Source organism: Sturnus vulgaris, chromosome 3 (genome assembly GCF_052056855.1).
Source record: "Sturnus vulgaris isolate bStuVul1 chromosome 3, bStuVul1.hap1, whole genome shotgun sequence".
NCBI lineage: Eukaryota > Metazoa > Chordata > Aves > Passeriformes > Sturnidae > Sturnus > Sturnus vulgaris.
The window spans coordinates 66,804,595-67,092,952 of NC_142245.1; the positions used below are offsets into that span (position 1 = coordinate 66,804,595).

General features: G+C 40.6%; 6 protein-coding genes and 2 long non-coding RNA genes across 11 annotated transcripts; 3 read left to right on the top strand and 5 right to left on the bottom strand.

Annotated features, from left to right (window-relative positions):
* Window positions 1-889: 889 nt before the first annotated feature.
* LOC148224389 (uncharacterized) lies at window positions 890-19,596 on the bottom strand. The gene is made up of 3 exons (XR_015802509.1): window positions 19,457-19,596; window positions 4,485-4,644; window positions 890-1,022 (listed from the first exon to the last, which is right to left on the bottom strand). It is a non-coding gene; the product is annotated as an uncharacterized LOC148224389 (long non-coding RNA).
* Window positions 19,597-19,895: 299 nt separating this feature from the next.
* Window positions 19,896-38,964, bottom strand: NUS1 (NUS1 dehydrodolichyl diphosphate synthase subunit). Its single transcript, XM_014876713.2, has 5 exons — window positions 38,434-38,964; window positions 29,798-29,920; window positions 27,268-27,420; window positions 23,100-23,199; window positions 19,896-22,384 (listed from the first exon to the last, which is right to left on the bottom strand). Exons 1-5 carry the CDS (start codon window positions 38,813-38,815, stop codon window positions 22,294-22,296), a joined length of 849 nt encoding a protein of 282 aa, XP_014732199.1. The 5' UTR covers window positions 38,816-38,964; the 3' UTR covers window positions 19,896-22,293.
* A 321-nt stretch (window positions 38,965-39,285) lies between these two features.
* Window positions 39,286-44,956, top strand: LOC148224390 (uncharacterized). Its single transcript, XR_015802877.1, has 4 exons — window positions 39,286-39,745; window positions 42,345-42,533; window positions 42,658-42,736; window positions 44,154-44,956. It is a non-coding gene; the product is annotated as an uncharacterized LOC148224390 (long non-coding RNA).
* Window positions 42,086-51,786, bottom strand: LOC106853448 (nephrocan-like). Its single transcript, XM_014876682.2, has 3 exons — window positions 51,601-51,786; window positions 45,782-46,683; window positions 42,086-42,685 (listed from the first exon to the last, which is right to left on the bottom strand). The coding sequence occupies exons 1-3, from the start codon at window positions 51,784-51,786 to the stop codon at window positions 42,238-42,240; spliced, it is 1,536 nt and encodes a 511-aa protein (XP_014732168.2). The 3' UTR covers window positions 42,086-42,237.
* Window positions 51,787-62,031: 10,245 nt separating this feature from the next.
* On the top strand, window positions 62,032-89,346 carry GOPC (golgi associated PDZ and coiled-coil motif containing). Of its 2 annotated transcripts, XM_088161887.1 has the most exons (9): window positions 62,032-62,328; window positions 75,607-75,771; window positions 78,046-78,069; window positions 81,331-81,506; window positions 81,773-81,938; window positions 83,537-83,632; window positions 84,409-84,573; window positions 85,260-85,440; window positions 85,963-89,346. In XM_088161887.1, the coding sequence occupies exons 1-9, from the start codon at window positions 62,047-62,049 to the stop codon at window positions 86,079-86,081; spliced, it is 1,374 nt and encodes a 457-aa protein (XP_088018013.1). In that variant the 5' UTR covers window positions 62,032-62,046; the 3' UTR covers window positions 86,082-89,346. The 2 variants fall into 2 exon arrangements, with proteins under 2 accessions (XP_088018013.1, XP_014732196.1); XM_014876710.2 differs by lacking the exon at window positions 78,046-78,069.
* Window positions 89,347-98,307: 8,961 nt separating this feature from the next.
* DCBLD1 (discoidin, CUB and LCCL domain containing 1) lies at window positions 98,308-145,219 on the bottom strand. The gene is given in 17 exon segments (XM_014876715.2): window positions 98,308-100,716; window positions 103,227-103,346; window positions 104,876-104,925; window positions 105,933-106,023; window positions 107,505-107,621; window positions 107,695-107,842; window positions 109,412-109,536; window positions 110,597-110,812; window positions 112,064-112,104; window positions 116,057-116,190; window positions 117,816-117,888; window positions 118,631-118,682; window positions 119,246-119,383; window positions 129,564-129,776; window positions 144,799-145,053; window positions 145,056-145,110; window positions 145,112-145,219. Coding segments are annotated over 17 exon segments (2,454 nt in total). The 3' UTR covers window positions 98,308-100,198.
* Window positions 145,220-162,425: 17,206 nt separating this feature from the next.
* Window positions 162,426-236,153, top strand: ROS1 (ROS proto-oncogene 1, receptor tyrosine kinase). Its single transcript, XM_088162838.1, has 44 exons — window positions 162,426-162,548; window positions 164,259-164,312; window positions 165,918-165,977; window positions 166,645-166,671; window positions 168,995-169,055; window positions 169,646-169,794; window positions 171,058-171,196; window positions 171,669-171,870; window positions 172,540-172,616; window positions 174,972-175,094; window positions 176,049-176,233; window positions 177,327-177,424; window positions 177,961-178,472; window positions 179,096-179,308; window positions 180,165-180,275; window positions 180,773-180,954; window positions 181,914-182,105; window positions 187,192-187,292; window positions 188,867-189,081; window positions 189,444-189,601; window positions 190,180-190,342; window positions 191,116-191,378; window positions 192,193-192,256; window positions 192,904-193,106; window positions 193,588-193,799; window positions 194,197-194,483; window positions 195,348-195,524; window positions 197,346-197,563; window positions 197,983-198,124; window positions 202,082-202,314; window positions 203,135-203,311; window positions 204,323-204,497; window positions 204,970-205,087; window positions 207,100-207,287; window positions 207,955-208,044; window positions 208,722-208,857; window positions 209,276-209,438; window positions 209,703-209,767; window positions 212,441-212,570; window positions 213,460-213,557; window positions 214,174-214,377; window positions 215,497-215,631; window positions 220,674-220,837; window positions 235,689-236,153. Exons 1-44 carry the CDS (start codon window positions 162,426-162,428, stop codon window positions 235,832-235,834), a joined length of 6,933 nt encoding a protein of 2,310 aa, XP_088018964.1. The 3' UTR covers window positions 235,835-236,153.
* Window positions 236,154-248,073: 11,920 nt separating this feature from the next.
* Window positions 248,074-255,048, bottom strand: VGLL2 (vestigial like family member 2). Of its 3 annotated transcripts, XM_014892652.2 has the most exons (4): window positions 254,926-255,048; window positions 252,439-252,730; window positions 250,224-250,736; window positions 248,074-249,137 (listed from the first exon to the last, which is right to left on the bottom strand). In XM_014892652.2, the coding sequence occupies exons 1-4, from the start codon at window positions 255,004-255,006 to the stop codon at window positions 249,097-249,099; spliced, it is 927 nt and encodes a 308-aa protein (XP_014748138.1). In that variant the 5' UTR covers window positions 255,007-255,048; the 3' UTR covers window positions 248,074-249,096. The 3 variants fall into 3 exon arrangements, 2 of the variants coding, with proteins under 2 accessions (XP_014748138.1, XP_014748139.1); XM_014892653.2 differs by lacking the exon at window positions 250,224-250,736; XR_015802878.1 differs by lacking the exons at window positions 252,439-252,730; window positions 254,926-255,048 and having other exon boundaries at window positions 248,074-249,299; window positions 250,224-250,312.
* Between the last annotated feature and the right edge of the window lie 33,310 nt (window positions 255,049-288,358).

Here is a 288,358-nt window from a genome sequence, read left to right on the forward strand (position 1 = left end):
TCCCCCATAGGTCTAATCTGCCACTTTTTTGGGCATGTAATTTACACTTCTGTGGCTGGACTTTTAAAAAACCTGTGGATTACAGGGAAAAGTATGTTCAGTCCATACCTCTCTACTAGCATTAGGTGAAGTTGGTCAAGTCTCTGGCAGAATCTGGTTTTTCCTTTGTTTTCAAATCTCAGGAATACATTTTTCTCTGCAGGTTTAGGGAGTGGAGAGAGGTTCAGTTCCACACAACTAGAGCAGGATGCTGAGTCTGTGCTTTAACAAATATTTGACACAAATCTTTTTCGAGACAGACAAAAGCGAAGTTTTCTTCACCTAATTTGCTTTCCAAGTTGTCAGTGTCTGATTCAGTATAGTCTGATGCTTAATTTTTTCTTTGATAATTGATGTATATGTCTTGTCCATTCTATCATTAAGTTACAAAAGAGGAATTAACTGAATATCATTTTATTATACTTTTGTTTTACTTTTTTCCTCTTCCATACCCCTTTTTAGCAGGCAAAATCATCCTCAGACTTTGCTTTCAGTTTTGTTTATCTTCTTTACTCAGTGTTCCTGAAAGAGCACTACTTATTCAGTATCTCAGGAGTAGTCTGTTTATGCACTGATTTTTGCATAAACTCACAGTAATTGGCCTCCAACTGCAAATTTAAGAAGTTTGTTGAAAATCTTGAATTTCAACACTAATTTTGAAATAAAAAGGTTAGTAGCAAAGGCAAGTAATAACCATTTGTTACAAAAGTAAGCAAACTGATTTGTCTTTAGCTGACTTTGCATCAAATAGATGCCTATAAAAGGTCCAATAATAAATGTGCATCAAAAAAATTGTTCTTGAAACATGGAAAAAGACACTTCTGACCAAAAAAGAAGGGCCTCTGCTCACCAGCACTGAGTATAGAAAGGTTGGTTGTCTCAGCCAGGAGTTTCCTTGTGTGCAGCCTTGAGCAAAGAGTGCGTCCATTCACTGCTCTGGTCCCAGATATTCCTTTTCTGCAGCAGCAGTGTCTGCACTCCTCCTTCAAAATAAACAGCTGATGTCTGTTTCATTCATTCCATTAGCTCCTTCTGTGCAAAGATATGTATTAAGAGTCCAAAGATATCCTCACAAAGCTCACCTGGGAGGAATTCCAATCAAATTTATAGAGGTGATACTGCTGAAAAGAGAGGCCCATCATAGAGTGGGATTGAGCTATGCCCGAGTTGTGATCTTGGTTTACCCTGGGGGTACTGGTGGGGGAAAGGCTGGACGTGACCTGGCAATGTGCACTCACATTTCCTCCAAGAGGGAAAACAGGCAGGTGCACTGGGTCTTTTATAATGGGAAAACCCAAAGGAGGAAGGAGTTGGAGGAAAGAAATCTCTGAGAGCTGACCTATTAGAGACTTCTACGTTCTCTCAGTCTAGCAGTGGGAAGGAAACAGAACTTAATAAGTCTGGGAATTTCCTAACCCCAGGCAGTAAAAGCAGCCTATTTGGCATTATAGATTTATAGATATATATCGATAGTATTTTTCCCAGTTGCAAAATGGACAATGTGAGATTTCAAACTTCTTAGTATCCAGCCTTCAGATATTCTATAGGAGCAGAATTCACTCCAATTTTTATTATTTCAGCTTTACTCAGATGAATGTAAAAGGTAAGCTATAGGAATTTTTTCTTTATATGCTATAGAATAGAACATGGATAGCATAACAGTAGCATAAAAATAAATATTTACTACTTTATATCAACATCATCTCAGTTAGATTGGGAGTGTGTATACTTAAGTGTGGAACTGGGCGGCTGAGACTGGATATAAAAATCCATCTGGTTTTGGAGGAAGTTGTTATCAATGCCCAAAGAGCTTAACAGAGAATTACCTCATATTTTTCTTTCAAAAGCTATACTAGACTGTGTTATGATGGACCTGAAGAGACCAAGCTGCTAATAATTTTCATTTGGACTGTTTTCTCATGGCTATCTAGTGGTTTGACTAATAGGACCCCCAGGGATTTTGGTGTTACTGCATGGATTTCTCACACAATATATGGTATGGGTTTGATTTTTTCCAGAGTGCAGATGGTTTTAGCTGTTAATCTCTGCAAATTCCTGCTGACCTCTTGTACGTGCATGGTTCTCTCCTAAGGAGGTGGTTCAGTCTGCCTTGTCTGTCATTCCACTTGCAGCACTTGGAAAATGTTTTAAGCCATTCTGGAAATCGACTTTTTGATTTCTTGAGACTGGTGGACTCAGACTCAAGAAAATAAGAATCTCCTCCTTGTTTTCTTGTGGTGGTTTTTTTGGGTTTTTTTTTGTGTTTTTGTTGTTGTTGTTGTTGTTGGTTGGTTGGTTGTTTTTCTTGTTGGGGTTTTTTTTTTTGGATTTTGGGGGTTTTTTCTGGGTTTGTTTTTGTGTGTGTGTGTGTGTGTGTTTTGTTTGGTTTTTTGTTGTTGGGTTTTTTTGGTTTGTTTTTTTGGTTTTTCTCCAGGGAATTCAGTTTCTGGCCAGCAAGAATATTAAAGGTTGTGGGGGGGACTTGGTGTAGGGCACAAAATTACTTCAGAAAATGCCTAGTTCCTACTTTGTTTTTCTCACAAATAAACTATACTTTTTCATTTATCTTTTACCATAGACTAAAATTCGCTGGTTTTTTATAATTTCTAGACACACTTTCGGGGAGCAGGGGGAGGGAATGTACTTCCTTTTCTCATAAGAATATATTTTAAGCCTTTTGCTACAAAAGGTATTATTCAGGTAGCTCCCCAGGAACAGTATCTATCTTCCCGTATTCCCCAGACACAGACAACCCTTTACCATTTCACATGGGAGACTCTTGAGCTCCATCTTCTGGAAAATGTGGGACAAACTTGTTTTTCCGAGCTGGCTCCCGTGAAAGCTGGGCGGGTTTGGGGCAGTGGCCAGCACAGCACTGCAGGGCAGATGTGCCCAGGCTCCCACCCAAGGCAAACACTTCCCTTGCACCTCCTTTTCCCACGTTCTCAAAGGAGAACCAAAGCTTTTGCAAGACATTTGGAAAATACAGGTACAGATCCAAGTCAGGTAGCACCCAACAGATCTCAAGGGGCAAAAAGCCTTTGTGATTATTTCGGTATTAACAATTGTGTCATGGCTGGGTGGAAGTGGCCTTGCACACGCATTTGTGAACATTGGCATGGGCAGGTTTCACCAAGCCAAATGCAGGCATACATAAATACTTTTAATGGCGTTTTCCAGGCTGTTGGATGCTTTCTGTGTTTCAGCTTCATTGAGGTGATTTAAGCATTCCTGGCTGGCACTGACAGGCTGTTTCTCTTTGTTACAGGAGAGGCTGAATCAACACTTCACATTATGCTCTCGCCTTGATCTCCCTTACTTAGCAATCTGACTTCTTGTGCTGATTTCAAAGCCACACCATCAATTGTAAGAATTTCCCTTCGTTTCTTCTGGACCATTTCTCCCAGGCCAAAGTGGATGCAGCCTCCCTCCAACCCTGCCCTGAAATACCACACAGAGGAGCATTCCAGGCTGAAATGTTGGCAGGAGCTTTGCCACAGCCTGCTCCCTCAGGGACTGCTGCACCATCATCCCTGAGCCAGAGGGAAGGAGGGGGATCCTGAACGTGCTTTGATGCCAGTTGGTTGTTAAAATTTGTTTTTGCTGGTTCTGTCCCAGAGAGGGATGTCGAAGCAGGGCTGTCCTCCTCATGCATGTGAGGGTCAGCACATGCCAAGGTGTGGAGTCAGCCCCCAGGGGTTCTCAGGCATCTGAGCATTTTTGCTCCGTGGCACTGGGCATTTAGGGCATTTAGGGGTCCTTTGCCCCATGTGCACTCTGTAGGGCCATGGGAACACAGTGGCAGTGCAGGGAGCACAGGGCCTGATGGGGAACAAGAAGAACCAGGAGATTTGGTGAAAACTTCGTGTGCTCTTCAGCAACAAACTCAGTCCTCCCCTTGGGGCATGCCTGGAGAAATGCATTTTCATTGCTGCAGTAGTGCCCAGAGGCACCAAAACTTGAAAAAGGCACATCAAAAAGAGATTGCCCAGAAGAACAAGATAAAAACTGGGTATGATATGGGCATCCTTAAGTGGAGAGAGGTTATGTCCTTAAAAGGATAAACAGGGCTGGTTAAGGCTATTTAGGAAAGGGAAAATTTTTATTTTAAATACTTGATTTTCATACGAGATGGGTAGGATTAGGCGGGAAACGATGCCATTGAAAGAAATATGTATCCAAAATTGCACTGAATCAAAAAAAAATTTAGGTTATTGTGGGTGTCATGTAATCCAATTTGCTATTCAAACCAGAGTCAGCTTCAAAGTTACATAGGGATCCCACGGTAGCCTGGGACATTATTTAGTGAAGTGTAACAAATCTTCAGGGCTGCAGAGACTGCACCCTGGGCCCTGTTTCCAGCATGTGACCCACTCATTGAGACTTCTGTTTCCCCACTTCCCCATATGTGAATGGAAAGTCCCTCGCTGTATCTTGTGACTTACCTCTGGTCCTATCACTCTCTGTCTATGTTCCTTCCATGGCCCACTATTAATTTGTGACTCAGAGAGCACTCTTCATTCAGAGGGAAGGAGAGGAGAAGTCTCAGTAGCTGAATAACAACTGCAGTGTCATCTTCAAATGTTTTGTTTTCTTCATCTAATTCTGGGGGGGGAAAAAAAAGAAAACAAACAAAAAAAAAGAGAACCAAAACAAAACAAAGCAGTGCTTTCACTGTCTGAATGTCAACAACAATAAAATTTCAGCTTACCATCAGCCTCAGATTAATTCAGTAATTTTTTCTCTCAACAACACCATTACCATATTATGTTGAAGATAACTCCACTCACCAACCTGAGGCAACTAAAGTTCTTCTGATAGAGTGCTGATACTAGAAAATGCTCTAGTATTGCCATAACCGAGAAATATCTGGAGTTATGTCTGAAGGCTAAAATGAGGGGAGGCTTTCATGAAGAGTTCATTGACTACATGGATACAAAAATTCTGTACTGAACAAGTGCTGGATTCCTGCAAAAAAATTAACCCTTTCTGACAAATAATCTCTGCACTGCAAACACAACAAGATTTTCCTCTCAAAGAAGGGAAGGAAAAGAGAAAAATGAAATAGGTCTTTACAAATGCTGTCATAATTTGAGGGTACTGCCAGGAATTTATTGAAAGTTCTAGGCCCTTACAAGACAGGGAAAATCAAGTTTGTCTGAGAATTGAGATGCAAGACACGTTTTCTCCTTTCAATCAACAAAATGTAAGAAGTAAATTTTCCTTCCTCCCAGTTTTTTGCAACATTCCCCCAAATTAGAAGCACTTATAAGGTGATCAATATCTGCACAAATTCTTGTTGGTGCCCCAAGCTTTCCTCTAGGATTTCCCTTCCCACAGGGCAAGCTGCGAGCTCCTGGGCAGGTGAATGTGAAAGGCACCCTTCCTAGAGATGCTAGAACAAGGGTCTTGTGTCCTGCTTCATTGTGTCTTGTCTTTTTGTGTCTTTTGGGCTCCTGGTGTTGGCTGAGATATGTGCAGCCCTGGCATGTGGTATGGCTTGTGAGCACAACACACCGAAAATATGATTACAAAATGTTCTTCTATTCCCAGCACCCTCAGGACAATGGGATAAGTGAAGTCCTGGGCAAAACACTGCTTGAAGGAAGAGATGAGAGCACTCTTCTTTCAGAAGGTGCCCAGCAGAGGGTGAGCAGTCCTCACCCTACATGCACCTGCACAACAAGGTTCATTGGATGAGGAGGACCATGAAGTTATTCCGAGGGCTGAAACACCTCTTCTGTGAAGACAGGCTGGGAGAGCTGGGGTTGTTCAGCCTGGAGAAGGCAATGAGGTGACCTTAGAACACATTCCAGTACCTAAAGGGAACCTCCAAGAGAGCTGGAGAGGGAATTTTTACAAGGGCATGTAATGATAGGACAAGAGGAAATGGCTTTAAACTGAAAGAGGGTAGGTTTAAATTAGATATTAGGAAGAAATGTGAAGATGGTGAGGCACTGGAACAAGTTGTCCAGACAAGTTGTGGGTCCCACATCTCCAGGAATGTTCAAGGATGAAGCTTTGAGCAACCTGGTCTAGTTGAAGTTGTCTCTGCCATCACAGGGGGTTTGGACTGGGATGACCTTTAAAAGTCCCTTTCAATCCAAACCATTCTGTGATTTTTATTATTAGATTAGTTTACTAAAATAATAAAAATAGAATTAAAAAAATTTTTTAAATAAAATAGGAGTTTTCTTTTTCCTTCTAAAAGGCACAATATTGCTCAAGAGCTCAGGGAATACTAACAGATTAAGTGTCTGGAAGTAGAGCTGAGAAGAGCAGCGAGTGGAGGGTGAGAGGAAGAAAAGCATTGTGGCCTTGGGTTGAGGTGGGATGGCCCCAGAAGAAAATTCTCCCCCAGGGAGAACCTGCTCCTCCAAGGAACTGCCTCTCCTACAGGAGCTCTGCGTTCCCGATGGAAACCAGAGGAACTTTCACCTCTCTGTGCTGTCTTTCCCATGCCATCCTCAGTCTACAAAGTCATTCAGGCCCTGCCCTCTGTCCTGACACAGAAAACAGGACAAAAGCCACAGCTAATGGTGCTGCTGGCATTTTCCTTCCCACAACAGTTTTCTCTCTTCTGCTAAAAAGTGGTGCCTGCTGGTGGTCCAGGCATCCCTATCCAAGGCTTCCCTCCTCACCACACTTCACACAGCGTTTAAGATGTGTCAGGCACGAAATGTGCTGTTTGCTGCAGTAATGCAGCCAGGATATATAGATTTTCTAGCCCTTTGAGGTGGGTTTAATTCATTTCCGTTACTTTCCCACAGCAGAGGCAGGATTGCTTCCCTGGCAGATGCAGAGGTTTTCTGCCTGTATGGCCTTGATCACTTCTAAACTCAAGCACTTTGCTAAGGAAAAGGTGAAGAACACATTTTCTTTTCACCACAGCATGAATCTACTAGTGTTTGCTTGTCCAGAAGTCAGTATATCCAAAATAAAAGAGGTTTTTAAAATTTAAAAAGTTGGAAATGAAGGTTCCCTGCCTTTTCATTTCTCGTGCACAGAAATATTGCCCATCAGTGATGAAAAAAGTCCACGTGAAGTTTCAGCCAGCAGCTTAGGTAAAATTTCTTCACCCAAATCTTAACTGTTGTAAACACACTTGCTTAAACCTCAGTCAGATGTCTGGAGGGTCAGGAACAATAAGAAATAAAACATCTAGACAGGAATTAATTATTTTTGTAAGACCACAAATATATCTCTCCCCACTTTTTTTTTTTTTTTTTAAATAAGTTTAAGAAAAAAGTAGAAAAACTGCAATGTAAAAGAAAATTCCTTTTTGCACTGTTTGTGGCTTTGCTGGCCTGAAGTGCCCTGGGCACATCACTGCAACAGTGATGCCATCCCCTAACACGTGTTTCTTTCAGCTGTGTACAAGTTCTCTTCCTGACTTCAGAGCACTGTTTCTCAAAGGCAGTTTCTCTTTTGCCTACTCATCTCTTTCAATCTCTTTGTTTACCTATAGGCTTCACCTATATTTTTCTCCTTTCTGCTTTGCTAGTCTTTGTAGTAAATTAGTGTCCATGCTTTCCAGCATATATATAATTTCAAACAGAGAAATTTTCAATCTATTTTGTATATCCTAAATCTACTTGAAAACATCATGCCTCACTTGAAATCCCATTTTTTGTGACATTCAGAAGCAACATCAGCAGTTTCAGCTACAATCCTTTTAATTACTTTTTCTTTGATTAAGACAAATTTATTTCCCAGAGTTATGTGTTTGCACAAAAATACAAGGTGCAGAAAAATCCTAAATCAACAAAATGACACCGGTTTTGAAAATTACCCTGCCTGCAAATATTTATCACTTGAACATCTGTCAGAGCTGTATGTCCTAGAAACATTTATACTAAGTTCTTTCTTAATGCAGATGGAAGGAAAGGTGAGAGAGGGAGTTTAGAGGCAAAATTGCACAGCATAAGAAACACAATGTAATCAAGTATCTAAAGTACATAGATATTAATTTTGTCTCCTGCTCTTTCATGAATAATGTTCAAGGTTTCCTCTCTTGTTCATATAGGTTTTTTAAACTTTCCTTCCTCTGTTCCTCAGTTCAAGAGGTTCAAGTGAAAAGAGATGCTGATAAATTTCTGAACATAATTTCAAATGAAAATAAAATGGATTTTTTTCCAGTGGAGCCCAGATACCAACCAAAATCAACATTACTTTTTATATGAAAAATTCCACAAAAATTCAATAACATGTCTGCACACCTGGGAAGCAGCTGTTGAAGGAGCCAGTCTGTATCAGTTCACCCCAAACGATCCAGCTGTTATCCAGCTGACACCCATCTCTTGTGGTGCAAACTTTAACTTCAGTCCCTATGGTTAAAATAACAAATGACTGAAGAGCTTTCAGCTCATGCTGTAAAAGCAGTGTGCTCTCAATAGACATCTTGAAAGGAAGGCATTGCCCAAATGTTTAGTCACTGAAAATAGGACTGCCTTAATTGAACAAAATACTCAAAATCCTTCTTCTTCAAGCTACAACTTGAGATGCTTTTCTGGCCCTTGAGGGGCAGAGCACATCAGCCAAATGTTTAATATGCTTAAGGAAATTTCTAGGCTTGCTGCAGTAAGAACCTAAGAATGGCACTGCTGGGTCAAACCCAAAGTCACTCAATATGTTACAGGCTATGGCCTGCAGCTGATAGCTAGGGAAGACCTGTGTGACAATAAATGGTATCCTTCCAGCCTCTGCTTGCATTCAACACCTGAGTTAGAGGTGTTTTCTTTGCATTTCTTTGAATTTTTGTTCAGAAGTTGAAGGCACGTTTTAAATTTCACAATGACCTTAGGCAGGTAAGGAAGACCAAGTCCCTGAATGGCCAAGCTGAGGCACAGCAAAGTCAACAGAATTGCCTCTCAAAATTCAGTGTGACTCAGAAGCAAAATGGGACCAGGAAACTGCTGTGCTCTGACCACAGTCTGCATGCCCAGCTAGAGGACAAGACATGGTTATAAAAATAAAAGGACATCTTCTATTGGCATCTGAGTGCCAGTAGGTTTATTATCCAAAAGCATATTTTTGAAAGCTGAAAGCTTTGGACTAGGGTTCTTTTGCAGTATGAAGTGGGTTTGCATGGTCCGTTTTCATAGCTTCCTTTTTTTTTGTAGGACAGGTAGCCGAGACTTTCTAACACTGTGTACAATAGGAATACACCAAACAACAGTCTCCATCCTCCTTTATACTCACAGCAGCCTTTTGATTTTATCAGTGTTGACTTATAATGTTAGAAATTCTAGTGCAGAACCCAGGAATGTCAGACATTTCCCGACTCCTTATAGATCCACACATTCCCCATAGCTTTGAAATCTGCTACACTGGGCAATATATATTTTTTTTCCTATTTTTCCCTACTATTGCAACCCTTCGTTGACCAAAGCTGCATAATTGGTGATCTTGGCTGAGTACTAAACCATAGGACCTGTAGCAGCAGGACCCAAAGTTGGCAGCCCCTTGGAGAAAGAAAATTGCCCAAAACACTCTGATGCTTATGGTTTCAGGTTTGCTGTTGCTCCGGGCAATATAAAGGAAGGCACTGTGTTAAGGACAGCCAAGGCTCCAGACAAATTTTTCAGAAATGATCAGTAATGTTTACTGTTCCAAAAGACCTGAGTTTCTGGAAGAAGATGCTCAGTGGTTCTTAAAAAGTCATATTTATTTCAGTCTGGGACCCTGAGAGTATGAATGTGTCTTGGAAGTTCTTTTTTTGCAAGCAAGGGTTTTTTTTGCTGCCAACTCAGCATTGTGTAAAACATAAAAAATAGTATTATGCTCTAGTCATGGAAAAAAACTTACCTTTTAGGGGTTTTTTTCCATTTTATTTATTTATGGGAATGGAATGTATTAGAGCTGCAGCCAGCTTCTCTCAGCCAGAAAATTTTTATTTTTTTGTAATTTAAATTTCTGTCTTATCTCTAAACTTAACACCTTGCTATACCCTTTTCCACTCACAATTGTTTGTTGATTAAAAAAAAATGTGTTACTGAGCAATTTGCTTTGAACCTACTCCTTCTTTTTTCCCTTTTAAGTATCACTTTCATTTTTTGCATGTTTGCAGATTCTGCAGCATAGGATGCCCTCTTGTTGCCCTTCTTTCTGATGTTAAGAAATTTGCTCCATCCCTTTTGCAAGTGACTTTCTTCTATCAGCCTGCAAACAACAAAAGAAGCTTTAAGGATGAAAGGAAGAGGAAGCCAGATTCACTTTTTAATAGTCTGGGGACTGGACAGTGTCCCCTAGAACAGTGGAGCTTGACTGCAAAAGTCTAGAGATGACTGAATTAAGCTCACACATGTAATGTTATGTTCCCACAGGACAGCCCCCAGTGGACTTTCATCACTGGTCTTTTGCTAAAAAGATACATAAAGAGATCCCCAAACATGATCTGGAATCAATATGATATTATTCTTTCCTTTTCCTGCTTTCCACTTTGCTGTTTTCAGTCTGACAATACCATAACCTTCACAGTCACCTCTGCAGAGATCCTGCTCCCTCTGGAATAGCAGTGGATGCTCTGCAGCCATTTGCTTCCTCCCCAAAGTCAGATAACAAAAGTTTCACATCTGGACATTTGTAGCTTCTGGTTTATGCTTGTTCTGGCTGGTTTATGCTTGCTTTCTTTTCTTTCTTTCTTTCTTTCTTTCTTTCTTTCTTTCTTTCTTTCTTTCTTTCTTTCTTTCTTTCTTTCTTTCTTTCTTTCTTTCTTTCTTTCTTTCTTTCTTTTTATTTTTTCTTTTTTTCCTTTATTCTTTTTTCTTTTTTTTCTTTTTTTCCGAAATCTGCAGAATTTTGTGCCTTAAAAATGGTGGATACTTAAATCAAATAATTAAATTTTCTCAGTATATTGTGGTTCAATTTGTTTTCAACAGCCTTCCTAGAATTTCCTCTTTATAGAGCAGTGCTGGGGCCCTCTATGTTCACATTAACTCTTCAACATTAGCACTTCTTTCTACACAAACATCTTTTTCTTAAAAAACTGGAATTCTGCTTAACATGTGGTGTGCTCTAACATACCAAAACAATTCAAAGTGATTTTCTAATAAAACCCAATTGCACAACAATTTACTCTTTGACTCTTCAGACATAATCTTCTTAGATAGATAATAAACTCTGTTAATAAGAATATGTTATCACAATGTTTAGGAATATTGTAGTTTTAGGAATATTGTAGCTCTGCTTCAGTAAAAGGACAACCTTTTTTTCACCTGGAGAACTAGGCTAGGCCACTGAAAATAAACATATATTTTTGGGAAGTATTCTTCTAAACATGCCAAAACAGCAGTATTTATTCGGTATTTGCATACAGTGAAAATTGAAGGTGCAGGATGATCATGCTGCAGTATTCAACTCCTGCATAAAAATAAACTGTGCACTACAGATTGGAGAGATCAGATGACATTTAATTGATTCCCAATTCAAGAGGTGTAATGATCAAGGTAAGCTGACACAATGCCCTGAAGGACAAGACTGTGAACAATTTAAGGTCAAAATAATGTTATGATGGTTGTTTGTGGGCCTACTGTTAGATAATATGTTCTGACCATGGAGATTTGAGTTACCTGAGCCATCTCTTTTACAACCATAATAAAAATGAATAAGAGTAGGTTATGTCTCCCATTCAGTGATTTAATGTCAAAGCTGATGCTATCTGGCGGTGGATGTCTTACTGTAAAAGTCCAGGTGACCTATATTTTCTAGTTGTTTGTTGCTTACAAAACAGTAATTGAAGGTGAAATTGATTCTTCCACATTGGACAGTATAATGCTGCGGACTTGAAGAGGAGATTTCTCCCTGAGTCAAAGCAAGAGCTGATCCTTTGGGATACAGTAAGTCTGGGTCTACCCATGCAGGTTTCCCAAATATGTCCTTATTTTTTCTTCTGGTTACTTTGTCCCAGCAGAATCTGGGCACTTCTACCATCTGCCTAGTCCTTCTGGACCAATGACCTTCACCCTAGAGTTACTGCATAGTAATTCAAGCCAGGTGCTGTCCCTAGGTGATAGAAACAGGTATGATGCTTCCATGAAACATGGAATCACAAAGATTTGCTGTGCCTTTGTCTGCAATCTGCATTAAGCCTTGGGTTCACATCCAGGGTTGCACTTCTGGTCAGTGCAGAAACAAAGTGACAGCACTGATACTTCCTGGGAATTCAGGGCTGGTTACTTCCCCAGGCACATGGTGTGCTTTGAGAGATGCCATGGAGAAAGGTGGCAGCTGGAGGCCATCAAGCAGTTTATGTTGCCTTGGTAGTACTGTGGATATAGTGTGAAGAAATGGGATTCCAGCTCATAAACATGACAACTCTTTTTCACATTTCTCCAATAAAAATAGCTATAATACCCTTACAGACACCAATACCAATCTTCAGATGGCGAAAAATGCAAACAACTATCAAGGTTTGTTACAAGCAGACCCATTTTTATTCATTGTACCAAGATTTGGGATCAGATATGCTACAAGTTTAGGTGCCTAAAGATGCAGGAGGCTGTTATTGAAAGCAACCCGAACCAACAACACAGTGATTTGGAATTGTGATTAGAATGGGCCTAGCTACATTGGCAAGCTCCTTAAAAACTGGAAAAGGTGGATAAACTGGGCCCACACACCAGAAACAATACCACAGTGAGCCATAAGGGTTGTGATCGCTCAGACAGATTTTGGCAGAGTGTTTGAAGTGGGAGAGCTTTGCCTAAACAGCATTTACACCTTCCCAAAACATGTTTTAACTGCATACTGCAGGGGGAAGAAAAAAAATCTCCTGAAATCTCCAAAACATAAAGCCATTTCCAGGGCTTTGTAAGATGCTATAACAAAATCAACTCATGATATTATGCAAAGAAAGGCCTGAGATAAATCAATACCTTAAAACAGCCTGTTTGGGAGCTCTGCATGTTTTGAACATAGCACATGTTGAACACTATGAGAATGAGTTAATTAATAAAATGCAAGTAACCCTGAGATTTGTATGCTCTCTTTTTTCCTATAGTTATAGTTTCCCAGAGTTAAACTCAGCTATCACAGTAAAGTATTGCTGAGGGCCTGCTGAGGGCTACAGACATCATGTACAAGGAGCTTTCTAAAAGCTTGCAGTTATTTTTCAGAGCTGATAGTTTCTTTCTTGTGTTGTTATCCCCATGTACAACTCTGACCTCGCAGGTTTACAGCACAGCAGGGCAAATAGCAAGTGCAGGGAAGTGGAGTGGAGTGCCTCAAGAGCTGAAAGCATTGCTTCTGCTTTATGACTGGGATTGCAGCTTTGCTGTCCACTGACACAGATGTCTACTTTCAGCAAGGCTCTAGGAGGTGTTTCACTGATTATCTATCCCCTCACTTCAAGAAGAAAAGAATCACTTTTGGGGCTGGAGTGTCCAAAGTGGGACTGTGAAGCTGCTGAAGGGTCTAGAGTATAAATCATATGAGGAGCATTTGAGGAAGCTGGGGCTGTTTAGCCTGGAGAAAAGGAGGCTCAGAAGAGGCCTTACAGCTCTCTTAAACTACCCAAAAGAAGCTTGTAGCAAGGTGTGGTTCAGCCTCTTCTATCAGACAATTAATGACAGGACAAGAAGAAATGGCCTCAAGCTGTAGCAGGGAGGTTCAGGTTCAACATCAGGAAGCATTTTTTCACAGAAAGTCTTGTCAAGAATTGGAACAGGTTGCCCAGCTAAGTAGTGGAGTCACAATCCCTGGAAACAGTCAAGAAATGACTGGACACAGCACTTAGTGCTATGGTTTAGTTGGCATGTGGTGTTTGGTCAAAGGCTGCACTTGATAATCTTGCAACCTAACACCTCTGAGGAGCTTGGTGTTCAAAGCAACTCCCACCTTCCTGGTTCCCCAGAAAATCACCATTTTAAAACCTGAAAAAGAACAGAAATTAGGAGCAAGCTTATTTCAGGTTTGTGGTCAGTAGCACACTGCTAGCAGAGGTGTGGCAGAGGTTTCCACATACAAAACTCTCATTCAGAAAGCTGCTGTCTCTTATGCCTGAAGGTCTCCACAACCTTCCTTACATGCTGCCTTAGCCCAGTACAACTCAAACAGCTGCAACCATTGTTCCCATGTCTGTACATGCCTTGTGAAGGCAAAACACCCTGTAAGCAGTCCCAGCCATAGTAACAAGCACAGGTCTTGCTTCTACTGAAAGAAAAATGGATTAATTTGACCTGGTCACAATAAAAACACAGGATAAACTGGGTAAACACAATCTCAGTGCATCAGGATTTAAATGCCACTAGCAGCAAAATGAGGGAGAGCAGGAAGCAATAAAACTCAGCAGTATTAAACTCATTATATTGCACAACTGTTGTGGTATTAACGAGCTCATTTTGCACATGGACAATGTAAGCAATGCAGCTGAGCTGGTGTCAGTATAATAAGTTTTATCTTTTTACTCCCATTCCTATGCACTTTTAAATTCATACTGGAGATGGTGCATAAATTGAAATTTAATTTTCTTTTCTCTTTCAATTGAAAAGGAAGACATCCCCCAAAAACTCATCTTCCAGCCTTGCTGTCACCTCCCACACATTTCACATATTTTAAAGATTCACTATGAATAAAACCACACACATTCAAAGTAAGTCAATTTTAAATTTATTTTTTTAAAAATTAAAAAGCGTCTTAATGAGGGTAGACCTCTTAATTGGGAGAACTTGAAAGCCTTACTAGAAAGAGCTGCAGCTGCAGTATGAGAGGATGCTACTGGGAAGGAATCTGTTGCATGGGGAGGAGCTTCCTGCATGAGGGGATCCTGCAGGATGAGGGGGCCTCCAAGGAAAGAGGCTGGTCTTCAACAAGTTGACTTGTCAAACAGGTTTGAGTCATGTGAGAGCAGAAGGGACACGTAGGACCAGTGGAGGCTTTCTGCCCACACAGGAAAAGTGGGGTTTTGCAGAGGTGGGGAAAAGGTGACAGGTGGTTTTGGGGAAGGCAGCTGTGGCTGGGACACAAGGCACTGCCACGAAGGGCTCCTTGCCAATGCACTGGCAGGCACTGCCCTCACCTCTGCCTTCCCTGAGATAGAACAGGCAGGCTCTGCCCAGCTCCCTCCTGGGCACAAGCAAGTCAGAGCACTAAGTCAACACAGCATTCAGAGGAATTGCTCTGAGCTGGAGGAGGCTGCAGCCTTGCAGAGCAGAGAGTGTTGTAGGCAGCCAGCTAAATAAAATGTGGTCAGAAGCAGCTACACAGAGATAATTGCAAGGTAGTGATCATCATGAGACATACTGTTTTATGCCTCCTGAATATGCTTGCACAGAGAGGCCCATCAGACTGAGCAGGGCTTCAGTAACAAAGCTAAGGGTTTGGAAATGGTCTTGCCATTATTGGACATTGTCAGTCCTGCAAGTCCAGTGCAACAATCCCTGGAGTTGAAGCAATAGGATGGGCAGTGGGCTAAGCCTACCCCAGAGCTCACACAGGGTTTGCCAGGGAGCTCCTGAGACAGACTGCATGGGCTCTCAGCTGCTGCATGAAAGAGATTACAGATGTTTTGATCAGTTTAAACTACTTTAAAATATATAAGCCGCTCGTACAATTTGCAAGTTGAGTCTGTGAAAATCCAAGGTTCTGCTCCAAAAGATAGAGAGGACCAGGAGCTGCTTCTGTTGGAATGAGACTGCCAGGGCCTTCACCAGGGCAGCTTCCCAGACCCTGATGTTTCCTCTCCAGCCCTGACAGTGTCTAAGGCAAAACACTTGGACTCATTCCTGAAACCTTCCCGAGTTTTCTTTCGCACCTTAAAGCTGCCAGTTCAGGGTACTGAATTACAGCAGCCCAGCTCTGCAAGAAACTTAGCAGTGATTAAGTGCAGGAAAAGGACCATGAAAAACTGAAACCCAAGTTGGACTAGGTGATCGCCAGCCAGCTTCCTCCTGAGTGAAATTTTCCTGCTATTCTGTAATTCTCATCACCATCTTACTCTGTTTTCTTTCAATGTCACTGTAGTACCAATGATCAGGACTGGCACAGCACTTAATTCTGTGCAAGACATTATTATTTTCATAATGCCAATATCTTCTGCTAGGGTTCCAATTCCAACAGCATGACTCCTCTGTCACACTAACAAGAGAAGATTTTATTTGGATGTCAGCTTTAAATATTGAAAACTGCAGAATGACTCATTATATCAGTTTAACAAAAACATCCTTGCACTATCAGATTTAGAGAGAGAGCCGTTTAGAAATTTCATTTTCAGACACCTTTGTGCTTGCAAAAACATACTAGGCACCCTACCAACAAAGTGACAACTTTTGCAGAATTATAGAATATAAAGCCTAATGGCAAGCTTGTAACTTTGATAGCTGACTCAGGAAGAAATTTTCTATTAAAATCACAACAAAAACCTGCAGCCAAGCAGTAAGACCAATGGTTTATTTCAGTTTGTAGCTACTGGGTTTCTAATGTTCACAGAATCATTGAGGGCAGAAAAGACCTCTGAGATCAAGTTCAACCTTTGACAGATCACTGCCTTGTCAACTAGACCACAGCATTAAGGGCCACATTCAATCATTTCTTGAACACTTCCAGGGATGGTGACTCCATCACCTCCCTGGGCAGCCCATGCCAATGCTTAACCACCATTTCAGTGAGGAAATTTCTTCTGATGTCCAGTCTGAATCTCCACTGGCACAGCTTGAGGCTATGTCCTCTTGTCCTATCACAAGTATCTGGGAGAAGAAACCAACCCTCACCTAGCTAAAACCTCCTTTCAGGCAGGGAGCAATAAGCTGTCCCTAGAGCCTCCCTTTCTCCAGGCTAAACAACCCCAGCTCCCTCAGCTGCTCCTCACAGCACAGGATTTGTGCTCCAGACCCTGCACCAGCTCAATTTCCCTTCTCTGGACTCACTCCAGCACCTCAATGTCTTCCTTGTAGTGAGGGGCCCAGAACTGGACACAGGATTTGAGGTAGTAAGTACAGGGTGCTGATCACGCCCCTGGTCTTGCTGACCAGACTATTTTTGATACAAGCCAGGAGGCACTGGCCTTCTTGGCCACCTGTGCACACTGCTGGCTCATGTTTAGCCAGCTGTCAACCAGCACCTCCACTATACAATAACACAGTATAGTTCACCACGATGAACTGTATTACAAAACCATTTATGAATAATGTTTTGTTCCATGAAACATTCCCCCAAGAGTATGTTTTCTATATGAACCATCCATTAGAGTCTCCTGCTATGTGTGGGCTTTTTGAGGGGGACAAGGTAGTATTTTTGCAGGCCAGGGAGATGTGTATAAAACTGAGAACTGACTGCACACAGTTGGAGAAAACATGCTGTATTAAAGCAGTAAGGCTTGTCAGGGAGATGAAAGAGCACTGGCTTGTGTGTATTCAGCCAGTTACATAGTACAGCACAAGCCTCGAGGCGAACAGTTTCATTAAACATTAATTTGTGAAGCACTTCAAAGTTTAGGCTGAGGCATGCTTCTGTATAATACATGATATTATTTATCATCTAAAAAAGTTGTTTTGGATGCAATTAGGGAATAATCCTACAGCTCTCAGCAGTGATTCAATGGAATTCAAGGAGGTCTCACATCATTTAACACAGACAAACATACAGCAGAAGAAGGGCTTGCAAGTCTCTCCCTTTTAATTTGGCAGATTGAGAAAAAAAAAGCTGTGGGCCTTAAAGCATGGCCTTTGATTCATTTGCTTGAACATTTCAAGCTTATCAAAGTAGCTTAGCTCATAGAAGAAAGCTAGGAGTTGTCTACACTGGTCTATGGTGTGCTGAAAAATGGACAAGTAGTAACCTTCACAGCAACACTGGCTGGAAGGGACGGGCAACAACTCAGCCTTACTCTTCAGCCCCTTCCCCACAGCTTAGCTGAAGCTGCTGTTGTTGCATCAAGAGCTTGGGAGCAGCAAAGAGAACATCTTTCCAAGAAGCAGATAACTGGGGGGGGGGGCCTGAACCCTCAGAGAAGATGACACATGGAAGCCAGCATGGAGTACCTGTCCATGCCCCCAGAGCTCCTCCTGCACAACACTGGCTGAGCAGCACAGTCCAGCTGGCAATGCAGGACAAAGACTACCTGCAAGGTAGCTGGTACCTCGGGATCAGCAAAGACCAAAACTGTCTGCACCTACCCTCTGATTTTATAGGTACACCTATCTCTCACTACCAGTGCATAAGCATGATTAATAGTGAAAGATTTCAAAAGTAAAGGCAAAAATACATCATTGTCTTAAACATATGGGACTATTCAGGGTAGTTATGATTTCTCATAAAAGCTGAATTCATGAAATACACAGGAAATCAAACCAGCAGGTTATATTTTGTCATTTTTGTGAAGTACTTTACAGATGTGCAAATGTGTAAGAGCATACTCTCTTCTATAAAGACTGATCTTTACATTCTACTTGCTTACCAGTCTTCAGCTCAGTGCAGCATGCTATGCTGCACAGTTGCTTAGTGCATGTTCATACAAGAAGTCCTAAAAAGCACTATAATTTCAAGAACTGCTTTGTAGGCCTATTTGCTGTAGCAGCTGGCTTATTGTCCATGTCCCCAAATTCCCTGCTATTAAGCAACTATTTCAGAATCCCATCTAGCTCCTTTACCAGATCAACTACCAGGCACCACTGGAAGAGGGGAAAAAAAAGGAAATATAGAAATGTGAATAATTTTCTAATGAGTAGCAGATAATGTGAAGGGAAGCTTTCACACTGGTGCAGTTGAAGAATTTTCCACCGTACAGAAAGTTCTATGCTTTGCTATTGAAATGGGAAACTGCAGCAAGCCTCTATTGCTATTAAAAACCAGCTAAGGTGGGAGAGCCCAGCAGCACCACACCTAACACTGCTCTGCAGCCAGCTCCAGCTGAGGTTGGAAGGCATCTCTGGAGGTCATCTAGTCCTACACTCACCCCCATGCACACATACTGGTTTTGAAGGGGGCTCCACAGCCTCTAGGGGCAATCTGCTCCATTGACTACCGTCATAGGAAAAGCTTTTTCTGATGTTTCAACATTCTCCTGTATTTCAATTTATGCCCCATTGCCTCTCAACCACTAAGGACCATCAAGAAGAGCCTGTCTAGGCTTACTCCTCCTTCAATCATGCATTTGTGCGTTGGTAAGGTCCCTCCCCAGCCTTCTCCAGGTTGAGAAGTTCCAACTCTCAACTTCTCCTTGTACAAAGATGCTAAGCTTCCTAATCATCACAGCCTTTTGGTGGACTAGATCCACTAAATCTGTGCCTCTCTTGTACCAAGGAAGCCCAGCTCTGAACGCAGCACTCCAGGTGTCTCACTGGATCTGAGAGGAAAGGATCACTTTCTCCCAACGTGCCAGCAACACTATTCCTAACATAACCTGGGAGACTGCTGGCCTTTGTTGTAGGCTGGCTCAAGGCCAGCTTGACACCATGATTCCCAGCGCATTTTCAAAACTCACCTGAACACAAGCTTCCCCTTTCCCGCTCAGCATCCAGGCATCACTCAGATCACAGAAGCTTCTTCCACACCACACCCTCACTCCACCCTGCTCCACAACAGGACTGGCAGGATGCCCAGCACAGCTCATGGCCCAGGACTGACTCAGCAGCAGGGAGAAAAAGCAAGCTTTTTAGTAGCCAGGAACAAGTTTAGCAAGTTCCCAGGACTACCAAAGAAATATTTTTACAGTAAATGCTTTACTATGAAAGCTCTCATAAAAGCATCTAAGAAGTTGGAAGTGGTAGATGAAAAATTTACCCAGTTCTTACACTCCAGAAAGCAATTAAAGAGCACAAAAGAATATGACACTTCAATTTCCCCAGAGTGATGTAGTAACATGATCAGGCTACAGTGCCCCAGCCGAACTTCCAAAAGTATTCATGTATCACCATAGCCTGTAGAAAGATTATAATCTTTTATTGATTTATTGTTTTACAGATTCAGCTTTCAATAATAAAGTTCAATAAATCGTTTCCCTAATAATAAAAACTCATTTTACACATTATGTACAGGTACCCAAACATGTCACAGCGATAGCACAGACCTTCACACAGAACAAGCTGGGGAGAGGCGCTAAGGGCAAGGACGTACATTCAGAGATCAAGTCGTGGATATGCACAGTGCTTTTGGCACACCTCACTGAAGACTGCCCACACAGGGACAGTAAAATAATCCCAACTAAGTGATAATGTGGATTAGTTCAACTACATTAATTCCAGGAAGAACACTTAATTCACAATTAAACTAGCCATCAAAAGAGATTTAAGTTGAATCAAATGCAGCTGAACTAATCATTTTAGTTTTATTAAGCAATCCTCTGTAGACAAATTCTAGGCTGTGAAATCTGTCTCCAATATTGAACACATCTTTTTAGCTGAGATATGCAGAAGTTTGAGGACTGAGGGAACTCAGGTATGAGAAGTATTCTTTGGCAATTTGATACAAATATAAAAAATATATTTTTTGAGGGCTAAACGAAGCTTTTCCCATTACCACCAGCACCAGAACTGCTTCAGTGACACAGTAACACTTACATATCAGAACGTAAACACAACCTTGCATTTTAATGAAACAATTCAAATTACAGATGAACATCAATACTCCAGATACCCTTCAACAAGCTACCCACTCCCCACAAAAAAAGTTGAACTTAACACTCAGTGAGAAAACTTGCCCATGTCAATGACAGAGCCCAGGAAACACTGCACAACTGTTCACCTTCTCGGCAATACAGGACCTGGCACACACAAGAGACCAGTCCACAAAGTGTACTCAAGTGTACCTATTTTATGTCAAAACCCTTAGTTAATTTACTGAATATCCATTGCTCTGAGATAAAGCAGACCACAGGTCTCTTTTTCTAACTGCAATCTAACCTTAGTATGATGAAAAAATGCAGCTAACAGTTTATGCAATCTGCTTTATAACATTACATCAAGCAAAAATAAGTTAAAATACACCATATTTCACAATAAGGCAGACATTCATTTTAAATCTGGCAATTCCCTTTTAAAAACAGTTTTCCCTTCGAGTGACAGGGTTATCCCAATGGAGAAAAAGTCAGGCTCAGTTTGAAAAGTGGGGGAAGGGGGAAACAGGGAACACTTCCAGAATGAAGCATTCAACAGTTCTGCAGCCTGCAGGGCAGAAGGCTGCAATATTAATGTTGGTCTCCAGCAATACAGACCTAAAGATATTGCTTTGTCCAAACGCAGCCATAAACCTGCAATTTTAAACTGCTTCCAACAATGGGAACATAACTCAAATAGACCAGTCCACAATGAAAACTATTTAGCCAATATCTCTACTTAAGTTATCTCAGTGCTGAAATACTGTAGGGCAGCTTCACTTCATCTTCCTTCTTTGTCCCATTCAAACTTCTAATGCTCAGTTCAGAACAAATAAAAATAATAAAAGGCTTAAGCAGACTCCCTTTCCGGGCACACAAGTACAAGCAGTAAATCACATTTAGCCATGGAAGTTGACTCAGCCCATTTTCAAATCTTTCAGCAAATTATGCCAGAGCCTTATCCTGCTTGTTACTTTGAGTGAGCGTGTTATGGGGAGAACAGGTATACAAACAATACATAGTACTGCTTATGCTTATTCCCAATGGAAAACTGACCTGATGCTGAGAGATGTTCCATTCACTCAGGGCTTGTAGGAATACTTTCATTCCACCACTTAAAAAAAAAAAAAAAGCTGGATAGTGCAACAGAGACTGCCTAATCCACTTACCATAGAAGCTTCCATCCCTTTTTATGGAATCTTCTCAGTATTTCTAGAACTTAACACCTACAGTTGGCTTAGTCATCCCAGCCAAGTTGCAGACTCTATTTTCAGTTAACAAAACCAGCTTCTCTAGAATTCACATAGAAAATATAACTGAAGATAAACCATTAGCTCTGAAATGTCTGACCATGAAGAATTAAGGAACAAAGGTTGAAGTTCTTTCTTAGTTTTAAGCATCTTCAGAGCACGGAACTCCTATTTACATTGTCCTGTTGATCTCACAACACTTAATTCTTGCATGTTCATTTTGACACTTGAATGTCAAAGTGAGGGCAATTCAGCTTTGTTTTTAGTAACTGTCTTTTTCAAAGAGGGAATCTGTGAATTCCCCCCCCATAGATTCTCACGCATTCACACAGACTCTCTAGAAAGGTAAGACACTTTATTGAATTTTTTTGATAAATTAAGAAAGGACTATGAACCAGACATATGGGTCACAGGTGCTTGTAAACAGACATCAGTTCCTTCCCACAGAAAGCTTCACTCCATGCACTCAGCCCAAAGTCATTTTCCCCAGCGTTGCTCACAGGCTGCATAGTGATGGAGGGCAGAGAAAAAGTCTTCATAGCTGATGTTTAGGTGGGAAGGCAAAGAACTGAGAAAGCAAGTTAGAAACATTAAAATAAGCTTTTATATACACCACACTATTCATACAGCCACTCAGGTATATCACTAAAATCAAGCTACTGTCTGAGTAACCTTGTGAAGCTGTTCTCAGCATGGTTATTGTAACTCAACTCTTAACAACTAAACCTCTCACCCTCTAAACCAAAGCCTCCCATTAGAGCACACAGGGCCCTTCAAACCAGTGAAAAGCTGGAGCAGCACAGTTGTGCCCACACATTTCACTGCACTATAAAAGCACTGGGATTTAAGAAGTTCAGCAAATCTAGTCAGTTCAGTTATTATTAAAACTGAAAAGTAATCCATAAGTGTGATCTTCTCGTATTATCCCATTTCCCTTGTATCCTTAGTTTGCCTGTCAGAAACCTGTAAGCCACAGAGAATCAACACTGATGTAAGGAACACTGTCAAATGGGACTGGACCACAGACTAGGTGGTGACAGAAGTTGCTCCTTAAACCTGAGGCGTGAAGCCTGTTGTTGCCTAGTCAGGGCTAAAAAAAAAACCAACAATGAATGTTTGACAGGTTTCATTTAATAAATTTTAAAATACCCTCAAATAAATCCCCAGACACTTGTTTAGCTGGATCTCCTCTTTTGGCCAGTTTCATAAGTTACATGATAAAGACTTGTTTAGCTGGATATTTTTCATTCCAGTGTGTTTCACAACATTTAAAAGCAACTCACATGATTTCTGTTAGTCTGATGTGCCATGGAAGGAATCCTAATGTGCTGTCCACAGGACCAAACTTCAAGACTAAATCAGGATCAGGAAATCCATTTGTACCTGTAATAACAAATTACATTAGGTTTTATCAAATTCATCAGAGGATTTGTTTTAGTTCTAATCCCTAAGGCATCTGCTTTTTCACTAAATGCCCTTTTTTTTTTAAACGAAGATCCCAAGGACAAGTTAACAATTAAAAGCCCAAGAGGACAGACTGGTCTTGCAACACCTGAATGACCAACTGACTAAAAGCTTAGGCAGCCACTGCAGGCCCAGCTGGACTGTTATTTTTATGTCAGGTAGTTTTCAAAGACTTTCTATGGAAGGAACAGTTACATTGTTTTGAGTAACAGCAAACCTTAACAATGCTGGTTCATCTGACTTGTTCTAGTTTTGTCTTGGCAAATTCAGTTTTAGTAGCACAGAACATGCTGTACCCTGACTCTACCTACTACGGTCCTTACTTAACTATGTAAAACTCCAGACAAGCAGAGTGAAAGGACTATTAACACACACACAAAGAAAAAAAAAAACGCTTAAGGAAGTTTCATGAAGAGCACCTTGGTACTACAGACCATCAAAAAAAAAAAAAAACCAAACAACCTTGTTACATGACCTGTCTTTCTCAGTATGAGACTAAGACATAAATTTTAAAACCAACTTACTATAAAATTTCAAAGACACTTGCACCTGCCATCTGTCTGGTTAGAAGAGTGAGGAAGACCAGGGCAGTGTGTCTTTTTCTGTTACTGAGTGGACAACCTGACCCATGCTAGGGCAGAGCTAGATAATACTGATGAATTCCACTAGGTGCCTACACTCTTACTACCCATACCTTAAAGCCCCAGACAGTCATTCCCTCGTGAGAGCATGCTACTCATCTTCTGAGGCTGAAGACAGTTAGTGACCAAACACCACTGTCTCTGTCTCCCTTCCATAGTCTTCTGCAGTGCCTAAGCTGCTCCAGGCTAAAACTGACAGACAGGAAATAGGCTTAGAATGAGCAGTCTGAGTCCAGCTTTCCCTGCTAATTCTAGCAAGTTGATTAGAGCAACATGTGAAAGCCAGTAGAGCACCCCAAGGAGACCCAAGAAACTAAACAGTTCCTCTTGCACCTACCTAGCTCATCTGAAGAGCATTCCAGCATTTATAACCCTATTTTGCTATAATGCTGCAATTAGTCATTATTATTGCAGGTAATTTCTTGTCACTATCCATCAATTCTCAGGTTAAGTGCAAGAGTCCTTATACTGGGTAATGACTACCTTTAGCAGATAAAGTTTAATACAGCCTACTTGCTCCAAACTTCCAATGTTATTTCTCAATTCTTTCTTCGTTTGCTTAAATAAAAAAAAGCCCACTACACAAAAGCAGTCAAGAGCCTTTTACAATTTTCAGATTATTTGTGGAGGAACCTAACTTTGGGAATAATAGAAAAGGAAACTAAGGTCAGATTTTGCTCCACCCCAATTTTCAAACCAAAGCTGGAGATTTTTCAAGAAGTTCACATCTTCCCTCCCCACTGAATCACCACAATAGTGGTGATAGCTTCTTTACCTCTGGTAAAAGGTATTTTCCCAAGCATGTGCATTTCTAAGGAAGGATGAAGTTTTTAGATAGGAGTATCTTGTGCCACAGTCCAAATGTTATCACAAAGTTAAGAAAAAAATTGCAATGCAAAAGTCACTTATGTGTTCAGAAGCTAGCACATTAGTATGAAAGAGCTTTGCAGGGAAGCAGTGAATACTTAGAAGTGGGGACTGGAGGAAGTGGACAGCTTTACTCATCAGCTGATTCAGTAGCTGAGTACTCCTCAGCTGGTACAGCAGCAGGATCTTCAATACTGCAATCACTTTTCAAACAGGAAAAGACCTTCAGAGAGCCCAGTTAATGCTAACATTTCCTTCTGGATCCTATCTGAAGGAAAATGAAAATGCACACTGTAGTACTACTGTCAGAATAGCCTACTAAAAAACACTGTATGTGCTTTCCACTCTGCATCCATTTCTCTACCCAAACGTAGCAGCACTACAGATAATTTACAGGTTGAAGCTCCCTCAGAGCTGCTAGAGTTACATCAGTCAATTTATTATACACAGGATACAAGGATTTGGGAGCAGATTTAAAAAAAACAAGAGGCCAAAAGACTTGCACACTCAAAGGATGGGAATGTGGTAACATTCCCTCTAGGTCAGCAGTTCTGCAAGGGGAACATGAAGGAATTTTACAGCTGATAACTCTACCCTTCTTTTTTCCACATAGATTTTACAGGGCAACTTGAGTAGCCTTAATTGATAGTCATGTTCTTTGCTGGAAGGCAGACAGACAGCAAGCAGAGACAATATTAAAATGCAGGTGGCACCTACTTTTCTGAAAACAAGCTGGTTAGGCTGAGGCATTGCTCAGAAGAAAGTACTCTTACACTGCAGAAAACTCAAGCTGTAAGAATTAAGTGCATGACTGAATTAAGAACAAAAAAAGCCACATGACAAGCTAGAATCATACCATTTTAGGACTAGGCTTCAATAACTGCACCCTAAACATGAACAAAAAGTTTAAAAACTACATTAACAGGTATTTAAATCAAAATTTAAAATCCCAGAGATTTACATAAGACAGCATGAATGCAAACTCTAAGAGCATAACTACTCAAGTATTGCTTTTCAAAACATGCTCTCAAATCAGTAATGCACAGATGCTTACTTTCAATACTGTTCCAGTAAAAATGCACACAAACTAAATTTGCCTACAAGTAAAACAAAGTTTAAAAAGCTGCTGCTAAATAAGTAATGAAAGAATACTTTGCCTCCAACAATGTCCTAAACATTAAGTAAACAAATTAGTAAGTATGACTAGTTACAGATATTATCCTTAATTACTAGCCACATAGATGAAGCAGCCTATTTCAAGGTTCATCATTTTGACAGATTAGATCTCTTTCTGTGCTCAGCTAGCATGCAATACTCCTAAAATAAATCCGCAAATTTTAAGATTGGACCTTAATACTTTTAATATATCCAGACAGAAGATTCCCAGCAAGTTTGAAAAGCTGCAGTTAAGTATCACTGGCCAAAATACACACAATGGGTAGCAATTGTCACCAGTCCTCCATTACATTAGTGACTGTTCTGAAGAGGCAGTCGTTAATTTCCTTTAACTGCCTTTAGGGTATAACGGAATAGATGTTCTAAGCTCTTCTTCAGGTGCCCTATTGAATACATTTAATAGTTCCATTTTAGGAGGATGCTGACAACAGGGAATGGAATTTGGTTTGAAGTTAAATGGCCAAACTGCCATGGAAGTCCATCCACAGTACAATTCAGCTGACCAGACACATGAAAAAGAAGAAATCACTCTCTAAAGTCCAATTAATGGGGACCACACTACAATAATGTGCCTAAAGGGATCCAAGTTCAAGTGTGCAATCTAAAACCTGAACCCTGCCAAGCTAATTACAGCTACAATTAACATGCACAGATCTCCTAGGCAAGCTGAGAAACTCATTATAGCTCCATAGTACCACTAGAAAAGTGGGTGCTAATTCTAAACTACTTCTCCCAGGTGTTATACTAGGGCAGTCCTGCCCTTTTCAGAGCTATTGCATGTAGTCACACAATCTCAGTGCAGAGTCAGTAATCTGCATGAATTAGTAATGAAGACAACTAAGCTAGTGTGGGTTATAGAGCAGCAAGAGAACAGCAAGTGTTCTATCATTTTCACTCAGGGTAGTAGTCAGGCAGCAGGAACAGCTTTAAATTGCTGTAACCAGATCTGGAAAAGACTCTGCCCATCCATGTTTGCAGCTTGCAACTTACAGGAAGTTTACCTAAATTAGAGTAGTCTTAGGTACTCCCAGTAGTACTTTTTTCAAAAAGCTCATTGCAGAACATACCACAGAGGCTATAAACTCTGAAAAGCCAAAACCCTGCAATTTAGCTTAATATTTCTGCTAAAGAATTTTTCTGCTTAAAAGAACAGCTCAAAAGGCAATAATTTTTTTAACAGAAGTCTAAAAGCAATAATCATAACTTACTCTGATAGACTAAGCATCAAGATTCCAAGCAATAAATATACTAGTAACCAAATTGTTACTAATTGAGTACTCTTTCCCCTCCACATTATACTTACTACTTAATAAGTTGTCTAACATATTCACATCCAGGTCTGAATGTGTTCTTTGCTGCTGTGCTACCAACTGACAGAAGTTCTGAGCAGCTTTGACTATGTCTGCTTTTCCATCTTCCGGAGACAGCACCTTCAATGTAGATTGGCAATTTAAAACTGAAAGTACAAAACACAGTTTAAAAGCAACAAATATAACTGGTTTGCATGTGTTTTAGATAGTCACAGATACAGTTGAAAGTAGCTTGTAGTTTAATTCACATATTACAGCTAGTCACAGATATACCTCACCTGTCTCTTAGAGAAGTGGGTAAGTTTTCTGAATTTCCTGTATTACACAAAACACAAGCTTAAGAAAACTACTTTGAGAAATCTTGTGAGAATGGGGTTTAATTCAGTCTTGAAATGTAGTTTTTCAAGAAATTTGCATTGGTTCTTATGTTGTCAGGCAAAGCACTAAGAAGAAAGGTGCTTGGGATAGTAACTTAAGGAGTTCAGGGAAAGGAAAAAAAAAACCCAACAAACTAATTTCTACCCTAGAAGAGGAAGGTGTTTTTAACAGCTACTCTGTACATTCATGTGACAATGATTAAAATGGGGGCCTCCCTCACTCTGATCACAGCATCTTGATGCAAGAGTTACAGTAAGGATCTAAGACTGCTACAGTGAAGCTTGGAACAAGATAATAGCCCAGAATTCATCTATTCATTTGTAATTATGTCTGTTACTTAAGAGGACATTTCACAATCTTAATCCTACACTACTGAGAAGCAAGAGTCTTCTCATACAATATGACTTGCATCATTGTCAGTTCTGGTAAGGTACCTGAGAGATAAACTTGCCAAGGAAGCTGAAGGCCACAGATGGTTCACTCTAGCTGGCTTGAAGTTAAGTGGGTTAAATACCAAAGTGTCAACACTTGAGGCTGATACTAAACTTATGATAATTACAACCAGATACTTAAAAATAACGTTTCTTAAGACTGCAGAACCTGACTGCAAAGGATCACACAGCACAGTCAAGATTTGTAAGAACATGTAAAACCCCTCAATTCATCTATCCAATGCTAGCACAATGAAAAGAATTGCTCCATAATATTGCTTGATTTGCAAATTCGCATCCAATGTCCTAGATTAAAAAATATTTAACAGTATCCCTAAATGTAATACATGCAATTTTGTTTTTCAGAAGTGAAAAATTGCAGATAATAAATTGGATAGATGTCAGTTTGTTCAGCTGAAACATCTGATCTGACTATGAAGCCTTCTAAAAAAGAATGAAGAACTTAAAAAGAGAACAGAAAACACCTCTGCTTTTCACAGTTTCCAGCACAAACGGTTCCTGAGATTTAAACGCACACTTTTCATCAGCAAGTCTAAGAAGTCTTTCAGTAGTTTGTTTGGTGTGAACACAAATAACCCAACTCATGTAAATGTAGCTAAGTATGATGGAGTTAAACACATAATAGCCTGCCGACCCCATTTTCTGCTGGTTATTTCAACCTTGACAGGAAAAAAAAATAGCATGAAACCTGGGTTCTTCCACAAAAGTGCTAGCATTTTAGGCTAAGCTGTTCATAAAACAAGTTCATGTTACAATATTACACTTTATACTGGAAAACTGGCACAAAGGATTTTGGTATCCAGTCAGCTCTCATAGGGGAGGCAACATCTGCAAACAGCGTTTTAAACACAGCTAAATACCACAATTTGTGCAGTCTTTTCGTAAGTATTTGAACTATGATGATCTTAAAACAAAGGTTGTTTAGGTATTTTTTTTACAAGACCTGCTTAAATATTATGAGTTGCAGTTTGGAGAGCTGTATCAGCCCATCCCTTTAAGACAAAGGCCTGATTCAAGTACATGCCTGTAATTTATTATATTTTAAACAGACTTCAAGCATTTGTCTTAGGCAGCAGATAAGTAAATGACTACTTATAGCAGATACTACCAAATAAAGAACATCAACCTTGAAACCTATTCCTGCTTTCCACATCTAAATACATGCAAAAGCTATTATTACCAAATTTATTCTTTTAACTTGTGCCCTTTACCTTCCTGATGGCATTATACCTTGCCATGACAATCAGCAGTCTTCTCTTTCCCTTTCTCCTTCCCACTTTGAGGTGTATGTTTGGAAGATGGAAGAACACACATTGTTAGCTTGTAAGTCCCCTTACACTTCAGCACTTTTTCAATTCTCAGCAAAAGAATTTACTTCACTGAAATAGTGAGGAGTGAAGGCACACTGATGTATTGAAGGGGCCATGGCACAACAGTCAGGCTGAAGGAAAGATCAGACCACCCAGTAATGATTACTACAGCAAGGACAGAGCAGTGCTTTGCTGTTAGTTAAGAACAAATAACCACACTAGAAGTTTAATACTAGCTCAGGAAGGTTGCATGTTTTCTGATAATCAGTTCTTAATGAAGAAAAAGGTCACTGCACACAGGAATGTGTTTAAGTAAAAGCAGATCTATGACTGATATACAGCTATTTAGAGGCATACCAAGACCCTCTTGTAGTTCATCTTACCTTGACCAGTTTTGTCGTGATTTGCAAATTCCCCGGTGTACTTTGAGCAATCTAGTCCCAAGAGTTCTTGCTGCTGTTTTAAAATTTCATCCATCAATCTTGAATTATTCCTCTTGAAAATGCCTTTAAAAAAAAAAAAAGTTGCATGTCAGCCAACTTCTATAAAGGGTGTTACAAAACAAATCTGACACTAGGCAAGAAGAAAAAATTGTCAGTACTGGATCCAGACTAGAGTTCACAAGTGTGGGTAAGAATTCAAAGCAAATTCTACCGCACATGACTAATTTGAGTGACGTGGAAAGACAACTCGTGCTTTCGTTCTTCTTTCACCCAGCCTGATTCAAGCAGCAAACTGCAACTGTGTAAGGGATAGCTTAAGACTTACTTCATTGTCCTTAGTATGCCAGAAATAAAGAAAGCAATAATTAGCAAAGAACAACCAAGTCAGATTAACACCAAATAAGCACCACGCTGTTTATGTCTGCTACCACTTATTGCCACATCCCTAAGGCTGCAGGCTAACAAAGCAAGTCGCCACTGAATCAGCATTTCAGGTCTCAGTAACTGCCCACTCTTAAGCCATCCAATAGCACAGATTTCCTAATAAGACAATTTCACAAACTGTATGTTTCAAAGAATTCATGCAGTCCCCAAAGCCTTTTTCTACTTACACATTTAAGGTAGACACATTGTGAATGCAGGAAATCACAAAAGCCTGTTTCAAACATATTTGGGTTCCTGTACTAAAATAAATTCTAGCTTTTGAGAAACATAATTATTTCTAATTAAATACCACGGTAAAACAAAATGTTACAGCTTAAATATTTACAATCCAAAAGCACGGCTAGGCATATTCACTTAGGAACTGGATAATGCTTTTATCACATGGTATTCAGAGACTTTTACTGAGCTTCAGTCAGAAACCTTATGTCAAACACTTCAGCTGACCAGTCTAAAAATGCCCATACACTAATCTTACAATGTAGACAGTTCAAAGGGCAATGAAAAACATACAATTTTATGATCAGGGTTAGGATTCAGCACCACAATCTGACTCTAGGATCTAGAACTGCTACAACAGTTCCCACATTGGTCAAACAGTGTAGAAGCACTGGATTAACACTGTAATACACTAAGAGTTAGTTTGCAATATGAAGTGATACAATGCACTTATTTAAAATGCTAGCCTTTAGGCCTAGTGAATTAGAACTTTTCTATAGGCTTCATTAGAGGTTTTAATAGGTGGGGCAAAGTATCTATTTTTCCTCTCATCCTGTAAAAATAAAAAAAACAAACAAACCTACTTTGTTATATAAGCGTCAGTGATGCTTACAGTTTATTTCACGTATTACAGAAAAGCAAGTTGTGGTAAGGCACAAACCTCTACAGAAAAAAGTGTGTTAGAATACTTTTGCTAAGTTTAAACTGAAGTTAAATTGTTGCTCTTTGTTCTTCTATTTTCTAGAGCATACTCATACGTAACAGAAATTGGGAATGCTGCTTTAAATAATACTGTTTGATACAACTGTGCCTGGCTCAGTCTGTTTCATGCTGGGGTTAGCACAGATTGTCTTCCTTACTCCCAAGGTCAGCAGCAATGCAGCCACTGCAATTGCTAATCCTGCACATTCTTCAAGGAAGATCTGTACAAGGCTGCATGTGCCTCACTTTTAAGAATCACTTGACTTCCAGACACTTTTAGATATAAGAAATAAAACTGTTCAATATCCAGAAAAATAGGTGACATAATTAGGAAAGGCTCCTAATTTGGAAAATAAGCTGCTCCTCCTCTTCCCCTTTCCCACCCAACACTATTATCAAATCCCTTCTTGTGAAAGGTTTTTGCCTATTCCTGCCAAAGACCGGAAGAACTAATTTAAGACTCCACACTCCAGCTCTAAAGTGAATTAATACATTGAGGACAACAGATAGAACAACTGACCAAGGTGTTTGTTCTCAGTATAAAGATACATCTGATAACGGAATTGGTCCAGCTCCAAAGTGAAGGTCCTTAACACAGACAGATACAGAAGACTTGCTAAATAAATGTGTTCTTAAGATTTATCTGAGTATCACCCTTCTATTCTGCTCATTTATCATCCATCCCCTCAGTTGTTCAAACTTGGGGACTGCATGGCTCTTGGAATAGCAGTTTAACAAATAGGAAGCCACCAGAGTTTTATCATGTAGTTGCAGTACACTTTCCTTGGAAAGGCCTCCACACCTAAATTCCCACTGATCCACCAACCTTGACACATACACAGCTTTCCTGAAGAGAAGATCCTGAATCACAGCAGAAGGTAGTAAAAATTCAGACTAACTCAGATCTTAATTAAAAACCCAACAGCATTTGGAAATACTCCTTCAACATTTGTCTCTCAGTCAGTGCATAAAAGACTTATGAATGCACATCACTGCAAACATAGTCCTGCCAAATGCAATATTCACAGGCCAAATTCACATTCAACTTCAAGAATTTTAAATGATCATGACTCAGCTATATTCTCCTTTCTCTTACAGTATCTCAAACCCCCATTTAACTAGAAGGCTCATTTTTTTTAAACTTTGTCAATGTACCCAAGTTAGTTCTGGGAGATGCTGTTGCTTAATTAAAACATGACAAATATAGCAAATAAGTGCATGAGTAGGCCAACTCGGTAACAGAATTATGTGTTTCTAGGTAGTGAAACTTAACTCCTCATTTACTGCTACCCTCCAATTTTGTTCACAGTCCTTCACACAAGTTAAAATAAGTTCATAATGTGATTTTAATACTATAAAAAAATTATGGTTTGACAAAGGTCTAATAATTTTTAGAAATACAACAGCTGTTTGCTGTTAACTGAAAAAAATGTGGCATTAGTCATATTTATAATATGGAACACAAATATGAAATTGTCACTATAATTTCTCATCAGAAGATTTTCTCGTTTTGAAAAGCAGAAACATTCAGTCAGAACTCGGGAACCTTTGCAAGCTGGTGCAAACGTGTGTATTCCTGCAAATGAAGTGTTCTAAGAATTACATATATTTAAGCACTAAAATTCCCAAAGCCAGAGTATAAGACTCTCCATCCTGGTTTGGTTTTTTTTAACTACTGAGAACTTGTGAACTGTTTTCAGGGATAGTACTTTTTTTTACAACACAAGCTGCAAGCGTGCTGTCAGTCATTTGTTGCTGTTGGAACTCGGGCAAACCAGAAGTGTTTTAGCTTCCTGCAGCAGTCCTCCATTACACAGGTCTTTTCCAGGGCATATACCTTTTGCTCAGATTTACAGCATCTACAAGCCATGCCCCTTTACTTGCAACCATGGTGTTGCAATATTTTAGGGTTAGATATTGATAAATGAAGTTTGTAATTAAGAGGCTGCAAGTTGTAATTAAGTGGCAAGCAGGTGTAGAAGTGACAAGATCTTGAACTGGAAGCAAAAAACTACCACAAAGAAACACCACCAAGTGATGTCAACCATTTGTTTGTCTTACTGGACTACCACAGTCATCACCTGTTAATGCTTTAATGGCATCTCAAAGTTCAACATTCTTAGTTGCCCTGCTTTTTAAAGCAGCAGAATCTGGTAAAGCACAGAATAAGAGTTAGCTCATCCTTGCAAGGGAACACCTTACCAAAGTGGAGTCTAGTAAAGAACATATCTCCACAACATTTCAGTTATTTGCTTTCTCAACTTCTTCCCAGTGCTGACAAGGAAAGAGTAATCAAAAGTTGTAATTGTTATCAGGTATTAACACTTTGAGAACATTAAATAACAAGCCACTTCAAAGCATGCACATGCAAGAAACTGTTTTAATATATGAACAACTTTTGCCTACATCCTGTTGGATCATGTTGGTTGATAACAGAAAAAAGCACAGCCATTACACTGGACCTCGTGGGACATGGAAAGCTAAAAACAAATACCTCCTTTATTCCAAGAGTCTAATAAAAAAAAAAATCCAAGTTTGAATGTAGCTGAAGTCACTCAGATTTCAGTCAGATTAAGGCCATTTAAGACAGCACTAACCAAGCAAAGAATTTGACTTAGAACTCCACAGGTGACCATTCCTCTCACATTTATTCTTGGAGGGACATTCTGCACTAAGAGAACAGAAGCTCATCAACAACTGAAAGAAAAGATACCTCTTTTATATGTCCCATTCTTTTAAGTGATTACTTTCTATAGATTAGAGCTATCCCTTTTAATGAATGTGATCTGAGAATTCCTCTCAAGTCGATACCAAAACACAATTGTTGAACATGAAATTTCACGTGGGTGAAGGCCCACAGCAGATGACATATGAAATTGGTATCTCACAAGCTTCCCAGTGACATAAAACCACAACGTATTTATCTTGCCCAGTGAAATGAACACACTGCACACCCAGAAGATTTTATGGAATGATTGAATCAGCTAAACTACCAAGTAATCTATCTAGAAGAGACCAGAAACCTCCTTTGTGGCTAATGAAGTAATTTCTTTTGCATACTCTATCCTTCCAAACAGTTTAAGAGAAAAGCAGTCAGAAGCAAAGCAGTTCACTAGAAAGCTAATAAAATCAGGATGAATAAGTCCAAATTTTCAATTCAGTCACACTATGGGCTTTAAGAAACGTTCAGCGTGAAGCATCTATCTAGGAGTCTAAAGTACCAAGTGCCAAGAGATTCAGCAAGCTCCCAAAAAGCACTCTAGACTTGTCCTAAACTATATCAGGAAAGTTTCACAGACGTAACACTCAATCAAGCTCTCACAAATTGCAAAACAACTACCAAAAGAAAGTTAAAGCATACAGCACTAGTAAAAGGCTTCTGCTCCCCAGAAGGTATTTTAAGTGCTATTACATTATTGCACTATCAATCCCTTCTGACTGCAACAAGGCTCCAGTATTTCCTCAGAGATAAGGTCTTGAGAAGAATGGCTAGATTTCTACCAATAGGACTGGCAATACAGAAGTCAACAGAAATAAAATCTTGATCAAAAGCCTGAAACTTTAGCTTGCACTATTTAACCCAGGTGCGCACAGTAGCATTAAGTTTATTATGGCTTTGTCATGCTGCACATCAAGGAAAATTGAGAGAAAGTGCTTCCACACACCAGGGACAATAAAGCCAGGCCAGCTTGGGCCTCCAAACATGCTGAGGCAACAGAGAAAGTCTCAGTTCTGAGCCCTACACAACTCCAGCCAAGTTGTCTTTACAGTTACTGGTGCAGCTGCTGTAACAAAACAGTGTCAGCTGGAATGCAGCTACTTCTTTTGACACTGAAGAATACATGAACAACCTTCTACTTAGCAATTTTGTAAAAAATATAGAAATTCCCTATTATAAACAAATTAACAGCTTATCTAGCACTTCTGTAAAGAATTTCATGCTTCCCTTTCCTCCTGTAGAAGGGGCAGTTAAGGATATATGTTGAATTTAATCCTTCCGCAGGAAACCGAAACACTATTTCTTGCAGAGAAGGCAACCACGAAAGACCATGCTTGTAAACAAGGTTTCAAAAGAATCTCAGTACTGTACATATGCAGTGAAGGAAAAGAAACAAATTACGGCATACAGCACCACAGCTAACACTGATCCAGAGCACTTTAATTAGTTTTCCCTCTCCACTACAGCCAGCACCAGTGGGGACTTAGACAAATCAATAGTCGGTACAACTGTATGAACACAAATCCTCACAGAAGTCGCTCAGCAGTGAGTCCCCTCACCATCTGAGTTTATGGAAACAAGTGCACTCTGTAATTGAGTCACCCCCTGCTACTGGTAAGAGCAAGTTGTACCTGACTTTATTCACCTTCACTATTACCAGTGTTAGTGCTGAAGGTTTCAGGCTCCACCACCGAGCACTGGATTTAGCAACAGCTGCAACATCCTACTTAATGACAAGTCTATCTGGAAACGGTGTATGCTCAATCAAGACACCCTAAGGAGCTTAGCACCAAAAGAAAGGCAGCATATGTGCTATTACCAGCAGTAAGCATACACTAGAGCTGCATGAATGACTACTTGCTTGCTCTCTGAAGCTGAAGTCAGTGTAGCACAGTGTAGCTGTAGTCAGCTGTGCACAAAGCAGTTGCAGCTGCTATCCTGGAAAACCCATTGAACATCTGTGGAACATGAAGTGTAATGGCAGGCGATTCTCATCAACCCTGGAAGTTTGGCAAAAGCCACAGACTTAAAACTTTTTAGTTGATCTGCCTTCTTCGATTTTGCTCCAACAGACTGGAAATCAAGCTAGCAATTAAACTAGCATATTCTAGTATCAGAGGACCAACAGAAGAACAAGCTACTGAAAAATGTTTTGATACAGAAATCATGAGATAATAGCTGTATTTTCAGATTTCAGAGATGACAGCAAAACCTCTTAACATATAATTTTAGAATGAAAAATTAAAATCCACATTCATCACACAACCTGCACTTAATAAAAACAACCAAACTAAAAAAAAAAATTCCCAACACCAAAACAAAAAATATCATCACAGAACAAAAGTGAATGATTCACATATATAACTTTAAAATGAATGAAACAATACATGGATACAGCAGCAAATAACCCAAGATTTTTTTTTTTATGAACTGCTAGCAATAACAATTGTTCTGCAAGGTTATTTCAGCTCTTCAGGGGACAAAACCTTTCAATTTCCGGTCATCATATTTAGTGTTCTAACAATCAATCTTAGATCTGACTCAATTTATACACATGCTGGAGAAGCAAGCAGTAGTAGGTTCTCAAAAAATAATGTTTCAGATACTGCTACAACTCTGGCTCCTCACTGCGAGGCAGGAGCTCAGCAACAGTGGCTACCTAAGCACTGGCTGTGCCCTCTCCCTCCTCAGTGTTGCAGAGTGAGCAAGATGAAAACCAAGACGACCAAGAAACATGATTCTCAGCTTGATCCGTTCTTCAGTTCAGTTCTCATATGTATAATTTGTGGAGCACAGTGCTGGAATCTAAAAAGGAACTAAACAACATACATAACATATTAGGCAATACTGCCCATAGTTTATTTGAGGTTTGACACAAGTTAAAGATCCTGTAAAATAAAAATGTCTCTCTTCAAGCTGTGGGGAAACTCTCTCTTCCTTGGTGCTGTTTGCTCTGCAGCATTTCACCTGGTTAAATGCTTTCCAAGTTGGGAGCAAAACCGGTCAACATATAAATGACTTTTCAGAAGGTGTTCTCTGTGTGCTTGAGATGTTATGCTAATATTTTATATCATTATTTGATTTCCAAGCAACGAAACGTTCTCCCTCTGAAATACAACATAACCAAGTTCCACAATAGCCCTGCACAGATGGCCAGTTTAAACTGCTAAGTGACTGGTATTAAGACCAGTTTCTCATAATGATCTTAGAGAATTTAGTGAAAGTCAAGTCTTCCGAGTCTTTTATGGCATAGAAGCAACCATGTAACAGAACTATAAATGGTGATAGTGTAAAACAAGTGAAAAATTTTTAAAAATCACAAATGCCTATGCTCAAGGAAAGGTCTGCATACATCAGATGCTTTTGCACACTTGATGGCAAAAGACTTCACCTACTTATGTGGGATGCGCTGCTGCACTGCATTTCCAGGAAGAGGACTAGAAGACAACTGTACCTGTAACCTGGCATAAATCCACACAGTTCACCTAACCTGCACAACACCTCTAAACATCCATTGGAAGTGGCCCAAAGCAAGTTAAACCCTGGTCTCCTACAGTCTAACCCCTGACAGCAAGAGCACAGGGATCTTCAGAATGAACCATTTTCCTCTGCAGAGGACAGAAACAAGACACAGTCCATGCAATGTTGCTAGCCCTTCTGAGTTGACAGCTTGCCCAGTACAAGTTAGAGATTATCTCTCAACAGCTAGACAGAAAGCTTCACTTAAGAATATCTTGAATATGGCTGGTTTTAGCTCCCCACTAGGAAAGGACAGGTATGAGGAAGACAGATTTGTTCCATCATTTCCTCATAGTATGTGAAACCCAAACTCTGAGCCTATCTTTATGATAGTCAGTGACGTGAAATCAACATACCTACAAAGAGCCAGAGTTCAATGGTCTTACACCTGAGGCACAGTAATAAATCACATAGCAGATATGAAAAAACACCAGAGCTTCCAGGAACACTGGCTCAGCATTAACTCAAAGGCCAAGCAGCACCAAATGCAGATCACATAGTCCAATTTCATAATACAGACAGCACATAGGACATGCCTGTGTTTAACTACTTCATATAGGAGTACCTGAAAACAGAAGGCTACTTTCATTCATTCACTTCTGGAGATTCAGCCCTAGCTCATAAACAGCAGTCATAAGAGCAGGTAGCCGAAGGCTCTTCCCAATTAACAGTCCCTGCCTTAGGCTTTCAGATGTCCGCAGTTACTGTCAGCCCAAGGCTGTGGACACGGCTCTAGAAAGCACGCAAGACCGGGTCATCCGACACAGGAGCTGGGCCAGAAGGGCAACTGGGCCATTCCCCAGGGACAGGAGCTCTGCAGCGGCCAAGCAGCTCCAGCGGATGCGAAAGGAGCTGCCAGGAGAGAGGCCAGCACCGGACCCCAGAGCAGCACGGCCCTCTGGCTCCACGCCAGGAGGCGCTCCCAGGGCGGCCACCGCCCGGGACGGGGACCAGGGGCACCGCGGCCGCCGCTCACCGTTATGGTCGTAGACGCTGACGTAGGAGATGCCCACGGCCATGCACCACACGACCAGGCTGGCCATGTCCGCGTAGCTCGGCTCCTCCTCGGTCACCACCAGCCCCACGTGCACCGGCAGCTTCCGCAGGGCGCGCCCGTCCGCGCGCCACCGCTGCCGTCCGCGCGCCGCCCCGCCGCGCGCGGGTCCTCGCCGCCGCCAGGCCGCGCGCGCCTCGCGGAACCCGAGCGCGCGGGCGGCGGGCGCCAGGAGCGCGCAAGAGGTGGCGGCGGCGGCGGCCGCGCGGCCGCGCAGGCACGCGAGCAGCGCGCGCTGCAGGCAGAGCAAGGCGCGCACCAGCGCGTGCAGCGCGCGCCACGCCAGACCGCCCGCCCCGCTCATGGAACCGACCGACAGGAACGCGCGGGGCCCGCGGGGGAGCGGCGGGAGAGCTTCAGCCGCTGCGCGCCGCTCGCCTCGCCATCCCCTCACGGAGCCCGCGTCCCCCGCCCGGCAACCGCCAGCGCCGCCATCTTCCCGCCGCCCCGCCTGATCTTTCACCTCTCAACCCGCCACACGCGAGCCGCCCGTTGGCCGCCGGGCGGGATGACGTCGCTTCCGCCCGCGGAGCGCGAGTGACGTGGCCGCGAGAGAAGGAGGGGCGGGGCTGTGAGCGGGGCGGGGCCGCGCCCCCTGGCGGCCGCTGCTGGCCATGGCCCGGCGGTGCCGGGAGCGGGAGGGAAGGCGCCGGAGCGGGGCGGGGCGGGGCGGGGCGGAGCGGGGCGGGGCGGGGCGGGGCGGGGCGGGGCGGGGCGGGGCGGGGCGGGGCGGGGCGGGGCGGGGCGGGGCGGGGCGGGGCGGGGCGGGGCCGGGCCCCGAGAGCTGCTCCCAGTCGGGCTCTGCCCGAAGCTCCCGGCTCTTACAGAGAGCCGTCTGCAGACCCTCCCTTTGCCCTTCCCAGCCTTGCTTTTCCTGATGCCCGCCGCACCTCGTTCACGTTGGTGTGTGAAGCAGGGGCGGGTTGAGGAAGCGTCTGGACGCCACAGAAGCAGCCAGTTCTCAGGGGTGTCTTTACCGAAACGCAGGTTTCACCCTCCAAGCGCGCTATGAGTGCCCGCCGGGCGGTTCCGCTGAACGGGCTCGGGAGACGGAGGTAGCGCAGCCCCCGACCCGATCCCAGACAGCGCGGCCTCGGGGGGCACACCCCGAGAGAGGAGAGAGAAAAAAGAGAAGAAGCCTCTCTTTTGTGATCTGGAGCCTTCCACAAACCCGCGGCTCCCAGGCTTTTGCTTGTAGCAGCGCAGGGGCCTGAAGATGGAAACACCGCTGCAGGTGAAAGATGAACTAAGAGCCGATACCGGCCCGATGCTGTCAGACAGATCGGTGGGCAGAGATGACACGGAGATGTTTAAAGCACTCTTTTAAAAGAATCTGGCAATATAAAATTTGAATGAAGAATTTTGTGTCACGAAAATATTTCTCTTGCTCAGAAAATAACTACTTTCCCGGCTTTTAATATAGACCAGCATTAACCAGCAAAAATAACACATTCGAACTGCAAGGAAGGATTGTGCTGTTTCATAAATATCTAAATCTTTAGCTACCAAAAGTTCGGGTGACTGACCTTAGAATCATAGAACCATTAAGGCTGGAAAAGACCTCTAGATCAACTCCCACTGTTAACCCAGCACTCCCAAGTCTTCTGCTTAACCATGCTCTTAAGTGCCAAATCCACATCTTTGAACACGTCCAGGGTAGCGATTCTACCACTTTCCTGGAAAGTCTGTGCCTATGCTTGACAATGCTTTGCATGAAGAAATTTCTCATAATATCCAATTTAATCTCCCCTGATGTAGCTTGAGGCCGTGTCCTCTGGTCCTGTCACTTGTTTCCTGAGACTGACCCCAATCTTGCTATCACACCTCCTTTCTGGGAGTTGTAGGGGATGATCATGTCCCCCTGTAGTCTCCCCCAGGCTAAAGAGCCCCAGCTCCCTCAGCTGCTCCTCATAGGACTGTCTCTCTAGGCCCTTCCCCAGCTCCATTGCCCTTCTCTGGACACGCTCTAGCACCTCAATATCTTTCGTGCAGTGAAGGGCCCAAAACTGAGCACAGCATTCCGGGTGTGGCCTCACCAGTGCCGAGTACAGAGGGACAATCACTGCCCTGGTCCTTCTGGCCATTCTATTGCTGATACAGGCCAGATGACATCGGCCTTCTTGGCCAACTGGGCATGTGCTGGCTCCTACCTAGCCAGCTGTTGACCAGCACCGCCACGTCCTTTTCTGCTGGGCAGCCGTCCAGCCCCTCTGCCCCAGCCTATAATGCTGCAGAGGGTTGTTATGGTCCAAGGGCAAGGCACGCCACTTGGCTTTGTTCAATCTCACACAGTTGGCCTCAGCCCATTGATCCAACCTGTGCAGATCCCTCTGCAGAGGCTGATGATAAGGGAACATAAAGAAAAATGTGATTGGGTCTTTCTATTTCAATTGCATAGCTTAATGTGTTGGGGGACCTAAGAAACGCATGTATCAATCACATTTGCATAGGAGGCATAACCAAATAGCTGCACTCTGACACCTGACAAATCAGCTTCCGTGGAGGTGAGTGATTACTCAGTTACTGAATCCAACGGAAGATAAAAATAATAGAAACTGTTTGCTGTGAAAAGTAATTTGCTGATGTAATTACTCATCAGTTATCACCTGAGATCATGATCTAACTTAAGCGACTGTTTGTAAGTCACTGGCTTTAGTGGTCTCACTAATCCAGTTTTGTTTAGTTTTCAAGCACTTTGGCAGCTGCTTGATAAAGTTTGTACAGATATCAGAGTTAATGCATTAATTATATAGCATTTCTTCATTTTTTGTGTGTATGTGCACAAAAGTCTGGAAAGTTCTGGCCATTGAAGGGAGACATTTGCAGTGTGTACTTGCGCCTTAATTATACTTAACCTAAAAGTATACACACAGTATCTTGAGCTATATTGTAGCAAATTAGCTATTCAGATACCAAAATAAATAACAACAAAAAAGAGCTTCACCTTACTTCATCTTATCCTAATGTTTGCCAGGATCTATTTCCTGAGAATCTCCCTTCTGTTGTTTACAGCAACAGAATCAGGTCAACTTGACCCCAGAGTTTTCATTCCTCACTATTAACTTCAGAACGACTATTAAATCTCATTAACCAGGACGCTGATTCTTCTATTTATTTCACTTGCTGCACTTTCTGTGATGAAGATAAGCCTTCTGTGTTTTGCCTGCAGCTCAGCTGATTTAGTCTAACGTCATTTAAAATAGTCTAAAATAAACAAAAAGGGGAAGTGTTTCAGGAAAACTGAAATCAATTTCTCAAAAGCAAGAATTTCTGAACAATCCAAATAAATTGCTCACATCAATGTAACTCTCCATGTCAACCTACAGTCCCATGAGTTTAAATGTATTGAATTCCAGGCTCCTAGTAATAGTGTCTTGTGGTATTGCAGAATTTTATTTGTGGGGTTTTATGCAACTATAATAAATGTTCTACTATAAAAAGATCCATACAGAGTTATAGACTGCTTTTCTAAGAGATAGTAATTGTATTCTTGCTTTTCTCAAACTACATAGTACTAATGGTATAGAAAAAATATATATTTTTTACAACATTCAGTTCACAATGGCACCCTTACTGTAGCCCTTCTGTCACTGGTTATTACTTCTTGTAGCACAAATAAGGTAGGAAAAGCTAATGACAGATGAGAAGACTGCTTGTCAGTAGAGACACTGATGGCAGTGGGAAGCTCTAGACAACTTTAAGGTTCACTACAGATAAACTGTGACATTAATCTAATTCATAATCGTAGTAATCATCATCTGTGATCACTCCAACGCTGGAAGCCTCATTGGGTTTAATTTTCTTTCTGTCCTCTTTGCCTCTTTCCATGGAAGACAGATTATCTTCACACTGCTGCAGAATCTTTTTGGAAGACATCCAGCTTTCTCCTCGGCTTTGTGCTGGTGCTGCACACTGCCCTCCCCGGACATCCGTCCCTTTGGCCACCAGTGCTCTTCTGGTTCTGAGAAGGTCACAGGTGCAGTTCCAAGGGTTTCCATCTAAATACAGATGACGAAGACGAGGTAAATACTCCAAGACTTTGCGATCCAAGAGAGATATCTTGTTATTCCGTAAATTTAAAACCTGAAGCTGTTTCAAGTCCTTCAGCTCTTGTTCTCCAACATCCTCTATGTCGTTTCCTTTTAGATCCAATCTGGCAAGGGTGTCTGGAAGTCTGAACAAAAATAAAATGATACAAAGGTGTTACGTTCATCATATCGTTTCTGTAAGTGGTATTTGGTGGTGGGTATTGTCCAGGCACATCTGATGTACTAAAATAAAGCTATCACTAAATAATGCAATCTTCTGCAAAAACAGATGTTCATGTTGGGTTTGGGTTGGATTTGTTTGTTTGCTTGCTTTTTTTTCTTTGTTTTTATGTTATAGGTGTAATGTGTGTTCACCCTTGAACTGTTTTCCCAAATTACTGTAGTTCTGACCTGTACTGACTGTTCATGCAGCTGAACTGTGCTATACTATGAAGAAAATTAGCTGTTTAATTGACTGTCAAGTTTAAAATGCTTTCTGTACTCTTCAATACCAATGTTCAAACTATAGCACCATGAAAGATCAAAAGTTTAGACAATCATGGCAACGCTGCTCCTTCAACTACTTCCATATATGATTTGTTTAAAAATGTTTTTTAGTTCAAAAAGAATTAGAATTTTTCCATTTTATTCTCCTGCTCCCATCAGACTTAAACATGAATCATCACAGCAGTAATTGTTCTGATGATAAGCTGTTAAGAAATCAACAACAGGGAAAATATAAATGTTTTTAAAACAGTACTTTCGAGACTTAGAACTGGTTGCATTTAGAAGAGAAAAAGCTGATAATCTCTGGATATGATGCTAGACAGGTCAGTATAACTCTTCATATGCATTACAAATTTATATGAAAATACTTTAATTTCAAAAGTCTTGCTCATTTATGATCTTTTCATTTTCCTCTGATATAGTTACAAGTGCTTAACAGAAAAGCATAGGCTTAGAATATTGTTAATAAAATTAATTTGAAAGTATCTTAAAAATCACCTTACTATGGTAGTATGCAAGGTGGTGAAATTAAGAGTCAAGATTACAGATTTTAAGGAAACTTGACTGAAACTCTCAGGGAAATGATAATCATATTATCAAGATCTATTTAGAATAGAGCAGCAGTATACTACAACTGGTAGGGGACAGTCGGTGACCCTCACTCACTGTTTTTTGTGAAACCAAGTTTGAACCTCTTAAACTGAAAGATAGTTTCCAGATTTGTGAAAACCTGACAAGTTCAATGTTTCTATTTCAAGAGTAGGGCAGTTCTGTACTGTTTTTTCTGGGGAGATGAAAATTTCACGTATTTATATGGTGATTCACTTCACAAAATCTGGCCTTACCAAATGTTTGTGACTGCAATAAACCAGTTTTGAAACTTAACCACAGAGAGCTATAGTTGTGCAATATGACACTGTAATGTCAGAAGGGTACTCTGGGGTAAAACCCTAGTGCCACTGATGTCAGAGGCAGTGGGAAATCACCCAAGAGGTTTTTCCAGACTGATTACAGTCCAAAGCCTGACCAGCAAGTCCTTAACCCTGAGAAGAGTCTTGTTGTACTAATGTTAGACTTTAACTTTATGGCTATATTGTTTGGCTTCAGACTGTGTTGATCTAGAGAAAATAGATGCCACTGAGTACGTGACTGAGTGCCTTGCAGCTGGAAGAAGAGCCGTGCTCACTCCAGAGCTGACCATGGCAGCCACACTGTGCTACTGCCACTCTAAGGAATATCATCAGATTCTTCCCTGCATTTTCATCACACCCTGAACGATTTTATGAAGTACAAGTCTTCTCTAAAAGTCCTGAAAATATTTGGACTTGTGGATTATTTTCAGAAAAGAAGAGCTTGCTTTCTCGTAATTTCTGCCAAAAACCTGCTGAGACCTATTCACTTTAGCATATCAGTCATATCTTTTAATCTTTTACACCTTGACAGAGTTCTCAGACAAAAGTCAAAAGTAATTATTTTTTTCTGTATACCCATATATATATATATCCTGGTCATCCTCAGACAATTAAATTAAGTACATAAATTTTATTTCTTGTCATTTTTTCACCTCTTTTGTGTTTACAGCTCTCCCTGGAAATCTGTATTTACTGTTGGAATGAAAGGTCCTCAGTATCTCCTTAAAAGTCGTACTGTTGAGAGGCTAGTAGAGAACTCCTTCCTGTTAATTCTCTTGACTATGAAGGTTGTAAAATGAGATGGATTAGACAATGCTAAAGTAACTACAAAGCATTAAACATTCCTGTCAAGCTAGACTGAAATCAAATATTTATGCACCCCTAAATCACTCTCTGTTGTTAAAGGTGTTGCCAAATAGATTCAAATGCTAAAGGACATGATGCTAAATGAATTGAAATTTTACTGTGTTATTTATTTAGGCTAGTTAAACCTGTCTACAAGCCATAAAAATAAGGTTTAACAATCCAGTTCTGTTAAGAAGTTGATGTTAATGGAATTACTTTACTATTTTTATGCCATCTTGTTGCACAGCCTTTTGTAACAATAAAATTGCCACTTTATATCAGAACAGCCTCCTTTTGGCTTAATATGCCATCTCTGATAATGGCCTGTTCCAACACTTAGATGAATGTGAGAGATCCTCTAAGCAGAGCATTAATGAACACAGTGTGCCCAAGGGATGTTTCTTCTGTGCTCTGTTGACTGTAGGTTTTTCTTATAGCCTGAAGCTGGAGACTTTATATGCATTTCAAATACTTTGTAATGTGTGACTTTAATGAAGTTGGGAATGCCAATATCACTGAAAAAGAGCATTCTTTTTTATCAGATTCAGCTCCCAAAATCTTAATATTTTAACAATAATAAACTTGGTGTGGCTTGGTAAAAACTATCCTTTTTATCAAATGCTCTATTATTTTTCTTTTGTGGGGAAAGATAAATCTGAGTAGCATTATAACCTTGATAGTAAGTCTGTTGCATTCTCCTAGCAGGTTCTTCTTATTGGTGTGCTAATTAAATAAAGTGGTCTCACTGGCAGGGAGAGATGCAAAATGAGCAGATTCATTGGGGGCCACATGTAATGAAAGCAGCTCTACTCTGAGACTACTAACACAAGTGCTAATTAGTGCTAGTTACAGCAATGAGTTTATGGTATGGACAGACTTCTACCATGACTGGGTCTGAATACCAATTTTTGTCTCTCATTCTCAATGCAAGGAAGGAGAGATGACACCTTGGAACCAGCTGTCCTGAGATTCACTTGCCTCAGCGGAATAGAACTGAGGAGATTCTGTTCCAGCGCCAGATTGGAAAGCTGTGCACACTGTTGGAGAGCTCCTGCCTCGAACGTGCTGACAGCGTTGTTGTCGAGAAACAAGTGCTTCAGGTCTTGGAGTCCTTGAAAGTCCTGTGCTGTCACCCTTTGGATCAGATTATTGCTGCAGTCGAGTTTCTGCAGCCTGCCGGGCAGCCTGAGGGGCAGAGTGTGGAGCTGGTTTTTAGAGAGCTCCAGTGTTGTTAAGTTAGGAAGAAGCTGGGCACCATCTATTGATGTCAGCTGATTTTCTGACAGAAAGAGCTCAGACAGATTTTCTAGGTGTTTCACATCTCGCAGTCTCACAATTTTAAGTTGGTTTTTCTCTAATTTTAGGGACACCAGGGATTTAGGTAGATCAAGAGGCACTTTTGTCAGAAAGTTACCACTTAAACTGAGAAAAAGTAGACTTTGGAAAGATGCAAAAAAGTTGGTTGGGAACGAATTCAGTTTATTATCAGCCATGCTCAGATACATCAGCCTAGGAAGCTTAAGTGGTGCAGACACAGATTCCACGTTGTTGCCATCCAGAATCAGACTTCGTAAATTGTAAAGGGAAGAAAATGCACTCGGAGGCAGAGTTGCAATCAAGTTGTTCCGAAGATCAAGCACCCTTAGTTTCATCAAACCTGCAAAATCAGATGCATGCAGAGCATTGATGGAGTTATCGGCGAGTTTCAAAATTTCGAGGCCAGATGGGAGAAAGATGGGTATTTGCCGTAGCTGATTTTTACAGAGTTCCAGGGACTTCAAGGTGCTCAGAGCTTTGAAAGTGTTGTTTTCTATTGATTCTGTGCCACTGCATGACAGGACCAGTTCTTCAAGAGCTGACATTCTCCTGAAGTCAGTAAACTTAAAGAGAAAAAAAAAAATTAATGTGGTAGTACATTTATACGTATCCTGACTGGTTACTCCTTCTGGATGCTTGGACAATTGTTAGTATATGCTGAAAAACAATATATTTAGAATGAGAAACTAAAATAAGTGGTAACAGTAGAAGTGTTACTATAGGTATCTGTGGTTTGCGAGTATTTACTTACAGTTTAGAATTTTGTGGTTTAAGTCTATGCTGTGTCAGGTTTTGAGCAAACACATACATTTGAAGAAGGAATATTCCTTTTATTTCCTCCTGGTGGATAGCCCATATAAAATGGAAAGTTAACATCACCAGTGGCAGAAATCTTTGCAGAGAGTGGATGGCTGTTAATGCTCACTGGTGCTTGCTAGAGCAGTTTTGAGTTCATAATACAGCTATTTCCATATATCAACAGTACTGTCACTGGAGTATGTATTCCCCAGAGGGAGTACACATGGGTCCCTTTACCTTTTGCTACTGTTTTGGCAGAAAACTAAAATTCAACACTTTCCTCTCCCCCACTACCTTCTTCTTCTTAAATAAAAACCTCATATATTAATATGATCAAACCAAGTGTCAGATCAGCCTGGCCTGAAAATTCACCTCTGTGCAACAGAGTGTTTTTACAGAAACTTAGTTTTTATTAGTTGGTAATAAAAAGATGCTTTGCAGTGGTAAATAGTACCTAGATGTTGACTATGACTATAATATTGAGAGGCACACAGTTGTTTCATAATTTTTCTGCTCTGTTGGAATGTGCTTGTTTACAAAGCTTGTCATCTTGTGTCAAGTTAAGCAGCAAACCTAAGTGAATCTGGCAGCTTTCTCTAAGCTGAGATGGGAGGAAGCATGCAATGGGAGGGTGAGCCAGGGAGTACTCCAAGCACACCAGTTGCTAAAACATTGGTTTTCTGAAACTACCAGATATGCTTCCCATTGACTTTGGTGAATGAGTCTTAAAAAATCGTTTATATGGGAATACCCCAAAAAAGCAACATGAGCAGGTGTTCTGTGCAGGAGTGGTGGGAAGGACTGTCCTCATCTATTTTCCCTTCCCATGTCCAGAAACTTCTCACTACACGTCTCAGGGGTACCACACATATTAGAGACGTTAAAGTAACAATAGTTTCTTCATGCTGTTTCCCCCAGGGTTTGGTAGCTCCCAGCACATTTTACTCTCAGTGGGGGAAGTTATACAGCCTGTTCTACAGCATAACCCCTCATCCCCATCAGGAATCTGCCTGGAGGGCAGTACAGGTGCTTTTACACTACAGGTGATGGGTAGTAATTTTGTTCCATAATTCTAGTTGGATATATTTGACTATCATACTTGTGTAAGTGAAATCAGCTCATAAAGGTGGCTGTTAAAAGATGTCTTACAGCTTCATTTATCCAACTCTTGCATATTTTGGGGCTGTATCTCTTTATTTGAGCTACAAACTCTGCATTTTAAATTCTGTTAAAATTAAAGCCTGCACAGCTGTGAAAAACAAGTCAGATTTCATTTTGCTGTGGTATCCTTACTTTATCTTTCTGATTATCTTTATTCTGTCTTGCAAAGCAATTTCTGAATTGCAAAATTTGATGCAATTACTGAGAAAGTGTAGATATGGAACCTCTATTGAAGCAGATTTCTCTATCAATTATATTTAAATTCAATAAGGGAATCTACCTCCATTAAAAAAACTTATATTCGCAACAGTAAACAACAAAGTTATCCAAATTATATATTTTTATTTGTTTATATTGCAGTGTTTTGTGTATATATAGCTATATATATACACATATATATATATGGCTATATAGCAATAGCAGAACTGCTGATGTCTAGTTATGGTCATGATTAGGAAGGTGATCTTGTACATAGGAATGAGCTGCATTGGTCAAAAGCAGAAAAACATAATCACATGCAATTATAAAACCATCTTATCAAAATTGAAACAATTATGAACCTTCACAATTCAACACATTTTCTCCTATAAATTCAAAAGCAATGTTTTCTGCTTTTCCTCCGTTGATCTCTCTGTGTCTCTAAGAGGCTGAATTTTCATCTTATTAAGTGACAGAGAGCTACATGAAGGTCAATGTACAGACATTTGCTCTGTAATGATGTTAGGCTCCTTAATGTGGATTATTATAATTTCTATTTTCCACCTGTTTGGTATGCATTGCTAAGCCTTGTGACCATGCTGTTTTGAGACTTAAACATTTATCCATGCTTTTATAAACCACACAGTCTTTCTAATACAAATCAAAACCTATTTGAAAGCCCACCAGCTCTTTTTTTTCTAGGAAGCAGTGTTTTATTATCTAACTGGATTGCCTGTAAAATGATACTATTAGAGTTTTATATTTTAAAACATTGATCTCCTGAAAGTTAATCTAATATGCTGTTGTTTAATACAAATGTTTTAAGGAATTTGTCGTTTTAATTACTTTTTTTTTTTGGCTTTTCGAGTTGCTGTGACCTGGGATATTTTATCAGCAGTTTCTTTAAAACAGTCCCCTATCATGGAAACAAGGCAGATGATTTTCTTTTAGCATATAAAGCCCCACTTATCAATAAGTTAGAAATAAACTAAATTTAAATTGAGAGTAAACAGGTTATAGGTGATCTTCAAATCAAGGAGAAAACAGAAAATATTGAAAAAAAGATGCTAAAATTAATCTAGTTTTGTTATTATAAAATCTTTTTATAAAAAAGGTTGTAAAATTACCAAAAACAAAAATCCCAGCCACTGTTTTGAATGCTGATCAACCCTGTCAGAACAAACACAAAATTTACCTGGGTAAAAAAAAAATCTACTATTTTTCTTGGTTCTCTTTTTTTTAACATACTGGATTTAGCATGCAAACATATATTCTTTTTTAAATGAACACTACGATTTTAATAATAATCAATGTAAATTAAGGTGCAGAAGTAACTGAAACAATATTTTATTTGTTCTTCTCAGGCAGCTAATTGCCAAACCATAATATTTGTGAATGCTTACATATAAAAGTCTCTTGGAGGTCAGCTCTGGGAATTCTAGGCTTCCATTCAACTCCTTTAGGAAAGTATGTTATTTTCTCTATGAGTAGTAAATAAAGAAATTTTAAAAACCAAGTAAATAAAAAAACCCAAATCAAACCAGCTGAGTGAACAAAAATCCCACACCATAACCTTAAAATCCTATAGAGTTATTTCAATGCTAGCAGACATGTAGTTTACAAGCAGGAATGTTTCCCTAAACACTATATGTTCCAGTAGAATTGCTCAGCTGTGTAAAATTAAGCATACGTATTTATGATGTCAAGGCCTCAGAAGTATAATTTGTTGCATGGGGAAAAAAAGTTAAAAATATATCTAAAGACCCAGTATAATCTCAAGGAAATAGCCTACATAACCTCAAGGATATAGTGTGAAAGGACTTCTTTCCTTTCAGTGCAAAGTCAGTAGTAGCAGTAAGGCAGATTCATAGCCAATGGAATTAATGTATAAAGTGAAAAACTCTCTCCTTAGATGGTTTCACACACTATTTGTTTTGATCGGTCATAAAACATTTATCCCACCACTCTATTCACTTATGTCCAACATTTAAATGCTTTGTGACACACTCTTTTGCTCTAGTCAGAACTTAAGGCCACTCTACTTGTAACTGAGGAGTTGCTGACAGGTATGGACAACTAGCCTAAAAAATGGAAAATGGCTCATCTTACTTATCTTGGAAATAAAATAATGGGGAGGAGGAGGGAAGAGTTTACACAGAAAATGTATTTCCTAATGCAGAATTCATTTGACAAATCTTTTGTTTACCCTGAATATAGCTAAATCACACCAATGTTTGACTCTTGTGGGTGTGCGAGATAAAACAAGAAAACCAGAGATATTAGTAGCAGCTAAAAGAGTAAATTTTCTCAAAGGAAAACTGTACAGTCACTGACTATTTCTCAGTGGGCAGCAGGTATTCTAGATGCTGCTCTAAGCTGCCTTCCAGCCTATTTCTTTTAGTCCTGAGAGCGAAATGAAAGATGCGTTTCAGAGCAGTTAAATTATTTGTAAGAGAAAATGAATCTCATTTGAATTGCACATTTCTTATTATTTATAGTAAATTGATGCACAGCAAGCATGTGCTATACAGGTGGTTATATTTCTCTTGTGTCTATCTATACAAGGTGAATTTATTAAATAATATTTCAGGGTAGGAAACAAAGAAGCACCATTCCAGAGTGCAGTGCAAGATGAGCATAAGCTGATGCCTTTAATAATGCAAACCAGTGGTACTTCAAGAAACCCAGAATAAACTTTTTCAATAGCACAAATAGCTGGCAGCTTTGGTTAGAAACTGTTCTCATTTATGTAGGTTATTAGATAGGCCTGGCCTTGCTTTTGGAAACATCTCATGCTGTGCCTTCGACTCAAACTTACTTCCTCTGCCATTTCTAATAGCAGTTGTACCTGACACTTGCAGCTTCAGAGGGGTAAAAGAGCTTCAATTTCATTCATTAGGGAAATTATTCTAATGACATAAACCCTTCAATTTTACTGTGAAAAAGTATTATATTGCATTAAAAATAGAAAAGGCTTAAAATAGTTTAAAAATTTCTCTGAAAGACAATGGTTATTTGACCATATATATAACAAATCAACCTTTGGCTGCTAGTTGTAAAATACTAATTTTTTGAGTTTCATACAAAATATAATTGTGGCAGTGTGAGCTAGTGCTTGGAGATTGCAGGAACATGAAAACACTACAGGAATATATTTACATATCCTTAAAGAGTAAGTAAAAATAAAACCAGATCTGGCAGCACTTTGTCAGTTTTTAGAACATAGAATAAGATTCTCTCCTTACTTGATGCCACCACCATCTGGGAAGTCCAACTTTCATTTACGGTACACTACAAAAAGTACTTTTTCTGGGTTTTCTTACCTGAAGTTGTTTAATTTTGCTGTGGCTGATGTAGAGTCTCTTGGTGGTGAAAGGAATCTCTCTGGGGATCTCTGTAGCCCTGTAGCATTGCACTGACTGGGCAGGGTCACAGCTGCATCTTCTTGGGCAAGTGGTACTTAGAGCACTGTGAAAAGACAAGACAACTAAAAGATAAGACAAATACATCTTCCAGAACAGGAACTCTGGAATTGCCTCAGCAACATATAGCTTGAATTAAGCACCAAAGCCCTTTTATACCATGAAATCTGATAAAAAGATATTATGACTGTGTATTTTATCCCAGTGAAAAAACAGCAAAAACAATACTGTAATTTGCCTGGGTTAAAATGTTGGCAGGCATTACAAAGAGTGAGAAACTTAAACAGTGATAAGGTGCCTTTACATTTGTAGGTATGTGAAATTAGCGTTATTTATTACCTGTCAGCTAATCTGCAAACATCCATATTATCTTCAGTTTCCTAGTTTTGTTAAATGTGACACCATGGAATTAGCGGAGAAAAGATAAAGAGCTGTTTTATAGTGGGGCTGTAAAACCTTTGTATCTTCTGTGACCCAGTATTAGAAACAGTAAAAACACAACTACAGCCAACACTGAAGCTTTTTTGCTCTTCCTCTTGCATTATTCAGGCCACCACCCAAAACCTTAAAACTCGGGCTGCTACTATTTTAAAGCTAAAACATTCTATTAGTTTTCTTAATATCTGTGGTACAGCTGAGTGCTGCTGATTGGACAAAAAAATCACCTCTTCTTGTGTAATGCCCATAAATCAAAATTTAATTATTCTTGTATTTGAAAATTATAAATGGTAAATGCTTGAAAGCATTTAGTATAAATCAAGTGGTAGATAATCAATAAACCTATTTACTCCATGACAGATGGAGAACAGAAAGATTTCCCCTAGCGTTTTCTCTCTGCTTATTAGTGCTTCTCTGAGAAATCTGCTAGCTGTGCCAGCTGGAGAAGTAAAGTTTTGAAAGGCATACGGTTTTGGTTGTGATCATTTTCCTTTGCACTCAAGCAGTTTACAACATACAAACCAGTGTGCTTTTGAAACCTTTGTATCTTATCACACTGATCTACTTTGCACTGTTACTTGCATGCTTCCATCCTCTCCATCATATCTTCAGAAGCAGGTGATCCTATTCCTTAAATGCAGACTAGGCTAGTTATTTTTCCAAGCAGAAGATAATGTCAAGTTGATTTGACAAATGGATAACAGAACTGGGGGCAGTCCTTGATGGGAATGCCTATTGGATGCAGCTGGGCTTACACTGGACAATTGCCATATTCCCTCCTGAAGATCCTTCTGTCTCCTTAATCCTTTATACTGTGAGTGCAGAACTACAAGCCAGCATCTGCTAAACCAAGCAGCAAGGGCAAAAACCTTTCCAAAAGCAGCCTGTGAAATTGGCATGTTCAACAAGCTATGCAGAAAAATCCTGCCTGACTTATGCCATAGTGATCACTTGAGCAAAAATGAGTGAGTGGGCAGCTTTAGCAACTGTGCGTTACAGAAGTGTTTTAATGTATCTCAGTCTAGGGTTTGATACTTGGCTTGCGGCTTTGACTTTTTTCCCCCCTTCAAGAGTCAAAGTATTCAGACAAGTGTGTAAATCCTTTCTGCATACTAACAGCTACTTGTGGTATATTTCTTTGATTACATCTTTTCCACTTCATGTTTACATTCTGATGTAACTAAGACAGTAATGCTCAGCATCCTATGTAGGAATTTTTCTTGCTTTAAAATGTCATAAAAAACCACTGCTTTCTGATCCTGGAGGGTCAAAAGAAATGAAGATCGAACCTTATGGTTTGATGTTGAGAGCTCTAGAGTACTGCAGTCAGTCTGCAAATCCCTGTAAGAACCCTAGATTGCATCCTTCCCTATTCTGTAAATTTTAGGTCAGTCAGCTGATGTCAGAATTCCCAGCTGTGGTTACAAGGTAATTGCACCATAGTAAGGAGCAATATTCTTGACATTTTTGTGTAATGCCTTATCTTTGGTCTTTTCAAACTAATGAAATGAAATGCTATTGGTTTAATAGTTCATTTCTGTTATATTTACAGCAATGATTTAACCAAGAATGATGTTATGCATCCATTAATTTCTCATATATGCCTGCTTTTGGCAGCTAGGTAATTTAAAGCCATAGCTATAAAAGATGATGTCCTATTAAACCTATTCTGTACAAATTCTCACACCAGAGCTGATGACTTTGCTTTTGCATAAAATTATGACCTGCGGGCATATTATTGACTCTAAGAGACCTGATGGCAACAGAACAGACAAAGAGTCCCAGGACTGTATGAGCATAAGCTTAGCAGGAAGTTGTGAGCTATGAAACAATTAAAAAACCCAAACAAACCAACCAAAAACAAAAAAGGAAAACGAATACCACTCCCCTCAAAAAAAAAAAAAAAAAACCTAAAAAACAAACAAACAAAAAAAAACATTCCAGAATCTCTGTACTGGACATAGCACTGCTGGCCCATGAGTTGCACAACCTCACAGCGCCTCATATTAAGAAGATGAATCACTATGGCCATTTCCTGATGGCTGTTTTTATGCAAACTCTCTCCAATTTTTGATGGGGATTCCTGTGCAGGACTAAAGGTGTGATATAGCACTCCATCACTTCTTTGTCAGAAAGAATGAGCAATAGCACCCGAACCTACCCGTGTGAGAAGTCCCAGGAACATCCTACACAGTGTGTGCTTTAACCAAAGGTAAGCACTTCCAATTAAAACCTGCAAAATCCCAAGTCTATGTCAGACATTGTCTTGTTGGCATCTAATAAGGAAATTGATTAAATATGTTGGACAAATTTAGATAAAGCATAAGCTTGATTTGCTGGAATTTAGATATTTCAGTATTGCTGCTTTTATTTCAAATCTGAAATAAGACTCATAAAGGGCTGTAAAGTTTGGTGGGTTTTTTCAAATATATAAGTTAGCCAAATAAAAATATGCTATTTTTGTACAAGCCTTGCCTTACTCTCAATATTTCAGCAATACTAGTAGTACTAGTACTAGGCCATTTCTTTCCTCACCAAAGTCACAGGTTTGACAAAAGCACACACACCTAAACAAGGTCAAGACATAACTTTTTAGCCTAAGATTTAGAAAATAGACATAAAAGTAAGATGACATTAAAATGGGAAGAATGAATCTGCAAAACTTGTTATGGAGTGTTTAGAAAAGTCTGAAGAAAGCCCATAAAACCTGCAGGTCGATCCCTTGCGATGGCACAGACCATGCAAGGGAAGATGCTGTCTTATCACAAAAGACATGGAGAAGCTGAGCTGTTGCAGTTGGGGTGTCCCTTGACTATGGAAAGGAAAAGTTGCAGCAAAAGACTAGCTCAGGGCTTGCACAGGGCATGGATAGGAGCTTGATCCCTGAGGGATGTCACAAGCAGAAGCAGTTTGGCAAGTAGCAACTGCTAAGTGATGGCGTATGCTCTAAAGAATCCTTGGCATATTAAGGTGCCATATGCTATCAAGTGCCTGCCACTGAGTACATGTGAATTTATAATTATTTTTTCCTGGAGGTTTTTAATTTGGATTTGGACCAGTTTTTGATAGGGACAGCAAATGGCATTTGTCTGCTGCAAAGGTTACCTCCGATCAAACACTTCCCTTCAGAGTGGATCAGGCTGCTAAGGGACACCAATCATAAGGTTGTTCAAAATGTTATGCTTCCCTTAATCATCTGTTGAATTATCCTGAAATGCTTTACAGAAGTGTTTCTTAAACAAAGAGCCTCAGAGGGTTACACGGAATCAAGAATGTCAGCAAATGGATTCTAGGCAAATTAATAAGACCTAATTAATATACAGGTTATAAATTTATTAAAAACTATTTTGTGTTTAAATCCTACAAAGCAGAGTTACACAAAAACAATCAGAGACCTATCTGGGAAAAAAATATCCATTTTCTTAAGCCAAGAATTTTGCAGAACTATTTTTATCCATTTTCATAGTATGTGGAGAAGGTGTGTTCTAACTCCAGGCAAGGTCATTTTCATACACTAGAAGCAGCTGCTGAACGAGTTAAAGCAGATTTTTCTTCCACACAAAATGGTAGGTTTCCTTTTCTTCCTCCATGCTGGCAACATAGACGAGATGCAAATGATAACCCCTTAGGAATTTCTCGATTTCACTTGTCCAGGGCACATTTGCATTCCAGAGGAATTAGCACGGTGAAATAGATTGAAAGGAATGAAATTTTCTTAAATGGAAATTCACATATTGAGGAGTTTTACTCATTGCCAGTTTTATGAGTGCTAAGGGATTCTAGCCCAGATCAGATGCATCTGGGGCAGGCACCCCACAAAAAACAGCCCACCTGGAGAAGGTCAATTTCAATAATTTCATACACATACACTGATGCTGTAACTGGCCTTCAAAGTATTGTAGGCAATGGCATCCACTTGATGGAGGAATATTTTTCATTAATTGAGCCACAGAGAGCTCTGCCGATGAAACAAGAGATTAGGGTATGGTATAATGACATTTTCCTATTAACGACATTAAAAGTAATTCCCAAAAAGGAATGAAGAGGGAGGAAATAAAGAGGGTAGGTCTGATGGCTGAGTCTGTTCTCAGCCTAGAATTAAACACAGAGGTATTTTACATGTGAAGAGTTATATAAGATCTGTGATTAATGTATGTGAGATCATATCTTGTACAGTACCACCTAAAAGTAAAGTGGCAGGGAAGGATTATCCAGTCAATAATGGAACCAAAAAATTGATGGAACTTTGCTAGTCTTGTAGGAAGCAAGTTAGTTCTGGCCCTTCCATTTCCTGTGAATATTTTTAGCTTTTAAAGCAGCCTGCTCATAACTGAGCATCCAACAGAATCAGAATGGAGATTAAACTGTAAAAATTGTCTGCTGTTCAAACTGAAAGGCACAGGACTCTGAAACAGCAGTTTTCTAAATTATACACACCGTGTATATAGAAATAAGGTTTCATTCTTGCATGCTGTAAAGCTGAACATTTTTGGCATGTCTTTCATTCATTTGTTAAAACAAAACAAAAATTCAGAATGAAAATAGCTAAGCATAAGTGTATACATAGAAATAAGCATGAGACTAAGATCACAATAGCACTCTAACTGGTCTGAAAAGTGACTTGGGAGACCAATACAGAGTGGATATTCAGAATAGTTGTCAGTAAGCTGTTGCACCCATGGACTGTAAAATGCAGCCAACTATGAGCTAGCTAGACCTGCAAGGCAGGAATTACCTAAAATATAAAAACTAAAATCTCTGGGGTTTGTTAGCAGAAATCTCTTGTAATGACAACTGAAAATATATGGTCCTTCAAGTATCAGTGCAAATGGAAAACTCCCTCCTCTCTTTCAGAAAGGAGTGTGCTGCAGACAGGTGCATTCTAATCGTCTTCTCTAACTCCTTTTAGAATGTGGAAATCTTGCTTTAGCATCTCTTATTTTCTCCTATACTTTAATACTGTTAGATGTTACCTGTTTTGTCTCCATTTCCCCTTTGGTGCCCCCACTTATGACTGCACAACCACCTACGCAATCAAACCATGCAAGATGCTCCAGCATGAGCCACACAGGAGGTGGCCTTGACATGGGCAGGCACTGCAGCCTGGCACGCACAGCTGGGCGGCTGCAATTAAGAGGGCGAGCTGACCCTCATGTGCAAACACACGTGTTTATATTGTAAATTCTTTGTGCAGAGGCTGGGGCTATCCAAAGGTTTGCATTGTAGCTCACACAGCGCTTTCCCAGTCTAGGCATGGACACTAGATACCAAATCTCCAGCACTGGAGATGTCGATCCAAGTAATTTATTTTTAAATTTTGATTCAGGTACTCCTTTGTTTTTTTTATTTTGTCTGAAAATAAGTCCTCTTCATGCTTAAGGTCATTTACTGTTTAAGCTCGAAGCAAGTATTCAGATGATTAATTAGGTACTCCAGTAATCAGTTAAAGTATGCAGGTTTAAATTTATGAAGGACTGTTTGTACTCACATGTACTTAATAGCAGTATAATGAGGAGATCTCATGTTCTCTATACTTTGTCTAAAATAACTGAAATTATGTACATAAATTATATGTGGAGGAATTATCTGGTGATTAGATTCACCAGCTCAATCACTTCATAGGTAAGGTCAAAGGAGCAGATCACAAAGCTTTCAGTGAAATCTCTGACATTAAAGGCAACCAATCCAAATTCTTCTTGACATATAACTCGCTTCAACTATTTGATTGTTAGAAATGTTCCTTGTAGAAAGGATTCTTACTGCTAGACCAGCTGACTTAGACTACTGCTGATAAATGTTCTTCAATTACTTTGTTGATGTTATCAGGGGGTAGTATGCTACAGTTTACTCTAAATTGATTTTATCTAATTGAAGGCCAAAACTTCTAACCTTTCTTAGGTTCAATTCCGTAATTACTGCACAGCTTCCTTACAGAACACAGCTACAGTTGCTCCAGGGGCTTTTGGGAGGCATTTCAAGGGTAACTGGAATTGATCAGAATTTTCTAGGGGACTTGCAAGCATACTTTTGAGATAACTAAATTATTCATGTGTTTACCCTTAAAAGCAAGTGATACTTGCTTTTACTTTCAACCTCTCTTTTACATGGTATTTCTGGTGAGGAATATAAATAGTAGCTAATGATAGCTACATTTACTGATTTTATTTTTTAAAATAAAGCATTTCTTCTCGTTTATCCAAAAACCAGCATGTATTAGACAGATACTATGCTGCAGGCAAGCTTCTAAAAGGATTGTATTTGAGAAGCTAATCTTTGAGTGGAAGAAGCAGAGACAAAACCTTGTTTGAGTGGTGAAATGTAAGGACATGCAAAGCAAAGGTAGCACTGATAAGGGATGAAAGAATTAAAAGTAATGACCACAGAACTCTGATACCACTAGATAAAGACAATTAAAGATAGAGTGGGACTAATCCCTAAGCTAAAGAAAAAGGACACTAAAAACCTGAGAATAAGTGATTCTTTAAAAAGAAGCAGTCATACATAAATTACATGTCTAAGTTTTTGAAGGCAGTATTTGCTATAGATATGTTACATAGTAACTGTGGGAAACTTCTCTGTCAAGATAAGGAAATACTGTTCAAATGAATGATAGAGATATATGAGCAGAAACTGCCAATTTTTGGCTAAGTGATACATTACTGTTCCATAAAAAAAAAGGTGAAAAATGTAATAGAATTCTATAGGTACTTTTCCAGTGCAGTATCAGACTCAAAGTCAAGCTAACACAAAAACTGATAGTCCTGAAGTAATTAATTCTCTTGCGTGTCTGAGCTAATTTAAACAATAAAATTAGTTTGGCTTTTGATCCAGCAAATACTTTGATTTTCTGTTGGATGCTGTTGTGCAAAAAACAGTTGATACAGCTGTGAAGAATGAAAATCAGGATGAAGGTCAGGCAAATGCTCTGTGCAGCTGGGCTCCCTCCAAAGCACTTACAGCCTTTTCTCAGCTCCTATTCTCTATACACAGATTTACAAAGCCAGAATGTTTTCTGTAGGTGTATGTAACGGTGTCTGTATCTTTTGTTTCCACCAAGGATGAGCTTACCAGTAAGAGAATCCCCCATTAGTTGCCCATTTTGTTAAGATCTACCTTTAATTGCAGTGAAGACAATTTGAGTGGTGTGCTGGTTTTGTCTGGGGTAATTTTTTTCACAGTGGTTACAGTGAGGCTGTGTTTTGGATTTGTGCTGAACACAGCTGATGATGTAGAAATGGTTTTGTTATTGCTGAGCGGGGCTTACACATAGCCAAGGCCTTCTCTAGTTTTTGTACTGCTATGCTGGCAAGGAAAGTTGGGAGTACATAGAAGCTGGGAGGAGACGCAACCAGGACAGCTGACCCCAACTGATCAAAGGGATATTCAAGATCATATGACATCATGCTCAATATATAAAGTGGGGGAGAAGAAGGAGAAAGTGGGGGATGTTTGGCGTGATGGTGTTTGTCTTCCCAAGTAACCATTATATGTGATGGGGCCCTGCTCCTCTGGAGATGGCTGAACACCTGCCTGCCCATGGGAAACAGTGAATTAATTTTTTGTTTGCTTGCTCAGCTTTTGCTTTCCCTGTTAAACTGTCTTTGTCTCAACACACGAGCTCTCTACCTTTTACCCTCCTGATTCTGTCCCCAGCCCTGCTGGTGGGGCAGTGACCAAGTGGCTTGTGTGGGGCTGTGGTAAAACCACAAAAAAAGGTAAAGGGCAAGCGAGCGGGTTTGCAACAACACTCTGTCAGCTCCTTGTCAAGCCTACAATAGCAGGTCCCAGAGGAAATGTGATACCTACAGCTAGTGGTGAAGTTTGCTTTTATCAAGCTCTTCTGAAAGCACAGATTGATGGAAGTACAATTCCTTCCTGCTCTGACATATCTCTTCGCATTCCAGGTGACTGGTCTAAGCGCTGAGCTGTAAAGTGGTATCTTTCTGTCAATCTGTGTTCCAATCAATTATTTATGTGAAGTGGAGCAAGGAGAGAAGCTCACCCCGGGATGCCCTTCAGCCCCAGGGCTGTGTGTGAGGGATGCTGGTGGCCTCACCAGTGTCTTGGCATCCCCTCCACTGACTGGAGGGTCCCTGTGCTCCCCTCTCTGGTGCTGGCAGAGTAGTTTGTGTAGGCAGGATTAGAGTCCTGGTCTGGTATGAAGTGATCTGCTTTCTCTTTTGAGGTGGAATTACAACCCCAGTGCAATAAAAACAGCCTGCATGTGTTCTCCACAGGAGAGATAAATGTAATAAAGCTCCCACTGAAATCAGCATCAGAGTTGCAGCATTTCAAAGGAGATGAGCTGTAACCAAGGAGAGTGCCTTGGAGAGAGCACCTATGTGCTTGTTCCATGAAATTTGAATTTGTTTTCATTTTCAGAACCAGGATGAGTTAAAAAAAAAAGCAAATACATTTTATATGGTTTCAACTGCATTCATTGGTGCTTCTAGAGATGCAACGGTGCTGGCAGCAGTCCATTTGGGACTAGGTTAGATATTAAGAAGGAATTCTTTACTCTGGCTGGTGAGACACGGGGGCAGGCTGCCCAGAGAAGTTGTGGATGCCCCATCCCTGGCAGTGTACAAGGCCAGGCTGGATAAGACCTCGAGCAACATGTTTTAGTGGGAGCTGTCCCTCCACATGGCAGGGGGGGTTAGGGCTAGATGATATTTTAGGTGCCTTCCTACCCTTAATGTTCTATGGTTGTATGATTTCATACAATACTTGCAAAACTGCTCCTTTTCTGAGCACAAGCAATGGATGTGTCACTGCAAATCCTGCTGTGTGGTTTGCACATGCTCAGCACATTGGTCAATACAGTAGTGCAGACTCCTCTTTCCTCTCCCCCTCCCTTATACATAAAAATTACCACATATACTCAAAAATTAATCAGCTTTCCAACTCAGCATATCTCCACTGTAAGCCCTCATGTCTGGGCAATGTGTAAGTCATAGATATATTTATACCTATTAGCTCAAATGAAACTCTTGTCCATATTGCAGGAATTACTGCAATGATAGCTCAGAAAATGAAAAAGCTTTTCCCCGTTGTCGTTCCTTTATCTAATGATGCCATCTCTCAGTTTGCCCCTCACCCTCCTGCAGCTGCTTTCCCTATCAGTGGTGGAGGTTGTTTCCTGTCACCATGGTACGCAAGTCACCATCATCCCACTTTCTGAAGTTTTCTCGGTTTCTGTGTGTTCCTCCTTATGCTTTAGATCTCCAGAGGTTGCAGTATTGCCATCTTCTAGTGCCTCATTCAAGCGGTGATGCTTCTGAGCAGTCATACATAACTTGTGGCTTTTAGCATCTGTCTGCTTCCTGTTGTGCACTTCTATACAAAAATACCTCCGTAGTTGTATTTCTCTGTTACATTTATTCATCCTTTCCTTGATGCGTTTACGCTGTAAGTTGTTCAGGGCAAGGTCCTCATTCTTTTTCTTTACTATGCACATATTCTTATTTTTCACTATGTACCAACTCAGCATAGGTCTGTATGGAGTGCATGTCAACATAAAAATGGCCATAATTACAACGATATTCCCGAGGACGCTCCCAGTGACCCAGTGACACGGGGACATTCCCGATCCCCCCCAGCCGGGACGAGCCCGCCCCAATCCCCTCACACCCAGCTCGCGCGGGCCCGCAGCGCCCCCTGCCGGCGCGGGCGGGGCGCTCGGTGGCTCGGCGCTCGGCCGGCGCTGCCTGCCACACCGCCAGGCGGCCCCGCGCCCGCCGCGCACGCGCGTCCCGCGCTCCCTGCGTGGCTGCCCCGGGAGCGGGGCCGGGAGCGGGAGTGGAGCCGCGTCCTGCGGGCCGGGAGCGGGGCCGGGAAGGGGAGCGGCGCGGGCAGTACCGTGTGAGGGCAGCGGGCGGCAGCGGCAGCAGCGGCAGAAGTAGCAGCAGCATGTCGGCGGCGGGCGGTGGTCCCTGCGGTCCGGGCGCGGCCGGCCCAGCCGGCCCGGCCTCGGCGGCGGCGGGCGGCGTGTCCATGTTCCGCTGGCTGGAGGTGCTGGAGAAGGAGTTCGACAAGGCGTTCGTGGACGTGGACCTGCTGCTGGGCGAGATCGATCCCGACCAGGCCGACATCACGTACGAGGGGCGGCAGAAGATGACGAGCCTGAGCTCGTGCTTCGCCCAGCTGTGCCACAAGGCTCAGACCGTGTCCCAGATCAACCACAAGCTGGAGGTGAGTGAGGGGTTTGCCCTGGCACCGGGCCGGGCCGGGGGCGTATCCCCGGACGTGCCGGGGTGGCCGTGCCCTGTCCCGGGGGCAGCGGGAGCTCCCCCGGGTTTCTTCCTGCTCGTTCCCTGCTCTGAAGCAGCTGAGGAAGGTTCACCAGGCCCCACGTTTTAGGATTCGGGCCTGGCTGCGGCCATCCTCCCTCTGGGTTTGATAATTCCAGCTTTGGCGTGGAGCTGTGCGTGCCAGAGGAGTTCTCTGTGATGTTGAAAGCAGGAATCTTGGGCAGCAGATGCTGCTGGCTGGTCTGCTCTTTGCAGTGAATCAGGACGAAAGGACAGTCTTAAGCTGCTCGAGGGGATGTTTAGCTTGGGCATTAGGAAAAAGCCCTTCTCAGAAAAGCTGGTTAGACATTGAAATGTGCTGTTGAGGGTGTTGATGGAGTCACCGTCCCTGGAGGGGTTTAAGGAAAGACTTAGTCTGGTTGCCATGGTGGTGTTTGGTCACAGGTTGGGCTTGATGATCCCGAAGTTCTTTTCCAGCCCAATTGATTCTTAGATTCTGTGAATTCGGAAAAACTTGTAAAAGAAGGGATCGAGGTGCTTAAACCTTAGAGTCATTAGTCAAAATGAGGACATTGTTCCTTCTTACAAGTAAAGGAAACAGAAGAGTGGATTGGGGATGGACTTTGACAGGTCCTCTTGTTCATTCACACTTCAAAGCAGATCAGAGAGAGAGCTCTCTGCCAAGCTTAGCGACTGAAAATAATAGCAGGGGTCACACATTCTGTGAGGAGAATAATAATTTGCCTTCCTGTTGGAAGGTTTTCTTCGTGCCTGATACGGAGTTCAGTCAGGGTGGGAGAATCCAGAGCCAAATTATCTGGTCCTGATGCTGCTGAGTGGCTGGGCTGCAGGTCTTTTGTGAAAGAGCTGGAGTGCACTGGAAGGAGATTCTGGAGAACTTCATAGTCATTTTATATCTATCCAACCCGAGTGTCTTTGGTTTAGTAGGTGTTATTTGTGGTGTCCTCAGCAGTGTGAATGTGAGCTGCCGTCTTGTCTTTTAATTACAATTAGAAGGTTTTTGACGTTTCTTCCTCAGTTACCTTTTCCCTGGACTAAAGCCTTCCATTTTCCTCGTTGTCTCTTGTAGGCCATACTTTTTAGACTTTTATTGCTTGTTCTTTTAACTTGTAAGGGTAGGAGTAAGAAGGGAAATTCTGAGACACCATGAAAATATGGGCTTGGTAAGAGCTTCAATAGACAGAATTCCCTTCTTCCAGTCCTTTGTGTTAACTTATTATAGTAAAAGAATTTTAGAGTCTTCAACAGTAACCTGCTCTTCTGAAGGTGTGCCTTTCAGGAGGAAGTAAGTAGATTGTCTTTGTTTTAATCGAGTTTCTTCCTGGTACGAAGGCATTGTTATGCTAAAGAACCTGTGGAATTTTACAGAGGAGCAGGATTTTTCAGAGTAGAGCAAAGATCTCGTTAAAGTAGAAGTTTTTTTAATCTCATTCTTTATTTCACCAGAATGCTTACTGTAGTGATGTTTATGTTCCTCTATGTGTTTATGTTGATATGCTGTCTTATATGTTTCAGTATTGGGGCAATATATACACATGTACAGTGCCAACCTAGTTTATGGTAGATAATCAGAATTTATTGCATATTGCACCGCCATGGTGGATTGCTGTGTACAGGCCTGTAAACCAAATGAGTTTTCAGATTATTTTAAGCGCATAGGTTTCTTTGAAAGGTTGTTTCAAGCTTAAATATTTTGAAAGGAAATTATAAAACTCAGATGCTGAAAGATTTTTTGTATCTAATTAAGATCATCAGGAACACCTAAAGAACTGAAGATCTGTGCCTAAATCTCTTACGAGTTGAAGAGCAAAGGAGCCCAGTTAGCAGTTGCTAATAATTACCATAATTATTGTGTATATCTGCATGCTTGAGGTAATTGTTTGATAAAAATGATACTAATAATCTAGTGAATTGGAAGTAAATGAAAAGCTTTACTTTATAAAGTATTTTTATTACTGTGAATAGTATTAGGCCTTATACATGTAAAGCAGTTTTTATCTTTCAAATGGGCCTTTAGAAGATTTTACTACTGCATTGAAGGTTGTTATTTTTAGGACCTCATGTTTATTGGAGTCATAAACTTGAAATGAAAGCTGCCATTTAAAATCTCCAAAAAATGGAGCTGGAGCTACTCTGTTGAATATGAGTGTGCACGGATTTCTAGTCAAAAGCCCCAGTGACCAATTTATAGAGTACAATTACATATTTTGAAAGAAATTACTAGCATTAACACTGGCATTTGGGATGTGATTGATGGTTTTACAGCTTTTTTATAATGTGAGTTACTGTATTTCATATAACTTTTAAGATTACAATAATTTCTTAATAACTCACCATTGTAACTTTATACTGCTTGTACATTTTAATACAAAGCTTTTGTCGCAGTCACAAAAACATTCTCTGTAATGGTTAACTTTGGCACACTTATTCAAACCAATAAATTAGATCCATCTTGAGAAATACTAAAATAATACAAATAAATCATTTATTTGGATTAAAATAATACTTGGACTGAATCTAAGTTTGTCTAAGCTTACTCCTGCAGCTGCATTTGATTGGACTTGTCTTACTGATATAATTTCATAAAGGAAAATAATAAAAAGTTATGAATATCATTCTGTTGTTTGTGGATACCATTTCCTCGACCAAAATTGTTGAGTCTTACTATAACATTGCAGGCAAGAATAAAGAAATGCAGTTCAGACTTTGATTTATCCACTTTATCAGTTTAATACGCATTCTCTGACTGATACAACTGCTTTTAAGAGGCACAGCTTGAGGTTTGGTGGATGGAAGCTCCTGCTGTAGGACTTCCCAAAAAAATTGTTGCCATCTTGCTGTATATCTACTGTTAGAGAGAGGAGTCTAAGTAAAATATTGTGTGGAGGATGTTCATAGATAGTGAAAGAAGTGTTCCAGGAAGACAGTAGTTTCCAAAGAGGCAACTATATGTTGGCAGTTCTGGGCCAGGTTATTTTTAGAAGGAGCCAGAAGGTATTTCAGATGCACAGGGCATGTATGCAAATAAGTTTACTTGTGCTTGGGGTGGTGAAAGTTTATAAATCTACTACTGTGCTAATTATATTTGCAGTGTTAAATTAAACTAATATGTTGGGGGGAGGATTTGTTTTCATAATTTTCCTGCTGGTCACAGTAGGACAGAGTTGAATTAAGTAGCTTATCAAAGAGGAGAAAAAAATGACGTTTGGCAATACAAGCCACTGTCTTTTCTGAGATAAGCCTCATTTCATTGTGAGCAAATGGAGAAGTGTATCTTGTTAGTAGGACAGCAGGGATCTCAGTATTTTAGAACTAGTGACAGACATTTTAAAGGAGATTTTTGTGATTCTCTGTTAGAAAACCATATAAATCAGCTGATGCAGGCTGGTGGTCAGTGTGTGAGATTTTAGAAAATGTTTAACTGAGAAGCAGTTTATAGGTTTTGTTTTTCCCGTTTGACTGTCACTTGACTATGACATTGTTTAAGTGTCCATTTCAAAAAATAAAAGTTCTATGTATTTGCAGTTTTGTAGAAATAAAAGAAGTAGATCAATGTGCCAGTGGAAACTGAGCTTGCCTTTAAGTCTGGCACTTTGACTGCCAATCTGATTCTGCAATTTTAAATGAACAAGCTAGAAAGGAATGTTTGGTGGAGCACACCCTGTATCTTGGCAGATGTGTTAAGCCTGTGTATATGCTAAAGCTAGGGAAAACATGTATGCCTAAGAAGTTACATGTAGTTATATGTCTGTGGTTAAGTTGGAATCATCACGTTTAGAAGAACGTGTTTCTATAAGCTGAATTCTTCTGTAAGTAACTTGTAACTTATAAAGCACATATAGAATGATGTAGGTAATAGGAAGATGTATATATTAAAAAAAAAAAAAAACAACCCAACTGCAAACTGGAAAAGTAGGTGACTTTGTATGTATGGTGACTTTCAGTAAGCATGCAAGTCCGTCTTGTGGGATACGCTGCAGAGGTACAGTCCTGTTCTGTTGTTTGGCAATACTTTAATCAAGGTAGGGCCATACATCTTCTTAGGAAAGTCTGTCTTGATTTTTATTTATTTATTGCCTCTATTTTGTAGTCAGAAATGCACTTGTTGAAGACCAAGATATTTTTTTCTCCATGTGAGATATGTACATACATACATATAGAATAGTTGCAATAGCTTATTTACTTTTTTGAAATGTCATTAATATTTCCAGTAGTTACTGAGGTATTATTTTATTAATTGGACTTGTAATACTTTTTTTGAATAGAAATCTGTTGGTACTATATAGAGTATGTTTTTTTTAAATATCAGTGGAGTGAGATTTGGTCCAGCTAATTTGATATCCTAAAATGTAAGTATTTTTCACATATTCAAGAAATACAGATTTACATGCATATTTCCAGTCAGCATACTAAGTTGTCATTGGTGTGATACATATAACTTCTATCAGAATCATTATGCACTTTCTAATTACAGTTCTGTCTAGTTAATTACTTTTTTAAGTTTTCCTGTATCAGAAGCCTATATACTTTTATACAAATTTAACTAGCCTACTTAATTTTCATTCTGTATGTGGTAAAGTGTTTTCCATTTCTGTCTCATTTGTTTAGAGCTACCAAAGAGAAAGTGAGAGGAAACCAGTATATTGGTTTATATTTCTTAGGTTTTTTTACTGAGTTATGTTGCGTTGGTAGTATGGATTTTAAAATTATGACAATAATAAAACTATTGATCTGACTTCTAAGAACAGATTTATGTCTTCCTGATAAGCAACTAGAAGCAAGAACAACCTGACAAAAATAGTCATTGTGAGACTATGTGAGTCAGAAATTTGTTAGCAAAGTGATTTTTTAAAAAAGTGATTTGTTCTTCTGTAAGTAGGTGTAAACAGAATAAAATAGTGAAGCACAAAGTAAAACAGTAGCAAGAAACAGTAGCCGGTATTTTAATGATAGAGGTGAAAAAGATCAGCCACGGGCGTGAAAATGTTGGTGGATATATCCAGTTATGTAACAAAACCATATTTTTAAGATGCTTTATTTAGAATTTGGTATTATTATTTATCCTTTAATTGTTGAGAGGAAAAGTGTGCGGATAATTACATGTCCAGACTGGTCTTTAGCAGAGAAGATAAAAAAGTAGGAGTGTTGCTTTGCATCCTTTTAGTTTGCTGACCCTGAATGTTTTGTCAGGACTAAAATAGAACCTGAGAAATGGAGTAACTGATTTGTCTTATATCCTTTGTCTTCTGTATGGGACACAATGAAAATGGATTAAATTAATTTATGATTCATTTGTGTCTGTAGTATCATACACTGCATTTTTTACCAAGACTACTTACATTGCTACACTACCATACTGTTTATTTAGGGAATCATTAGTCATAAATTTTGTTGTTCTTGTTCTTATTACTCACATGATAAAGACTACTTTGTTAAATTTAGCGTTAGCTAAAAGTTGAAGTCACAAAGGTCCTTTTTGGGGTCACAATAGTAACGAAATAAAGGTTTTTAATATAATCTAATAATCTGTCAGTACAGTCTTTTCCAATAATATCTTGAAACATTTTTATCTTTGACAAGTGGTAAGCACTGTGGTGAAATTGAGGGGATTATCGTAAAAAATGCTGTTTTCAAGTGTATCATCTATTCAGAAACTCATTTTGTGCAGTGCTGCACATTGTTTAGTTTTGCAGGTAGCACCATGTGATTAAACAGGACTCTGCTCTATTCCGTGGTTTCTCATTCAAAGCAGTCCATTAAATTTACTAGGGTTATGTGACAAATTGCAGCTAATGCTGCTTAGTAGACAGGAAGAATCAAAAAGTCAAGACTGAGGAAGAGAAGAGTGTTCTTGTCTTTTGGAGAGCTGTAGGCAAAGTGGTGAAGTGATACTGGTGAGATAATGGAGGCAATCCTTTCTCCAAGGAGTTAGAAAAATGCAGTGATTAAGAGCTCTGGCTACTTCACATCAAGGGGCTGATGCAAAGTTAGGGGACGCCATGAAAACTTGGCAGTGTGTGGGCTGTGCAGGCCAGCCTCTCTGGTCATTGTTGCCTATCTGGTGTCTGAGTATGTATCTGCAAGCTGTAGGAGCTGTAGCTCTCATGTTCTGAAAAATTGTTTTCTATCCTGCACTTGTGTAATGTCATGGGAACACTAAGGAATAACGATTTAATTTTGTTTGTAAAGCACAATTAAAGATTTTTAATTTTTTACTTGCGTTTGCCTTTAAATGACATTTCTGTCTTTAAAAATATGCTGCCAGAAAGAAATGATAAGCAAATATGCTAGTGTCGTATCTTGATGCTTATACTGCTTTTTAATGCATATGCTGGGACAGGAGCCACGGAGTAATTGAAGCATTGTAGTGTGCTCTTTTGTGTTTAATGATCCTGGGTCCTGCAGCCTTTAAATCAGAAGGTTAATAGTCCTGATCAGGAGTGAATGTTGAAATATATAAATGTATATGTTGGTAAATTTTGTGGAGTCTAGTATAAATTACATAAGGACATGCTGCTGAGGAAATAAAAGCAACTCATAAACTTGATTTGTCTGTAAATTTTGGTTTGATCCCATAGCAAGATACATAAGGCCCTGTCCTTTAAAATTAACTATTAAATAGATATACACCAGAGGTGTTTTATTAGTAACAGAATCAATGGACCTTGAAAATCTTGTGATTTGTGGGGAATGGAAGCGTTGAGCACTTTCTCAAGTCACTAAGACCTTCTGATTCAGGCAGCTCCTGTTGTCTTACATGATGTGGGAGTTTCCACATCACAGCATCCTTTCCTTTGCCTTTTTGTCCCTACATTTTTTGGTTAGTTGGCTGGACATGAGACAGCAGCTCAGTCATTTGCTCAGAACTACATGTGTGCTGCCTGTACACCAGGCTGTCAGCTTCTGTCTCTGTGTGGATTAAACAAGTTAGCTAAAGATCTGACTCTTCCCACTTCTCCCTCTGAAAGGGCACTAATCTGTCACTTTCTTCTACTTTTACACTACTTTAGTGTAAAAGTTGTATGTTACACACTTTTATTCCTCTAATAGATTCATTTGTGTCTTGAAAGTTAATTCAGTTCAAATCGACAGGGAAGGAAGGTGAAATAGGGAGAAATGTAGACATACAGATAAAAAGATGGCACTAGATGGCCTTGTTTAGGTAACAGAAAAAGTTCTGAAATGAACTCCCAGCTTCTGGCAGTCGACGATTATATGGTGGAAAAAAATAATCTTTAGAAAGACAGTTTTCAGACCTTTATGAGTTTAGAAGGCTTGGCATAAGAAGCAAAGTGAAGCAAACTTGACTTTTATCTTTTCACAGTGATAGACTTGAATGGTTTTAATTGGGGGTACCCTAAATTAAACAAAAACAAAAGGAATTTCATGAGTGCTTGGCTTATGACTTTCAGTCACTTGAGGCTGATAGTGGATACTTTTCTATGTGTCTAGCTTCCTTTTGCTGAAAAATCTGTGAGTTTTCTACTATGATTGAATTATGCTTAGACTTTTTTTGAGCTAGAAATTAATATACCAAGAATTGTACTCATTACACTTTGAGGTAATTCAGGTCTTCCTCTCATTTTTATTTGGTGTGGTGAATAATGCCGCTGTCTTACCCTAGTAGTATGCAGGCCTGTGACCCAGCTTCCCAACTGAGCATGGCTCCACTTTCAGCACTCATGTCTGGGCAATGTGTAAGTCATAGATATCTTTTGTATCTATTAGCTCAAATGAAACTCTTGTCCATATTGCAGGAATTACTGCAATGATAGCTCAGAAAATGAAAAAGCTTTTCCCCGTTGTCGTTCCTTTATCTAATGATGCCATCTCTCAGTTTGCCCCTCACCCTCCTGCAGCTGCTTTCCCTATCAGTGGTGGAGGTTGTTTCCTGTCACCACGGTACGTAAGTCACCATCATCCCACTTTCTGAAGTCTTCTCGGTTTCTGTGTGTTCCTCCTTATGCTTTAGATCTCCAGAGGTTGCAGTATTGCCATCTTCTAGTGCCTCATTCAAGCAGTGATGCTTCTGAGCAGTCATACATAACTTGTGGTTTTTAGCATCTGTCTGCTTCCTGTTGTGCACTTCTATACAAAAATACCTCCGCGATTGTATTTCTCTGTTACATTTATTCATCCTTTCCTTGATGTATTTACATTTTAAGCTGTTCAGGGGAAGGTCTACATTCTTGTTCTTTACAACTTTGTGTAAGATCTTTGAGTATGTCTCTGAGATCTAATAGAAATAAATTACTTTTGGTTAGTTATTCTGATCATTCTGTTGGAATGACTAATGGTCACTTTTCTGTGAAAAATTTACAGATGAGACTTCAGACCATCATATGAAAAATATATAAATTAATTGGAAGAGACTTAAATGCTAATATTTTGTTGTAAGACTCCTGATGAAAAACATTAGTTAAGACTTTAAGAACTCCGTGACTAAAAATGCAATTAACTCCCGCATTTAAGATGCCATTTATTTTATTGCCAGCTTAAAATACATATTCTGTATAAGATAATTGTAGCAAACTCAATTCTTTGATAATTTGTAACTGCTTGAACAGGAAATAACTGTTCATTAAAAATAGGACATTGTCTATGCTCTTTTGCTTAGAGATTTTTTTTTATTTTTAAGAAATTTTTTACGTGTTCTGTGGAAGAAATATTAATTGCATAATGCCATGATTTCTTTTCTTTTGTCTTCTATGGGAATAAAAAGAGTAGTTTATAAATTCTTGAGTTATTTCAGTTAAAACTGGCATTTAATTTTCATAGCTGTAAGACCTTTGAGAAATGCAAAACATCTGGTAAATGGCAAAATATTGCCAAAATTGACTAAATGTTACCCGTTCTAAACTATTTTTCTAGTATCATCTGGATATTAGATTATGTGGAAGATAAATGCTGAGTTTTGCTGTTTTGTGAATTTGACCAAGATCTCCAGTTTACTTGAACTGTAGACTTTTATTTGGAATTTAGAAATAGCCTGTGGTGATAATCTGAAGCAGTAGCTTCCTGTCCTGCCTGCTTGATTCATGTAGGTCTAGGTGTAGGTTTTCATGATGAAATACTGCTTCCATGACCACAGTCTGGTTGTGCTGTTTGCTGTGCATTGGCTGGGGCAGAGACACAAACAAGGGAGCAGAGAGAAACTAAGGTGTAACCTTGCAGTGTGGTGCTTGCTAATGAATGGTAATTGCTGATCTGCACAGTTCTATTCTGCCCTTTTATTCTATTCCTTTTTTGGCTGAATCAGCAAGTTACAGTTAAGAGGAAGTTATGAAAGTGAAACACGCTACCTTCTCTTCAACCTCTGCCCCTCATTGTTCCCCGTTCAAAGTTCTGTTCTGTTTTTTATTGTTTGGTGGCTCTTCCTGAACTCGCCTAACCATGAAGCTCATTGGTCTACTGTGGGTTTGTGTTTCTGCCTCCAGCTGAGTTCTCTGCAAATTCTAGGGTAGTTGCAGGTGACCACCAAAATACATGATATCTCTCTTTGACTGTCTTGTTGGAGAGTACATTCAAATTAAAAGTTTAGTATGGTTGTTTGTGCAGCATTAGTTTATCCTATTATGTATATAGAAATTGAAATATAATGTTATCTGACACCATCTTTTTCTGCAGAACCCTTTCCTTGTGCAGTGAATGGTGCTCTGGGAAGGAATGGCCTTACTTACAGTCTTTGTTTAAGCTTGTGATTTCATCTGCTGTCTCTGCCCCATCCCTGTTTTTTACTGAGTAACTTCCAAAATTGAACATAGGTTGAATTTCCAACAGACTTTTCATATGTTTTCTTTATAACAGATGGAGGGAATTTTGATTTTAAAAAAAGTGCTAGTAAGAGCAATATAAAGGAAAATTAAGTGAGCTGAGAATGGCAGGACTTCTGTGAAGTAATGTAAAGATTTGTCAGCCTTCATAGAAGTAGATCATAGGATATGAAAACAGCTTGTTGTGTTTGCATTTTTGTGTGACTCTTGTGCTTGCATCTGTTCCTGGGGGATAGATTTATGACTTTTCATAATGTGTATACAGATTAATTTCATTATATATGCTGTTACCACTTATCATTTTGCTTTTTTTTTTGTTTTGTGCTCTTTATTTATCCAGGCCTTACGGTAGCTGGAGGGAGGCAACAAGAAAGATGGGAGAGGGACTTTTTACAAGACCATATAGTGACAGAGTGAGGGGGAATGGTTTCAAACTGAGAGTGTGTTTAGATTAGATAATAGGAAAAAATTCTTTATTGTGAGGGTGGCGATGCACTGTAACAGGTTGTCTGGAGTGCCCCGTTGCTGGAAGTGTTCAAGGCCAGGTTGGATGGAGCTCTGAGCAACCTGGTCTAGTGCAAGGTGTCCCTGTCCATGGCAGGGGGGTTAGAACCAGGTCTTTAAGGTCCCTCGCAACCCAGGCCATTCTGTGATTCAGTCATTCTATGACTGAAGTAGGATATGAATTTAAATGTTAGATCATATGCAGAGCACTATTTTTAATTTTTATTATGCGTTTGACAGTCTTTTTGTGATGCTTTTGGGTCATCATTCACCCTGCAAAGCTGCTTGCCATCATTCTTGCTGCTTTCTTATTTGCATAGGGAAATGAATTTGTTTTTTCTCAACAAGGACTGCGATTGCCCGTCTCTATTAGGTGAGGCTGGACAATACTGAATTGGTCTAATTTAGCTGTTCTGCCACTTGGCCATTCTGCAGGTCTTTTAAATTAGAGTAGATGAGAGAGCATGTATGTGTGTATAAAAAAGCAATAAAAGTCAGCATGTTAGCTGTTAGAAAGGAGCAAGACAGTGGTGATCTTATTTTTCTTAAAGTAGGCTTAGTATGTATAGTATGTAATAATAACAAAATATTGTTATAATGTGAAATTGTGACTGGGTCAAACTGTGCCTTCATTATTAAGGTCTTTGTTGTCTGCTCTGTACTGTATCATCAGCTTTTATGCTGGTGATATTTTCATTTGCTGTGTTCATTCAGGTGTGTGTCTGCTTTTGTTAGAAGGTAGGTAAACCACAGCAGGGAGGCTGTAGCTGGTTACTGGGGACAGCAATGCAGCTTTGTAAGTAACTCATTTCTCTGAAATTATTTGGCTTTTTAGTATTTTAAATATCATCTTACTGTAAAAGGCAATTTCTGCTTTAGAGTTCTGCAAGAGTTTGCAAATTTTTCAAGCTTTCTTTGCTGTTCCGGCAGTTGGACGGTGAAAAAGCATGCAGCTCCATTTCTTTGGCTAAAAGTAAGTGGTGGCCTGATCTGCTGAGGCCCTGCCTCAAGGGACAGGGGGAGGTAGTTCTGCTCTGTTCTGTCCAGAGGTGTGGGGACTGAAGGGGCATAGCCAAAGGCAGGAAGGGAGATTGTTCTTCTTGGCAGCCGCATGCTGGAGGTTGGCTTGATTCATCTCATCAGTTGCACTCTGGGTGCTCCAAATCACCTCTGGAAGTGCCTGCTTATCTCTGAATTACTCTGGAAGCTTGAGGAGGCTGTCCATCTAAATTATGTACCTGAAGTTAGACCCAGTAAGTCCTCCCTACTGACAGTCATATCCTTCCTGCTTTTTTTTCATTAACAGATACAGACATACCAAGTTGCCTTGCAACTTGAGTTGCACTGTTAATTGGAATGTTAGTATAATGTTATTAAAATACCTAAAATACCCTGCTGTAATACAAGAGGGCATTTTTAAAGAGTTAGTCACCATTTCATTTTGGTCTTTAGTTCTGAATCTTTTGCATGCAAAAACATTCTTAGGAATTTACCTAAAAATCCCCTGAAATAATATTCTGTGGGTTTTTTTGCAAGTAGTAGCTTTAAAGGTTATCTAAATGTAGCTTATGAAATGCTACTTAAACTTGGATAAGAAGTAACTTTGTAAACATGTTAATATTTGCTCTCTCATTACAAATTTCTGCTTCTTAACATAAACCCTACATGCAAACTGTTTTTAAAATTGTAGGGAAGGACGAGAATTTAACGGAGGAGTTGTGCAGATATACAGAAGGTTCTGTACGAATGAAAGCAAGTTTTGATATAGAAGAATTGCTGAGCCAGTCTTACTGGGTAACTAGAAGGCAGAGAGCAAGTGTGTTGGAAGGGGTTTTTATGGCTTAGAGCAAAGGATAAATCCACCTCAAACAAAAGATGCTTTTACCAAACAAAAGGATTTTCACAGGCAGACAAGAAAGCCGATGTTGCAAGTAGAGAAAAGATCTTAGAAATTTCCACTGTAGAACAAGTCCCAAAATTAACATGTAATTACTAACTCCGATGATTGGCTAGTCAATAACGTAATATGGTAATTTTAGCAGTTTTGATAGGTTATATGTAAACATAAAAGGTATTGTGTATGATGTTGATTGGTAGTCATGTATTAAGATGCTCTGTAATGAAGAGTATATAATGCATTGTAACCAGAACTAGAGAGGCTTCAGGATATATGGCTTGCCTACAGCCAGCACCCATAGGCTCTCCCACGGCTCTCAATGCTGTAACCTTGGCTATGCAATAAACAGCATTTCAGGAGCCCGCTGAAAGCCTCTGTCTCTGCGTCAGGCTCTTACAAAAATGTTTCAAACCCACTTTTTATCCAAGATAAAATAACTTTTTAACAGATAATAACTGTTTTTTGTTTTCTATATACGCATTTTGAGGGCATTTCATGGCTTCTGTTATACCCAACTAATTTGCTAATTCATTTAAACTGTTGATAATAGACCAGCTGTAAATAGGATTATTTGACTTCAGCATTGGATAAATCATTGTCACTTTGGTTTGAGCAACTTATTTCAGTAAGATTTAATAATTTTACAATTTTAAATGGTGTTTACATTGCTATGGGTGTAAATCCTACATATGTTTAATGCTGTTGCCTTGTTTTGGAGTGGACATCAGCATCACATGCCATTGTATGTCTGCATGAGGGAAAGCTCAGCTACTGTTACTCTTGGCAATATGGTCATTTGATGCTGGTTCTGTGGCTGCATCAATTTTGTGGCAAGTTGGAGAGAAAATCCTGCAGATGATCCAGTGTTAAAGCTGGGCTACAGAGGAATGTGTGACAGCAGGTATTCTTAGCCTGTATTACACGATGTGTGGCATCCATGTACCAACAAATGCTGTTGTGCCACAGTTCTGGTGACCTCATTTAATCCTTGCTCTCATAACTATGATGGATTATATCTTCACAGGCACAGTTGGTTGATCTGAAGTCTGAACTGACGGAAACACAGGCAGAGAAAGCAGTATTGGAAAAGGAAGTGCACGATCAGCTTTTGCAGCTCCACGCTGTTCAGCTTCAGCTACATGCCAAGACTGGTCAGAATGTTGACTCTGGGGCTATTAAAGCAAAACTGGTGAGTATGGCAAACTGGATGTGGGATTATATTATTCTTCTTCCTCTCCTGGCTGAAGTTCTTCCTTTGAAAGTGTGAATAAGCTGATTACCAATTTTCATGTTAAAAATATTAACTTTTTTGCTTTTAAATAACATTTATAGTTGGTTGGTAGCAACCATTAAAAATAAGATGAATAATATCAGAATAAAGAATAAGGATTTAAGAAATTATTTTTGAATAAATCAATTTTAGTGGTTTCTGAACGTAAAAAAACAAAATGTTTTTGTGATTTTTGAAGCTTTTCTGAATACTGAAGTTGCAAAAGGTAATAGAAGAGACTGTAATAGAAGCACAGTAAACTATATGCTTTTTTCAAATTCAGACCTTTACAAAGTCCACCAAAGGTTATCAGCAATTAATCTGTGCAGTTAGTTGGCATTGACTGATAGCTTGAGCATAGACTGCCTTGTTACTAGCCATACCACAGATTCAGGGTCTCTCTAAAAAAGTAGAGTAGTGTTGTATACATGTGGTTTCTAACTGTTGGTATGAATCAGTCTATCTCTGACTTTCTAAAATTGCTTCACAGTTTGGTTGCAAATACCTACTCCCAACATATGTGGATCATTAGTTTAGTCTCTTTTGTTATTTTTGCCCATTAATTAATGTACAATAAAACACAGTAGTAGACAATAAATTTTAAAAGATGTCAAGACTAATCACTGAACAACAGGAGTAACCCAAATTCTTTGTCTTTCAGATTCAAAAGCTGTAATTGGTTAGAGCTGTCTTCCTAGGGCTACATAGTTGTATATTCAATATAAGACCAACATTTTCTGGATTGTCCACACATAATTTATACTGTACTGAATTATGGCTACAGTATGGTGAAGTTTATTTAGGGCTCTAAACAATTCTCTTGGCTTTTAAATAAACATTAGTTAAATATCACCAGCATTTTGTAAGTGTTAAGCTGCAGGTTTACATGTAGAAAATTTTTTAAGCTAATGCATCACTGTGAGTGATTTTGGTCCCCAGATTTTCTTAGTTAGACTTAACGTCTGTCTAACACAGACTAATACTTTGCAGCTTTTTGTTTCTCGTTACCTTGTTATAAATGATTTCTAAAGGTATATTAAATTTCCATGCTATTGACAGCAGTCTCCTCCTCATAAGTGGCAATAAATACATTTTACATACATTGGTTCAGGTTTATCTGTGTTGAAATTGAACTTTATTAACAGTTTAGACTGATATTCTATGCTTAATTTTCTTTAGTTTTTCCTTTTTATAAATATGAGGACTAGTGTTTTGAGTTTGTTTTACTTTGCCTATAGGGAATTCATAGCTTTCATGGACAGAAGCTCAACTTTAAACTCTTCTAGATAAGAAAAGTTATGAAAGTTTGCAAAGCTAGAACAAGCGAAACTGAGGCCACTTAAATGAGAATAAAATGGGACCTCTGATGTTTGGGTAAATGAAACTGCTGTGCTGACCTTCTGGCAGTCAGAAGGTCTCTGTGAGCAAAGAAGAACTGTGTCAACAGTGTGCAATGGGGAAATAAAGCTCTAGTGATTGACTTCCTGCTTTCTTGAGGGACAGACATTCTTATTTTGTATGTAGACTCTTTAGACTCTTGAGACTCTTGAGACTCTTGGCATAGATGTATACTCTGTAATCTGTAAAGCTATACATAGTAGTGAGCTAGGACATTTTAAAATGTTTAGATTGCTAAGCAATTGATAATTATGTAGTTTAGGCCAAATCCACTTTTAGGAGTGGGGAATCTTCTAAGTGCAATCATAATAACTCTTTGTGACAGTATGAAGTTGCCTAGTTGAGGGTTTTTTTGCATTTTTGCACTTGATGCCTTTTCTGTTACTTCTGCCTGTCCCTTTTGTCCCTCTTGTAATTCACATTTCTTTCTGAAAGGAAAAAATGTGTTACCTGTATAACGTTATATTACAGAGTGGATTTTCTGTGATTCTTTCGTGTATATTGTATTATCTTGCTATTTATAGAGATTCTTGGTATTTTAGGAGAAGGTATTGTTTTTCAATGCTACACCAAAGTTAAGTTTTTTTTAATAAGATTTTTAATAAATTTCACTGCAAAATGCCAAAATGGTTGCTAAATAGAATTGTAGCAGTGTGCTTGTTCTTTATGCCATCTATTGAAATGCACAGTCTGCTGGTGAAGTCCTTTTGGAATGAGTAATTTATGTTGTTGCATTTTCTTGAAGTTCCTATTGCCTATTTCTCTAATTATGGAACTCTTTTCTTCTGTCTTAAGTCTGTCCTTTCTGTGGATGAAATGGTAAGTATGCTGATTGCCATTTTTTAATGTTTAAGCAGTGCTTTTGTTTTGTGAAACAACTTGTATATATGTTGGCCTCAGAAACTGGCAAAACAGATCTGGCTTGTTCCTTCTTCCCAACAGTTGGCAAGATGCTGTGTAAAGAATTTCCTTTGCATTTTAATTTTTCTTTTCTAGATGTGGTGCCCTCTTTCCTAATCTGTATGTGTTCTGTTTATTATTGCTACAGCTAGTTTGGGGTGATATCTGGCAACTTGACATTCTGAAAGATTGTTCTGGCAGTATCTCAAAAAATGTTAAGGTGTTATACAATTGCTAAAACATGAACACTCTACACATCTATGAGTGTAATATGAAATATTCTGCATGTTGTATTTTATAAAAATCCTGCCAACTTCTCCTTTTTTTCCCCTTTTTTTTTTTCATGGGCATGATTTAATATGGTTTACTGGCTGATATAATAGCCAAAATCATATGACCTCCATAATACATAGATATAAAGAAAAAGTGAAGCAAACTTGACTTTTATCTTTTCACAGTGATAGACTTGAATGGTTTTTAAACAGCTTTTCTACTTCTATTATGTTACATTCTTCTCTATCATTACTCAATATTTGACTTTTTGAAAAGCCACAGGATAGCTGGTAGCTGTGAGCTTTAGTCTTCAACCTTACCTTTATTTTAAAAATACTACCAACAAAAAATACGTTTTCTGTTTTCACAATCTATGCCATACTATGAACACTCGAAAGCATGAAACTATTCTGTAACTTCCTTGATTTCTTCAAACATTTGTGAGACTTCTGTGAACTCTTCTGACAGTTGCTCAAAACAGGACATGCTCTTTCAGGACATCTTCAGAGATTCTGTAGAAGACAAACCTTTTATTTTTTTTTTTAATTCATGTGATGATCAGTTGGAGACAGTCCATAGAAGATTGGCTTCTAGCTGTAATTTTGCACCTCTCTCACAAAAGAGTAGTCATAGATAGTGGAGAAAATAGGAAGAAAATACTTCTGTGGGATTGCATTTGCCTTGTATTTTAGGTATGACATTTAAAATGCATGACTAAAACTGATTCTATATAGAAATGTAACATTTGGCTTACTGTTTAATTTAAATGACAAACCAAATTCAAAGAGAATCAGTGGAAAATCTGAGTCTGGACAAGGGTGTTTAAGCAGGCTGCTTAGTATAAATACTGTAAAATGTGCTGCATGAAATTCGCTGATGTAATCAAGCATTTTTGATCACTTTAGCGACTCACTTTTCTGAGGGAGGTTGGAATATGCCTATTTTAAATTTTAGTCTTTGTCTTTTTATATTTGTCAAATAAAAGATGTTCTAAAAGTGGACAAACAAGGAGCCTATACTACTGTTTAGATCACCTTAATGCAATATTGACAATAGGAACAGAGCTAACAGGAATACTGTATTTGTATACGAACTTTATAGCTGTTATAAAACAGGTGTTAAGTCTGAACTGTGACCTCTCTTACTCCTCAAGTGTGTGGCAGAGACAAGACAGCATGGTGGCACATTTGAATTTTTGTAATGAAAATAGCCCAAGACCAAAATAATAATAATAGAAAGAACTGGTATAATCTTAGAAACTCCTGTTCTTGAAATGTAGATTAGTCAAAATTCTTGGCTTAGGAATGATCCTGAAGTTCAGAAAGAGATCTGCTGCAGAGTCATTCTCACAAGACAACCCCAACCCAAAGGCCAGAGACCAGAAGTGGCTTTGTATGACATGTTTTCTAACATGCCTATGGAGCCAAACTTGATCTGAAGGTGGGTCATCATGGGAATTGCAGGAAGGAAAATGCCAGTGATTTCAAGCCATCTTTGAGCTGCTCCTCCTGAGCACTGCTCTGGGCAATTCTTGACCAACATGTATGTAGGTGTGTACTCTGTTCTTCTATGCTGATAAAAGTATTTAACCAGATGAGGGAGGCAGTAGTGTCTATCAAGTTCAGAGTTGACTTTCTGGCAAAGTCAATAAATGCTTCCATGTATCTGTCATGAAAGTAATTTCATTTGGAAGGACCAACCTTGTGTAATTTCTCAAATGTGATAATATCAACCATATTAATGGTTTTATATCCAGGCTTGGAATAGTGAATAGCATGTGCACAATTTGACAACAGATTTGTCTTGCCAGTTTTGTAAAATATTGTATCTGTCCTGTTGCTTCTTTAGTAGCACTTCCTGGTTTCGTTTGTTTAACAATGTAATTGGTACAGGTACAGGGATCTGAGATTTTTGGGTACTCCAGATGTCTTCAGAAGTGCATTACAGTGAACTTAGTTTTTATTGCTGTTTCACTTGACAGCCATTTTTGAAAGGAAGCAGTATTAGACCCTGTGTCTTTACTATTTTCCTGTTTTGTGGTGGGGGTTTTCCCCCTTTATGTAAAGGGATACAGAGCAAAATATAAAAGATACAAGTTACCAAGCATGCTCTCCTTAAAGCAGGTTTTGTAGATTAGCAATCTAATTCCTTTTGCACCAGTATCCCGGACATTAAAACAGGTAATGACTACGCAGTTTCTGTACATTTGGGATGGAGCAATGTGGGACTAGTTTATATTTCCATAATTGCTTTTTCAGGGGGTGAGGCAGAGGGAGATAGCTTGCTTAAAATGTGTTTTTAGTGTGGATTTTGTTTTTGTTTTGTTTGATTGTTGTTTGTTGGGTTTTTTTTAACAGAGCTATTTTACACTAATTTTCTTTTAGTTTTGTCATGGTGGGCATCTTCATGTGTAGAATCCTTGGCTTTATTTATGTGGTCTTCAGACTCTAATCTGGAAATGTCCCTGGCTGACATTTCTTGGTTGTTTGCATGAAAATAGTTGTCATTTTAAGGACATACGGATTTACGTTTCCATGTCATCATCATCATAATATTGGTTAAAGAATTTAGTTAAATTGAAATATTTAGTAGCTTCGTAGTTAGTCTTTAATTTTAAAAATAGTATTGCTTAACTTTGAAGCTCCTATTTGCAAGACAAGAAAATGTAAGGATGGTATTCAGTCTATTTAAATTTTGCCACCTTTGTGTAGGATAGTATGCAAACCACTAGCTGTAGTGCCAGAGTCCCTGCTTTCTTTTTTTTTTTTAAATTTCTTTTCCTGCATGCATGTCTTGTACACAGGAAATTGATTTCAGATTGCATATGCAGAAACAGTAAGTGTTCTTTCATTATTAACTTAGATAAAAGCTTTTAAACTTTTTTTTCTTTTTTTTGGCACTGTAAAGGAGAGAGAACTTGAAGCTAACAAGAAGGAAAAAGTGAAAGAAGCTCAACTGGAAGCTGAGGTGAAGTTGCTGAGGAAGGAGAATGAAGCCCTTCGTAGACACATAGCTGTGCTTCAGGCTGAGGTTTATGGAGCAAGATTGGCAGCCAAGTATTTAGATAAAGAGCTAGCTGGAAGGTATGTGGAGTCAATCCATGTCCCCTAGCATAAGATGTTTGTTGTTGTTTCCTTCCTTTACATCCCCAGGCAGGTTCAAGGTTAAGACTAAGTAGGAAAAGCCTCACATTTCCAGTTAATTAACAAAAGGAAGAACAAAAATGCCCAGGGTTCTTGTGCTGATTCTGTGACCATGTGCTGTAGCCACATAGGCTGTGTGAGTCCTCCAGTGCATTGCTTTTTCAGTCATAATGCAGCATTGTTTTACTCTCTTTGTCACTATGTAGAGTCCAGCAGATTCAGTTACTGGGCCGGGATATGAAAGGACCTGCTCATGACAAGCTGTGGAATCAGCTGGAAGCAGAAATACACCTTCACCGCCACAAAACTGTTATTAGAGCTTGTCGAGGTCGAAATGATCTCAAACGACCAATGCAAGCACCACCCGGACATGTAAGTGGAAAACTGAGCTATTCCTTCATGGCTTCCAGACATGAGTTATGTCTTCATCTTTGTGATTGTTTTCACTTCAGTGTTGTGTTTTTTTCAAATGTCACATGTAAATATGTTGGTTTTTTGTATGCTGAAGGACAGTTCTGTGCTGAATAGCATATCCCTCTAAATGACCATGGAAGGTGACACAATTCCTTTGACTTACCTAGGAACACTCAGTCCTTTTGTAAACTGAGCCTCTGATATAAATATGTATATTTATGTGTATAAATATAACTTGAACAGCAGAATTTGTAACCTAGGTTTCAAAATGTAGATCTAACTTATTTACAAAAGCCAAGGATAAAGTTTTTAGCATTAATTTGAGCTGAAATTGATTTTAATTTCTTTTCTTAAAAGGCCAGATAAACTGACACTGTAAAATAATTATTTGTAGATTGGTTTTTTTTTCCTCATACAGGTTGTTTTTAAAACAAAACCTTTAAACAGCATTTCACTATGGGTATCTTTAGTAGAACTCACCCAGCTTGATACATGTCCTGTTAATCACTCCAGTGTTCAGTACATAAACCCAGACATTTTCATCAAAGTTCTTTACTTTGACCTATTCTAAATACTTTAGTTGGTCAGATGGATCTTACTGCTAATGTTGCTAATTGCATGTAAAACATTGGTGGACAGATGTTGCTGTAGGAGCGGGCACGACACACAAAAGGCACCCTACATTTCAGAAGGCTAATATCTGTTTATTAAAACATCACACCGTCTTTTATACCCTCTGCACAGTTTACACTTTCTTATTGGTCACGTAGCAGTCATTGGTGGAAAGTTCTCCACCCCTGTTCTTCCCAGGACATTTCTCAAAATACTTTCCACAGCTGCGGAGTTTTTCATCCTGGTTATCTTCTTCTCTCCTCTTCTCCTCTTGGTCTCCGTGCCAACAGCCTTGGTCAGAGAATACTTCTCAAAACAAATCTCCTTCATTAACCCTCTCTAACCCACAGATCAGCTATGGGTCCTACTATAAACAAATACACGTGTTTGTGATTTTAAAGGTCTGCATAACGGCATCAGTGACTAAGCAAAAGGAAAAAACAAACCTTGATTTATTTAGTCTCTCTTTTAGATTTTTGTTCAATGGCTTTTGGTGTGGCTTATTTTTATTACAATAAAAATAAACTTGAGCAAGCAACCTCTTCCTTGGGAATATATTACATCATCTTCTGTCATTTGATTACTTTTAAGATGAGTTTACATCATATAACATTTCAGCAGTGATCAGCACTTCTTCGTGTTGTCCCTTAGTACTTTTAATACGTGGCTGATTTCCTTCTTTTGAAGTTCAGTTCTATGTTGTGCATTAATCAGCAGTGAAGTCATTTAAATAATTATTCTTATCAGGGGTGCATAATGAGGAATCTTTTATGATTTCATTCTCTTTCTGTAAAGGGGCACTAAGTTTGTCCTGCCTGGAGCTAGTCTAAAACTCTGCTCATAACACTGCCTGTATATAATTACAAAAACCCAAAATGCTGAAATGCCTCAGTTTTTTGTTCACATATTTATGTTTGTGCTATGTTTGTTTTTTATCAAACTAGGATCCTGATGCCTTAAAGAAGAGTCAAGGTGTTGGTCCAATCAGAAAAGTTTTGCTAGTTAAAGAAGATCATGAAGGACTAGGAATTTCAATCACAGTAAGTATTTGCATTTATTTACTATGACACAGAAGCAGTAATTCAAGTTTGTACTCCTACGTCTGTAAAATACATGGATCAGTAAATGTGTGGTTAGAACAAATGAAAAAAGCATTCACAAATCCATAACTATGGTCATAGAACTTCAAGACTCATTTTGATAGATTAGGAAATGGATAATTTCTACTTTGTGTTAAATTTAATTTTTTTTTTTTATGATTGACTTATGTGTAGGTTAGAGACACTTAAGAGATTAGCCAGTGATGATTCCAAGTGTAAGTATTCAGGAAAGCTGAGACAATCTGAGACCTGACTTCAAAAGCTTAGCTGTTGTGATTATAACTTTTTTTAAAGTATCTGTATTGGCATCTCTCACCTAACAAAAGCTTTGTAAACTTTTTACAACTAATTTGGAACACTTTGACTATTATATTTTTACTCTAGATATGAATACTATTTCTTGAAAGTCAATATGGTGCATGATACTCTTTTTTTTAGTGAGGTTTTCAACTTTTCATTACTTTGTATATGACTTTACAGTTTTGTTAGTATTCAGATTTGCATGCTTTTGAGTACATATTCAAAATTTTCTATTCTTCTGTGGGGAGAAGAATTAAGGGAAACAGCTCATGCATTCTTAAACATTCTTTGTTTGAATAATGATTTCTAATTTTCTAAAATAGAAGTTCAAATAATCACTTTAGGAACTACTATCTGAATGTCAATTTTATGTTAAATGGCATCTCAGTTAATTAAAATTTGCTTTTTTTTTATAGGGTGGGAAGGAGCATGGTGTTCCAATACTGATCTCTGAAATTCATCCTGGGCAGCCTGCTGATCGATGTGGAGGACTGCATGTTGGTGATGCTATTCTGGCAGTAAATGGAGTTAATCTAAGAGATGCCAAGCATAAAGAAGCTGTAACTATTCTTTCCCAACAGGTCGGTTTGGACCTGTTATCCATAGGCATGTTTAGGTGCTTCCTGTGTTCTGCCTGTTGAATTGCCTTGAATTTTAATGTTTCCTGTTAAGTACAGTGTAATGCTAAGCTACAGTGATTCTTGAGGCTCTGTCCCCTTACATTTAATCCTCTTATATTTTGCAATTTAAAGAGAAAAATGCTGGGTCAGTGGTAGTTCAGTTAAGCATGTATTGGCTAATTGTTATTCAGTAAGCCTGATGAAAATCAATTTATTACATTGCCCCACAGAAATAACTATTTAGAAATAACTATTTAGTGACATATGCTTTACTCTTACAACTGAACAGCTCCAGCCAAACAATATTTCTCATATGCTTTGTGGTCTAGAATCTTCTTGATTTGCTTCCCGTTTTCAGACAGTTAACAGGTGTGCTTAATTTATCAGAAAACTTCCTCTTTAGAAATCACTATTTGAAATGCACTGGCATATAAGAAATACGGGTAGTTTTGGTAAAGTTTGCTATAGAGCTGTTCTACTTTAGTCAGTAAAAACTTAACTTAGATACCTACGTGAAACATTCAACACAACTGTAAATGTGTTTACAACAGTAAGGTGTATTTGTTTTAATAACCTAGTTCATCTTGGTAATCTTGCTGGGTAGCTGTGCAGTAGTAAGTAAATTTGTATTTTTGGCTGTTTTTTAGAGAGGTGAAATTGAATTTGAAGTAGTGTACGTTGCTCCGGAAGTTGATTCAGATGATGAAAATGTAGAATATGAGGATGAGAGTGGACACCGTTACCGTTTATATCTTGATGAATTGGAAGAAGGTGCAAATTCAAGTTCTCATAGGAAAGATGCAAATGTGGATGTCAAACCCTCACAAGGTAAACCTTCTAAAATGTGTTACTTGCAGTTTAATTCTGAAGTCTCAATATGCAAACCAATTTCTGGAAAATACTGTTTTTATATTCATTGTAAAATTAATCTGCTGTCAATTCAATTAACCTACTAATAGACTGTCAGTTCATCTGCTTGGTCCCTCACTGTTTGGCCTGGTTTACTTAGATACCACTGAATTAACTGAATTAACTTATGAACTTTTTTCATGGTCATATTTTCCCAGAGGTTGAAATCCAAATTTATTCTTATATTTTGCTACTTCTGACTAGGAGTCGTTAATTCCCCTGAACACTTCATGTTGGTACCTTCTTCAGATACATTTTTTAAATCAGGAAAGTGAAGAAACAGTTCATATTTTCCTGCCATACTATATTCTGTTAAAAAACTATTAGCTTTAATTTTAATAGTAATTTCAGCAAATATTTCAGCTTTTGAAACAAGGATCACTGATCTGTCCTTCCCAAGATTGCTTCTTTCATTAAATCAATTTTCTTTTTAACTTGCAGTGTTTGATAAGAAGCCAAGTATTGATGGACATGAAAATGGAGACCTGGGGAATTCAGTTGAAGCTTCATTAGAAGACACTGCACCCAAATTAGCCCGTTCTGCTGAGTCTTTATCCTAAAAACAAACAATCAAAAAAAAGCAAAACCTGGACAGATCCCATCTTTGGGAACAATTTGATAATCAATATTGACTGCTTAAAGTTGCATATACTAGTGTAGGTTATAAAAGGATGATTAAATGTCAAAAGGAACTGTTTTACTGTTGCCTGGAAAAAAGGCGGTTACCTCAGGGCTTCATTGTGAGCAATTCTAAATGTGGAAAACTGTCTTTTGCGTGACACACAGTAGTTACTGAACACACAGCATGTGAAATGAATTTCTTTTAATAATAAGAGAGGAGTCCCACCAAAGTGTGGGATTTTTAAAGTGGATAACCTCAGTACGTTCCACTTTTAATCTCACTGATGTCCCTAAGGAAGCAGAATAATGTGTGACCAGCCTAATTTTGACCCTTGGATGTTTTAAAGGGATGAGTGATGTTCAGTTTGGTGTGAAACATGCTTTAACCCTAGACAGATGGGGGGGTACTTGTTCCATTGCATCTATGTGTTTTTTATTTAGGATTTTTGAATTGTAACTTTGAAAAACACTTTCCTCAGAATAGTAAAGATGAGAGCTCTTGTTTGAGCAAAGACTGTCAAAATCCATGTAAGCAGTGGAGTGCTTGCTAATCATGATCGTTCAGCTCATAATTTTATGAGTGAGGTTTTTGGATTTCTTGTGTTTATTTAAATTCACCACCATTTGTTCCATTTGAAACCTGCTCCAAAAGTAGTTAAACAGACTAGTATGGGGTTTTAAAAGTTAAATTAGTTGAAAAATTACTCAAAATTAATGTGAGCCCTTTGGTATTTTTTTTCTGAGCATCATCAATTTAGTCTTTGTTTTTGAATGGATATGGTTACTGCTAATGCAGAATTGTTTGAGTTGGTCATCATTAGCCTGACCTTATGAAATGATGAGTGCTTTTGATGGGTACTGAACATACTCATTTCACATTAAAATAATCCTTTAAAAAGTAGAAGTTGAGTGCACAGTACTTTACGGGAGGTTCTCAGAATAACACGGTGCCTGGCCCTATCTGTGTTATGTTATGGCAGTCCTATTAACCTATAATTGTCTTACTGTTGAAGCAAAATGTTACTCCCTTTGTGAGAGCAGTGTATCTTAAAACAGTTTTTTATTGGTGTGCATCTAAAGGCCCCCAGTGTGGCTGCAGATGGGGAGGCTGAGGATGGTGTCTCAAGCAGTTTCTCATGCTCCATTTGTAGCTCTCTTGGTGAAGTGCAGCACACTCCACAGACAAGCTCTGCGTTGTCTTCGCACTTACTATTTCAGCATGCAGTGCCGTCTTTCCTGTTCACTGCTCTGCAGGCTGTTGAACTGTAACGTAAAATGTACATTAAAAGAGGAACTAATGTGGAAAGACATCTTTGCAAGTGTTAACTGTGTAGGGTATAAATACATAAGAAAAAACCTCAAAGGCCTTTAGAGTAACATCAATCTTATGTTCTAAGTTGTGATGTAGAACACAGTTACCTTGTCTCTCCTAGGAGCACTATATATATATATGTTTATAAAAAAAGCCTAAAAAATGTACATACTTTATTCAAAGATTTTGCTATTTATAAATCCCTTAACTTCGCTATTTACACGATCATTTTGTGTGTGTGTGTGCGTGTGCATGAGTTCCACTTACTCAGTGGAGTAACATTATTTGGTTCATTTTTTATGCTAGTGTTCGTTGTACAGCATACTGTTGAAGGTTTTTAAAATAGTCAAAGCTGTACAGTTTTCACCGAACAGAAACTAGTATTTAAAAATAAAGCTGTTTGAAGAAGAAACAGGTCCCTAGGCATGTTTCTTTTTCTGAAGCTTCAGAAACTTGAGGACACATTGGCTGCGTGTTAGCAGATGAATCCACTGCCAGAACTTTTGCATGCAGATTTGTGTTTTTCCCACAGCTACTCAAGCAGAGTGCACTCTGAAACTAACTGTGGCCTGGAACACTCAATGTCCTCCGTCAGGAAGGGACAGTTCAAAGCTAAGTTGTGGCCATCTTGTCTTTGAAAATCATTGCTGTGTGAAATCTTCCTGCAGTTCTTAGAAATTAGACTTGTCCAACTAGTCTTGTATCTTTTTAAAAAGACATTCAATTTTCCTGTACAGTTTCCCTATATTTGAGGGAAAGGTGAAATTTTTTATTTATTTTTTCTTTCTTACTTCATGGTTCACTGTATTTTCTGTTCAATGCATTTGATCAGTTTTAGCCTGAAGAATGTTTCTAGAGTTATTTTCCTAACATTCCTCGTCTGCCAGTTTCATATGATGCTGTGCTCTCTTCTTTATCTGCTGGACCTTTTCTCTGTTCTTACCTTCTCTTATCTCTCTATGAGATCAACAGAAGGAACAATTGCTGAGAAAAATGACTGGGAGTAGACATATCAGGTAGCAGTAAATTATCACCAGATTTCCTTTCCAGCAGTTTTTATAATCTCTGTTTAGGAAGCTGTGGATGGAAGGATTTTGCTCAGACATTACAGTCTGTCTGCGCATACGCTGTGCTTGTTACCAGCTGATTTAATGTACTGGTTCATTTGCAATCATACTGAAATGCTTAGAGATTAATATTTAAACTGAGAAAAGTTTTGCAAGTTGAGATTTCCAGATTCAATGGGCAAATGTGTATTCTCCCCTTTGTCAGTAACTGGAAGACTCAGTCCTGCTGATTCTCAGAGATTGAATGAGTTAGACTTGGAAGAGTTTCTGAGGAAAGTCAGTGTTCAAACTCCATTTTTATTTTTTAAAGTGTAAAACAGTTTACTTGCGTGTGTATATATATTTTTACTTAAAAAAATAAAATAATATTCTAAAGATAATTTTGCAGTTTTTTTGGTATATAATTCCTTTCCTATTAAAATCTTCAGTAAGACAATTGCATTTTAAGCTAAAAGTGGACAGTGTTTGTTGGCATCTGGGACCAATGTTAATTAAAAGCATGTAAGATAAGGGAAGTGCTTTATGGCAATAAATTTAACTCTGATCAAAGGTTGTATGTAGTATTTCCTTTATAGAAGTGTATTCTTGGCAGTGAAGAGGGTTTGTATCCGTCTCAATATATGTTAATCCACAGTTGTATCAAACAAAATACAGATATTTATTGTAATTGTCCAAACATAAATTACATCATGGGTTACTCTCATTTCTGTAGCAAATGGAACATTTTGCAAAACATGTATACACCTAGCTAAGCTGAATATAATATATTTTTATTAGCCTGTAAATAAATATAGTCTTCTGCATTGCAGTGATTTCTGCACCTAATTCAGAGTTGTATTTCATTTTCTTCTCTTTTTTATATAAAAAAGACCCAACCCTGTGTGTGTTTTTTGTCTGTTAAACATGTAGTCCACACCTGGCCAAAAAGCTAATATGGGGGAAACCAAAACAGCATAATGTGAAGTTTGACTCTAATCTAGTCTTGGCTGGCAATAGTTAAGAGCAAAATACATTTTTTGAAAGACACAGTTATAGGTCATGTCTCATATTTCACTTAGATGCATTTTCTGCTGAATGTTTTTCAGTTAAAAACCAAAAAATATTTGCAATGTCTGACTATAATTAGTACCATAAGTATTCTGAAGCCCTTGACTAGGAAGAGCTATAAAGACCTAAACCTGTCAAAGGGTTAAGTCATTTGGCTAAAATTGTGGTAACTGCCCTTTATCGCTCTCTTTTTTTTTTTTTTTTTGGTTGGTGTTTGTTTGTTTTCCATGCATTTTGAAATACTCTAAGTTTTCCACTGCAGTTACAAAACACTTCCTTTTAGATTACAACTTTTCGTCCTGATATTTAAGTCCTTTTGTTCAGATTGTCTGTTTCGTGTTTGAAATTATATTTTAAAAGAAATTATCTCTCACCTGTACTTGAGTGATCATCTCATCCTAAAACATGAAGTTCATCTGAATGAGCAGAGAGCTCAAGTGAAAGGCAATGGTGTGGTAACTGGTAGTAGTATAATTATGGTAGTGCTTAAGGATTTATTGGGAATGTGTAAGCAGAGGGCAGAAAACTGTGAGCGTAGGAACTGTCTCAATAGACAGGGCTGAGTCATGTTGGATGAAAAGATGTAGAATGTACAATTGGTAAGGGCTGAAACTGTTAACTATTTATTTCTTAGCTCTAAATTTTTTTGGAGGGTTTAGATTATGGGTGACTTCAGCAGATGGAAGGAAGAGGGAAAGGAGAGAAATCTAGCTTGTGGTGTTGTAAAACAAGCTGAGGAATAGAGGCAGCTCTATTGAATGAAGATGAAAGAAGTAATTGTTTCTCTTCTTTCTATATGTTACCTGGGGTCAAAGAAGATCATTCAAAATTTTTTTTGTGTTCCACTGTCTTGCTGAAGGAGCTCAGAGGTTATTCAGTGATCACAGTCACTGGGAGCAGTCCTCTACATTTTTCTTTTTCCAGAGACCCACAAGTGACAGAAGAGAAATGCGTCCTGACTTAGGATATGTGTAAGAAGTCTCTTTTTGCTGATTGAAACCTCAGCTCAATGGCCTGAAAAAGAACAGGCTAACATATTTCAAACTTGGCTTGATAAGCTTGAACTTACACTACAATAATTTGGAAATATTACCACCTTGTCCAGTGTGTCTTTTCCAACAGGAAGCAGTTCCTAATTCTTTAGAAGTTTTGCAGTTGTAAGAGAACCGAGGAGTTGAGAAGTGGAAAACATGCTGACTTTGAAAGAGAAACACTCAATTTCTTTGGATTTTCTTTTCTCATAGATTTTTTTTTTCTCATGTTGCTTTTAATGCTTCAGAGTAGCCTTGTCCTAGCTACTCTGTTCACCTGGTGTTCCATTCTCACAGATGTACTTTGGAATCTGCTCGTGATGCCCGCTCCTGTGTAGGACACAGTGGTTTTGAGTCAAATGGTTGAAAAAGGCCGAGCAGTAGTTTTTTGAGGATTTTCAATTCCTAGGTGAAAACTTTAGGTCACTTGGGTAAATTTTCCACACTCTGTAGAAGCATTTGATTGAATCAGCTCGCCAAATTATTTGGTGTCCCTTTGTCAGCCTTCTGCCTCAAGCTAAGGCTTGTGTTTCCCTAGGTAAGCATTGGAGCTGCCAGTGTTTTTAAAGGCTCTGCAGGAGTATGATCTTCCAGTCCCCGTGAGGGTTATGTTAAAAGTCCATGTATTGATCCCAGGAGAACTGGTTTCAGTTTTTCTTTGTAACCTTCTACTGGAGATAGTGATCACAATTCCCTTCAGTTTTTGGCAGTCTGTATTTCTTCAAATTTCCTTTTTGAAATGCAAAAGCACTGCAGCCTTAGCTGGCTCCCCAGCTTCTGCATCCATTTGGGGGACCATCAGCTCTCTGCTGCCTGGTTTTCAATGGCTGAGTCTCAATCAGGTAGTTAGGAAAATGTAAATACAAGTAAAGTGGAAGTACAGGCATTCACAGACATGTTTTGATTGCCTGTAGTGCTGGAAGTCAAGGGTGCTTGGGAGACAGCTGGTAACTTTTCTGTTAAAACTGCAAGTCTTCAAATATATCTGTACATCTTTGTAAGTCTTGTTGATTATATCTTCATTTGTCTATGAGCTGTCTAAATATTTGCATAGATATTACTTCTGTCAAATGAAGTAAGTCAGATTCCCCTGAAAATATTTTTTCTAATGTTACTTTACTTGCTGTTGTCCAAGTGTTTCTGTCTGTCATCAATTTCTTTAGGGGAATGGAAGCATTAAAGTCATGCTGCTGAACTGGAATAGTTACATATTTGGTCCACTGGGCTTTTACTGCTGGAAATGTCCTTGACTTGAATGCTTTCCCTTCAATAAGGAATGGAGTGTCCCTATTCAATCCCTGCTGTAACAACCTGTAGAGTGCCACTGTTGACTCTTCTTCTGCTAAAGGTCAGGGAAGAAGGTTACTATAGGTTGCCCATGCTGATCCTCTTGTAGAAATGAAGCCTTTGAGTTATGTCCATAAATGCACCAGTTCCTCTTGGTTTAATTTATAATTTGCATGGTAGTCTGTGGTTCTGTGAGAAGGGATTTCCCATGGGTGCTACAATTTATACCCTGCAGTGGGTACCCTCAGCTTCTGAGGGTGGCAGGTTTGGGCTTGGAACTGAGATACTGACTTTTGATATATGATATATGGGGATTTCTGTATAGCTGTCAATTGAGTGCTGCTGCAGGCTTTCCTGTTTATTTGATCTTCCTTTTTTTATCCAGTGTGACAGTTTAGATGTTCTCCTAATTTGTGAGAGACGTGGGGTGTTATAGGGCAATTCAGGAAGCCAGCAGAATTAGGGTGCTCCTTTAAGTATTATTTGAAGTGTTATTTTAAATCCAGGTCACATATTAGTAACTTTTATTTTAAAATTAAAGACATGGGAGTTCTATGTATTATGACCTCCTCCATCTTACCAAGTTAATGGGGTTGTCTTTAGTGGTCTGGGTAAGCAGGCAAGTGTACTTGGGGCTGTGTCAGTTTTTATGCTGTTTTCCACATCCAAACTTGTCTATTACTTAGCAATTGCGATTTGTGACCAGAATCTTCTTTTTTTGTGCTAAGTATTTGCATTTGTATGTGGTGCCAAGAGGGGGCAGCAGCTTCCTTGCAATCTTCAGCATTAACGAACCTTTGAGAAACAGAACCTATTGTTTCATGGGTTGGTTTTGGTTTTTTTGTGGTTTGGTTGGTTGGTTGTGGTTTTTAATTTAAAAAATAGAAAAACTTTATTCATTACTTTATTCATTAGAACTACTTCTAGAAATATGTAATCTTAAAATAATTAACATCCTGTCTAATTGACATCCTGTAGCAAGTATTTTGCAGATGGAACATATTACAGTTAAAAATTGTCTTCTCTATATATCAGCAAAGCATGTGTCCAAACACACATAAACACAGACATGTATAATTACATACAGCTCTGCATTCATGACTTTGTAAAAACCACTTGATTATCCCCATCAATTACTTTTAAAAAATGAGTGCTCTGCTCTCTTACAAGCTCAGAGACAAGTGAAATTTTTTTATCTCTTGTTTGTGGATGGGCTAAGGCTTTCCAATAGAAGGGACCGAATGCACTGATGAAACATGGAGTGAGGTGCCAGGTAGGTTCGTAAATATTCCTGCCCGTTCTTTGCCAGTGCCCTTCAACCATGGTACAGAACCAGCCTTGTCACATTCCTGGAACAAAGAGACCGTCCATGGTCATGTCAGGTGAGGAGAAGCGGGAGAAAAGGAGATGACAATCGTGTTTTGCTCTAGTCCAGGTTGAGACAGAAGCATCTTGGTTGGAGAAAGAGGAAGTTCAGTTCATGTTGACCCACCATTGTCTTTTTTCTACTGGTGCTCCTTTCCAGAGACCACCAAATGATAGTCCAGTCTGCAGACCTTGTTTGTTGTCATAACCAGGTGATCAATAGACCTGTCAGCAGAGACATATTTATGTCCTTGGTGCTGGTCCTTGTACAGTGATGCGATTGTATTATAAAGGGGGGAGATGGACCATGACTTCATATGTTAAAAATTTACCTATAAATATGAATACTTACCTTAAAGGAGTATGAATACCATCTGCAAGGTCTTTGTAAGATAGTAGAAAACTTACTGCAGCATTGTTATCAAAAGCATGGCTTGCTTTGTGTTGTGGTGTGTCAGAAAAGGCTTGTGTGGCCTTTTATGATGAGATGCTGAAAGCACTTGATGCATGAACCATCCACAACCTTTCCACATCCACGTATGACACCAGCATTTCCATATAACAGGCATGCTTTATCCAGGTCACCTTATTCAAATTTTATAAAACTGTCTGTCAGAACAGATGGTGTCACTTAAGGATAAAAAGCTTAGCCATAGATGTGAAGAAAAGCTGCCTCTTCAAGTGAGGTCTGCTAGCTCGTCTTAGTCTTTATCACCCCTGTTTTCCCTGCTTGACAGAGGACTTTTCACAGGTTTGTGGTTGGTGTTTTCAGAGGCCTTTGCATTTTTTGATAGGTTTGATTTGTTGCTACAGCTCTGGACAGGTGGCAGTATATCTGTCTATCTCAGTTCGCCCATCTGTGAAATGGTGTTTGCCTGGGCCAGAGAAATTAAGATGCAGAAAACACATTTGTAAAGACTGATTTTTAGTATATGCTATGGGGTGTTCAGACCAGGGGCAGGGTGGTGGGTAATACCCAGTCTTTCTGGGTCTTTTCTCTCCCTTTTTTATGGCAAGCATCACCATCTTCTCTGTTATCTGCCACTCCTCATGGAGGAGGACTTGTGATAAAGCTCTCTGTCATGGCTCAGGCATCACGCATTGCTGTGTGTTTCTATATTGTTTGTTTTAAATTGGTCTTGGTGTTTCTTTTAAGCTAAAATTTTGGCTCACTCCCTACCTTTTTGCCTGCCTTCTAGTAGGCAACATACATGTGTTTTCAAAGTCTATTATTGTCTGTTGTCATCTGATTTGGCTGAGAAAATGTTACAAGCTTTGAATAATTTATGTTTGTACGTTTTCTCATTCTTTTTGGTAGCTCAGATTTAGTAGAAGGAAATGCTGGGTATTCAGGGTATTGTTCCTCTTCGGGTTAGCCAATAATGAAGATTATTAATACATTAAGGGAACTTTTCCAGTAAAGTCTCTTAAAAAAATTCTGTCTAGTCAAAATTACGGATTCTTGAGGTCTGTTCAGAGTGATTATTCAGGTTACAAATGCCTTAGTAACATTACTATGTCATATTTGTTGACTTTTATTTTTTACTATGGTAAAAAATTGTGTTGTGCTTTAACTTGATTGTCTCCTTCCTGGATTTCTCTTTTTTATACTTGTGACTATACAATAAACAGGATGTTAATCTCTTGGATGTCACATGGCAGAGCAGTAGCTGTGTTGTGAGTGTCTAAGTAATGAATTAACTCAGCCTAGGACAAGAGGTTACCAAATAACCTTTGCCTACTGTAGATTGCAAAGGTTTTTCAGAACTTACAGCCACTTAATGTGAGGCAAAGCCTAAACAAATTGGTGACATTTGAATGAAAAGTCTCCAAATCCTCATGCCCAGACTATACTATGAGATAGCACAGAAAGCAGATGTGAGGCATCCTCCTTATCACGGGTAGCATGAATTTTCTCCAACTAAGGATGTCTTCCCTCTTGTCTTTATCTAGTTCAGAAATACTTATCTGACTCCTTGTTGTGTGTCCTTAATGGATTGTAGGACTGTACCGGGGGGAGGAAGGGGGCTTCAAAAAAAGGAAGCCCTCAGGAGAGGTTTCTATTTTAAGTTTGAAACTGATTGTGCAGAAATGGCACCTTCCTTTTAAATAGGTATGTTCTGTGAAACTCACTCTATCTTCAATAATTCATAGGCATTGCAATGGTGGTCTTTTAACCCCACACAGCTATGGCAGGGTAATTTTCAATGTAGGTATCAACAACGCTGATGAGTTTCAAATGAAATGGCAAATTCTGCTTTCACACTGTACTAATCACAGTGGAGGCTGGAGGTCAGTACAAACTTGCATCATAGCTGACATTGGAAAGAAAAGGGCAGCGTGCAATTTTTTATTATGGAAAATAATAAGCGAAAAGGAATGCAACAACATAACCTTGTCATTCCTTCAGTCTGGCCTGATTACAGGCTGGGGAGCCCTTAAGAAGCTCAATTGCTGATTTTGGAGAGAGGGTGGACAGAAGAATACAGACAGATTTCTACAAGGTTACTTTTCAGTTGGGATGTGATCCTGCAGGACTGCTGTGAGACCACAGACTCCCTTCTTAGAACTCTCTTCATTTTTTCACTTTTTGTTTCAATGACAGTGATCTACCAAACAGGTAAGCACGGTTAGGCATCTGCTCCTGTAAAGGGATCTATAGCCTGATATTCCCATCCTGTCTAGGGAATATTTTGTGCTTCAGACAGGGTACCACTAAAATCTGCCCATGGAGTGAAGGACTGCCAGTTTTCTGGCAGTCAGTGGGAAAAATCTGATGGAAGTCTGTATTAAAAACTTAATCTTCCCAGGTTTTAGCCATGCAGACCGGCCATTGGATTCACAAGCTGCTTCTAATGATTGGAATCCAACCTCCTGTGTTTTTTCAAAACAAAGAGGCAAGGATCTGTCACTCACACACAGGTGTTAGAGACACTGCTGTGACTGCTGCCATTTTAGCTCAGTGCTCACAGTACTCCTCAGATGCCAGGGCTGCAGATGGGCCTCGGGGCAACCTGCCCCCATCTCTGCAGACTGCTGTAATGAGAGGGCTGATGAGCTGGTTGAACCCATCTTGTGCCTGGTGTCTGGAGAGGGAGGTGAGGCCAGGCTGTTGATCCAAAGATCATAAAAAGAGAGCAGGTGATGGTCTAACCACGATATACCCTTAGTCAAGAAATCCTTATTCCAGTCTAGGGCTGATTTTAATCTATTGCCTGTTGGATGTAAAGATCATGGTAGGTACTAAGGTAAGGTTTAATATCTGATGTTTAGGAACAAAAAGTAATAAAAAAATGCTCTTTAGAATTACACTTGATAGGAAAAAATGTTTTTGTATTGAGCATTAGAAAGGTTCTTGATAGAAGAAATAAGAATTTGTGATCTATTTGCTAGTCTAAGGAGGTCAGGGCAAAGAAAATTTGTGGTTTTGCTGTGGTATTTTTGGAACCTTTGTTGTAGTTGGGATTTTTTTGTAAATTTTTTATGTTTTAAATATAAGGCACCAGTTTGAAATGCATGCTGTCATTTTTTAGTTTGAGTTGTAGGTAGCTGACACCATTTTTTGCACTTTCTTACCTCAAGAGCCACCTCCTTTGGTTTCCTCGGTCAGACTTGCAGTTACAGAGCTTATCCCCTGTTCCCAGCAAAGTCAGCGACTTGCTGTCAACAGCAATGGGACAGGAAGGTCCTAAGTGCCAGGAGCAGTTAATATTTAACCTTCTTGTGGACTCTGACTTGGCTTTACTATTCTAACCCACTGGGACTGCTTGCTCGGGGAAGAAGTTTGGTACCAAAACACCACTATAAGTCTGTTGACTGGAGGATCAGACTGCTCTCACACCATCTCTAGAGATGCTGGAGAGAAATCCAGAGCTAACAGGCTTTCTGAGTGTGGAAATATCCCAAAATGGTGCATACTCTAACCTTCACTGTGGAACAAAGGTTTTTAAACCTGCAATGTTTTATGAGGCTGTCTAGGCTATACCTGCATCTGGCTTTGGCAGTGAGGACAGGCTGATATAGAGAAGCTGGAGTTTGATGTGTCAGTATGTAAAAAGCCATTCAGAGGATGGACATGAGGATGGTCACTGGCACTGGTAAGGTTCAGGCAATCCTCTTTCATTCCTACACCAGGATTTTGTATCTCTACCACCATGAGGGTACAGAGACGTAGGATAGGAAGTTCCCTTGTATATCTGCTGCTAGGATTGCTAAAAATTTCCTAGGCCAAGGTGGAGAGGCCTGAGGCTTTTAGTGTTAACCACACTCAGCAGTCACTCAGATGTGAACCATGAAGCACCATGGCAGTGACCAGGAGATGTGCTGCCTCTGTCCCTGTCAGCACTAAGCTGCTGTGAAGGGAGGCTGAAGAGGTTTGGTGACCTATTTTAAGCCACGTTTGCAGGTTTGTTGGGTTTCTTTTGAGGGGAGTGGGGGTGAAGGCAAGGTGCAAATTGAGACCAAACTTTCCATTAGGCTAAATCAGCTGTGTTAAGATGGGTTGGAATGACAGCAGAAATGGGCAGATGCTGCCAAGAAGCTTTTGACACTTGTACCATGCTGCAGATGTGCCAAGCATGTAGCAGAAATATGCAAAAAGTTCATTATAATACAAGTAGTGTCATCTGCTGCCTGGTCCTCTTGCACTGCTGCGTTACTTAGCTGCCTCATTAGGTGGGGAGTAGGCCTGATTACTGACTTGTTTGTCAAGTGACAAGTCAGGCTAATGAGTTGTGTGGGCAGCGGGTTGGTTTCAAGCTCATCAGGAGGGCATCCTCATCCTTTCCTCAATCATACGCATCCAGCAGCGGCGTTTGGCGCAGGAGTCTGTTTGTGGGTTCTTCTTCTCTAGAGCTTATGGACAGAAAATCTGGGCTAAATGGGGCACTGAGAGGATCTTTTTTTAGCCTGTCACAGTGGGGCCGTGAATTGCAGCAGCGCAGCTGGCATTTTGCAGGGCGTGAGGAACACTTCCTTCTCACCCCGCGGGGTATGTGGCGGGAGTGGGCGTGCAGCGACGATCGAGTCACCCAGTGAAGTGGCAGGCCCGTGTGGCTGATTTACAAATACCAGTGTTCTTTATTTACACAGACATGTAAACAACAGAAGGTAAACAACACCGCCCAGCTCGGTCTAACAAACAGGCTGCTGCTGTTTCACTTCAGGACCTGAGGTGTTTTAGACATTTCACAGAAACTGTATTGACAGCAAACACAGGAAGGCTACGAGGTTACCTTGACTCTTTCTTCTTTGCACGGGAATCGCATGCACGGAGCGGCAGTGCTGGGGAATGGCACCACCTGAGGCCGCAGAACAAGGGTATGCAAAGAACCCACTCAGAGCTTGCCTTAAGTCCGGCTCTGGCTGGAGTTAGCAGTATTTGTGAGCAGTACCACTGCAACCAGCCTGTCCTCTAACAGCACTTTCCACCCAGAGATCCGAAAGCATTCCGATCGATCTTCCGTTGCATCCTTTGCAAATGATCCCGTTTATATACAAGGAAATAAAGGGAGGGCCTTCAAAGAGCGACTTTCCCAGAGCTCAGGTTTTACTGGTCTCGTTTCCCAACCTTGTGCTTTGAGTATAGCACCATTCTTTCTTCACAGAAGTATATAGCTTCTTGACATTTTAGGACAAGCTTTTGAATTCAAAGAAATGCCCCAAGCACTGGAGGTAGAAGGGCAGTGGACGGTCCCAGTCACAACCAGAAGCTGTTCTGCTCCAAGGCTGCCCCTGCTGAAAGAGGAGCCAGCTGCTGTGCGATACATTGCACCCAATCCCAAGCTTTTTCAAGTTTGTCTGAAAACGGAACTATGGGAAACATTAGCTGCAAAAGAAAAACTATCGGAGAAACAACAGGGCTGATCTGCTGTCTCACAAATTTAACTGCAACAGTAACCCATACACACACCGTGTTTCAGTTAGTTGAAATACTTCTAACAGAAATGTTACACTAAATTTGTAAGACAGAAAAATACCTAGTGGAAAAATGAGGAGTTGAGGAAGTTTGCTGCTTTGTGCCAAGGAACAAATTTCCTTATATTTCAGCAGCAAAAGAATTAGCTAGGGCTTGAACAGCATTGAATTCTCAGCTGTAAATTCACATTTTGGTTACACACACACTTCCTAAATAAAAAAAAAATTAAAAGAGCTTCCCCAGATTAACTGATTGGATATGTTATTTGGTTTGTTTTGTTTGGTTTTTTGGTTTGGGTTTTTGTTTTTTTTTCCCTGTTGTGGAGTGATAACCATGGCTTGAACCCAAAACCAGTTTCAGCATTTCTACCTGTTTTCTAACATGAATTGCAAGTTTGATGGGCTCAGCTTTTATGCTAGATTAAATTCAAGCATGTGAAAATTGCTGCTAAAAAAGCAGCTGGGAAGTTGTGTTTGAGCACAGTATTTAAATACTCAGCTGCCTTCTCTCATGCACATTATGCAGAAAATAATTTAACTTCTATCCTCCCAGTTAAAACTACAGCCCTATCTTCAGTTATCACAGGAAAGGAGATGAATCAACACAACCATAAGATACACCATTTACAGCTGCCAGTACAGCAGCAGGTAAGATAAAGACAGAAAAAGAGGACTGTTTTTCTTAAATAGGCATTCCTGCAATCCTTTCAAACCCCCAGGTGAAAAGGAAACCTAAGAAATTCTCCTTAAATAAAAGCTATGTACAAATTGCACACATTGCAAATGGAGCACTGAGATCAGTTACAGAAAATAAGATGTACAGTCTTCACTGATAACATCTCTCTTGCTATAAACAGTGATAAACAGCATATGCTTTCTTCAGATGTCAGAACCCAGCAAGACAGCAATATTATGTACACAGGGCTTGTTTGCCTTCTGCCTCCCACAGCAGAGTCCCTCCAAACTCTGTTTTCACTTCAGAGAGCTGTGCAGCGACGTTCCTGCGCACCGTGCCGCTCCTGCTCGGCAAATCACAAGAGAGCTGTCATTGCTGTCTGGCTTATGGGCTTTAGGCAGTCCCTGGGCGTGGAGTAACCCTCGCCCCCCAGAGCAGTTTGCTGGGGCTTCTGGTAGTCTGTGCTGTAGCTCACGGAGGTCAGAACACCATTAACTTTGGGTTTGTCATAGTTTATGACACTCTGGGGTGTCTGATAGTCTCCGTTCCTGGTGTCGGTTTTACAAGAGCTGGAGAAGCTGCCAGCAGTAAGGGAATGTATCTGAGATGAGGCGACAGGAACGTTGTAGCCGTTCTCAGAGGGGAAATTACCTTCTCTTGCTATGTGCCGCTCTATGATGGGGGTGGCGTACTCAGGCTCTTGGCTGGTCAGGGGCAGAGCATATTCGTGCCTGTTAGCTCTGTGAGGGCAGTGATAGTGATTTTCGAACTCAGAACTCCCCTTTTTTCCCTCCTCTTTGGTGTCCATGGGGCGAAAAGTAGATCCTTTACGTGTTACCGTCCCAGTTCCGATCATGAGAGGCTGCTGATAATCTAAAAGGAAGCATGAAATGCTCAATAAGGCATAGATTGGTTATCTTATATATATAATACTTAACATAGGTATTTTATGTTGAAAAACTACTCTGTTATTGCATAAAATGTGTGGTTATTAGGGATGCGAAGAAACCTTTCCCCAACACCGATCCTGTAACCTCCTTCAGCGAGCAAGAGTTGCAGAACATGGCAGAAGTTCTTCCACAGAGAAGCTCCAATCTGCCACCTCTTTTTCTACTCCCTCCCTCCCTTATCCCTACCTACCTTCCCAAATAAATTAACATTTCTGGAATATACTTGAAAACCCTAAAAAAGAGTGAGGTCAACAAAATATTAGCAACAAACTGGACAAAGGACATTGCATGAAGATCCACAAGTGAGAAGTTCTCCAAAATGAGTGCTCCACTTTTGGAATAATTAAAATGCCCAGGGGATTCTTAACGAGCCAGCTTTATTTAAAAGGCATCTCACAGTAGCTGACTGACAAGAAGGATGAAGTTAGGCAAAACGGCAGCCAAGAGAGTCAATGGAAGTGTGAAATGTGCTAAGCCAGCTCAGCACGGCTGCAGGCTTGCCAGGGGGATGAGCTTGGGGGGAGAAGTGGGAATGGTGCTGCCGGAGGCACTGGGCAGTCACCCAGTCAAGGGGGATGGCAGGGATAGAGCTGGCCTAAGGCAAACGGCCTGGGCAAGAGCAGGGAGTAAGATGGGGGAAACAGAGCCTCAAGAAGTACATGTTTGCACCTCCAGTTAAGGTAGGAGCCAGGCTGCCGTGTGAGGAGATCTGAACAAGAAGGTTTTCTGAAAAAACAAGTCACACTATTATGAGAAAAGTGAACGTTGTAACTTTCTCGCTTTGGCGCTGGTGACAATCTCTTACAGATACATACGGTGGCCTGAACAGCTCTAGTAAGTGACACTGCTAAAGTATCGTGTTTTCATGCAGGCGTGAAGAAGTTAGCTCGGTTTCTGTTCTGGCATCGCAGTTCATCTGACATGAGCGTCGAATTCGATCCCATATGTCCTGTGAATCTTTCTGGCAGTTTCTGGCTGTGTCCCAAACTTCAGCATGTAGGGTGAAGGTGTTATGATATTTCACTAAGTAAGTAGTGCAGCTCTCCCCAGCATCACTGCTGCCATCCCCAGAAATCTCTCTCGCTCAGGATGAAGCATCTCGACTTCCTCCTGGCTGCCTTTGGGATCCAGCAGGCAGCTGGGGGTCTGAAGTGAGGGAATTCCATGTAGCATGATAACTTATATGCAAATCGTGTGCTCCCTGCAATTAAATTATTAAATGGCACATTTCTAGGTTGCATTCACGTTCTTATTTCATGGTTTTTGTTTCTAAGGAGACTGCAGGTGAAATGGTAAGGCTGGGAATATGCCTGAGCCAGGCTGAGAGCTCAGACTTCCCACAAACACAGCATGAGGGGATGGTGGAGGGAGCAAAGACTTCCCAGACATGGCCAGGGAACCAAATAACCAAACAGATTTTGTGAGCAACCTTTATTCATTCTCTTTCCTTAAAACTGCTTTATAGGTCTCTGTGTATTTATATTGGAAGTTTCTATAAAAGATTGAAACTGTCTTTGAAAGATATTGAGAGCAGCACCATATGGAATTACAGTAACCATCCATTTGTTTTTAAAATGTATTTCTCTGCCAAACACAATGAAGAAATTCTAAGGAATTTCTAAGATCTGAAGGCTGGAAACAGCAAACTAATCTTTCTTCAAGAGTGCTGATCCCATGAAATGGCTGGTCTCACTAGTCTTACCAGACAGACTAGACTAGGCGGGGATAAGATGTGCTAAGAGGATGAATTAAAAAATCATCCCTTTGGGATGCAAATAGTACTGATGCTCTTTCATTGGGATTTTCTCTATCCAAACAGTGACCTGGAACCAAGGTAGCACAGGAGAGAAGTGCCGTGGTTGGCTTTCTTCTTCTCTCTCATCTACCTGCCTCCTCTTCAGGAGGCTTTATCTCCCAGAGAGTTCAAGAAAGCTGCACAGGTACCTCAGCACAACTTCCAGCTAGGCATGAAATCCCACCATAAACCAACTTTTTCTATTTGATCAAATATTCAAATTTTTCTATTTGATCAGCAGCAAGGGGCATCGTATTTTGTTTCATTTCCAGAAACACTTGTGTTTAAATAGATACACAAAAATTAGTCAGCAAAGGGAACCAATCCTATCCTAGGCACATTCTGCACTTCATCCATGCCTAAATGCTTTCCATCATTACCTTCAGCTGTAACTATTTCAGAGTCAGGAAAGTTTTCCAACAACTCCAAGAAAACAAAATTCCAGAATAATGTGTCTTTCCCTCCCTAATATATTTAGCTGCTTCACTATAAATTTGGGATGAACATGAATAAATCTATTCCTGGTCCTCAGTTTGCATAAAAGCTGAAGCTTGTAACATTGCTGGGCCATCCCTCTCCCTGGTGCTGGCTCTGCACACAGAGCTAAAGGGATGCATCTGAGGGGGAGCAGCTGTTACCTGCCATGTCGCTGGTGACCAGATCCAGCTTTTGTGGTGTCTCCTTCTCGTTGTTATAGCTGATGGTAAATTCAGTTGACTGATGTCTGGTAAAGGGCTGCTTGATTTGTTTCCAACAACCTATGAAAAAGAAATAAAAATAGAAGGCTTATCAGCAAGTTAAATGCTTAGAATCATAAGACTTAACAGAAAGTTTAATTTTTGGAATACTCGTTGCTGTCAATATATTAAAATAGTTAAAAAACATGACTAAAATGGGCTGTTTGTTTAAAAAAAGTCCCCTAAATATGGAGGGTGAAGGAAGAAGTGAATCATCAACTGGGATTTCCAAGTTTATATAAGATTTTTTGGCAAGAAGGGCTCAAACTCTGTAGATTCCTACAGTGATGCCTTAACAAAGTATACTGATAAAATACCAACTTTAAGTCAGTTATGTTTTGGCATTGAATATGTGGCAAAAATAATGCCTAAAATTTCTCCTTTTTTCAGTAGATTAGTGTGTCTTCCATTTCACTGGTATCTGAGCACCTGCATTCATGAATTGACTTGTTCCCAAAACATCCTTGTAAGACAGAAAAGAAAGAAATGCACAGTATCAGGGACTTGCTGGAGCCTGTTTTAGGAGGTCTGTGGAGAGGTGAGTTTGACTCACGGCTTTCTAAGCCCCAAGCCTGGTTCACAAGGGCTTAGGAGCTTGATTTATGAAGCAGACATACAACAAATGAACCGACTGGGTAAGAGGCTATCTCCAATTTCTTGGGATTTGTCCTCATTAGCAAGTGAGAAAGGATTATGATGTGACCTTGAAAAATCATATTAGCAAATATGATGTTAAGTACAAATTAATTTTCTAATGAGGGTGAGCTGCAGTGGGTAACAGCATTCCTTTCACTGACGTCAGCACCTGCTGAGGGATGAAATTTTGGAGCTGAGCTATTGCAAGAGACTTGTCAAGAGACATATGAAGTGCTTAGTGGTTTGGGTTTTTTATGGAAAGCCGAATTTCAGACGGATATTCCTCTACAGAACTGGTTGGCCAGGAAAAACACCCCAATTGCCAAGCTGATGGGAACCCCACTTTAGAAAACGTTATTGAGCAAGACAAAGAAAATACTTCATTAGGATTTCACAGTCATCTCCTAAAGCAGCGTGCCCAAGCCAATCTCTCATTGAATACAGTTCACTGTTGTTAAGTTTTATAAATACAGTTTCAGCCAGGGAGGGCAGTGAGAAGAAAATATTAAAGCCATAAAAATTATTATCCATTGCTCTTTTAGAGAATGGTAATCCCCTCTGCTGTGGGGGAAAAAAAAGAAAAGCAGCAATTTTCTGCAAAATAGGTATTTTGGAAGTGGGAAGGAGAAGGAGGGCACCTGGGAGCACTCTTACATGCTAATTTATGCACTCTGTATAATAGATCTTTTGTTAATTGCCTTTCTGTCATAGAAACCAAATTATATTGTTTCTCAGGGCACTGTGCTAGGATGACACAAGTGGGACTATCATTTGCTGTTTCCCTTGTATGAAGAGGTGAATTTGAATGAGGAAATGTGGATGCTATTCCACAAGCATTAAATGCTTAGTTGTATAAACCCCCTCCTGCTGGCCCAGTGGACAGGACACGACAAAGTGCATGATTCTCCACTAACCTGATTTCTGAGTACTGGATAATCCATAGGAAAGTCCTTTGGCTTCTCGCCTGCAAGGAGAGGAAAGGATTATAAACATCAGTACTCACAGCATTTCAGCTTCATGCCTTAGCTCCAGTAGAGCCTTTTTACTTAGGGGCTGAGGACAACAAGGCTTCACTTCAAGTTCCTGGAGGTTGCTGTTTACTAGAACATCAGGCATGCAAACCAGCACTTTGTCATTTTCTTTTTCTCCACCAGCTGTGAGTGCTGGTGCTCAAATTTCTGGGGCTGGCACTCATCAGTTTGATGTGTCTATGGCTATGTGTCACTTTGGGCTATGTTTGGGTCTGCTCTTCTTTGGCTATTTTATAGATTTTATAGATTTACTGGGAATCCAGGGCAGAGCTGATCATTAATGGTGATGAAGCAGCATCATCAGAGCATTGCTTACACTTCCAAATCCCCATCTGCTGACAGAAGCATTTCTTGGTTCAACATACAATTGCAGGTTCATAGGAATGGGCATCTAGCAGGAAGCACAGTTAGCAGTGCTTCTTCCAGTCCTCAGTCTTGTGAGATGAAATCACTTTGTTTTAGCTGCTTACACCAGCGTGTGTGTGACTCCATAGAGCCAAGCTCTGCTTTCAGCCTGCTAGGTTAAGTGCTCTAACTTAAGGGATTGGGAAGCAAAAACACAACAGGAGGGAAATAAAACAAAATTATCCAGATAGATAGCTCAAATATTCCCTTCACTGAATTTTTATTTGGCTTTGATGTGGAAAGTATCCTGTCTTTGACTGCTTTACACCTCAGTGCTTGTGGCTATGTGTAGGGTGAAGAGAACAGCTGGTTATGCACAGTTCTGACCTGCTTTACCTTCATTTTTCTCTGACTAGGGGACGCATACGGTAAGAAATACAATTTACAGGGACAGGTGAGTTCTACTTAAAAGAAAGACTGACAAACAGGATTAATTCCTAGCTCTCTGGTAAGGAGGCTCTGGAAAGAGGGCACAGAGTTGGACATGCTAGCTAGGTACCCACAAATGTCTCCCTTGACAAAACCAGTATCTTACTTGCGTAGGGCTGCGCAGATACAAATTCCAGAGAACACGAACAGAAACACCACAATGAGGATGGGGACAATTATAGCTGTAAGCTTTAAACCTGCATGAGAAAAAAGAAGGGATAAAAGTTTTAAAGGTAAATTACTCTAAAGCTGCTAATTTTTACTACGGCAAAAGGTAGATAATGCTGCAAGAATGCTTCTTGAAAAGAGCATGAAAATATACAACTGTAAAACTAGAAGACCACTCCTCAGCCGTGGTCGGACGGTATGTACTTGTGTGGAACAACGTTGAAACAAAACAGTTGAAAAGACTTTCTCAAGGGTTACACTTGACTTGGCATCTATATGCATCCTTACAAAGAGCAGTTCTTTCTTATTGCACACTAGATGACTTTTTAAAAGCCACTCATACACACTCTGTTTGCAGTTGCTTATAAATCTGCCAAAGGAGACTGTAATTTTACATGCCAAGTATCTGGCTCATGCTGAACTAGCTGAAACATTTCAGTAAAAGTAGTTCAAAGATTTCCACGAGGGAACCTAGGGAAAAACCTGTTTAGCCACTGTTAAATTCTAAAACAACATGCTTTAGAGCAGGGATTTGAAAATTAGCAGTGGAGTGGCTCTTGTGTCAGGAGTGTGCTTTTTTTCTGTTTCTACAAACACTTGCCAGCTGTGAGAATAAGACAGTAGAGGTGTCCACAGGGTATTTGCAATTCAGCAGATGAAATCTCAGTAGATTTCATTTTCATTGAACATGGATATGGTTTACTCATACCACTGCACAGATGAACTGAGCTTGCTTGCTCTTGGCAAGCAGCTTCAGGATTTTTTTTTCTTCCATTGATTGCTTGTTACAACCAGATTTTTCATAGAGACATTTCTACAACTATCAGCTACCTAATGGGTACTAGCATTTGATACAGTGGGTCTGGCAATTCCTGCCTAGCTATGAGCCCACCAAACAGTCAGCATAAGCACCAAATTTTGTTTGTTTGCTTTTTAGGGTCTAAGAAGTTAGCTCCACAATATTAAAGGATGAAGACTGAAAATTCAGGGAGAATTACACAGATTATGGTTGTCTGAGCCCCCATGAACACAGGCATTATGGAAGAGTGTTTAATTACACAATCAGGCACTAGTGTGTGCTGCTTTCAGCTGGGAACTCGCTCTGGAAGGAGTCATGGTTGTGTGGAGAGAAGATAACACTTTCGTGAGATGACTATTTCACATACTAAAAAATTCTAAAATACAGGATGAGAGTGAGGAAGAACTCTCCCAAAAATTGCTGCTGAGTGCTCACTGTATTCCCTTGAGCCACCCACCAAGCTTGGCAAATCAACCAATATGACAGGGAAACCAAAGCCCAATGTTTAACACATCAAGGAAAATTAGGGCTTTCAATCTCTTTCTGTGCCTTAAGACAAAAAGAACCTATTGCTCCTCCCTCTTCTCTCTGTCATTAATAAAGTCTGAAGGGAAAGTAAAAGTTTTGATTTGTGAGAAAGTTTAAAGTTAGCTCAGACTAGGCTGAAGACATGATGCATCCTAGACAAAATGCAGCACTAGGTAGTGTTACCAAAGTTAGTTTCTTCAGACGGGATGGGCTCTGTAACAGTCCTGTCTTCTTTTCCAAGGGAGGTTTCTGTGCTCTGGCTCGGTTTCTGCCACATTGAATGCGTAAACGAGCTGTTGGCTGCAAGAGAGAAGAGGGCATCAGTGGCACTGGGGCAGCACAGTGGGCTTTAGAGGCACTGTGCAACCCATACCTGGCATTATTCGACAGCCCATCAGCTCCAGCTTCAGTGCTATCCTTTGGTTCCACGTTTGAGGGATAATCCGCACATAGCGGGCCACTATGGGAGGGATGAAGTTATTGCGCACTACGTCGGCAGAGTTGGAGTTGCCTTGGAATACCTGCAACGAAAAGTGCACACATTGTCTGCCCTGCTTTAAAAGCCTCTGTCTTCAAAGTGCTCCTGACATCCAACTTCAAAGATTTTCTTCCTCAGACTGACACACTGATAACCTGGGATTCAGCCACAAGATTTTAGGATTTGAGTGTTTTCAAATCCTGAAAGAAATAATCTTTTTAGTTGTGCCAGATGATCACATTTTTCTGTTAGCTCAGAGGAGAAAGATTATCACTGTTTCAATACTGTGTAATTTCCAGTTAATGTATGCTGGTATAACACTATCATTTTTTTTTATTTAAGAGCACTGCAGCACCCTTTCTTGGAAATAGGGGATAGAAACATTAAAAGAAAAAAACTGAGGTGCACCATTTCTAGACAATTTAGTAAAATGGTCAGTTTTCTATGTCAAGCTTGAAGAATGATTATTAACTACACAGTTGTTACTGCATTTATACTGTATTTCCCAGAATCAGCTCAGCCCCTTGTGCAGAACAGTTGTCCTTGCAATATTAGTTCTTGGAGATGCTTCAGCACGATCTAGGAAAACTTAAAAGCCTGATGAGATAGAGAAATGAGCTCAGCATATCTTAGGTAAAATGCCAGGCCACATGGGGTTCTGATGGGACAGGTTCTGGCATACACCTTAGTTGATTGAAACTAAGATTATATATAATACTTTCAAAGGATATTTGTATATAACAAGCCACTGTGGGAAACTGCAAGCCTGCACATTTTAAATAGCTAGCCTTTGCAGGTCACCCACTACTAGGCTGATTTGCCACTCTTTGGGACAGCATCCCCTGGCCCAAAAAAATAAAAAATAAATTTAAAAAATATTAACCCCATTAATGTTGGGCAGTGAAATTCCTTGCCATGCAAGCTAAGAAAATCAGAGCTAACAGGAAATCTCTCTTCAGTTCTGCCCAATTTTCAAAAACTGCCATCAGGCCTGAGGACCAGGAAGAGCTTTCTCTAGGCTCTAAAGGCTAGCTGAGATCCCTCAGGAATGATGAGCAGAGGTCTGACTTTGAACACTGTGGAGACAGGAAGGAAGGCTTTTGGGATTCCTTTTGTTTGAAAGGAAATATGAGGTTCTCAGGGGAAAATGTTTTCAGACAAACTCCACCAGCAGCTCTGCCCTTCACCCAAGGCGTTGTTTCATTTGGCACGGGGAGGTGAACTGACCATCCTGATGCATTTGGAGCTGACCCTCAGCTTTGCTGGTGCCATACCAAGAGCATCCCTGGCACAGGCAAACACTGAGCTGAGGACTTGCCCCAACAGCTGCTGTACAGCTCCAATTACACTGCTTTTTTAAAAGAAGGGTGGTGCAGACATACACATACCTCCCTGTGTGTGTCCCACAGCTTCACCAGTCCCTGGATAACTCCCTTGTTCCGACAAGCTCACTATCTACTCAGTTGCCATAAATTACACTGGTGAAGACAGCCCAAGTCTAGACAAGTTTGAAACTCCTAATCTTTCCTGACAGTGAAAGCCTGCCCTTCAATGTCAAGTCAGCATAGGCATTATTGTTTTGTGTTTTCCTACCCTTCCCACTTTCCCTTACCTTTTCTTCATTGCTCAGAATCCCTTTGTAAGTTCTCCATTTTGAGTTGTTATTTTTATAGTTCATTGTAAATGTCTTCACGTAAAAGTTGAAATTCATGGATCCAGAACCAGTGGTCTTAATCCCTTTTAAGAAAAAGCAAGAAACATTTTAATTTGCTATGTGCCTGTTTTAAGGGAACATTTTCAAATGCAAACACAGAAGCCAAAACAATTTGGAAAACTTGGCCTTCAAGATCTAAGTTTATTTTTCAAACTGTGTTGAAATTGAGTTTAAAAGTTGGGTGAAGAATGGAAATCTGTTTTAAATTGTGAACTTAGAGCAATGGACATTTTTAACAGAGCACAAAAGGCTGAGAGAGCTGGGTCTGTTCAGCCTAGAGAAGAGATGACTGAGGGGACCTCATCAGTGTCCATCAGTATTTAAAAGGGAGATGTCAATAGGATGGAGCCAGGCTCTGCTGGGTGGTGCCAAGCACCAGGACAAGAGGCAATGGACAGAAACTGATGCACAGGAAATTCCACCTGAACAGAAGGAAGAACTTCTTTACTGTGCAGGTGACTGTGCACTGGAACAGGCTGACCAGAGAGGCTGTGGAGTCTCCCCCACTGGAGATACTCAAGAACTACCTGGACACCATCCTGTGCTGTGTGCTCTAGGATCACCCTGCTTGAGGTTGGACCATATGACCCACTGTGGTGCCTTCCAATTTTACTCATTCTGTGATTCTGTGACTCCAAAATGGAAATTGTTTTTTGATATTATGGTCTGTATCGGCCATCTTTAGCAGCAACTGTAATTTACATTTTTACAACTAAACCAGGAGGTGGGAACAGGAATTTCTTTCACCTAGGCCTTGTTTCAAAGGCTGTGACTTTCATGTTTCTTATTGATTCCTGATCATCCACCCGGACTCTACTGCTCCCTGTGCAAGTATTGTGTTCTGTCAGCATGTTTACAGATCAGATGTGCATGACAGTTGAGTTCAATCCTATATCCTCGCAGGAAGATCAGTCTTGTAAATAGCCATGATGTTTTAAATAGGAAAATAATATGCCTGAGTGCAGAACATTTCATTACATTTAACAAAATGAACGTTGCATTAGTGCACTGTCAGCTTTTCAGCTGCATTCAGTTTCTTCTCCAGCTGAAGCACCCATTTCTAGCAACCAGAGAGTGACATACCTGTTATTCTCTTCTTCTCTCCCAGGTCTATCTCCAGCCATTCACGGTTGCTGCTGTGGTTAGAGGCCCAAGACCATCCTGGGACTTGTAGCCAAGCCTTGTCTGGGGACCACATGAGCAGTTGCCCAAACTCATTGGTCTCCTCCCAGTAGGAAGATGCAGTAACCTGGCTCTTAGAGAGGAATCCCTCTTCCAGACTGAGAGATTTGTTGCAGCCTAGGAGTCCCCACACAGACAGGCAGAAGGAGTTATTTTGCATTTTCACAGGATATTTTTATATTAGGCTAGCAACATTTGAAGACCACCCACAACAGCAAAGTCAGACATTGCTGAATCTAGTGCTAGCCTGATGCTCTCCATTAGCTGTGGTGTTTACCAGTCAATTTGTAGTGTATGATCCAGTACCAGAGTGCTGCAGTCCCAATCCTTTACCAGTCTAACTCCTACAGACATGACACCTTCTGACTACATCTGCTATTTTTGCCATTTAGTTTTTTAATTTCTGCACTTTTGTCTCATTCCTGTGAAGACTTTTTTTATTTTTAAATTTTTCCTTTTGAAACATAATATTTATGTTTTGAGATTGGCATTAACTAATTCTGCTGTACAAAACATTTCACAGATGAAGGCACTGTACTGAGAGGAATACTTTACTGTAAATATTTCATGATTCCCACCTGCAATTAGGGCTAGGAAAGTTACTCATTAGAGAAGCTCCTTGATACTGCTGCCAAGATGTGATATCATGAAGATAATATCTGTGGGTAAGTACTACAAACTCCACCAAAGACTCTGCACATCAAGGTTCTTCAGAGAAAACAGGCCAGTGGAATATGGTTCAATGAAGTTAAAAATAATTCCTTGGCAGATTCAAAGGCCTATACATGCTCTACAGTTTTCAGTAGAATAGTAAATGATTTTATCTCAAATGAGTGAAATATAATTCAAATGAACGAATGCGAACTTTTCCCCCTTCTCCGCCGTGTTTTATGCAAATGAATGGCTTAACAGATGAAAAGAGGGTTTTGCATCCTGGAAAGCCATAAACAAAAACTCCTTCTGTATCAGTGCAATATAAATATATTTTCATTTCTCCTATGTTTTCTTTCTCTGCTTGTATGATGAGGATGAAAATTACAAATGTCGAAGAAAAACTGCTTTCATTTTCTGTGGCCTAAAGTACATAAAAATGGGATTATCTGATTGTCATTTTTCATATGCTGGCACCAGAAATGTAACAGCAGAATACTATTTCTGCTTCTCATCTATGTGTGTGTGACCGCACATATTCTGTGTTTTTTTCCTAGCTCACTTCACATCCCTTCAATTTTTTTATTCACTTGCCAATTTTAAAAAACTGCTGTCCTAAAATATCCTTCCTAGACACAGCCTGACATTCTCCTGATTATTTTTTAAAACTTTTACAGAAAATATTTAAATAGCTAAAAACAAAGCAATTATTCTTACCATTTGAAGTAAATGTAAACCGCTTATCTGATAGAGAACCACTGTAAGAAAAGAAAAAGGTAATTCAGTCTTTCATGAGGTGGTCACAGGAATGCCTGTGGTAGAGCTTCAGAATCGCTGTATATCCAGTAAAATATCTCTGGCCAGACAGACACTTTCTCTGCTGGCTGGATACTGACCCCTTCAAGAGCACTCTTACTGTGATTGAATTCAGATAATTTTTTAATGGTTTTGAGCATTTTTTAAAGCTTTGAAGTGACTTCCCATTGCATCACCCTGTTGCTCCTGATGCTTGTGAAAGAATTACACTTGATGGAGACTAAACCACACCAGCTCTAGGGGTGGTTTAGGCCATTCCTACTTGGGCTACAGGTGTGCCTAGGACGAAAATGGGATGAAAACTTCTCCTTGTTTTAATCTGGGTGGGAACCAGTTCTGTTATAACCACGACCAACATCTCCCATCAGGAATGGCTCTTTATGCTCCATTAACCACATCCATGGCTCCCTTTTTCTTCCTCCTTCTGACATGGACTGTTTTGCTTCAGGGGAAAAGCCATTTCTTGGGCCACTCCACACAGCCCCAGCAGGACAAGATAAAATCACCACGCTAAGGGAAAGCTGAGTTTTCCTTGGCCTCTCAGGGAGCTGCTTTCTAATTCCCAAGGAGATGCCCCTGAGGTTTCATTCCAGAAGCAGTGACTCCAACTGGCTGCCTAATAAAAAGCCAAGCCAGGGTTTTAACATGAAATTAGTTTGGATTTCTTGAAAATCTGCCCCCTCTGCTGTCATTTCGATTAGCTGCACGCATCACTGGCCCCTTTTGAAAAGCCTTGGCCAGCATGACTAAGCAGTAAAACAACTTCTGCACTAAGCATGCAGACAGTTCCCTTTCAGGCTGCCCTTTCTTTGTTTTTGGCCAGAAAAATTTCCCCCAAGGTACTGTCTGTGGCCTTACCATGGTGTGCAGGGCTATCTGTTTTGAGAGCACTGCAAATGAAAAACAGGAAAGTAGTCCCATGTCAAGGTCAATCAAAACACTGCCTTTTTTTGTCACTGAGGGAAAACTAATGACTACAGGCAAACGAAGCCCTTCAGAGCTCTGGGTGGGAGCTGATTTATTTGGGCATGTAGGCGGCTGAGTAGCTGGAAGGGGAAACACAAGCCCTCCCTCCCACATCTTCCCCACAGGCAATCCTCAGGGGCGATCAGATGTGCTCTGCTCACTTCAAACCAGTTTGACATCACAGCCAAAACAGTTGTTGATATTTTAGTGAATGCAAAGCAATTCATTTCAAGAGAAAGAAGAAAATAAATACCTATGTAATCAGTGAAACACAAAACAACAATCACAGTGCTCCTTGAATACTTATAATGCAAAAAAGTCAAACAGAACCCTTTCAAACAGAGGTCTCCAAATTTAGCAAATGGAGGAGGCTAGCATTTCTAAGTTCTACAAAGCTATGAAATCAAGCTGATAGATTTCTGCTTTAATTCACTAAAGAGAACAAGCCAATTCAGTAAGTGGTAATTCATCAGTTTCCTAATGTGGCTGCCGGAATTTGTCACACAGTCCTTTAAGGGAGAGTATTGCCCCATGTTCCTCATTTGCCTGACAACCTTCAGGATCCTGCCTTTTATTTTTTTTGCCAGAACTGATCTCAAACAAGCTTTTCCTAAGTGCAGGTTAACCCAGAATCTCATCTTTCAGTGTTGACAAGCATGCAGTCGCCTGCATTTTCAAAGGCAAATGATTCCCTGAGTGCAGATGTATAATCACAGGCCAGGCCACGGTACAATACCCTGTGTATTTGCACTGGGGTATCAAAACTGCCCAATAAATCCAGCCAATAAGTCAGTCTTCATTACATCATCTGGGGGTGCAGGTCTGCACATGGATCATGGGAAGTGAAAACCTCCCACATGCTGGAGCGTAACAAACACACTGAGAAGTGGAGTGGGGAGGCCAAGGTCAGCCCTTGCAGGGTGGAGGGTGAGCTCCACGTTAACAACACAGATACTCAACAGCTCGATGCACTCCAGCAGCAGCTTTGGATGAGGTCAATTTCGGCTAAATAATTTAAACCTTTAGTACTGAAATCCACTATAAATGAGATTTTAAAAGCTTGAGCAAGCTCTTCTTTAAGGGCATCTGAAAAGCTCTTAAGGCACTGCTGCTCAAGCACCAATTTTTTCTTGCAAGCTCTGGCTCATCTGCAGGATTTTCTTTCTGCAGGATTTTCTTTCAGCATGTAGGTGCTGCAGAACAGGGAAGCCATGCAGCTTTGTAGATACCTTTTATAAAAGGTTTTTTAAAGCATAATGCATTGGTATATTTTCTTAGTAAACAGGCCTACTGTTTCTGGAGCACTTTTTCATGTTTTGAAACAACAGCATTTCCCCACATACTCCAGTTTCCTTCTCCTGAGCTCATACCAACAGTTCCTCTGTTCTAGAGACTGTCCCAGCTGCCAGGTGTGGCAGACACATCCCGGGAAGCACTGTGCTGACACTCCCATATTTCTCAAACTCTGTGCCATCTAGTTTGTAGGCATACAGCCCAATGTGAGCCTGTGGCTTCCTGTGTAACCTGTAGAAAGCCATGGTTGTCTCCTCAGGGCAATTCTGTCCCTTGGAGATGCTTGAGGAGTGACTCTGTCTGCCTCTATAGGCAGAGGTTCTGCTCCTCCTTAGGGTGCTCTCTCACATTAAATGAGCTAAATCCCCCCAGCATGTGTACACTTGCAGTCTTATACACTTCATTCTTTGCCCACTAGCTCTTGTACTGGGAAAAAAAAAAGCACAAATGAGAATCACAACTCCCTTTCATTATATAATTTTATGTGCTACTGTCCGAATTACTCCACTGGGATTATCAAGGGTCACAAGCATACAAATATATGTGAACAGTTCTGTAACATCTTTAGATAGGGTACAAAATATTTAATTTAGGGTTTCACTAAGCTGGCATGTGTGATGGAAAGAATTTGTATTATTTGTTTTATGGAGGGGCTTGGTGCCTGACCAGAGTTCTCAGTCCTGCTTTGCTTGGGATAAGTTTATACTAATTTTCTTTGGCAACTAACTTTCAAGAAAAATAGAAAACATTTAGGCTGTACAGCTCTTTGGCTATGATTTACATACTATCCAGCTTTGTATACTCCAGTGCCATTGTATATAAAGCATTTCAGTCTGTGCTGAAGTTTAAGCACAGTAACAGAACACAGGAGTGCGCTTTTTTTTTTTTTTAATGAATGAAACCATGATTGTAAAATTGTCAGGAGGGTGTGAGAAATCATGGAGAAAACAGGAAAATAGTACAATAAATACATATTGCCTTAGCTCTCATAGGCTTTGGGATGGAAATTTCCCTTCTTAAAAAAGAAAAAAAAGGCCTCATGTAAAATCCAGATAACATTTGAAAATTAAAAACTATAAACCAACAGGAATGACAGAGGCAGTTGCTGGAAGGTCTTACTGTGCTGGATAGAGATTAGAGGATTTATTTCTACTTCAACAGCAGCACAATTAAAAGTCAGAAGATAAGCGGTAAATATAACACCCTTGCTATAAATATTCTAAAAGAGAAAAACTCTGAACATGTCAAAAGCACAATGTTTAAGAAGTTGTTCATTAAATCCCCTATGGCTCAATGGCACTTTTTACTTATTTTTCCTAGCTTTTTTCAAACTTCAACATGAATTTATCATGATTTATTAGCACATCGATTAAAGTTGTTCATCGCAGAACATCGTACTCTCCTGTATCTGCTAACAAAGTAATTTGCAAATGTGTTTTGGAAGGAACAGAAGGAAAAAAAAAAAAAGAAAATACCACTCTAGATGGTATAGCACCACCGAAAACCTGGAACCTCTTCCTATCTCCATTGCCCTAGAAACACACCTAACATCTTTTCCTCCCCAAAACGGTGTCCCCACCTGCTTGTGCTGTTGGTGGGCAGTGGCCCTGTGCCAGCCCCAGCCCTGGTACTCACTCGAGCGAGGGGACACCGTTGGCGACGACGCCCTGGTAGCGGCTGATGCCCTTGTGCTGGGTGACGCTGATCTGCCCGCCCAGCTCGTCCGCCACCACGCCGGCGTGGATCGCAGACTTGCACAGCAGAGACGTCTGAAAGGCACAGCAGGAAATCAATCTGACAAACTGCTAAGGCCTTCCCTTCCAAGGCACCGCTATACAGGTGTTACAGCTCACAAAATCCAGCAAAAGCTCAAGAGGAATAAGAGGAAAGGGAAGGAGAAAGAGCAAGTAATTTTTCTTTTCAAATGAAAAAACAAACAATCTGCTTCTGAGAAGGTGCTGTAAGATTGTCACTCCTCAGGGGAAAAAAGTCAAAGGCAAGGCAACATTTCCTTGGGAAGATGACTCAGTAATTCCTTGGTGCTCTTGCCTGAAGGCAGACCTATCTATTACTGCACCTTAGGATTTGAGTTACGGTGTACATTAGGGGATTTGGCTATGTGTTCAGTAGCTGCTGCTGGGTTTTAAGTGCAGCCCATTTCCCGGTATCTCGGGTGGGACAGTGCTGAAAAATAGAGGCAGGACAACTCATGTGCCAGCTAGGTGGCAATAACAGGACCAGGGCAAAGCAGGAAAGGGACAGAGAAAGGTAGAAAGAGACTTTCCATGGGGTTGCAGGCAGAGGTTGGTCAGGTTCACACTGGCCCAGTTTGGGCTGTGCTACTGGACAAGCTGGGGTGCTGGGCTGCTCCCTCCAGGGAGGGGTGGGGAGAGTGGAGGCACAAAGGCAACACATCTCCAGGTGAGCCCTGCAGGTTCTTCCCATCAGAAAATCCTCCTTAATGGTGGAGGGAAAATTTCTTTTGCAAATTCCTCAGTGCAGATAAAATCTGCATGAGGTCATGCCATGTGCTGCTTTTCTGCCCTAATCATTGGAACCAAGGGCAGAATAACTCCAGCTAATGAGACTGTAATGTGGCTTTTCTTTGTTTCTTCAGCTCTGCCACTTTCCAGGCTGGAGCCAGCATGCTTGAATAACTGGATGAACAGGTTAAACGTGAGCAATGACTTTTTGGAAACTCAGTGACTGTGATAGGGTAGGATTTTTCTTCAGTGGTATGATTAGGCTTACTCCTCTGTGAAAGAGGTAAAGATTTCACAGACATGACAGGAGAAGAGTCCCGGGTGAGGGGCACAGAGAGGGCAGAGCTCTGAGTGATATGAACTGTGAATAAATGCAACCACTTCAACTTCTTCAGTTTAAAAACAAGAAGCTAAAACAACCCAGGAGGTTGGTAGTTACCAGTGGGATGTGGTTAGGCAGTGTGTAATATTTATTTAATCTCAGAGCATACGCTAGGATAGCGCAGGCATAATCTTAAAGAAAACCTACATGTTACTGAAATGCATCTTTTTCACATGTGGACACCAAACAAGTAAAAGCTAAAATCATAGGAATATTTTGTACATGGATGAGCACTGCCTCAAGAAGGACAAACACTAGGCAGGCTTTTTCCAGAAAGTCAGAAACCACAAGTCAGTAGGTATATTTGACGATCAGTGGACTTTGTTCTCACACAATTGATTTGTCTGTTTGAAAAGTGTCTCTGTGTGCTTATATACTGATAACTTACTTATATACTGATAATAAAAGGTATAGCAAAACAGCAGAAAAGAATTACTAACGAAAGTCAAGCAGCAAAAGTTGAAACCAAGTGGTTCTATTATTGTTTCTTTTGTTTTTACAAATTCCCCCCATTATGCTGTGTACTTACATCTCTGTATCCTTCTCCAATATTTCCAGAAATGTCACCTGCTATGTCTCTGCAGCCAGCAGGACAGTATCTGCTGTAGTGAGAGAAGAAAGGCTTGTTTAAGGCATGAACTGCAGTGACAATACACACAAACAAACTCCTATAAAAGAAATGCTCTCAAACCAATAAATATCTTAGCAGTCATTTCTGCCTGATGCTCCGTTAGTGAGCATCATTAAGATAAATAAATGGGACCATGAGTTCATAGGTGGACTGAACACAGTAGCATACAAAGAACCAGAAAAGCAGTTTAACAAGGGCATTTATTTCTGTTTAATTCTCTTGTTCTAGAAATGCTACCACACAAGTTTTCAGAGTAAAATAAGAAACCTATATGCACATCCAGAGAGCAACCAGAAGAGCACAATTTATTACCATTTCAAACCTATCACAAAGTTCAAGGAACTGAGAAATTATAGCTTGTCCTCAGATAATCTTGTATCAGCTAGGACGTGATCTGCTCCTAAAGGAAGCACTGGAATTTGAGGCTACTTTGAATTTCAAAGTGGAAACTCTTTTTACATATACCATGTATATGTATGCACTTAATGAGAATTGCTGAGAGCTCTGCAACTTCATTCCATCATTTTTCTGGGCCACAGTCTTCCATTCTGCACTACTGCTTCTCACAACCAGACCTCAGACCACTACAGCACCGGGGCTCAACAAATTTCACTTCTTCAGAAAACCAAGACTGTTTAACATTTTCTAACAGTTGAGTCGGTTTACAGATACTGTAAAGGAAGCCAGAATGCAGAGCTGCAAACCTTCTTTACCTGAATTCAGCCTTTGTGTAGTGATTTGCTCGTTCCAAACAGGTGATTAGATCTGTGAAAAGTTTACAAATGTCAATTCCCATTGTAGGATGTAAAAATACAGACAAATATTTGCCAGAACATGAAATTACATTTAAAGACCTCTTTGTATAATATTTAAGCAATTTGATTAGACTGGAAGCAACAGCTATGGTTTTCTTTCATTCTTTTCAACTCCATCTTCTACTCTTCTTATGCTTTACAACTTCTTCAAAGTTGAACAGACCTCCAGAACGTTAAATGTGGGAATGAAAACTTCAGTCCCTCCTTCCCCTCCACTCTATCACAGTGTGATGGATGCTGGAGCTCAAAACACAGTGCAGTTTCAAGGAGAAGGTGTTATTTTCCCCTCCGTTGACCCTGTATTGAAAATGGTCTAGGTCTTCAGCAGCTATTATATCTGGCTAATGTTACAACTGTTTCTTGCACACATGCTGTTAAAAATACCATGGCACATGCTAATCTGGAAAGATTTAGGAAAAAATATTTAGGCTAAAGCTCTATGCGTGTAGCGATGATAATTAAATAGGGGGAACTATGCCACTAATCTTCTACTATTTTTGGATATCACCTTACCTGGATGATCACTGCTGGCATAGGACAACAGAAAACCTCGTCCTGACACGTGGGACCCACTCTCAAAGTGAATAGTTGCCTCATTGCTATCTAGAATTATTTCTTTGGGGACAGGCATCACATTACCACAGTATGGCCCTACAGACAGAACAAAGAAGATTTCAAAAGTTCAGATGACATAATTAGGCTGGAAAAGTCTCATGATTAGCAAAGAATTTCATAACACACTCATTCTCTTTCAGTATCAATCCAAATGTTGACAAAAGGGTTTTGGCTTCAGTCCTTTATGGGTATGAGCTCTAAAGCTGCCCTGACAAGGAATGGCCAGGATCCAGTTGTCTCTGCATGGCAGCAATTCCAGCATCCACATTTCTCATCACATAAGCCTTAAGAGAAAGATTAATGCCTTTTGACCTTTGAAGTACAGCATGCTTACAACCAGCAGTAACTCATTAGAGAAAATGACACTACATTCAAAAGCAATCCAAGGGATCTAGGCAGGGTCCCCGAGATAAACCCTCCAAACACACACAGCTCATGCCATTGTGGCACAGCAGCCAGTCAGAAAGGATTAAGATCAGAAACAGAGCACCTGGTTTTCAAGGACCTTCCTGCCACAAGCTGAATTGTACTACAAGATAGTAACACTTCCCTTACAGCATTTCCTAATAATTTTCCATTTAAAAACACCATTAGACCATGGAAGTATACAGTTCAAGTCTCTAGAGTTTAAAACAAAAAAAAAAGAGGGAGAGAAAGGGAAAGATGAAGGGAGCGGAACACGGAGACAACAGCCTTGTGCTTCCAGTGAATTAGATAAGAGTTTTATAGCTACCAACTGCAGTTTCTTGGAACAGCCTTTGGGACACTCCTTTCTTGTGACAGCAGGCATGCCCAGGACTCCTAGCTGCTTCCTCAGAAAGTCAGTTCCTGAGGGGAGTGTTCCTTTGAGACTGCCACAGTCTTTGTGCTTGCCTTCTGTCACTGTACCTGGGTGCAAACACTCGTCCCTAGCTGCCTTCAGGCACAGATAATACAGAAAATTCAAAGCAGTTTGGATATACTTATTCAAACTTATGAGTCTATTTGCAATATAAACTGCAAAGAAGAAGTTTTTGTAAGATGGCAAACAGACATTTTTCCCCAGAGGAAAAAAAATCCGAATGACCCTTTACAAGCCCTCAGCCCATCTGTTCTGTTGAGGTGAATGACAGCTTTTGCGTCCTAAAGCAAGTCTTTGGGATGAAAAATTATCACTTTGATTTTTCCTAGACAACCTCATCTTGGTGGTGGTGGTGGTGGCCACTTTAGGGCAACTTAGAACTGACTTCTGAGACACAAGAAATTACATTCACATCATGACACAAATTTGATGAGTGATACTCATCATAACAGGCTCCTAAAAGCTTTTTCATTTTGCTTGATATTCATAGGGAAGGAAGGCTTTTTTGCAAATACTTAATTTGCCTTATAACTATAAGGTCAGCCTATAGAGTAGCTCAATCAGAGCCAACAACAGCCAGCTGTCAGCAGAATGGGACAAACAAAAGGAGGAACTCTTGTCCTTTTGGCTCATAAAAATCATATGGTGGAGCCAGGCAGGCAGAGAAACAAGCAACGAGTGTGACATTTCCCTGGAGTACTCGTGTGTTGAGAAATGACTCACGACTTAGTCAGAGAAAACAATGTCTATAAAAAGGGTTAAACAAATTGCTTAGGAAATGAACTTATCAAAAAGACAGCATCTGACACCGTGTCATACCAGACAACTGCACGAGTGATTTATTTGAGAAGGTCTTTTGTGTCAGGTTGCAGTGGGAGAAGTAAAGTGCTAACTTAGATATTTTTTTGAGAGAGAGAGAGAGAAACGGGGAAAAGACAGGGAGCATTGCATATCTTCAAAATAAAACACCTGAGAAAGCTTTAGTCCTTTTCTTCTCTCAAGGATTGTCTACATATTTTCTCACAAGAGTTCTTTGGCTTTCTCCCTCACAGCAATTGGCAGTGACCTATCTACTCTGGAGGTATAATTTAGATGGCTGATTCATGCAGCCACACATCAGCTGGATCAGGGATGAGTGTCTCCTCCAGTAGCAAGTCTACATACGTTCCAGATAATTATACAAACAAATCATACATCACGAGCAAAACCAATACAATAAAATAAAATACAAGATAGTCTAGGCACACAGAGCTGTATAGTCCAAACTATAAAGCAAGAAATTCAGAAGCAATCAACTTAAGAAACCAGCATTCAGTGTCTAAAGACAAGTTTCTACTATTAAGCAATAAATCAAAAAAGCTACCGGGCTATGGTTATATCCTGCCAAGAGCAGTTCTGGCGTACCAAGAGATTCCTCTGAGTAGTTCAAAATAAAGGGAGCCTAGGATTAATTCCTTAAAGAATAAAGAATGAGTATATACTCAAGGAAGGAATGTTTTCCAAAAGTTTATAAATTTTTTGCAAAGATTTGTTAGGAAAAAAATAGGCGAGGGGCAGGTAGAATTTTATTAATACTACAAATCATTCACTTGCTTTTTGTTGCAAACTGAGGAAGCCTTGCAAAGCACTTCAATATATTTCTTCTCAATAATTTAGGTAATACCATATCAGCACTACACTGTCAGGTCCTCAGACTTGCCTGGGATCTAGCAGAGTTTATTTCCATGCTACCAAATACAGAAATAAGTGCTGAGAGGGAGGGTTCAGGAAAAAGTGTAAGCATTATCTCACCCCTAAACTGCAGCTCTTCGAGAAACTGATCAGACATCAGTTTGACTCAGAGGTTCTGTACTCCCTGAAAGAACTAGAGATGTGCACAGCCTGGTTTTAGGAAAGGTGTTAATCCACCCTTTTTGGTGTTTACTATGTTTAAAATGACCAGTGTAAAAGCATCCCTCTAATTTGATTTACCTAATAATACTGGGTTTGGTTAAGCAGCATCTCTCTACATTTTGCCAGGTTTTTGCAGAGAGGCCTTTTTAACTTCAAATTCCCATTTTCCCCCTAATCAATTTATTTTACATCGATGGTCTTCCAGAAAGCTGGCTAAGGGGACAACTAGTGATGCTTAGAAAACAAAACTGATTCGGGGTCAAGAAAATTCTTTAAGTTTTGACTGATGAGAGATACGCTTTCATCTGTTTTTACGTTTTCTTTAGAGAAGTAACATCTGTTTTCATGTACTCTTTTCCCATGCACTTCCATACATCAGTCCTCTTATTTTCTTTCATGTTGTAAAGCCAGAGACAGGACAGTCTCCCAGGCTCTCTGCATTTTTGGCTTGTGGCATTCCTGCTTAGATGCCCTGGCTATAGACACAGTAGTGCCTGGTAGGTTTGTTCTCCATTAACTCACCGTTATTTCAAATACAAATATAGTGAGACTAAACCCAGTCAGCATCTGTACACGTCAGACTTCATGTGAAAACTGTATTTAATCTACTCAGTATTTTCCATTTGCAATTGAGGTGACAAAAACACTTTCTCTGTTTACTTTTAAAACTCATTAATGTGCTCCCCATCTTGTCTGTCCATTCCATCCAAGATTCATGGATGTCCCTGGGCTGTCTATATGAATACTGTACAACCACAGTAAAGATGAGAGATGATGGAGAAAGCCCCCATATGAAAATGAGAAACTTGCTTATAGGGCCCTGTTAATTTTTACTGCAGGATTTGGACTTGACTCTGGATAAATATTTAATTCCTAAACCTGGGACTTAGCCAGAAGTTTTTTAAGATCCCTTTTGAGAACTGCCAGATCACGTTATCAGTTTTTCATCTTCTAATGTTAGTTGTGAGGTGGGTTGTTTTGCATATTCGGCTTGAAAAACGAGTCATGAATGCTGATCTCTCTCAGCTTCCTGTTAAAGTGACTTGGCTGGAGCTCTGCTGGGGTAAGGAGACAGGAGTATTGGGTTTGTTTATAAGAACAAAGGAAAGAATTTGATTTAATAAACAGATGTGGTACATGTGATGAAGCTGAGTAGGTGTTCTCCATATTTCAATACTGCTATATCTAGATGCCAGGCCCTGTTCTTCTTTCCGTGTCTCATTAAGAAGTTGACCCAACCGTGGGTCCGTCTGTTCACTCCAGATTCCTTTTATACATATTTATAAAAATTCGGCAGGAGAGACAGAGGTCTAAGGATTTCAAGTATACTAATTTTAATATTCTCCATAATTAAACTAACTTTTAATGCCTTTCATGCAGCACATTTGCTCTGTTGGTATAGTTTAGGTGGCTGAAATAAAACACTTTTGTCTCCAAGCAGTATTAACATCCTGCAAGATACACAGCAAATTGTCTCGTGGATATCCTTTGGCTGGCCCCTCTGGAGACTGAAGAGACTATTTTACATGTTGTTTATTTTTTAAATGTTAGCAATAGCCCACTGCTTTTGTCTTTTTCATAATAGTGTTGTTTTGCAAATCTGACGATCTTTACAGCATTGTCTGGTTTTATGAGGTCTAGTTTACTTCTATTGTCAACCAGGCTCTGGCACAGCTCCTGAGCTTTCTTTGTTGAATTATGTTCCTTTATTTTTTCTATTTCCCTTAACAAGTACTGTGCCCAGAGGACTCTCTTCTTTCACACCAGTTGGCAATGCCTACATGCTGCTTGTTTCTCTAGTTCTTAATATTTTCTGCCTCTTCTGTAAGGCTTTTTGCCTCCTTTTAGAAGCAACTATTTCCCTCTTCAGCTTTGAATGGCTGGTTCACTATGCTCATTCTGCTTTCAAATTCCTAACCTTCATTTGAAATCTGCAGTTTGACATTTGCAGAGGTCTTTAAGAAACTTGCTTTGGATATTAAATAATTATGTCCTCTGTTCAACAAAGAATTGTCTCCCCTTTTTCAGCCTTTACTTGCAAAGTAAGCTGCGGTTGGCCGGCAAGATGCAGCAACAATCCATAGATATGCCTCTAAAGGATTATCATGTCTTAATGCATTTGTTTGGGGAAGACAATGTTTTAAATTGTAGCCTTTTCTCAAATACATCAATTTGGAATTACCTCAGCAGCTGGGGAAGGACAGGGGATAAGATGAACACGGGTTACATTTGTTTCACTTCAGAGCTAAAAGCTCTCCCAGAGTGCAAGTCTTTCACAAATAGCTCACAAAACCAGCAAGGATCTGTTGTATGAAAACACAATCAGTCTCAAAATTCACCTCCATCCCATATTCACACAAATACTTTGCTAAGCAGTAACTCTGCCTCTCCCCCTTACCAAGAGACGTCTTCTTTGCTCCAACCCTGACATGCACATGTGCAGGGGGAACCAGCAGGACCCTGCAGGGACACCAAGTGCTGCTCTATGTCCTTCCCTGCAGGATGCAGGGAAGGTGGTGTTTAACACGCTGCAGATACGAGATGGCAGAGCAGGTAGTCAGGATGAGACAGCCTGCTTATTCAACATTTAACCCTGTTCAACATAGTCTGACCTCAGGCTGAGTGGTAAGCATTTCTTGATTTAGGAAAACCAAATATAACTTTTGGTAAACTTTTCCAAAGGGTTGTCAAAGGTTGGGATAAAGAAAAGGAAAAGGCATCCGAGTTAAGTTGGGGAAGTAATTACAACTTTGAAATGGAGCATCTGGGCCACCTACACAGGCTGGTGTGGCTGCTTGACCTCAGGTGAGATCCCTCCTTTTAAGATTGCTGTGGTTTAGGAATCATGACTGAAGACCTGTAGTTTTAACAAAAAACAGAGACTGATACACTGTATGCAGCTAACAGGAAAAAAGGTCCAACATTCTTTGTTGCATCAATCCTTCCGAAGCTGAAAACTCAAGATGCTGCAACCACTCAGGTGAAACCCAACTGTTAAAAGTGTTTTGACTGTTAAGAAACTGCTCAACTTGATCTTCAACAAGAACTTGTCTGGGCATTTCTCTGGGTTTCCTGAAATACCAGAAACAATACAGTAATAACAAGTTTCCTTTGAGGGATGAAAAAGAAACCTGGACACACCCTTTATTCAAACAAGATATTTATTTCAATACATAATAAGGAGTGACTGGTTTGATGAATCCCCTCAAGTGATAATGACAGGTAGGAAGCATCCAAAGGTACTCTGTACCTTTAGTGATGGGGTGTGGGGAGAAGAAAGCATTTTCAGTAAATTCTCTATTTCATGTTAGTTACAAGCTGTAAATTATGCAAGAACAAGTCAACTGCACTAACTCTCCAAATTATTACTAGTCACTCAGCAGCTCTGACATCCACCCCAGAGGAACACATCAACCTCCTACTGACTGCAAGTGAATGAGGAAGTAAGTAGGCACTTATCTCTTCTTTTGGCTTTCTCTCCAGTCAAGACTGATGATCATCTCACAAAATTAAGGGAAAAAATACCAAGCCATTAGATGGGGAAGAGATAGAAAAAAAATTTTAAAAAGGGGTCAAAAGAGGTACAGAAATCTGATAGAAACATGAAAAGAAGCAGACTAAAAGCAGCTCCTGTCGAACTTTTAAAACATTTATGATCCACCTTCATAAGTGTGCAAATTTTGTTCTTGAGAACTACAGGACTGACATGGTTAATCTTGTTTTCACATATCCCTTTAACTAATTAAAAAATCAGAAGCTCTACTTCAGAGCTCAGTATTTTTAATATGCTCAGATAATGCAATTAACTTGAGAAGAAAAGCATTTCGGTAAAGGCTGCACCTTGTCTGCACTGTGAGATTATGCTCATATTAATTTTCTGTAGGACAAAAAACACCATATTTTAATCCAGTCAAAAGCTGTGCCTTTGAAACAGAACACGATCATCTATTTATTTCTCCTAGAGACAACATGTGCAAAGCTGTGCTAATATTTAAATGTTTGTCAGACAAAGGTGACTCAGTTTCACCAAAACGGGTGTTAGACTCCCTTTGCTGACTGATGATTAATATTTTCACAGCTACGTCTGGATACAGAGCTAACAGCTTGAAAGAAAAGGCTTGCTACAGGTTCCTTTCTCCAGTAAACACTAAATAAAATAATTTGCAGAGTAATAACTCAGAGATACAGTGTTCAGAGACTGTATGACTCCAGTATTAGAGCTTCATTAAGATTATTTCTCATCTTTTAATTGCAATACTGGAGAAATCTAAATTCAAAGCTGCTTTCACAGGTCCATCAAAACTGAGAAGTACCAAAGGTGAGAAGAACTGTAGTGTCACATCATAGTGACTTGATTGAGACTGAGAAAGGCTTCAGTAGATCAGTACACAACAACACTACATGCTTTTCTAGGAATGAATCATACTCTTGTATCCTTCTGCAGAATTCAAGGAATGTCCTGAACTTTAATAAAGTTTGCATGCAAGTGCTCTAATCTGTAGTCACCAACATACAAAAGTAGCATCAATGTTCCCGCTAACATAAATCAATTAATCCCTTCATTTGTATTTAACAGAGTCCCTATACTGCATGGAACACAAATACCCCAAAGACAAATTGAGTTACTCCTTGCTGTATTGCAAGAATCCCTGCAGATGGTTATAATGATCAATGAATCACAGTTAAATGTAAAGACTGGAAGAAATCTGAAAGGAAAACAATACTTTATCATCTGGAGTCTTCTTCACACTAATTTGATATTTGTACACATAATCTAGTATTTTGCCTCTGCCCAATTTTCTAAGCTTCAGATACACTCCTCAACAGATGTTTGTACTCATACTGACATTCGTGTTATCTTCTGTAGAGCTGAAGAAATCAGTATGATGTTTAAAACATATTTCCCTTTGGACCTTATTGTCTTGTAATTGCAAACCTCCTAAATAAAGAGCAAAGGCTGCTCAGACTAATTTGAAACATGAGCAGTATTCACATTGCCAGCTTTCATAGTTTGCTTTTTAGATTTTCCTTTTTAAACCCAGGTCAAATACAGAAAACTCACAAAGATTAGTTTTTAATTGCTCAGATATTTTAGAGCTTGCAAAATATTTTCAACTCTCCATCATCCCATGAAAGAATTTCGATGTCTAAGGTCAGTATCTCCTTGGCCAGAGGGAAGATGTTGACTTGCCTGTAGATGTTTATGAAGAGGGAAGGGTTGCAAAGAGGAGATGTGAGTTCAAAAACAGCTGTCTAAAAGGACACTTAACAGATTGGATGTAGCAGTGCTTATTCACAAGGCTTCTTTTGCTTGCACAAATGCATATTGAAACCCAAAGCTATAGCAAAACTGAAAAAATTGACTTAGAAAAGCTCTAATCTCATCTAAGAATTCATGTGCCTTTTGAAACATAAGCAACATCATGAATTTATGCCTATAGAACTATTTCCACATCCATTCTGAATGTATTTGCCTGAATGTAGAATAGACACTGTAGGTATGCTGTGGGAAAGTCTACAGTGAGCTGCAGACCACAAAAACCATTACAGAAGGTGCGTCTGCCTAAACTATAAAACTGGTTTAATCAGATATGACCAAAATCTGTTAGTTGTGCAGTTCATTACTGAGAATGCAAATTACAGTCGATATGCATCAGACATTACCAATCAGATCTGAAAATGGGTGTGGGAATACTTAAAAAAATTAATTATGTGGACTTGATTGCATAATACACAGCTATTCGTTGCATATAGGCTGAATGGCTGCAGTATAAATGATGTGAAGATGCCTTCAGGCTGATCTGTAAGAATTTCAATCAACATTCAAGTCTCATTTTTCACTTCAAAAAGCAAAATATTGATTTATCTCTGTTTCTGAGAAGATCCTTAGATTAGAAATGTCAAGAAAGTATCAATAAAAATTATTCAAAATATGCTAGTGCAATAATAGCCACTTATTTCTTACTGCCAAGTACAGACAGAATGCTTCAGCCAACACAACTCATTACTTAGTTATAAAACGGATCACAGAACCACAGAATGGCTTGGGTTGTAAGGGATCTTAAAGGGCATCTAATTCCAACACTCCCTGACATGGGCAGTGACCTTCCATTAGATTAGGTTGGTCAGGTCCCCATCCAACCTGGCCTTGAACACTTTCAGGGATGGGGCATCCACAACTTCTCTGGGCAACATGTTCCAGTGCCTCACCACTCTCACAGTGAAGAAAGAAAGAAAGAAAAAAAGAAATAACACTAAAAAAATCCCAGCACACACGAACAGAGATGTTCCTTATGCCTCAAATCAAGCTCTGTGCAGGCTTAGATATCAGCATGTCACTGCCCACTCTTACTGAAGGTTGTTTCAAAATGTAATACCTCCCCCATGAGAACAATAATTACCTTTACCTTCCTTTGTGAGCAAGCCTTTAATACCTCACTTGATCTTCTCTTATCAGATGAGTGATAAGCCTATCACGCTGATAAATGAAAGGCAATCAACCCTCCTTACTACTAAGACATCCTGTGAGATCTCATCTTTGGAGAACCACGTACTTTTCTGAGCCAAGCAGCGAGGTGGAAAACTCATGGTGCAGCTCATATCTTCATCACACTTTTCCTTCTAATCCATTCTGCTAGTTAAGTCCAGTACAGCACATTTAGCCTCAGCTGACTGAAGGGCTACACAGCAGGCAAAATTTTATGAACTGTCAATTCAGGAGTTTATTTCTACATTGCAGAACCCCTTGCAACTTTGAATTTAAATTGGATTTCTGAAAAAGGGTGCGTGACTTGAAAAATCAGTTTTACTCTTCTAGAAAGTGCAGATCAAAAGTTTCAGTGACAACTGCTTGGGAAAATCATTGAGGAAGGCCTCAGGTTCTTCCTAGGGAAAATCCTATTGCAGTTATGATTGTTTTAAGTGCACAGCTGTAGCAGATTATTTGCTTATCTTCCTGTGCAAATCTCTTACAAGAGCACAGTCTGGCTGTATGCATTTAATATCTGCAAGTATTAAAGCCTGTACATTAGTAAGGTGGCTAGCAGCTAGCAACAGTAAAGGTTATCTCCTCTTTGGCCATGGACTGCCTAGGAAGACATACAGGGTGATTTGATTGACTAATTTCTCATCTTTGCCTAGCCTGTGAGGAAGCTCTACCCCTATACAAGAGGGGAACAGGGCTGATAGAGATCTAGAGACTTGCTGTACCAAAACTGTGATGGTCCAGCTCTGCAGGTCTGAAGGCAGAGCCCTTAGGATTGCTGTGCCAGAGCCTCAGCATCCCCTCTGCAGCACAGCACCCTCAGCCTCGGCAGAACTACACACAGTGGGACAATGGCTTTTCACACGGAGAACAAAATACTTGAGTACAAAAAGAAGGAGGAGAGGACAAACGCTGACATTTCTTGCATTTTGCTAAGCTGCCTTTTACTCACACTTTTACCAGTTCATGCACTGAGCATGGCCTTGTCTCTTACATACCATGCAATGTTGAAGAGCTCTGGATGGTAAGGTAGCTGGACTCGCATTTCTGTGATTCAATATCCAGGTCTCCAATTTTCAAGATCAGGCGTTTTCCTGGAGGCACTTGGATTTTCTTTTCACAAAGAGTGTAATTTGGGTATGTCCCAGGATAGTTCTTGGATGCCAGTGTCCCACTGTCTTGATACATCACTGTGTGCCCACATCCATCCCCTGCAGTAGGAAAACAAAAAGGAAGAGAAACAGAATGTATTCCTCAATAAATGTAAGAAAATACTGGCTACATAATCATGTCTTGTGCACTTTTCCCTTTTAAATAAGTATTCTGTAATACTCCACCTCAGTTCTGCTGCTGTTGGAACATAGGTAACTGAAATAAATATAGTCACATTTCTCTTGTAAAGCAGTAGAAAGAAGGCTCGGAAACACTCATAAACTAGGGTGCATTTGACAGTAATGTACAGTGTCTCTCTGGCTTTCTGCTTTATAGCCAAATTCTATTAAATCCCTGAAGATGCAATTCCATATGTAAGGAGCCTTCCATAAGTAATTTTCTCCCAGTTATCAGTCAGCATTTTATTTCCATAGCAATAGCCACCACAGAGAGGGTAACTGAGTCATACAAGAAAACACAGACATGATTTAACTGCGTGCTATCACAGACCCAACACTTTTTAAAATCTTATTTTCCTGTTGTTTTTCTTGTGCCACTTGGACAATACTAACAGCACAGGGGACCAGGTGAAGACACCAGAAGGACTTCCAAAGAGGGGTGTGCACTGTTAATGGTACACAGGCTACTTTGCAGCAGCATGCCCAGAAAAGCAGGTGCTGCTGCCTCTGTGCTCAAGGGGTGAGGGTAGGGGTGCTCCAAGTGTGTCTTCATGGCCCTGTACAGGAGCCAGCTCGGCTTTGGAACCTTTCCTTGGTGGAGAGGCATCTGAGGAGCAGCTGCAGCAGATCAGAGGACAACAGGAAAAGGAGCATGGAAATACATGGGGGGATGTGTGGACTGACATGGAAAACAGGAAGCATCCACAGAGGGGGAAAGGAAGCAGGTATCAGATAAGAGACCTTGACTACTAAAGGAAGCAATTTTTACTGAACTATTTAAAAGCATACTAGTAACTTAAAATTTGTATACTAAAGCTTAACCATTTTGTTCTGCTCAATTTTCCAAATAAGAGAAACATTTGTAACAGTGGACTAGTGTTGTATACATCTAAGAGGCAGTCCTTAGTTTCAGGTCATTTAGGGCATAGGCACATTTTCCATAGGAGCCTTGCATATGGTTATCCTTTATCGTGGCAAAACTGAAGCTGATCCAATAAGTGTTAACAAAATAAAGAATCCTGCAGAGCTGGGAACTCACAATGTTCACTTTAGCTACCCACAATTTTCCTTCTGGGGATATTTTGGTTAAACTGTTTTGGTCTGTGCCATTTAAATTACTATCTGAATTTCCTTCCAAAATCATTAGGAAAAACAAACTTAAGGTTTGATAGGATTATTTTAAAAGGAACAACTAGGAATGAAGTGTTGAAAAAGAAATATGCCATACCAAGGGGTGGGGGGGGAAGTGGCATGCTGTGCTAAGATAAGCTCCAAGCTATCAAACTTTGACTTGCTACCGTATAATTACGCTGCCATTTCATCCAACTCACTCATCTGCTTTTTCACAAGCAACCACATTTATTTTGAAGCTTTGGCATTACTACTAGCTTTGTTGCCTGCTATTTATTTTTGTCATAGGTTCGTGCTGGGAATAGAGGTGAATAGGAGATATAGATCCAAAATCATATCACCATAAAACATATTCAATATGGTTTTTTCAGATCTCCTTTTTCACATGCTTTAAAAAACATCTGTTGTTCAGGCTTTTTAACCAAGTACTACTGATTTTAGGATGCTTAGGAAAATACTCAAGATGAAAGGCAAGCTGGCCTCATAAGCAAATCACTTTTAAGGGAAACTTTTGGCAACAGGAATGAAGAGATAAAGAACATCATGGTAGATGAGCTGTCAACTTTCTGAACCGAGAGAGGTCCATAGAGGTCTAGGCAGTGTAAAACCAGATCACTTCCAGCAGGACACAGGACATCCTTGATGTCCGTGTTGCCAACTGCTATGCAGTAAAAAAAGAACTGCTCGTGGCCTTTAATTTAAACTGCACCTTTCTAAGAACTTATTCTAACTGGAATAAAGAAACTACAATATTCGTTTGCAACTTGTCCTTATTAGGGAAAAAAAGGAGAAACAAAGGGAAAGTTACAGAACCACATGGGGATGAATTCCTTAAAATGGAAAAGTCCAGTGTTCACATAGATTCATCTTACTGAGCTATGTTCTGGCCTGTGCCACCTGTGTACAATGCCAAGGATCTTTAGTGGTGCAAAATGCTGCTCAAAAAACTGTAAAGACCTTGCTGTTATGATAAGACCCTGATGATTGTCCAGGTCACAGAGCCTTACATTTCTGCAGACAGTGTACAGGCAAAACTGTGCATGAGAGACCTCAACCTGCCATCCTCCTCTGTGAGGTTATACAAGGTCTTGTTCCCAGGGAAGCTTTTTTTTTTTTTTTTTTTGTTAAATCTGTCTTTGAGCGAGAGCATTAACACCAGAACATCTTTTCAGCTAAGAAAGCATAAATGCTATTTTCTGACTTTTCACTGGTGGAGCATGGCCATCCAAACACTCCAGCTGAGGAAAGGAAGGCTCAGCATCAGTCTACACCTATAACATCCCTTGCTGCCTCAGCTCTGCCTGCCATGAAGCAAAAGCTAATGATAAAAGCCTGTTTGCCACAAGAACCAAAGTAAAGTCCAAAAAGTCAGACTAAGTCCTAGTAACTATTGCTTCTTACAGAGAAAGCTGGCTGCAGCTCTGAATTCTGAGTTTCTCAGCAAGATTAAGATTTTTCTTGCTCTGGTGCACAGAAATTTGCTGGAAAACACACCCTAAAGAAGGAACCAGAGGGTACAGAGGGAAGGTAGGATAAATCTCAGGATCTGACACCTCAAAGAGTGAATTAATGACTAAATGTCAGTAAAAAACTCTCAAATATCACTATATAAAAAGGGCTCAGAAATGGAGGCAAGTTGTAAGGGATTCAAGTACATCCCTAGTCACACTGTCAAATGTAAAATGTGAACAATATTGCCATTACTTTTGTTCTTATTATTTTCCACAGGAAATTTTGATTTTCAGTAGAAATATGTTGGCCAAACTTAAAATACACTGAGTTGAAAACACAGCTCCTCATATCCCTATGAAAACTATGGTTTGCACACCTGATGTCACACTCTTATCTATAGGCACAGCTCTTCTGGATGGAAATACATTTATTTAACCAGCCAGTCTGACAGACTTTCTTGCTGACACTAAACTTTCACTTATCATTACTCCTGAGAACTGTTTTCTATCACCCCATTTGGCAAGAAGCTGGCAGCCTCGCCTCAGACACCCAGGTTCCATCACTTCTCACTGGACAGGAGCAAAGCAGCATATTTGAGCACAAGGTACTAAACAAACAGTGAATCTAAACCTACTCAGATTTAATAAAATCTCTCATCAGCACCAGGAGTTATTGAAAACACATCAAACATGCTTTGTAGAACAAGTTCCCACGGGCATTTGAATCAAGACCAAGATCATGATCTCTGAATCGTGGGCAACCACCTGTTGGCCTATATGCAGATTGTACCAAAGATCACACAGCACTGGAATTAAGGCTGTTTACCAGAGATAAAAATAATCTCCCATGGCAGATGATGGAAGCAACTCCCCAAGAAGAAAGAACCACAATTGTCACCTTCTGCCACAGCAGCAGGCACACCACTCACACCAGGAGGTGATGCCAAGAGCAGTGCATGTTTGTAAACCCAAACCTGGGAGTCCACCAGGACACACCAGCACATGCGGCTGTGGAGAGGGCAAGAGGAGATACCAAGGGACTGGCAGGTATCCCCACCCTCAGACACACATGCAAGGGATACTTCTCTACCTTGTCCCACATGTATCTCCAAGCAGCTGTGTCCAGGCTGGGTCTGACCCTGGCTGCTGGCACACAGGCAGCAGGGCCCCCTCCAGGGTCTAACCTGCCCAGGAAGGACAGAGGTGATGAAATCAATGCCCACAAACAAGCTCTGGCCCCATCCTGTGAGCTGCCTGGAACGCAGCCCCCGAGGCTTTAGTACAATGGTGGAGGTGCCAGAAGCAGCACAGAGACCCCTGAAGGTGATGCTGGTTCCTTCAGGTACCCTCCTGTCACCCAGAACCACCTGACTAGACTGACTCTCTCCTTATCCCTTCCAAGGTCCAGCACACAAGCTGAGCCATGGTGTCTCACTCCTCTGCTCCCAGGCTTTTCCATCCCTTGGCTGCACACATGTGGATATGCACAGTGCCTTCATTCAACCACTCCCTTCTGAGATAGGGAAAAGGCTGCAGTTTTTCAAATAAGTGCTATAAAAAGTTTCCATGTGCTGCACCTTTCAGAAACATGTTGATTTGGCCAACTACAAAACAGTTACAGAGTAGGATATCAAAGCATTTTCAAAAGCATTGCTACAATATCCTGGCAGCAAACAGCTGCCTTTTTCATCCTTCTGACTCACCCTCACCAAGCAATTCATAACAGCCCTGGACTCACTCCAGTGCTAAATACGTGTTATACCTAGGTGTGATCACACCCTCAGCCTGCGGCTCCCTGCCCTCTTCCATTCCATGGGACGAACCCTGGGAGGCCCCAGCATTTCCCACTTGGTCTCCCTGATTACAAACTACTGCTACCCGATGTCCCCTGGCTGCCCACTCTTTCCACCAGGATGAAGTCCACCCCAAAGCAACCTCATTTCCCTCCCTGCCTCCTCTCTCCCAGCTTGGCATCCTTTAGAAGGTCACCTTCATGGTGGTGCTTGGGAGAAGGCAAGCTCCCCCTACTCCACGAGGAGGACAGGGAACAGAGCTGTTGGGAGCTCATGGCCTGTCCTTCTTCCTCTCTACTCCTTCCTTTGAGAGAGAGCAGACAACTGGGTTTGAATATCTAAACTCTGAATTCAGCCCAAAAAATCAGCATTTTCTGAAGAGCCACTGCAGCAAATGGGCACAGTCAAAGGGAATAGAATGCCACTGAGTCAAGGCTATGGCTCTGAGAACTCTGATGAGAAGCCCCACAAGGAGAAAAGAGATTTGTCTCACCTTCCACATTGCTTTCACTGAAGTAACTCCAGCTTATTAAAAGCTCCAATAATAATTGAGTCAAGTTTTGCATCTGTGTTTGAAATAAGATTTGAGTTATGCATAAGAACAGATAAGTATCTAAAAAAAAGTCAACTCCTTCCAGTCAAACCTGTGCTCTCTGCTCACGTGGGATAGGAGAAAAGAGAGAAAATCCAAGTTTTCTTGCCAGATGACGTCCAAATCCACTGATGTGGTCTGAAAACACTTTAGGTTCTCATACAGCAACTCTAACCTTCATCACTAACAGAACCATGCATGCTGCAAACATAAATGGGTTCATGCCTTCACTGCTTTCTGAAGTGATGGAGTAAAATGTAGAGTTAAGTGCTTCATCTCTATCCTCTCTGCTGCCAAACCTGGGTCAAGAGCATCAGTCTTTACTGTGCCATTGTAATAGAAGAGGCACCTCCAGCAACCAGGACCTAAACCCGTGACTTCTCTTGACAGAGAATGGTGAGTTGTCAGTGTTGTGCTTTTCCTGGCAGTGAGCTCAAACAAAGGGAACACCACAGCCCTGAGGCACTGCTGGGCAGGTGAGAACCTTCTCCCCAGCAATTCTGGGGCCCAGAGCCACAGGCACCATGGGGAGGTAGAAATGGCAACACATTTGGGGATTTCACAAGTCCCAGGATCCAGGGCAGATGCCATTTACACCAGCCAAGCAACTGGCTGAGCCCTGCTTCAAAAGTGTATAAATTCACAGCAGGATTTTTTCAGAAGTCCAGCTTTATGTTCTTCACAATATTTTGTGGATAAAGAAAAAACTCTTTTCAAATAATGAAAGAAACCATTAAAAATTAAGACTATAATGAAAAAAAAAAAGTGACTGTCATCCTCTGTGGCCTTCAAATTAGTATTAATATATTTTTAAGGGAAAAAGTCTCCCACATCACATTATGTCCTACTGTAAAAGGAAAAACAAATAGCACATAAATATTTTCTTTGAGTTGCATTTAAATTTAACTCTATTAGGAAGTCAGGAAACATTTTATCCTCTCTGCTGCAGCAGTTCCTAAGAACACTTATTTTTCTGCCCAAGCTAACCAAGCAGTGGCTGGCAGGAGGGCCAAGTGCAGGAAGGGAAGGTAGAGCAGCAGAAGAAACAAAGGAACACTGCAGAGTGCTGGTTTTGTTGCTCAAATTATTTACTTACCAACTTCAAAGAGATGCAAAAGGAGAAGGAGGTCAAACAAACCATGGCATGTTTTCCCCTCCTCTTCAGACGTTATTTATTGTAATGTCCCTCTTAAAGTAGAAATGAGAAAGAAGCAAATGACCTCCAGTTGGTCCCGAGGCAGTTCCATAAACCACAAATTCTCACCACGTGCCCAGCTGCAATCACCCCACAGCCATTCAGACTATGGCTGGGAACTGGCTTTTCTCAGGATGTCCCCTGCAGCCAGCCTCAGGAGATGCTCAGCCTCAAACATATGAAAAGCTATTTTGGTAACTAGTTGGATTGCCACCACCAGGTAAAGGAAAAAAACCCTGACAACCCTTCTGAATGTCTTATCTAGCAACAAAGCTTACACCCATACTACCATTTCTCAAAGTTTAAGCTTTTTAGCCAATGCAGCACAGCTACCTGGGAGTAGTCAGGGAAATCCTTCCAGCTACATGGCAGTGATTTTGCAGGATTTCTACAACTGACTTGGGCAGCCTTTAGTACTCCAGAAACCTCTCACCTTTGCAGAAATTCACAAATACATACCAAGATCTGAGATTTTATTTATTTAGCTGCTAAAAGGTCAAAAGAAAGCAGATACCTCCTTATAAGCAACTTCTATCAACAGGAAGTCATGTCCACTAAGAGAGAACTTTACACTCAGTATGCAAGTTTGAAACCTGAACAAGTAGTAAAGTCTTTCTTACACTAACACAAATGTGAATCACAATCTGGTTCCAATGCAATCTGTGAAAGACAGACAGTACCAGAGTACATGTCAAAAATAAGCATGTTTTAGTCACTGCTTCCAGGACTTAGGCACTATACCCAAATGTAGCCCGCCAGAGAAGCAAGCTTCAGTACTGTAATTTGCTTTTCGGCACTCTAAATACAGCACTCTTGAGCTTGTGGGTGTGAGAAAACTTCTATGCCTTTTTAACTGCTGAAACAAAAGAGATTTGTAATTTATTTATTTACTGCCCAGCTTCATTTAAATATTTTTCAGTGTTTTCCTTTTATGAAGGTGGCATATTGCTGCAACTGGCCACATCAACATCTTACTGTAGTGTGTGTTTGGACAGATGTGAGAATGGAGCTACAAATGTATGGAAATTTCAAAGGAATCTTAGAGTCCCATTTTTGCAAAAAGGAAACTGATGTTTTGTTTTCTAAATAAATAAATTATTACTACGAGATACATGTCCATATTACACACCTCAAGTGCAGAGAAGGCATCGTGTCCATTGCCAAGCACTTCTTGTACCTGCGTGCTCAGAAAGAACTGTGAAGGACTATAAATAAATGGGAAAATGGCCATATTCCTCCAACAGCCACCCATGCAGAGTAACTCAGGACCCTGGCGATGGTTCAGAGCTATGGGGGCTATGAGGAGCACATATCCCACAGCGAGCAGTTTCTTCCCTGTCCCTCTGCCTACAGCATCCCAGAAAGGTGTTAACACAGGGCTGGAGCAGGAGATGGAGCTCCCTCCCACCCTATACTGGGGGGACATTTTGCCATTAGGGCATCTCCTCAGGTTCTGCTGACTTGAGGCAAACATGAAGTTGGATTTTTATTAAGGGCTTTTCAGGCAAAGTGGGAAATGCTAATCTTAACTAAGAGTCATATCATATATATGCAAATTGTTTGCTCTACTTTCTCCATCTGTTTTCTTCCCAGGTTTTTCTCTGCGCTATGCTTTACTGGAGATTAACTTACAGTATATTGCACCAAATTTGGACTGTGTGGGAAACATATGCTGCAAGCTCAAGGCCAGACTCGAATATTGGGTTGCACAGGAATAGGAATATTCACAGCAGTGCTAAGGACTGACAAACCCACAGGGACAGGAAATTCAGAGACATCAGGGTAAGGAGAGGCTGAAGCAGAGCTGTTCCAGTTACAGTAGCAGGTGGGAAGGCAAGATTTCAAAACAGTTTTAATTTGGGTAAGAGGAAATGGCTGAACATGATAGAATGAAATCACACACTCCCCTCATTTTAATATGCAATTACCTTGTTAGTGTGATACAAATCAAGCAAGATAGACAGTTACCAATGATGGATGATGGTCTTTTTTACTAGAAATCAAACTTGTCCTGACTTACTTGAAAAATCACGCATCCACCTTTTATGCCTGTATGCCTAGGTGGAATACGTAATTTGTTAGTAAGAAAGGACAAGAAAAAGGATGGTACTTTTCCCAAAGTGAATTATACAAACACCTCATTATCCCCAAGGTGTAAGTCAACAAATATCTCAAAGGAAAACAAATTTGTTTGTAATGGAAACAGTAATTGTCATTTATCAACACAACAAATTTCACATCTTTTGACTCCCATGAACCCAGTGTCTAAGAAACTATTTCCTACATGGCTACTGTAAGCTGACAACAAATGGTTTCTTGCAGCTCCAACAGAAACGGAAGCAAAATTTAACTGAAATAAGATTAAGAAACAATCAAAGAACTACTCTGATTGATGCACTGAAAGCAAGAAATGCCTTTTATCAGTATTGTCACACAACCGGCCTGCTTGATACTCATCCTCAAGGTACTAAAAAAATGGTACATGCAGAAGCTCCATAAACTTCTGTGATCTTCCCAGTTCATTGTGGTTACACAGAGTTGCTGTGAAAGATGTTTTAATTTAAAAAAAGAAGGAAAGCAGCTATAATATTTCTTAAGTACTACAGTGTTGGTGGTGGCACCACTTGTGGCCCACAGCATCATTTCTGTGCCTTCTGTGACGCATTAACGAGAATGCACAAAAGGTATTTACTTATGGATGTGGAAAACAGCAGAGTGGAGTATATTTTATGCCACCCGGTGTACACTTAGACTGAAACTCCATAATTCCATTTTGACCAGATTTTTTTGATTAGTAGTAGTATTAAACAATTACATTCTCAACTTTTGAAACAGGATACAGCAGAAAAGTCTGAAGAGTTTTTCACTCAACCCATGAGTGAATCTCTCCGTGTAACTGCTCAGTTTATTTTGATACAGTTTTATTTTGCTTTCCACCTACAAAACACAGCAACTAAATTTCATCTGAAAAAAAAAAGGTGGATTAATTTTCAAAACACAAACATAAGCAAGGACCATGAGTTTAACCATGTTTCTCCGGTCTGTGCTAAAATACTACTAGATCAGTAAGTGTTGATTCCTTGGGTTAACACGACCACCCAAAAAGCCTTCAGTAGCTCAGAGGCACTTGAACTTCAGTTCCCCTGTAGCATGCTGACACAAGAAACACAGGCTAATACAAACCCCTGTCTTTGGGAGAAAGCTGACACAAAGGGAAGGCAACAGCTCAAATGTGAGCCATGGACTTCACTGCCAAAGCATCCCAGCAGAGGGAGACCCACAAGATAACTTGTAAAATAAATTCAGTTAAAACATATTTTTGCATACCTGGAGTCCACAAAGTGTGGACTTTTGCTGTTGTTATGAGTTCATTTTACAAGTGAGGCGTTGCTGACTACTAAGGCAAAACAACACACCAACACAGAACTGATGTAGCACCAGAGCAAAACACGAGTAATTCCAGGCAGAAGCCACACATCTCCTTTCTGCACAGTTAGTGCAGCTGCAACAACAAGGCTCAGGCACGTAACAAAGCCATTTTGTTCGGGTGAGTGAAGAAACCCACCTATGTTTCCAGCCTTTTGAAGTCTCTGCTGCTACTCCATGAAGAAAAGTTTTGTTTGATTTCTGACAGGACACACACAGGCCTTTGTATAGCATGAGGGATCACATCCAGAATTCCCCATGTGTTTTTGTAATTTGAAATAAAACAAACAAACAAAATTTTTATTCAGTAGACATGAACATCTGGAAGATGACATCAACATGACTTCAACTTTAATGTCAAAGCATTAGACTGAAATCCAATATTGTTGAACAATTTGTGGTGGACATGCCAGAAACTTGAACAACATGGAATAAAACTGTGATGGATATGAGGTTTCTGCAACAACTGAAGGAAGAAACAATGTTTTAGAGCTTAACTAAATGCCTGATGAACACAAATGTAATTACAGATGTAGCTTGGGCTGAAACGCATGATACTAAATATAAAAATTAACACCCTGGTCCTGTAGGAGGCCTGGGGACTGGGATTCTAGCCTTGCTCTGCTTTCTCCATTTATTCTCCTATCTCTCATCATGGTTGGCTTGAAAACACCTTCACTGAAGCTCTTTGGAGATGGGCAAACACTGCACAGCATGGATGCACTCATCCTTCTCTGTGCCTGTGTTGGGGAGCAGAATGGAGCTGCCAGCAGACAGCAATCCCGACACATTAGGGAAACAGAAATAACGAATATGGTCACACTGAAACTGGAAATCTTGCTCCAAGACTATGAGAAAGTACCACCACCACCAAACTAAGCCTTCATGTCTTGGAAGGAAACTCCTGAGAGGCAAGTCCTGGCTCTGCCAAAAGAATAAACAGGGAGAGAGGCAATGAAAGACCAAAATGCTTCCTCTCCTCAAAACATTCAGCTCCCAGGCCTAATTATACAGGATCAACAATCCTAACCAAAACTGCTGGCAGCCTCTCCCTATGTACAAGCATACAGCCAACCTCAAAAATGTAGCTTTAGCACTCACACATAGACAAAAATCAGTTTAATTAGATAGTTTGTAATTTCTTTTGAAAGCAAAAATGAAGCTATTGGTATATTCTTAAAACTAGTTAAACCACTATTCTTTTTTAATTTAAGCACCACTATTAGCTTGTCCCAGTTTGAAGTTTTCCACTCCCAGTTGTAACACTAATTAAACCTTTTGGGGAAGTTTTGTGCTCATTCTTATGCATTGATATTAATATTTTTTATTGCAGTTAGTTGGGATCCAACACCATTCCACCGAATCCAGTCAGAAGGATTTTATTTTGATTTTGTCTGGCTTGTTTTATTCTTAGCAGATGGTACAAACCCATATGTTGATGAGTACATGCCACAGGAGAGCATCTGATCTGATACAGCCAGCCCCAAACTACAGTGATGTCTATGTTGAGGACTTCAGTGCCCACCACCACACAGGACCACACTTCTCAGCATGGTGTGAGAGCTCAGATGGGCTTTCAAAACTACACTAGTCCTGGTACCTAAGATACTTTTGAAAAGGTACCTTAGGCATCCCTATACAGTAGCATGGCTGTCCTCAAAATTGGCATTTTTTTCAAACTAATTTTTACTGTGCTACCCACGTACGTCAGGTGGACTAAAGGTGACACAGTTTTGATAAAAAGAAATTAATATATTTTTGCATATGCAAATCAACAAATAATTTTCATGAAATATGATTCAACAGCCATGCAGGTAACAACTTTCCCAAAGCATCTTTTTCTCCCTGCATTGTCAGAGAGACTCTTGCTGCCCTCCCTGTCTTTGATTTTGTTTGAAATACATCCCCTGATAACCTAAAGAGAAGTACTTACAAAGAGCTCAGAGCTATTTATAGCAAAGTCTGTGTGACAGAAAACATTGCAGTTTTCTTGTGGTGGGTATGCACATTGCTTATGAACTGCAACTGGAAAACTGTTGCCTCCCTCTTTAGCAATTCTAGTCAGCATTCCCAAGGCAAGAGAGAGGGAGCCAAGGAAGGAAACAGACATAAGGACAAAACGCAAACAAACTGAAAATTTACCAATCACTTATTTCAGAAACTGAAGTGGGGGGTTTGGGTACAAGAAAGACTCATCTCAATCTGCATTTCAAACTGCTGGAAATGGGCAAAGTGGATTAGCATGATCACACCAGTATTCTTCAGCAAGGGTTTTGTGTGAGCCCCTGAGAACAGGCATAATCTCTGTAATTACTGGATACACTGTTGTCACATTGAATAACAGTCTTTCCTCAAAACATATTAAAGTCTACTTCCCATCGATTCTTCCAACTGGGCATTGGGTGCAACTGTCAACAGATCCAGGAATACAGCAAGCAAAGCTCACTCCTGGATGCTGATCTGCAAATCCCACATGAACTAGTTTCATAGCTGTGTTTTATTTTAAGTGAAAATAAACGAGGTACAGCAAGAGCAGTGGTTTAAATCTTGTACTTAATAGATTAAAATCCTGATTCCTCTTATGCCTTCCTACAAACAAACAACCTTCGAATCAGTTTTAAGTCCTACTGGCCAGAAATGCAATAGAAAATGAGTCAAAACTCTGAAAGACTCAGATTCAACTCTGAGTTGTGAGCAGACTTCTGCTGCCCACAACTACATAGTTCAAGGTCTTGCTCAACACCACCAGAAGAAAAAACATGGAATGGTGAAAAGAAAAGGTAATGTGTTCAGGTTTGTCTCCCTTCTGCCTTGGGTTCTAATCACTGGAGAAGATTTTTAGGAGAGATACCAGGATAAGGGATGGCTGTGTGGGGTTGGCAGATGGGGAGCAAGGTATATTTTGTAGTTGTCAATAAAGAACGAGCAACTGAAACCCCAAGAGAAGATCGGTGTACAACAGAATAAAAAGAGAAAAGAACCACCTTTTACTATAAATCTCAAAGCTATATACTACTCATGGACAGTCATAGATGTAGTATTTGTTCCCAGATGAGAGCTACTAAGCCCATAAATATTTTTTAATTAAAATAGTTTCCCTTGATGCTCAGCCTTTCTTATTATCATTTTATGGACATTTTATGGATCATTTCATAGATCCCTCAGACAACACACACATTTAACATACTTTCAAGAAGAGAAAGAGTGCTGACACCCAGACTCTACACAATCACACTCAGATTCAAGCCATTCTCTGAAATAACCAAGCCACAGGGAAAAAGGGGCCTTTCCTTAATTTGAAACCGAAGTAAAAGAAGAGAAGCTGTAATAGCCGCTTCATCCTTGTTCCATAGCACCCCTCAAGAAAAAGTTAAGAGGAAGGTAAAGGCTGCATGTTGTGCAGTCAGCTCATGAAGAGTCTGAAAAAATGTAATGCTTCATTTTTTTAAATGGATATTTTTAAATCAATATACTTAAACCAGTGCATCTTTCTTTGAACCAGCTTGTAGGAAACACCAGTGGTGACGAGATACAGAATTATCTGAAACTCGAGCCTGATTCACTCTGGCACTTCTCCTGCTCCATTACAACTTTTAAATCAAGTCAAGAAGCTTGTGTAACAGGAAGTTTGTATCCACTTATCCTTATCTCCTTTCTCCAGTGGTGTGACTTTAGAACGCTCAGCCCCTAATTTATAGGATAACAGAAATAAACAAACACAGAAGAACTTCCCCCGTAGAGAAATGAAGTGTGGGGGGATCAACATATTTTCTGCTTGCTAGACACTAGACAGATTATCTTGTAAATCTGAGTTTGGTCCAAAGAGAACCAGGCAAAATAGTACTTGTGTTTCCATTCTCTTGATTTGATAGTAGAAATATTTTTAGCATGGATTAAAAAAAAAGTGCTTTTACCAATTAATTTGGGAATGTGGACAAGAAGGGACATTCATACTTAGTAATGTGTTACTGTATGCACCAAAACCTCCTGAAATTCCAGCTGGCTTACTATTACTCACTTGCTCCCCAAATGACTTTCTTCTCCCTGGTGCCATTGAGTGAAAGACAAGCATCAGTAAAAGAGAAACAAACCAAAAAAACCCTCAAAACACTGATGAAAAGAGGGAATTAAGGAAACCTTTTTTCTTTGCTACATATGTTTCCTGGAACATATCAAATCAGAATCACAGCACATCGAGGACAGAACAGCAAAGCTACCAAGAAGCTGGCAAGTAGCAAGACGACTCATACCAACTTCTCCCTTTTGTGGAGAAGCATATCAGAAGCCTCTGTGAATAGGAGGTTATGGGAAGAACAGGTATAAATCAGCCTAAGTACTTTCTGCCAACGCCTGTATACAATGCCAATGCCTGTATACAGCTAATGGCACGGCGCTGGGTTCTGGAATGTGCAGCCAAGTCGGAACATTAATACAGGACTTCTAAGTTATCTGAATGCATTGTCAAGCTCGTTATGATGCTTAGTTTCCAGTATTAGCTATTTCAGCAGTAGCTGCCAGTGAAGTCTTCCAAGACGGATGCATCAGGCCACGCAATGCAACAGCCAAGAGGCTGCAACTCCGCGGTCGGAGATGTCAGCTGTACTGGTAATTTGCACAGGAAGTGTAAAAACACAGGCTAAAGAGAATTGCACCCGTATTCTATTTGAACAAACTGCACTACCACAAAAAGGCTCCTAACATCTCCTTGAGACGCCTACGAAACTTCGTCCCGGCACGAGTACGGGCATTTCACTTTCTCCTCGAGGCAGCGGGAGAGCAGAGCTGCCGTCCGCGACTGTGGGACAGGGGCTGCCGGCCCCGGCCCCAGCCCCAGCCCCAGCCCCAGCCCCGGCCGGAGCAGCCGCGGTTCTGCCGCTGACCCAGCGCCGCCCGCCGCGCCCGGGGCTCCCGCCGGGGCTGGCGAGGCGCGGCCACAGCGGGCGCCCAGGTGGCCTCCCCCTGCCTCCCGCACGCAACTTGCCGGAGACTTTTTCGCCGCTTATCTCACTTACTACGAAAATAAATTAAAAATTTTAAAAAGTCCTAATTAACAAAGATCAAGAAAGTCGTAGTATACGTTTACCGTAAGGCTGGTTACCACTTTAATCTCGCAGCTACTCAGACACAGGGATAAACCCGGCGAGGATTAACCAGGTCAGCTATATACAGCCCTGAGAGCAGCTCAGGCTACGCTCCCGCAGAGCAGCGAGGCGAGGACGGCGGGGGTAGCCCGCAGCAGCCCTCCGCTCGCCCCCGGCGCGGGGAGCCCCCGGCGCCGCGACCGCCGCCCGTCCCCGCCCGGCCCCGGACTCACCCAGCGTCTCCGCCCGCAGCCAGAGCGGGGCCGAGGCTCCGAGCAGCAGCGAGAGCAGCAGCGAGGGGCCGGCCCGCGCCCCCCCGGCCGAGCCCATGGCTCCGGCTCTCGGCGGGGCGGGCAAGGCACAACTTCCCCACTTCCCTCCTGCTCCTTTCTCTTCCTCTCCTCTTCCTCCTCCTCCTTCTGGCTGGGGCGGCTCCGGAGCCAGCCCGCGCTCCCGCGGCGGGGGGCGGCCACCTCCCGGCATCCTTCCCCCCGCAGGTGTTTCTGCGGAGGCGGAGAAGGGGCCGTGCGGGGCTGCCTCTGGCCCCGTGCCCCGCCGGTGGCCGGGCTGCAGCGCCGCCGCCTCCCGCCTCCCCGGCCTGGGGCTGGGGGTGGAGAGAGGAAACGGGAGAAGGGGAAGCGCCACTATTCCCATTGGGCTGCCGCTCGGGGTATCTCCTCCTCCTGCCGCGGACCGAGGGGCCGGCGCGGCCCCACCGCCCCCTCCCCTCGCCGAGTGCTGCTTCTCCCGCCCGCCCGCCGCTCCGGGGTGCTGCACCACGGTCACGGTTTTTCCCAAACCCGTACAGCCCCCAGCATCGCCTGTGAGCCCCCGAAGTTTGCAAGCCACGTACATGCCCGTATATATATACACAGACACTCGTATATACGTGTATGTTCTTGAGGAAACGGGATTATTTTGCGGTTTGCAGGCTAATTCCCAGGCGCCGCTGCCGCTGCCAGGCGGGAAGGGGCGCGGGGATGCCTGGATGCCGTGGGGTGTGTGCGCGGGGCCGGACACGCGTGGGGCAAGGCGGGCAGCGCAGCCGAACGGGGCGAGCGGGAGCGTCCGGCCCCCTCAGCACAGCTGGCGTGTGATCGGGCTCCTCGGTCCCGAGGAGGTGTCTCCACGCGGGTTTGCAAACCGTATGGTTAACCTGTGCTAGCACTATTTGTTACAATTATGGGCTGAATGAAATAGGAGTTTTCTAAAGTATGCTGTGGGCATCTCTCTGTCTGGGTGGGACCTTGACCGTCCGGCTCTGAAGAAACCTGTGGCACAGGGAGGGTTGCAGATGCACGATAGAGAACACAGTGCCAGCAGCCGCAGGAGACCCGAATGTTAAGCAGACCCCAGTGGTTTGCCTTTTAAAAGTAGGCTGGAGAATGGAAGGTGGACTGTGTGACTCTGTACAGCCTTTTGCTGTGAGGCAAGTGGATTCATACTGCTGGAAGGTCAGGAGCACTGTGCTGCTATGCTAAAATGAAGTACAGAATTAACTTGTATGTCAGGGACAACATTGCTAGATTTTATATTATGTTAGAAAAAGTCGAGTTTGGTAAACCCTTATTCTAATTGAGCTCTTGTTTTGTAAGTGTTAATGTCTGTTTTTTAACTTTTCAGACACCATATGTGATCAGGCATATTTTTTGCCATGTACCCAGTACATTATATTCTTGGTATATGTATTTAACACACGTTGTTAGTATCTGAGACCTACCCTTCATTTCAAAGCAGAGTTTGAAATCTAGACTAAAATGTTAGAGATGGTATAAGGCAGAGAGAGTGTTTGTTAGTGCAGCAGTTTGGCGGTCAGACTAATCCTCACTGGATTTTGCCAACAAATGCCAGCATCCTTCTGGTTGAAGGAGGTTGGGATGGGTGTCACTCTCATCAAGACTCTGAAGGCTGAGAGACTTTTAAAGAGAAGTGTGCCCATGTAGATAAAAGTGGCCTGTTCTTGTACTTGTCTCACAGATTGTCAGGAGCAAACCGTATACAAATTAGGGTGATTATGGAGACAAAGAAAGAAAGGCAAACTCTGCAACAGCCTCAAGACTGGATTGAAAGACCCCACAGGAGTGGTGAAAATACTGTGGTCACAGAAAATAATTTTTCCAATAACAAATTCTGGTTCAAAACCTACAAATGAGACTCAGAATAAATGGAAACACGAGGGAGAGAGATGGATAGTATAATACGTATGTTGCAAAACATGTATCATCTTTGACAGGGTGGTAGTTGTTGAAAAGAAATACAACATATGAGCATGCATTGTTTTGTATCAGTCTCAGCAGGCAATCAAAACCAGTCAGTCCTACACTGGTTGGTACTGGGAATTACACTGATTTGTGTTCCATCAATAGAGATCTCAAATATATTTGTGCTGGTTCTAGTTATATTTGTTATGGGTTATGGTAAATATGGACAGAACAGTCCTACAGGTCAATCCCAACTAACCTTAGGGGAGCAGTACCTTGATAAATGGCATTAGTGATCTTGGGCAATTTAATGTGCAAAACACTTTGCCGTGGGGCTTGCTGATAATGTCACTAGTGCTGATCTCTCCACAGAAATTGGATGGTTGGTAATTGGTAGAGGCAAGTTAGGAGCCTTGGAAGGCCAAAACGTTTTTTGCCTGTCACACACCTCTAGGAAGCTCAGAACAGGAGGGAAGGTAGGTTGGCAGATACCATGAAAGGAAGCTTTCTTCATCTCCTGGGCTTGGCAGTGCCCTCTGAGACAGAGAGATAATGATTCAATTCAGAGTTATTTTTATTTCAGTGATTCGTAGTGAAATGATAAGTCGTGCCCTTGAGACTGGGGCTGTAAAATGTCTGGGAGTGGTATTTGTTTTCTGTTCACGGCCAGTAAGGAGAGCACTGGTGGAGGGAAAGCGTGCAGGCTGCCTTTTCAATCTTCTCACCACTCTGGGAGCAGCCAGAGCCGGCCACTTGTCCAAGGCCACGTGTTTCCTGTTGCAAACGTGTAGTGCTCAGGGGGAAGCCCTGCTCCTCTGGCAGGTGTTGGGAGCAGGGCTTTTCTATTGACTTGAGCAGGATAATAATAATGCAATCAGTGGAGTAGCTTCTGTATTATTTATTTTGCTATTAAATTCTCATTACTATGCCCTCTCTCTGTCAGTTTTCAATATGCTGGAGGCAAAGAACTTACTGTCAGCTTCCACGATTAAATAATCATTAAGATGAATGAAGTAGTTTATAGCTCTCAAAGCTACTATCCACAAGGACTCGTGTAACCCTTGTCACATTGCTACAATAGATCATGTGTACTTTTCCAAATTTCCCTTTGTGAGGAGGAGAGTTAAAACCAGCTTTTAAATAGATGTAGTTTTAAAGGCAAGTGCTTTGAGTTAAGGCAAAAAAATAGTTCAGAAAGAAGGCATGCATTTAGCCTAATATGTTGTCACACAGTTGGAGCTTCACAACAGGAAAACTCCCTGCCAAACCACTTCTGACAGCTTAATGCAACTGATTTTGATGACTAACACTGACTTAATTTGGAAAAGACCTGATTCACCCAAACACATCGCTACTCATTTTAGCATGAGCATATGCCTTTCCTTTACAGGTAGTTTTCCAAGGGTACGAGTTAGGAGTATTTTGTGTGTTTGTTGCAAGTGGTATTAACAGAGTCACCTGCAACAAGATAACGTGTCTCATGGGTCCTTGTATGGATACCTTTACTGTGTAGCCACCTGCAAATGAGCAATTGAGTTTTTACTCTGCAGACCTTTGACCTCAGGAGATGAACAAACAGCGAGTGAGGACTTCAGGACAAAATCTGCTCGAAACACTTCAGAAGGTGATGGTCAGTATGGGGACATACCCCGGTTTCATTTGTAGACTTGTACAGTGGCTAGCTTCATGGATTTACTTTCTTGACCTATACTTTTTATACACTGTTGCATAATTTTATATAACACCCAGAGAAATGGCTGCTTCTAAGCAGAACTAAATCACCTGATGTTGTTCCTCGTGTTGTTCCTTGTGTTCCCCGTGTGATATTAAACTGATAGTTTGTCTGAGGCAAGGGGCAGGGGAGGAAGGAAAAACACACCGCGGAGTTCACCTAAGCTTATCTTGCAAGCTTGACCCTGTACATATTCTTCCTTTCAAAAGCATCTTGTTCTGTGCAGCTTCTAGAGGAAAAAAAACAGAAACCAAAAACTTAATTTATACGAAGAGGTTTCATCTTAATGGAGCAGTCTTGCTTTTGTGCAGCTAACAGGAAAGTTCCTGTTCTTAGTAAGTGGAAAGCTTTTTCTTTGCATAGAAGAAGGAGGAATTGAAAACACAATGAGGTGGAGAGGACCCGAGGTTACAAATTACAAAACGCAAGAACAATTCTAGACGTTGAGAGGTATGTTAATCTCTTCATTAGCAGAAGGATAGCTTGCAAACTGAGAGGCCTTTTAGCAGTCTTTATACATGGGCCAGGTTTTGCATTTTCACTGGGGCAAAAGCAAATGGGATAGTGGATTTACAGGATAAAGCTGAGAACAAAATGCCATGGTTGCTGATCTCCGTGTATTCAGGGACTATGTTCTGCCAGAAGTGTACATGGTGGTTATATAAAAAATTCAGAAAATAAAACACAGAGTAAAATAATGAAATGTGTCTAGATGCAACATTTGTATAGACTATGTGAGGAGTCCTGTCTGTTAAAAGCGATCAGACTAGGGCAAAGTCAGTGCTACCACAAGGCTGCTTAGGAAGTTTAGCAAATTCCTTGAGATACACATGAATTATTCTGTGTATGTAGAGTATTTTATGGACACAATACTCTATGCTTTTTTTTATCATTGGACTCTAAGGTCTTGCCCATGGAGCAGCATGGACATTTCAGCCTGTAAAACACCACCCTCCACTAAGGTCTGCATACCATTAAACCATGAGGAGATGGACTGACCTCCAGGACTCCTCTGGATATTCACCTAACTTTTGTTGCAAAAAATTTTGCTATTTACTCATTGCAATTAGAAAAAATCTACCAATTTGTAGTAGTCTGTGGGACTGTGCTCTCCTCAGAGCTAGTCTGGGTTCTGGTGAAGATCATGTTAGTAGCTTCCCTCCTGGCTTAATGTAAGCATCCCTCTCCAGGTGTGAAAATGCCCAGGAGGGAAGGACTCAGTAAAATAACATTTCCATTTCTCAAGTAGTTCTGACCAAGTAGCTAAGAGGATATCATGACCGAATGCTTCCTTCGTACTTTAAGGCAAACATGAGGCAAGAATCAGACAGAAAAAAAATCTTCTGATAGAAGAAACAGTTTAACTTGCACCAGCACAGGTCACTACTTGCACCCATACTGATGAGCTGGAACCATCTAGTGTCGTTATGTAATTACACGGGTAGCAAAAATCCCCAGGGGGGAGAGACCATAAATATTCTTAGACCTTAAGAACATGGAAAAAGAAATTACAGGCAATAAATTCTGGGAGAGAAAACTAAATTGCAGCAGGCTTCAAGACTTTTGTCTTTTCGGTAGCCAAGAACTATAGATCTTGTCTGGGTGGGGGTGATAGCAGGGCTCTTCCCAGCACTGGTAGGGAATGTCTATGGGATAATTGGATGTTAAGAGATAGGCAGCCTCATTCACTGCAACAGCAGCAGTTGGGTGTAACTCTAATGAGAATCATATAGTGGATGAATGTGCACTTTTCATCACTTTAATTGCTGTAACCTATCCAATCATGTCACCTATTATGATGTAATTATGAGATCAGGTTGAAGACTAATCATTTGTCCCACTGTCACATATTTTGCAGTTTCTCACAGCTGCTTGGTAGTGTTAGGTTATAATTTTTCATACTTTCAAGGAAAAAGAAATAAAGTTGCTAATCATCTGGATTTTGAAGACAATCAACCAAACATGCTATACTGTTCTCAAGAAATTTGGGTCAGAATGTTCCTTTTCATTTGAACATATTGTTTTAGGGTTGCCTTGAAAAATATTATGATCTCAAGATTCATTACACTCTTTGTCAAGACAGATCCTACTATTTTATAACTTACTAGTTGGCAGCATCCTTAATCATTGTCAGTGACAAAGCTCTGATTGTTTTTTACAGGTGTTTTCAAGAGTTTTTGTGTTTCTGCAAGGTATTAGTCCTCACTCTTTAAAAAAATATCAAATTTTGCCCATTAATACATAAGCAGTATGTAATTTTTAACAGTAGTATGTCTGGGATTTTCAAGAAGGAGTTCACAGCTGAATTTGCACAGTCTACATTTTTTTTTCCATGGGAAACAAGTAGTCTTAATCATTTACTCATGTTTATGAGGTTGCATCCAAGTAGGAGCTGAGAAATAACTTGTGTAAAATATGAAGCAATCCAGTGGTCACTTCCAGGAACAACCAATTATGTTTGAATCACATGTCTTTTAAGTAAAGTTAGCAATTGATCTAGTTATAAACTTTCCCAAAAGGTGTGGAGTAATGGGAGATGAATGCAAGTAAGCAGGGCTTGATCATTTCTAATATAGACAGTGTGCCACTTACATACACTGGAGAGGGCATTTATGTGCTGGTTTATTGATCAGGATATCCCTGGCTCTATAACTAAGACAGCTGAAAGAAAATATGAGCTGAGTGACTGCTTGAATTAAAAGAAGTCATTCAGTTTACTCCAGATCTAGATCATCTTCCTAATTTCAAGTGTTCGTGCCATGTTGCAGTTTCCTTGCAGGGTATGATATGAACTCAGGCTGAAAGTCTCAAGAGTTGAAAAGCAAGACCTTCTTTCTCTTCAGTTCAATTTGTTTCAAGAGAGAGGGATGGGAATCATGCTTATTAATTTAGCAATTATGATGTGTGGGAGTGTGGTCCCTCCCCCCTCCCTGTGCTCTGTACAGGCCCTGTGGAAATCTGCACAGAACTAAGCCAATTGTACATAGTGGAAGCATAGCTCATAAATCTGCAATAATCATTATGCACGGAGAAAAACCTTCTTGTGTAACTTTTCTACATAGCATTGGGCCACTACGCCAATGAATCACAAGGTCAAATTCTTGTAATTCATACTGTCACAGCTGTGGATCACAACTGTATATATAGTAAAAGGATTCACTGTTAAATGCTTTAGAAACCAGGCTATTTATTAAATGTAAAAGCTAGATCAAGTGTAATCTGTCTCTATAAAAAAAATTTTGCATTTTTGCAAATAATTAGAAAAATGTGAATTTGAGTGAATATTTTATCATATTTTAATGACATTAATTACATTACTTTTAATGTACTATTGTGCCTGTTTATGAAATACAAAAAATTAGAGCCTGCTTTAAGTTCTTTGTCAAAGATAACTGCACAACAGAAAGCATATATAGCATGTTGGTGAGCACTCAAATTAGTTTTAAACATTCCTTCTTCATAAGATACTAAAGGATCAAAAGTTGAAATTTGTTGCCACTTAAAGTCAGGTTTGTGTGGACAGAATTATTTCTCAGATATTCCTTCCCAAAGCAATAACTTTTACCTTTCTTCTTCTTTTCATTAAAGATACTGTTTTCTTAGTTATGTCAGACATGTATACTGGTGGTTGTACTTTTTGAACCTGGGGGTTCATAAATGGTCCTAAAGGCCTTTTTCCAAATGTGATATAGGTTGAGCTTGAGTTAGGTCTGCTTCCAAGACTTAAATTCAGCAGGTATTTTAATATTTTGCTCTATATCCAGTATGGCATTTGTCCACCAAAATCAGATGTTCTTACCCTCTTTCCCTTGGGCATGATGAAGGTTTTGGTGCAGGGTGGTGGGATTGGGCTGACTGTCCATGTGGATTCAGCCCAGGCATTTACCTCCTGTGGGCTGCTTGCCTGCACAGGTGAGAGATGTTTTGGCCAGGGACAGACCCTGTGAGAAGCTCTGCTATCTAACCTTAGTGTCTAGCTCCTGCTGCCTGGGCATGTTGAGTTCCCACACTAAATGTTATCTATTTCATAACATTTGTCCTTAATAGCTTAAAAACGTTTGAGTGAACCCATCATGGCTTCATTCTCCAGAGGATGAACAGTGCTGAGCATCTGGGAACAAGAAAACCTTCATCTGGCATGACCAGCCTGTTTGTGGTCTAACAGCCTCCCTGTAACAATGCCCACCTACCAGCCATAGCTCCTCATGTGCCCAGAGAATCAGGCAGCTTCACAGAGGAGATGCCTTGGCACAGTTGGGATTAGTCAGGCACAAAAGGATGCAGGATGCACACCCAGAATGCCAAATGGTGAGCACGGTGTTGGTGCAGTCAGCCACAGCTAAGACTTATTGGCTGCTCCAACCAGGCCAGAACTAACCCTGGTAATAATTACCTGCTCAGGTTCTGCAGTTGCCTCTTCTCTCCAGAGAAGACCTGAGTCTCTGCAGTTTCTGGCTTTCTCATGCAGCACCCTGCTCATGAGGGATTGACAAGGACTCAGCAAGTTTCAGGAGTTACCATAACCTTTTAGGCTCAGACTTCTGCTATCTACATTTGAATACTGTACCATCTAGGCATTTATAGGTATTTGACTTACTGTTTCAATAAAGATGAACATGGTATATTAATCAATCATTGGGATTCATGTTTGCATGTGAAACTGTTTTCTGGCTGCCTTTGTAGCTTTTAGCTCTTGGAAAAAAGAGCCATCAAATGGATTTTGATTAATTTTTATTGCATTATCTGATTCCTCTCCCTCACTCTCACCAATATGCTCCTATTACTAGTGATCTAGAGAGGCAAATCCTATCTTCTAAATGAGCAGGAGCAGGAAGCCTGGCTGCTCTTCATTCTCCTCTCAGTTACAAACCATTCTGGAGCACATGTAGGTAATTTCACATTGGCTTCCGCTGGTAGCAGCCTGGATTTGGTGGACCATGAACCTTCACTTAATTCCTTGCATCTTATGCTCAGTATATTTTCTTGATGTTCCTTGCTCTATGTTACTATCCCAGGAATTTTTTTTGTTGTTGTTGTTGCTTTGATCTGTAGAATTACATTAATGCAATAAAAGAGCAAACACTGAAGCAAAGGAAACAAAAACAGCATGACAGAGATACCTTAGTCAGAAAATAATGATAACATTTGCAGACAGCCACTCTACCAAGAGAGGTCTAACTTGCTTCTACATAAAGGAAATATTTATAGCTGTTTTGTTTGTACTAGTATTATAAAGACACACAATTTCTCGTATGTATTATGTTTGTCTGAAAAACTTGTGTGAAAATGCAGTAAGCTATTTTTACTGGCATACAGACATTGAAGTACATCTATCTGGGCACTCTGTGCACCTGGAATCTCCACTAAATGAAACATTACTGCTTAGTAGTCCTTTTTGGGTAGAGTCTCTTTCTTCAGATTAGTTCTTGGGCCTAACCTAAAGTACCTCGAAATTACTGGGGGAGTCTCTCTTGACAGCAGGGCCAAGTGCTCCTTTGGGTCCATGCTTTCTATATTCTGATGGTGTAATACTCCAAGATGTTGCTGTATCCATAGCTCTTCACTCTTCTCTATTTCTGTAGCCTGCAGAGCAGTGGAAGACAGCATATGTCTGTATCTCATTTAAATTGCTGTTAGGATGGGTATCTGCCAGTACATTGGAGTGAGAACACAAATGCCCAGGAAGGTTGAAGGATAGGGTGTTTACTTAATCTGTGGATTACCACAAAAGGGCACATTAACCTTTTTTCAGGGAATAGTTTTTCTCTGGTTTGTAATCTAGTAGAAATCCAAAACATGGCTGGAAAATAAATTTAAAAAAACCCCTAACCAAGCCAGAAGAATCTGCTCAGAAATAATTGTTTTAGTTATTGTTTTAAAATAACTCAATCTCTTATATCAATTTTGGTATCGAGATTTCTTCTTTTTAGTGCATCCCTTTCTTCTTTGAGGTCCACTGAGTCCTTAGAAAAGGCATATCATTGCGTTTGTCTTTGTAAGTGATACTGGAAAAATAATGTACATTTCATAAACCAATTTAGATCTTTAATCTTGGGATCATAAACATATGAACCTGCATGGCGTCCCTTGTTTAATGTTTTTCCTGTCTCAGCCTGCTTTACACTGAGGTAGTGTTTGTCATTACAGCTTAAGTTTGTCATTGTTCTGCAAATCTTTTAGGAGTCCAGATGCACTCACAATTAAAGGCCACCTCTTACTATTTGTGTTATCATAATGCAGAGAGAGGTCACTGCTCTGTTGTGCAAGATCACATTTGAACATGTCATGAGCAGCAGACCCAGCTCCCCAGGCTTCCCTTTATTAAGGGACAATGATGTATCAGACCTAAATTTAGTTAACAATAGCAGCTGTTAGAGTGAAGGCTCAAACCAGCTGGGTCAAAGGGTTCCTTTCTTTGCCTTACTTCCCCTCTTCCTGGATCTCACCTGATGTTGTGTTGAGCTAATTCAATTTGCTGAGGTAGCAGAACATTCTCTTGACAACAAGGTAAATGGCTTTCCGCTGTGCTGGGGACCTGAATTAGCTCAGTGAAGGATCAAAACAACTCCAAAGCTGGTGCAAGGGGCAGGCAGGGACCACACTGCTAGGACAGGGCAGGAAAACAGGTCTGGGACCATGACAGGGAATGTCAGGGCTGATGTCCTTCACAGATGATAAATCCTCTCGGCACCGGGAGGAAATCATCACTGGCAGAGTGCGGGTGTAGCTCTATGTGCCTCTCCCCTCCTTGCTCTGGCATCTGCCTGACTTCTCAGTAAAGAAAACTTCCCTTAGCTGGAAGGAAATTTCCTTAGTAAAAGAAAATAAAAACGGCAAACAACCATCTTGCTGTGATTGACAGCGTGTCTGTGCCAGCTCGAGGGTCAGCACATATGGCTGTGGGCAGATAATACTTAGCCTGTTTAAAAGCATTGCAATTAATTTAAAATCAATACTTCTAAATTCAAGTGACTGCTGCTGCAGTCCATGGAGTTGCAGACTCAGTTCAGTGGCCTTTTGAGATTCTTGGATGATCCCTCTGGTTCTCAGCTGCTGGTCTAAACGGGCAGGGGTTCCTTTGCCAGGGCACACCTGGGATGGGCTGGCTCTGCCCAGCTGTTCTGGGCTCCCCCATCCACCCAGGGACCGACCGGGGCTCCCATGCCAGCCCTTGAAGCCATCAGCCCCTGCCCCAGAGGTGCAACATCAGGGCCACTCTGCAGCCCTGGGGCCACATCCCAACCTTGGCTTCTCTGTCCCCAGCAAGGTGCCTGATGATGGCCCTGGCTGCCCTGCTCTGGGCTGGGCACTGCCCTGGGAACCCCCTGCCATGGTGCCTAAACACTGCTAGTCCCAGGTGAAAATCTGGAGCTCCCTGCAACAGGGAGGGTGTCACTAGGGACCTGTGCTTAGGGAATGGGACCAAGCCCCACGTTCCCCATGGGAACAGGGGAGTGGGTGCACAGCTGAGGAGCTCAGCAGGGGCTGGTCCTCATCAGGTTGATCTGAATTTGGGGGCTGTGGAGCTGTGCTCAGGGCTTCCCCTGCACCCAGAAGGGCAAGGAGCAGACTTATCTTAAGTCGTGGCAGCTGTTGGTGTCCTAGAGGGGTTTGAAACCCTTGGAGGATAAAGCCTGAAGTTGACTGGGCTGCCTGTGGTGTTGGTGCATGTTAGCAAGTCGAGACAAAGTGTTGCCCACAGCATTCACCTTTTTAGCTGTTATTGCAGGTGGAAATAATGTGCTGGATTACCATCCTCAGGATTTGTCCTGATGGTAGATCCCAGCTAATTATGGTCTTCCCAGGGAAGACCTCTCCCTCAGAAAAGAAGGGATCAGATGTATCTCCAACTATTTGCAACAAGCCTGTGTTTTAGAGAACATCCTTAATTTTTTTTCCCTACTACAAGGAGAATTGCTCTTGCTCGTGTGGAGAAAGAGATCTGCTTGTTCCTGTGGACCAGGGGTACTGCTCAGCCAAGGAGAGGAGGGTGGGAATTTATGGAGGAAGGAGGACTGGGACTCTAGATACCTACCAAAAAGTTAGTGAGCAGTACGTCTAAACAACAGCCCAGCAACACACTTTCTCAGGCTGATGATTGAAATGGTCAAATCCAGTCCCAGTCAATTCCTGTCTCCATAGTGGGTACTGTTGCTTCTCAATCTGTAAGGAACTCAAGGCAGATGGGCTTTCTCCTGGATTGCTGGATAAGCAATTTCTTTTTATGGAACTACTGGGAGGTGAAATGTTCAGGTATTTGGGAATGCCATGGAAACCAGGAGGTATTAGAAGTAGAGAGTTTTATGGGAGATGTTTATGCAAACTGAACATGTGACTGTTCTGAAGATCTTTACAAAGATTATGTAATCTGCACTACTGCTTCTGCACCTTTTGTCTTTTTCTCCTAATCTTGATTTTATATCTTCTTACACACTGATCTACATGCTCAGAGTGATAAGTCACTCCCTCTGTGGTATGCAATCTTCTTTCCTTCTGTTTCTCTCTAAAACCCTTTGAACATCTTTTCCATGCAATCTTCTTGAGACATCCTGCATCAGGCCATTTTACATTTATACTGTTGCACTCCCTGCTACTTGTGTATGTTGAAGTTTATTTTTCTTCAAATTTCAGTAAGCACATTTGATTAGTAATAATCAGGAGATATCTAATAGATAACACAGTTGAACAAATCACTAAAGAGCTTTGCAAATTCCCTGCCAACTCATCCTCTTTAAAGCAACACAAAAAGAAGTGCAAGCTTTACTTACTTAACAGCAAGGTTTTTATTGTGCTTTGTGCACACTCTCTCTCCTAATGTGTACTATGATCACTCAAACATAGTTTAATAAACCAAATATATTATTTTTCTTTTTTATTTTAATTTTCTAGCAATATACTTATAGATCCATGTTACCCTTTAGCATTCCTTATATTTTCTCTCCTGGCCTAGCTTTTACATCTCTTCCTGTTAATCTCCACAGCTCAAATTTGCCTAGTCTGAAATCCATCATTGTGCATCATTTAATGAGACATTTCTCCAGTCATCATTACTGCAGATCAATAGGAGCAAATCCCTGTCTCCTGACTGGTTTAGCTAAGGATCTCATGCATGACTGTCTTTCCAATTTGATCCAGTTTAACAGTCTGTTTCTCCCCCCCTCCCCAGCCCCTCTTCTCTAATCTGCAGAGATAGATATAAATCTTGAGCCAGACTCCAGGGGGTTTCTCTTGTATGGCCTTCCCTCTGTCTGTGCACAGCACTCCCTGCCCGACTGGCTGCTATTGCCAGACAAACAGCTGTCTTAGCAGTTGCACTAACAAATAAAAGGGGAAGGAAGGAGGCCAGGGCAGTGGAGGGAAGCTTTTAGCCCTAAGGGCCCTTGCTCACTTACTTTACTAAGAAATTAAAAATCTAATGGGAGCCCATTGCTGGAGGGAAAATGAGAATAATCTATGATCTTTGGAAAAGAGTGAAAATCCGTCATCACTTAGTGAGTGCTTCACATCAGCATATCTTTTCAAGATGACCTCCCGAAGACAAAGAAGGTAGAAACTGATAAGTAAAAGCTGAGATGTTCCTTTTCATTGCTCTGCCCTGTGGGCTGGTTGAGGGATTGACAGTCTCTCCTTTCTCACCTCTCCCAGCTTTCTTTCCCATCAAGATAGGATGCATGAACGGTGGTCTATCTTCGAGAAATTTTTAGTGCTGTGGGACTGGACACAAACAGCCCAGATTAGACACAAACATCTGTGGGCTTTGGGTGTCCCCCTGCCTGGCTCCTCAGCCATCCCATCTTCAGTTTTTGTTGTCCTGCCGATTCCTGCTATGTGCTGCCGTTTCGTGAAACTATGCACAAATGTGTTTTAAGTGGCAGCACACAGACAATTGTTTCATTTGATGAGATTTTAGGTGCCTAACTCGAAAGTGTGAGACATTAAAATTAGATTACTGGAGTGGCTATTACATTGAGTATTTTGGCCCACTTTTGTGATGGAGGTTGCTGTTGCAAGGGCAGGAATGATGGTACAGCTCCAGGTCTGGATCAGCTGGGAGCTGACCATTTGAGAGCTTTTGCCCTGTACTATTAAAATAAGCTGAAGTTGCCATCAGTTTATGTTAATGTGTTGGGCTGTAAGCTTTGGGCAACCCAGAAGGTGTTTCCCAGCTGATCTTTCTGGCTGTATGTGCAGCACCCTGTGACTGTGCACTGGGGTGAATGGTAGAGAAGGCTGCCAACCCACCTTGAGCCAGTAATTTTAATCTCTGCTGTAAGTGCAGCAAAGTACTAAAGCTCTGTGTCTTTGATCCTTAGTCTGCTTATATCATACATTCATGTATACATATGCACAGTGGTGTGCATGTTCATGTACAGGAAAGGTTTGTCTTTATGGATCATGACAATTTCAGGTATAAAGAAGCTGCTGGTTACTCACTTTACTGGCAGTAGTAATGTACTTATTTCTCCTCAAGGTATGATTGCCCTTATTCATTGCTATCAGGGCTCACCATTTGTCTGTACATAGTTCTACTTCTCTTAAAAAAGACTCAATGGAACTTGAAAGATGAATCCATAGTTTGTGAAGAGCTCTGATATGTACTTCTGTCCAGGTAAGGAATTGTGATCAAGTTTTCTTTTCTCTATTTTTCTCTTCATTCTGAGTCTTCTCCCTTGCAGATGTGCTGGTCTGCAAGCACATCTTCCTTGTGCTAGTCTTTGGGATAAAGGAAATTATATTATTTTAGGATATTTCTAGTATAAAGGACAAGGTTTATTAATAATATCTCACAAAATTTGGATCTCTAGTTCCATGTCAGGGGGCAGTGTTATGGAAGGGATGTACTTAAAAATTATACTTAATGCTTTGTCATTTACAGATATTGCAAATAGTCCTTTTAAAGTTTGGCTTCTAAAACCCGTAAGTACTCTCTTCTTGTAGAATTCCTGAAATTCCGGTTAAAAATCCTAAGATTCGAGTGACTCTTACTATTTTTTCTCCCAACATGTTCAAAGGAAGGTAAACAAGACAGGAGATATTTCAGCGCTTTTTTTCTTTGAAAGTCGTGGATTATGGGATGTTACAGTGACACCTGGTGGAAAACGGTGTTGGAAGTTTAAGGAAAATTTCCGCACTATTTGAGTACTTCGTTTGCATAGTGTCTTTAATATTACTGTTTTATTAACTAACTGTCATGGTTACAGCCCATTTGTGCAAGGCATGTGTGCACTACCCCTATATAAGTGTGCAAAGGCTCACTGACAAGAATTATCCTCATCAATAACAGCCAAGCTTACCAGTTACAAAGGTTTCGTTATGTGTGTTTGATAGCAACCAAATTTCCTTGTCCAAAAAGCCAAACACTGTTTTGTTACTGTTATAGTGCTGTGGGCTTTTGCTTCAGACTTTAAGATTCACCTTGATTACATTCCTCACAGGAATTAACCTGGTTCTTAACCTGGTGAAGTCACTGTCCCTAGAAGCATACAAGAAACCCCTGGACTTGGCATTTAGTGCTATGGTTTAGTTGGCATGGGGGTGTGCAGTCAGAGGTTGGACTCGGTGATCTTGGAAGTCTTTTCCAACTATAATGATTCTATGATTCTGAGTTTCTCATCTCCCAGTGCTTCTCCCTATACATCCTGAAAAAATAGCCTGGACATCCTAACAATCAAACAGTTCCTTAAAAAAACCACAAAACAAATTTAAAAAATATGTTGACTATTTAAATACCATTAAAAGATTTTTTTAAAAAAAGTTTGAACTGAGGCATATTTTTTTACCTGCACTACATCTAAGTTAATAATTTAAATCCATGCCAGCTAGCATTCTTAATCCTGAGTGGCCACATGGATCAGTTGTTGAACTCTGATTTTGATTCACATCAGCACTAGCACAACTAATATCCAGGAACAGTTTAGGATATAGTAAGTCTAAGAGCCATTGTCCATAAGTATTTCAGCAGTGCCTATCATCTTCGATTATTAGAGATTTTTTAACTGTGGGTGTGGGTTATCCCATGCTACTTGCTAGGGTATTGATGTAGTTACATTGAATTTACTAGCATAGACCTAAAAGTCCTAGAGACCAAATCCTGAAGGTCCTAACTATCCAAAGCCAAAGTTCTTTGCCTCAGGAGGAAAATGCAACTTCCATCTGCCTGTCACCAGCTTCCTCTTCAGTGTTGCTGGTCATGTGAGCTCTGATGGAACTTCTTCAGCCAAGATGAGCTGGATTAGCAGAGACCTACCATTTAAGCAGTCAGACTAAACTGGTTTATTTTGGCTGGATCTAAGGAGATGCTTCTTGAGCAGCTTTGCTCATGGGCTGGAGTGGGGGTAGCATCGGTCTGGAGTGAAGTGACAAGCAAATCGGGTAGTAATTCCCCCACACCTGAAAAGCTGAAAAGGTGAGATTTGCTTTCAGCTAAGGGCTTCAGCCCTTTAGCTGAAAGCAAATCTCACCCTAGATGAGCCTTACTCTCATCTGGAAGTTCCCTTGAGTAATGGTGAGGAGATTGAGATAATGCACAAGGAAATCTCTCCAATGCTTCCCAGGACAACTGGAAGAAAAGGAAGGAACCTGGTCCTAAAAGCCTTTCCTTCCTTGAACCACACTGAGCCACGTGCTTCCCTATACTTATTGTCTGTCCCCAGCCTGACTTTCCCTTTCCTCCTACCTAAGTGCATTGACTCCTTTCATTGCATGGACAGAACAGCACAGGACATTGTACTAGAGCCTGAGCCAAAAAAAGGCAGCATCAGGTTAATGCCAACCAATTCACCTCTGCTGTTGCTGGGTTAGTGTTATCCAGGTTCTCAGCCTGTTTTATTGCATGACTCCAGAAATGTTTCCTTGGCAAGTGAATGGGGCTTGGAAAGGTATGGTGGAAAAGCAGGTACCCTTTCTAAGCAGCAGTAACAGAATGTGCCAGCCTCAACTGATCATCAAAATGCTATATTATTTATAAAGTAGCACATTTGATTTATGATGAGTAATACACATGCACAAAATGACATAGCATTTGCATATGTATACATATGTATGTGTGTATGTGCAAGCTGGATTGATTTTCTACAGCAGAATTACTCTGTGGATATGTCTCCTGGTGCCACAGACCAGGACCTGGATGTATCCTAAGTTTGTCTTTCCACAGACCTCTTTAATGTGAGTCTTCAACTTCATGTAAGACTCTTCACCACTCTTTAAATCAGACACACGGTTTATCTGTCAGCTTCATTTTTCTTCCATGATATGGATGCAAACTTACTTATACAATTGTGCCTCCTCATCTAGAGAACCCCTATCAAATTTGCTCTAGTTAGTTTGTGTCTAGATTGTGTCTGAAGGCAGACACGGGTCTGTTCTGCGTGGTATTTTGGTGTGGCAGTAGAACATTCGGAAATATTCAGAAAAAGATTAATTAAGATTTTTGCCATGTCTGATATGAGCAGTGGTGTTCTAACAAAATTTTTAATCATCACCACCAGCACCAAATTTTCTTAGTTGCAGTCACGTACAAATATATAGAAATAGCTTAACCTAGTCAAAATTAACATTAGGGCATTTTTTTCCCACCGTTTCCCTGTTTCCATGTGCCTCGAAGCACCTGATTAAAAGCATTGCTCTTAGTTTCCTTTTTACGTTAATGATATTTGTGTAAGAAGATACAGTGACTTTCATTGGTCAACTCTTTTGTCTCAGTGGCTTAATAAGAAACTATGAAATAGAGGTTGCATAAGTTCAAGACAAGCGATCCAGGAAGCTGAGAAGTAGTTGAGGGAGCAGAGTGCAAACAAGGATTCAAGAAGTATTTCAATGATCTGACACGCAGAAATGTCACAGTTGCACCTCGGTCACCTAGACTAAAAGGAGTTTGTATGGCCAAGTCAAGGGAAGAGTGAGATGAACAGATGAAATCGTTTAAGTTATGAGGAACACTCGCCTGTGGGTTTTCCCTCTAAAAAGGCTCATTGCTTTTTCCTGCCTATGGATTTCTGCAGCGCACTGTGCTTTCTCAAGGAACTGCCAAAACTTATGTACAAGTAACCTGGTAAGTTTTCAAAACCTGTACCTAACCTTTTGAAATACAGATTGTTGTTAGCACTGTAAGAACTTCATATTGCATATCAGTTTCCAAAATTACTCTAAAGAATGGGTTTTACTAAAACTAACAGAGTTTGAGAATTAATGTTTAACATTTGAATTTGTGGAGTCTGGTAAGGAGCAAATGCCTCTACTCTGACTTCATGCAATTACTATAAATGCTAAAGACCCTGGAGAATGGGGAAGAGAAATTTTTATTCTTTCAGTTTATTCACTTTACTTATTTATTTCAGTCTAGTCCAGGGCTTTTCTTTACATAATCAAGGAAAACTGTAAAGTCACAAGAAATTTTCTGGGAATCTTGACACACACAGCTATCCTGAACTTAGTTGCAACTTAATTTTTAAATTAGCTGGTTTAAAATGTGGATATTTATGTAAGTATTAAAATTACTGGTCAAATCCTTAGTTTTATACACTCTTAATATTCCTTTGAATAGTTTCCAGAATTTATTATTTTTCCTTCTATGAATGCAACACAAAGATAAGCAAAACCTTTGAAATCTAGACAATTATTCTGCCTTCAGGAGTCACTTCCTTGCCAGCAATGTTGATATGGTTTAGAGCACTGTGTATCTTTGCTTTTTAAAAAGGACATTTTTTGTGTTGGTGCTAATTGTGGGAACATGCTGCAGAGAACTATCACCTGCTCTATTTTATTTCATACTCTTGCCTGACAGTTCCTTTAAAACTATTTGGAGCTCTTGCACCAGTGAAAGAGTTAATTGGCTTCCCTGGTGGAAGCCTATCATGCAATGATAACTTTAATGGGGATCCTTTGATTTGAGTTTAAATTAATCCAGAATAAGAAATAAATTGCTCTTCCTTTCAGCTTTGAAAGACAGGAAAATCACATTTATGTTCAGTGAATGTATTGATTCAGGTGTGAAAAAGGTAATCTTCGAGTTTGAGAGTCGTAAATCTTATTTTTCTTCTCTGGTCTATTTGTTGTGTTCGATTTTTTTTTTTTTTTTTGTGACAGCTTTGATTCTCACTATTGTCACGGTGTACCTAGTGTGCTGAAAATTTCTTCCTGTGAATTGTTTTATTAAAGCTGCTCTTACCTGGTTTCAGGTCAAAACTTTAAGAGCTGCTATTCAGCTTCTCTAAGGTTGTTGTATGCATCCTCAAATCATTTGCACTTCAGTGACAGTGATAGGTTTTGCACGCTTTGAATGATGTGGAAAAACAGGCACATTCATTGGAGAGCACTTCTGGCAGGAGAGGAAGGATGGTGGGGATCACCATGTGGCTGGGTGGAACTCCTTCAAAAAACGGCCAGACAAAAGGCATTTAGCTTGAAGGAAGGTCTTTCCTCTCCCAAGAGGTCAAAGCCACTTGGCTTTGTCATTTAAGCCCAACATAATTGTGAAGCGTTTGTTATTGGCTCAGTGAATCAGAATGGGGAGGTAAGAGCCAAATTCCTACCTCAGATAATTTAACACCGACTGATTCTGCCAATGTCTTTGTTTGATGGTATCTCTGAAATTAGTCTTAAGTGAGAAGCTACTGGTGGGTCAACAATAAATTTCTCCAGATGAGGAAACATCAGCCAAAGAAAATTTGGTTTACAAGAAGCCAATGATTTAATGTGTTTTAATCAAAGAATTCTGGATAAATATTTTGATTATTTTAAAAAATGATGTCTTTTCCTATAGGAAGGAGAACTTGGAATTACTAACCTTTGCAATGTTAGCGACATCACTGGAGCGGTGAGTAATGGTTTACTTTGTTAATTACTGACATTTTATGTTCCTGCTGTTTGAATACAATGGATACAATGATCATATTTTCAAAGACTTCAGGAAAATGTGCACGGCTGCCTGTCTAGCATAAGCCATAAGTTGAGTGGGTAGATTTGGTTCAAATTATTAGAGACATGGCTATATTTTTTATTTAAAAAATGTGTCAAGGATGATGATCTCTGGTGTGAGTTATGTTCACATTTGTGATCTACAAAGTTCATAACCTCTCATTTTTGAGACAATGGACAAGGATTCAAAACCAGTGCTGCCTCCAACATGCAAATCATTAAGACTGTCCTATTCAGTTACTTCTGTAGAGTTAAGCAGTTTATTTTGTTTTCTCAGGGATTCAGTGTAAGAAAACTTTTAATTGTTGAACATTTAGAGTTCTCTAGCACTTACATGTGTCTGTCATGGGGGCTTAATGCCAGCTTTCCATAGGAGCATTCTTGGTGGACTTTGGCTGATTTCCTAGTTCAGATTGCAAATGCAATTCAAGCTGGTGGTGATAAATAACGGAGAATAAAATTTTTCAGCTCCACTGAAGTTGCTGAATTGAGCTTAAAGGCTAACTGGCAAAAAAAAAGATTAAAGTATGTAAACATATGCATGCAGGATGATAAGAATGGCTGGAACCAGTTGAGAAACATATAAAGAGGACTACAGTAGGGTTTTTGCAAGTTATGTAACAAGGTCAACAGCACATGCCCAAAGGAAAGGTCACTTTTAATATTGAAGCATTCAGTGAATATGGCCACCAGAGACCACTCTTGATAAACCTTCAGGATCATAACAGGACTTCCAGTAGGAGGCAGATAAATGGACATTATTTCTAGGAAACTGATGTTCATGTATTAGATAAGAAACACATTTTAATGAATATGTAAGCACCTGGTATCTAGTGAGGCTGAGCCGTTTATGATGCTGGGACCATAAAAGCCTCTGTTGTCATGACAATACATAGCAAGGTTGACTCACCTGCTTAAGTCACTGAGTATCTTTGCTCAGTGTTATCAAGTCTTCACTATATTTTTCATGAGGCTTTGAAACACTCAGTATCAGTCTTCTGCTTTTAAAGTAGTTCCATCTTCCCTTTAAAAAGAAAAACCTTCTCAACCACTAAGAATTAGATGGGACAGCATAAACAAGAAAGGTCCAACATCAAAACTGAATGATATAATATTTAATTTTTTCTCTGAAAACTGAATGCCTATTGGCAAGCACATGTGGGAGGGCTTGTGCTGAGCATCTTTCCTCTGTGCTTTGCTGTGCTGCACACTGCATGTATGCTGCTTCTGCACAGTGATAAAATAAAGCTGGGAGGGAGGGAGCACTGGTCACACCATAGCCGGCTGAGTTAACTCATTCCCAGAACAACACTGAATTTATCTTGCTTTATATTTGTTTTTACATTGAGAAGGGCACTATACAACATAACTCTTACAGTAGGATCTGAGTACTTATAATACCCATATGTACCTTTAATATATTGCTAATGCAATAAAGGAGTATCCCTTGCCTTTAGAATTCGGCTTTCAAAGTCATTTTTAAAGCCATCCTCTGTCTTTGCAGTGTACACAGGGATGTCAGTTTTGGAATGCAACTGTGCAAACTGACTGTCCACTGAAGTGTGTGAGTATTACCTGAGTTTGGCTTTACAGCACTTGTCTCCTGTCAAGTTTCTTATCCAATGGCAGACACTCAAAATACAATCAGAGCAGTATTTCTATGAAAAGAAGTCTATATTTTTTTTACCAGTTCCTTATAAATTCTGTTTTGGGAATTAATAATTCTTGTTAAGCAAGTTGCCTCTGATATAAAAATTTTCCATTGAGTTTGTCAGAATATATGCATTTTATGGTTCATTAAACTCAACACAGATTTTTAGATAGTGAGAATGCATTAGTGCTTTTCAGGATTTTACTCTACTGGGGCTATTTCAGAGTTGCATGCAGATGGAAATGAAGCACATGGCCCTCAGTAGATTTATTTCTTGTTTTTGCTAAACCAGGTGGATGAGAACTAGCATTGATCTGAGACAATTACCATGATAGCTTTTAAACCTCTAATTTTTCTACATCTCTTGAACAGCTGAATTTCATTCAACCTTAGCATCACCCTAATGCTGACTTTCTGTTTTTTCAAGTGTGGGTTTTCCTTCTTTCATTGTTTGCCAGTGATAAAGTTTTGTAATGTACTTTCACTGTAAGAAATTCTAATAAATTGATGTTATCTGTTTGAAATACTCTGTGATTATATTTATGCTAACCCCACATTCTATGAATTTGTTTCTTGGCAGAACGAGACATATACTAGAGCATGTGAGGTAAGTTAAATGCCATCAGAGCAATACAAAAACATCACTATTTCAGTGACTGCTCTGTTCACACAGTGCTAAGAAATACAATGTAGATACACAAACTTACCAACTCAGATCTTATTCTTTTGTACTCCCTAAAGCTGAAGAATGAGTTACATACCTTTTCAGCATGGTGACCAAGGACAGGTTTGTATTAAAAACTGCTGTGTGACAAAGAACATTGCTGTAAAGAAAGCAGACTAATCTCAGTATTATGAAATAGGACAGATCTATGTAAACCATGTTCTACACTCTCACAAGAGTGTTGTTCATCCAATTCTTCATTATTTCCATTGAAGACTATCCAGAGAGAATACTTGTTAAGGCTGAGCAAGAAGTGGAAACAAAGAGTGGGAGCTAGGAGACAAAACTCTTGACTGGATAGAATCTAAATGAAATAAAATGCAAGTAAGGGGCAACATGTGGCCCTTCAGAAAGAGATCTCAAGTGGGGAGTGCTGTGGATGGACTGGTGTTCACAGTGATGAGTATGGGTCAACAAAGTGCTAGTAAAGAGATGGGCCCTCTAGCATGAACACTGAGGGCAGGGTAGGATAGGATGGGGATGAGATGATTGAAAGATTTGTTTGGCACTGTTGAGACCTCAAGATGAAGGCTGTTCCCAGATGGAAGCAAAACATTTCAAGGAGGTGATGGAGGAGTTGGAGAGAGTCTTGAGTAGAACACTTCCATTTGAGTGGAAGAATTTTTTTTTTTTTGGTAATGTTTTTTAGTCTATCAAATTGTGATGATGACAAAGGTTTACTAATGCACTAAATGGTGGTTTTGGAGTGTAGGAACAGTCTAAGAAGTAACCAAATAGCTTTTGTAGAAACATAAAATGGGTGTAGGGGTTTTGTTGCTTTTGTGTTGGGGGCTTTTTGCCTGTCTGGTCATGCAATGTGTCACTTAAATGTGCTGACTCTGCAAAGGCTTTTTTGGGATTATCTTTCCACTGGATCAGCTGACTGACTTGACTATCCATATGTCAGGCATGCACTGTGTCACTGCATCCAGAGGATCAGGTCATTTCAGCCTGCAGAGCAAAGGAGTGGGAGTAAGAGTGGGATTTTTTCTTTGACATTAGCTCAGTACTGTTGTCTGAATGCACCTTGGGACTGAAATCTGGTAGTATTTCTCCTTCCACCTAGGAACAGGGGTTTGCCACTGAATTTCATGGGAATAGTCACAAGAAAAGACATCAGACTGTGGCTTATATAGGAATGTTGCTGATGGATGGAGAAAATACGAGGATTTATTGTTTTCAAGTAGACCAGCTGGCAAATTTCCCTCAAAATTTAAGGTTAGGACATTTAGCAAACCTCTTACCTCAAGCAAAAATTGGATTTATGGTTCAGGTTCAGATAAAGATCAGAAGAAAGAATAACATAACGAAAAACAAATGTTCAGAAACACCTGTGTTAAATGAGGCAGAAAGCACTATGAATCAGCATGTAATCTGGGGACACTACCCCTTAAAACAAAGGAATATTGGTTGTAAATTAAAGCTCCAGTGCACACCAGATAATTTATATCTGCTAATACCTGAATTTTCACCTGCTAGCAGATAATTTACCTGAAAGTATTTTATTTCTCTGAATATGAAAATATTGGAAAAAAATTACAAGTGCTTGCACTTGGCACTGAACGTCTAGATGTGACATTATATATGTAAGAATACACAGCTAAGCAAGTTTTCAAATGTGTCTGGGTTGCAACCGTGGTGTCTGAAATAACATCTTACTAGTTTTCATAGGGTGCTGGAAGGGTGTTTCCTCAAATCATAGGAAGAGCAATTAAAAACTTTCCTCACTTGCCATAATGAATTGCTTCTGAATGATCTAAAGGTTGATTATCACTATAAAATTTGCTGCTGTATGAATTTTCCTCATTCATAGGTAATAGATGAAGCAACATGTGAAATGCAACATGTGGAACTTATTACTGACTAGTCAAAAACTTTGTCTTCCTGACTCCATGGTGATCACTGAAGTTTATTTCCAACTGTAATGAACTATGTAAACTAGTTCATTCTTTCCACAAAGGGACAGTGTGTAAGGAGGAAACCTTTAATTCAGGGCCCAGTGAATTGATGAAAAGGCTCTCAAGAAAATCTTTGGAGTGAGTTCATGGTAGTGCTACTTTTGAGATTTCATATAATTATTTCCACAGGGTTTGTGTATATGCAAAATGTCCACAGAATTTGTATGTATTTAAAATGTGTCTGCATGATTCTGGAAGGAAGTTTGCCTTTACACAAAGCTAACCAGTGAGTTCTGTGCCCTACACAGACAGTTTCCTGTAAGTTTGGCTGTAGCTGTGCAGAGGATGCATATGGAGTTGAAGCACTAAGTAAGTCTGAATAGAGTCCTGTGTCCGATTGACAGTCTGATAAATTCATAGTTTTATTCTATGATCTGGATTTATTTAAAAAATAGGAATATCTTGAGTATTTTCATTAATCAGAAAACTACCACTCTTCTTTTTTGTTTTAACAAATACACTGAAGTTTATCTTGGAGTAAAACATTTTTCCCTCCCTTTCATGGATATGAGACTTTTTGAATCCAGTCTCAACTGTTTAAGATGATACCTTGGGCCAATACAGTGTTATTGAAGTAGTCCCCTTGAAAATCTTTTCACAAGTCTCTTCTTTATGTTTTTATTCATAAAAATTTTACTAAGTAACTGTAAATAAAAATGGACTTACACAAGGATGGGGTAGTAGTCACAACTCACATTGAACCCAGCCCATTTCTGTCTGGTGTAGCAAACTGTCTTTAAAATGCCATGCAAGTTACTCAACATTTTCAATATATTCTTTTATGTGTTTTTATGGGCTTCACAGCTTTCAGATGTGTGAGGAAAAAGCTTTTTACCTCTGAGATGCAGAGATTGCCATGAAAGATTTTTTCTTCCTGTTATATTGTATTTTCCCCTCAGACTACTTGAACAAACCTAGTGCACCATTTGCATCTGTCATTGGAAACCACAGTGTCACACTAGGGTGGAAGGCAGCTAACATCTCTGGGGTGAAATATGTTATCCAGTGGAAGTTCAACAAGCTCCCTGGTGACTGGAGGTACACAGAGGTAAGGGAGGACACTTCTTTTACTTTGCAAGGAAATTGGCTCTTCTCTGCTCTTAGGGTTTTTTGTTTGGTTGGTTTTTTGGTTTTGGTTTTTATTTTTTTGGTGGTTTTGTTTTTTGTTTTTTTTTTTTTTTTGTTTGTTTGTTTTTTGGTGTTTTTTTAGAAAGATATTGGATAATATGTTAGGTACATGAAAGAGATTTTCAAAATCATGAGTGGCATGGGGAAGCTGAGAAGCAGTGGATTATTTATGCCCCATTTCCTCCAACACAGGTACCAGGGACCTTGGTTGGAGGTACAGGTTCAAAACTAGCAAAATTCATTTCCTCACTGAATGAGTATTTGAAATGTTCAGCTGCTTCCTGGCATGTGTGGATGTTAAATTGCTAAATTTAAACTCCTGAATATTAACATTGTGAAAATTACTAAATCAGGTTTGAAAAGTGACTGGAAAAATTAGCGGAAGAAAAAATCGAGTTCTAAATGCAAATATTCCCATTGTTTCATGTTGAGCCATGCTCTTGTGAAATACCAATGAGAATATTCAGGAGAAATATGGCTGTAGGCTTTCTTTTCTTTTTTTTTTTTTTCCCTGTACCTTTCCCTTGAGAATTTTTTTTGGTTCTTGTCAAAGCACAATACTTGGTTAGAAAGACCTTTGTTCTGACTCAGTGGAGTTATTCTCATAATTTGTTCTTTTGCGTCATCTGTACACTTGTTATCTTGCCATCATCTCTATTGGACCAATTTACAGGGCATGACAAGTTGGTGCCACAAATCAAAGGTAAAGACAATTTGCTAAGCAGGAAGTTATTCTGAATGAATCATTGATTAAATAATAGGGAGCAATTACTTCAGACAGTAAATATTTCAGTGTAACTAGGATCCTTTGTATCTGAAACCTGTGGTTATATGTTTAACATACATTGCTTGTAATATGGTACTTTTTTAGCTTTTTTTAAAATTTTTTTTCTTAAAATTTACTATTATATTGCATAAATCCTTTGATCCACCTGCTCATTGTTGAGATTTGGTGCCATGTTCTGAAGTAAGAGAAGAGAAAATGTTCTGAAGAGATGGAAAATCAAAGTCTGTGCTGAAAAAAACTTTGAGAATTTCCTCTTAATTAAACTTGGGATGCTGCCCTTTTTTATCCTGAAATATGTATGTTGTTGTATGAGACCTCTTTTGCCCTCATAACATCCTACATAGTAGCTGCAGCTGGAGGGAGGAAGAGCCCAATTGTGCTTGTGCATTAATCTAGGTAGTATCTGAGACTTCATATACCGTCAAAGACCTTCAGGCCTTCACAGAATACGTGTTTCAAGTAGTTTGGATCATTACATCTCAGCTGCAGCTCCATTCCCCACCTAGTCCCAGCTACCGGACACAGGCTTTTGGAGGTAAGGAATTGCACTATTAATTCCATCTTTCAGGACTTAACAGAAATATTTGGGTTTCATTGCTGTTTCTTTGGCAGAAAACATTGGTGCCTAGTCTTCAGAATCTATGTTGTCTCTTGAGTATCTGCAGAAGACCAAACTAAAGAACTATAGGTTCTTTTTGTTTGACCTAGAAGATTTACGGCTTCTCCCTGCTTTTGGTTTTAAAAGCAGCACAGAAAAGTACATGGTCAAAATCATGAGGGTACATGGGATACTTTTGTACGTAATTATGCATGTGTTTGATTGAAACACAATCCTGTTTTCCTGGATGTTAAAAAAAACCCTGAAATGTTGTTGAAATGTAACAGTCCCTAATAATATTTTTTGGTGTATAAATGAATTAACAGATATGAAACCTAAAAATACATTTAAAAATGAAAAAAAAAAAAGTCTTAATCAAGTACTAGAGTCAGATATTTCTGTCTTGCAGTTCCTGCAACAGCTCCTGTCATTAAAGACATTCAGAGTTCAAGTCCAAACACTGTTGAAGTTAGTTGGTCTCCACCACTTTTTCCAAATGGATTGATTATTGGATATAACTTGCTCCTGACCAGTGAGAAACATGAATTGTTGAGAGCCTCAAGGGGGCACAGTTTTCAGTTCTACTCCACCTTCCCAAACACCACTTACAGGTACCAAAAGAAAAGACAGCTAACATGGCCAGCTATGAAGTCACACTTCTTGCCCAAATAGTACCAAGTATACATTAATACCACTTCTGCACAATTATGCTATTTACTTAAATTCTTGCCAAAAGCAAGGACACCTTCCTTGAGGTAACAGAGTTGTCCCAGGTAATCTGGCTGCTTTTGCAGAAGTCAGATGGTGAGGAAGGAAAAGCAACTTGATATAGGCTATATTTTCTTAGTTGCTGTTTTAAATTTTTTTAGGCTTGTGTGGCATGTTTTTAGTATAGCAGGAGAAAGATAGAGCAGTCTTCTCTAGTTCTTTAAGCTTCTGGAAAAATTCCTCAGTTTTTGTTAAATGCAAAGGGTATGTATTCTGCTTGTACTGGTAAATACAGATCTTCCTTTGAAATGAAGTTGAGTTGTTCTTCTGAGTCTGAAAACTTATTTTGAATTGAAATTTAGAAGATTGTGTTGTTGTTCTGCCTTTGGGCAGTTAATACTTTGGTTGGTTTAGTTTTTGTTCTAAATTTTCCCAAGGGGTTATATTTAAACGGGCATTGTCTGGAAGTCAAGCACTTCTGTAGCAGCTTCCCTGCTTGATAAAATGTTTCTCAGGCAATCTTTCTCAAGAAACCTGCCGACCAAAAACCTGTCTCTTTGGTGTTACCACAGGTTCAGTATTGTGGCAGTAAATGAGGTTGGTGCTGGACCCTCTGCCGAAGCCAACATCACAACCCCACCATCCAAAGGTACAAGAGTAGCAGAGTCCTTGTCACTGTCTGTTCCCGGGGACAAAGTCACGTTCCCTGGCCTGCCACCTACCTGGCAGAAGACTCAAATATTTAGATTGTGAGCATGTCAAGGAGTTGTACATGGAGGAGTCAGCAGCACCTCAGAGAGGGTCCTGTTCTTCTGCTGTGGGCATGATAAGGCAGCACAGCATGGGAACAGCCTGTGGAGCTGGTAGGCCCAGATTTGAATTGTATTATGAATAAAAAACACCACAGTGGTCTGAGGTGGTGACCAAAAAAACCATGATTCTATTTGCTGGATGAGATTTTAACAGCTGTCAAATGAGTGTATTTCTTCTAGTATGAAATACTTTATGTATTTTTTTACTGTTTTGTCCAAAATTCTCAATTATCTCAAGCCAAATATGTCAAATCATACCAATTTTTTTTGCTCTTTCATGGAGGTATTTATTTTACTATATCAACTAATTAATATTGAAGGTAATGATGCACTATAGCTATTACTCAAAGAATTGCAGAATTATAAATTAATTGGTAGAGAAAGATACACATTGAGATAGAACACAAATAAAAATCAATGTTATCAAAATGTTCTTTTAGGAAAGAAAGTACAAGACTTCCCTTCTCATGAAAAGATTCAGTTGTTAAACACCTGGAAATGCTTCAGCTTTATGAAAACACTTCAAGACTGTCTCAAAATTGCTGATTTTCTGCTATTGGTTAGAGAAACTGAGCTTGCTTCTCTAGCACTTTTTAAAATATTACTTTTTTGTGTGTGTTTGTGTGTGTATTAGCTCAGACACACTGATATTTCCTTACTTGACGACTCCACAGAGGTCTGCTCTAGGGTTGGCTGACCCTGAGTTATAAACATTTGTGTAATTTTTAAAAAGTCCTGACTGTGTTCACTATGTCAATCCAATCGCCAAGCAATTAATTTAAGGTAGAAAACAAACAAACAAACCAACCAACCCTATCGCCCCCCAAACCCCCACCTTATGGGGGTGTGGAACCACCCCACTCACCCTTACTAGTCACCACATAAAATTTCAATAAATAAATTTCAATAAATGAATGAATAAAATTTCATAAGTGTTTCCCACTGAATTGCATAAGCACGTGCTTTCTCTCTGTGCTAATGTGAACAGGAACAGCTTTTCCTCATGTATCATGTCCAGAAATGGGGTTACTGCATCAGGCACTGAGCTGTGTAGGTCTGAGCCCCAAGAAGAGTCAGGGCAAGAATCTGATTGCTGCTGCAGATTGCAAGAAATGTTACTTGAAAAGAGATGAAGAGGCAATATTGGCCTCTTGTACTCTGCTCCGAAGTCATCATTATTGAAATTACTCACAGTGCATCATGTGAGAAATACATGGTGCTCAATCTATGCAGATTATCCGGGAATAAATTAAGACAGCATTTGATCACAGTTTTGTGATATCCATATGAGGAAATGATATCTGATTGCAGACAGCTGCTTAAAATGGAGAGGAGAAAAAAAGGTGAAGGATTATTTGCTGATGGAAATTAGCCAAAATAATTTTCAAAATAATACTCCATCATTTAAATGAAGGTAGCAAGGATCTGAGATTCAGAAGTGAGGCAAGCTATCTTTCCCAGAGCTACTCATTGCCCAGACAGAAGGTGTGGATTTACTGAAGAGGTTTTGATGTAAATTACTTGGAGCTTTATAAGCATGAAGTTAGTTTATGTGACCAAAACTATCCTTGCTCACTTAAAATTCTGTGACTTTATAAGAAAAAAAAGAGTTAGTAAGTTTATCACCTTTGAAGCAGATTATATTATCCCATTATCATCTTTATCTGTGATAAGTACTTGTTTTTTTAATAAATCACTAATCATTACAACAAAAAACATGACATAAATGTACTTGCCTTGCTTTTCTCCAGCTCTGTGAGATAAAATTCTAGTTTGACTGGGGTTTTCAAAGAGGTCCAGAGGGGTTAAATATCCTGTTTCTGCTGGATCTTGAAGTCACATGGATGTCTTAGTGCCTTTATTTCCTTGAGTCAATAGGGCTTCATTTGCTCCAGCTTACATTCCCTCACTAGGGAGCTGGCTATTGTTGCAGGAAATGATGGTGTGAAATTCACATGGCATAGTCTCGCCCTGTGTGAGGAGCCAGAATCAAGTGTAATGGTGAATAACTCCATATACTTTCAACACTCAAAGAGTTTAAGTTGGTCTTCTGTCGCTGCTAATGTAAGAATATACAGTACAGACATACATACACACATTCGGGTCCACATGCACATGCATGTCTACAAATGATGTGTCTGAGTTAACACCATGCTGCAGTCATCTAAATCCTGAATTTCTCTGTTTCCTAGTTAAGGAAAAAGCAGCATGGCTCTTCCTATCCAGAAAAGAATCTTTAAGGAAGAGATACACAGGACATTTCCTCGAAGCTGCTCAGTGCCTACCAAATGGTAATATACACCACAACATCACAGGTAAAATCAGATTGGACTCTCTCCTTTTCTGTCAAGTGTGACTAAGACCTCTTTACACCAAGGAAAGAATGCATCTCACATAGCTTGAGACAGTATCTATTCTCCCTTTATAGTCAATCAGGAGAAATAGGAACTTTCAGGACATGATTTGATGTATTTGAAATGACAGGCATTAGGAAGAGATAAATTGTTCTCCCCAGTGCAACTCTTTCTTCACTGTATCTAGGCAGCTGCTTAATTTCTTACATTGTAGGTATCTAAATTGAGGTAAGATGAATCTATGTTTCCCTATGATTAATACCTACTTTTTCTCAACATGAATATGGGGAAATGAAGTGGTTCAAACTTCTGAATAAAATAATGTCAAGTGTTAAAAGGTAGTGCTAGTGTGTTAGCTTACTAAGGAGGCACTTAATAGCTGAAGTCACCAGATAACCATGTTATCTCAAATTACTCACCACGCCAATGTTTCTTATCTACTCTAGTCCTTGGTGACAGTGTGGAAATCTGAGTTTATCTACCAAATTTCACAGACCCACAAAGGCTCCAGAGAAAGAATGTTGCCCCTGACTAAATAGCCTTTGATAGTGCAGAGATGGCGCAGATAATCTCAAGCTTGAATTCTAGAGGGAATGGTGCTTTGTGAGGAGATGCCAGTTGCATCTGTTTGACCTGTAGAGGGGCAATCAGTGTCAGTTTGCATATTACATGTCCTCTCTTTGTCTGATTACCTTTCTGAAGGGCAATTCTCTATAATAATGTCACTTACATATGGGAATGTTTCCTTATTATCTGAAAGAAGACTAGAAGTGAGGAGAAAAAACAGTTAACTTTTCTCTGATGATGATGATGATGAGTTGCAGACTGAAAAACTCATATATTAAAGGCAAGTAGAAAAATTAACTGAAAAACCTTTCTTATATTATCTGTGTGCACATATCTTTCTATTTTTAGGAATTTCTGTGAATATTTATCAGAAAGTCGTCTATTTTTCTGAAGGGAATTCTATCTGGGTGAAAGGAGCTACAAATATGTCTGATGTATCCGACCTATTGCTCTTTTATGCTGGCCGGGGGAATATTGTGTCCATCTCAGTAGACTGGCTTTACCAGAGGATATACTTTGTCATGAATGAAAAGGTAATGCTTTAGTGCTTAATTTGAACCATTACGTGATTAATTTTATATGAGAAAATGTGACTTATGTAGATATATATGCACAAAATGTAATTACAAAAATATATTTTAATATAATATTAATATTCACATATTTAGTAATTGTAAAGGGAAGAAAGGCTTGACTATCAGGTCATATTTAAAGTAAGCACCCTACACGGAACTCTGTCTCCTTGCCTTATTTTTCTCCACAGGACATAATTGTTTTGGTTTTAATTTGTTTTTGAGGCTGACTTCACACCCTCCTCATCCACAGTATAGGCACACTGTTTCTCTTGGTTACCCATCTACTCTGTTCATTTCCTACTCGGCCTCAGGAAGGTGGTCAGATAACTAGATAGTGATTTTACTGTCTGTCGTAATTGACAAAATATGTTAAATGTTTCATACAATGGCAAGAGCTCAGATTATAGATGCTTCAGGTTAAAGTAAAAATGGAGATGGCAACCCTGCACTGAATTTCCTACTCATAAAACATCAGTCTACTAATTACATTAGTCTGACACTAATGGTCAGAATTTGCATTTACTCACATAATCCTCTAATGTACAAAGGACTAGAAATTTGCCCATAAGGGTTAGCAGGGGATTTATTTTTTTTTAATCCTCTTGCCCTGTCTGATTTTTCACTTAATGCACAGGGAACAGGGAGCAGGAAAAGCAGTAGTGATGAAAAGATACAAATGAGCTGTAGATGAACAGATCGACGGCAGAGATTTCTGAATTCCGAGGTATTGCTTCCAGGATAAGAGAAGCACTTCCCTTCCCTGCCAGACCATTTTCAAACTACAATTTGCCTCCAAATTGAGTATAGGAAGTTGGGTACACAATTTTCCCTCCAGCTTAGAGGTATGACTGACAGCTTCAGGGTAAGCTGTCATGGCTTTGTGTCCAAGGGTTATACTTGGCTGACTGAACACTCAGGAGCCCAGAAGGACCTAGGACTGTGGGAGAGGTGTTTCACTCTCTCAATCCCCTGAAGGAATTTCGGGTCAGCTTGTCTGCTCATTAGCAAACACCCTATGAATGCATCACCTGTTTTTCTTCTCATTCCCCAGATACATGTCTGCCATTTAGAGAACTGCACGGTAGCTGAAGACATCACTCCTCTTTACATGACATCCCCTAGGAAAGTTATAGCTGATCCCTATAATGGGTAAGTGAACTCCTTTGAGCACTTGGTGCCAAAGGTGCTATAAAGCTCCTCTCTAATTTTCTCCACTTCATTAGTCATCTAGGTTCCTGTTTCAAGCACTCAGGTTAACAAAACAAAAGTACAATTGGCAACAAATAACAAGCTACAAAACAATTGGAACAAGAGTGGTGTCGTGCAGTATTGTTTCCTGCATTTTTGTCCTTAGGATGTTAGCAGAAGAGATAAAACTTTTCCAATGCAGAAATTTCAGTCTCAGAAATGTAATGCTTTTATGAATATGAAGCTCTATGAATTTTAAATGTTCATGCTTAACATTTAAAGTATTATAGAAGAATATTCTCCAATAATATGCTATGCAAATTCCCAGAAGGTAAAAACTGATGTGTCTACTTCCCCAGCATATATACTAATAGTGCCAAAAGCATTTTTCTGTTGTGCATAAAGACAGGCACATGTCTTAGCTGCTAAAATATTTGTGGCTCATCTACAGACTTCTTGCACTGTAGTTATTTGAGTTTATTTTGCTCTATGGCCAGTTATATTTTCTGTCTCCTGGAGGATGGCATATACAGAGCAAACCTTCCACTCTTTCCTGGCACTGCCTCCGCAGCTTCACCAGTGGTGAGATCCAGTGCTCTGAGAACCTTCATGATCAACTTCCAATCTAAGAGACTCATTTTCTTCAACAAAACAGAACAGGCCTTTGTGTCAGGTTTTCTTGATGGTTCAGAGTTTCACACACTGCGATCACATGTGCCATTTAATGACATGGAGAGCTTCGTTTATGAGGATAACACGTTTACAGTGACAAATGGCTTGGCAGTTTTCCACGAGGAGGTTTCTCCAGTGGGAAGTTCTAGCTTCAATGAGTACATCGTGGACTGCAATTTGGCATACCCAGAGTACTTTGGCATTGGCAACTTGGTTTTCTATGGGCCATCAACTCAGCCTTTTCCTTTACCAACTGCTCCTCATCGTGTCACGGCTCTGTTTGGAGCGGACCGAGCCGTGATCAGCTGGAGACCACCTGAACACACCATTGGAACCAGTAAGTTCAGTTGATTCTCCCTGAAAGTTCACTTCTTTTCTTTCCAGAGGAGTAACTTTCTGACTTCCATCTTCTTGATTTGGGCTTTAGTGACTTCAGTAGCAGATCCTGATGGAAGTTATGGAATTACCTCTGTTCAAAAAATTTAGCCCATAATTTGGCAGTAAAATAGCTAAATTGTCCGTCTAAATTAACAGAAGTTTGGGTTGGCAACTCAAATGTCCCCTGCAAGGATTTTAAGCAAAGCTTGATCTTAAGTACTCTTATGGAGTAGCAGTAATGCTGGGTACTGATATCACACAAAAGATGCATGGCAGAGATGTAATGACCTTTGATCAGTGACTGTGCTATGGTTTCTACCCTCTGTGCATGTGTCTTTGAATAGCAGAAAATTACCTGGCCAGGGAAAATTTTTGTTCTGATTTTATTCTTCATGGGGGATTGAAGCATGGGGCCAGAGGAGAAGGGTGTAAATTTTTAGTGTATCCCTTTCCTAATTCCACTGATACTGGCATTTTTGAAAGGAGTCTCCAATATCCTTCTTTCTCAAAGGATGTGTATCACCACTTACTCTGTGTTACAACCATTTACTCTGTAATAACATGATTATTTCTTTCACACAGGTTTATCTGCTTGGCAGAACTGGACCTATGATGTGAAAGTGTCACCTCAGAACCCATCTGAGGAGGAATGGATTGTCTCAAATATTAGTAACACAAGGCTTGCAGTGAAGGGGCTGGCCAGCTTCACAGTGTATGAGGTATCAGTCAGAGCTGTGTCTCCTGCCGGTGCAGGGCCATGGTCAGAGTTATTCAGAGGTACAACTTTAGAAGCAGGTGAGAATTGCTTTGTCACACAGGGAAAATGAAGAACAAAGTGTGTCTAAATATTTCCACCTAGCGAGGCACACGCTTTGGGCAAAGACTGCAAAATAAGGGGCACAAAAAGGTTTTTCTTAGAAATATTAAAGAATACAGGATAAGTAAATTTGCTTTTACTTAAAGTAGTAAAATTCTTAAACTAGAGTAATGATATTAAATATTATTTATGCATGAATATTGGTATTATCGAAATTTTTCTAATGCAAATACTCTATCAAAACCATTATTTGATATGGTAAAAGAGGTGTTAGACCTTTCCATTGCTCTGTAAAGAACTTTCCATTATTAAGTTGTCTGTGCAGTGCCCTGAGGGTTAATGACAATTCGTGGAAAAGTACAGCTCACCAGATGCTGAAAATCCTTGGTTTGAGCATAGGTAATCAGGGGAAATGGATGTGTGCAAAATGTTTGAAATTTCCATGTCTTTGGAATGTTTTTTGAAACCTATTTCACCCAAATTAATCTATGTCTGAGGGGAAAATAGCTTCCAGTTTAAGGTGGTGAAATGGCTCAGGGGTGACTTTCAGCTGATTTTTGCTAAGGACAGGTCCAAATTCACAGTGTTTTTCCAGCATCTAATAGGATTCCATATTGCCTTATTGCTCTGCATCTGAACCTGCCCTGAGTCCCTGAGTTTCTCAAATTATTATATTTTCATGCATTTCTTCTTTGTCTTTTATTCCTTAGGACAGGGGCAGTTTTAAAGGTGCTTTTGTAACTTTCCAGAAACAGGAAGTGCTGCTACTGAAATATAAATATTATACATAAATTGCTTGTTGGTGTGCACAACAGCAGTTTTCTTCCTTTGCAGTGGAAGAGGAACCTTATACGTTGGCTGTGGGGCCTGAAGGTCTCTGGAAGAAGAGATTGGATAGCTACGGGCCAGGAGAACTCCTCTATCCTCATATAAGAAATGTTTCAGGTACCTACTAAACAAATTGTATGCTGCTGCTACAGGCTTTTTGGCGTTTGTTAGCTCTCCATAAATTTTACTAACAGCACTGAAAGACAAGAGTTCTCTAGACTTGAATGTCCTGCAGTGCAGTACAGCAGCTTCACTGAGCCAATCCTTTGGGTTCATTCCCTTTCTTCTATTTTATGAGTCAAATTAATCCTTAGTGAAACACTTCTGACATCACCACAGCACCATAGTTACAGCAGAGCTAAAATCAACCCTCTGAACTAAATAGTTCAGTCTCCAGCATCCCAATATATGTCATACATTTTTAGTAATTGGGCTACATATGTACAATACATGTGCATTATTTCCTATAAAGAAGCATTAGCTGAGCCTAACTGTGCATTTGTATAGATTTTTATAAAGCTGAACTGCCTGACTGCTTTTTATTCTTTAAAGCAGTGATTTATTTTTTAATTTACATGTTTGTGTACACTTAACATCTTCTTTTTTTCTTCAAGACCTCGATTGGTATAATAACACTCTTTATTGGATTAATTCCATGGGGGAAGTTCAGACCTGGACATTGGACAAAAAAAAGGGTACCACTGAGAGCACTTATGTATCTGACGTCAGAAATGCAAGGACATTGGCCTTTGATTGGTTGGGTCAGTGCTTGTATTGGGCTGGCAAAGCAAATACGGTAGGTATAGCTGCATGTCTTAAAAGAAAAAATCCTTTAAGTCAACAATAAAGACTGTAAGGCAATATTTGGGAAAATGATCCCTACTTCTTGCAACCTGAGATACATTTGGACCTTTGCTATTGTATAGTGTAGAACAAGGAGGCCTTTCTTTCCTCGAGTGATTTTCCACAGTTATACAAAAGTTTGGGGTAAAATATTCGCTAACATTCACTAATACAGGATACTGAATTCACCAGGTGCAAAACAGGCAAATCAAACATGCTATCAACAGTTTTGTTGGATTCAACATTGTAAAAATAAATGATGATAGTGAAAATGGAGGCTGCCCTGTTGATCTCAGTCAAGAAGTAGATGGACTTTATTTTAATCGCATTTGGCACTATTTGTTTACACCAAGAGTTTCAATATTGACCTCTGCTCTGTGACATTTTGCAGATCACTGCAGTTAAGAAATAATTACAATTGCACTTTGTACACTCTCATATCAGGAACACTGACATGTGAATTATTTAAAAGGTATCTGACTTCAAAATTGTAGTGCTAATTTATGCAGTGCTGTCAAATTCTGCCTTTCATTTCTTCTAAGTGCAATGTCAGAAGCTGTTTTAAAAACTGGAGCTAGGAGGCCAGATTTCACACTGCCTTGCACCCTCATTTACACTTGTGAATAGTGAATATGAAGTGGGTGAGAAATTCTGTCAGACAGAAGGCTGCCAAAACTGGGAAAGTGAAGGGAAAAAGCTATTTCAGCTTTTTTCTTTTGTTACTTGCTGGCAAAAATGAACTAATAATTTCGCATTATTCTTCATCCTTTTACTTTGAATGCAAAAGGTTTAGGCTTTGAAAGCTGAAGGCTTGTACAGTCTTTTGATAACCAGCTGTGGAAAAGTCACTAATGTACACTCGGCTGATCATAGCTGATGATGTGATACTAAAGTCAATTTTTTTGTCCCTAGATCTACAGAAAATCACTGTGGGGAGACCATATAGATGTTGTAGCTCATGCTGTGTTCCCAGTGAAGGATCTAGTTGTGGATTCAGTAAATGGCTATTTGTACTGGGCCACAATGTATTCAGTGGAGAGCACAAGATTGAATGGAGAAGAGTATTTCATGTTACAAGAGCAGCTACAGTTTTCTGGTAAACAGGTGACTGATTTTTCACTTTTCTTTCTTTTTGTGAGAGATGGGGTGGAGGGGTGGTGTGTGTTTTAGTATTTAGATTTCTTGAATATAGGCAGTGTTCATAGCTGTCAAAATTGTGGTTGTAATGCTGCTCCTTCCCACATGTGAAAGGCTCTTCTATATTTCCAAATGATTTAAATCTAATGGTCACTTCTGGCTTTCACATCAAAGTGTGGAACTAGAGCTTCATAGCATCCTGCCTCTTTTGTGATGCTCCCCAGCCTGCAGGACCTGACAGGGCCAGTTTTGAGGGTTAACACTTGGCAGGGATACCAGGGTTGCAGAGGTGCTGTTAGAGAAACAGGCTTTACCTGTGGTGGTGAGAGAGGGGAAATGGCATCTGCTCCTGCTGCAGCCTGGCCCAGATTGTTGCTGCTGCCACACTGCTGGTAAGGGCACCACATCTGCCACTGACCCAGAATCACAGAATAACTGAGTTACAAGAGACCTCCAAGATCATCGAGTCCAACCCATGCCCTAACACCTCAACTAGACCATGGCACCAAGTGCCACATCCAGTCTTTTTTAAACACATCCAGGGGTGGTGACTCCACCACTTCCCCAGGCAAAGCATTCCAATACTTTATTATTCTTTCTGTGAAAAACTTCTTCCAAGTATCCAACCTGTTTCTCCCTTGGTGCAGCTTGAGACTGTGTCCTCTGTTCTAACATTCTCCATCTTGCCTGATCATGTCCCTCTTGCAGGAGCAGCAAGTTAAACACCCTGAGGATTGCCAAGGCTCTCCTTTCCCAACCCACCCCTTCCCACCCTTTCCCCATCCTCTCTTTATCCTGTGCCCAAGTCAGACACAGGCCTGGTCCCAGCTTGGCCCCTCTTGCTTTGCCCCAGGCTCATGAGGAGCTCCAGAAGGCTGGGAAGAGGCCTGATGTGAGCAGAGCAGCTCCTCAGAGAGTAGGGGCTTCTTCCAAGTGTGAGTAAAGACATTGGGCAGCACAGGGGGGAAAATGGATGGGAGATTTTTGTTTTAGCTATATTAGGGTGGAGAATGGATTCCATGCAGAAGTAGAAAGGACAGGGAAAATAGAGATGCTATTTCCACCAATAGCTCACCAAATATCCTGTAGTATGTGGAAGCTCATTAGCTCCCTTTTCCTACCTGGAGACATTTTGTTGTGCTCTGACAACCTCCATATCTCTGCTGACCTCTCCCTGCCTTTATTCTACATTCACCACTCTCTGGTGTCCTATCAAGTATCTTAAAAACTTGGTTCACTGCTGGCTCCTCATAGATCACTGTGGTCTTCTCCAAATCCATCCTGCCTCTGCCACCATGTGAGATTTGACCTCATTCTTGGTAGGTGGAATTTGGTGTTGCCTACACAATGGAAGAACTCTGATACTGAGTATTCTCCCCATGGAATATGTCAGAGCATATGCCTTCTCCTTCTTTCCTTCTTTCCTTCCTTCCTTCTTTCCTTCTTTCCTTCTTTCCTTCTTTCCTTCTTTCCTTCTTTCCTTCTTTCCTTCTTTCCTTATTTCCTTATTTCCTTCTTTCCTTCTTTCCTTCTTTCCTTCTTTCCTTCTTTCCTTCTTTCCTTCCTGGAATCCTTCCTTCCTTTCCTTCCTCCCTCCCTCATTCCCTTCCCTCATTCCCTTTGAACTTTTCCAGGCTGTGTGCTGAGCAGGTCAGGCTGAGGGACCATGCCATCTGTTTTTAGTCTGTGGGGTCTCTCTCTGAGAGGAGCTGAATGCTCCACAGCTCAAAGCACAGCCTGTGCAGGGTTGCACTGTCTGCCCCGAGTGCTGGAGTGAGGCACAGTTCGGCTGCTACAAAACAGGTCAGCACAGGTAAGTTTTTGCCTATGTTAACAGCTTACTTTAAAACACAGCCCTTGCTAAAGAAGCCTTTGTTTTTATTCCATCTATCATACAAACTGTATTCCCATTTTACCTCAAGCCAGGTTGTCCATTAAAGAGCATTTCCAGTTTTAGAGATCTATCGCTCTTAGTTAACTTTGTATCATTTCCCTGAACATTTCACTTTCCTTTCCCAGAAGAAAAGAATTTGGTGTTTCTCTGATTATAAAAAAAAGCCAGGCCTAGTTTAGTCCATGAAAGGGAATTAATATTCCGAAAGGCCAGTTAATCTCAGAGGTCTTTTACTTTCATGAGGGCTTGGGAAGAAGGAAGGCAGGTTCTGGTGTGCCACCCACTATGCTTGTAATCCTGCATACACAAGAACTGTAAAACTTTTGTATGTGAGCGAAAAGGAAGCTGGCTGGTGTGGACTGTCTCCATGGAAGGATACGTGCTATCCAAGCTCAGTGGCACACTTGGACTTAGCACATATCTTCCGGATGATCTGTGGCAAAGGACCAACAAGTTCCAGTTTATTCTAAGTGTCAAATCTCAACTTCCTTGCCCTTCTCTTTTGATTCACTGCTTGCTTCTGTGGATCGCCTCATGTTAACCTCAAATTTCTTGTTCTGGCTTTCAAGAACCTTGGCAGCAGTAAGTCTGCTTGTCTGGTCCTGTCATTTTTTTTTTTTTTTCTGCACCTTTCTCTATGTCAGTGATACCAGTCTTCAACCATTCACTTATTCACACCTCCTACAAACAAACATCTCCTCTCCTGCTTCTCTGCTGCCCTAATCTATGCACCAACTTCTTGAACTCAGCCTCCTGCTGTGATGCACGCAGGCAAAAAGCCAAGTAAAAATGTAGATTGAGAAGTGACCAGTTATAGCTGACAGGTGTTTCTTTATCAAAATAAAACTCAGAATAAAATTATCAGAAAAAAAGGACAGCACAACATTCTTTAATGGTGGAATTGTTGAGTTGGTTGTTATTGTCTTATATTGTCTGTGTTATTGTGTTATATTGAGAGGAAAATATAGGTTGCAGAGGTGCTAATATTTATCTTCCTTGCACAATGAAGTCCTTTACCTGAAAAAAGCATGTCATACCTCAGTATTAAAACACAGATGTAATAGTTAATTGCTGTTATCCAACAGTTAAAGCATGTTCTCCACATAAGTGGTTCTTACTGATACTCACCATCTGTTTTTCTAATAAAAAATTGCTGTTCAGCTGGATCTTCAGCAGTTTGTAGCTCTACATCCTTTTAGCTTGAAATCTGAATAGTAGGAATAGGAATAGAAGAGACTACTGTGAAAATGGTTGGTTTCCTAAACAAATACAAAGGCAAGGCTTTGAAAGCCTAATTTCTTTGGCAGGAACTAGATCCTTTTATGGCAATTATTTTATTTTCTCATCAGTTGTTTAGCTCAGCTAGTGTGTATTGGCAGAGCTTGACTGATTTCAGCAGAGCTACTCTGATTTATTCCATCTTAGGTTCTGGCAGAGAATCTCCAGAGCACTTAGCAAGTTGTTTACACTGTACAATATGACTAGAACAAAAGTAATGTATAGGGGAGCAGCAAAGTGCATTATATGGAAGCGGAGCCAGGACCCTTTATGCGTGGTTTCAATATTTCTAGTCAAAAAGTGTTTCAAATAGCTAAGTTTATCCTGCATCTCATGATGTTCAGTTACATTGCACCATCACAAATACATGTCATGCCCAGAGTCTAATACCTCTTATGAACTGAGAAATGTTTGCCTGTTTTTGAAGTGTAACAGAAGGGAGGTGTTAAACTACCGCCTAACTCCTGAAAATGAATAGTACAAATATTTATTTGCCTTTTAAAAATGGTGATATGGGGATCAGGATAAAGAAGATGGACACATCTGTAGGAAAATGTAATAGCTGCAGAAAAAAAAATTAGGCAAGGAAGAAGGACCCAAAAGTTCAAAAAAGCAACATAAATTTAGGAAGATGTCTTTGGTGTTGAGCATGGGAGGGAAATAGGTAAATGGCATAAAATATAGCACGACTGACTAAATATACACTGGGGCAGATACACGCTGTGAGATATTTTTAACAGGACAACCTACAGGAGCAATCATTCAAACCTTGATTTTCTGACACACAATGTCAACAGAAATATGTCAAGAATGTGATTACATAAGGAGCAACAGACAACTAAGTGATATAGCATTTGCTTTCCTGTCATCATCTTCTGCAGTTTATTAATGAAGAGTTAGGGAAAAAAAAAGGCTGTTCCACTTACATACATAATGGAAATTTAAGCTTATAAAAGAATAGTTATGACTAGTGTTTGCATGAGAAGTTTGAGAGCTGCTGGAAAACATGTTCAGAGAGGCCCCAAACAACTTGTAAGCTGTGCTAATGACATAAAATAAATTAAACTTGATAACATTTAGCAGACTAACTTATGGAAGCAAATTCTTTTTATTCACAGAACACATTATTAAATGTCTAATTTTTAGTACTGTTGCATATGGTATTGAATCTGTTGTTTACTGTAGAAACATTTTGAATATGAGATCCTATTAAAAAGAAACAACAAATCTTTCACCTCCTTTAAAGGAAGATGAAACATTGAAGTAACGAACAGGAAGATTGTTTAATTTCCTTCCCCCCTTTACTTATTAATAAATTATTTACAAAAATTTAAATATTCAAATTTCCTGCTTGATCAAATACATGAATTAAAATTTTGCATCTGTTTTCCATAAATAATGCAACATTTTAACTGTTTATGTATAAAATCAAAGCTGGAAAACAAACACAAAAGACCTGAAATACTTTCTTCAAAAAATCATTCTGACTTTCAGACTGGATATCACCCACCTGTTTCAGACAAAGAATGTTAAAATACCAGAAGTATTCTGGAGATTTTGATAGGTAGTTCCACTAAGCTCTTGATATGCTTTTGCTGCCATATCTGAGGTACTCAGATACTCCAGGGATGAACACTGTGACAGGTGTTAAAAAAATGTTATCTAGAATATCATCAGCTGCTATAAATAGGTGTCCACCAAGGACCTGATTATTTTCTAGTGCTATCTCTTTTTGTGTTAGAATAAACATTCATGGTAGAAATGCTATTTCTGCCAATAAAGAGCTACTCATGATGTTGTCTAGACAACTGTTACGCCTAAGGGCTCTTACCTCAGAAGTGAAGATGTATTCAAATTGTTATTTGGACTGTTTTTTCTTAGGTGGTTGGTGTAACTTTGGATCTCACCTATGGTTTTCTTTACTGGCTTGTACAAGATAATCTATGCCTAAACCTATACAGGGCTTCTCTCTGCAAAGAAGGGTAAGTAAATGTATAGCAGAGATAAGAAAGTCTCTATTTTCTAGTTTTTGTCATATTCTTTAAGAAAATATGTCATCCAGTGCTGGGCACACTATTTAGTAATTTAACAATAGACAAAAAAGAAGAGCTAATGATCACGGCTAGCTGATGGCAAGCTACATGTGCTGGAAGGTAACACAGTTTTACAATGAGAGACACAGGGTATGGAACCTCAACTGAACTGAGGTCATGCTTATCAATTTTTAGACTTAGCTTTAGGAAATAATTGCTGCTTATTGTCTATTTTATCTTGGCATTTACAGCACTTGACAGTTTCCAAGTGCCTGGAGCTCTGTAACTTCTCATCTTTCATGAATCTCAGGACTTGAACTGACACCACTTTCTCACCTGAGCAAACAGTACTCAGCAGGCTTTCCTCTTGATCATCCCAAACGTGAAATGCATGCATTACTCCAGAAAGGCAAAGTTTAATACGACAAAACATAATGAACAATGTTTATGGGTTAGCTTGATTATTTACTAAAATCTTGAGAAAAATGGTGGCTTGTTCTTTAAGTGCAAAGTGTATAATAATGTGTAGTAGTTTGTGAAACTGTTTTTGCTCTCTTCCATGTGGAGAATGCAATTATTTAAATTTTTTTTCAAGCATCAGATTAAACTACTTAAACTTAATTGAGCAGCATCTGTATTTACATGTGCCCATAATGTTGCAGGCTGGCTTTGTGGAGAATCAGATGAATTTTCTGAGTGATTTTAGACTTGCTATGATTAATAGTAAACACTTAAAGGATCAAAATATGTTGATTAGTTTTAGCTGGAACATGCAGCTCCATTATGAACCAATTGGCAGCCATAAATCATTGTCCCTGGCATGCCAGAGTACAGAGATTAGAAGTGATCCATCCTAATGGACCTGATGGTGTGTCAAAGCTTTTCCAATTTTGTTTTGGATGGCATGTGGCTAAGCTCAAAGAACATTTCTGAGATGGCAAAATGATTCCTCCTACAACATATTTAATCTCTTACCAAGATGAATTGGGACCTAAAAAGGCCTGTAAGTTTTGACATACAATATACAAGGCAGATTAAATCACCAGTGATCCCAGTGAAGAAAAATGTTAATAGATCTTAATAAATAATGGGAGAAAACTAGCAGGGTCAAATAAATCTGGCTTCCTGATATAGTGAAGTATAATGAATCTCATGCTCTGCAGTAGACTTCACTGTTTCAGTAGAATTGCTGAGAAAAGGTGGGCTGATTTTTCAAAATACTCATTTTTCTGCATCTATGCAGCAGAATCTTAAACCATTTTATAATTGTTTTCCAATGAAATAAAGGGAATGAAAGCCTTATTGTTCTTCCTGCAGTGTTTAATATTCTGAAAAGTGTTCTGCTTTTAAGAGCTTAAAGAAAAAAATTTGATTTGATTTTCTGCCTCCTACATTTTAGAATTTGAATTTCAAGTATTAAGAACTTGAATTATAAGAAATTTAACAACATGTCAAACATTGCATAAATCTATTCCCTCTATATGTGTGCTATCAGCTTGCTAATTTCATACATGTTTCCACAGTTGTGGTAATGCCATCATCACGGAATTTCCAGCATGGAGTACTTCAGAAATATCTCTGGGTGCGCTGGAATACTACAGTGGTCGTCTGTTCTGGATTAATAGGCTTCAGATCATTACAGTCCAGGAAGTCAATCAGAGCATTAGCATTCCCTTCTCACAACCAGCACAGTTTACAGCCTTCACCCTTGTTCAGGCATCACTTAAACCTTTGCCAGGTATATTATTCTCTTAATCTAAACTCCTCAATAAAGGTATTCACTCTCAGCCTGCAGTTCTTCATTCTTGAAATTCTTTAGTCATTTGACTTATTAATAAAAATATCAGGTTACATGTGATATATATATATATATATATATATATATATACACACTACCTGATAAATATATCAGGATAATGTGCAATTATAAAAGCTGATGGTAGACATATGGATAAAAAGAATATGTGTTGTTGTTATTTATTGTTTCTCTTTAATGTTGGCTTACAGGATTTACTTTAATGTTTTAGGTCACATTTGAATAGTCTACCTATTTCTCACATTCTTTAGATTATTATTATTATTTCTTCTGCTTATGGACAGGAAATTTTACTTCTACTCCAAAAGTGATTCCAGATTCAGTGCCAGAGTCTTCTTTTAGAATTAAAGGAAATTCCTCAAGTTTCCATATCACTTGGAGTCCCTCTACAAAGGTGGAATGGGGAACTGTCTTTTACTGCGTGGGATCAAAAGCTCTACAAGTGAGGGTATTGATGCCATCCCTCCCTATTATCCATGTGTATTACTGCATCTACTTGGTGATACATCTATTTTTAAAAAGAAATTGAGTTTGTTTCTTCTCCAGCATTTACAAATTGGTCAAGAACCAAACTAAATTGCAATCAGAGTGCAAGTTGTCCAATTTCTCCATCACTACAGCCAGCAGTGGCTCTGGGCTGGTGGTTGGGATGTGAAGAGCCAGAAAAGGAGATCACAGTGATCAAAATTTAGTGAGAAAGCCTCTCAGAGTAACTCAGAGACAGAAGTGTCCTCTGAGATGGCAATGGGACAGCCTTTGCCTGAATGTGAAATCTAGCCTTCATCCCCCCTTCAGTGCATTTGGCAAGCCCTACTTTAAATTCAAAGTGCAGATTGATGGCACATCACTAAGCATCACTGCAGTGCCACAGGAGCTGGTGAAATGATGGCTGCTCACAGGAAGAGAAGCTGTGTTTGAATTTAGTTGACTGGTTTGGTGAGGGAATTTTGGAAAACTGGAGGCCTTTTGAGTAGGAAAAAAAGTCTTACTTTATTTTGTTCTGTTTGATTTCATTTGCAGTCTCTGGAGAGTGAAGGATGCCTTCACCCCCATGATCTGACAGTGCCATCCTACCGAGTGGATTGGCTGGAACCATTTGCACTCTTTGATTTTACTGTCACTCCATACACTTACTGGGGCAAGGCACCAATGACATCTGTATCCCTTCGAGCCCCTGAAGGAGGTACTAAAATTTTACATCCTGTTCCTCCTGTGTCATGGGTACTGGGAGCAGATCAATGTCAGCAAGTGAAAACCTGGCAAAGGGTGAGCAGTTTTCAGAGCTAGTCAGATGCAGGCAGAGTTGCAAGGATGTGTTTCTGAGTATATTTGGCAATCATTTGTTGCATCCATAAATGCAGACAATTGAAGTAATTTAATTAAAAACAGAAAATGCAGGACAATATATCCAGCATGTGCCTGTGACTACGAGTAGGAAAGAGAAATTGAATCAATTAAAATTAACACAAAAGGCTGCATTCAATATCTTAACCACTTAGTAGATTTTTAATAAATGTTACACACATTTTACTCCTGCTTCAGTGTTTATTTGTGATCTTATGCATGTCAAAATTAAGTTAGTTAAAATATAGTGTTGAGTGACTGAAGCACTGAGAAGGCTTATGAGATGCAGTAGCTTTTGAAGTGAATAGGAGAGAGGATAGGATATGCTCTGTGTTGTGAAAATTTTTACAGCCCCATAGTAACACACAGGATTTGGCTAAATAGATATGTCCCAGTCTCAGTGCAGGAGTGCAGTTTTTTCCTGTTTTTACAGCTCTTTCTTTTGGTTAGGCAAGTTAAAATTAGATAGCCTCACACCAATGAAAAACAGAAAGGAATTACTAATTGCTATTAAGTTTTAGATAATCTTCTGCAGAGTTAGTTATGAGGTAGGGTTTCTGTTTTAACAGGAGTATTTTGTTCTGTGTATTTTATCTTTATTTTTTTATACAGTTCCTTCAGCCCCTAGGAACCCTAGAATATATGTGTTACAAAATAACCTACACGGAAGTGATGAGCAAGTCCTTGTTGAGTTCAGGTGGGACAGACCTGAAAGGGAAAATGGAATATTAACACAGTACAAGGTTTACTATCAGCTATTGAATCAGAGCAGCACTGCTGGCACTCCCATGGAGTGGATTGAAATCAATGTTAAACCCATCCAGATGCTGTTTTCTCTCAAGGATGTGCTTCCCAGCCTCACAGTAAGGTTTCAGGTATGAAAAATTACTAAGCTTGTCTCGTGCTGGATGGTAGATGTTATCTGTGCAGTCTGACGTGTTTGCCTGGGAGATATTTTTTTGGCTTGGGGCAAGATCTTGTCGTTTCTGCATGTAGAACTGATGATTTGCTGACTCGCCCTTGGGTACCTGGCTTAACCTCTCTGTGTATCATGTTGTTCACTAAATGGTGAAGCCCAAAAGAAACTTTTCTAGAGCTTTCCCCAAGCTACTTCTAAAAAGTGCAAGTTGAACACAGATTCAACTGATCTGGCGGGGAGTGACAGGCCTTTTGAACAGAGCCACAGTTTGAGAAATGCAAGGACTCATGCGGCTTCCATGGAAAGAGACTTCCAGTCTCAAAACTTGTCAAGAAGTCATATTTTCACTGGAATAAAAGTTTTGGAACAGACAGAATGTGTACTCAAAGTACAAGTTAAAAGCATGAAAGCAGATAATAGACCAGATACTAATAGGGGAGACCATGCTGATTGCAAGGTCAGCAAATAGTAGGAATTGTTCCAGGCTGGGAAAGGAACCAAAAAGACTGCCTGGAGTCCTTTTGAGATCTAACTGTTAAAATGCAGCATGGATTGTCAATCTCTGGGCCACTGCTTAAAATTCTCTTCATAGCCACAGAGCCAACTTGAATGTAGCTTTTGAACTGACCAGCACAGCCTATGTCAAACAGAGCACACACTTATGTCCCTAGATGAGCAGACAGGGGTTCTGTCTCAATTGACTCTACAGGCTCTCAAATGCAGTCATTCATGCTGTTACTTAACATAAGTATCAATCTCCTGTCCCACAGGTGCAGGCCTTCACCTCTGTAGGTCCAGGACCTTTGTCTGATATGGCAGAGAGGAATTCATCAGGTAGGGATCATTTAGTTGCCATCTCATGGTTTGTGTGCAATAGCTGGTGAAAATGATAGTACAAGAATTTGGTAGTCTGATAAATAGCCTCCAACACTTCATGTAGCATATAGCAGACACAACAGAGGAAAGAGTTACATCCTCTGACACGAAAGATTGACACATTCCTTATCATTAGACTAAATTTTGGGAATTTCAAGCCTTTCCTCAAAACTATGCTAAATTAGCTTTTTTTTGTGCAACTCCAGGCTAGCATGGAGTAGTAGGGTTTTACCTGCAATCTATATACTGCTAGAGATGATAATCTATTTCTAATTAGGCTGTCAAAGTTAACTAGGAGAGTTAGACATCCACTAGAGATCATAGGCTATTTCTAGTTTGTCTGTTAAAGGCAATTAAATAAGCAAATCTATTTTACTATGCTTAAATTTGTTAGGTAAGCATTCACAATGCCCTGAAAATATCTTAGTAGTCTGATTGTGATGACAAGAGGGCATATCATTACTTTATTTATTTAATGTGGCATACAAACAAATACAACAAGTTCAGAACCATCATTTATTTGTATCTTGTACTTTCTTTCCTTATAACAACTGATTATCTAGGATTTTTTTTTTGTTAATTCTGCTGTGCCCTTTTCCTTCCAGATCTTTTCCCTGTCCCAACTCTAATAACTATTTCTGCCAGCAAGTTGTTTCTTACTGACATAGACAGTGGTCAAACTATATGGGAACTTTCAGCAGAGACTAATGTAAAAGACATCTGTTATACTGCTAATGATGACAAAGCATACCATATCATTGATGATTCTCTTTTTGTTCTGAATATACAGAATGCTTCAATGTTTCAGGTATTCCTTTGCTCATTCTCTTACTTGAGAGAATCTAGGAAAATGATCATTACATGACCATTAATGCCATTATTTTATGACCAGCTGTGTTTTTGAAAAATTAAAAATGAACAGAGTATGCCATTGTTAAAGTTGTCCTGTTAATCATAAATGGTTTTTCTGACATCTACTTTGTTGATATTTTATCAGATGTTTAATTTAAAATTAATACTAATAAATATAAGAAATTTGTATTTTGTATCACATTTAATTTGATTTAATTTAATTTACTTCATTCTAATTTCAAGAATATGGAGGCAACAATTGATATTTGTGAAACAGTAATTTTGATTTGTCTAAAAATATTGCCAATCCATGACGCATCTTTGTATTTTGACTTCTACTTCCCAAGTAGACATTTTTCTTTCTGAAAGAAATTGATTTTAGTAATGTCTTAACATCAGGTTGGAAAATTCTGTCCTTTTTAAATTTTTTTCTTAAGTTTTTCAAAGATGCATATCTTCACAATGTCACAGCCATCACAGTTGACTGGATTGCAAGACATCTCTTTGTTGCCCTGAAAACACCACAGGATGAAACTCAAATATTTGTTATTGATCTTGAGCTCAAGAAAAAATCTCTAAAAGCCTTGAACATGCAGCTGGGCAAAAGTAATTCAACTGTATCATCTCTGTTGTCATATCCTTTCTTAAGGTAAGGCACATACTACTAATAACTTTTTAAAAGCAAATTTTAGACATGATTTTTATTAAAACTTGAACTGTTAAAGACCAAAAAGGACCTTTTATTGTAGATGAGTTTTGGAATTCTGTAAATCTCAGAAATATTTGGATGTGGTATTAATTTAGAACTGCTAGTTGAGCTTGGACATATCTAATTTCAAAAAGATGTCTGTGTTTGAGTAAAGATTTCAACTTATGCTTAAATACTGATAGGTTCTTCTATATGCGTTATGCAAATAAAAGTCAGCACCAGACAACAATTTTTTTTACAGTAGCCATTTTATCCAGAATAACCAGTTACTGTGTCAGACTAGGATTGCATTTAGGTTGAAGTTTTTCTACTGAAAGCAATGCATTTTCTTTGGCAGCCGCTTGTACTGGATGGAAGAGCTTGAAAATGGCAGCCACATGTTTTATTATGATATTCTGAACAGCACCGTGCACCACATCCTGGGACACGGATTGGTAGAAAAACAGATGAGGAACTACTGCACCTGTAATGTCACAGAAGTGGAGCTAGGAAGACCTTTGAGTATGGACTTGTCTGACTCCAAAAATCCCCAGCTGCTTTTTATCAGAGGAAGAGATGAAATATGGGCCTCAGATGTGGATGGTTGCCACTGCTGGAGAATTATCAAAATACCAAATATTCAAGGTCTGAGTGTCTTTCATTTTTTCTAGGTACAGTTAGTGATTCTTGCTGTCTCTTACTACAAACAACATTCATTTCAAAAAATGGCATTCATGAAGCATTTTGTTTATAAAACAGTCTACAGTCAATATGGACAAAATGTTTCTGTTCTATGTTTCCAGTTGTGTCCCCTGTTCATACAAACTAGGAGAAAGAGCAGTGTGAAGATATTTACTGATGCAAATATTCTAATAATACGTAAAAGAAATGCTACAACTTGAAGTCCTACTTGTCAATAGATTTCACTTATAATATTAACACATTATACTGCTAGGGTTTCATGTTAGCTACACCTATTGCAGTTTATGGCATTGCAGACTTCATCATATGAGGAAAGTGCTTTACACAGGTAGGGTCTTGTATGACAAATTATCCATGTTTTACTTGTGATAATAACACTTATCCTTGGTTGCTCAGTTTCCAGCTCAGTTCTGGAGGCATGCTGGTAAAGCTGCTCTGTTACCACAGGAGGTGACTTAGTTGTTCCTGAGACATGGCAGATAATGGTGGTTTTCATCTTGGAAAAAAGAGCAACATTTCTTTAGACATCTCTTGCTTTTGAGTTTTGTTTCTTGTGTTTGCTAATTGAATAGCAGTTCTCATAATTATGGGTAATTAAACACCTTCAACCTGTAAACTGGAATAACAGTGTCTCAGCTTCATGAGAGCCACTGGAAAATATCAGAAATCTCAAGGGCGTTCTTTGAGGATACAGTATGTCCAAGATACCTATATGGACACACTGTGAATACAAGCACCTGCCTGCTCCTGTAAAATCATCTGCTCAAGGTTGACTATAAAACTTATTTATGCAATGTTTTCCTACAGGTAATAAAATTGGCAGCTTGACTGCAGATCAGAAATTTATATACTGGACCACTGAAACGAAAGAATACACTGAAATTTGGCTAGCAAATAAAGAAAGCAGAAGACACTTTCTGCACAAGAGAGCAAACCATATGCTGAAAATCTTAGCTTACAGCTCAGCAACACAATCATATCCAGGTAAAGGGGATTTGGGTTGTTTTGTGAATGTAACCAATTTCTTTCAGAGCATGTATTTAAGTTGCAGATTGTGCTATGCGTATTTATGTAAAGTATGCTTCATGGATTTGAGCATTTGAACATTGCTTCAACAATTTGCACTTTTTAAAAAGGATGAATATAAGGACTCGCCTTGTGTTGGTTACAGTGGAAGCTCACAATGATGAATATTGCCCATTTGTTAATGCCAAGCTTTGCCTATTTTCAAAGTTGTGTCAGATCTGGAGTTTTAGAAAAGGTGGTGCACGTTATAGCACAGAAAAAGAGCAAATATGTTTCACAGTGTTGTGGCAAGAGTTTCATAGTGATCCCTGTTATGACACAGATTTCTGAGTTTGTTCACAAGTATGTAAAACTAAAAAAAAAGTCCATTCTTCCAAAGACAAAGAGATAAGAACTCTGCTTAATAAAGTGATTTATAATGAAGTGCCCAAGAGACAACTACTGATTACATTATAGTAGACCCAGGCTTCACTTAGGACTCCTAATATTTTAAACAAACCATTGTAGAATGATAATGAAATAAATGAAACATTAGTCTTAATAGAAAATTAGGATTCATAGTACCTATAAGGATTATCATTTTAAATGCAGAACAGCTACTACCACGATGAATATATTCAAAATAATTCTTGAACTCTGGTTTTGCACAAAAAAACCTGGCAAATATACAAATGAATATTTTAACAAGATGAACTTCTTTGGAATAAAAAAATTCACATTCTTTTGGGTAGCTGGTGCAGTCCTGCCTGCCTGCAGCTGCTCTGACCAATGCTCAGGCTATTCTTGCCAACATTTTGGGCATGTTTGTTCTTATGAGATCTGTGTGGGCTTGGCATTGGTGCAGGAGCCTGGTTTGGCCCTGGTACAGAATGTGCCAATCCCTTTCCCCAGGGACAGGGTTTCCTGCAAGAGCCCCAGGCTTAGCTGGTGCAGAAAAGGAAGAACCAAATTTCAGTCCAAATGGATTATTTCTACCCAGAGATCCCCACGGAGATTTTCTAATTTACATTGACTGCTGCAAATATATCCAGAGGAATATGCATGAATCTGACTTTGGCAGGAATGGCAGGGTTGCTCACTTTGGGAGAAAAGATCTTGACTATGAGGTCAGTTGTTGTGGCCTAAGGGCAAGCACTGGTTCTTGTACCTTCTTCCCTGTGCACATCCCTAAATTTCTTCCTTCTTAGCAGGAAGTCTATTTAATAGATTTTTATTTTGTTTTTGAAAGTACATCAAGTGATGAGGAATTTTCTTTTGTTATTTTTCAGTAACTGTTAGTGTAGTTTTCTATTGTTGTCTCCCTCCAGACTCCTTTTCTACCTCTCAAATTTGTCTCTCATTATCTGTTGTTACATTACACATTGAAAGCTGTTTGGAAGAAACAGCAGATAACATTTAATTACTAGAGAAAGGCAATATCTATTCAGCATATCTATCTCACCTGTAACAGGCAAGTTTGGGCTCATCAATATGTATTGCCCTGACAACACAGCAACAATTTGCATTTCCATCTTCTACTTCAAGAAGAACCTAAATTCTTTATTAAAGTTGTATCTTATAAAATATAAATGAGAGTTTCTTTGAGGACCGCTGTTTTTGTATCTATGAAGGTAATCAAATAAAGTACTTTCAGGTGGAATTTTCTTCTGTTTCTCGTTGTGAGAGCAGAAAAAATACTTTGTAGTTATTCTTTCTCATATGAAGGGTGGTAGAATCCCATGCAAGTTTGGATTGGTCCAGCCATAATTTTAAATTTTAATCTTTTGATGTCTTTCCTAGATAAAAGATGCCTGATACTCTTGCCAGACACTGAGAAACCTACTATCCTTGCTACGACTAACACCAGTTTTACATTAAGCTTGCCATCTGTCACACCGCAGCAGCTATGCCCTGGCATATCCCAGCCTACACCAACGTACCTGGTATTTTTCAGACAAATGACCAACATCTGCAGGAACTCAAGACAATGTTTGTCTGTTCCAGAACAAAACACATTGGTATGGCTACTTCACACAGAAATGCATGTGATATCATCTATGAACAAGGAATGTGATATCGCTTTTAGAGATTTTATGAACCATTTTGTAGTTTTCTGTCAGTGAGTTTTTCCATTTCTACATCCCAATGGTAACTGTACTTTCTCCATGGTATTTGGTAATTGGTAGATGCCTTAGTTTTCCTTTGTGCAAGTACCCCCCTACATTTTGGCTTGTTTTTGGTATGTGCTTTCTTTTCTGTAGGGAGCTATTACTGGAACTGTGATTCTAACATTCTTTTTTTAAACACTAAAGCATATTACTATGCAAAAACACTACTGTATTCCTTTTTAAACACAGATTTAATTGACAGATTATTGGGTTGACATATGAGTCTCTTTTCTAAGAATGCATGTTTATTTTCTGATTTTGACTTACAGGAATATCAGGGTCCTATTGCTGTCTTAGAGAACCTACAGCCATTTTCAAGTTATGCCATACAAGTTGCAGTGAAAAACTACTATTCAGATGAGGGAGCACTGCCTGTGGGAGAAGGCACAGTCGGCACAACTCTATATGGAGGTTTGTTTCATACTTTATTCTGATTTTGTACAGAGTTCTCATCTCAGTTAGAGAAAGGTGTATGCAGGTTTGGGTTGTAAATCAGAAAGCAGACAAATAGTCTGCTTAAAATATAAGCTGTGTAGATCTTCACGAGGTTTTGGCAAGCAGACTTGATGAATTTGTAAGTTTCATTCAATATATTTGTATATATTCTTTATTGCTTTGGCTTATTGGCTTCCTGAGGGAAGATAAATTATGGTTACAAGTGACTAAACAGTTGCAGTTTCTGCCTTGGACCACATCTTTAAATAAGTTGTATTTGAATGTGTGGTTATGCAGGTTTAAATATCTGTGTTACATATTCATTCAGCATTAAGATTTTTTCTCTTGGCTTGATGTCATTCTCATAATTGCTGTTTCTAAGATTTGTTTTGTTGTGAACCAGGCTGAAGAAACAACGCTTCATTTTTACTTTTGGCCCAAATGAAAACAGCTCATTTTCAGTTAATTTCAAGAATTTTGATGTGTCCTTTCAGTCCTCGTTCTTTGAGAATACTACAGTCTGATCTACATCCCTCTCGTGCTTGTAAATACCTCAATTAGGGCAGGGAGATGCTTCTACTCATTCCCTGCTTCACTCTACCTGTTTGCAGCTGTAGGGCAGCTACTGTGCCAGTTTCCTTTAAGCTCTGAACATCCAGAAAGAGAAGCATCATGCTAAAGGTGCATGCTATGCTTTTACACATGTTGCACCCCAACCCAACAGATTGACCTTGCTCAGCACTTTTTGTTGTTTTGCATGTGTAATTTTGTACATGCACACTTGTCTTTATGAGGCTCTGCATTTGTGCTCCTCTTCAGATAACTTTCTCAGTGCTTCTGCTGAACTCCTTTGCTGAAAATATGGAAAGCCATTTCGAGATGTAGCTATTCCCCATAGTATACAGAGTCCTTGCTCTTCTGTTGTATCAGTTTTGCTCTCTTGTGCCTGGTGTCACCAGCCAGTGTCAGCTTGATCCACATAAACTCTTCACTTGCAAAGTCATTAGGCACCTCTGTCATTCCTAAGTCAGAAAGTCAGAATTATACCCAAGTTTACATGACAGCATATCTGTGTTTTGCTGAAGGACTGGGGAGGTCATACCTAGGGATATTTGATGTTGAACTCACTGGGATGTGGGAATGCTGTGGTCCCCATCTTCATTAGTTTTCCTGCCTGGATCTTGTCCTGCAGAGTTGGAGCAGTTATTTTTCTGAGAGAGGGTAAGGGAGTGAAACAGAGGCAGAGCAGTCTTTGGCCCTTGGGCACTGGCTCCCTCAGCCCGGCTGCATCAGGGCTGGCTGTGGCTGGCACAGAGCCGTGCAGGCTGCACAGCTCTGCAAGTGGATATTGCTGTGACATGCAGTGAGGGAGCCACAGCAGGACTCCTAAGGTTTTCCCTTACCTTCTTTTACCTCTCCTTGGATTTTGGCTGCTTCAGAAGTTGATGGGATAACTGGAATTGAAGTATGGAGAGCCACCACTGTGTTTTTCTTACTTTCCTCAATGTCTCTTTCCCCTAGTGATCAACTGTGCCCAAGAAAATATTTTATGCAGAATACCTGGCAACAAGTACACACCAGGAGTCCTATTTTCATTTTTTCTTTCCTTACGGAGGCACTCTGTGGTTTCTTTAAAGGCTCATTCATAGAATAATCTGCTTCTCTTTTTGCCACCATTGCCCAGAGCAGAGCACACCTGAAGCCAGTGGCTTGTCTTATGCACAGATCATTCCCTGTTTTTTGTCCTGGGAGCAGTCACATCTTTCCCCTTAAAAACTCTATGTTTAAGGTGAACTTCTTTTCAGCTTTCAAATGAAAGTGAAACAAGTGCAGGCATATTGCCACCCTTCTCATGGAATCCAGACATGCTATACTTCGAAAGTTCTCTGGTTCAGCTGTGCTGGTTTTTTTTCTCTTAACAGATCCTTTGACATCTGCACCATCAAACAAATAGCCTTCCATCCTATGTGGATCTCTGAATATTGTGACTTGGTCTCTTCTACCATGCCTGCAGTGAGAGGACTGGAGGCAATGGCCTTTATCTGAGATGGGAGATTCAGATTAGATATCAGAAAAAATGTTTACACTGTTTGAGTGGTCAGGCACTGGAATAGGTCTCCCAGGGCAGTGGTGGAGTCACCACCCCTAGAGGTGTTTAAGAGGCACCTGGTGTTGGATGATGTGGTTTAGGGGTTACAGTGGTAGTGCTGGGTGACAATTGGACTTAATTGTCTGAAAAGTCTCTTGCAACCTTGATGATTCTACCTTCCTGTGGAATCTAAGGAGAAAAACAAACAAACAAACAAAACTCTCCAAAACACCCAATAATTTTAGCCTTCTATCAATAGATCTCAATTCTTTGCATGAGATTCTACATCTGTAATATAAAATTTGTGTGACACATTGATTGAATAACATTAAATACTATTGGGATGTGACAAGAATTGGCACAATTACTTTTTTGTGTGGTAAATTGTGCCATCTTGCAGCAATGTACACCCTTTCAGTGATGAAACATAAAGGCAGAATATGAAATGGGAGACTGGATTGTTCTATTCAAACAGAATTTTTTAGTCTCATGTTAAAATGAAACACGAAACTCAAAACAGGCTTCTCTACTTGGGACAAAATGAAAAATCTGGATGAAAATCAAATCTTAGACAAAAAGCAAAGCAAACCAACAAAAACCCTCGCCCCACCCCAGCCTACAAATCCTGAGCATTTTGAATAGGTATTTGTATCCGCATTCAGAGCTTTACACAATTTGTTGAAAAACTTCCAGCCAGCTGGAAATAGAAGGTATATGTGTCCTGATACTTATGCTCTCAATTTCATGAATGTAACTGCCAGTTTAAATTGTAATCAGATGCTGCTAGAGCCTCTTGAAGTGTGTACACTATTTAACACCTCTGAAGCTGTGTGAATTCCCTCTGCCTTTTTCTCAATTCTCTAATGAAGTGAAAGAAGCTTGGAATAATTCGTGCTTTCCATCAAATAGCAAGCTAGAGGGAATGAAAAAAAGAGGACGATAATTAATGTATTGCTCTTGCCACAGAGTGTCACTCTTACTCCACATATGTTTTAGCTGGACAAATGAGAAATTTGTCTTCTTTCCTAGTCTAGTTTCTGTAGAATCTATAGTCTTGCAACTAGGAATGAATTAAAACATATGGACTCATCATTTTGATATGTTGGGAACATAAATTATGTGATAAGTGATAAGTAATGACTTGTTAACTTTTTACCTATGTGGACAGCTCAATAGGAAATAAAGAATTTTTTTATGCAGAGTAGGGACATGCCATATACCATTACAAAGTCTATGATCTTAAAGCTTCAAAGGAAGGGTTTATTTTTCCAGAACAATTAGTAAGTAACCATCTGGTATGGACATCTGACCAGCAACCTAGTTTCTTCCTTACACAGCTCAGCCAGACTCTCTATTTCTGAGAAAAATTGTAAATTATGGGAAATAATGCTTAGTTTTAGATTTTCTTCCCTCACAAATTTCTGTTCAAGAAAAGACTTTCCAATATGAATAGTGCACAAGTTGGTTTTTTTGGTGTGCATATTCAAATAAGCACCATATTAAACTCACATCTGACATCTTGATTAGGAAACTAAGAGGGAGCAGGAATTCTGTGATATAGCTATAAATGTAGAGGTATAGGACAGCAGATGTTTTCCTGTTGTTCAGTTTTGGGGTTTTTTTGTCTGCTTGCAAATTACGTTTGGCAAGAAGATACTAAAAGTCTCTCAAAATACTTTGAACTCGTCTGCAGCTGACTGGCTATACCAGGACATGAGTTTTACATGAGTACAGTTTAAGTCCCGTGAATGAATCATATTAGTACATTTATATCCTTCTTTTCTTACCTTGGTGACATTTCTTGACTCCTCTAAAAGGGAGATTAATTTTTCTTTCTGTTTCAGTACCAGAGGCAGTTGACACTATTAAAACATTAGTTTTGTCTGACACCACCATCAACATATCTTGGAGTGAACCTCTGAAGCCAAATGGGCCCCTTGAATCCATCCGCTATCAAATCTCTGTCAATTTATTGCCTCCTGTCCCAGCGACGCCTTTGCAAAAAAGTGAATTTTCAAATGGGATGCTCGCCTGGTCTGTCAGCGGGCTCCAGCCTGGAACAAATAACTCATTCAAGGTATAATTGCAAGTAGTTTTACCGGTTTGTTCAACCTGCAAATCTTTAGACTGCTCTCCTGTAAAGTGGACAAACAAAAGTGTGCAACATGGATTCATAAGAACAAAATGTACTGCCTCTCCCTTTACACATGGAGGCTTAAAAAAAAATAGTAAATTATGTATATGGACAGCAGGTTTATGATCAGAGCGACATTTTCAAAAGTAACCAAGTAAACATGTTGTCTGCAGAATGTGCACTGGATATCACAAATAGAGTGATTTAAAGAGTTGGGAGAACATTCAGATGATGGCAGGAGGTAATCTCTAGATCCTAATTTAATTTTGGGTTTTTGTTAAATATTTGGATGATATAATGGGAAATATATATACACACACATACCTAACTACCTGTATGTGTGTATGCAAGTATGCATACCTAACATAAGTCATGTTTGCCTGTGGCTTAGGGAAAAGCAATGTGCTAAGGCACTTCTTGACTTTGTGTTTCTGTGGTTCTAAAACACTGCCTAATATGTGATGTGACATCTGCATGTCAGTATGTGTGGCATTTAAGAAAGATCTAGAAAGAGATGGTTCTCATTCTGAGAAGAGATGAGAAACGAAGAGTCTCTGGGGAAAGGTACTCCCAGACAAGAACTTTCAACCTGAAGGTATATAACCTAGCAGCTGTGAGGTGCAAAACCTTTCTACACCTTTATCTCTATTGCCTGAATACTATCTTGTTTGAAACGTTAGTCTTCCAAACACTTGGTGTTGCTATAGCAAAGCTGCCTTTCCAACTGCTCTGCTATTGTACAGTTCATCCATTGCCTTACTAGGTTCTTGCTTTTCATCCTGATGAGAGCTGGTTTTCTGAAAGTGTCCCTGTCATTGCAAAAACTTTTGAGACTCCAGCTGCACCTATCAACATAGTCCCCAGAAATACAAGTTTCCAGCTAGAATGGAGAGCTCCCCTGCACATCAATGAAAACAGCTTCTGGTTTGAGCTGCGAAAGGTAAAAATACCTCTAAGTTTTGGGGTGGGTTTTTCAGATCAGAGAAACTTTAACCTATCCTGTCCTCCTAAGCAGGACAGGGTGGGTGGCAGGATGTGCATGAAGAGTCTCAGTGGATAATTTGGGCATGGTGATGTCAGTCTTAGCTGCTCAGCAGGGGCAGGATGGAGTCAGCATTTGCCAGGAACAAGGAGGAGTGCAGCTGTAGCATTTAGTACTCCATAGTGCCAAAGGACATCCTGGATGACCTCACCAGAATTCCTTCTGAGTCTCCTGTTTCAGCAGTCCTATCCCTGTTTCCTCACTGCCCTGCCCCAACTGGGTTTGCAGTTGCAAATTCTATGTCTGCCCTGCACAAGAAAAAGAAGAAAAGGGTTTTCAGCAATAAATATTACCTACCACCTACTATCTGGATTTTATTTTCCTGTGATAGAGGTTAGGAGAAAATGATGGAGAGAAGACTAGATCCAAGGAGTTAGAAGTAAGCACTGCAGTGAGAGCAGCATGCATGGAAACTTGAGACTTCCAACACCTGAACCACTGGACACAGAAAAAGCCATGTCTAAACTGGGTCACACAGATTCTTTACTATAGAGAATCAGATTTGATAGACCTACACCAAACATTTCCCTGCCCTAAAAAAAATGTCACATCACAATTCCATTAACCCACCTCCTTTCAATTGCATCATGGCAAGCTGAACTCATAGGCACGTCACGATGATCCAGAAATATAAGGGGAAGGCTCCTTTTGGCTGTGTAAAGCAGGCACTTAATCTGTTGTTCTTTGTTACTGCCAAGACTTGTAGGTCTCCTGAAAACAAAGAAGAAAATTAGGGTTTGTGTCCTTGGTCTCTGAGAGGACAAAGTCCCAGGGTCGAAAGAGCACCTGCGTCAGATTTCCACTACGATATTAAGAGGTGGCAAAGTAGTTAATCTACCCAGGAATAGAACTATGACACACTTGCAGCAGAGCAAGAAAGTTGACCATAATGATATTTTATTTCTCTAGTTGCCAACAAAAAGTGACTGGTTTTCTCCTGCGAACACTACATGCACAGGAAATCTTGTTTACGTGTGCAACCTCACAGGAACTCTTCCTTGGACCAACTACTTTGTAAGAGTAACAGCAGTTTATGTTACAGGAGTGAAAAGCACTTCCCCTTCAACAAGCTTTAAAACTACAGGTAAGCACTTAATGCAGGATAACAAGATTTTAAGACTCTTTGCAGGATGTGAATATTAAATGCAATATTTTCAAAAATTTAGCAGGCAATTTTCTTATACTAAGACCCAACAGTTCTGTGTGTTTGAAGAATGAATGACATAATTCCATACCTTCAGAAGTAATAGGGGGAAAGGAATGAGGTTCATTTCCAAGTGGAGCAGAGGAAAGAGTGAAGGGAACTGAAATGAAATGCCTATAATGCAAGGGAACTCATTACTGGTGAAAGGCTGCAAGCAAAAATTTTGGAATTTATCCATCACAAAGAGAAGGCCAAGGATTCGTTCTCTATGAGGATTATTAATATAGATCCTCCTTCCTTTTGTATGTTTAAACACCTATGTGCACATGAAATCTTTCTCTGTGCCTGTTGGCCTTTTGTCATGCTACAAACACATTTTAAGGGTTCTGTTTCTTCCCCTGTTTGGCTTAAGCTGGTGTTCCTGGTAAGCCAGGAGTTCCTAAAAGAGCAGAAGACTCCAAAAACTCTCTACAGTGGGAAAAGGCTGATGATAATGGAAGCAAACTGACCTACTACATCTTAGAAAGCAGGTAAGCAATGCATGAGGCACTCTTCCCATAGGCAGCAGCCCAGAACAAATCTGGGTGTGCAGGGCTTTTCAGGTGGGCTCCAGTGGGGAAAATGAAATATATATGATGAAAAAGGCCCTTCCCATTGGGATCTCTCTCTTATATAAACCAAGTACCCAAAATTACCAGAAATTCTGGAAAACACAGAAGGAAAATAAACACTAACAACATTTTCAGAGCAATCTTGAAATACAATTATATATTTGGATCTATGTCAGTGAATTGAAGATTTAGAGATAATTTCAAATCACAAATCTCAACTTACATGTAGTATGTATTTTTGGCTAAAATATATGTAAAAATATATTACTGTTCAGAGGGCTCAAGGAAGGTGTTATAATATTGCCAGAAATAAAGTATTCCCACCCACGTGGGATGACTGTATAATTTTTAAAGTGCTCTGTCATCAAATACCGATTGCCTGGGATATTGATGTCACACTAGAGTGCCAGCTCACTCTTATTTCTGCACTGGCATTGGAAGGGCTGATTGGGCAGGTTAGATTATATTGCTGTGGGCAATGACTTTGAACTTCTAATTTTTTGACCATGACTCTGGAGAGATTTCTTTAAAGCAGTCAGTGCAATGTTTAATTGATGCATTATTTTAAAATTAGGGAAGTCCATCTTCTGAAATATTCCAGTGATTGTTTGAAGTCATTACTGATGGAGGGAAACAGTTTTCTAAACTCAGCCGTTATTTCTTCCTCCGTGCTTATGAAAGCTAAGGATTGACAGCACTCTGGAGCTGGAAATGCTTTACCTATATAAGTTTTCACCCAGACATATTTTCCTGGTGCTGTAAGCTTCTTACAGTTCTGTGAGCATGCAGGAGCACAGGCCTGCATGCTCTGAGAAAGCAGTAATTTTTATATGCCAGGAGACAATCTCTACCTTATTTACAGCAGATAGGTAAGGGAAGGTCAGTCCCTTGGTCTGGGCCAGGGCTGTGCATTAGCTGCTCTCTTCTCCAGACTCCAGCTTCTTATTCAACTCTGGAATTGTAATGCATCACTGAGATGGTCTTTTAATGAAATAAGCTTTTCTCTTGCAGTTTGAATGTGCACATGCTGATATTTTTGACTGAATTTCATATCAGATAGAAAAATGTTAGGTCAGTTGCATTCTAGATTCTAACGTTCTAGAAAATGTTTGCCTAGCCCTTTTAAGCAAACATTTTTCATGCAGCTCTAGTGGCAACATGTACACACCAAGGGCATAAATATATAGTTTTCCCATGTCTTTCTGGTTTAGAAGCGTTTGGCCTTTTTTCTTCATTAAACTGTGTTGGGAGAATGAGTGACTTGCTCATGAAGGTCATTTCACATGATGTATTATGGTGTTGTGTGACATGAAGTGATATTTCAGATATGGCCTTTCAAGTTTAAGTACATGGTCTTCTTTTGGTTGGTGAATAATCAGCTCTGAATTTATTGTGAGCAATCAATCTCAGTCCAATGGGGAAGGGAAGAAATACACTCAGCAGTCAGCAGATACTATGGGAAAGTGGCTAGCTAAAGAATGGTATCTTCACTGCCAATGACTCGTTTCCTATTTAGCTTGTGAAACCTGATGCACAAGACACACTGAATTACTCTGGGTCTGGAAGAGCAAAAATCTCTAGCACAGTAGAATTTTTTTTTTCCCCAGAAAGCTAAATAAGAACATTTTGAAATCTTGGCTGTGAGGCATACACTGAAACAGGTGAATCAGACATATACTGAACAGTTTTTTGTGTCTAAAGTGTTCTAATATTTCATTTCCAATGCCAAGATAAAGATGTTTGATTCCTAGCACTGCTGAAATGGCTTGGCACAATTTTCTTCTCTGTAGCCATGACCAGATTGAACTTTTATGCAGGCAGAGAAATGCTGTGAAAACCATGAAAATGAAGCAAATAACGGGGTGGGGTGAAGCAGTAAACTGCCCTGGTGGCATTAATGACATTCCTGTGTTGTGCTGTGCATGTTGCAGAAAACAGTCTGGCAACAGCAGTGATGTGAAGTCCACGTGGAAGGTGGTTTACAATGGGTCCTGTGGCAGTATTTGCACGTGGAAAGCCAAGAACTTAGAAGGAACTTTCCAGTTCAGAGCAGCAGCTGCAAATGTGCTGGGACTTGGTGAATTTAGTGACATTAGCATGGATATAATTTTGAGTGAAGGTATGTCTTGTACTTCTGTATTCTGTTAATCTTTTTTTTTTTTTCTTATTCTAAATAGTCATTTAGAATAGTAATTTAGTCAATTTAGGAAGACAGACTGGCTACTTTAATAACAATATTCCTGCAAATGTAAAGTAATGTCTCTAATACGTAATAAGTGGTGATGTTTATATAGTGTCCCCTGCTGCTAGTGCTCATCCAGGCTCTTTTGCTCAGAACACTGGACCTGAAAAGGGCTTCTGCTCATTTATATTACTTTGTCTCTGTGGCTCTGCCACTCTGCTTTATGGTGTGATTCTTGAAAAAAAGCAAGCTCACACACTGGGTAAAGATATCAGAATTACTTCTTGCCTTCAGCCAGAATGTTAGACTTGCACTTTGTGGGTGCTTTTGGAAATCCCACCTTGAGTAATCAAACAGTCCAGCATTTTCTTTTTCTGCATATACATTAGGTCACAGGAATGACCCAAGTTCTTCCCCAAACCTGGGGGAGAAGGATTAGTCTGACCAAATGCACACCCACATACAGCCTACAAGAGAGCTTTGTGCAGTGGGAGACTTTTGCATCGCAGGCAGCTAGAGGGTTCTCTCAGGTGTGCTCTGCTCTGTGGGATTGACCGTGCTTGCATACACAGTAATTAAGCAAATTTCCCTTTCTCTTTAATAGATAATATGATCTCCACAGGCACCATCATTGCCATTGCTTCTGTGATTGGAATTGTGCTGTGTTTGACTGTGGTCATGCTGTTGGGTTTTGGTATGTGATTGAGTTTTTTGTTTACCCTTGGTTTGCCAGGCCTCGCTGAAAGGCAGTTCAGATGGTGGGAAATGATTGGCCTCCAGATTTAGGAAATTGCTCCCTCCCTAGGTTGGGAGCTGCCAGGAATTTGTATATTCTCATTTTTTGAGGCCCTAGAGATGGCGAATTATATTTTTGGTGTTAAGGACAGGATGGAAATCACTCAATTCTCAGGCATTTCTTGCTGTTGATTACTGGCAGGGAGAGCACAGGAGTGCTTAAGGAACTGTAATGTTTGTGTGTGTCCTTCTGAAAACTTGCACCTTACAATTCTCAAGTTTATTCTCCAAAGGGTCCCATTTTCTTTCTCTTAAGCTTTGTCCCTGAAGAAAGGATGTAATGATTACCCTGAGATGCAAATGACAGGACATGTGATGGTCCTGTCCTCTCAATCCTCATTCTTTCCATGGAGTTTTGTCACACACAGAAGTGGATACCTGACTGAGTTGTCAGCTCAATGAGCAGTTGCCTGTGTTTTATGGGAAAAAAATGGCCAGGTGGAAATGACTTGCTAACATGAGCAGTTGGGGGGTTGATGTTAAACAAAGTAACATAAAACCTGTAGCATTTCAGTGTGCTCACACACTGGGATGCTCTCAGAGTGAAACACCTAATGGTCTCCTTTTCTATTCCAGTATGGAAGCAAAGATTGAAATCCAGAAAACCGGCCTTACCTGGACAGATAGTGTTTATCAAGGAAGATAAAGAACTAGCTCAACTCAGGGGGATGGCTGAGACAGTGGGACTAGCCAATGCCTGTTATGCTGTACGGTATGTCCTCAGAGCAAATGTGTTTTCAGGACAGCAACATCTAAGAGGTCTTCCCTGGACCAATTTTCATCAGGGCACTCATCCCTGAAACCTCAAGGTAGAGTTAAGAGCTGCATCTGCATGTTTGCTGCAGTGCAGATCTGCTCCAAATGATGCCCTGCCATGATTCCCCTCTGGGAATCTCAGCCCAGCCTGGATTGCCCCCAGCCCATTGTTCATGTCACTTTGGCAAGAAAAACAAGTTCACAGGGAAGGAAGAAGACCTGGTGTTTTCCAGTAACTTCCAAATCATCCAGGCCTCCCCTGAGCTCTCCTTAAATGTGCCTGATGAGACAAATAGTACCAGCTTCATTTGAATTTTGATAGAATTTCAGACATCCTTAGGTATGAACACATGACTATTATTGCTGTTTTGTAGCACTCTTCCTTCTCAAGCAGAGATTGAATCCCTGCCAGCTTTCCCTCGGGACAAACTCAACTTATGCAGATTGTTAGGAAGTGGAGCATTTGGAGAGGTATATGAAGGGACTGCAATAGATATCCTGGCAGATGGAAATGGAGAATCCAAAGTAGCAGTCAAGGTAATCACAGCTGTGTATTTCTCTGGCAACAGAATGAGATGGGCAGAGAGATCTGTCTCAGAGGTTTTACCTGAGAAATGGGTGTTGGGCTGATCTGGGTATTTCCTTGCAGTGTTTTTTGCAGATCTCTTAAAGCTCAGCCTTGTAATGATTTCTGGAAAATAATGTGTATTTAAGGCCACATCTGTGTCTGATTGTTTTACATAAGCGCCATGTGATAAGGGTGATGATGACCAAATGTCACTTCTGCTTTCTGTTGAGTAGACTTTGAAGAAGGGTGCGACAGACCAGGAGAAGAACGAATTCTTGAAGGAGGCACACTTAATGAGGTAGGGGCAGCTTTGTCCCTGGGCACTCTTCAAAGCTGGTGTCATCTGAGGGTGGTGTCTTCCCAGAGGAATGAAAGCAGCACTTTCCTCTAAATAGATTACTCTGGCATTTTTGGGGTTTTCTCGTGTTTCTGCCAAACAAATAAATCACTACTGATTAATATAATGGAACTAAAACTATAAATTTGATAAGCAAAATTTAAGGTATAGACTGCAAGTTCAATATACTCATATCATGGATTTATTTGAGATTGTAGTGGTGTATTTCAGTAGCTTTGCTCCCCTAAACCAAGTTAGTTGCTAAAGGCAAATGATCAAAATTCAGCTAATCCCATTTTACTGAAAGAAACAAATTAGAACAAACTGATGCCTAAAGTTGTAATTTACAGTGGAAAATATTTTTTAAAAATGTGCCACTAGGGGCTGCCACATACCCCTTCTATTGAGGTAGTGTTAAATTATGCATCTGTCACCCCTGCAAGAATTTCTCATAATAAGGTTTGTGTTTCAGCTAGAAATCATGTTTTCTAGAGTGTCTCCAGAAACAAGAAGTTCAACTGAAGGTTTCAACTGGTAGTATAAGAATGAGAGTGTAGTTTAGATTTCAGATGCACTTTTCCACTTCTTTGACTTTTATTTCATGCATGCAGAAGTAGAAGCAATTTTTTAAAAATGAAGGATTTATTTCTGCACAGAAAATGTGGTATTATTAAACTGGAAATTGATTTTCACAACATTCAAATTTTTTTTACGGTTACACACTTAAAAGATATATCTTGCATTTTCTACCTTTTATGACACACTGTAACTGAATGAGGTAAAAGGCTTGTTAAAACCAAAATTCAACCACGCCATTAAAGTGCAAATAATTAATAAAGAGTAAGAGTGTAAACTCCTTATAATCCATCTTTAATCTACCTAGCAGTCATAAACACAGTTTTTTTCTGTGTAGTACATAAATGATAAACCCATAGTTATATGAACCCATAGTTAAAGTTTCTGAAGCTCTCCCAATTCTTGTTGCAGATAATAATCCAAACCCAGAAATCCTGGAAGAGTATACAATTGAAAATTTTTTTGCATTTAAATGTAAACATTGACATGGCCCCAAGTGTGCACCAATGCAATGAATCAGAAATTAAGAGAATAGAAAAGTTTAAGTATTAGATAAACCCCATAGTCATTAAAAACACCACCAGCAGCAGCAACAATGACAACAACAACAATAATAATAATAATAATGATATATATTTTATATTATATAAATATTTCATTTTTTATATAAAAATAATTATTTAATTCCATCATGGAGGGTTTAATGATTTTACTTGACATTCATCTGTAAGGTCTCATAAATTAAACCAAGGGTAGAAAGGAGAAATAAGTGCACCTGAGTGCTTATAAACAGGTAAGGTGTATAAGATGCAAGTTGTAAGATATGTAAGTGCAACTTTTATTTTGCTTGCTTTTTTGGATGTTCATTAAAATTTGGCTTGTAATGTTATGCATGCTGGCTCAGTTAAGCCGGAACTATTTGTTCCTTTTTATTGCTATGCAGCAAAGGGAAAATTGAGTTGCCTCTATTTCAAAATGTTGGTTATTGGTGAGTCATTTGTGTGCAAATATAGGTAGGAAATTCTTGTGTCTGTCCCATCCCTCGGGAAGTAAGGAATGACAGTTCAGTGGAGAAAGGTCTGCATTGGGTGCAAAGGAAAGTGCCAGGTGTTCCTTCCCCTCTTTTTGTTCCTGAAAGTGCCAAAGTTTGTCTGATTGAGAGGTATGTGCTAGGGGCCGGGGGGAACTGTCAAATTCTAAATTGCACTTTTTGCAAGAGTCTTTGCCCACACCTGAGATTAGGTGAATTGAAAGAGATTAGAAGGAAAATGTCCCTCTCTTGTTTGTTTACACTGCAGCTTTGACAGCATTTTGGACACCATCAATTCTCCCAATAGAGTCAAGTTTCTCTGACCGCTTGTGCAAGTGCTCTCACGCAGCATGAGAGGGGAAAACCATTTTCTAACACAAGTGATTGAAAAAACACAGGCACTGAGAGAGGCAATAAATATTCCTCATTCTTTGAAGAATACCTGCAGTACTGAGAGTACTGATTGCTCTGTGGTAATCCCTGTCTTAGACACACACACAAACACTTGCTAGTATACTTAGAAGTATTCCTCATATGTATTTTGTTCCCCTTGCAAATGTACTGTATATAACTGTCCCTATCTGAACTGTGAAAATAATATATTGCACCTCGTGCTTTTGCTTTTGTGTATTTCTCTGGATCAGTTCTACTGTGAATATAGCAGTAAAAATACTCTATTAAAATAATGTAGATACCTTTAATATACAGGTGATGACTCATTCCTAGAAGAAATTGCCATTTGGCTACTTTCTTCCTGGAAATATGATGAAGTGTTCTTTTTAATATGTGTGCATGCCTTAGAGTGCCTGTCAAAGACAGTGTAAGCCTGTGTTTTGGAAGGATGTCCCTGAACTCTCCCCATGACTGAACAAATCCAGGCACTGAGAGCTACTGAATCATGTTGTTCATAGAAGCAGGATTGTAAAGGCCAAACTGCTCATTCATTGTTTGCAACTATAAACACTCTGTTAGCTATCAACCAGCTGGATTTCTCATATGTAATCTTACAGTTGTTTCCTTCTGTTTAGCAAATTTGATCATCCCCACATTCTGAAGTTACTTGGTGTGTGTCTATTAAATGAACCTCAGTATCTTATACTGGAGCTGATGGAGGGAGGGGATCTACTGAGCTATTTACGAGGAGCCAGAAAGAAAAAGGTAAAGCCCATGAGAGTCATATTTTTAACCTGTAACTGCCCACAGTTTCTCAGTTTTTCCCTTTCTAAAAATTCATGCTGATGTTCAGCTGTTTCTGTACTTGCAAGGTCTGACCTAGCTTTTCCTTAGCACCCTGGGACTTCAGTGTTCAGTGCTGACCTTGCAATCAGTGATGCTGATCAAGAAGATTGAATGTCATTAGATCACTGACCAAAACTGTAGTTTCAGTCATGAGATTTCAATCTGCTGGATTTCTCACTGTGAAAATAATAAACTATCCTTTTGAAAGTGGTAATAAATAATGGTGGTCATGTATGTGGTCTATTAGGAATCACAGAGGGGTATTTTTTCTTTGAATAATTTGTCTCCAGTTAGTGTGCAGATTAGGAATATGGATAGTATGACTGGAGGTCAAAATGAAATTTTATACCACTATAGCAGTTGTATATTTAATTTACATAGTCAGATCAAATCCAGAGTCAGTGTTGAATTCTACTGAAGTGCATATACACGTGTTTTACTAGAAAAATATATTACACTGATTAATACAGCAACAAACAAATCTGATCTGATAGTGGGAGGAAATTTCTAGGGTCCTGTTTCTTCCACAGCTCTGAAAGTCCTAGGGTGTTCTGAGCTGCAAATCAAACAGGATGTGTTCACCTTCCTCACAGTGCAGTGATTTGGTAATTTACCCTCCTTCAAATTAGCATTCACTTGACTGACATACTGAGATTTTGCACCTGTGCTTTAACTCTTTTGGAAAAATCCTATACATTTCAAATGGGGAAATACATTTCAATGAGGAAATCTTGTTGGGGGAGTTTGTCATTCTGAGTTGGTAAAGTTGGAAGAAAGAGCTAAGTTCTTCTGTCTTTGTTTCTTGTAGCTCCAGAGCCCTTTACTGAGAGTCACGGACCTCTTGGATATATGTTTGGATGTTTGCAAAGGTTGTGTCTATTTAGAGAAAATGCATTTTATACACAGGTACAGAACTTAATTCCTTAATCTTCCCAGGGTTACCTACAGTATTGGCACTCATTATCTTACCCAGGAAAAAATGCCTAGAAGGATGTCACAATGTAACATGACAGGAGAGAGCACTGGAGTAAAATCTAACTCTGTGCTTTTCTGCTAGATATCACTCACAGTTCTCTCCCAAAATGGTGGGCTCCTCTAAGATCTGAACCAAGGACTTAGTGCACCCTAGGCATGAATCATATCCTGTGCAACAGAGAGAAGGACACATGGAAGATCCATGTACTGTCTTTGTCTGCCTAATGGGTAGCTTTAGAGGACACAGAGCCAAATTTTCTCAGAGAGGTACAGGGAAAAGATGAGAAGCAACAGGCACAACTTACAACAAAGGAAATTAGATAATACTGTTCACAACATCCCAGATCAATCACTGAAACAGGTTGTCCAGAAAGGCTGTCATCTCCAGTCTTGAAGATATGCCAGACTTAACTGGGTGAGGCCCTAAATCACTTGATCCAACCTTGGGGTTGAAGAGATCTGAAGAGAATGTTGAGCTAGATGACTTACAGACCTGAATTTTTCTGCAATGCTAACTCCATCCTCTTTTCTCTGCCTTACAAATCAGGGACTTGGCTGCTCGCAACTGCCTTGTGTCTGAGAAGGAATATGGGCATCCATCCCGGATAGTAAAGATCGGTGATTTTGGACTTGCCAGAGATGTCTATAAAAATGATTACTACAGAAAAAGAGGAGAAGGTCTACTCCCTGTCAGATGGATGGCCCCTGAAAGCCTTATTGATGGTGTCTTTACAAGTCGCTCTGATGTCTGGTGAGTTATAGCAGCCACACAGCTGTGGGGATAATCACACTAAATTCTGCAGCAAGAAAATACTGGTTTAGAGGAGGAATTACAGGGTTGTATATTGTCATCTCTAATAATTTTTAGGCTAGGGCAGATTTCCTCCTCAGTGAAATTTTAATGATCTAATGAAATAGTTGACACCACAACAGTATATTTCATGGATTTATTTCTTTATGCTTTGAGCTCTTTGGATTTTGGCTCGAAAGAAATAGTGTCACTCAAACAATTTTACAGTTGTACCAGGCCCACAATGTGGTTTTTGCTTGATTGGGCAGTGAATTGACTGCCTGCACACTGTTCTATTTTGTTTTCCATTAGGTTTATTGACATTTTCTTCCCACAGCCAAATACTTTGCCCTTTCAGTTTCACCCTCATTTAGTGACTTCTTTATTTTGAAGACTAGACTTTGCAGCATCGTCAGGGGAAGGTCACAGTACTTTTTTTTGGTGAAAGTTTGCTAAAAGTGTGTATTTGAGTCGCTTTGAGTTTATTGTGAAGAAGCAGAGACCCACTGTCAGGAGACATGGAAAAAAGAAACCCAGATTAAACCAGATCCATGAAACCTGATATTCACACAAGTTTAGATTTCAGTGGCCACACATATTCAGCCCACGGGCCTTGTCCAAGTCCCCGTGCCTGCACCCATCTATTTGACTGCTACTCTTGCACTTATCTAAGAAAGTAATTAAGTATTCTGTGCCAAACCAAATGAGGTGCTGATTGGTCCACAAGTGGTGCTTAGAAGAACTTGTCTTTCTCCATTTTAAACCACACCTCTAGAGATTTCAAAACACTTGTTTATATGAGGACATGTTCAACCTGAGTGTTGCCTGGGAAGATGTGGGCACTCAGTGTCTTCTGAGATGCATCTCAGTGCTCATTTCTACACATTTATTTTAGCTGGCTTAGATATTAGCTGGCTTAAATATTTCAGAGGCTGGCTTAGGGACAAAATCAAATTAAGTCTTCTTACTCCTAACTTTTCTGAGTCTTATTCTTCAATTAGACACAATCTGACAGTTAAAAGGAGACACATGATGACTATGGTTATTAATTTTTCTCTTTTTTTCCATGGTGTTTCCCAGGGCTTTTGGAGTACTAGTGTGGGAAACATTGACTTTGGGTCAACAGCCATATCCAGGTTTCTCCAACACAGAAGTTTTACACCATGTGCGATCAGGAGGAAGGCTGGAATCTCCAAACAATTGTCCTGATGACTTGTAAGTTAATTTTGTTTAATTGTTGTTGATAATATTTATAAAAAACAAGAGGCTTTGGTCATAAGTTGGTCATAATTTTGAAGGTTAGTCTTGCCTGTGAGGAGCCCAACATCCTCCACTTTTGTTTCCAATAAAACTGGCCAACCTAGTACTAATTCATCCAGTAGTCCAGCCTGTGAGTAAGAATTTAAGGCATGGATCTGGTAGTACTGTGAGAACAAGCTGAGAGTATCTGAAGGTATTGGTTAGAAGTTAAGATGGCTCTGAGAAAGATTTTATCTGTCTCTCTACATCATGTGTCTGTGACTGTGGATAAAACTCTTTCTTAATGGTAGGTGGAGGAATAGACTAATATTGGAACATATGTGAAAAATAAACTCTGCTCTTTGTAGAGAGAACTCAAAAAAAGCCAAGAAGAAAAGCTGAAGCAGTATAGGAAAAGGAAAGTCTGCACTTCTGGTTAGTCTTTCGCTGGACTGGATAAGCAAAGCCTTCAATTTCTGTTGTGTCTTGAGCACAAAACTCGTGTTCAATTGCAAAATTCTTGCAATTAACTGAATAAAATAAATACATCAAGCAGATCAAGCCCATTCTTACCAGAGGTGTATAAAGGAGGAAGAAGAACATGAGCTTAACAATCACTCAGTATAGTCTAATTTCATGTCTCAATTTCTTTATCACCTACTCAACATAAGCAGTCACAGCAATGCACATGACAGCTGGTCCTACAAATAGGAGAGGCCACTGAAAGTGAAAAATTCTTACTCCCAGGGCTGAGGAAAAGACTTGAGAATAATTCTGTGATTGACGAGCCACGATCTCCATGATAGTTCTTACACCAATTACCACGTTCTGAGTTGAAGAGAAAGTGATTATTTATCATTACGTAGATATAGCTGAAATATCATGTTAGCAAAAAAAACCCCAAACCAAGCTTTAGCACTTGGAGTAATTGAAGAACTGAAAAGATTAGAACTTTATTTTAATAACAGAGGGAGAACTGGAAGTCACAGAACAAATGAAAACCTAAAGGAATTTTAATTGCAATATTTTCTGCTGAGAAAGGTATCCTCAAAAAATTCCTGGCAGCTGTCCTGTGAATAAAAAAGCACAGGAGGCAGCTATATCCATGTACTAGTCTGACATTCAAACTTAAGCAAAGGCTCATAAATTGCCTTAAAACGAGTGACCAGATCTTCAGAAAAATTAAGAAAACTTTGGTTGAAATAATTTTTAAGGTCCCAGATCTTGAATTTAGCATAGTAGATAAGTCTTAAATACTGGTCTGCCTGTTGTAACATGTAGGATCAGTGCCTAATAGTAGTTTTTGAAAGCCAAAGAGCTCTTTGACTTAGAGTTTAGACTCTTGTACCATCTTTTATCTCAATTGGTGAACACTCAGCACCTGCATGCAGCTTCTGTCAGCAGAGTAAACAGCTTTTTGCTGCTTTGCTAGGTCATTAATGGCATGCCGAGATTCTTGACATTCCTGCTTCCCTCCTCGTGGTTTTGAACCTGTATCAGGACATCAGCAGTCAGTAATTGTCTCCTCGGCACTTTGGCTTGCTCATTGTCATTTGACTAAACAAGCCATCACTGATAGGAAGAGAGTTCAAAGGCCAAAGTACTTCAGCTGAAAAGTGTTTAGGAATCTGTGATAGGCCTATGCTGCAAGTGCAAGTAGGGCTGGCACAGAAACCTTAGGCTGTAAAAGCATGAAGGAAGTCGATTGTTTGTTTGGTTTTTATTTGGAAGGGGGAAAAAACCTTCCCCTTGCCTCCACAAGTTGTTACTCCAGGAACAAATCACCTGCTTTTCCCCAGAGAACTGTGGCTGGGTAAAGCTTGGTAAAGAATTGAAAACGTGGCTTGGGATGAATGAATGAGACACAGATATATTGAAACATGAATTGATCTATGAATGTAACTACATTTGCATTCAGAGATTCACATATGGCACAGCCACCTGGGTATGAGGCTTGCATGCAAGAGAATGCAAGGTTTGGACTGAACTGAGCTAATTCAACATAGACCCTGAAAGCCCATGGATTACAGTCCAGAGATTTTGTACAAGAACCAGGACATTTGCTGACTTGAAGCTGCAGTTTCACTGAATGCTCGGTCCTGTACAAACTTACTCATCTGACTTTGATAAGAAATTTTAGTTTGGTAACTAAAAGTTTTTTGCTATTTGTTTCTGGGAATGATTCCCTGGAGGAACTAAAGAGAGTGAGAGAGAAGAAGGCCTTGCACAGAATGCATCAGATTAAATCACGGGCCTTTTATCATGACAAATTTTCTTATTTTCTAAGGAAATCACACATCAATCTTATTTCCCATTTCATGTGAGAAAAGAATTGGTAATGCCTGTAGCTTCTGTGCATTTCAGGAATGTTCACATTCTGCCTCCAATATCAGATACTGAATATTAGTTTTTTGATTTTCCAGGCTCTTGAATTCTAGCTAGCCCCACATAAGCAGCTCTGTTGGGCATTTGGTTGTTGCCCCCAGATAAAACACAGGTGCCAAGCGTAGGGGTGTAGATACATCTAGTGTAAAGGTTGGTTCTTAAACCTTACATAAAGTTTTAGCTAATGCTATTTTTGGAACTTTCATTTTTTCCTGACTGGCTTTCCCCATGAAATAGAGGAATCCTCTGGGTCTCTTTCTCATGCTGAAGTGATGCACTATTTGCTAGCCTTTGTTTGGCTCCCCAGAAAATATAGGAATGTGTTCAATCTTTTACTTACATGTATCTTGGCATGTTAAGCTGTCTTTCACCCTCTTGGCTGGTCTCATTCATTTCTGAGCTAATGAAAATTTGTGCCATATAACTTAAAACTTTGGATGTCACACCATGCCTCAAAAGCTAAATGTCATGTCACCAGTTGCTGTACATGTAAAATCTGCAGATATATTCTGAGAGAGCATGAACGTTTTTGTCATTAGAACCCTAAAGCCTATCTGAATTAAACACTTAGTGAAAAATACCAGTACTGATATTTTAAGCCAATCACCAAGTAATTTGATTTAGGAAATAAAAATATGGAATATAATTAAAATGAGAAAATTACAGTACTGAATTACAGTTTTGGCAGAAGTTAATGTCCTTACTCCATAGCAAAACTGGATGACTCTATAAAGCAAAAATAATTATTTAGAAAGACAGAGATTGGTCATAGGAAACAAAACAAAAATATTCAGAATCCACACTCACAATGTTCTTGTTTCATAAATTAAAAGAGGGTAAATTTAGATTGTATATAAGAAAGAATTATTTTACAATAAGGATGGTGAAACATTGAAAAAGATTGCCTAGAGAACTTGTGGATACTTCATCCCTGGAAGTGTTCAAGGCAAGGTTGGCTGGGGCTTTGAGTAACCTGATGTAGTGGAAGATATCCCTGCACATGGCTGGCAGGTCAGACTAGATGATCCTTGAAGGTCCCTTCCAGCCCAAAAAACATTCTGTGAGTCTATTATTTATGTAGCATTTCCTGTTTCTTTCTTGGTCTGTGACTGGCTGTTTCTTCCACAAGGCTCTGCTCATGAGAGCCCAATTGCAAACCTGATGAAGCAAAGCACCTGATCTCATGGTTTTTGCCTGGATATCCTACCAACAAGCATGACCAGAAAGAAGACAGTTTGGCTTCCAGTATCCAAGGCTGGAATTCAACATGAGAGACACTTTGCTGGCAGGAGAAGGAAAAACATTTATTTAACCTTATTTTGAGTTCTATTCAGTCCTTTTCCTTCTATATTTCCAGTGTCATCAATAACCAGTACACCTGAAAGTAAGCAGATGAAGTAATTCAGAGTATTAGGAAGCCACTACCACTTTTTAGATTCTTAAAATGGATCCTTTTGAAAAAACAGAATTACTCTGTTCAACTTGAAAACCACAAGTATACAGGTTGATGAAAAGTGGTTTTGAAACAATTTTTCTACTCACATTCTCACTTGACACTAACATTTTAATGAAAAATATAATTGAAAAATCAGAAGTCAGGGGATTCCTCCCAGCTGTCACTAAGGGCTTTTTAAGATGCTCAGTTGTGGTGAAGGACAGCAGTCATGTTTTTAAGATGGATAAGCGAGGATCTGAGCAAGCCAATTCATTTCACATAACAGATTAACGCCTGGTATCACATAGCAGCAGGTCTGGGTAGATGTTTGTCAGGGGAGGGTTTGAATTTAAGGCTTAGAGGTAAATGCTCCACATTCCAGATACAGCTTCCTGAACCAGCCTTTCACTGCCTGCTCTCTGGTTTTGAGACTCTTAAGTCCTCTTTCCACTCCCAACACTTACCATGTCCAGGTGTTGGCTGTGTTTTGGTTTTCAGCCTGTCTCTCCCTGGCTTTTGTAGGATTTGGTTTTATGAAGCATAACCTTGAGCAAGGAATAAAAACCAACCCTATCATTTAGACAAACAGGAGGTAAATTTTCTGCTAAATGGTAGTGATAGTGTTGGACAATGTGGGCTAGAATCCCTGCACCCAGAGGAAATTCATGCCACTTGTGCCTTTGGAAAACTTATTCCTATTTGTTTTGGTCTGGAGGTAGAAGTCAAAACTAACTCTCCCTGTGCTGGAGGGTTTGCCTTGAACTTCTCCTGAATGTGAGGTAGCCTGAGTTGAAGGAGGATTAAATAAATTGAAAATTTCAGGTTAATTTCTGATTTTGCACTTCCTTTTTTTTTTAATTTTTTTTCTGTGAGAGAATTTCCTCCTCATCCGCTTTCTTAAAAAGCATTCTTGACTTCTTCAGTGAGAGTAGATGTTCATGGCAAATGTGTATTTTTTTTTTTAATACCTGCTTCCAATCTCAAAAATATCCCTCTCTGAAGAATTAAAATGTTCATAGTAATTATTCTTGACTTTGATTTGATCTTTAATTTATTTTTCATTGCCTCAGCAGCTGATGATAATCTTTGTACCACACAGAAAGTTTTCAGGCCAAACTTGCTTCTCAGATATTTCATGGTAAGTGTTGAGATGAATGATTATATTATCATTTTTGTTTGCATTTAAATTTTTTTCCAGATATGATTTAATGAGAAGATGCTGGTCCCAAGAGCCTTACAACAGACCTACTTTCTCTAACATTCATGACAAACTACAAGAGATAAGACACTCTCCACTGTCCTTCACCCAATGCCTTGAAGACAAAGAGGCATCAACTGGAGTCATCAATGAAGCTTTTGAAGGTGAGTCTGGGCCGGCACCCGCTATTCTTGTGGCCCCTGCTCTGTATGCAAAGTGCTTTTCATTGCATTTGTCACTCCTCAAGTTCTCTGGCTGTTAAATGGAAACAGCAAAGATTTACCTCTATCATACTGAACTTGTGTGATTCATTATGTGCCTGAGAGGTGCAAGGAATTAGATAAAGGATGTGTAAGATTACCAAGCAGAAACGCCCAAATGAGGTTGTAATTAAGCTTGACTCACAGAGACATCCAATTTGCATCTAAATTCTTGGTAGTTCACAGCCCTATTCCGCTAAAATAGATGCCTAAGTTCCTTGCAGAGCCAGGAGAACCTTAGAAGACTTCAGTGTGGAAATCTGTCCCAATTTCAAAGACATCTCCACCCTCTCCATGGGCTAAACGTGGCTATTAGGAACTTCCTCTGGGAGTACTGACTCAGCAGACACCTGAAAGTGAAGCATAATTTAGGCACTCCAGTAAGGTGGCCTTTATCCAAGCCCAAATTCCGATCGATTCAGGTCCTGCCCATGCTCTGCACACTGTGAATGAATAAACTAAGTGATGTTAGGGAAGACATGCTTAAGATAGGGACACAACAAAGCTCAAAAATATAAGAACGTTATTAAGGTTGTGACAACAGGAATTAAGAAAAAAGATAATGCTAAATTTGAATTGTCTATGCCACTGGGATGTAAATCATCTAAATGTGGAAATGAACATCCTGGCTGGGCCAGAACAGCAATCTATTCACATCCTGCAGTAATTCCTGACTAAATAAATATTGAGAAAAAGTGAACAATATTAGTAAACAATGTAATCTGAATTCGAAAAAAAAAAAAAGTTTTTATCAGCTGAAATATTTCACTTTTGTTTCACAGATTAATTTTTTCATTTAATGTGTTTGCCTGCTATGGTTTTACAATGAAAAATATTGAATAGTAAAAGAACTACTTTCCGTTCTAGAAAAACCAAACCTGACTGTTTCTAAAATATCTAAAGGCTTAGTTTTGGTGGCAATTTTTGGTAGTTTTTTTGAGGGTTTTTTTGTTGGTTTTTTTTTGTTTGTTTTGTTTTTTGGAGGGTTTTTTTTCTTTGTTTTTTTTCCCAATCACAAATTGTTACTGAGCTAGGAACTCACCCTGATTCACAGTTTTGATACTTCAGTACTTTGTGTTTTCCTAAAAATTTCCTGATCAATCCCACGAATGACACAGTACTCAATTACACAACTACATAGACATTTTTCTTCAGGATACTACCTATATTCCATTTACTGGCATTGTCCAATTGTCATTTAATTTGAAAATTTGCTAATCTTTATAATTTGATGAAGCTTTATAAATGCCAGTTTATTTCTATTGTGGTTTATCTTTATGTCAAATCCAATCTGTTCATGGCATGTTTACATTATAAGACTAAAAACTTTATAAAGATGTGAAGGGACCAGCTCAGATAATCTATCATTTCATGCTTTTTTAACAGCTGATTTTGCACCTCTATGTTATAATGAAAAACAATTTACATGTAGTGTAGTTATTTAGTTTCTTTAAGGGTATCTTAGCTCTCAATAATGACATTCAGGAAAGAGATACTTAGTCTGGCACAAATGTACACCTGGCATTAGCTCAGGAAAGGACCAGAGCCAATTAATTAGGCACTATGCCCAAGCTAATAGGCCTTACATTTTGGATGGACTTTATCTCACCTAAATGCAGCTGTCTACAGGCTAGGAGTCTCTTCTAGGATATTCTTCTAGGTAGCTCTGTAGTCAGAAGCAAAAAGTGACAGCTCCTGGTTTTTGGGCATGTGTCACAGCAGGAAAGGGGTCACCTTTTGCCTTACTCTTCACTGATGATGGATGGCATCCAGGTGACTTGCCATATTTAATTTCGTTCACAGAGAGTCACAGGGTAGGTGAGCCTGGAAGGGACCACTGGAAGTCACCCAGTCCAACATCCCTGCTCAAGCAGAGTTACCCCAAATACATTACTCAGGATAGTGTCCCAAAATACAACTCTCCCCAAACACATTACTCATTATAGTGTCCCAAAATACAACATCTCAGCTACAGTATCTCAGTCTAGATGTTTAATTTTAAGATGGCTAAGGAGCACAACATCCACTGGACACAGGGCTGTACTGATTGAATTGCTTGCCCACTCCTGAGCTAGTTTGGTTTCCAAACTTAGACATCTCTGTGTTCTCTAACTCCACAGGCAAGAGAGACATGAAAACTAATGGAGTTAAGAAGTTCTTAACTTCTAGCATTACATCAGTATCTGTCAAAATCTTTAGCAGGGCTGAAACTGCCAGAGAAACCTACCTTTCTGCTGCTTGGAGTTGGGGAAAGGGGCTGGAATATGGGTTACTGTGTTTGTGGTGGAGTAGGCCTGGCACAGATGTAACATAAAAAGTGTTTTGCTTTCAGTGCAAGTCCAGCTTAGCATGTGTCAGATAAGCCTGATCTTTCTTCAGCTGTTAACTTGCTTAATCTAAGCAAATAATTACTTTCACTGGGATAACAAATACACGTAATAATGTAAGAAACATTATTTTGCCAAAATTTCAGGTTCTCTGCCGCATAGCAGAGGTCACAGAGAAAAAGCCATTGTTCGCCAGAACAAAAGTTGCATTCTTAGAAATTACCAAGTTGCAAAGGAAAACGGGGATTGAGGCTTCCATGAAAAGTGTCAGTTTGAAGGATAAAAATTTGAAAAAAATCAGTTTAGTGCAGAAAATATGGTAGTATAATGGACTTCAAGGGTGGTCTTAATAATAGCAATACTCCATAATGTATGTGCTAGTCAGAGAATCTGTTGAAAGCAGTCACTTCCAAAATCAGACTCCATTAAACCTGTTTATAATAACTTAGTTGGTAGAATCTAGCCCACTGTGGTAAGCAGGACAATTAAATGTAGGAAGAGCTTTGGCCATCAGAACTTCTACTTGGCACACCCTCTTCCTGAGCCTTGGACCTTTCCCCACCAGCTGTCATGTTCCCTCTTCTGGCTTCCCCTCATCATTCCCTTTCCATAGGTTCTGTCCAACTGCTGTTGCCACAGAGCTATTGCTGGATCTGCATTGGGAGGAGAAGACAAAGCAACTATTTTCATTCTTCTATTTAATGTTTTCGTGCTTCAAAAAGTTCTCAAAATCCTTCTTAACTTCTCCTCAGGTTCATTTGATGATCCTCGTATAGGAAATACCCTTCAGGAAACAGGGTAGCTCAAATTTTATTCATCTACATATCATCCTTCCATTTAAATGTATTTAAAAAGAAACACTTGATTTGCTCTTTACATGTCTCTATAATGCCATACTTATTTTCCTGTATATTTATAATTCACCTGTAGACTACCTCCCTCTTTCCCCAAGCACAGTCTTAATAAGGCCTTTAAAATGTTACGGTGTTTTCTTGACTGAAGCTCTAGAGTCCTCGTGATGTCTTATTGCTACTGGATTTTCTGATCAAGGACACATGCATGTCAATTTTCTGTAGCTCTCCAGCCTTGAATTAGTTCAACAGTTTTTCCGCCTGCCATGTAAGTTTCATGCAGTGGAATTCAGTAAGATACGGGCTCCAGAAGTGAGATTGATTTAAGCAAGAAAAGGTCATTCAGGTTCCACTCGAGTTTCCAGAGTAAAATGTGTGCTCCTCTATGACCCTGTTGAAAACAGTTTGGGGCATGTAATATGTCTCAGACTGTGATTTTAACACATTGTATAATAAGTTAGTGATTTTTAAAATTTGTATTCATTTCTAGCTGAGGCTAAGTGAAGTATTTCTTGTGTTCATATTAGTAGTAGTAGAAAGATGACAGCCAAAACAAATAATCCAAAAATCTGTTCTATGATGGATAGTCCTCGACAACATTTTCCAAAAATGCTACACGGTCCTTGGCCTTTGTGTGTAATGAAACTCCAGTCATGAGCCTCCAGCCAAGAAATGCTTGCTCTCACCAGGTGACCTAGTTTCAAAAGAGAGAAATGTCAAGCAAAGTGAAATTACATGCCTCAAAATAGCTAAGATACTTAGCCTTACAGGGGATCATACATCTTCCAGTTTCTGTTGAGTCCTACCTACCCATGGGTAGCCACACTTCTAGCAGGTCCATACATGCTGTCGATGATTTTTGTAGATGGGAGAGCTGAAAAACATTAGACTTTCTCAATAACCTTAATGCCAGTGCAGTATGACAGAGAGATGGCAAGTGTGGGTAAACCAATACAGACAGTCTGCTAGTAGGCAGCGTGCTAACAGGCTAGCATGGGGATGGCAAAAGGGGCCCATGCTGTGTTATTGCAAGAGTTACCCTTCTAAAGCAGGCATCAAGTGTCAATAAACGTGCCTGAGCAATACCAGCACCTCCTGGGACTTCTGCATTGGAAGAGACGGAAGAAAACTCAGGACCAGGGTCTACCAGTTTGGAGTTTTTCCTTCTTGCCCTGGCAGGCTTTCCCAAGGCATTGATTGTGGGCTTAAAGTAGCAGTAACAATATTTATTTGAGTGAGGGCAGCACTATCCAGCTGGAGGACTGAGACACTAGTGGGTTTTGAATTCAATGGGAATTTACTGAGCCCTGTTGCCAGAGTTCCCATTCATTGCTAAGAGATAGACTGTTCTTCCCCCAGCTCCAAGAAGCACAGCATGCTAGAAGGATGGCCCTGCATTGCTGTAAAAATAACTGGACCATCTATTTCCAGACATCAGTTTTTACATTTGCACATATAAGACGGCACGATAGCTTTTTGGGTCCCATGAGTGCCCCCTTTACAGATGGAAACACCTGTTTGATTTGGCAAACGCCTTTCCTGACAGCAGACAACTGGGCATTCAGCAGCTGGAGAGACTTCTTGCCTTTATGACCTAGAAGGACTATTCTTATCAGGACTGCTCCTCACACTGCCTTTTGGACCTATATGGAAAAGACGTCTAATTGCTCAGAAAAAGAGGTTCCTCTGGCAAGAGGAGATGCCAGGCAGTTGGAGAAAATCCAGGATAAAAGACTAAAGACTGAAAGGAAATATATTTGGCCTCAAAACCATGATTGTTAAATTCCTAAACTGAAGATATTGCTTGAAAAATGTAGGAAGATACAAGAGTTCAAATTTAGTAATGTTTGGTTTTTTCTCATTTTTCTTTCCAAAATCAGTGTATTTATTTCTTTAGCTGTTCAGGTACTTGCTGCAACTGACATTTGTATTTTTTTAAAATCTCTTTGCAAAATTTTGCAGTGAGAGGACTTTATATTAAAGCTAGAATCAGTGATTTCATTATTAATTGTATGTTTGCAATCTGTACTGGCTAAGTACTTGTTTTCTGTTCCCCATGTAAGTCATCAGTTTATTTTCCTAAACCACACTACCTTTTAAAAACTACTCCATGCAGCTCTCTGAACGTAAAGTAATCACTTGGCCAAACGGAAGCTTCTCTAAAGCAGATGTGTTGATAAGAGACATTTTTAGAACCTTGTATCTAGTCTCCTTTGTATTTTTCTGAAATTCAGTAATCCTCTTCCCCACTTAGCTTAGTGAGTGGCTGACCCAAAGCCTGCAGAGGTCAGAGAAAAAGCTGCTTCCAAAAAAGAGTGAGTGGTTACAACACTGCAAGTAAAGGGGAACTTGGTGGTATAATCATTTCTTATTTGTACTCCAGACAAATGGTGTTTGACTTCAGAGAGTGCACATGAGCCATATGATGCTGCAAGTGAAGTTATGCCAATACTTTACTGTAGACTGAAGGAAAAAATCAGATGGTATAAGACTGTAAGAGCTGACATTTGTGTAGACAGATGTGGATAGATAGAGGCAACTAAAACATAAAAACTGCATTTACACTGGGTGTCTGTGCTGTTTGACAGTCACTAGAGACTTGTAGACATATTCAGGGGATGTTAGTGTGTAAAGGCAAGGAAGTCGATTAAGCATCTCCACAAAGTGATTAATTCCTCTTTTCTCTGTTGATTGTAAAGACAGACTTGGCAAGGAGCTTAAATTGGACATGTAAGACCTGGGTGTTAAAACTTGGTAAAACGAATCCTGTTTTGTAACCTGGAGAAAAGGGAGTGCTTTCCTATTTGTATAGCATTACTGCATTGCAACAAAGGTGGAACTAGAGGGTATTTTGTGCATTTATATTATAAATTTTCATAAACTAAGAAAGAAGCATATTTATATCTGTAATTGCTAGGACAGTAACTCTTACACACAGACATTTCAGTGCACAGTTCTCTAAAAAATATATTAAAATAAAAAGAAAGGCGCTGCTTCAAGCAGATTAGTGCAGCGGAAATGTGAGGTGAACAAAATTCTCACTTTTAGCACCTTTAGTGTCTAGCAGAATAGCAAAGCTCAGTGAGTCACCCTCAAACCATGCAAGATCATATGCTTCATTAGGCAGGAAACACAGATATATCTCCACTGATACATAATACAGAGTGGAGTATTAAAACGGATATATATTTGTTCTATTTTTATTCTTACTGGCTATGTGCAGAAACTGAAACACAGCCCCTCCAGCTCCAGGTGGCCATCAGGTATCAGGAAAATACTCTCTACACAGGAGCTGTCTCCTTGGGCAAACCAACATGGCTGAGGTAAAGAAGTCAAGGTTCAATAGCCACCTTTTGCACCCTTAACAAAGACATGTCATCAGGTGTTTCTCTTGAATGTGTTTGCTGTGGGGTATATATTTCAGCCAGTCTCTTGTTTACTGCCACATACGTTGTAGCAGTGACAAAGGACAGAGTATGTACCAGAAGAAGAAGAGAGTATTACTGAGAAATAGCAAATGTGGCTGGACTTCTAAATACCTAGCCATACTGAAGGTGCTAAGCATCATATGGGATTATGTCACCCGGAATTAGTAACGTCTCAGGCTGACTACTCAGCTGGTGTAAATTGGTGGCACCCCACTGGTTTCAATGGAACTTCATTAATTTGTGCTAGCTGAGGGTCTGGCCCTGAAATAGCTGTAATACAAGATCAGCATCTCTAGTTCAGTTTATTCAGTCTCAAGCTTTTCTACTGACATCCTTTCTCTTCTTAAGTGTTGTCACCTTCTTGAATTTAAACACCAAAACCCCCTCATCTGCTTATCAAGACATCACAAAAATTTGCACCCTTCCAGGCAGGACTTCAAAACATGTTGTGAGTCCCCAGAGTTTACCAAGCAGGCAAGGAAAGGCACTGTCCTGAGGCAGGATCCGCAGCACGGCTCGGCGCTGTGGCTGCCCTGCGACAGGAAGCAGCCGGCTGAGATGCTGGGATCGGAAAGGAGAAAGCACCGATTTTATCAGGTCAGGGCTGGTCTTCTCAGAGGAGGCTAAGCAAGCAAACTCCATTCCTCATTAGTATGAGTCAGGGGATCATTGTTTCTTGTGTCAGTTACTGTGGGGCTCTCCAGAATAAGCTGCTGCCTATCCCCGGAGAGAGGTGCTGTAATTCATTTACCTGCAGTTTGGCTCAGATTTGCTTTACGCACAAGTTCTAAGCGCAAGCTTTAAGCACAGCTTTACTAGGGAAAGTGTCCAGCAAGGTCAAAGCCATATGCATTAAGGACCTGAGACGTGTCTGTGCAAGTACAATGCTGAGCTTTGACCTTGCAGTTTTAGCTATGGGAAGCAGCCTGCGTGGAACAGCACAGGGCTCAGTGGGGTGTGGGGTATTCCTCAGCCTGTACAAAGCTCTGGACTGACACAGCAAGCCTGTCCCGTGCCCTGAGGTAGGTTGTTTAGAGCAAACGTGGGTAACTCTACACTATGCAGCAGTTCACAGTGTAGACGACCCCTCAGAATTCAAGCCTGTGGAGCCGACTCTCCAGCAGGACTTCAGATTTCATGAAGGTGCTCCTTGGACGTCTCCTCTTGGGGTGTTTTGTTGACTCAGCCCAGCTTTGCTTGTGAAATCTGAGGGGATCACATCACATGGTTTATCCTGCATTTACTCACGTATAACCCAGCATGACTGTACATCAATCAACTAATTTTAGCAATGTTAAAACTGAAAAGAAAAGAATGATATCTCATAAATATACCAACCTGCCCTCTATCTTCCTTCAATTTCTTAACACTTTTAGGAGAGCCTTCCAAAGATTATTCAGAATTCTCTGAATTGACTTATGGCTTCCCAGGGTGCTGGGTACTGGTGGTGCTTCTAGTCCTCACATTTCTAGGGGAATTTCACAACATATAATGAATTTTTTCTTCAATTGCTCATTTTTAGCGTTTTCTGTCTCCATCCATTCTTCTGTTCCAACTAAATGAGCAAAAATAATTTGCTGGCTTTGCTGACTTACATAACAGTCAAGCATTGTACTGTATAACTTGAGATCTTTATGTAGCTTTGCCTTGTACAATAGAATGGTTCTAAGCTTTCATCAGTGCTGAACACTGCACTAAGAGATGACTCAACAGTGAAGGAAAGGGCACTTACAGTCAAAAATGTCACAGTGAAAGTGGCAATGTATCTTACATATGTCATGTCATAGGAGAAAGGTCATCAATATTATATTCTTCCTCCATCATTGGATATGATAAGAATTTTCTGCAAAAATAGTATTTCTTCCTTATTGCATTCCTACAGCTCAAAAAGTAAAACCAAGGCAATGTGTTTGATTTTTCAGCTCTTTTTTTCTGTAATGAGAAACACAGTGGCGCATAGGCTGAAAAAGGATTATAAAATTTTATATATTCTGTACTTCTTCAGACCTGTTGGGGAAAGAATTAGTAATGTATCTATATATCTGGTAAAAATATCTCAATGACCTCATACTCACATTTGTGTAAACATCACCTCATCAGTTCCAGATACTTATACAGGAAACAAATCTGAATGCTCCTCTAGTGTTCTATACTTAGGCAGGTCAGCCGGCATATGTCTGGTCTGTAAATACCCAGTTTTACTTGGGTCCTTATTTTAAGGTTTCCCTCTTAAGAGTTTGTTGCAAACGTCCCCTCAGCATTTGCCTGTTTGCCTTTTCCAAAGCAACTTGTCCCTGAAGGTTGTCATTAAATTAAACAAAAAAACAACAACAGAGAAGAGCTGAATTGGTTGGTAAAGGCTTGATTGGAGCTGAATTACTAAACATGACCATAATAGCCCTGAACTGACAAAGTGAGTATCAAATGATTTCTCATTGCTGTCAGTCACTGTAGTATGTGACCACAATTTGTTCTGTGTCCCATACCCCATCTTACTAACAGGTTTCTGAAATCCAAATTCTCTTTCAGACTTTTCCTGATGATACTTCCTATGCTACTGGGCTCTAGCATGTGGAATAAATTTCCGACTTTATAGCTTGGGGAGATGTGTGATTATAGTGACATAATAAATTGTGTGTTGCCTGGTGGAATAGCACAATGCTTGTTATTCCTTTGAACAGATAACCCTGAATGTCACATTATTAATTTTTCAGTTATGAAGTAAAATAAGGAGGAAGTGTAATAAAAGAAGGTACATGTTACAAAAATAAATGAAAAGAATAATAGCGGTTGTAACTTGAGTGTTTAGTTAACAATTTTTATTTTTAAAAAAAATTATATCCCCTGAAATAAATTTCAAGCAACTATGTATATGTGAACTGCATCAAATTAGGGAAAAATAGGAAGTTTTCAAAAACGTGAAAAGCACAGTGGATTAAGCCTCTAGAAGGGCAGAATACTAGAGAGACAGAAGTCTAGACTAGTCCTCTAGAGAAACAGTATATAATGATTTTGCAGATAGAAAACTGCCAATGTTACAGGACTCTTTAGCAGTATTATTAGCAGGATTACTACACAGGTTCAGATTAAAATCACTTTAGCTTTATGCTTCTTTACAAGGAAAAGAAGCAAGTAATGTATTCATGACTGTATTGCTGCCTCTGGAGGTAAGAACACTGATAAGCAACCTTCCCCAAGTGATTTAACTAAAGTTCTGGTCCACACAGACAATAGCAGAAAATAAATTTGAATCTGTCCTGGGTTTGGGCAAATTTGGGGGAAAACCTCCAGAAGGAGCCCCCAGACAGCAAACCCCACGACTCCTCCCCCCCCACCCCACCGGGTTCGGGAAGAATTTCCTTGGAGAAGAGTGGGAGAAAAAACCTGTTTATTTAACAAGCAAGACACTCCCCAGCACAGGGAAAAAAGACAACACCAGCTGACAAAAAAAACTCTTTCACCGTTCTGAAGGGATGACAAACTCAGTCTCTCTGGCGAGTGGTCGCTCAGTTATCAGTCTCTGGCGCTGGGGATGACTGCTGCAGGTGACAAAGTGTAGCCTCCCGGTGTTTCTTGGGGTTCCCAGGTCCCCGTCCGTTCAGATGGTATCCAGGAGAGGGAGGGGACGGGGTGGAAGAGAAAACAGTCCAGGGAAAAAGTTGGACTGCCTAGCTGAACTAACTAATAAGCAGAAAGCAAGGGCAAAGCGAAGGAAAGAAAAAGGCAGAAGCGAGCAAGCAGGCAAGCAAGCAGGCAAGCAAGCAAGCAAGCAAGCAAGCAAGCAAGCCGAGCTAAAACCTCTCCTAAACATAGACCATGGGGGAGGTGAGCCGGCTGATAACAAGACAAAACAAAGCTTCACTCTCAGACTCAGTCCTGGAAGCACAGGACATAATACCAAACATAATCAGGACACACGATTGGAGATAGAAACACCATAACATCACCCTAGGACATTCCACCCCTTATCTCCATATCGTGAACATACTAAACAGCATGTAAAAACTTCAGCAAGTAGAAATTTCCATCTTTCACTTATTCGGACACATTTCCTTCTGTCTCATGCTGCCTCACCCCACAATCAGATCTCCCTGAGGCACACATCGTGTTGTTCCATCTCTCTGCATTACCCACCATGTACAACCTGGTCCTTGAGCAAAGACAATCCCACGAATGGGTTTGTCTGTACTCGGGGCAGAATTGATCCAAACTGCCTTCCCCAACAAACCTCTGATATGTGCCACTGGGACTTTGTCTCCATCTACTATATTCAGGGACTCAGACTGGGCAGGGCCCGCTCGGTTGGTGGAACCCCGGGTGTTAACTAACCAAGTGGCCTTTGCTAAATGCTGCTCCCAGTTTTTGAATGATCCCCCACCCAATGCTCTCAAGGTGGTTTTTAACAGTCCATTGTACCTTTCCACCTTCCCTGCAGCTGGTGCATGGTAGGGGATATGGTACACCCACTCAATGCCATGTTCCCTAGCCCAAGTGTTGATAAGGCTATTCTTGAAATGAGTCCCATTGTCTGACTCAATCCTCTCAGGGGTGCCATGCCTCCAAAGGACCTGCTTTTCCAGGCCCAGGATGGTGTTACGGGCTGTAGCGTGAGACACAGGGTAGGTCTCCAACCATCCAGTGGTGGCTTCCACCATGGTCAGTACATAGCGCTTGCCCTGGCGGGTTTGAGGCAGTGTGATGTAGTCAATCTGCCAGGCCTCTCCATACTTGTACTTGGACCACCGCCCCCCATACCAGAGGGGCTTCACCCGCTTGGCCTGCTTGATGGCAGCGCACGTCTCACAGTCATGGATAACTTGAGAAATACTGTCCATGGTTAGATCCACCCCTCGGTCTCGTGCCCACTTATATGTGGCATCTCTGCCCTGATGACCTGAGGCATCATGGGCCCATCGAGCCAGGAACAACTCTCCCTTGTGTTCCCAATCAAGGTCTATCTTCGACACCCCTATCTTTGCAGCCTGATCTACCTGCTGATTGTTTTTCTGCTCTTCATTAGCCCTACTTCTGGGAACATGGGCATCTACATGGCGAACCTTCACAGGTAATTTCTCTAACCGGGTAGCGATATCTTTCCACTCTTCGGCAGCCCAAATTGGTTTTCCTCTACGCTGCCAGTTAGCCTCTTTCCATCTCTCCAACCATCCCCACAGAGCATTGGCTACCATCCATGAATCGGTATAAAGGTAAAGCTTTGGCCACTTCTCTCTTTCAGCAATGTCTAAGGCCAGTTGAACCGCTTTGAGTTCAGCAAGTTGACTGGATCCACCCTCTCCTTCAGTGGCCTCTGCTACCCGTCGCGTGGGGCTCCATACGGCTGCTTTCCACCTCCGATTCATCCCCACAATGCGACAGGAACCGTCGGTGAATAGAGCATAGCGTGTTTCCTCTGCTGGCAGTTGGTTATATGGTGGAGCTTCTTCAGCCCGTGTCACTGGTTCTTGTTCCTCATCTGTGACACCAAAACTTTCACCTTCAGGCCAATTTGTAATTACTTCCAAAATCCCAGGGCGATTCAGTTTTCCAATCCGGGTGCGCTGTGTAATGAGGGCAATCCACTTGCTCCATGTAGCACTGGTGGCATGGTGGGTTGAGGGAACCTTTCCTCTGAACATCCACCCCAGCACTGGCAGTCGGGGTGCCAGGAGGAGTTGTGCTTCTGTGCCAACCACCTCTGAGGCTGCTTGGACCCCTTCGTAGGCGGCCAAGATCTCCTTCTCTGTTGGGGTGTAGTTAGCTTCAGACCCTCTGTAGCTCCGACTCCAAAATCCTAATGGTCGGCCTCGAGTCTCACCAGGCACCTTCTGCCACAGGCTCCAGGACAGACCATGGTTCCCGGCTGCAGAGTAGAGCACGTTCTTCACATCTGGTCCCGTCCTGACTGGGCCAAGGGCTACTGCATGAGCAATTTCCTGCTTTATCTGGGCAAAAGCTTGTTGCTGCTCAGGGCCCCAATGGAAATCGTTCTTCTTGCGGGTGACCAGGTAAAGAGGGCTCACGATCTGACTGTACTCAGGAATGTGCATCCTCCAAAAACCTATGGCGCCTAAGAAAGCTTGTGTCTCCTTCTTGTTGGTTGGTGGGGACATAGCTGTGATTTTGTTGATGACATCAGTAGGAATCTGACGCCGTCCATCTTGCCACTTCACTCCCAGGAACTGGATCTCTCGAGCAGGTCCCTTAACTTTACTCTTCTTGATGGCGAAGCCGGCTTCCAGGAGGATTTGGATGATTCTCTCTCCTTTCTTGAACACTTCTGCTGCTGTGTTCCCCCACACAATGATATCATCAATATATTGTAAATGTTCTGGAGCCTCACCTTTTTCTAGTGTAGTCTGGATCAGTCCATGGCAGATAGTAGGACTGTGCTTCCACCCCTGGGGCAGTCGATTCCAGGTGTACTGCACTCCCCTCCATGTGAAAGCGAACTGAGGCCTGCACTCTGCTGCCAGAGGAATGGAGAAAAATGCATTGGCGATATCGATAGTGGCGTACCACTTTGCTGCCTCAGCTGGGTTCTGAATTTGTTCACATGGAAAATCCCAGGATGTAGGGTCAGAAAATTCCTTTAAGATTTGGCCCATATCCTCCCATTTCCCACACCATTCAGGATTCCTCACGCCTGGCTCTACTCTGGGGTCAAGGGTCTCAGCCCCTCTAGAAATCTCAGCTCTCATTCTAGAGAAACTGCAGACTGTATAGAGAAAGCTTACTATATTAAACACCAGAAAGATGGTCTCTTTAACACTCAGGGGGAACTGAACATTCTCTAATAAGGATGTAACAAATTCAGAGGAGAAGAAGGAGAACAAAGGCTGAAAAGCCTCATCCCCTGCTTCTCCTCTAACAAACTGAGTGCACAACCACAACCAAGAACCATACATTCCTGGAACAGATTCCAGCACCTTTATAAATCTCCTGCAGGCCATTAAAACCAAGCCCAGCCCGATGGATATTTTGGTCAATGCCCCTCTGCTACAGAAACTACGCATTAGGGACAATACCGGAGCTATTTCTGGATAAGCAAATAAACCCAGGGACCACAAAGGTATTAAGACTTCAAAAAACCCTAGGGACCAAAATCCCATGCAGGTCTCCACCCCAAAAGACATGAATTCCAACAACATAGCCAATAACTGCTCTATACCAACGCAAAAGAATTTGAACCAAATTATTATTATTAGAACAGGGTTTTTTTTCCCACTTTCTCGAGCCCCACGTTGGGCGCCAATTTATTTGTCCTGGGTTTGGGCAAATTTGGGGGAAAACCTCCAGAAGGAGCCCCCAGACAGCAAACCCCACGACTCCTCCCCCCCCACCCCACCGGGTTCGGGAAGAATTTCCTTGGAGAAGAGTGGGAGAAAAAACCTGTTTATTTAACAAGCAAGACACTCCCCAGCACAGGGAAAAAAGACAACACCAGCTGACAAAAAAAACTCTTTCACCGTTCTGAAGGGATGACAAACTCAGTCTCTCTGGCGAGTGGTCGCTCAGTTATCAGTCTCTGGCGCTGGGGATGACTGCTGCAGGTGACAAAGTGTAGCCTCCCGGTGTTTCTTGGGGTTCCCAGGTCCCCGTCCGTTCAGATGGTATCCAGGAGAGGGAGGGGACGGGGTGGAAGAGAAAACAGTCCAGGGAAAAAGTTGGACTGCCTAGCTGAACTAACTAATAAGCAGAAAGCAAGGGCAAAGCGAAGGAAAGAAAAAGGCAGAAGCGAGCAAGCAGGCAAGCAAGCAGGCAAGCAAGCAAGCAAGCAAGCAAGCAAGCAAGCCGAGCTAAAACCTCTCCTAAACATAGACCATGGGGGAGGTGAGCCGGCTGATAACAAGACAAAACAAAGCTTCACTCTCAGACTCAGTCCTGGAAGCACAGGACATAATACCAAACATAATCAGGACACACGATTGGAGATAGAAACACCATAACATCACCCTAGGACAGAATCATCATTCTTATGAGGTCACTAGACCAACTTTCTCCAACAGCTGTCTCATTTTGTTTGCTTTCTAATACTGCATATACTACATGTATGTTACTGGGCTGTTGTATTTTATTTTTTTTTTCTTTTTTAATTAAAAAAAAATTCCCTTTTGTTTTCTTTTCTCATTATTTTTTTCTTTTAATGCAGATAATGATATCCCATGTGCAGATTCAGACAGCATTCTTTCAGCCACACTAATGGAAACAAGGAATCAAGAGGGCTTAAATTATTTGGTACTAGTCAAAGAAGGCAACCCAGATGAAGAAAGCATCAATTCTGTTGAAATTATTTAAGTCTGGTTACCGCTGTTTAAGAGAGTGAAAGAAGAGAAAAAACTCTTCAAAGAACACATAAGCCAAGGAAAATATTCTGCCTGTCATCATACTTACAGAGGTGTCTGAAAATTAAAAAAAAAAAACTCTTTAATAAAACTACCAGAAAACATAATAAAGTACAGAATGCTGTGCATCAGGATAAGACAGCAATTACACAGCCTTTGATTTTCTATACGTTATGGTTTGGGTGCTTCACAGGAGGTAGTTTAAAGCATAAAAACATGTATCAGACAGTAAGGGATTTTACTGAGGTATTGATTAAGTTTATGCAATCACATATGCCTCGGGCACAAGGCAGTCCTTCCACAAAGGGAGTACTGGTATGCTGCTTCAAAGAACAGACCAACTCGTTCATGAATAAAACTAAACTTCACTGTGCACAAACAGGATTTTACAAACTGAAAAAAACAACATAAATTCCAAACTTCAAATCAGAAAGCAGTTGAAGTGGGGTGATCAGGTTGTCCACTGCTGCAGGTGGTCTGTTTCCCTACTTAATTTAAACAAATGTTTGCAGTCATCTTGCATATTAAGTTGCACAGTAATTGATCTGTGAGTCTGGACAGTCCTGTTTTCTTACATTTCTTCTCCTTTACCTTTTGAATGTTCATCATCCTCGTTTATTTTTTATCAGACTGGGTGAAGGGAGGTACTCTTCCTTGGTGTGTTTGGAGATCAACTCAAAGTAAACAAAATTTTATGCAAACAATTATTGAATAAAAGACAGCAATAAGCTTTTTCTAGCCTTTCATCATGAGCAGTACTTTGCACAAATACAGAGCTATTCACTGACATCTTTCAGGAAGCGAGAAACATGCAATAATTTTATGCAAATATTTAATAATTGAGCACACTGGAGAGTAGTAAGGTTCTATCTGATGTCACAATGTATACATTTGTAAGAAGCAACTCCACTGCAATCAAGCTTCAGAAGTTTCTTAAATGGAGATTCAACACAGATGAAAAAAATTTGGAGTCTGAACATTTTACTAAAACGAAATAGAAATTGAGATACCTTGAATTAAGATTCTTCAAAGTCCCTGAAAAAACACTTTCAAGCATTAAATAAATATTTTTCTTCATCTACAGGTAGGTTTAAAAGAAAGATTTACTACTAAATACAATAGCAGCACTTTACTATGCTCATCAAACCGTGAGCAATGGATAAACTAATAAACTAATACTGTATTATGTTTCCTTCCTCCTCGAGTGCTGCTTGATTGGTTGTACAGTGATTCCTTCCATTTCAGTAATTTAAAAATTACTAATGTTCACTAACCTATGGCATGTGCTGGCCAGAAACCAGGAGGATCCCTATCCTGTAGCCACCACACCTCAATGTGGTCTGTGTGCATAGTTTCACTTAAGAAGATTGCTCAGTCAGCAAGACACAGGTAAAGGTTTTGAACAACAGTGCTCCACATGATAGCTTTTTCTTTAGCAGGGGAAACCTTCAATCTTCCCAAAATTTTGTAAAGACAATACCTTTCACAGGCCTCGTGAGCACCTGTGATGTGATATCCCAAGTCAATTCAGTTTTGTGTAGGTCTGCATTAGAAAAGAATAATGGAAGAGCCTAACCAATAAGTGTAAACTGGGTTAGTGAGCATCAGTGACAGAGAGCAGACAGGAGTAATGCCCTCCAGGTCGTGAAGCAGTCATGAATATACAAAGCAACACAGAAGGAAAAAGAGGAAGTTAATTATTGTTGTTCACATTTTCTAAGTGTTGCATCAAGCCTAGTTTTAATGAAAAATTTAGACAGCATGATGAGAAAAAAGTGTCAAGTTTAATACAATGCCAATAAACGAATTATAGGGTATTGACCAGTGATCTATGCCTTTTGTACCTGATAGTATGAAAAATGTATTGGACAGGATAAAAAATTAACTTATTGATCCAAATTTGAGGATCCTGATCTATAATTTGTTGAATTCAGTGGAAGATACAATACCTACCCTTCCCAGTAATTGCAGTCATCTGAGTAATGCTCAGTGGTACAATGTGAGCTCTGAGCATGTCCCTACTCATACACTGGCCAAAACTCCATTGTCCCTCCCTCATTTTCCTGCCTTAGAGAAGTAAGTATGCTAATACAAGTAGTCCACTGAGTTATGGTAAAGCTGAATTTGATGCAGGCAAACTTAGCCTCACATATCCATCCATGATTCGACTTGAAGAGAGTTTCTTAATCTCTCATATTTCCTTATCACCCTTCTTTTTACACATCTAAATGATTTCACCTTCTCTGTCTTATTGAAGTGTTGCCTCCTCTCTTCATTCAGGGTCTTCTTGATGATTCATCTTTTTCTCAGAAACACTTATTCACTATCAGCAGGTCACCTCTTGCCTTCCAGCAGACAGGCCTGATGGCAGTTTTCATGATACTTTTCGACAGAGTAGAGAAGACACACATATAAGAGGTGATGAGAATGAAGGACCTCTTAAGCACATTCTCTCTTGGGGAGGAAAATGGATACTACCCATTGGGTACAACCTGGCCTGTGTTTGCCTCTGTTTTTACTTCCTCCTATCACAGATCAATGGAAAGAGTCAAGGAACCCTTGAGTTCAAATGTCTTGACTTCCATGGCTACAGATTTTAAATAAGTATAGATGGATTTAAAGGTGATAATGTCATTTTAAGGAAATAGATATCAGAAAGATTATATGTGAGATGAGGGTAGTATAAGGCATGTGGACCCAATTTTCAGCTGCTGTAAAAAAGCTGCCTCCAAGGCTTTAGCTTAAATTTGTCCTGAGACAGGTAGACCTATGCCCAGCCAGTTCCTGAAAAAAGAGGACTAATCTCTTTAAGTCTCCTCTTCTCTGTTTTACTGCTGAGTATGACATTACATGGCATGGAATATCTCTTTGTTTAATTTAAGTCATCTGCCTGGTTGTGTGCCCTCCCAGTGTCTTGTACACCCTCAGTCTATTCACTGGGGAGAGGGCACAGAGTGAGAAGCAGAGAAGGCTTTGATTCTGTGGAGGCACTTTTCAGCAATTTTTAAAATATTACTGTTTTATCGGTATTGTTTTGGTTGCAAATCTAAAATACAACACAAGATGAGCTGCTATGAATAAACTCCAACCCAGTACAGTCTCTAAGCTGCTGGGGAGAAGAGACGTGCTCCCAGGCACTGATCAGGAGATGCCTCAGGTGAGTCTCTGGGCCATAGCCAGTTCCTGTCTCAGGCTCTTTGGTGTTCCTTGATGCCAGCACAAACGCTGAGCAACAATGGTGAGCACACTGCACACATGATGCCACACACACAACCAATGAGTGCTGGGCTCCCAAAAGGCCATGGCTGAGCTCTGAGCTGTGCTTGGATAGACATGGATATATCATGTGTCTGTAATTGGTTTGTCTAGTCCTTCAGCTACAGATTTGACATTCATATGAATGCCTGAAAAATATTCTACTTCTGCCTATGATTAGAATTTTCTACAACCCAACACAAATGCTGTGGTGATTAATTAATATTTGTAAATTATTTTGTAAATGTGAAGGGCCATGGCAGATGTTACTGATTTACTAAGGCAGCATTTTCAGTGGTATCAGATCTAAGTCTTCCATCTTCACGTCTACAGTCATCAGTGCATTTCTGTTTTTCAGGGTTGCTTGCAAGAGGTTTTGAGCTGGTACATACTGATGATCAGAGCTATCCAAAACCTGGGTACTTCATGCTTTCTATTTGGGACCTATGATCAGGGTACTATGAAAGAAAAAACAATGTTTTATGACAAGAATATTGAGTTCTTATTAGATCAAAGATAAAATTATGGAAATGTGCATGTAGCTGAGAGATATGCCAGGCTCTAGCAGGATCATTCTCTGATCCCCATGTGCCACAGAAGAAGTGCCCGGTGACATAAGCTATGGGAATGTGGCTGTCAAAAGCTCTGAACAGAGAATTTATACAGCTTGAAAGGATGATTTGTTGGGATATGAAAGGCAAAAGACATCTTTGGTTATATCATGTTGGACAGAAAAACCTAGGATGGCAAGACGATTTCTTGGCCTTTTTTATTATATAAATTATATATAAATTATATTTAACATTCAAGTCTCATCTTCTCTGGGGGGCTTTACTGTCATTCATTCAATGGCATCATCACAAGTTTTGGGAAGCTTATAAAAACGACCACCAGAAAAGCAAAAGGTTGTATAGCTACACTGCTAGCACAATTTTTTTCTGTTAGTCTTTGTTACCTGCAGAAACTCGTAAGTGGTGAGGACAAACAAGGTAAGGACTAAGTTTAACTCAGCCCAACTTATCTGAGAGCCTCAAGCCAGGATCCAGCACTGAGACTGGAGTTGTTCCCCAGCTTTCCTGGTACCCTGGATAACAGAGCCTAGTAACACCCTCTAGATCACAGTGTCCCTCAAAATTTGCTTCTCTCACCACTGTATAGAAGGGCACAAAGATCCTGACAGCAGAGTCACTGCACCCCTTGCTTTCCACAATGGTTTTCAGCAAAGAAAGTTTAACTATTTATTTGAATTGACTAATGTCTCCAGGTTATTTCCTCTTTTTTAAAAAATTTTCTTTGACATCTGTGGCATGCTGTCTGTAATGATTTGAGTCCTCCAGTGTGGCTTTACTGAGCATAACCAGGTGAAATTGATCCTCTGTAATTTAGGTTTAGGACTATGCATTTTAATGGTAACTGTGAAGGCAAGCTTTGTTCTAGATTAAAATTTACCTCTTTCTACACAAAACTAATATTAATTCAGCTAGACCTGAAAAAGGATGTTGCAGAAAAGAATGTCTATAAAATATCCCGGGCAGGTCTATTAATGGTTAAAAATTTCTAACTCACTTTCATTTAATTCATTCTTGAAAACTTTTGTTACACACACACTTCTAGTTGCAGAAGCTTACATACTAGCTAGATTTTTCAATCATGGATCTATTTATAGTGACACTTAGCAACTCTAACTGATATTATGTTTTAACTCTAAAAACAGCCAGAAACCCATGGTATCAAAGCCAAGGGAAGATGCCAAAATATTGTGGTTATTGCTGCTGACATAAATGATACTGCTGTATAAATAACCCTTTTTATGATGTGATAACTTCTTTGTGTGACATCTTCCTTTTGGAGGATGTTCATCACTGCCTTCTATCTTTTACTGTAAGAACAGAGTTGTAAAATAACCACTCCCTGTTTAGATATTAATTCCTGTTATGTAATTCTGTTGACATAGCTGGATTTTCTTTCTGGAATAGAATAGAATCATTTAGGTTGGAAAAGACTTTTAAGATCATTGAGTTCAACCATCAATCCATCACTTCCAAGTGCACCAGTAAATCATGTCCCTAAACACCATATCTACACATCTTTTAAATACTTCCAGGGATAGTGACTCCACCACTTCCCTGGGCAGCCTGTTCCAGTGCTTGACAGCCTTTTTTGAGAAGAAATCTCCCATAAAACCCAACTTAAACCTCCCCTACTGCAACTTGAGGCTGTTTCCTCTCATTCTGTCACTTGTTACTTAGGAGAAAAAACAGACAGACCCCCACCTTCTTACAAGCTCCTTTCAGGTAGTCAGAGTGATAAGGTTACTCTTGAGCCTCCTTTTTCCAGGCTAAACAACCCTAGTTTCCTCAGCTGTCCCACATAAAATTTGTGCTCAAGGCCCTGCACCAGCTCTTGATGCCCTTCACAGATTCACAGAATCGAGGCTGGAAATGGCCTCCAAGATCATGGAGTCCGACTTTTGACCAGTCACCACTTTGTCAACTAACCATAGCACTAAGTGCCATGTCCGGTCATTTCTTGGGCACCTCCAGGGACAGTGACTTTGCCTCCTCAGCAATCCATTCCAGTGCTTGACAGCCCTTTCCACAAACAAATTCTTCCTAATATCCAACCTGAACCTCCCCTGGCACAGCTTAAAGAAATGTCCCCTTGTCTGCCATTTGTTGCCTGACAACTCACTACAGCTTCCTCTCAGGCAGTTGTAGAGAGTGATAAAGTTTCCTTTAAGACTCCTTTTCCCCAGTCTAAGCAATCCCAGCTCCCTCAGCTGCTCCTTACAAGACTCGTGCTCCAGACCCCTCACCAGCTGTTTCTCTTCTCTGGTCATGCCCCAGCACTTCAATGTCTTTCTTGTCATGAGGGGCCCAGAACTGGATTCCAGGCGTGGCCTCACCAGCACCAAGTACTGAGGGACAATCACTGACCTGGTGCTGCTGGCCACACAATTTCTGACAAAAGCCAGGACACCATTGGTCTTCTTGGCCACCTGGGCACAGCTGGATCATGTTCAGTTGGATGCCAACCAGAACCTCCAGATCCTTTGCCTCTGAGCAGTTTTCCAGCCTCTTCCTCCAACCTGTAACACTGCCTGGGGTTGCTGTGACCCAAGGGCAGGGCCTGACACTTGGCCTTGTTGAGCCTCATCCCATGGCCTTGACCCATGGATCTGGCCTGTCCAGATCCCTCCACAGAGCCTTCCTGCCTGACAGCAGATCAACATTTCTGCTCAGCTTGATGTTGTCTGCAAAGTGACTGAGGCAACACCCAATTCCCTCATCCATATCACTGATAAAGATATTAAACAGGAGTGGCCCCAGTACTGAGCCTTAGGGGACACCACTTGTGACATCTGCCCATGGGATGTAACCCCACTGACCACTGCTCTCTGGGCCCGGCCATCCAGCCAGCTTTTTACCCAGAGAGCTGGGTAAAACCCTGCCAAGCCATGAACAGCCAGATTCTTCAGGAGAATGCTCTGGGACACTATGTTAAAGGCTTTACTAAATGCCCAGACAGACAATATCCACAGCCTTTTCCTCACCCACTAAGTGGGACATCTTGCCATAGAAGGAGATCAGGTTAGTCAAGCAAGACCTGCCTTTTGTAAGACCATGCTGCCTGAGCCTGATCCCCTGATTGTCCTGCATGTGCTGTGTGATGGCCCTCAAGGTGATCTGATCCATTCAGATCTTTTCTTCAGGGAATGCTTTCTGGAATGCCTACCTATCTCTAAACAGAAATAAATTTCAGGGGAAAAGTGTCACTAAAAATCTCTTTAGAATTCTATGATTGAGTTCTATATTATGAGTAAAACACTTAATCTTGATGGAACCAATATAAGAAAAAGTAGTGACAAAGTGACTGCAAACGCCCTATCGTTACCATGCTTGCACAGTTGTGTTTTGGCTCAGATCGCAGAGTCCTACTGGTCCTAAGTGGAATATATGTTTCTGGGGCATGGGAAGCAATAAAAGATATATGACTTATAGGATGGCTTTTAAAAAACAGGTCTGTGTGCAAGGAAGTTGGACTGTGAATAAAATCTTATGACTGTTACTCTATATGCAAATATAAAAATTGCAAATTCTTATCTGATCTACACTTTTTTTAGAAAATGGCAGAAGTGTCAAGTTAAATGGCAAAAGAAAACAATAACATTCTCTCGGAAATACACTCTCAGAGTGTAAACAAAATCAAGTAAAAGTGCTGTCCTAAATACAGGATTTACATTTTCTTAGCAGAATAAATGCTCTGCCTTGACTCTCTTTGCACTCACTGAAGTGGAGGTCACGGCTAGTGACAACTGGGAGCTGTTCCTGGAGGCTTTCTTGCCTTTTTAGGTTATGAGGGTCTCTGTGTGTTTAGGATAATATGATTGACAGCTCCACTCCGGCCCCAATTAGCACCCTATAATTTATTAGCTTCTGCTTTCAGATTATGCGCTAACTTCACAAATATTTCAACCACGGAAACAGCAGCTATCAAGTGTCTCTTTCCTGATCCAGCTCACTTGGACTGCAGTTAAATACAAGGAGGGAGCTGTGTAGGTCTGTCAAGAGAGAATAATCATTTGTGTCTGTGTGAAACTGGGGCTGTCACAATTCTTTAGGACCCAGCTTCTGGAAAAAAGGAGTTGTTTCACTGAATCAGAATCAGTGGTTAGGGCTTGGCTCCTGACGCAGAGGTTCGGTGCAGGGCTGGGGCCAGTGCACTGGCTCTTCCTGAAAAGGCGCATGTTTGTTTACCATGTAAATACTGACTGCGTGCAAACAACATTGGCAGGAAAGTTTGTGTCCCTCCTAACCCTGTTTCTTTGCTCCTTGCTGCTGTGCTGTGGGGCCGGAGTACTAAGGGCAGTAGAGAAGAGCCTGGGTGAGGCAGGAGAACAGAGAGGGAATGAAGTGCAGGGTCTGGGCTGAGCACAGAAGTCAAGGAGAAGTGGAGAAGTTGGGGTGGGTATAATGAGGGAGAAGGGGCATCTTTTAGCTGTACCTGGGCTATGTAGGGCAGAAGTAAATGTGCCATGCCACAGGGAGATGGAGTACCCTCAGTAATATGCAATGTGGTATTATATCTCCTAATGGGACAGCACTCCTGCCAGGTGTTTATCCTGCCTTTACCATGAATGAATAAGCAACTGCCACATAGAAAAAAATGCTCCTGTCCTTGGCCAGTCTGTGCTTTTGTGGGCTGCAGCTGAGAATGGCAAATGGAAGTGCTCATGCATGAGAGTGGAGCCCAGGAGAGTGCACACCTGCATCCTACAGCCCAATACCCCTGCACCTCTGCACCCTTGCACACCTGCACTCCTCACTCCTGTACCCTGCACCCAGCATGTCTGCATCCTGCACTCTTACACTCCTACAGTCTTGCACCCTGCACACCTGCTCTCCTGCACATCTGTATTTGTGCTCTTTGCATCCCTGCACTCCCACACTCCTGCACTCCAGAATAGGCTCTTCCAGCATCTTCCCTATCTCTTGTGGGACCTGGTGCAGAGCGGACAGGGGCAGGAGGGTGGGGACATAGCACCCCAAGGCCTCTCTGCTACAGTTTGCACCTAGAGCTCTGATGCACATTATTCCTGAGTTATACCTGGCTAACAGGCAGTAGAAGGTGCACTGCAAAAGTAACTGTTCCTCTTCAATTAGAAATGGACATGAAGAACCCAGGCTGAGTTGCTTGTCACTATATTCAGATTAGATAATAGTGTTACCATGCTGGGAACTAAATTAACAATATAGTTCCCTCGGCTGTAGTCCCAAAGCTTGGGGATTGACTGAAGAAAAACTATTATTTCACTTTTCTTTTTCTTTTTCTTTTTCTTTTTCTTTTTCTTTTTCTTTTTCTTTTTCTTTTTCTTTTTCTTTTTCTTTTTCTTTTTCTTTTTCTTTTTCTTTTTCTTTTTCTTTTTCTTTTTCTTTTTCTTTTTCTTTTTCTTTTTCTTCTTTTTCCCCTTGTCCTTTTTTTTTTAAGATCTCCTACTTGCATTTCCTTATGCAAAATTGCCTAGCATACAAAATCAATGTCTCACTCCTGAAAATAACCACAGGACCCTCTCCTTTCCCTGCTGCAACTGCTCCTCTGGGTGGTAGGCCCGGGAAGAGAGCCAAGACACTACAATCCTCCCCAGAAGCTGGCTCATCCTCCTGTAATCAAAAGGGCACGTTAATTACAACACTTGCCCAGAAAAATATGCACAGCAACTGTCAGTTAGAGAATGTTGCTGCATCCAAAGCCACCAGCAGCATTTTCCTCCCTTCCAAGAAGGGCCCAGCATTTAAGCCCTAGCTAGAGCTTGTCTTGTGAACCTAAATATGACTTCAAAGGGAAGGCGAGAAGGGTCGGCAGCTCCTGACCCAAGGAGGAGACAGGGCAGATACATTTCCCCAGAGGCAGCAGCACACAGTCTAGGGGAGGCAAATGGATAATTCAACCTCTCTTTCACCCTCTGTCCCCTCCCTTCCTCCTTCTCTGCTGGGGGCTCCTATGGCAAACACATTGGAAAAGGACATAAGAAGCAGCACTACCCTAAAGCTCTCCAACATTAGACTGTAAGTGTAGGGGCACATATATACATTTAAGAGTTTTATGCTTTATTCTTGTGACTGCAGCCGTACTGAAGCAAAAACCTTATTAAAATAAAGTGGAGGCTGCACCCACAAATACTATGCCCTATCTATCCCCACCCCCATCCTTCCCTTGACAGATCACTTTTAAACTGAGGGATCATTAAAACAGTACTCCTTCATGCTTTGCTAATTTTCACCTATTTTCAAAGAGGGAAATAAATACCTGTGGTGAATACATCCAGGGCTCATTTTGGAAACTCCTTGTGGAGAGGACACTCTTGCTATTGGTGAGCAGCAGATACCCTTGCTATGTCCAGCATTGCCATGCTCTGCAGCAGATGCTGTCCCTCTTCCTCCTTCGCTGGACTCTGCACAAATGGGTTTGAAGCAGTTTGTGTCTGTTCATCTGTCCCAGCTTGGCTAGTCTATTTGTCAGGTGAGCAGCTAGAGAGTACAGTGTGGTGCATGACATTCAGGGACAGCAGGAGGATCTGCTCCTCAGGCTGCAGAGATGGGGACTCACATCCCTCTCAGTGTGACAAGCATGTGACAGGTAATATTTACGTAACATCTAAGAAGGGTTTCTTCTGTAATTCCAGATTTTCTGCAAGCATTCATGACTAAGGGAGTAATAACCTATGATGTAAAGAGGAATAAAACAGACTTGAGAAATGGCACGGAGGTCATGTGCACTGTTATGGCATTAGGAGCTGTGGCCCCAGTCCTACAAAGACTAATGCCCAAGCCTTAAAGGTTGGTGCTGTGAGTGCTCCTTCAGGAGTCAGAAAAAACACAGACTGAGCAAAACTGCAAGGATTAGCCAAAACAGGGCATGTGTGCTTTCAGGCTGCTGTCCACTCAGAGTAGGAGCATTTTAAAAAATTTGCTTGTACTTTTAACACCTTGAGCCACTGTCTTGGGTTTTGTGTTTAGATCTTTTTGTGATAAAACAGTAAAAATATACCCACAGAGCAAATGTCAGAACCAATATTCATGGATTAGTTGCATAAATTCTCATGCTTGAATATATTCACAGTCAAAATGAATTGTAAATGTGGTAAATGTCTCGTTTATGCTTGCATGAGTATTTCCAAATGTATTTGGGCTGCGTCACTCAGCCCTCTTTGTTAAGAATTGCAGAGAAGAGGGGAGGAAAAAATAAAGAAAAAATAAATAATTGTGGTGAAGCATGACCAATCATAGACTCAGATTTATCCTTTTTTTTTTTTTTTTTTTTTTTTTTTTTAATAAAAACAGCCTGAAAAAATCCTCAGGGAAATGTTCACAAAATTACCCTGCTAACTTTAAGCTTCTGCAGTTAAACATTGCTTTTAGTTACTTTTCTCCTGCAAAAAGCTGGTGCCTTCTTCCTTGATAAACACCTCGGAATGTTTTTGGTTTAACAAATAATGTAAATTCTGGGGTCATTCCCTTGCCCTTTGCAGCTTGTCTGGGCTCTGGCTATTTGGAGGCTGAGGGAAAAATGCCCATTGGTTTATCAGGCTAAAGGAATCACGGCAAGTCCCCCCTGCCATTTGCTAAGCTCTGGCCAGGGGTGCTCCTGGTCAGCTTCTCACAGCATGTACTCACACTGCTCTGTCAAGCTTTCTGTTGGAATTCCTATTCTTTCCCAGAAATTGAGTTATCACCAAACCTGGGAGAAGCAAGTTTGGGTTATTCATAACTCCACTTCTGACACACAGTGAACATTATGCCAAATTATGTAAGAGTTTGGAAGGTAAAAACTCTCATAGCAGCACACAAGTTCATTTTCTGCTGCTTCTCCCAGTGTCAGGGGGTAATGTTAGGAATTTCCTCGTATATGCTTTAAAATTTGTCAGCTTCAGAGACATTACATTAAGGAAAAAAAAAAACAAACCAGAAAAAAACCCCAAAACACAATAGTATTAGTATCAGATGTTTTGTCTATAAACCCGTCAGCTTTTAAGTATAGGATAAGTGCCACTTCTGCCCTGTTTCATTAATTATTCATCACCTGGTAGTAACATTTTAATTTACCACTGCAATAGCAATTCTATGTGCTACAATCCCCTCTTCTAGCAGTAGAAATATGGAGCAGCTCCCTTACTTTAACCAATCTTACAGACACATTATACTCTAAAATGTAACACTGCAATGGTTTCGTATTTTCTCATCTTTTGTATTTACCTCTGTGTGTTTTACTCACCAAGAGAATATTTTCAGCTGTTAGGATTTCTATTTATCTTTTGTGCAAAATAATAAAATAACTCACTTCATCTATGTGAGAGATATGTTTTCAGCTTCATCCTGAGGTTTCCAGTTTGCCTAATTTCTCTTATTTAGCTTTAATTCTTCATTAAAGTACACAGAGTGAAAGAAGGAGATACCTTTAATACAGCTTTGCTACTGTTAAATATCTAATTCCCCCTTTCAAAAAACCCCAAACAAAACAACTACTAAAGTGGCAGAATGACAGCAACAAGTAGACAAAGGGAAGTGTTAGAGGCAACTCAGAACTAATGTCCATCACATGTTTTTGTTCTGGTGCTCCCTTTTAAGGCTGTTGGATTGGAGGTGAGCCATTCTTCATTGGATTCCTTTCTTCCCCTGCTTTAAGAGGGTTTAACCTTAACCAGAAAATGTTTATTGTAAAAAGAAAAAAAAAATGAAAAAAAAAAGAACCCAAACAAAAAAAAACAACCAAAACCAAACAAATAACCCCACCCCCAACCAAACAACTGTTACACAGCCAATGCAAATGTGCCAAACTCTGAGAAATGCCACCTTGGTTTTCGTCTTTCTGGGATTTAAGCAGTTGTGAGGGGAACAGCTGCATATCTGTAAGTCCAGGGCAGGTGGCCCCAGTCAGACACTTGCCACTCACAACCACAAAGCTGAAAAATCTGACCAGTTCCTTGATAGTCCGAAAATGTTCATGAGTTCCAGTTTCTTCTCCTCTTACTTTTCTATAAAGCAAAATAAAAATCCAGTTCAAAACTGCTGAGTAGCTTTCCCATGGTTGCATTCAAGAAATAACTTTAACTGCCGTAAAAAAATAGTCACACCACTAAAAACCCCCCACAACTTCCTCTGTTGCCTCTATGAAGGCCAGTGGTTTTGCATCACCATCCATGATGTCATTTGACTCTTTCAGAGTAGTCTGGCTGCAGGTCTGGGTGTGGAGTCTGCTTAAATAGAAGTTCAATGTCCTTGGCTCTCCTCTTGCAGAAGAGAGAAAATTCTCTCTTCGGAATTTTCCTTTCCGAAATAAGTCTAAAGTATCAGCCTTGCAATGCCGGGTCCTTTTAAATCCCGTTGTCTTTCCCCGAGCAGCAGGGCCATGGTGGGCTTGGAAAAGGGCAAGGGGGCATCTGAGAGTCTTTGAGTCAACACATCAGCTCAGAAGGGATCCACCACAGAAGGAGTAACGGCGAGCTGCAAACCAAGATCAGAAGCTGTTACAAACTGACCCGATTTCAGCTCTGAATGCCACCATGTCTAATGGGTAGAGAGCTACAGGGAAGAGCCAGGGGAAGAAGAGTGAAGGACAGCTCTAAAACCAGTACAGATCCTTGCTTTTATCCTGAGGTTGCAAACCTGAGAACGGAGAGAAGAAAAAAAAAAGGAAGAAGAAAAATAGGAACAGGCATTTAAGAACAGAGGAAAACAAATTGCATTTCTTGCCAGCTGAGATCAGTCTAAAGCGTGGGATCTTCATAGCCCCAGAAGGCTGTGAAACAAGGAGAAGAGCCCAAGCCAGACTGGAGAAAGGAAGGCACACGTCCCTCCAGCTTAAAGTAAGGACACCACATGAGAAACCATTAGTGTTTGCAACAATGAAACCAGCATGGAGTAGATTTTCCTTCTCTTCACAACCACTGACTCAGGATCTGTCACTGCTGACTGTGCCTGTGTACCCATTTTTCTCAGCACCAAGCCACAGCCTTGGTTCCAGACACCCCAACAGGCACTACCAGGGGAAGACCACTGCCTTTTTTGTTCAGCAAGTGCGATAGTACTTTAATCTCAAAAACTGGAAGGAAAAGGTAAATAAGGAAACAGTTCATGAACCTGCATGATGTGTAGAAATGACCCCTCAAGGCACCACATGGATAGGGCCAAGCAGTGACCTTTGGGGCTGCTCCATTCTGCTCCCAGCCCTTGCTGCTCAATGCAGGAGCAAGCCAGGGCCAGGACAAAAGTACCTCAAAGCAACCTGCAGCCTCAGAGCATGTTTGAGGGCATCAGAATCTCAAGTAATATTATGGAGATGTGATGTGTTTGCCTGTCTCATCATTCATCTCCCTTCCTCACTTGCCTGGCCTGAGAGCGCCTGGAAAAGCACTCAGGGTGGAGCTCAGGTGTCACACGTGGGGCTTCCACCCTCACTTCGTTCCCCCACAGCAGAACCTCAGCCACCTCCCATGAGTCCTTCCCTACTGCTATGGACAGTGTGGAACCAGGAAGCAGGGGTGCAGCTGAGCCAGGGGAGACCTGGAGGGACTGAGGGCAGCTCATTACCTGTGTCCACATTGAGGCCAATGCTCTGTGCCATGTCTCCTGTTGCATTGGGGAAGGGGCCCGGTGTCGTCCAGGCCGCAGCAGCACCCGCCTCGCTCTTGCCCAGTTCACAAGGGGGGCTGACGGGTGTGGATACGGAGGCGGGGGTGAGGCGGTGGGGGCGGACGGAGGCGGTGGGCACCAGCAGTGAGCCGTAGCGGGGGTCAAAGTGGGGCCCGTAGACCTCGTGCATGGCGGTGGGGCGGGGGTAGGCAGCGCTCTGTGTCCCAATGTAGGGGTGGTGGTGGTGATGGTGGTGGTGGTGGGCGTGGTGCCAGGGCTCGGGGCCGCCCTGGTGCAGGTGGCCGTGCAGAGAGCTGGGCGCGTAGGGGTCGGTGGCAGCGGCGAAGGGCAGCTCGCTGTGGGCGGCAGCTGCCAGGGGGCTGCTCAGGCTGGCTGGGACCGAGGAGGGCTGGTACGTGCTGTTCCAGAAGGACGGTGGGAAGATGCGCTGGCTCATTGGGAAGGAACCATCTGGGCAAAAGTAGTGGGAAAGAAAGTCAGCAATGAGCGCATCTCACAAGCCCTGATCTCTTTTCCCTAGGACTCTGTTCCTCCCTGATCCACCCAAACCAGTCATTTCATTCCCTTCATTCCATGAAAAACTGGCAAACACAAGAACTTGCTCCAAACAAGTACAGATTCCTCTCCAACTAAACACCCAACACGCTTAGCCTATAGCTTATCCATGAAACTGCAACTATATCCTCTAGCTTTTTCTTAGTATGTAGATGGGCTAAAGGTTGCTACCGAAGGCGAGAGAAACATTTATTCAGTAATGGAAACTGAGTGAGAGCTACTATACACCACTTTAATTTTCAGGATTTGGTTTTCCTTTTTTGTTTTTGTAATAATCTCCTTTTCTAAGCATTTATATCCAACGCTTCCTGGAAAGCGGCTGCTGCCTCAGTGCAGTTGCAAAGTGGGTAGGAACAGTGAGAGATGTGACTAAAGGCAAGTTTGAATCACTCAAATATCTGAGGACAATTCTCCATCTATTACGGCGGTCTGTTTCTTAGGTATATTGTCAATATGTTTGGAAAGCCCTCAGCAGAACTTTGGAAATTGGCAGAGCAAAGTTCAGGGATCCTACATTTTCTTAGCTCAGTCAGCACACATGCAAGATGGGACTGGTGATTATTAATAGCACAAATAGATGTTATGCATGATTAATTGGGAATGCACACAGTTTCCTGAAAGAAATAAAACCATGTTCCTAATACTTCTTTGCCAGGGAAGTATGTCAGCTCTGAGCCTTGGCATTGCTTGGGAGAAGGGGGAGCAGTTCATGATGAGCAAAAACACCTCCTCTACTGCCACCAATTCCAGCACTGAATATCTCTCACCCGTGAAATATTCTTAGACACTACAGAAGGCAATCTATGCAGGGTCTGGGAAACCAGCCCTGGCCGAGCAGGTGGCCTTGTGAGGGAGGGTTACTAAGACTGCCCACAAGGAAGTGCCAGCCCTAACTCTCTGGCAGACAGAGTGTGGGGAAGGTTATTCCCCTCTGCCCTGACTACCCTCGTGGGCCTGTCCAGTGTGAATCAGATACAGTGATACAGAGAGCTCTGCATGAGCCATGGCCTTGGCCTTGACAGCACATGGCCATGGGCAGGTCTGCAAGCCCTTGTTTTCAGAACTTTAAGAGTCCTTGTCAGCACTCCAACAGCAATTGGGGTGGTGATACATGCATACACCCAATCTTTTTTTTTTAAGGTGGGAAGCTGATGAGATAGTTCCCACATTTGCTTTTTGCTTTGCTCCCATCACTATGACCACTCTAAACTGAAAGCTGGGGTCAATGGGAAGTACACTGGTCACAGTCACACTTTGGGAGTCACTCCACGGCTAGCCCCTTTCAGGTAATGCACCTGCAGTGAAAAGACAATTTGTTTCCCTTGACTGCCTCTCAGGCTGCTTTCTCCCTGGACCATGCACCCCCTGCATAATCTGAAGGGCTTTATTCTTTCCTTTTTTACCCTAAAAGGGCCAAGCAGCTAGCAGCTCCTAGCCTGGGATCCCAGGGAATGCCCACCGGGCACCAGCCACTGGTGGGAGGGAGGGAGGGATCCGGGATGCGCAGCCGAGGCGGGCACGAGGTGCCAGCCTAAAGGGCAGTCCCCCGCATCTCCCACATCTTCCGCACGCCCTGCATCCTCCGCACCCCGCTCACCCCGCCAGGAGCCCGCGTTCCGCGTCGCCTTCGCGCTGCCGAGGGAGAAGCTGCTGGGCTGGCTGAGCGCCCGGCTGAAGTGCTCATCCACCACGGCGCTGATGTCCCCCTGGAAGTAAGTGAAGAGGACACAGCGGGAGCTGATGTACTCGGCCTCGGGGGGTCGCTCCTTCTCGGGGCTGCAGTCCTCTTCCTTGATGCTGGCCGCGGGATGGCTGGAGAAGGAGCTGCCGGCGCTGGCGCTGCTGCCGCTCTCCGGGGCTTCCTGCATTTTGGAGTAAAAGGCTAGTTTCTGCAGGGAAGGAAAGAAAACGGAGCCGGTCACGCAGCACACCAAGGTGCGCTGTCCCGCCCTTGTGCTATCCGGCGCACAGCGCCGAGTCCTCTCCCGCGGTCTTTCCGAGAGGATGCCAAAGTCTGGTCCTCGGCTGCCCGCCGTTCCCTCAGTATACACCGCAATCCCCACACCCCCATATCGCCCTCTGTAGTCCAGGGACAGCGAAGGGACTGCAAATAAGGCTGGGGACCCTAAACCCACAGATGCCGAACGGGATGGAGCAAGATAACCGCCGGGTGGGGAAGACGCGGCGGAGCGGGGGTCACTCCGCCGGGTCCCCGCACCAAGCCCAGCAAAAAAAAGGCTCTTTGCAGCTGTCTCCGGAGCGGACAGCGACCGCCAAGGGGCTACAATGCGGGGACTCGGGCGGACGACGGCCGAGCACCCATAGAGCAGCACCGGCAGCTGGGAGGAAGCGAGACCCTCTCGGTCCCCGGCTCCGAAAACCTATCTAGTGCAGAGTGTCCTGTAACCCACAGCGGCGAGGTAGAAGCAAAGACTAGGGGGAAAAGACTGACAGTCTCAAACACACTTCGGGGCAAAACTCATCATTTCCCTGGACACCAAGAAGCTCCAGGTATTTACTACAAGATTAATCTCCTTTTACAGGACTCCGCCGAGTGGGAAAACAGCGGGCGTTGTGAAGTTTGCCGGATGTTTCCCGTCTTTATGTGCGCTAACGCGTCTCCAGCTCCTGAGAGGTTCATAGCAATAAGCGCTGGGACCCGGAGCCCCGGCTTGGCCGCTGCGGGCAGAGCCTTGGGGCGGCCGGCGGGGGGAGAACCCAGGGGACCGAGCAGAGTCTTGGGCCAAGACAAGAGATATATTTGATAATGTCATTCGTCGCGACGACCGCCTTTCCTCTTGGCTCCCTGTTCCATTGCGGTAATGATCATCCCCCTTAATAATGTCATAAGCCGGGGGTTGAGAGGGTGGTGGGAGGGAAGGCAAGGTGGGGGAAGACATCATCTGCTATTTGTGACAGGTCCTGGGCCCCGCTGCCGGGCGCTGGAGGCGGCACAGGGACCGCCACGCCGCTGTCCCCGGCCCGGCACTGCACGGCGGGGACTGCACCCGCCTCGGGCCCGGGACGCTGTTCTCTATATCCATCCCATTTTCTTTGTGCTGGGGGAGGAAGAAATTAATTTCTGGAAGAGGTAAGGGCTTGGGAATCACTGGGAAGGCAGAGGGATTAAAAGGAAAAGCGGTGCAGCAGGTGCAGCCCGGGGAGCCGAGGCGGACCCACGCGGGACCGTGCGCGTCCCGGCGCCAGCAGATCCCGCGTACCACAGGCCTTGCGTGCCCGAAACATCCCCGCGGCCAGAGCGATCCTTTTCTTGAAACCTCGGGATTAGGTGATACCCGACTGCCCGAGCGGAGCTACGCGCAGTGAGGCGGCGGGACGTGGCTCCAGCTCACGAAGCACCCGTAGGTCCCGCAGGCGACGGCCGCCGCCGGCAGCTGGGGGCTGGGGAACGTCCCGGGGTCCTGCCGCCGCAGAGCCCGGGGAGACGGGAGCATCCTATAGCCCCTTGCTCCCCTTCGCGGCCGCGGTTTCCTCCGCTATCGCCAAACCGGAGAAACCCCGCAACTTCCCGTCTCCTCGCCTCCCCCACTTCCAGACAGTAACTCTGGAGCACCCCTTCGAGGCGGCTGCAAAATCTCTGCACCAAGCGGCTTCCCTGGCAGCGGCCGGGATGCCGGCGCGCAGAGCTGAGCGATGCCCCGGGAAGCCCGGTCTCGCAGCTCCCGACGGTCCCCACACACATCGCTACCCGACCCGCCGCGCTCGGATGTAGCCCGTCCCGGTAGAAAAAACAAACAAGCAAACATTTTAAAACAAACAAACAAACAAACAAACAACCCCCCTAAATATCCTTCTGAGGATTAAAATCGCGCCCTCTCTCCCAAGGCATCCCGTAGCCCATCGTTTGCCGCCGGGGTACGTACCGTGCCGAGCCCCGCGCCAAGGTGGGATGCGGTTCTGCTCCGCTCACCATCGCAGGCTCCCAGATTTCCCCCCCTCCCGCCCCCCCTTTCCCCTCCCCTTCTCCTTTTCCCTTTTTCTCTTTGGTGAGGCCTCAGACGGCCATCCTCCAGACGATACCCCTCCCACCTTCTGCCTCTTCACCGCTGTCCCCTACTCGTACCTGGTGGTAGGGGCTGTAGGCTGCTGCGAAGTAGGGCTGGGGAGGACCGTAGACTTGGTACATAACATCCAAACAGCTCATGGCTGGCCGCGACCGAGAAGTATTTTTTTTCTCATCAACTCGTGTTCTGCAAAGTGGAGTAATGCTTTGGGGGAGGGAGGTTCCCGGGGGTTAAGAGGCACCACGCACTGGTGGGAGGAGTGAGTGGGGATGAGGCCGCTCTGGGCTGTGCTGGCACCCCCTCCCTGCCTTCTTTCCCTGCCTTCCGCCCTTCCAAAGCGTGGCTCCCTCCCGCAAACACGCCGGGACTGGAGGGGCTCCCCGGCCGCCCGGAGAATTTCAGCCCAGGGCCCGGCGTGTGGCAGAGACGGAGGGAGCAGGGAGACCCCCGTTCCGCAGCCGGGGCTGCCCGGGAGCAGCGGGGCGGGAGGCGCAGGGGGAGCTCCGGCCACGCAGCAGGCTGGCGGGGTGCGGGGACAACCGGGGGTCGACGGAAGATGGGGGCTTACCCAGCGAGTCAACCCACCTCCCGCTGCTTTTTATTTAATTTCATTTATTTCATTTCATTCCACGTGCCTCCTGTGCCGGGTGCTGCCCCGCTGCCCCCGGGGAGGATGTCCCTGGAGCCCCCCAAGCTCCTGGCCCGGGCTAAGTGGGACTCCGGGAAAGGCGGAGATCTGGGTGACCCCATCCGAATCCCACCAAGTCCGGCGTCCGCCGGAAAATGCCACCACCAAAACCACAGGAGTTGAGAGTCTGATAAACCGAAGGAGGAAAAGCCAGTTGCACCCGAGGAAGAATCTCCCCAGAAACTTTTGAATCATTACGAATCCCGGGAACGGCGATGCTTTTGCATTTAATAGAAACTAAAACAACGCCGAAGGCAAAGTCACTCAAAACAACAAATTATCGTGAAGGTAAACTGGATTTACTCCCTGGCTTTCTGCTGAGTACGACACTCAAAGTTGTAAATAGATGAATGTATCTTCACTGCTCATTTTAAAGGAGTTGCATAAGAGGCAGATTATTTTTTAACAGAGATGTAAGTTCTCGTTTCAACGTCAACTCTTTGAAATGTTCAGTTTCATGGTACAGGTTACTGTGAGAAGAGACCCATTTTCTTTTGTTTTAAGCACCTGTAATAAAGCAGAAAAAAATCTGCAAAATACAAGAGAAAGAATATTACTCATTTTTCAAATGCTTGTTGGTTACGAAAGTATTGGGCAAAATCTGCAAACAGTGAACACTTTGAATTTTGAAGACCTGGAAATATTTAAACTAATTTTAGCAGAAAAACTTCATATTTAAAACTAAACATTGACTCTATTTTGTTTCCTTCAAAATGCAATTTTTATATTCCAAGTGCTAAAAATTGTTTTGAATGCCCGTCGTTCACCAAAATCATATTCGAATGCCTGATGAGCATGTTTCAATGTTTTCTGCATCAGGTGCAAGGTTTAAAATTCTTATTTAAACAAATTTCTTTCTCCCTGTTATAGTTTGGGAAATTCATTTTTCGTACTTCACTGCAGCCTGCAGCCTGCAACACTGTGGCTGTGGGTTCAGCCTCAGTGTCGCTCCTTCCCCCATCAGAGCCAATTTTGCATCGGTGGTCAAGAAAAGGAGGAGGTGATCTCTGGGTATTAGACTTTACAATAAGAAATGCAATTTATACTCTATAATTTTATTTTTCATTAACAGTAAGCAAATAGTCACAGTAGGGGGGAAGACTCACTCTGTGGCTGGTGTCCAAATTAAAGCAGCCAGCTAAAGAACAGCCCTTCCCTCCTCACGGTGAGAAACTGAGGGATCTCACTTGGGACAACGAGATCTCACTTCTCCTCTGTGTCCCTCCTTGTGAGAGGTAGGGAGCTTTCCCAGCACACACAGACCTGTGCCTGTTTCAAAGGTCATAATGTGCTGGGCAAGGCAGCAAAAAAAGCCCATTTCTCAGAGGGTAAGTCCAATGAACACCTGCTCCAAAGACACAGCATGCCATCCTGCTCTTTGGACCAGCCCTTCGCCAGGACTCTGTGCCACAGCAAAGGTAGGACCTGACACTGGCCAAGGCTGAGCATTCTCTTGTGTTGTAAAACCTAAAGTGTAACAGCAACATGTGTGACTGCTGCAATGTGGAGATGGTCTACCTTGTGTACCCTGGAGAATTTCTCCTTGAGGGCTGATTTCAGGGGTTTTACCTCACACTCAGGTATATGCTAGGGGAATCAGGCCTGATGTGGCTTGGTATGAATTAGGTCTCTTTTATAGGCAGTAATTCGACTGTAAGACTGTGCAGTGTAAGGCACAAGTAAACTTCAGTGTCTTAATGCAGAGCAATACAAACATTCATTCAAAAATGCTGGCAGTATTTTGCCTCTTTGGTGCATCTGTGAAATCAGTCCTAGTATAGGAAATTATCCTGGAAACCAAGGGTCAGAAACTATATTCACTAATGATCTGTGTATTTACAATTATATAAAAACAGTCTTCCTTGGTTTTAACGAAAGAATTTTAGGTGAGCCACATATGGAATTACAAAAACTTGGAAAGAGACAACCGAGTTACCTCAGAGAGAAAATTAAGACAGCAGTAAAGGAAAGCACTGTTTTAGAAAGGACATGGGTTAAGAACTGGCCGTGTACTATCATAGCATTGGCATGGGCCTGCTCCTAAGCCATAACTGGTAAATATTTCACAGCAGTAATACGAAAAGAAAATCTTGTTAGGAATAAAGAATTATAGGTTCTGAAAAAGAGCGAGATGCAGAAAGTTACAATTTCCCTCAGAAAACGTTCCTATAAAGCAAGTCAGTGTTATCTTCTAACTAAGCTGGAATTTTTTACAAAACAAGAATTGGGTCCTACTGTGAATGGTTCACCAGACAAGCCAACAGATCATGAAACAAAACATCGATATTCAGAAAGACTGGGACAAAAACATGGTATCACTAGCCACATTTGTTGCTCACCTTCCCTAGAAATCCTGCATCCAGTGCTAGCCTGCCAGCCCCTGGTGTGTGAAGGTTTGAGCACTGAGTATCACATTCAATTAAAAGGTTAAGTATTTATCATCCAGAAGGGACATTTCTGGGTTTTTTAATCGTATCACATATATAATTCTTGCTGTTCATAATATACTTCTTTAGAAGGGAGACTTTCACTGTAAGGCATACTTTCCCAAGAGGGAGATACCGTGAGGTGGGTGGAGAATCCAGCCCTCACTGCAGCCATTTGCCACTCTGCTTAGCAGCCTTCAGTGTTTTTCTCTTCCAGCTTGGGTTGGCTTGGCTTCAGCCTCCAGCTGTTGGTTCATGTAATGCCTTAGTTCACTTATCTAAACAGTCCTTTTGTACGTAATATTTTCTCTTAAGAAATTGATTTTATTCCATATCATATTTTTTCCTGCCAAAATAGATGGAGCTTCTTAACTTTCTACTGCAATTCCTCAATACTTTTTGTACTATTTATTTGCAACTTATGCAATTTTTCAACATTGTTTTAAAAATATTGAGGCAAGAATTTGTTATTTTTCTAACATTTCTCTTGCTGAAGGTATACACAAAGTAAAACACCTTCTTTGCAACTGATGGCTTATAACTGTTGGGTTTTCTGCCATAACACAATTTTAAAGACACCATATTAATGTGTTCTCCCCCACTGTGATGACCACTGTATTTTCAGTTTTGATACTACAAGTACATAAAAGACATGGACTGCTTGGTGGTGAGGAGCCAATGGTATTGGGAACGTCCTGAAATTTCTTGTAAACCTACATATCTGACTGAGATTGCAACCAACTAGTCTGAAAATGGTGATGATCTCATGACACTTGCTCATGATGCCTTGTGCAGTCATCCTTTCTAAGATATTTTCCATCACTTGTCTTGGTTGTAGATGCGTAACTCTTCAAACAGCTCCATTCATGTGCTGTTTGTTCTTGAGAATGCCAAGAGACTCAGCAACGGACTCAGGTATTGCCAAATGTCCCAATTCTCACTTTACTCACCAGTCTTCTTGTTACTATGTCATCTGCTAAATTTATTGGTGTGATTTCATATCAACTTTCAAGTTACTGATGATCATCTTGCACAGTCCACAAACGAACTAATATAAATATTCCTATGCAGTGTTCATATACTATACTCCTATGTGGCAGTAGTCATATTTCTAAATACTAAAGATTGTGTGATGACTTGTTTCTTCTATTTTTTGTCTATTTGCTATATGTATCACTTATATTGTGCACTGGCTCCTCCAAGAGAGGATAAATTCAGTTTCACTAGTCTTCCTATTCCTGCTCTCTACTTTGCTCTCTAATACCTCAGTCTGCCTGTAGGATTCAGCACATACTTAACTTATAGCTGAATGCACTATTTGTGAGTTTACATGGGTCAAATTTGGCTGAAATGAATTAAGATAGATAATGCTGTTCTTCTTTCTTATTTGTCAGTCTTTGTGCTCCCCATCCCTAAAAGCTTTCTGTTTTTTTAGGGCTTGGCAACTGTTACCATGGTGTTCTCGGGGATGTTTTTGAGGTCCAGCCTCTGAGTCTGTATTAATGCAGAAGACTTTAGGCTCAAGAGCTTCTGGCTTGGTGTTTTTTGTGGATACTGGATTAACTGACATTAAAGATAAAAATCAGTATTATAAATATAGTAAAACACGAAGTAAAAATCAGGGGACACATATCACTGACTTCAATGTCTCCTTCACTGTCCTGAAAAATCTGTTTCAATCTCAGAGAGCTTGTATAGTTAATTTTAATCTTCCTTTGAAGGTATAATTTTCCCCCCCTTTTCTTTTTTTCCCCCTACACCGCAAAGAAGTAACTGTTAGCTGCCAATTAACCACACGTAGGGATACTGTTTAGTGTGCATTTGTACATGTGACAGCACGTCTGCTCCAGTGACATGCTGTGCAGCAGCTGGAATGTACGTGGTGATTTTTGCTCCATGATGTATTTCCAGGGGAGCTGCAGCCCAGCCCAGGGTGCAGCATCTGGCGTGTGTCACTCACCCGTCCTGCCCAGCCCTGACGGGCCAGGGGCATCACCTGTCTCTCCTCTACTGATGGTGGCAGATGAAGAGATCATTATGCAGGGCGGGAAGGGAAATCCAGAGCTGTCATGAGGGAATACATTCACACGCGTGAGAACACACTGAATGCATCGAATTTAGGGCTTGATTTTACAATAGGAAATTTCGTGGAAGTTTTTTTCCCAAGTCAGCATAGGAACAGACTCAGTTTTGCCTTCAGAGGCAGAGGCAGCAGCTGTTCTGATGCAGGTGTTTTGGCACATTCAGATCTGAGCTGAATCTGTGTGCACCTCTTTCCACCTCTCAGCACTGAGCCACCAGAAGATGAACCTGGCTTGTTCTGAGATTCATTCACCAAGGTACATATTTTTTGTATTTGTATATAATATCTACTGTACATAGTAGGAAGGTAATTTCAGTAAAAATTTCCCTAAAAATCACCTCAATGCACAAAAGAGGGGGGGGGGGATTTATGTTTTATGTTACTTTTTTTTTAAATTGCTTTCATATGGAAGCAGAAAAAGGCTGTGTCTGCACTTTTTTGAGGTTTCTTAAACACCAGTCCTATTAATACAGGCACTAAACTCCTGGTGTAATTGTAATATATAGATCCTCTGCAATGTTCAGTCTCAGTGATTTATTTTGGTTGCACAGTCATATCTTTGCACATTTTTTTTTTAAAAGACAGTGGTTTTACACCAAGGCTTTAATTCTTGTAAATGCTTTCATTTTAGAAGCATCTTTCTTTCCACTCTTTTAGATAATATTTCAGACAGAGGAAGGTAGGTGGCAGAGGAAGACTGCAGCTTGAGAGAGTAAGTAGCTCGATGCAAGGAAAGAACAAGAAAATCAGGTTTTCAGCAGAGCACAAACAGGTAAGGTATGTGTCTTTTAATGTCTGTACAGACTTTACTGCCAACAATATGAAGCTGGGATGAGGAGAAGAAAGGCTCTCGTTTACTTCCATGATTAAGTCTTTATCAAGCGAAACTTTAATTGCTCAGAGTGGGCAATATTATAACATATAGAAGGGGCTCGGTGCTTCACTTCTGTTTTATTCAGTGTGTATTTGGCTAGGCTTTGAGACAATGCCACTAGAAAATGTTAACAGAGTATATTTTAAGCAACAAAATTGAAAAAAATAAAATAAAAAGAAAATTCATAGCAAAATACTGGAGGTGGAGCCATGCTACAGGGAATTGTGCTCTCATTGCCTGGAATTGCCCCAAATAATGTAGCTTCTGGGTTAAGTGTAAATAAGGGTGATTTCAGGGCCTGGAAAATATCCTGACTTTATGAAACTGAACACAGAATACATTTAATTTTTTTAATGGTTATATTTATAGAGAACTTAGTCCTCACCGCTGCAAAATCCAATTCCATCTTCAGAAATGAGACTGGAAAAACAAACAAGAAGGAGAGAGGAAGACAATAAGTAAAGAATGAACAAACATACTGACACTACAGGTATGCACTGTGTGAAGGAGAAGGGGACAAAATAATATGCCATTTGATTTTCATAATACCTATATATTGCAGTCCAGTCCACTGAAAAACTGTATGCATAGTCATATGGTAGCCCAGATGGGAATTCTGACATAGTTTTTTATTGGTATCTGTGTCAATTTACCCCTTTAAATATAGAAAAATAAGATATTAGTATGCAGATGACTTATTTGTAATAAAGAACAATGCTCCAGACTCTATTGAGGACTCGTTGTTGTAACACTCATATAACACTCATGTGTCCCATGCCCTTGCTTGTACACAAAATTAATAGAATAAGGATGAATGAAATTAAATCATGCAAAAAGCACACCCTCAAAGCCAAATCATAATGCCCATGCTGGGATCTTCATTCAGGATGGTTATAATTTTAAAGAAGAATCTCTTTTCATGGTGAAGGTGGGCACTTTGCTGAACAGCAAAGAGTTTTACATGTACCTATGAGTCAGTCAGTGAGCTGGCACAGGAGGTAAGAGCCATGAGCTTAGAGAAAGTAAGCCATTCTCATACCTCTGCTGAAGGCTTGTGTGCGTTAAAGAACTTCTTGACAACTAAGTTAAATTGATGGAGATACTATTCTAATAAATCAAATTTTTGAAAAGCATATCCAGTTTTTATAGCAAGGTACCAGAACACAATTTTCATTTCAGGAAGATAACCCAATTGAGGAAAACATTAAAAATGCCTTTCATTTTTGTTGAGGTTCTTTATATAGCTGGTAAGAGCCAAGTGCATGGTTTGGCACATGCTTGGAGTCACTGCTTCACAAGAAATTGATACACAGGACTCATTTAGCCTCAGATGGGAGCATGGTTTATTGTGAAGGAGAGTATGAAAGCTGAAGAACTGGCCAAATGCAGAGGGCAACAGGAAGGTAACTCAAAGTTATTTCTTCATCCCTGTCTGTTGAAATAATATAGCTGCTACATTAAATAAACTGGCTTGCCCACCATTAAGACATCAATTTTTGTTACACTGTCTACTGCTGATCACAGGGACAATTTTGCCAGCCTGTGTGTCTCTCGTCCTGATTTGCTCCTTCCAGTCTGGGAATAGACTGAGACCTGTCTTTACTATGCAGGGATGCTGCTGCCTTCAGGAGCCCTTGTGCACCTTCCTGGGGCAGCCAGGTAGTTGCTTGCCAGGCAGCTGAAGCGAGGGCTGAGGGTGATTTCCAGGGAAGTCAGAAACACTCAAGAAAAAGGTGTTGGGGAAAGTCTGCCATCACCTCCGTGCACCAGAGGAAGATCAGGATACCCAGGAGCCCCTCACAGCTCTTTCCCCATGCTGTGTGCTTCGCTGTGTGCTGTGTGCCCAAGGACACAAGCTTGTCTTTCAGCGTGCCGCTCCAGCCAGCACGTGCCAAACCGTATTTCAGTCTCTCGCCTTCCAGCACCAAGCAAACTCCACAGTCCTCACATTCCTGCCGCACGGGACACCCCGCTCCTGCCTCTTCCCACATGGAGCACAGCTTGCTGCCATGCTCTGGGGGAAGCCACACGCCGATTATTGGGTGCTGTGCAGTTTCCCAGGTGAGTGTGTTCTCATGGTGGATAAATATTATCATTCAGCAAAACACACCAGGTGCCACTGACCTGCAAGTGCAGTTACAGTGCTTGAAGCCAGTGTCAGAAAAGATGTCATATAACCTATTTGCTCCTATGTTCTCTCTTGCCCTGCATTCTGCATGTGCAGAATTATGGTTACACTGCTTCTTTTCTGTTTACAGACAGGTTGAGGTGTGTGTCCTGCTCTTCACTGGAGCTTCAGAAGTTGGTTGAAAGTTCTCTCTCATGTTACTTTTGTGCATTGTCCTGGCACAGTGTCAGAAGTCAATTGCCCCAGAGAAATAGGGTCCATCAGTTCTGTGTTCTCCAGTTTGCCCTGCCCAGGGATCCTTCCACCAGGATCCTAAAAGCAACCACCTTGTGACTCCCTTCTGTATGCTCCTCTTATTTGAGAAAAGCAAGATGACTCCTACTCCATGAATTGTATGTGTTAATCTCCTAAATCAGTAATGCTGCCTCACAGCTTTTGCATAGATGAGAGAAAGCTGGCACGAGGGTAAAATGAATTTTCCAAAGGGTGTTCTGGGCATCCTGACACTGAGTGTTTTTATCCAACTAGTTATATGTGCTTTAGACAGAACTGTGTTTTCTTCCACATCTCAGAGAGCACATGCTAAAGTAGTGATTTCACACATACATGAAACACTAAGCAGAAAAAATTACCATCCTCACTGACCTAGTAAAAAGGCAATTATTTCTTTACCAACACATTTGTTTATTCAACTGTATTCTTCTGTACTCACAATTTGTCCTAAAATGCAAATCGGTTAAAAGTTTCTTTATCAACAAAGAATAAGTATTTTTTCTTTTAAGAAAGAATAAAAAATATTTCAAGTATGTGGGAAAATATGCTCACAATATATACAGTGGTTTTCACACTGAAGAGCTCCAAATGCTTTGAAAGGTGTAGTTTACATGTCTGCTAGACTATTCCTACCAAGCTTAGTTATCCATTTAGTATCTACCTACCTACCTATTAGCCTATAATACAAATTTCTCAAAATTATCCAGTACTTAGGCAGAGAAAATTTGAGATCGATATCATGGAAAGAGAAGGCTGAGCAACTAATATCTATAAGCCAAACCTAAGATCTAAGGGGTATGATGGGGGAACTTCTAAATCAAAGAGTGTAAAAAGCACTTTGTCTTTTTGGTAATCTGAAACATAATATGCAGCAGTTTCATGGACAAAATTTACCTCCAGTGTCCTTGAGGGACTCATAATGTTTCCAGGTTGCTGTTGTCTTTTGTAGAAACGCTTGATCATATCCTGAAGTACTAATTTCCCACAGCCTTACTGAGTTAATACTTTTCTCTCTTTTTAAAAAAAACCTCATTTTCAAGAAGAACTGGAAATCTACCTCTATTTGGAACTTTTGGAAAACCTTTAAAATCCCTATCACATGTTAATTACTATAAGCACTATAACTGATCAGCATTTAGTTCTGTTTTATTTGATAGTTTTGACAGGGATTTCCCTGAAGCTATTGCTTCCTGGTGATGATCCTTCTGTCACAGGGGGAACTTTCAGCTTATGCCTCCCTTCTCTGCCACAGTTCTCCTTTCCACCCTTTTTGCTGGAGCCAACCAGCAATCCCAGTGTAGTTCCTTCAGTTTCTGTGGTGAGACTTCACTCTGTGTGTGCCTTCAGCACGTGTCCTTCACTTCTGCAGGCCCAGTTTGGATTTGGACATTTTCCTAGGAAGCTGCACCCTCATCTCAGCCCTGCATAAGCAGCATTCCTGGTGTGGATGGCCAGCTGGCTGTTACAACCTTTTTTTCACACCATGCTATGTAAAACTACACAGGGCAGGTCTTGTTGATGTGTGAAAAATGCTTCTAACAGCCTGCTCCCGTGTGCACTGAGGTTTCCAGCTTCACAGACTCGCCGACCCCCAGTGAGCAACAGTGCTGGAAACAAGGAAATGCTTTGCTATAGGCAGGGAAGGGAGAAGAAAATGAGTGCAGGAATAGACTTGGTCTCCAGAAGAACAGAAGTTTCTAGAAGCATGCTGATTGAGGGATGGCACTGTGGGCCAACAGCAAGTGCAGTAAGAATGAGCCTAAAGAAACACTTGTTATATGCACAGCTCTTTTAAAAGACTGTTTTACTGATTAGTTTACATAATTGACTACTGACAATATTGACTACTTTCCACTGATCAGCTTGCATACAATACATATACGTTTGGCTTTTCTGGGTAAATGGGGCTTGTGGTGGCTCAGAACCGCACACCACTGGTGTATCAGTCACACAGGATGTAACCCCAGATAAACACATTCTGGCATGCTGTCACAAATGGACAGTTAGTTGTGAAGGAGGCAGTAAAAGTGGTTTAAAAGTGCATGCATGTTCATATATGCAAATATACATGCACACACATGTGTATATATAAACATAATAGATAAACAGATAGATAGATAGATAGATAGATAGATAGATATACACACAAATATTCTTTTTCCTTCTTTGACAACCATAATGAAAGTCTGAAGATGAAGATTTTCAGAAACCATGAAATTATTCACTAAAAACTGGGAAAGGGGTTCTTTTCTTAAAAAATTGTAAAACATAACATTCGGCTGAAGAACTGCCTCAACATGAAGATTGTGGCCAGGCCAGCAGCTGACACTTCTCTGAAACCAGAAGATGCCAGAAGCAGGTCTTTCTCTCCTAGAGGTCATGGAAAGTAGGTGTTCTCAGAAAAACCCTGCAAGGGAACACTTCTAATCCCCTCAGATTGCAGCTGCTCCTGCACCACACACAACTGGATGGTTGGAGACTTTGGCCAAAACCTGTGTGGAAAAACGCAAAAACACTGCTCATGTTCATGTGGCAACGTCTGGTGGAAGTGTGACAGTGGCACATACTTTGGCGGAAACTTAGTCTCTGTTTTCTACGAATCAAATCGGATGTCTATGCCATGAAAAATTCACTCCCAAAATCTAATTTTTTGCTGCTACAAAATGCAAGGCAACTGGGGCTAGAAATATTTTCATCTGTTCATGAATATTCTGGACTTTAAAATGTCATTAATATGTCATGATATATTTTTGTTTCTTTTTCTTTAGTTTTTGCTTACCTCTAGAGCAGATTGGAATGCTTCAATTTTTTTCCTGGGCCAAATTTTTGAACAAATAGGAAAATACTGAGAAAATATGGAAATACTGTGGAAAAAATTTCCATTCTCATTTCACCTCTGGAAAACTCTTTCACTGATCAGTCTCAACTGTGCTAGAAGATTACATCGGTTAGTGTGTGAAGTTTTTGGAAATAAACTCAGTGCATATGGTACAACCTTAATCTAAAAATGAACTGTTGATTGAGACAGGCACAGAGCTGGGTTAGGAAAGAAATGGGATTCATTGGGAAAGGGATAATTTATAATTAATGCAGTGGCAGGTCATCCAGCTATAAAATTAGTTTTTAGTCCCTTCCACTTTCTACACTTTTCTGACCCTGCTTTTTTGCCTCTGGTGTGATGTGAGTGTGGTTCTGGATGCAAAATAGAGTGGCTAGGAAATTGGTCATGGCATGGGACAGACCTCAGGGAACTTTTCCTCTGGCTAAGCTTGCTGGAGAGAATATGCTTGGATTACACCTCTCATGGTTTATGGTAGCACTCTTGATTTGATCTCAACTGCTTCTCATGGTGGGAAAACCATCAGATCCAAAGAAAAACTGTTTTTGTAAACCTCCCAGGTCCAAAGGAGGCTCCAGTAGGGTAAAGGATCTATTCCAGTCATCTAGCATGGCATCTCCAAATACTCATGTGTCAACTGGAAGCTATGGAACATGATCCTCTTAGATTTGGATATGCAGTGGAGACAGGCCTATCAAGGATTTGTAGGGAGTACAGTGTATGGGCCATAACTGTGCCTTGCTACAGGCTTTTAAAAATATTATGATGAGGAGATTTCTCTTTCATTACTAGTTCGGAGGTGTTGAGAATAAAAACATTTTAACTCTTTGCTCTGCTTTTGCCATTGGGGTAAAATTAAGAGCAAAGAGAAAAAAATAATCTAGATTTACTTTAATTCTAGATACCATCCCGTGTTTTATGAAATCCTGGATGCAGATATGACTTGAAAAGCAATCCTGTAGCCCTGGATTTGCTCCCAGTGAGCAGAGTCTCATCCACTGGCTCCCCAAAGGCTATTTTAGAAAGAAGCAAGACATAGAGAGGGGGATCTGCGTAAAATGTACTCTTAAAGACAGTCTTGTATACATTGGTTTCATGTTATATAATGGCATGTCAGACACGGTCTGTCCCAGTCTGAGGACTGAGCCCTTTTCACTCAGCACACACAGCTCAGGCTGGTAACAGCTCCATGCTTTGCATGGATGACATATTTTGGAAGAGAGTGAGAGGCTGGACTCAGAACTAATATAGAGAAAATAAGAAAGACATAACATGTAAAAGGGTATTTCACGCACGTCCAAATTATGCTTGTAAAAAATATTCTGGTGAGAAAAATAGCACAGTGCAAGGAGAAAGGAGAGTGCAGTGTGGTGGAGTGGACAAAGAGCCAGCTCAGGAGAGCCTGGCTGAACAGCAGTTACTGTGCTGTAAAAAATGGACATGGCAAATGTACTGCATTTGCTAAAGGCTCCATGAAACTCCAGGGAAAACAGAGCGTTCACAGAGTGGCTCCTCCAACAGCAAGAAAGTTTCATTATTATTAGTCATATGCTGAGGATGTCAAGGAATTTTAAGGCCGCACTCTTCGCATTTTTAGAGGTTATTAATGAAATAGCATAGCAAGGTGAATTACATTAAAATATTTTTCTAACCATTCCAGAAATCTTGGTCCAAGTTGGCATAGGGGGCTGGCAAGTGGTGAACTTTTGACCTAAGCTCAGATTGCTGGGAGACACATCCTCCTTGTTAGTTTCGGGTGACAGTTCACTGTACTAGAGGGATCCACTTGTGTGTAAAGAGGAGAGTGGGGGAGGAAGATTTAGCACTGCATTTTCACAGTGGCAAGAAATTCCATCCAGCTCAAATGTGTTTTGGCCTACTGCCCGGCTCCTTGTCAGACATATGACCATCACTCGGCTTCCTATTTCTGGCCCAGGATAAGCAAGCCCCACTACTGGTTAAAATTAGGCAACTGACTTGTGATAACACATGTTGACTCTCCAATAGAGGGTAGACATATTTAAAAACCAGAAAAGAGCTAGACACACCAAGATTTAATGTCATTGCCATGTGCAATTCATCAGTTTGGGCTACTATAATTCAGATAGCAGCTGATCTACTTCATGGAGAAGACTTAGCAGGATTTTCTGGCTTCCTTCTAGCAAAATCTTCGTATAATGATTGCTAAAGAGAAGATTATGCCATTATTTTTTTCATGGTAGTAATCCATAGCCCTGGCTCCTCACCCTGTCATGATGTAGTTGTATGACGGAAAATTTCTGAAAATAACAAACCAGGACATCTGGTTTACAAAGAGCTATACTTTTGTTGGGAAAGTTTATTTCCAATTGAAACAGCAACAGACTAGGTGGTTAACAAGGAGGCGTTTTCTATTTGTCAAAAACAAGTCAGTCAAAACATTTGTGCACATTTGGATGACTTTCTTGAATGCAGTACTCTTATAGCTATTATATTTGTTTCTGCTGTTATCACACCTTTATCTGTTTGGCCAATGACACTGGTCATGGCAGCCTGCCTGTCAAGATCTCATACAGTTCCCTGGGCTTTATTGTACTTCCTTAGAGCCTGAGAGATCCTCCTTGAATCCATTAATGAAGACCATTGGCTGTCCTTGAAATCCATTCTTAAGTCTTTTCTACATGTTGAGGTATACCCAAGAAACCAGCCAGGGAATATTAGGCTGGGTGAGCAGGTTATGGTAGTGGTTGATGTCTCGATAATTGTAGAGAGCTTTAGAAATGAACATGCATTTTCATATAGGCACTGTAGCCTTCCTTCATCACCCTTGACATCTGTGTTGCTCAATAACAATGGTGAACCAAGGAGATGATGTCCTGCAAACAGATTCCTCTCCTCTCCTCTCCTCTCCTCTCCTCTCCTCTCCTCTCCTCTCCTCTCCTCTCCTCTCCTCTCCTCTCCTCTCCTCTCCTCTCCTCTCCTCTCCTCTCCTCTCCTCTCCTCTCCTCTCCTCTCCTCTCCTCTCCTCTCCTCTCCTCTCCTCTCCTCTCCTCTCCTCTCCTCTCCTCTCCTCTCCTCTCCTCTCCTCTCCTCTCCTCTCCTCTCCTCTCCTCGATACAGTACTCAGGCAGAAATTTCCAAGAGATCTTCAGTTATAGCACAAAGCAGGATACTTGAAATTAATAAGAAATACACTTACTAAACAATGGAGCAGTAGCAAAATGTGCTTTTGCAAATTTCTGTTGCTATTAAGTCTGGCATTTTAAATTATTTCAGTCTAATAAAAGCTTTGAAGCCACAGGAAGTGCATCTGTTACTCATGGGCTGCTTACTCTTTGTGGATGTAAGTGATGCTGCAGGGGCAGAGAGACTCTAGCTGCCATCTCAGGTGTGACAATATGTGCTACCCTTTGGATGGGAGGATGCCGAGGCAGATGTCAGACACTTCAGCATGGTGTTCCCAGCCCTATCTTGGGCTCAGGGCACAGTGATGTGCAGCTGACTCCACATCTGCTGCACTGTGTGGTTTTCACGTTAACTAAGCCCAGGCAAAGCCAGATGGAAGGATCTGGGCACTAAAGTACTAGCCACAACCCCAAGGAAGTAATTTAGACCTTTGATTATCTGGGATATTCCTGCCTTCTACTTGGCACCATGGAGGAGTGGCTGTGACTGTTGGCACCTGAATTTACTTATTGCTGAGTGTGAGCACATGTGTGGGTGCTTTAAAACCTTACCACTGCAGTCAGGTTCATCAATATGGTCCAGGCAGAAAATGGCTCATTGGCTGGTTACTGTTTGGGCAGAAAATAAAACATTAGACCTTCATGTCTGGTGGAAAACCTCCTCCATTTTCTTTCTCCTTACAGTGCTCTTCACTCTCAGTTAACAGTCTCACCTGGCTTTTCTGCTCTTCTTCAACATCTTCTCTGTCCGTCCCACAGTATGCCGGTAAATTCCCATGCTTGCAGGAGCCAACAGCTGTCACTCAGGACAGAAGTTCAAGAAAATTCCAGGCAAGGCAGAAAGTGACCTGTCCAGTTGGCAAGGGGACTGTGACCAAGTGGAGCAGTGGTTAGAGGACTGACAGAGCTGGACCTGGTTTGTGATTATAATTACATCCTTGTTGGTGAGATGTCAAATCCTAAGATTTAAGTATTTTGCTCCATATGTTTCAGTCAAGTAATATAAAATATTTTAATAGAATAGAATATAGAGTCTCAAAAGTGTGTGCAGATGGGTATGGTTGGAAGGAACCATAGTAATCATCTGGTCCAACCTTCCTGCTCAAGCAGAGTCATCCTAGAACACATGGAACATGGACCTGGATTGTGTCCAGTTCATTATTGAATAAGTCCAAGGAGAAAGACTCCATAACCTCTTTGGGCAATTTGTTCCTATTCACAGTCACCTGCACAGTAAAGAAGTTCTTCCTTACATTGATGTGGAACTTCTTGTGCATCAGTTTCTGTCCATTGCCTCTTATCCTGTTGCTTGGCACCACCCAGCAGAGCCTGAATTCATCCTCTTGGTACCCCCTTCAGACACTGATAGACATTGATGATATTCCCTCTCAGTCATCTCTTCTTGAGATTCAACAGGCCCAACTCTCTCAGCCTTTCCTCATAAGAGAGATGTTCTAGTCCCTTTTGTGGCTCTCTGCTGGACCAGACCCAGGAGCTCCATGTCTCTCTCCTACTAAGGAGTCCAGAACGGGACACAGCACTCCAGATGTGGTGTCACCAGGGCTGAGTAGAGGGGCAGGTTCCTCCTTTGACCTGCTAGGAATGCTCTTCATAATGCAACCCAGGATGCCATTGGCCTTCTTGGCCACAAGGACGCATTGCTGGCTCATAAACAGCTTGTTGTCCACCAGGATCTGCAGGTCCTTCTCCTCAGAGCTGCTTTCCAGCAGGTCATCCCCAGCCCATCCCCAGCATGGGATTGTTTTTCCCCAAGTGCAGGACCCTGCATTTGTCTTTGTTGAGTTTCAGACAGTTCCTCTCTGCCCATCTCTCCAACCTGTTGAGGTCCTGCTGAAGGGCTGCACAGCACCCTGGAATATTGGCCATTCCAGGTTTGTGTCTTCAGATAACTTGCAGGGGAGGCATCTCCATCCGAGGAATTGATGGATAAGTTAAACAACATTGGGTCCAGTATTGACCTGTGGGGGCACCACCAGTGACAGGCTTCCAACCAGACCCTGTGCCACTGACTGTGACCCTCTGGGATCTGCTGGGATCAGCCAGGTCTCAATCCACCTCACTGTCCACTCATCCAGGCCACACTTCCTGGGTTTGCCTACGAGAATGTTGTGACAGTGTCAAAAGCCTTGCTAAACACAAGGTACACAATATCCACTGCTCTCCCCTCATCCATCCAGGTAGCTGCCACATCACAGAAGGCAATCAGGTTGGTCAAGCAGGATTTACCTTTAGTAAACCAATGCTGATTACTCTTGATCAACTTTCTGTCCTCCATATGGATAGAGATGGACTTTAGAATGAGATTCTCCATCACCTTTCCAGGGAGTGAGGTGAGAATGATGGGTCAGTAGTTTCCTGGGTCATCTTCCTTGCCCTTTTTGAAGACTGGGATTACATTTTCTTTCTTCCAGTCCTCAAGCACCTCTCCTGAGCTCTATGACTCTTCAAAGATGATTGTGAATGGTTTGGCTATAGTCTGCCAGCTCTCTCAGTACTCGTGGAAGCATCCTATCAGGCCCTACGGACTTGTGGATACAAAGTTTGCCTAGGTGTTCTTTAAACCAATCCTTCTTGACCAAGGGAAAGTCTTCCTTCAAACATTCCTGTACTCTAGTTTCCTGGGTCAGAAGTACCTGAGGACTGGTCTTGCCAGTGAAGATTAATGCATAAAAGGAGTCAGTAACTGCTACTCAGCATCCTCTTACCAGGGTCTCTCCTCCATTTAGCAATGGGGCCACGTGATCCTTTGCTTCCTAACTAAGATTAATTCTTCCTTAACTACTATAGCCTCTACATAAAGTATTTGATTTGAGATGCTAAATAATTTCAAACATAGAGGGTTTAATTGAGTTGGAGGGCTTTGTACAATTTTTTTAAACCCATTGTTGCTTTTGGATGTCACTTTTCCCACTTTCTATTACCAGTTGACCTGGTCCAGCTGCTATTTCCTGACACCTCTGAGTTTTTTCTTTCTTTCTTTTGTCTTTCCTACAGCAAGAGTTTAATGTAGACTGAGTCTGCAGAGTGAATTAAACAGCACACTGATTGTGGCTTCCTGAAATGCTTAAAAATGTCTACCAGTGTAGGTGGCCAAACTGTCATTAAGGTGCTCTTATGCAGACATGAAGATCCTGCTCACACACAGCTATTCATCTCAGACTCCACAGTAGTAACAAATGTCATCTATATACAGAAGCTACTCACATATCTCTTTTGGCTGACATTATTGATGCTTGTCTTTCTGGATACATATATTGACTAATTGCAACTGCCAGTGTTTTAAGAGTCAGATCAAATAATAAAAATTGATGGTGGCCAAGTGATACTCTGAACTCCCAGGGCCACTTTGAAATATGGGAAAATTGTTTCCATTGGTTTGATAGAACAGTGAATTATACTTATCTGGAGGCAATACTTTAAAATATGCTCATTCTCTACATTTGTTCCTGCAAATGTGTCATCAAGAGAATCCTTTCCTGAAAAAAGCCCTTCCCTGCATAATTCCTGAAAAAGGGAGCTGGTGAAATGGAGGAAAGAAAAGCAATTTTAATACAGCACCTGCAATCTGCTGTGAATTATTATCAATGTTCAATTATTGCTTAAATCTTGTGTGGAGTGGAGATCCTTAATCAATTTTTCACCTTGCCCACTTCCCAAGGAATTGTTCCCAAGAGATTACAAGTTTAGGTTGACCAGAGGAACTTTTTCATGTTAAGAAACTGTTGGTGAATCTTTCTGGGACTTTCACTTAGTCTGTAGCTCTGAAATGTAAATGTGATTTTTTCCTGGTTCTTGAGCTCTTCCTAAAACAAATTCATGGATAGGTGGATAGGTAGCTAAACAGTATTTTCAAATGGATTAATAAAATCTTAGAATCCTAAAGGTTGGAAAAGACCTCTAAGATCATTGAGTCAAATTAAATTGGGATCAGCTGCCTTCCCTTTTAGAAAATTTCTTTTGGAAAACAAGAACCAAGTATATGGTGAGGGGCGTTGGTTATCCATGAGCTTACCATGGTAATGCAGGCTTTATGAAGGAAGGAATATTTGAGCACTGCATCTTTGGTGTTAGAGAACAGGTAAAGATGAATGAAGAAACAATACATTCCAAATTGTAGTGAGCGGGAAGGTGAGCCTAGAGGTAATCATGCCCTTGGCTGTATTTTACCTTAGAGGAGACATGGTGCTTCACCACGCATTTTTCCTTAGACTACACTCACACACTACATTTTACCTCAGCTTTGCCTTTTGACAGGTTTTCTTCTATTACAGAAGTCATTCAAGTCAATAGTCTGACTACATTGATTTCTTATTCTTCAATTTCAGTAACAGTCTCCATGGTTTTAGAATCATAGTATTGTATGGTTTGGGTTGTAAAGGATCCTAAGGCCAACATTCCCAACCCCCCACCATGGACAGGAACACTTTGGGGTGTTTTCCCTGTTTATTGTTCATAAGGTCTAAACGTGCCTCAGAAAGGCATTGTAACCATCACATCATGCAAAACATGTCTCTTGCTCTAAATGTCCAGGCAATACAGTCATCTTGTTCATGTAACTGCTTTTCAAGAGCAACTGTAAGTTCTTATCCCTTTTGCTGACACAGGCAGAATTTATTAGCACTCATCTGACCTGGTGTAGAAGACATTTTCATTCACTTGACATTTAATAACTTGTTATCTAACACCTTGCTTCTGTCCTCCTAGGTATCCCGTCTATTCTAAGCTTCCTCTATTCCTAATGGCATATATGGTACATAATTTATTCCCAGCTTAATCTATTTAAGTAGGGGGTCTTCATCTCCCTCTTCACAATGGATTTGTCTTTTCCTAAAGTGCACATTCTTCATCCCGAGCTTATCACCCACACATTGCCACTGAGGAATTGCCACCAAAATTCAAATCTCATCTTCAGATTTGAGGGTTTTCTGGAAAAAATGTTCTTTCCTCATCTGTCTATTAAATGAAATTATTAAAATCACAAATATACTTTTTACTTGTCCTGCTCTTTCATTAGACCTCATGTAGGCTCTTCACAGCTCCAAGGCTTGCTGCCAAGAGGTGAAACTGCAGTCCAATTTTGTGCAAATAACTCTGGGCTTACTCTAACAACACCTTTGTTTTTCAGAAGTGCTCTCTAAGTTGGCAGATGCTATTTGGTTACCCTCCATCAAGCACCTGACTCAGGCTTGCAGCCTGGAAAATGTAACCTCATGTTAGGCTTTGTGGATTGCCTAAGAACTTGATATTCCTAAACTCCTTCTGCAGCCATCTCATGAGATCTCACAGCGGTGACATATAATTATTGCCATATAAAAAGGGAACATAAAATAAGAATTAAACACTGCCAAGCAGTGAGACTGACATGCCTCTGAGATGTCAAAGAGAAGCTAAGGAATGGCACAGTGTCTGTCCTCCCGTGAAGATTACAGAGGACTCTTCCGTCCCATTCATCATGACATAACTTTCCTGCGGGGATTATAGCATTTGTTGACAAGGAAATGTAATAGTAGGAAATTATCTGATGCATTTTGATATGTCTAAGTGATATCTAGCAGCTGGAAACATGAACAAAAGCCTCCACATATAAAAACAGAAGTCCCATGCTTGTCTTCTATTGACAACACTTTATTATTTATATTCTGCAAGGACAACAAGTAGAAATGTCAAATCTAGGCCAGAGTAGAGAAAGCTAAGTCATGTAGCCCGACAAAGGATGGACAGAATAGTTAAGCAGTCAAGGAAAGGGAGTAGGGGTAATGTGTTGGGGAAAGTTTCAAGAAAAATGAGAAGGAAGAGAAAGAGGGATCATGAGACATATCAAGAAAGGAAGGTAGATATACTGTTCTACCCTGGAAAAGACAAAGATGATGACCCTCAGTAATTTGGGGAGTGTGGAAGCTGCCTGCTTCATCAATATAAGATGTGAAATTACATCTGCATTCACAGTTCAAAGTTCTTTCATGAAGGGCTGTGGCAGGGCACCTCCCATACTCAGCACGTCCACTACCAAATGTGAATATTGGACAGCAGTTAGGTTTTTGTGCCCTTCTCAGCAATCTTCTTTTGCTTTCAGACTCTGGCTAAAGTTAGGACAGGACACAGAACACACAAAGAGGTGTTTCCAGGCCTGGAAGTGGATGACCATGAGACCCTGTTTTGGTTACAACAAATTCAATAGTGACGTCTACAGCATGCTTTGCATCTGAGCAGTGTGTTTATTGTTCATGGCATTGAGCACTGACATATCAGCGAAGCCCAGATGAGATAGGACCATCAGACATGTTGGCATACAATGACTTGCACCTTTCTCTGTTTAACCTCATAAGTGGCATGGTCACTGTACGTCATCTTGTCTTGTAAAATGCAAATGACAAAATTTGCTCTCATTCTAATCTGTCTGAACACAAAGCAGACATGAGATCTGCTGAAAACAGCACAACTCAGGTACATCTTCTTCTTCCTCAAAAACCAGGAGAAATACTGAATGATTTAGGTGAATCTAGAAAAGTAATCAATGACATCTTTATGACAGGAAGAGTGCTTCATCCTTAACAGTCCTGAAATCCTGCTGCTACATACCTTGCTCAGCTTCTTTTTTCATCAAAACAGACTTTAGCCCAGGCTATCACAAGGTGGTCTTTGATATGTGTATTAAAGTCATAAAGCTTGGTGCTGTCAGCTTGTGTACTACAATGTAGCGAGCTCAGTTACTTCAGGTCCATTTTCAAGGCAGATCATGTAGATTTTTTTAATACTTCACATTCAGGCATAGTTGTAACCTGTCAGTACAGAATGAGAATTTTTTTTGCCCAGATTGGAACTTCATTTTATATTAAAACTTCAAAATTGTAACCTTTCATTGAATCAGTCTTGAAGATGAGTTTGATTAAACAAACAAAATTTGAGCGTGTAAAATAGTAGGCTTCTCCATAAGGAATGACATCATTGACTATGCATGATATAGTGGTATGATGGCAATCCCCCTCCCTCCAGACTCACAGGAATAGAGAAAGCTGTTTCCACTGCAGTAGGTGGGTGTTAGCTGACTTCCTGAAAGCAATCTGTCACTAGGTTTCCAGCAAAGAACTTTCCAGTACTCAGTAATGTTGGTGTGCAATACAAAACCACCATGGGAAATGCTGGCATCAAGCAGGGGATATAGCTGGTATTAGGGAAACCACCTGCACCTTCAGAGATACAGGAATGGCAAGAATTCCTTGAGAGAGATGGTCTGTTTGCTTCTGCCTCAGAATTCCCATTAATGTTCCCACAATATTCAAGGTCTCAGGTATTCCCTCAAGTCAAGTGGCCACAGTTAAATACTGTCTGTAAATTTGGGACTTACACATTTTCACATTTAGACAAATGGTTCCACCCTGAATCATACCACAGCACTTGCTCTTCTGGTCATCAGGCTAACTCTCCCTTTTTTAAAATTTTGACCAAACTTGGAAATGTTTTCCCAAAATTAACAAAATTTTACAAGCATCCCAGGCTTTGCAAATACATGAATTGTTCTTGTCTAACAGCAAACCTTGTTGGGATGTATCCAATGTAGAACTTCTCCTATAAATACAATTGTATGGTTAAAACTACATAACTAGAGATTATAACTCCAGTTCTTCAGAGGGATTAGCTTGCTCTTTGCAGACTCTGACTGCATATTCTAGTGTCACATCATAATTTATTCACCCTGTTCATCATGTTTTAAGCGCATAAAATCCTAAGCATATCTTTCCTCAAGTATGTGCATGAACCAAACCACGATGTCTGGCACCGCTCACATAAGGAGAGGCATCTCTTTGTGCTTCCAATGTGCACCCCATAGTATATGCGTGTGTGTTTCACTGTGAAAGTGAAACTAGACAGAATGCCATTTAAAGAATAAAGTGAGGTGACATCACTCCATTCGCTTACTTGAATTAGAAGATTACTCACTGCATCTTCGAGTCTCAGCTGACCTGATTTGGATTTTAACCAACAAGTAAACAAGCCCTATTAACAACACTATTCAACACTACTTCTAGCAAGATGCCAATAGGTTTATAGTAAAACAGTATTTCAGACCATCAGCACCCAGTCACTAATTTAAAAACTGACCTTTTGAATTCACCACGTGGATGAGCCTGGGAAGTCAAAGGACAAGGAAAAATCTTATAAAAAAGAAGAAAGACAGCTGCCAAGGGTGCAATTGGATCAACTTCAGAGTAAGTCAGTAGAACAGAGTGGCATTTGCAAAGGCACTGAAGAGCTCTCATGGCATCAGGCTGGTGGTGGTGACAGAGCCATCTGTCCTGTCTTTTTTGCCCTTTCCTGTCTGCCATTAATTTTCCACAAAGGCTCCAAGCGACAGTCCCCTCATAGTGACCATACTTGGAAACAAGGTGTATGACAGGCAGGGGGAGAATGGCAATAATTTCTGAGAGCCCCCGTGTTACGGCTCGGGAAAAAATAGCTGAGAGTTTTCAAAGCAGCAAAGAAGGAGTGAAAACCGAGAAGATCTGCTGACAGGAGGATTGGGCAGGCACGCACCCCCTCGTTACTCGGGGCGCAGGAGCGGAGGCGTGCGCTCTTTGTGCACGCGCTGCCGGCAGTAAACAAGGGAGTATTTCTGGAGCAGCTGCCCCTGTAAGAGGAGAGGTGCCTGTTGCTGTCCTGCAAAGTTACACTTTTATAGTTGTGTGTATCTCACGCTTCTCAAACACTCTCATTTCTGGCACTAGTCATGCCAGGTTTTCAAACAGCAAACTGTTTCTTGGGGTTGAAGCCCGTGTTTAAAGATAAGCCATTTTGCTGAGCTGGATCTGTAAAACATAAGATTACATGCCATACTTTGGCTTTTAAAATGAATAACTATCAATCTGGTTTCTACCACAGTATGTGAAGAAATTAATATTGTTTGCTTTTTGTTCATATTGGTGCTGTTTTTAGCAGCAGGCAAGTCTAGACATGCTTTATGGAGTTTAATTACACAAATTCCAGTTTAGAGATTTCGTGCTAAAAATCATCCCTACTCCCAATACTCTCATCTACTCTGTTCATCATTAGACTACCTTACAGTATTGCTATATGCAATGCAGTCAGAACTTAGCCCACATCTATTCTCTCACTTTTTCCTCCGGCAGGATATGTGCATTTGAGGGATTTTGTTTTGATAACTTAAAAGCAACATGCATGCACACACAAAAACACACGTGCACACTACACATAACTGAGTGTGTATGAAGTGAGCTGTGTGCTCAGAGCAGAGACTATTCCATTTAGTGTTGGTGGGCAGTAACTGAGGGAAGTTGCACAGTCTGCCTTCTGTGGAAAATCTCACTCCTGTTATTGCTTAGACTCTTCCCATATCCAAAGACTGACTCCTGCAGTTTCTGCCATTAGGCTTCCTCCAAACTGGTTTTAAGACAGACATACCTTAGTGACTCTTGAAGATTTTGATCTCATGACTTTTTTATGATTTATCCATGGAGGGAGTGAGAACTGGCTGTTTAATAAGACTGTGACTATATGCACTGATGGGTGCTTCCCCAGTCCTTACTCCCATTCCAAGGTACTGTTCTCAGGACCCAGTAGGATAACTGAGCTCATAGGATGAGCTCACTTTTTTATTAGACATTATTTCTGTTGCTTGCAATTTGGCAGAACACAGTGACCTACCTCCAAGTGATTTGTGTAGATATTCCTGATGGCAGATAAAGCCTAGTGCTTCTTGGAATCAGTGACTTAATTCTTGTTTTCTTCCTTTCTATCAAGAAAAGGAGGGAGATTTCTAAGTTCTTTTATCCTGGCAATGGCTGTTTTTGTTACAGAACAGGAATCTTTGATTTCTCTTTCATTTCGACTTCTCAGATAGCCTCTGTTTAATAAAATAGGACATGATCTCCCTCTTATAAACATGGTTAAATCAAGACATCAAAAGAGCTTATTGTTCAGCAGCTTATGAAATGTATTTTTTGATATCCTGGGTAATTTCTTCTGGCTTTTTGTTAGAGCTGGAGGTGCAAAGTTTCTGTAAGTTTGGAAGCCCCAGGAAGTACCATTCTTCCGCAAGGATTTTCAGGTTTTCTTGCAGCTATTCATTTTCTAATAACTGAAGGTTATTAGAAAGCTGCTGTGGAAATACTCCTGTACCCTGAAGAAATTGTGACTGTGCTTGGCTAATGTTCAGGATTCACTCAGGTGAGAGTTTTTTTGCATGATCTTTATGCTTGTGAACCTGCTCAAAGTTTAGGTCTGAATTCAAGCTTTGGAAGTGTTGAGATGTGCCATTTTCTTCACAGCTGATATCTGAGGATGCCAGGGACTGTTTAGCTTTGTAAGTAGCCTCCAATGGAAATAATTAAATTGCAGATGACTGCTCTGTGCTAAGGTAGACTGTGTTTTGAACCTTCTAATTTTTTTTACAGACATGTGAGAGAAGTTCAAGGTAGAATCAGATCCAGGTAAAGTGTTTGCTGCTGATTCTAGGCTAGAGTTGGTGCTACAGAAAGAAAGATGTCTGGATGCACAGAACTGGCCAGAAAGACGTAGGCAAGTTTTGGGTTTATCGTCATATGGACAAGCATAGGCATGTTGCTCCTCATGTTCTGGACTATATGCTGGCCATCAGCTGGAGTCAATCACCTTGGTTTCTGAAAGGATTCTTGATATGCTAGAGATTCTAGATTGTTTTGAGTAGCTCCCACCAAAGATGGAATGTGAATGTTCAAAGGAAATCTCTAAATGATGATCTCTGGCAAGCATGATACTTGGATTTACTCTTCACCAAAACAGCCCACTGAAATCAAAGACACGGAGAGTTCACGGAGTTCCTGTAGCAGAACTCCTCACATGACTTTTGGCAAACTGAGAATTTGGGACAGTTTTGATCCAAGGAGCATTTTTAAAATTAATTCCTTAAACATTTTCCCTCAGATAGATGTGTGTGAGGGAACTTTGTTGCTTGATTGTAATTGCTAGGGCTCTATTTCTTTTTGTATAATTAGAGCAGCAGATTAGACTAAGGATGGTGGAAGTGCACAGTGAGAGGGTGAAGTTACATTTGCATAAAATGAATGTAAACCTCTGGTCAAGGCTATCCATGTTCATAACATGTTCACTTCCTGAGCTGGCCATTCAGTCGGAGGCAGCTGGAAGCACCTACATGGTTTGAGAAACCAAGAAATTTTGTTGAGTGGTGTGTATAACACATGCAGGACCATAGCCCAGTAACTCTCGTGTACGAGTGAACTAGAAAGAGATTTAGACATCCCAGGTGATGCACAAATAGAAGCTCATGAACACATTGTTTCATGGTTATGTAACAGAATTGGTAGCTGTCTATTAATTGTACAGCTGGGCTACTTAAATGAACTGAATAACCAAATGAACCTATCTCATGTTATAAACATTTTTCATCTGGACTTTTTTTGTTTCATTACATCCTTGCAATGTCATTGTGGCCAATTTTAGCTGCCGTTTTCCCCTTGAAGATATTTACCAACATGGTGCCCTCAGTCTCTTGTAGTACAGAAAGCTGGGGCTGCAGGATTTCTCTCCAGGCTGAATGCTTTCTTGTCAATGATATTAGACTATAAGTAGCTGCAGTAATCTGTTTATCATCAGAAACAGCCAAAGAAAAATGCACAAATGTAAACATAAAAGGGTATTCTCATAATTTACATACTTGTCATGTTTCACCGTAAATCAGTGTAAATACCAGAGTGCTTGCTCTTTTTGACACGACCTGGAGGCTAGTTTTGCCTGTTGACATCTTATCTTCTCACAAGATACTGTATATTAATAAAGTTAATTGACTAATCATTTTCATCACTGGAAGTGTAAGTAAATAATTCCATCTATTTCTACCTAGGCTTCTGTTTACGGTCTGAGGGTGCCAAGCATTTAGACTAAATGAAAATTTACTCTCTCGTAACCATGCACGGCATCTCCCATAACAAGCTGCAGAAACTCTCCGAAGCATTGCTGTTATGTTGTGGGGAATCCTGAGAATCTTAGGCTTAACTCACCATGCCGGCCAGCCTCCTGCAGGGGCGGCCAGGCAGAGGCTGGGACAGCAGGGGGATGAATCTGGGCAGACCTGTGCTAGACCATGGCCATCTGTCATTTTTAAGGAAAGAAGGCAGGTCTGAAAGTAATTAGTTATTGGTGGCTGGGAATGTGCATGAGATGATGTAGGAACATGTGCTTCAGCTAGAGTAGAGGAGCTGGAGGGTTATCTAATAACTGGTGATTTACATTTTTTGACTGTCCCTGCATAATCAGCCATAACCATTCTGGTTCTTTCTGATTAAAGAAACCAGATTTCCTTCTCCCTCAGTGGTGGGGAAAGGAAATTTTCTGCTGCTTCTTCATTCCATATCTTTACTATCTGGTGAATTAAAGAAAAATTTACTGTGAGTTAGCCTTTGCAGTACTTATGCATTTGGTGACAAGACTTCACTGGGAGTGAAAGTTAGTAGTCCTGAACTTTTGCTTTAACTTGTGATGAAGATTTTCTAGGTGATGTAGGGACAAATTATTAAGTCACTAGCTCCCCATCGGTCCCACAGGAACACAGGACCAGTTTCTTCTTTTGCAACTGTACTTCAGAATTAGTTAGAGAATGTTTAATATTTCCAGAGTGCCCATATAGTGTGCTATATTCTGCTTCTCTCCTTGTGCAAAATTTTACTTTGTCTAGAGAAATGTCTCAGGTTTTCTTTGGACATTGTGCATCTAAAAGATACAGCCTGGACGCTGTCACTGATTCCTACCATGCTGATTTGTTTGTATGACTTGCTACAGAAACCTTTCCCTTTACTCCTCTCCCTCCTGTTTAGCAGAGGGTTGGGTCCTGTGCTGGCCTTTGTGTTTTCCTGCTTACCTTTATCCTCACTCTTTCTGATGTGACTTCTGCCTTCAAGGATAGCACTTATGCTGGTGATTTTTGCCATGCAGCTACAACCGCCTGGGATGAGACCACCGACTCATTTTCCCTGCTGGGCTGCAGTCCAGAGAGGCAATGACTGCTTACTGCTGCCAAGGCTGACCTCACTTGCACCTGAGATTTACAGGTGAAAATCTTCCAGGGAAATGCTGAGACCAGGATGGTTTATTCCCTACCAGAATGTGCCAGCCTAGTTGCCCTCAGCAGCTTTGGCGTCAACCAAACTGAATCCCATCTTTTCATTAGGTCACAAGAAGTGATGACAGCTAATTACTTCTGCACAAAACGAGCAGGTATTTTAAATTTAAAAAGCTGAATGGCAATTGAAAAAAGGACCTAACCATATGCTTAAGTATTGCTATATACACCTGCATTTAAGGAAGAGCTCTTGAATAGATAGGGACCTGGGCACTTAGTTAAATGCTTCTAGTAGTGAAGATTGTAGTGCACAGAGCCAGGGAATGTGCAACTTTGTGTCCTTATTTAAATGGTGCAAAACATTTTAAACGTTTAAAATGTATTTCACCAAATAAAAAAGCCACTTACACTTTAATTTAAGGAAATAATAAATACTTCCATATATGTTATTTCACATCTATAGCTCTTCCTGTTTCCAAAACGCTGCCATATTTATTCCCCAAATGAAATTTTATTAACATCTTTGTGTGTTTATCTTATGGATGGTACTAATTTGTGTGACCTTCACCACTAGTCTTCTCACTGTAACATGCAAAAAACCTTTTATGTGGCTATGTCAAAACACAGTTTTGTATACAAGTCATATTTGTTTCAGATCAAGTTGTCCTCTGAGGAGCAGTGTGGCCTAAAAGGTACAGGGGAGGGAGTTAAATGGAACACTTAATAGGAGCTAATCTAGCAACTGGAACTGATGGGAACAGACAGGGCTGTGAAACATGAGCCTACAAGATGTCCACTGAGAAGTATCCATTCCACTTCGTCCTCCCAAGCCTTACTTCTCAGAGATGTATGCTTCTTTTTTTTTCAACTAATTCACATGTTTATTAGAAAGAGCAGTATCACAGCGATTTCTTTTTAAAGGTATTTCTTGAAATCCCAGAAATCTTTCCAAATAGAGTTTCTAACAGCACTTTAGGCTGCTGATTTTCTGAGGCAGCATGTTGTTTCTTTTTGCTACCCAATGCAGTGAATGGATCTCTAACTTTGATTTGATTCACACAGAAGGCAAAACAACTTTCGCATATGTTTCCTCAATGAAAAGAATTTTAATAATAGAAGTTAGAATTAGAATTGGTAACAGTTTACATTATCCTTAGGGATATAGGAGATGTTAAAGAGTAACAGCACCTTGGGCAAACCTTTCTGTAAAAGAACAGCACAGATTACTGCAGTTAATGAAATAGAGGATATTTTAATGAAGGAAAATATCTACAGATGAGCATGCACTGTAGGTTTCTAATTCTGAACATCTGAACTAATTCTGTATTGGCCCTTGAACACTGTACCATATGAACACTTCAAACATCTGAACATTTTATGTATTGGGGATATCAGGTAGAAATACTTCTGTATGTTCTTCCCAGTCAAAATTCAAATTTTGAGATTGGTGTAATCAGCCACCTCTAATAATTGGAATAAGCTTTATTACTTTGTTAGTACTGGTGTAACTTTTTATCAAGCTCAGTATGAACACCCACTGCAGCACTGCCAGCCTAATTCAGTTACTGGGCACCCTGCAGCTCCAGACACAGAGAACCCTGAACGTACTGAAAAGGAAAAAGTAGCCTCAGAAAGCAGACAGGACAAAGGAATTCCCCAGGCTTGCAAAAAAGAAACTATTTTTACTTAAGAGTGCTGGAGAAAAAGGAGAAGGAATATGGGAGAAAAAAAAGTCCATTGATGCAGCCATGAAAAACTGTAAACTTTTATGAGTGAAGACTAAGGCAAAAGCAGTTTCCTGGGATGCCATGAGGATTTAGTGAATCCCACACTCACCTGTGAGTAATGAGGCATTGCAGGCCGTCTGCTTTGCATGGATCAGATTTATTATTTTCTTGGCCACTCAACTGGCTGGAAGATGTCTGTCATGGTAGTGAGAAATCTTCTGGACCTAGTTTGGTCAAAAGCACCTTTGATATTTATGTTGTATCCTTCTCCTCATAATAATCTGAGCTGATAATATCCTTGATTGCAACGATAAGGGGAAAAAAGAAAGAGTATGGAAAAAGATATGATATGCCAGCAAAGGAATTTTCACTATGAAAAGCACTTCCATAAAATTCTTCTTTAGTGACTAAGTTGCTTCAGTGACTGCAGGAGTAACAGGGGAACTGGATATACTGACAAGTCTTAAATGCAAACTGGGAGCCTTACTAGGAAATTGGAGCTGTGGTTCCAAGCAGAGCACTCGCAGCCTGTACTAGGTTCAAACCCAGAATTACTGCTTCATTGACTGCATTCATAGCAAGGAAAGATGTTTAAGAACAAGTAGGGAAATTTCCTTTAAATCAGTAGCACTGTTGTCATCTCTCCACTAACGTTGCCATTCAATTAGACATGGAAGGGAAAAATAAGCATGGACTACTGTATGCTTTCACTTTTGTACAACAGATTTTAATCAACATACCCACAGTATACAAACATTATGTCAGCATATAGTTAGAAAATGGCAGACATGTAAAATAATTCAGATGGTCTTCTGCCTGACACAGTCTTGGAAGTATATTAGTGTTTCCATCAAACGACATCTTACTACTATGATCATCTTTGCTTGGGAATACCATGCCCTTCCAAAATTAAATCTCTTGCTCTTTGAGTAGCAAACATATATTATCGATAAAAATAGAGAGAGATGGAATCCTTCCTTTCATGCAAATTTTGGTATAATCTTAACAAGCGTGTCACATAACAACAGCTTTTCTGTGACTGCAACAATACATGTGCTACATGGAATTAATTATCAAGAAGTGAACTGTGTGGGTGATTTCAGCCTGGAAATAGCTAATCAAGATGTCTGCTGGTAGGTTGCCTTTGAACATGTAACCTACTTAACCTGTAACATAATGAGAATAACTATGAAGCATCAAGTGGCTACCCAGCAACTCTGGCTATTGTTCGGAGTTTATTTATGTTCAGGTAGTCTGGTACAAAACTCCAACATGCAGTGCTTCCACCTGCCTGGTTGGTTTATTGTTGACTCACAACTGTGATCAGGTTTAGCAAAAATTAGCTATTATTTGTATGTTTTTTTTAGTGAATTTGTCCAGAAACCAGTTTTGGCCATTTAAGAAAGCAGTCCAAACCAAATTTCACACACCTGCCATCTTTCTCCATGGACAAGAGGTAAAAAAAGACTCACTGAGCACTGGAAGCACTGAATTCAGTCCTTCTCTACTTAAGGACTTAGGTAAATTATGGAGTTGTGCCTGGAGAGACTCTGTATCCCCCCCTCTCCCAGGGTTACTTTCCCGGCTATGGAAAGTATTGTGAGGACTACTTAACTGATCCCTCTCTTGTGCATTTTCAGTAAAATGATTTAGAAAAATTTTCCCTACTCCCAAAATCCTAAATAGTTAATTTCACCTTTTAGTAAGCAATTTAGCAGCGCCAGTCTAGAGAGGTTTGGGGATGCTTGTCCTTCCACTTTAACTAAGAATATGAAACCTGCTAGGTGCACGTACATGGGGAAACTACACAGACGGATGTAAGCCAAATATTGGAATTTAAAAAACATTAATATTGTTTTATTCCAATATTTGGAAGGTTAATACCAGACCAAGTGGTTGAATAAACAGTCAGATGGATATTATCTAGAGAAGTCATTTATGCTTGGCAAAAGATTCTCATGGAGCTTTGGACTAATGGGTATTAAGTACAAGATTTGATCTTCCTGTCCCTGGATTGTTATCACCACCAAATGTGTCAGTAACTTGAATAGTCAAGACTTTATATATCTTGTTTAATTATGTCTTGCTTCAGGATCAAAAACACTTACCAAGGGTTATTTCAGCTGAGCTATCAAAGCCCAGCTTAATTTCCTTTCTCTGAAGGTAACACGTGCAAACCAAGCAACTAAAAGATCATTTGAAAAATATATCTTTCTGGGACAGATACTATGAAAAGTATTTACTGATAGGGCTAAATTGGCAAATTACAGCTATCTCAGAATTTACATTGTCTCTACCTTGTAGACTCTACTGTTGCTCCATGGCAGCCTATAATAGCTCTTTGACAAGTCTAGGAATGCCATTTTTATAGGGTCATTTTTTACCCAATTACTTATGCACAAATTATGATCATTTGGCTGGTCAACATAATTCTCAGCTGTGCTGCAGCAAGGAAAACATCAAAGAGGGTTGCCCCAACTGAGAACAACAGCACCATGGCTTCATCAAATCTCATCTGCACTACACTGATTAAGAAAGGATCTGTTATATTGGAAAGGTGTTTACAGTCAAAATGAATGAAACAGGATATGGATAATTGGGAGGGCCATATTACTGGAAAAGAAACATGGAACAAGCTCCTAATTCCATCTGAAGCTAATTAGGTGGCCTGTCACTTTAATAAGATGTTTGGGCTCACAGAATCTGCTTTGTTGAGGGTGTCTCTTCTTTAATTGACCTGTCAATTACAATTTGTCATGAAATGCTGCAAACTCCTTAGGGCCTGTTTTCAATCTATCTTATTAAACGGGTGCCAGAAAACATAAAAAAGGCATTAAAATACATACTAGTTGTTATTACCCTGGTTAATTTTAAATATTTTTGCTATTCACTTCAGTGCCCTCAGGGCTGAGCTACAGAAGTCTTCCACAACTGAAAAGATAGGAATTATGCTTATGATGTAAGTTGCAGTGGAAAAATTAGATTTAAATTGAACGTGGTACAGGGGAAACAGTGTTGCCCTTTCCTAGGGTGACGAGATGAGAATGCTAAAGCTGAACTAGGGAAGCAGCAGAATAGGTGTCTTACTGGAACAAGATATTTTTGATATCTTTAAGGCTTAGTTGAGAAATTGAAAATTAGAAAGTACGTTTTAGAAAGAGCATGGAAATAATCAAGCGTGAAATAGCAACCTATTGACCTCTGGTAACATGATGTCTTGATTTAGAAAACTGCCTTACAAGCTTGACAAACAACCTAATGCCAACGATACTGGACTTTTTATGGTAGCTCGCTAGTTACCCAGTGAGGAACGGTCACCATGTGACAAACCTTTAACAGCTGACTCAAAGGCATGCTTGGTCAAAGCAAAAGCAAGTGTTTTCGATGCTGTAATTATTTGTTTCTCTTCTCCTGGCTGAGAAAAACAGTTTGGCTGAATATAAGGGTGCTGTAAGCTCTTGCTGAAGAGCAGTTTTCCTTTTGGAAGCAAAGACTGAGAAGAGTTTGCTGTCAACTTATACTGTTGACAAAAGCAACAGTGTTAACCAGTACACGAATTTAATTTTTGTGTCCCTGAGCATGCTGTGTCTGTATTCTCACAGAGTGGCAGTAGCAAGTATCTGATCTCTGTTCTTGTCCTCTCCCCTTGCACTGTTCAGGTGGTATGAAAGAGTTATTGTAAAAGAGTTTTCTAGGAGAAAATCACACTTTCTCTCCAATGACACACAGAGCTGAAGAGGGAAGGAGCAGCAGTAAGCACTCTACAACTGTGTGTGGAATTAAATGGGTGCCAGAAATCCAGGAATAGGTGATTCTGGATGCAGATGTCAAAACCTAAGTCACTATTGGCCCTGTTACTCTCATAATTACTGGAACTATTTGAGGTTTCTGTCTAAGCCAAATCTTGTTTCTCTCCTCTTAGGAATTGCAGTGAAATGCCTTGATCGTAGGAGGTGTGAAGTGTGTTTTGCAAACCAGCATTTGTCTGAAAGCACTCAGCCCCACCTCAAACCTGAACAGAGAACAGTCTGCTTTAAGATTTTTTTCCAAAGCTTGGATTAGGTAAAGAAATAGTAATTTCCTCTCTGGATTTCCTCTCGTTTTTTCCTAAGGCCAGGTTCTATTAGCACATATTCACCGACTTTCCTCTGCAACAAAATGTTTATTTGTTTGTGACCTTTGCTTCTTTTTCAGACTGGA

What these genes read in the sequence shown, in the direction of transcription:
- NUS1 (XM_014876713.2), bottom strand. Translation starts at nt 38,815, where the DNA reads ATGAGCGGGGCGGGCGGTCTGGCGTGGCGCGCGCTGCACGCGCTGGTG. An exon ending in CAGCGTCTACGACCATAACG is followed by an intron (nt 29,921 to 38,433) that starts GTGAGCGGCGGC and finishes TTTTTTTTAAAG; the next exon opens with GCATTTTCAAGAGGAATAAT. An exon ending in GTTAGACAACTTATTAAGTA is followed by an intron (nt 23,200 to 27,267) that starts GTAAGTATAATG and finishes TTGTTATTACAG; the next exon opens with GTACAAATGGATTTCCTGAT.
- ROS1 (XM_088162838.1), top strand. Translation starts at nt 162,426, where the DNA reads ATGAGGAACACTCGCCTGTGGGTTTTCCCTCTAAAAAGGCTCATTGCT. An exon ending in AAGGAGGCACACTTAATGAG is followed by an intron (nt 209,768 to 212,440) that starts GTAGGGGCAGCT and finishes CCTTCTGTTTAG; the next exon opens with CAAATTTGATCATCCCCACA. An exon ending in CATCAATGAAGCTTTTGAAG is followed by an intron (nt 220,838 to 235,688) that starts GTGAGTCTGGGC and finishes CTTTTAATGCAG; the next exon opens with ATAATGATATCCCATGTGCA.
- VGLL2 (XM_014892652.2), bottom strand. Translation starts at nt 255,006, where the DNA reads ATGAGCTGTTTGGATGTTATGTACCAAGTCTACGGTCCTCCCCAGCCC. An exon ending in GAACGCGGGCTCCTGGCGGG is followed by an intron (nt 250,737 to 252,438) that starts GTGAGCGGGGTG and finishes ACTTTTGCCCAG; the next exon opens with ATGGTTCCTTCCCAATGAGC. An exon ending in TGGCCTCAATGTGGACACAG is followed by an intron (nt 249,138 to 250,223) that starts GTAATGAGCTGC and finishes CTTGGTTTGCAG; the next exon opens with CTCGCCGTTACTCCTTCTGT.
- GOPC (XM_088161887.1), top strand. Translation starts at nt 62,047, where the DNA reads ATGTCGGCGGCGGGCGGTGGTCCCTGCGGTCCGGGCGCGGCCGGCCCA. An exon ending in GGGCTATTAAAGCAAAACTG is followed by an intron (nt 75,772 to 78,045) that starts GTGAGTATGGCA and finishes TTCTGTCTTAAG; the next exon opens with TCTGTCCTTTCTGTGGATGA. An exon ending in GATAAAGAGCTAGCTGGAAG is followed by an intron (nt 81,507 to 81,772) that starts GTATGTGGAGTC and finishes GTCACTATGTAG; the next exon opens with AGTCCAGCAGATTCAGTTAC.
- LOC106853448 (XM_014876682.2), bottom strand. Translation starts at nt 51,786, where the DNA reads ATGTATTTGTCTTATCTTTTAGTTGTCTTGTCTTTTCACAGTGCTCTA. An exon ending in GCAAAATTAAACAACTTCAG is followed by an intron (nt 46,684 to 51,600) that starts GTAAGAAAACCC and finishes TTTCTCTTTAAG; the next exon opens with TTTACTGACTTCAGGAGAAT. An exon ending in CTCAGTTCTATTCCGCTGAG is followed by an intron (nt 42,686 to 45,781) that starts GCAAGTGAATCT and finishes ATTTTTGTTCAG; the next exon opens with ACTTCCAGACACCCTTGCCA.